Source organism: Xenopus tropicalis, chromosome 9 (assembly GCF_000004195.4).
Source record: "Xenopus tropicalis strain Nigerian chromosome 9, UCB_Xtro_10.0, whole genome shotgun sequence".
Classification (NCBI taxonomy): domain Eukaryota; kingdom Metazoa; phylum Chordata; class Amphibia; order Anura; family Pipidae; genus Xenopus; species Xenopus tropicalis.
In genome coordinates, this window is record NC_030685.2 from 26,303,557 (window position 1) to 26,591,914 (window position 288,358).

Below are 288,358 nucleotides of genomic sequence, written 5' to 3' on the forward strand. Positions count from 1 at the left end.
CTGCATATGTGTGTCATACTCTGCATGCCCTATGCTGCCTGTGTGTGCCATACTCTGCCTGCCCTACCCTGCATGTGTGGTGCCATACTCTGCCTGCCCTATGCTGCCTGTGTGTGCCATACTCTGCCTGCCCTACTCTTCCTATGTGTGCCATACTCAGCCTACCCTATGCTGCCTGTGTGTGCCATACTCTGCGTGCTCTATGCTGCCTGTGTGTGCCATACTCTGCCTGCCCTATGCTGCCTGTGTGCCATACTCTGCCTGCCCTATGCCGCCTGTGTGTGCCATACTCTGCCTGCCCTATGCTGCCTGGGTGTGCCATACTCTACCTGCCCTATGCTGCCTGTATGTGCCATACTCTGCCTGCCCTATGCCGCCTGTGTGTGCCATACTCTGCCTGCCCTATGCCGCCTGTGTGTGCCATACTCTACCTGCCCTATGCTGCCTGTGTGTGCCATACTCTACCTGCCCTATGGTGCCTGTGTGTGTCATACTCTGCCTGCCCTATGCTTCCTGTTTGTGCCATACTCTGCCTACCCTATGCTGCCTGTGCATATGGCACTCACAGGCAGCATAGGGCAGGCAGAGTATGGCACACACAGGAAGAATACAGTGACACAATGTTGGCACTGCTTCTACAGTCTGAGGTGTGAACAGGTGAACAATGTGGGGGCTTACATCTGAGCCTGAGTTGTGAACAATGCAGAGGGTGAACAATGGAGACATTAAAAGGTGTGAACAGTACAGGGGATTACATGTTTAACAATACATGGGTTTACAGCCTAAATCTGAGCTGTGAGCAATGCAGGGAGCCAGTTAATCTCAGTACTGATACCATTTAAAGTTTACACAAAGGTCACAGCAGCCAGGGGCACTGTACTATATAATAAAACCAAACTGTACTGGGACACAGGGACACCATGGTCAAAAGCAATGGAGTTGAGTTAATATAAAGTTTGATTTAAGAGTAATGACTCTTTAAGAATAACTTTTATGAAGAAATGGTTTAGGGCTCTGGCACACGGGGAGATTAGTCGCCCGTGACAAAACTCCCTGTTCGCGGGCGACTAATCTCCCTGAGTTGCCTTCCCCTGCCATCCCACCAGCGAAAATGTAAGTCGCCGGTGGGATGGCACACGCGGCAGTGCGATTTCTCGCAAATCGGCTAAGTTGCCTCGCAAGGCTTTATCGGCGATTTGCGTGAAATCGCGCCGCCGCGTGTGCCATCCCACCGGCGACTTACATTGTCGCCGGTGGGATGGCAGGGGAAGGCAACTCGGGGAGATTAGTCGCCCGCGAACAGGGAGTTTTGTCGTGGGCGACTAATCTCCCCCGTGTGCCAGAGCCCTTATGTAATCATGTACCCCCCCTCCCCTTCTCTTCTGTACCCCCTCATTTATTTTGAAAATAAAGGTTATACAAAATAAAACTTTTATATGCAGGAGGATCAATAGAATGTTGATACCTATTTTACATGCACCGATATAAAACTATGTTTTATATGATTTGCAGACCATGTGAGAGCTCTGAATTATCTTCCTGATAATTTTCGTACCATGGCGAATGGTCATTTAGCTGATAAGACAGGTTAGAAAATTTCAGTCCGGTAACAATAAAATCTGTGCATTTATTGTGTGTTGATACCCTTGGGGGACCTACAATACATTTCCAGGCAGTCACTTTCATTCAATTGGTGTCTGCCAATTATTATATGTTCGGAACATCCTCTGATTTGTTATTTTTAGGCATTGAAAGAACAAAGCCCCTTTTAAGCTGCTCCGCCTAATATCACACATTCCGCATCCATTTGAAAAGAGGACTAGACTTTTTAGTTTTTTAAGCTTTTGTGGTTAATTCTCCTTAGTGAATTTATGTTGGCAGAATCTCTGCTATTAAATATGTGTGTCCCCTTTTATACCATGAAGAGAAAGTCTTGAAATCATCAGCCCCCCCCCCCCACCCCAGTTAAATAAATATTTGGAATTCCCTTTTCCCTGCTCCCTCCCAGCCCTCTCGCTAGCTGCTTGCAGTGCCCCTCTACTTTTGGGCAAAGTTTGAGGTAGGAGAGGGGCTGGGGAGGGGGGACTACGATCTGGCCTTCCCTATTGCCCCAACCCTCACAGGTCTGCTTTGTATGTAGTTATGCCAATGCCTAGATATGATAAGGTTTGGACTGGGATTTAAAATAGACCCTGGCATCTCAATTACAGAAGCCCAAAGAGCCCTCCACCAACCCAATAAATAGATAGGGATATTCGGTAACAGCAGGCTGATATAGTCAGTAGCAATGGCAGAAACCATGTAAATAACATATTTTTTTCTTTACTTTACCACTGAATTCAGCCACACAACACAAGTCGAGTGTTGGAAACGCAGGGAGTGGCGCGTTGAGCCTTACCTGGCAGGTAGCTAGTAGGTGCCATGCTTCCCGTATCTGCGCTAGGCATGAGGCGCGCTGGGCACAGCACATAGCCGGCTGGTATTTATTGAAATGAATACACTGTAAAGATTTTAGGCAACTGTTTTTAAGCTCCTTTAATAATTCATTGGATTTCAGTGTTTTGCCTTTACTTCTTTCTTCTTTGAATCAATTCTTCCTCATATTTATGAAGCCACAAAAGTTACAGCATTAAAAATGCATGAGATGCTAGATGAATAGAAATCAAATTAAAAAGTAGAACTATTAAAAAGACAATGTTAGAATATCAATTGCTAAGCAGAGCTTTAGGGGGTACTAAATGTACGCACAAAGCAATCATTGGTGGGCAGCATTGGATCCAATACCCGACCATACATGGTGGTAATTGTAAGGGCACCAGCAATGTTCTACAAATGTGGTAAAAAGAGAGGATTCAGATGAAAGTATATAGTAGCACTGGCACATTTACAGTGCAATTCAGTAAAGTATTTATCTGGCTAGCGTTACATCTGCCTTCACCTAAATTGGAAAATGGGCTGAAGTTTTGAGCCCCTATTGACAAATATAGTACAGGCCGTGATGCAGGCAATTGGGAAAAGAAAACCAGACAAGAATGTGGTCATAGTAAGGGATGGTATTAATGAGAGGGGAAGGCAGAATAAGAAAAGGTACATGGAATGGGAAGTAAAAGAAAAAGTAGATAATAAGAAAGGGGGGGGGGAGAACAGGAGACCAAAAGAAGGAAAGACCAAAGGAAAACAGAGCTATAGGAGTGACAGAGATATAGAAGGGAGGAGGAGAAACATTCGCTCAGAGGAAGCCAGTCGGCGAAACGCGTCAGCGGTGGAGAGAGACGCCAAAGGGAGAACGCGAACGGAGAGATTTGCAAGCCAGGATCAAAGCGAGTACTGCAGATCGCATAAAGAGACTGATAAGCAAGCAAGGATCCGACGCTGTTTACAAAAGGACTCCCGATGGGCGCAATTTTTATGGCATTTGTGAGTTTAAACTTTTAATATGTTTTAGAATAAAGTTTTAGGATTTTACACATGTCCGTTGTATATTTGTCCAGCAGCAGGAGAAAGTGGAAAAAGAGAAGCTGGGAGTTATAGTTCAACCACAAGGGAATTTGTTACAAGCTCCAAGACCACAGTGTTGGTCTGTAAGTATATGCACAATTGGCTAAGGATAAAAAGAAGTCACGGAAGAGTGTGAAATACGGAAATTCACTTATTTAAATAGACACGAACTTTAAACATTTTGCGGTGGATTGTATTTATGTGTTTTCACAGAAAAGTGAAGTAAATTTAGTAGCGGTGTTCACTAGATTTGTTTTTTATATAAACACGTTTTAGAGGGGTGATTATTAATATCATATTACTGTATTACGCTATTTTTTTTTTATTTATTTTATTTTACCCCATAAGACCTCATCTGAGAAGTCTGGACAGAGGAGGGCGCTCCAGAGTTAAGTATTTTTTTTATAGTAGGGAGAGATGGTGCCTATAGTAGCAGTGGGGGGATAATAGCCTCTGTGAAGGGACTGTGGCTGTGGGATAGCAGGTATAGTAGGGAGAGATGGTGCCTATAGTAGCAGTGGGGGGATAATAGCCTTTGGGAAGGGACTGGGGCTGTGGGATAGCAGGTATAGTAGGGAGAGATGGTGCCTATAGTAGCAGTGGGGGGATAATAGCCTCTGGGAAGAGACTGTGGCTGTGGGATAGCAGGTATAGTAGGGAGAGATGGTGCCTATAGTAGCAGTGGGGGGATAATAGCCTTTGGGAAGGGACTGGGGCTGTGGGATAGCAGGTATAGTAGGGAGAGATGGTGCCTATAGTAGTAGTGGGGGGATAATAGCCTCTGGGAAGAGACTGTGGCTGTGGGATAGCAGGTATAGTAGAAAGAGACGGTGCCTATAGTAGCAGTGGGATAATAGCCCTGTGGTTGTGGGATAGCAGGTATAGTAGGGAGAGACGGTGCCTATAGTAGCAGTGGGATAATAGCCCTGTGGTTGTGGGATAGCAGGTATAGTAGGGAGAGATGGTGCCTATAGTAGCAGTGGGGGGATAATAGCCTCTGGGAAGGGACTGGGGCTGTGGGATAGCAGGTATAGTAGGGAGAGATGGTGCCTATAGTAGCAGTGGGGGGATAATAGCCTCTGGGATGGGACTGTGGCTGTGGGATAGCAGGTATAGTAGGGAGAGATTGTGCCTATAGTAGCAGTGGGGGGATAATAGCCTTTGGGAAGGGACTGTGGCTGTGGGATAGCAGGTATAGTAGGGAGAGATGGTGCCTATAGTAGCAGTGGGGATAATAGCCTCTGGGAAGGGACTGGGGCTGTGGGATAGCAGGTATAGTAGGGAGGGATGGTGCCTATAGTAACAGTGGGGGGATAATAGCCTCTGGGAAGGGACTGACTGTGTCTGTGGGATAGCAGGTATAGTAGGGAGAGGTGGTGCCTATAGTAACAGTGGGGGGATAATAGCCTCTGGGAAGGGACTGTGGCTGTGGGATATCAGGTATAGTAGGAAGAGATGGTGCTTATAGTAACAGTGGGGGGATAATAGCCTCTGGAAAGGGACTGTGGCTGTGGGATAGCAGGTATAGTAGGGAGAGATGGTGCCTATAGTAACAGTGGGGGGATAATAGCCTCTGGAAAGGGACTGTGGCTGTGGGATAGCAGGTGGATGAGTATAAGATGGTGTTTGCCGAGGGCAGAGAAGTCTCTAGCTATTATATAGTCTGACTGGCAGGGATAACTAGTAGCATCAGAGTTACATACACTTTTTTCTCTTTTCACCTGGTGCTGTTGGGCAGTTATCTGTATTGCTGCAGCTGGATGCATTTGAATGATAACATAGCTTAATGAAAGAAGTATTGCCCTAAGGTACAGTGCCATCTTCCTATATGTGTTTATTTTATTGCACTAATGTTTGAGTTTCTTGCCAGCAATGCATTCCCTCCTTTCTACATTATGTTTATTTATAATTCAGATCTGCCTTTGTTTTCTGCAAACAATACATCTTCATGAAATATATTAAAATAAGAGAAAACGATAGAGAAGCCCATGACAATATTTTGGCAGCCGCATTTAATAAAAGCCTGAGCAAGGAATCCGCAAAAGCAGCACCAGGAGAAGAGGCTTTTGAAGCTCGGCTCGATGGTTGCACTCCGATGCTCTTTGTTACTATGGCAGCTCCTGTTAAAGCACAAGAGAAGGAAAGTTTCTGTTTGCTGACTGTTTATATATCAACAAGCAACAAAAAGACTCGCGAGGCTTTTTCGGCGATTTCGGGAAATCGTGCCGCCGCGTGTGCCATCCCGCCGGCGACTTACATGTTCGCCGGTGGGATGGCAGGGGAAGGCAACTCGGGGGCGACTAATCTCCCCGTGTGCCAGAGCCCTAAAAAGGTTCTTTGGTTGAAAGGTAGATTTCAGCTATATAAAATACTGTATATGTAATAGACACAATGGTCTGCATTTGCTGTACTGTGGTGAATAATTCCTGAAATGTGATTATATAGTGCTATGGGCACTGGCAGAAATCATCTGTACTGGGATAACTGATCACTTATAATCATCCCTTTTGGCACAGTCATCTCACTGCCACATAAGATGCTGATACTACTGCATAATTGTATAATCTTTCTATAGGGCACCTCCAGGGATCCCAGCCAAGAACCCTTCTGATCCAAGTGTTTCTAGGCCAAACCTGCTCTGCTCCCAGCCATGCTGCCATTCTGCCAAGGCCTTGCCCCTGTTCTTTTTACCCAGGTCCAGTCCCCCAACATGCTCTGACTACTCCCAGGGTCAGACTGGGCCAGCTGGACACCAGAAAAAAACCTAGTGGGCCCTGGCCTTTGGGAGCCCCACCAACCCAGAAGCATTCCCTGCTAGGATGTATCGGTGCTTCACCCCGGACCTCCATACCCCAATCATGCCTATGAGGTATACATGCTCAGGGAGGTGGAGGGTCAGTTGGGGCACCAGGGGGTGTGGGGGAGCCCCTGGGGTGGCAGCCCTGGAGGGCCCCGCACACCCCTATCTGATCCTGACTGCTTCTTCTTCACATTTTATCAACACGGGTAAGTAAAGAATTGGCTACAGTTGCCACCTTCCAACTGTAAAGTGACGTCATGGGGCTGGGCAAATGATATCAGGGGATGGAGTGATGACATTTTGGGGTGAAGTGATATCAGTAGTGGGACAGTGATGTGGCAGGTGAGGGATGGGAGATTTAGAGCTACCATGCTGCTATTTTGTTTGGGTTTTGAACTGGACAGGTGGCAACCGTACCTTCAGCTGTAAGTTACTGTAAGCAGAACAGGCAGTACTTTTAGTTCCTTAGTCCTGAAAGAGTTGGAAAAAGTTTTATTTTATTTGTCCCTATGGTTGCTGAACTAGAGCTCCCACCCTGCCATATCCTTAATAATATGCTGGAAGTTGCAGTCCAACAACACTGGGGTGGAGTAATACTGCTATGAAAGGGATGTGTATTCTCTAATGTCTCATAAAGCCACAATAAAAGTGTCCTCTCCTACACCGTGGCCCCATGAACCTTTCAATCCAGCAGCTGGTGGTCCATAAATAAATTTTAAATGACCAGTCTCTTGGCCCTGTTTCTGCTTTCAGGACTAATGAGGTTGGAAGCCCATCCGATATGAAGTCATTGTCGTGAGTATAAACGCAGGCCGGGATTGGGAGAACATACAGAGTACGGAGCGTCTGTGTCAGAGCAGCCCTGGAAGCTGGTGGTGGCACATTCCCAAGGCCTAGAGAGCCATCTGCTGTAGGAAATAACTAGGGCACACAGCTGCTCCCGGCTGGCATTGCAATGCATTAGGAATAGGGGGCTTCGTGTCTGTAATGATTACGTCTTTTTCTATAAAGGAAATATGAGGATAGGTATGGCAACGCTCTAATAATAACTTCTGAGTTAATTGCTTTCCCTGCTGAATTACAGCTTTGTTAAAGGAACAGTAAGCGCTACTCTGCCTATGTCTTCAACTCTGGATAGGTGCAAGGATTTAACTCTTTTAGTGCTATCCATTGTGAAACACAGACATCTGTAAGTGATAGCTTTGTTAGCTAAGCTTAACCCCCCCCCCCCCCCACAGTACAGCTGAGTGGGAATTGGAATGGCTGGAGGGAAAACTATGAAGTTATCAGAACTACCATTATAGAGATACAGCAGCCACTTTAGCATCTCCTCATCTACATTATCATCTCCTTGCTAATATCCCCCATATACAGTGGCTTGCAAAAGTATTCGGCCCCCTTGGACTTTTCCACATTTTGTCACATTACAGCCACAAACATGAATCAATTTTATTGGAATTCCACGTGAAAGACCAATACAAAGTGGTGTACACGTGAGAAGTGGAACGAAAATCATACATGATTCCAAACATTTTTTACAAATAAATAACTGCAAAGTGGGTTGTGCGTAATTATTCAGCCCCCTGAGTCAATACTTTGTAGAACCACCTTTTGCTGCAATTCCAGCTGCCAGGCTTTTAGGGTATGTCTCTACCAGCTTTGCACATCTACAGACTGAAATCCTTGCCCATTCTTCTTTGCAAAACAGCTCCAGCTCAGTCAGATTAGATGGACAGCGTTTGTGAACAGCAGTTTTCAGATCTTGCCACAGATTCTCCATTGGATTTAGATCTGGACTTTGACTGGGCCATTCTAACACATGGATATGTTTTGTTTTAAACCATTCCATTGTTGCCCTGGCTTTATGTTTATGGTCGTTGTCCTGCTGGAAGGTGAACCTCCGCCCCAGTCTCAAGTCTTTTGCAGACTCCAAGAGGTTTTCTTCCAAGATTACCCTGTATTTGGCTCCATCCATCTTCCCATCAACTCTGAGCAGCTTCCCTGTCCCTGCTGAAGAGAAGCACCCCCAGAGCATGATGCTGCCCCCCCATATGTGACAGTGGGGATGGTGTGTTCAGAGTGATGTGCAATGTTAGTTTTCCGCCACACATAGCGTTTTGCATTTTGGCCAAAAAGTTCTATTTTGGTCTCATCTGACCAGAGCACCTTCTTCCACATGTTTGCTGTGTCCCCCACATGGCTTGTGGCAAACTGCAAACGGGACTTCTTATGGTTTTCTGTTAACAATGGCTTTCTCCTTGCCACTCTTCCATAAAGGCCAACTTTGTGTAGTGCACGACTAATAGTTGCCCTATGGACAGATTCCCCCACCTGAGCTGTAGATCTCAGCTCCCCCAGAGTCACCATGGGCCTCTTGGCTGCATTTCTGATCAGCGCTCTCCTTGTTCGGCCTGTGAGTTTAGGGGGACGGCCTTGTCTTGGTAGGTTTACAGTTGTGCCATACTCCTTCCATTTCTGAATGATCGCTTGAACAGTGCTCCGTGGGATGTTCGAGGCTTTGAAAATCTTTTTGTAGCCTAAGCCTGCTTTAAATTTCTCAATAACTTTATCCCTGACCTGTCTGATGTGTTGTTTGGGCTTCATGGTGTTGTTGCTCCCAGTATTCTCTTAGACAACCTCTGAGGCCGTCACAGAGCAGCTGTATTTGTACTGACATTAGATTACACACAGGTGCACTCTATTTAGTCATTAGCACTCATCAGGCAATGTCTATGGGCAACTGACTGCACTCAGACCAAAGGGGGCTGAATAATTACGCACACCCCACTTTGCAGTTATTTATTTGTAAAAAATGTTTGGAATCATGTATGATTTTCGTTCCACTTCTCACGTGTACACCACTTTGTATTGGTCTTTCACGTGGAATTCCAATAAAATTGATTCATGTTTGTGGCTGTAATGTGACAAAATGTGGAAAAGTTCAAGGGGGCCGAATACTTTTGCAAGCCACTGTATAATAATATGGTGAAAATATGCTGGTCTAATTACCCAAATATTTAGACCAGATACATTTTAGCCCATTAAGCTTCCAATGGCATAGTTAGGATTTTAATGTAGTATATGGCTTATGGTTATTATGAACAGAACCCAGGCAGTGTCTGAGCAGTACAATTCTATAACCGACTGTATGAGGATTAAGATTTGCAAGGATCTACAACCCCCAGTAAAACAGCACTGGTTTTGAGTGGAGCCTTATGGAATGTCATAGAAAATTGTTCCTAAATATCTGTAAATCTAACATCACAGCCTGTCCCTCTCCTACTTTGTCACAAGTAGTTGCTCTTAAACTTGTCATTCCTTTCATTCAATAAAAAAATACTTTAGAACTACTGTAAACGCAACGCATTCCACCAAATGTCTGACTTCTCTTTCTGCACTAATGGAGAATTGTCATGAACCTGAGACACGTATGCCTCCTGCTGGCTAGATATGATATTACCAATGTTTTAATACTGTCATGAAACAACAGTTACTGATTCTATCTGACCAAACTATAAGGAATGTGTAGTTCAAGACCTTTTTAGTGGAAATTACAGGACTACCCCCTGGCAATCAGACAACCCCCTCCACCCCCCCAACTAATGAGTCAGTCAGACACTCAAGCGGCCTTACATGGGCAGATGAAAGCTGCTGATTCAAGTCCTTTAGACCAATTCGGCAGCTTATCTGCCCGTGTATGGGGACCCCCATCAGGCCTCACCGATTGATATCTGCCCAAAAATCATCCAGGTGTCAATTGGGCAGAAATAATTTTTCTGTTGGATCGGGGACTGCATTGAAATATAGAAAAGGTTCCTGAAGTATGAGATATCTCTGGTGCAGTAATGTATACTAACCAACAAGCATTTACTAGGAAGATATTTGATTAAAAGGAAATATTTTATTGGTTGCTATGGGTTATTATGGGTTTAAAGCTCTGGTTTTGATTGGGGCAGGGGTGCAGGGAGTTACTACAGCTGAACCCCTATTTGCCATCATAGATATTGTTGGACATATAGCAGAATGGCTGATACAACAATGGGCACGTATGGGACCTATTATCTGAAATGCTTGGCACCTTGGCTTTCCCACATAAGGGAACTTTCCATAATCTGAATTACCATACCTTAAGGCTGCTATAAACATTGTAACTTAATCCCACATATTAAACTAGTTAGCCATAGTAAGGTTTTGCTAATACACTGGAATTCACATTCACATGCTCACAAGAAACATTTTTCTACCTTGTTGTAGCAAACACAGCTATGTACACACACAAACACATATGTGTGCATGAACACAACCCCCAACCATCACTAAAATGCACTACGGGATGGAATGTCTCATGTTAATGAGTAATATGGGGGTTAATCTTGCTTCATTTCGAGTTGGTGCAAACTTACTAAAGTGAGTTCACAAATCACGTGTGGAATCCTGCAATGGACTCACAACTCATGGAAGCCTAATGTTACATAGAGTCAGTTCTGCTATGCTCTCAGTATTAATGGATTCTCTATGGCCATTAGGTAAATATTACAATGACTTATTACTTGCACTGCCCAAGAATGAATAAGCCATCCTCTTGGTGTTGGACTACAACTCCCAGCATTTAATAAGAGGTAGTACTTGCCCTTGAAGGCAAGACGTGTTCAGCTGGTGGTCTGTAGACTGCATCTCTGTGTCCGGGTTCTTTAAACTGTCTCCTTAGCTCTTTGCTGCTCAGTTGGCATTTACAGAAGCACAGGTAACATAGTAAAGTGCTTGACTTACATAGTAACATAGTAAGTTAAGTTGAAAAAAGATGTACGTCCATCACTTTCAACTCTAATGCCTATATATAACCTGCCTAACTTCCAGAGGAAGGCAAAAAAAACCCCATCTGAAGCCTCTCTAATTTGCCGCAGAGGGGAAAAAATTCCTTCCTGACTCCAAGATGGCAATCGGACCAGTCCCTGGATCAACTTGTACTAAGAGCTATCTCCCATAACCCTGTATTCCCTCACTTGTACTGAGAGCTATCTCCCATACCCCTGTATTCCCTCACTTGTACTGAGAGCTATCTCCCATAACCCTGTATTCCCTCACTTGCTAAGAATCCATCCAGCCCCTTCTTAAAGCTATATAATGTATCAGCCAAAAAAAAAAATCGCCAAAACTCACAAAATGTTTTTATACCTTTTGTAGAAACCACTGTGTGTTTACAATGCTGTGGAAAATGGCTGTGTGCCCACTGCCCAGATATTGCATGAAACCAGAATGTAGCCCTTAAAAAATATCTAGACAAAGACAGAAAGTATTGCACATTTTGTTCATCACCTATGGATGCAGGGAAATATCAAGTGATCGTCTGCATTGTTCCCTTGTCTCTCTTCCCTTGTCCGGTGAGGGCAGCGCACAAGAGAAGGGCCACACAGGGGAGGTGCCATATGCAACAAAGGTTTATGACAAATATGAGTTATGACAAAGCTTGAAATATAACGGATGATCAGTAGAAGGGTTGGTCAATATTGTTACAGTATAAGCTCTGGTGATACCTACTGTGCCCATATGTAAGTGTTGTACACAGTATCACTGGTGTGCCAGCATACGTAATAGGTCCCCCGGTATGTACATTAAGTGCTGGTGATTGTTGCTATTGAATGAAGGAGATAAGTCGGAGCGAGTGAGGACCTCATTAATGAACCAATACGGTCCCCAATCCCATGAAAAATCAAGCCTGTCTGATCAACATCTGCCCAATTTTTGGTTGTGCCAATTTTTGGCCAGATATCAGTCAGGGGGGCCTGTCAAAGGACCCCATACATGGGCAGATAAGTTGGTCTTAAGGACCCAAATTGGGACCCGGAATCTTTTATTTTTTTTAGTGCCTTTTATTACGTATGGGGATTACTGTGTTACAGCACTGCATATTCCTAGCAATTTTGCTATTGGTCTTTATGATTTATTTTTTACAATTTTATTTTTACTGTTACTCTCTTATTCATATTCCTGTCCCTCATTTAAACCACTGCTATGGTTGCTATGCATGGTAATTAAGACCCTAGCAACCAGATCGCTGCCGAAATACTAAACTGGAGGGCTGCTGAACAAAAAGCTAAATAACTATAAAAATATAAAAAAATGAAGCCCAATTGCAAATTGTCCAGGAATATCAATGTTTATATTATACTAAACCTCAATTTTAAGATAAACTACCCCATTAAGGTATTTTCAGTAGCAGCTGCTGCATTTTCTAAATATCTAAGAAAAAAATAAATAAATAAACATTGCAGAGGACAAAATGTTGCTCATCTCCTTTGTTTGTTTCCAAAGCCAGCACATGCATGATTCCCATTATGCCCAGGCAATTTAAAGTAAAGGATCCGGGATCGTCAATATTCCCATCGTAGGATAATGAGATAATGTTCTTCTTTGGCCAAATGGAACCATGGGAAACCGAAAGATGTGACATTGTATATACATACACAAGAGGCACTTTTCATTTCATCTGACTTTCCCATTTTGTTCTAATTCAGAACAGGGCTATGTGTTTGCATAGGTGAGTCCAGAGGGTTCAATACTTTGAACATCAGACTCATTAATGAGTTAGGGAGAATCCATTGGAGCTTCACAGCATGTAATGCCTGGCTGGTGTTGCACACCCCTCTAGTAGTGGTTCTGCCTCCTTATCCCGACCCGTACAATAGGCACAGAATCCTGGGGCGGGTTCCTTGCATTCCGATAGTGGAATATGTTTGTCATCGCTTGGGGAAAAATCAAAATCTGCAACCTGAGTACAAAGGGGAAGCAAGGAGACACTGTTAAAGGAGAAAAGTGTGTAAGAAGGAGAAGAACATACACATAGAATGATACCATAGAAGAAGAAAAGAGAGGATGAGTAGGCAGATGGGTTATAAGTATGTATATAGTTTATGGGTGAGAACCTGTGCATCAGCTGGAACTGAAGAGCTAAGGAAAAAAGTTAGAAGCCTCAGATGCCCTTTCCCATCTCCTTCCTGAGCAGAGAAACATCAGAACACTTCTCTGTTTTCCTTCTGAAGGTATAGCTCTGTGATTGTACAGTTACGGGTACTGACCAGCAGGTGGCGCAGCTGTTACAAAATTCATTATATTGGCAGTTATTAAAAACTTAAATAGCTCTGAAAAAAATTATTAATGTAAATTGCAAAAATGCTTATAAAAGCATCCTGGGCAATTCCAAGCACAATTCCTCGATGGGTACGCACTATGACTACGTGTTGAAAGACACGAAACGCATCAGGATTATTGTGAATAAAGCTTTTTCTTAACCACCTTCACCTGTGTCTGGAGTGCGTTCCCATCAAAAAAATTGTGCTTGTGGCTGCTGGGTCTCCCTTTGCTACGGCTCTGGGGCGCTGCACCCGGACCACTGGATCAGGGGGGTGAGTGTCCATGAAAAACTGTGATTTATTTGATATTTTAATGAAGAAATAGTCGTGGCAACATTTTTCCCTAAGTGAAGGCTCCGGGGCACGGCACCTGGACCAACTTTCTGAAGGGGTGAGCAAATGCTAATTGAGACTGGCTGTTTTAAATTTGGTTTGATGTGCAGGGTGGCTCAGACAGGGTCGGACTGGGGGGTGCAGGGCCCACCGGGGCTGCCGCCCCAGGGGCCCCGCACTCCCCAAGTTGCCTCTTCCAGCCACGTCCCCCGCAGGGACCCCCTCTGCGCACCCCAGCTGGGGCCCCTGTCTGACGTCCTCCCCTGAATGCGTATGTGAAATGTGTCAGGGGAGGACATTGGAGGCCAGAGGAAGCAGCAATAGGGTCGAGTCTGGGCCGCTGGGGCCCACTGAGTATTTTCCCAGTGTCCCGATGGCCCTGTAAGACCCTGGACTTAGAGCAAGTTTGGAATAATTTAATCCTGGGCAATTACTTAAAAACATATCCATCCCAACATGGTAACAACCATTGATAATATGCCGGAAAATGCTATTTGTAGTCAAGCCTTCCGGTGGAGCTACGCAGCCTTAAAGAAACCCCCCCCAGAAAATGTACAGCCTGGGTGGGGGAGAGCTGACTCCCTGGCACTATTACTGATTGGGCTACAGCTAAACTTCATGCTGCCTGGGTGGAATAAAGCATTTCTGACAAGCATTTATAACCTGTTTCTGCCTTTGCAGAATGTAAGCCCTGTGCAACCCATGTGCTTTATTTAACCCGCATTTCCTATAATGGCTGCATTACCTTGCACTTGGATACCCAGCTGTGATTTTTACATTAACCTTTCAACTGGAAGCCCCTGGGCTTCCTAAACTCTGTACTCTATTCTACTCTCATAAATCTGCCCCTGGCCGAGCCCAGCAATACGTATATATTATAACTAGGTATTCTGTTGCATTGACGTCACTGGAGATTGCCTCAGCTGAGCAAAGCATTTGGCAGCTCCCACCCCAAGGTATAGATTCACATATGCAGAGAAAAGGAGATGTGCTCCAGCAATGGGCTTGATTCTAATGCTGTGATGTATACATTAACATGTTTTTTGCCATCGTATTTGTGCTGTCAGTGACACCCCCAAACAGTGACAGGTCAAGGGGGGGGTTTTCACTGTGTTTTTGATAGGCAAATGCATTGGCATCAATGGGTGTTTTGTGGTGGTTTTGTTTTTTTCGTGTGTTTTCTGTACCAGGGTTTGACAAAAAAAATAATGGATACAGAATTTTGCCTGGCGAAAAAAGAGAGAGCAGTTTGATCGTATTGTTTATTACTGTTCTTTTCTGTCAGGCCCCCCTCCTATTTATATTTCTGTCATTCTAACCACTGACTGGCAGCACCAGGCCTAACCGGCTGGCACTAAGGCCGGCCACCTTGCCCCCCCACCATGTATGAATAAGCGCCCAGGGCAGTGGGGGGATCAGTTGCATGTGTAAAAATGTGTTACCTTTTTTGCCCCGTGATTGTGTGCAATCTTAAAAAATGTATTTCTAAATGCCTTTCCCATGTACAAGGATAAAAACGGTTTAAAACAGTTGTAAATATAATTGCAGGTGAAAGCATTATCAGCTCTTTTCTGGTGCTGACTCTTGAAACAATGTATCAGAAGTCAGTATCAGCAGTGCAGAGAATATGAGCAACCGGATAATGCTTTCAATAGTAATTACAAAACGGTAAAAGGTTGTATTATGGTGAATATTGCTTTTGTAAACAATACTATATAGACATAATGATTAGATATTTTTCAGCATTGTTTTCATTTATAAATAAAGTAAAATAAATAAAAATGTATCGCTTGTAACTAAGGGAATGACAGAAAGTAAAAAGGAAGCTGCGCCACTGTGCCCTTTTCCAATGTACCACCTTTCGTCCAATTTTCCACTTCTAATTATTGTGCCAACTACTGGCATGAAGGGGAAAAAATCTCACCCACTGCCGGCCCCCCTTCCAACAAGTGCTAGACCATTTTGAAGTCAGAACAGCCCGGTGCTCATTAGAGGATTAGTGGGCCAGACTCTGTTCTTCCTTCTTGTTTATTTTCTTCCTTTCCCTTTAGAACCCTGACACGTTGCTCCTCTGTAATCCGTCACTGGTCCCATCAAGCCCACTCAGTACTGTGCCCGCACACATACCGGCTACAGATAATGACGAGCAGGTTTTGTTCTCTCTCAGGATCAGCTCTATGGCTTTGATGTGCCGCATATTACAGCGCTGTATAGGACTAGATATTGGGCTGAGTAATAACACAGGGATCAGGACAACGCCATTCCTTATTATTCTGCGCAGTACCAGTCTGTGCTACAAGCATATTAATACATGGACTTGCGTGAAATCTTTTAATCTCTGAAAGTAACCAGATGCCATCATGTACCCACAGGGGATGAATCAGACTTGTTAGTAATCAATTAATAAGCTTCCCACTCATTCTAATGGGAGCGCTGCGATGCATCTTGCTGCAATATCATGGAGACATATTAGCTCATTATTTATAAGTTTCACAAGATAAGGATTGGCCACAGGCACATATTTACATTCGTATATTTAGATGATTCCTGACTGCCTAAACCATCCACAATACTCTCCCTATCGGTTCTCCAAATTACGAGGTTCTTTAAACTTAAAAAAGGGGGATGCAAACCCTCCCTATAACGCTGCAGTAAAATCAATCGGACGCACAAATGCTGTATCCTAAACATCAAAGAAAATCAGATTAATGCAGATCAAGAACAAGGCGTCAAGAAGTCAGCAGTAATTGGCTAGTGGAAATACATGACACAAGCACTGGAATTGATTCCTGCTTCGCTGTGCCTTTAATCTCGGCAATGCTCTGCATCAGAGAGAGGGATCCTATAGATAAAGGCAAAGTAATGCAGTTAATGAGGAGCCCAAATGCTCAGGCTTTTGGTTAAATAGTGTACCCTGTGCCTGATGTTCCATAGATCCGTACCATTAGGAGGAGGCTGGGTAACAAACCATGCAATCAGCAGCGCACTACAGGCAGACAATCTGCCATTCTTCCCTAAATATAAAGCTTTTGCTGTTCCTGTTGAGTCACTATAATAGAGAAGGTTATGTTATTAGCAGTACTGGCCATGACTGTATGGGGAAATTGCACATAAATGGCTGCAGAACAAATTAATTATAGAAGGGTGTTGGATTTAGCAACACAATTATGAGCCAACACTATAACATTGCTTCGCCCCCTCCTTACTACACAAAAGTTAAGGTATTTATACATGTGGCAAAGTGAAAAAGACACAAAGCCCAGGAATCGTTATGATTTCACTGCAGCAGCATTCAGCAAGCAGATAGGATATGGCACTGGAGCAAACGTTAATCATTTGCAACATATGCCCCAAAAAGAAACATTATCGGTAATGCACCCCTGCTTTATCCACATATTGTTGCCATATTGAACCAGGCCTAAATGCTCCCCCCATTTGGCAGAAGTGACGACATGCGCACGTGACGTCAATTCCGGCTGAGCATCATGGCCACATACTCCCTCACCTCCAGCTGCATCCCTGGATTTCCTCAGGAATTCTCCATCAGCCTCTGTGGGCATTTTTTTTTTTTTTTTAAAATCTATTATATAGCCACCTGTAGGCCACCCCTGAAAAGCTGTCGCCCTAGGCACAGGACCTTGGGTGCCAATTTATAAATACGGCCCTGGCAGTTTTCCCAACCATTACCACTGAGGAGAGAAGATTGTGCTCTCTACCTTAAAGGGATGGTTCACCTTCAGGCTAACTTTTTATTTTTTATAATTTTGTTTAAAATTAACTCTTTCAACTGACCTCCGCAGCCTAAAAACTTGCTTTGTGACAATTTTATTGCTATTTAATTACTTATCTTTCCATTTAGGCCCTTCACCATTCATATTCCAGTCTCTCTTTCAAACCACTGGCTGGTCGGTAGGTTTAGTTGGAGCCTAGCAACCAGATAGCTGCTGAAATTCTATGGAGAACTGCTGCATTAAAAGCTATATAATTTAAAAACCGCATATAATAAAAAATAAAGACCAATTGCAAGTTGCCTCAGAATAGCATTCTCTATATCATACTTTTACTGTGGTTCAAGTTCCATCAGTTTGGCACAATGAAACAGAATGGTCTTTGCCATCAAATGCCAACTGCATTTCACTCCTACAGTTTGACAGATCTGATTGGCCTGCTAGAGTACTGCAAGGTATCTCCGTGGAGAGTTGCCCCTTAATGTCAGGTTCTCCAGTGGGCCCTCAGAGGCCCAGAACAACAACTCCCAATCAATAATTATCAATAGACGCCCTCTTTAACTTTCAGTTTAAAAGAGGAACCAACACCCAGCAAAAATAACAAGAACACGTGGACTTTTGCAATAATGTTCCTTTCATGTGCTTTTCCATCTAAAACAACAACCTTTGCACTGAACACTTGGTGTTGGTAGTCTTACAGCATGACATTCAATACACGGTGACACTGGAGGGTACAAATGCTAGACAGTTACATAGTGAGTTTTGGGACACACATGTCATAGGAACACAGAGAAAGACCTATGACAGGGTAGACAACATCGGGGTTTCCATGCATTACAGAAGTTTAATTACATCTAGAACATTAGGTATTAGCTTCTGAGGGCAACCTTGACCCAACCACATAATAATATCAGACTTTCCACAACAAAGTTGTCCTAGACTGCCAGGGCCAAGCAAGAAACCAAACAATGGGAAGCACAAGAATTGGATTGAAGGAGAAGAAAACAATAACTTGTAAAAGTAGAACAACAGTATTGTTAAAGGTCTTCTTCTGCTGATGATTATCCTAATCATTTGTAAACTACAGAGTGCAGTCTCAATTTCTCAAAATTCAACAAAACCTACATTTATATTGTTCCCTGCAAACACTGAAAGAATATACTCATAAAACCAGCCACTAGTTGCCACGAATGGAATCAGATGAGAAAAGCACTCAGAGGGAAATCACAAGAGAAGAAAAGGTGAGGGATCTAAATGAAGGCAGGAGAGACAATGAAAGTCTACAGAAAGCTATAGCACCTTCAAGGGAGACAGAGAAGCATAGAATGGGTGTAGGTGGTGGTTGGGCAGACTCATAGGGTGATAATGAACCCTTTAACTTACCTCTATTGGCATCTTATGGTGTGAGCTGTTGCTGCCAGATTTGAGTAGGAGGGAGAAGATGAAACCAAGCATTGTTGCGATGAGTGCACAGCAGGGCAAAACAAACCATAATGGATAAATACCTGAGAAAGGAATTGACCAACACTGAATTAGCTTGAGTAGACTTAAGGTGGCCATACACGTGGCGATCCGACGATGTTTCGTACGACCATCGGTCGCACGAAACATCGTAAGATCCGCCACACACCATTCAGGGCTGAATCGGCAGGTAAGGAGGTAGAAACAATAGGATTTCTACCTCCTTCTGCCGATTCAGCTCTGAAGGGAGAATTTTGGTCAGGCGCCTTCTATGGCGCCCGATCAAAATTTTCAAACTTGTCCGATCGGCGAGTCGTCCGATATCGGCAGCTTCCTGCGATATCGGTCGACTCGCCGACATGCCATACACGCACCGATTATCGTACGAAACGAGGTTTCGTACGATAATATCGGTGCGTGTATGGCCACCTTAAGGTAAAGAGTAAAGCAATCCTTCTTGATTTGCTGAATAACCCCCACCCCCCAGGGGGGCTATAATTTACGTTACTAGCCAATTGTTGCCCTATATGGCAATGGTTGACTGTGTGTCTGAATTCCCTGTTTGTTTATAGAGGACAGTAGCTTGTACAGGTATCAGCCTTTACATTCTGTAGGAACCTGGGTACTACTCTAGCTGCCCAAGGGTACAGAGGGGTTGCTGGAGTTGGGTTGCGGGTAATCTGTGCACATACAAAACACACTGGTAATGCTTTTGCATCTTGGGTCACTCGCAATTTGGTGTTGGTGGGGGGGGGGGAGTGGAGGTCATGGGTGACCTGCAATTTTCTACAGGGGGGTGGAGTATTTTTATTGCAGGAGGCCCAGCCCAGGGCAGGATTGGGTGGATTAAGCATGGCCACATATACAATAAACACTGTAAATAAAAATAAATAAATACTGTACCTTCCCACCACCAGCAACAAACTTTACAGCTGTGTTCTATGTTTTTCCTTTGTCACAAGCATGTATTACTATCCCTGATTTACAGAGATACCACATATTCCACAATCAGTCGCTGCCCAGTTGTCAGGCCGCAGAGTGGTAACAGGCCGAGGAGAGGAGTCAAGCCGGAGGACGAGTTGTAGCGAGCAAGCCCACAAACGTCTCACACTAACCGGAGGCTTGCCTGAGGATGTGGACAGGAAGCACGGTAGTGGAGAGAGGCCGGAGAGCCAATAGCGAGGTACCAGGGATCAAGCGAAGGAGTAGTCAGACGGGTCCGAGTCGGGGCAGGCAGAACAGGTTCAAGAGCGAGAATCCGGGCAGAAGTTCAATCGGAGAGTCAGGGTATACGGAAACGCCAGGCACCAGAATAAACTTGATAACCAAGCAAGGATGGCTTGGAAATGGCGACTATTTACAGGCCTCATTGCGTATGGCGTCAAGACGCACGCCGCAGCGTGCGTACGTGCGAGCGCGACTTTTCGCCGCGTGTGATTTTGCGTGCGCGCCCTTTTGTTGTGCGCGCGATTTTACGCGCGCACCTTTTTGACGTGCGTGCGATTTTACGCGCGCGACTTGGCGCACGCAAGCGTCTGAACGGCATTCCTTTGGGCGCATGCGCTAAAAGACGCGCATCCTTACACCAGTGGAGCTTACAGTTTAATGACCTTATCACATTCACTCACACACACACTATGCTCAGTTTTATCAGGAACCAATAAACATACATACTCCTTGCTGATAATGCAGCCTATAATATGAACAAAACCATTTTACCTCCCACCCAAATAAAGGCAAATGTATCAGTTACCTGTGGAATGTACTGTTATACTGTGATAATTCTGTAGGGTGCTGACTTGATTTTCGGCTCTGACACTCAGGCAGTAACGTCCAGCAGAGTTAAATACATGCCCGATACTGTAAGTGGTTTCATTTATGGCCACTTGGTGGCACTGATGTTCACCCAAGGATATACAATCTGATTTTACTAGCCAGCAAACCATTAGAGGGGGACTAAAAGAAAAAGGGTAAACAAAACAAAGCATTTGCATTTTTATCTTTTTCTGACTGTTTCATTTTTTACATTAATTTTTTCCAAGCTGGGGGCACCCAACTCTGATATATACCCTGCTGATGGCCTGATAGTATAGCTCTCTGGACTTCCTGTTTCTCAGCTGCCTGTGACAAATTGCACCTGACTTTTTTCAATGTTACGGTATAACTCAGCCTTGCAAATGTCAGGCGTGTAGTGTCTTGGTCATATGCCTAATGCATGACGGTCGAGAAAAAGGAAGGAAAACTTCCCTTCCATATTCTGCTTTCACTGAATGGCTGGAAAAGGAATACACTTCTGTATATTGGGTGGGCTGTAGGGCCCAGAAACTTATCGTTATGTCACTGACAACATAGCACTGTCATAGGTACTAGGGAACAAAGCCAGATATAATTATACAGTGTAAGTGCTAAAGGGGAACTATAAGGAAAATAAAAATGTAAGAAGAAACCTCCTAACTATAAACAATCAAAGATCCAGTTCTCTTTACTATCCCGACTGTCAGGTAAGTCAGATATGTTGGTGTGTGCTCCCCTTGCCTAGACAAAGCTGTCTTTCAAAATAACTAACTCCGACACAATGCTGCATATAGAGAGACAATTTGCTGGGTGGGATAGTCAGGAGTAACTTGATTGTTTCAGAAACTATACAGAAGTTTATATTGATTATAGTTTGAAAGTTTCTTGAAATGAAGCTTGAAACAAAGCTCATTTGACATATTCATTTTTGTCATATTTCAACTCATTATCTTCTTTTTAGTTTCCAGAAAATTACTCTTTTGACCTTGCGAGGACAAGAAGAACTGGAAATGACATTTTCTCTTGTCCTTCAAGCAGTACATGGGCTTAATATAATGGTCATGTGAAGGCTAGAGTCAGATATTCTGCATAGGGCTGCGGAACAAATTTCCCAACTACCAAATGCTTTAAGTGTAACAATTCTAGATAATCTTCCAGTGCTTTATGTAGAGGCAAATGGGTGCTATTCTATGTAAATAGGTACTCGTTTTTTTCAATTATCTCTACTGGAAGTTAACACCCATTTCCAATATAAATTTGAAACAAATAAACAGGGGCTCAATTGTTAACATTGGGCAAATTTACCCATGGGCAGTAAACAACAGAAACCAATCAACAATTGGACAACGAAACCAACAATTTGACTGGTTGCCATGGGTTACTGCCCATGAGCAAATTTGCCCAGTGTTGATAAATTACTCCCAGTTGCCAAGATGATGGCTGCCCAATTGATGTGGAGACCAGTTACCTCTTATCATGGTTGTAGTTAAAGGGGTGGTTAACCTTCAGAAACATTTAGAATGTTATAGAATTATCTATTAGCAACTTTTAATTGGTCTTCATTGTTTATTTTTTATTGTATTAATTACTTGCCTTCCTCTTCTGACTCTTTCCAGCTTTCAAATGGGGGTCACTGACCCCAGCAGCCAAAAACAATTGCTCTGTGAGGCTATAATTATATTGTCATTGTTACTTTTTATCTTATCCTTTTATTTTTTTATAGCTACATATCTTTCTAATTAGGCCCTCCTTTATTAATATTCCACTCTCTCTTTCAAACCACTGTCCAGTTGCTAGGTTAAAGCGGACCCTACCTAAATAATTCAAAAACTGCAAATATATACAAGAAGACCAACTGCAAATTGTCTCAGAATAGCACTCTCTACATCATACTAGGAAATCATTTCAAAGGTGAACTACCCATTGCTTGGTCTTGTGAACATGGCACGAGACGGGTCTTGGAAATTGGGGCTCCCTGTACAGATGGAGCACTGGCCAAGCTTAATCAGTGCCATGGTGCTGCTGGGGTACCAGTACCAATATGCATTAGTTTGAACACGGTCCTATTTCTGATCATACTTGGACTGTAAATGGCACAACAGGTGACCAATACTGGGGGCTCTATCTTAAATGGAAGTATTAAGTGTGGAAGCACTACCCAATGATTTGTGTTATGTAGATGTATAAATGATGTGTAACATAATCTGTAATGACCACCAGGATCTTGGTATAGGACCACCTATATGGATTTCATCACAAAGGTCCTTGCTAAGTCTCTCTGCCACAGTAATCAAGAGGAAATCCTTACTTCTAAATATTGGAGCCAAAGAAGCTGTATAATTCAGCTGAATACTAAATCAACCACCAAGGATTCACCCAAAACCAAACCCTGATGTGCAAAAATTGCAAAATAATGGCAAGTGCACAGCACCAGGGAGTTTTAAGATACTGGGAGAACAAGAAGCCTTTCGCCCCAATTAACATCAACATGAGTGGACAACTACTGAACTCAGCACTGGTGCACTGGGGCCTCTGAAGGAGCCTGTGCCATATATGCATGTACTTATGTCTACTGATGGACCAATAGTCCCAATATTTATACATATTTACTTTTTTTCTGCATTTTCCTACCTGCCAAAGAAATGAAGTGATACGTTGTACTTGAGCCTTACAGTGGCATCTGTAGAACCAACGACAGTGATATTTCTAAGGGCATCTGAAAAACATAAAACCAGCATTTAGGTCACAGCAACTCACACATTTATAAACAAATATCTATCTATCTAGTTACAGGAGGGACGCAATATGAGATTGTGAAGGGAGCCATATGGAAAGGGGCTGTATATCCTGTTTTTGTAGCAAAACTACTACAGACTAGGGCTACCTTCACAATGGGCAAATGGCCATGTAAGCCTGCCTAATAGATACCTGCCCAAGAAGATATTTCAGAGGCAGGCTTTCTATTTGGCACCTTACATGCACCAATAAGTTGCTGACTTGAGTGCTACATTGCACAATCCAGTTGCCCTTTGCACACAATCAGCAGTTTACTTCCAGTTAAATAATGAAATAATCTGATCTGATTGGATGCCATGGGCAGCTGAATAGGTGCTATTTTTAATGTGGGTAAACGTATGGCCAGCGCAAATGTATGGAGAAATATGGCAACCCCAAGTGTTTTTGTGATCTGCATGTAACTGCATTGTTAGGAGGCTACCTCAGTAAGACTAGACAGATAGCAGAGCAACAGTATTTTATCATGACCATTAAATAGAATGCCGTGTGTATCAAAGCCTTGTATTTTCAAAAAGAGATGCCAGTCTTCTGGGAACCTAATCCAGGGGATATCTGACCATGCCCACCCACACCCCAAATAAACTCACAAGGGGTATAAATAAAGGTGCGTTTACTAGATTTAAAGTGCCTTGCTTGTTCAAGGAACTGCATCACTTATCTCTAAAAAAAATCTTTAAATCTAATTTTAAGTGTACCCCCTCCTCATGGCCCTAGTCCCTCATGAGATATAAGGGAGTTCATTTGACCACTGTCGACCAATCAGGGTGCAAAGTGAGAAAAACAGCACCCCCCCATTAGCCCACACAAGCACTGGTTCTTGAGCTCCCAAATGAAGCACATGGATCTGTGCTTCCCACATGAATACACCGCTGCCAGCTTTCAGTAGCCCTGTATTCATAACAGGAGGCTAGGGCAAGACGCATATGTGTCCTCTCTTGCGCCCCCAAACGTTCATGTTATTCAGGGATTAATCTGGTGTGAGGTGCAGGCAGGTATCCCCTGAATGCAAATCCCTACTAATGAGTGCTACGAGTTGTGAATTTGTACCCCTAAGTACTCTACCGCTTGTGTTGGGGGCAGATGTAAATGAGGCCAATAGAGCCTGATCCAGCATCCAGTTTTGTGTAAATAAAAAATTTAACACGTAAGAGAGAATAATGTTGGTGACGAATAAGGGTAAAACATATCTGTACATAAAAATGACTACCTAGTAAGGTCAGTTCCACTGCAAAACTGCCAGTTTTCTTTTCTGCTTGGCCATCGCGTCTTGGGACCTGGGCAGATACATTGAGAGAAACCTTGTACTTCCCGGGGCTGGAATAGTAATGGCGAGCGTATGGAACAGCCGTCACCAATTCAGTCCTAGATAAAAGACAAAGTCAATAGTTAAAGGAAAACTATACCCCCAAACAATGTTGGTCTCAATAACAATATATTGCGTAAAACAGTGAACCCCCGCTTCATCTAAATAAACCATCTTCATACAATTATATTTTTTAAGTAGTATGTGCTACTGAGTAATTCTAAATAAAAAATTGCCATTGCCTGAGATATGATATGATTCTTGGTGCCCACAAAGAAACCAAGGGCACACATACATGTTAGGTCAAATCAGTCAATTAAATGAATGTTCTGCCTTTTACACACTACTTCCTGTTACAATTAATTAGCTGCATTATTTCCTGTCAGGTGATCTCTGAGGGAGCACTCAGTCCATCACAAAATGGCTGCTCTAAAAGTGCAATACATTTGCATTACATAACCGGTACTACCAAATTACTCCAGCCTGGGTTTTGCCCTGATCTACAATTCATCAGAAAAATATAAGGGTTATAATGACACTATTACACCCAGCTGATTAAAAAAAAAAAAAAAAAAAAAAAAAAAATATATATATATATATATATATATAAGGCTTATAGTAGAATAATTTTCATTTTTCTGACTTAGCCTGGAATTTAAATTGCCACCTGGCCAGTGAGGCGGTGGCAATTTAGGCAATTTTGTGTTTAGTGGCATGGCCCCTGGTGTTAGTAAGGTGCAAGTCAGTTGCATGTGTGTAGGCGCAACTCATTTGGTAGCCCCATGTGACTGCTAGCCTGCAGAAGGCTCTGCTTGGAGTAAAACTGTGTCTCTGGGCTTCCAAAACTTGCCTCCAAGCCAGGAATGTAAAAATGGCCGCCTACTTTAAGGCCACTGGGAGCAACATTAAAGGGGTTGGTGGGCATCATGTTGCTCCAGAGCCACTGGTTGGGGATCACTGCATTAAGGGGACCTTGATGTAACATTTCAAGGCATTATTCTGCTTAACTAATAGGTAACAGGTTTAACATATTTGATGGAGCCTTTAAAGGTTTTATATCACTTCCCTGTACATTCGGGTGAGAAACTCTTAACATACACAAACTCCACTTCTGGGGTTGACTATTATATACTAGTGAAATACAGGAGCTTGGCATCAGGGTCAGTGCTTGCCTATTGTACCAACGTCTATGGAACCTCAGACATGGATATACTAATGGGAATAGGCAAAGAAGGAAAATGTGTGTACAGTACTCTCAATGTCCTTATATTTCCCTGTCTATTTTAGGACAAAGGATGTTAAATCCTATTTAGAATTAATGCATATTCTGCCTTTAAATTGAGCCATTTGCATGGGAAGGCAAAACATCATGGTGCAGTTAGTCAGTTTAATTTCCCTGGGCCCAGTGTACAACACAATACCAGTATATAATAAATCAGTTGAACCTATTGCCATGTATTTATAGACTTACCCGTCCCCAAGTGCCCAAATGTATCTGAACTCCGCTGACTTAAAAAAGTCACTTGGGTCATGAATCTTGAAGGACAGACAGACATCACTCTCTGTTGCCTCAATAAAGCCGTCTCTGATGGAGGAATTGCCTTCTGCTTGGCTGGCGGAAAGATTCCCAACTATAGAATCTGTAGATTAATGCAACAAGGGTTATCATCTCGCCCTCGCCATCCTTATCAGCTGCCATTCCCTCCCCTGAAAATCACAGAGCAAGCCACTGTGAAGGCAGAATATTTTTGTTCCAGATACCTTTTTATATCAATTTCTTGTAAAACACATGACTAACCTAGAGAGGCCTAAACCTTAGGAAGCCTTAAGTGTGGGGCCTAAATGTCTAGTTCTCTATTGCATTTTTTAAAGTTGTTGAGACCCAGACATTGAGTATCTAGTATGGGAGGCATGTGTGATAGTAAGTCAAGAATTGCTACTCATTGGGGAAAGTATATCAGTTCTTTGCCAAAATGACCCAACAATGGCCCTCACCATCCTTATGAGCTACCATTCCCTCCCTTGAAAATCACAGAGTAAGCCACTATGAAGGCAGAATATTTTTGTTCCAGATACCTTTTCTATATCAATTTCTTGGAAAACACATGACTAACCTAGAGAGGCCTAAACCTTAAGAGTGGGGCCTATATGTTTAGTTCGCAACTGCATTTTTTAAAGTTGTTGAGACCCAGCATTGAGTATCTATTATGGGAGGCATGTGTAATAGTAAGTCAAGAAATGTCACTCATTGGGGAAAGTTTATCAGTTCTTTTCCAAAATGACCCAACACAAGTTCCCATATGACATTCAACACCAGTCCTGGCATGATAACGGACACACTTGCATCCTCTTTTAAAGAGAAGTGTAAATTTGCACCATAAGAGTAACCCTTAGTAACAGCCTTTAAATCGGCTTACTGCAGATAGAATAATGAAAGCAAATTTCTTATTGGTTGCTAGTGGTTGAATGTTACTACAGCAGATTAAACTCAGGGCATCCGGGCATGGGGCAAATCCTATGGGGAAGACAGCAGGTTTATTCACAGGGGGTATCTGTTTATACATACAGGTTACCTGTAAACTGGAGATGCGTGGTGCTCCTGGCAACTGGCTCACATGACTGGCAATGCCTCTCTGTTACCCAGACAGCTATGGAGTAGTTTCCTGGGGCATTTCCCAGCACAGTGATGGAGGAACTGGATTCATTCTCTGACTGGTGTGTGAGAAGCAGAGGGGAGTACCTCCAGTGAAAATGATAGGGTTTGGGGTCAGTGGCTACAGAAACACTTCTATTGGTTTTGAATAAGGTGCCATTCACGCAGGATTGAGCCCCAGATGTTACAGGACCATCTGTAGAAATCTTCAGGACATAAAATGTACCTGAAACAATAGGAAGCATTAGCACCATATATATCACCACTGCGTAAAACTAGGCTGCTCAGGAAAAAATATACAACATTAAAAACACATTGGTTAATGCCTTACACCTTTATAAAACTCCAACATATTACCCAGAGCCCTAGAGTGATTATAACATTATATTATTCCCATCAGCCCCTGCAGGGTCGGACTGGGGGACAGGGCCCACCGGGGCTTCTGTCTCAGGGCCCCCATCCCCCGCAGAGGCCCCCAACACCCTCCGACCCCCTCCCCTGAGCATCTCTAAAAAAATACTTACCCACGGTGTGGCGGGGGAGGGAGACGGCAGATCGTGGGAGCTCCCTGGGTGGGATCTGATCTGGGCCGCCAGGGCTCCTGCCGCAGTGGAGCTTACAATCTAAGGCCCCTATCACATGCACACACAGTAGGGTCAGAAGAAACAGGAGTACCAATAGAAACCCCACCCAAGCACAGGGGGTACATACAGACTCCTGGCAAACAGCACCCTGGCTGGAATTAAACCTAGAACCCCACTTTAAGGCAGAAATCCATCAAAGGCCATTCCCTTGGATAGGCATTAACCCCTTCTGGGCCTTATAAGCTTTATTGGGATGAACACTGTACAGTAACCAGTATGAAACAGAGTGAGAGTGAAATAAGTCCATATTTACATAAATATTGATATTGCTAGAAGTCATTGTGATGAGAGAACTCACTGTGGGCTACAATGTTCCGAGCTCTGTAGACCCAACTGATAAAACTACAGCTCCCAGCATTTTCTATCAGCATTTTCTATCAGCCTTTGGCTACTGTGGATACAAGGAGTTGTAGTTCAGAAGCAGCTGGAAGTTGAAGGTCGGACCCCCTAATTCTATAAATACTAATCTTGTTGGCCTTTTTTGAACCAAGTTTTCTCTAGCATTTGATCCCTGACCCATTTGTTAAAAGGGGTGGTTTACCTTTAGTTAACTTTTAGCATGTTATAGAATGCCCTATTCTTACCAACTTTGCAATTGGTTTTATTTATTTCATTTTTATAGTTTTTGAATTATTTGCCTTCTTCTTCTACATCTTTCCAGCTTTTAAATGGGGTTCACCTACCCCGACAGCCAAAAACTTGCTCTGTGAGGCTACAATTTTATTATTATTTATTAATTTAACTTTTTATTGCTTATCTTTCTATGTAGGCCCTCTACTATTCATATTCCAGTCTCTAATTCAAATCAATGCCTGGTTGCTAGGATAAATAAGACCATAGCAACAAGTTAGTTGCTAAAATACCAAATGGAGAGCTGCTGAACAAAAAATAATTAAATAATTAAACCATAAAAAATGAAGACCAATTGTAAATTGTCTCATAATATCAATGTCTGCATTTAATGTACATTTAACTACATTTAATTTAAAGGTTACAACTATAGGAAAATATCAGCCAAAGAATAGCAAGCACAGTATATAAGTCTTTCCCTAAAAGTCCAGATATAGGCCCCCGACTGGCAATCCGTAGATTCTGGCAAATGCCAGAGGTGCTGCTGTAAGATGCCATAGACAGTCACTATTTATTGGGCTGCTGGGGGGCTGTTTGGGCTTCTGTACTTGAGATGCCAGGGTCGGCTTTGAATCCCAGTCCAGGAATGGCCAGAAGGCACTTATATTCTCTCCCAAATGACCTTCTAGGAGTAACTGACTTCCAACTTTACATCTATGATACTCATAATTGAATGTAGTTAGTACTTAATTATATTAAATCAAATTTATTACAATATTACAATACAGTGACATCACTAAGCACAATTTATATGATTATATTTTACAGGTTGATGAATGAGTATATAACAAGTGTTACAGACACCAATTTGGCTTAGTAAACACTACACCACAACCTTATAGCCCTTTCTGAAGAGCTTAAACCCATCCCTCTCATTCATTCATACAGTTTCTGAATTCTAGCCCTAGCTAGTTACATTGCCTTTGCTTACTGTGCAGTTGATATAATACACACATATTTACCGAATAAGCAGAGCTACTGGGACCAAACCCTGGGACCAAATCTAAATGCCCTTATAAAAAAGGTACTCACTTGCAGGCGGCACCCAGACAAGTGCAGACAGAAGAAAGAAGCAGCAGAGCCGAGGGATAAAGGCCGGAGCCATCAGAGCGACAGACAAGGTGGGATGCGATGAGAGCTGAGCTGCGATTTCTACTGGCGAAGGAAAGCATCAAGTCACTGTTAGCGGAACAAGCTGGGAAGTGTTCTGCTGCCCTCTAATGGAGAATTAGCGGTAGTACAGTAGGCAATGATAGACGGCTTTTAGTAAAGTCCTTTGCGCGAAATGTAGTAAATAAGTAGTAACGTTCCTTACTAGTGAAACTATCTGACCCACTCATAAAGAATGATGACAAAGTATTCTTAAAAAAACTGTCTCTGTAACAAGAGCTTACTTACACTCTAATTACTAGGAAGTTGCAATTAATGCACAGGCAAATGCCCTTACCTGATGCACTCTTATCTTCCAATTTGTGCCCCAACCACTTAGATTGTAAGCTCTACGGGGCAGGGGCCTCCTTCCCACTGTGTCTCATACCACATGGCACTTATATATATATTTATTGTATTTATTTATGGTATCACTTGTCCTCCCTGTGTGTAATTTTGTATATTGTAAGATTGTACAGCGCTGCCTACCCTTGTGGCACTTTATAAATAAAGTTATACATACATACATACATACATACAGTAAGTTCCAGGGTGAAAATGTAGTACAAGGATTGTCTCTAAGGGAGCAGCAATTATCACCCCCATACAGGTCCTTGGATTTTTAGTATGTGTATAGCCTACCTAAACTTGTAGGCATGTTAAAGGAAGTTAAGTTTTAGTGTGTTATAGTATGTGCTATTCCTAGCAACTTTGCAATTGGCCTTTATTTTATTTATTTATTTGTTTTGTATGTTTTTGCCTTCCTCTTGTGCATCTTTCCAGCTTTCAAATGGGGGTCACTGACCCCAGCAATCAAAAAACTATTTCTCTTGAGCTTACAATTTTATCATTGTTACTTTTTATTCCTTATCTTTATATTCAATCTTGCCCTGTTCATATTCCTGTCTCTTATTGAAAACACTGCCTGGTTGCTAAGGTAAACAAGACTCTAGCAACTAGAGTTTTTTAGAAAATTATCTAGATTTCTTTAGTAAAATGTAAGGATATTAAAGTTACTGAGATGTTCCATGATGTTATAAAAGCAGCTATATTAGCAGATGGAGTGTTTTTTACTATTTTGCTAATAGTGCAAAATAGTAAAAAACGCCGCTTATTTCCGCTAGGTCTGGCAGCTGCCTTTGTGTATACATAGGAATAGGTTGCTGTGCAAATACTGGCGTATTTCAGCCAACGCTTGAAAAATCCGTGGTAAGGCGTTTTCTAGCGTATTTACACATTGTGTAGTTTGCTTCGAGTCTTTTCAAGTTATTTCTATGGATGATGATATCGTGCGTTTTTCAGCCGCCGAGAGAATTAGAAAATAAGCAGCGTAAAAACTCCACGTGTGGCATCAGCCTTAAATCAGAGGAACTGTGAGAGTCCCACCCATCTGTTCCACTCCCTGCTGTCTCCTTTCCCAGGCTGTGCACCACTCAGCACTGTAGGATAGGAACCAATCAGCAGCTAGACTGACCTGATAGGGAACTGAAGCCTGTCTGTGCTTGTGTGACTGCAGGGCTGTGATTGGCTATCTCCCTCCTACTGTGCCTCTGGCAGGGACTGATAGGACACGCCCACATCTCATTTGAAACACTGAAAGGATCTAGAGACCAAAAGGGTTCATTTTTACAGATATTAATTTTGTGAAACCAGCACCATATATTATTCATAATTGCCTACAAGATCACAAGTTCTTTAGTTTATCCTATATGTCTTCTGTAGATGTAAATGGGAGGGATGTTGATGTCACAGGGCTGAGTTGTGATGTCAAAGGGGCAGAGTCAGCAAGGCCATTTTTGTTAATAACAATTAGTATTATTAGTATATTATATATAGTATATAATTAGTATTACTTATATAGAGGACAAATTCTATATGATCACTAAGTGCTATAAGTACATATATTACATACCACTTGTGCATTACATACATAAGCATTGGTATAATAATAATATTCATGATTATTATTACTAAAAACAAGAATCTCAGTGCCATGAAAACATAACTTGCAGTTCATGGTAGATAATATTTTTTGGTACATTTTCTTTTAGATTTCTATTCACAAATTGCATCCTAATTTCATTTCCATAACATGATACAGCTCTTCTGGGACAGCGGCTCAACCACACTTGATTCTGCGGCGAATCTAACCTATTGTCTTCAGCGCTTTCACATGGAAGCGCGGACGCTTGATATTGACGTCAGAAGACCATCCAAAGCTATGGTCATAATAACAATATCACTGCGCTCTAAAAAATAGTCCACAACAATTGTCCTTATTTTCACGAATTCATCGAGCCTCTTTAATGAGATAGGACATTTAATCGTCAAAGCGGATGCAGTCTTAATTTATGGCTGGATTTTTTGTCTGTACCGATGGCGATTTTCCCAGATGCTGTAAAGCAGGCTTCTCGGCGCAAGGGCTGATGGGATTGGGAGCGGGCCCACTGCAGAGCGGGAGGTGGCGGATGCGGTGAGTTGTGGATGCTGCCGGTATAGAATGGTTTGCCGGGTACGGTGCACTTTGGGAAATAGTGTGCAATTGGGCTTCGCTGGGAGTGCAGGGCTACAGGGGATTGTTCTGCTCTCATGGGATGGCTGCATGGCTGGGAATAGAGGCAGAGAGAGGAGAGAACATCTGGCTGTATGTATAGGCTAGGGCTTTATCTAAAGGGGGATGCGCAGAGCCACAGTCTGAAGTTCCCCTGCTATAGGGAGCACTACTACTCCCAGCATCCCCGAGCAGCCGGAGTCAGCGGGGTTACTAGAAGTTACAGAATAACAGCAGCTGCAGGGTGTATACATACACATATTGTATATCCTGAGTGTATATAACCTCTGTGCTTGCACCTACTCTCCCTCCTTATGGCTTCCCAGGGATGATACCCTCTCATTCTATTAGCCCAGTAGCTACAGCTTTTATTGTATCTCAGCCATTCATGCAGAGCCCCAGTGATAAAGGGAATTCTCTGTTTATGGCCAATGGCTGCTGCTATGTGTTCTTTTCAGTCACTGTGCTGTATGGCTCCATGTTGTTAAGCTGACAGTTTGCAGTTGGTCATTACTTGATTTTACATTGTGTTCCATTTCTATACCCACATGGGTTGAGGTTGCATTTGGACTTTATTATACTGGCAAGTGCCTACAAATTCTGATTCGGGTTCATGGCAATTCAGTGTCAGATTCATTTTTTAAAGTCAGATGCTTATATTCCCCCTTACAAATGCACTTTAAATTCATTCATATGTGTAAAATGCCCTCCTTTGCTTGTGTATCCAGCAATGTATGTTCTTTCTTTTGTTCTGCACTTTTATTTCTGTTTGCCAGAACCCAATGGGAGAGTAGTACCTTTCTTATAAACATAAACAGAGCAGTTTGCCTTGAATTTGTTAGTCCATCTAATATTAATATATTTATAAAATATTTTGTACTTTCCAACTGACATCATTTAGAGCACCCATACCCTGCAGTAAACATTATTTGATTATTTATCTGGTTTCAATTCTGACATTCCTTGCTTCCAGTATTATATAAATATGTATATAATGATACTTCTGTGTCCGGTTATGCAGTGATGAGCTAGGGCTACTGGGGTTTGCATATGGTGGACTGTGATTATATAACTTTGTTTCTGTCTGTGCTGCATGACAGGCTACAGTAGAATTTTTTGCCTATTTAACTCCTTAATAGAAGGTTCTGCTATGTATACTAACTGTATATGTATAATGCCTGTATGGGATAGGAATAAAAGTACAAAATCGGATCAATGGAGCAATTACATGCATTGTTTACCCTGCATGCACTTGCTTCATTGCGCTGGGTTTGTACTTTTATTCCTATCCTGTTAGGGACTTATCATGTAACTGTTCCCACATCGTAGTGTTATAGCTTGCTGTTGGAGCCAGTGAGAAAGAGCGAGAGCGTATAACCGAAGGGGTGGTAGCGACACTGTTTTCATTAGCCAGCACATACACTTAAGATCTTACAGGAGAATAAGTGTCTGTTACTACTGTATGAGAGCGACTTCTGAAACCTTTGAAGGTGCCAAACATGTCAAATAGTACATTATTTAAAGTTGCACAGTACTTTCTCTTCCTGGTCACAAGTCTCCTGGTTGGATTGTAACCCTTTATTTTTCCAGGATTGTTAATCAAATGGATATGTAGCGTCAGATAATTATACTTGGGTTTAGCCATTGCATACTATTTTTTTTTATAGTTCAAAAGTTTTGTTTTAGTTCTTTCTAGATGCTGATGTTTGAAACAAACTTGTGGTTAGACTTTGGTCAATATGTTCAGGAACTGGGTTTCTTTGTATCTTACGGGATAATACATATAGTACATAAGCACTTGTACTATATGTAGCACTTGTAATGAGTGTGTTAAGGTATGTCATACTGCAGGAGTCCTTAAACTATGGCCCCCAATGTAATTTACCCGGCCCCCTGCTGCGTCCTCACCCCTGGCTACTACGTGTCTGTCCTTGGCCACAGCACGTCTCCGTATCCCACCGGGCGACGCTCAGCGTCATTAGTCTGGCCCCCCCAACAGTCTGAGGGACCGTGAACTGGCCCCCTGTTTACAAAGTTTGAGGATCCCTGTCATACTCTAACAGTTCTGTCGTGAATCTGAATGTAATACATTTTTAACTCAGGCCCCCAAAGCCCTGACAGTTCTCCATGCAAAGTGTGCTATCTGTTCTGTAGTGTCCTTATGGTGGGTCTTCCTCTGTTGCTCAGCCTTGGAGCTTTGAGTGATAAGAAGATACACCTGTCAGTCAAAGCTGAGCACATCTGATAGTTGCTTGATGGCAGACTGCAAAATAGCTTGGGGAGCATGCTCAGTTGTGAATAAAGAAAAATATTTTTAAAAAGGGTACCGATTGAGATAAATGTCATCAGCTGTCGCTTTTGTTTTCCCAAATGAACCAGTCCAAACTATAGACCAGTGGCTCAGTTTAAATAGACCATAATTTTGGTTCCTGTTACTTAGCAATTTTGAGAAGCTTTTATACCTGGCCACATCCATTTCAAATAGCTCCAGTGGCTTTATCGTATAGTCATCACATCTGTTTCCATGTCAACCAAATTTTCAGGTTTGAGCAATTAAAGGGCATTTTAATTGTGTGCTTTTTTGACAAAGGTGTTTGTGTGTGCTCATGTGGTAGTGTGTAAGCACAACTTATAAGATCAGATTGCTTTTAGTTCACCCCTGTTCAGCTGTTTTCAGTGTCTATGGTCAATGGCACGCAAGGTGGGATCCAGCCATTTTATTTCCCCATTGATTTCCAGCTAAGTGGGCAGTCAATAAAGACATTCAGAACATTCCCCATTAATTTATATGGCAGTCACCTTGGACCTACAGGTGCACATGTAGGGCAGGTGATAGTTACTCTGAAATGCTAAAGTTAGTATTAGAGACCGACGTTCTACTGACCCATTAAGATACCCATTAATCTAAGCACAAGCTTGGCATTGCTCAGAATCACCCCTTGAGTCGTTATCCTAATGTTACAGAATGTTGCTTTTTGTTTCCAGTGGAGGGCCCATTCGGCCTTGAGTGGAAAGAGTTCTGGTGCATTTTGATGACTTTAGGAGAAAGAGAGAGACCAATACATAATCACATACTTATCTAAACTATATATATATTATCATATAGCCACTGACCCTAAACACCTTCTAGCTTGTTTTTATGACTGAGGTAGAGTCTAGCAGCAGGTTACCCGCAAGAAAAGTGTGATTATATGATGTTTGTGGGTGTAGATTATATGATGGATGTGGCTATAGATGCGGGTTGTGGGTCTTATCCATATTTCTTTTATTATATTATCTAATTTACCCATCTAATTTTTTTTTATTTAAACATTATTTTTTCTACTTTGTTAGGAGTTTCTTGTTTATTATTGTTTCTTAAATTTTAGTTTTTTGCAACGATTTAGAGAACTACATTTATCATAGTGACATAAACTTTGGTGCATCTTTTCTCCCTTTGCAGGTGAGATGACAGCTCAGTTCTCTTAGTGACTATAACTAAAAACTTCCAAAAAAAAAATGGCCTTCGTACCTCCGGCCGGACCCACTGTGGTCGACCAGACTACACTTATGAAGAAGTACCTGCAGTTTGTGGCTGCACTCACTGATGTCAACACCCGTAAGTCTCTTTTTTTGATAGGCTCTGTCTACACCGCATGAGAAAAAGGAAATTTCCCCTGCTGTATTTTCTAAGAGGACTGTGTGCGGCATAAGGCTTAAGACTCCTAAACAGTGATACACCGTGACTATTCTCATGGTTTCATATATGCGTGCCTGTATGTGACTGTATTGCAGATCTTTGTGCGGATCTGTGGATCCATTAATTTATGATTCTGGTTGTAACCCCCTAACTCTGTCTTTTTCAGCTGATGAAACAAAGTTGAAAATGATGCAAGAGGTCAGCGAGAACTTTGAGGTAGGTATGTGGGTGAGTGAGTATTAAAGGAAATATACAGCTATAGTGCTATTAGTATTAGATGGCCTTGCATGTTCTGGAACAGTGTGCTAGTTTAACTTCACATTTATGTAATTAATATATACTGCTATGTCAAATTTTGTTAAAAGGGGCAGTTGCCGTCTTATTCCGACTTTACAGACTAACATAAAGGGCAAAATGATGAGATCATCAGACTTGACTCCCCACAGTGTGACTCGTGGCACTTGTGTGTGTTTGTGTGCATGTTTGTGCATGTGGGTGACTGGTTGAGTGTGAGTGAGCACCTTTCACATGGGTTCCTGAGAGCTAAACTGATAAGATCTGATTGCTTTCTGCAGAATGATGAGAATATCCCGCTTGATTCCCCACTTTAGTGTGAATTGTGACTCGCTTGTTTGTTTGTGTGTGTGTATCTGTATTGGATGTGGAGTTGATAGTTAGTGCATGTTTCACACGGGGAACTGAGAGTAAAACTGATAAGATCTGATTGCTTTTATTTGCACATGTATTTTATCATCTAATGTGCGCTTTTTTATATGGCACATGTAATTTCTTCACCTCATATCCATGGTATCTCATACCTACTGTTTTGGTCAGACGTACCAGACTATATTACCCCTGAATCTATGGCTAGCAGTATGTTTAATCATCATTAGTGGGTATTTCAAACTTAAAGCTAACTTACTTGTTTCTTACAAAAATTCTGTTTTGTTGGCAAAAAGTATTTCCCTGTTGTTTACACCCATATGATGGCATTACGCATAAAATACTAATACAAAAATACATTTTTCTATGGGACTGGTGGCTTTCAAGCTTTTAGAACCTGTTGTTCCTTGCAGGGAGCATTGAGACCTGGACTAAATAAATATGTATTTTGTTTTATTCCTTTTTTAGAATGTCACCACCTCGCCCCAGTATTCCACTTTCCTGGAGCACATCATTCCACGCTTCCTTACTTTTCTACAAGATGGGGAAGTTCAGTTCCTGCAGGAGAAACCCGCTCAGGTATCTTTAAAACTGAGGGGCATTATCCAACCTAAGAGCTAGGCTCCAATTCCTCTAGGGTTTAAATAGTGTTCTTTTATCATTGGGTTTCTGCATTATAGCCAGTAGATCGCTTGATGATGTTGGGAGGTGTAACCCTCCGCTATATTTAGTCATAACATTATTCTTCACAAAGTTTTGTTTTTCCTTTCTTCCCAGCAACTACGGAAACTGGTCCTAGAAATCATCCACAGAATCCCCACCAATGAACACCTTCGGCCGCACACAAAAAACGTCCTTTCTGTAATGTTCCGCTTCCTTGAGGTACGTTCTTACAAACCTGATAGAAGGAAGAATAGAGTTAGGAATGTCCATGCTGCTGGTCCCAAGCTTTTGTTGATCTATAATTCCTATGGCATGATGGGGAATTTTACCTTCTTTACAGCTTAGGGGCAGCAGTTTGGACTTTTCTTGTATATTAAACTTATAAATAAAGAAGGGGCATTTATACTCTAGAGTTCAGAGTGCATTCTGTCTTCCCATTGCTAGACCGAGAATGAAGAGAATGTACTCATCTGCCTGAGGATCATTATTGAGCTGCACAAACAATTCAGGCCGCCCATCACTCAAGAGGTAAGCCATCTGTGTACTTTGCTACACAAAATGAGGGACAAACCAGTTTTATGTGGCCTGTATGCACTAATGTGATGGATGAGCTCCATGATTATATGAAATATATGGTTCATATGTATTTGTATACTTACATGTCAATAAATATTTTCTTTTTATAGATTCATCATTTTCTGGACTTCGTCAGGCAGATTTATAAGGATCTTTCCAAAGTTGTGGTAAGGATTTACATCTGGTTTCTGGTTTTCAATTTTTATTATGGCAAGACCTATGAAATGCAGAAATACACATTTCCCAGTGTTATAACATTAAAACACACCAATCTGTAACACACACCTGTAGCGTTACTTGCCATTTTAAACACGGCTGGTTCTGGCTGTCAAAGAACCTCTGAGCTGCTATGATGCCACATTCTTTGAAGCTGTTTCATGTTGTTGCTTTCTTTAATTGAACACACAGTAAAGACCATTATATAAAAATAAGGAAACTCTTGATCAGGACTTGAACGAATCAGGTCCATGACCCTTAAGGCTAATGCCAGACGAGACGTAGGGCTGATATTTTCGACAAGCGGAAAAACGCTTGCTGAAAATACCGCCCTACGCCTCCTACTTGTGCCTGCACCCGAATGAATGAGATACGCTCGGGTGCAGGCACATGTCGCCCAAATACGCATAAAAACGCAAGACTTTGCATTCTCTCGTGTTTTTATGCGTATATCGGCTACATGTGCCTGCACCCGAGCGTATTCTATTCATTCGGGTGCAGGCACATGTAGGAGGCGTAGGGCGGAATTTTCAGCAATCGCTTTTCCGCTTGCCGAAAATATCCGCCCTACGCCTCGTCTGGCATTAGCCTAATTTCATGGCCAGCTTAGATTCACTTACCGCTGCTGGGGTCACTAGACATTAGGCTTAGGTTTAAATTATAACACTAAGCCTGAGGTATGGAGAGCATTTATGCTTAAAGGGCCACGCATATTAGGTTTTATAGTGATGTAATTATTTTTTTCCCTATATTTCTGTTAACTCCCTTTTCTTCATCCTTTCCTTAATGTTAATCTTCTTACTCCTATGTATACAAGAACCGCTACTTTGAGAATCCTCCTGTAATTGCTGATAACACAGTTCCTGCTCCGGAAATGGTTGGCATGATTTCTACCATAGTGGTGAAAGTGAATCCAGAACGGGACGACAGTGAAACCAGAACTGTAAGTCTTATGACCGGTGTCATTGGCAGGTGAAGGGATGTATACAGAATAAGGCAGATTGTTATTGGTCATTAATCAAAAATGCTAGAGTGGGTTACCGTCCCCCCCCCCCCCCCCAAATACAGTGACATTTCCTCCTACAGTCAGTAGGAAATCGTTATCACAATGAGCCAGTTCAATAAAATGAAAAACACTGTTTGAGGAGGCCCCAAATTTTAGTTTGGTGAGCTAAACTTTAAGGCAACTTAAATACAAATTTTGGCTGAATACTTGCGTGCACTTGCATGTAAATGTATGCTCTAATGTGCATTGATCGAACGCTGGATATAAAGAGTATTTCTCTTGCAGGTGTCTGTGGGACACAGGGACCATGGGTATAGTAGGTACCAGCAGGAGGCAGGACACTAGAAGAGGAAGAAGAGAACTAACCCCTCCTCCCTGCTACTATACCCCCACGTACTTCCTGCCTAAGCCAGTTTTTTTCTAGTGTCCCACAAGGAGACAGGATCATCCTACTCTTCGAGTCTGTTTTCTTCAGCCAGATTCAATCTGGCAACCGGGGTCGTCCTAGAGGCCTCCAACAGGAGCTACTCTACTTAGGCTTCCCCCTACGTGGGAAAAAGTGAGGACGCTGGGGCACGTAAGTTACAGCCCTGCAGACACCCTGCCTCTGAATACAGAGCGCAGAAGCTGCCCAGCGCCTCCCAGTACTGTGCCTACTATCTGGCATTAAAGCGTGCCTCTCATAGTAGCCCTGCTCCCGGCAGGCTATTCAGCCCAACCAACCCCCTTTCTCTACAGCTCTGCCTTCTCCGTCCTAAGCCAGCCCTCAAGTGCTATCTCTTCCCCTTGCTCCCCTTCCTAGTCTGCCCGGCTCAGCCCTGCCTGCCTGCCTGCCAGCACTGCCTCTGCCTCCAGCCTCTTACCTTCACAAGCGCCGTTCACTGTAGGCCCCATGCGGCTCTTCTGTAGCGTCTATCCTCCATGCGTTCCAGCGATGCGTTCCACTTCCTGCTCGGCGGTGACGTCAGCGATCTTTGCGCCACTTCTCCACTTGGGTGCCCTCTCCTTCTATCCTCCGGATCGCACGGCCACTTCTGCTCCTTCTGAACAACTCCAAGAACAGCAATCCCTGGGCAGAGGCACTGGCACACAGGGCTCACAGGGACCACGGTCTATTTTTTTCTACTACTACTGGCAGGGGTCAGGCGCTGGCTAGAGGGAGAAAGGCATTAAGGGGGTTGGGTCCTTATTGGGGACTGTATGTGTGTATATTTCTAATGCTTCTCTACTGCTTTTATGCATTGCTAAGCACTTAAAGCACCTCTCTCCCAGAGCACATGTAATTTTTCCATATTACCTTCTAGATAGGTGTATTAACACTACACTTTCTCTGGATATTATTTTGGCATGTACTGACCTTATGTACTAGCTCCCCAACAGGCACTGTACTAGCTTTGTACTGACACTGTGTACTAGCTCTGTACTGGCACTACCATACACGGGTCGTTATTCTGTTTACACCCCTTTTTTCTGCATTGGCACCATAACTCTTGTAGTGCTCTGCATTAATATTCGCTTGCTCCTACACTAACTCTTTCAGTCCTATGGCAGAGGGCAATTCAGGGGGCCCCTTTTCCAGGGGGGCTTCCAGCTCCTCCAAGGTCAAATTTCTCGCCTGCGCCAGGTGCTGCAAACGCCTACCTTCCGGCAGAAAGGAACCACTTTGCTCCTCCTGCTCCAAAACTACGGCTGAAACTGCTTCCCAGGCCCAGGACCCTACTCCACCGGTCCAAGCTGCCGAACCTGCGGATGATGCCACTCCTGCAGATGCACACACAGCACAGATACCGACCGCGGCTCCTAGCCAGGACCCTCCATCCTGGGCAGTCTCTCTATCCACGGGCATTCCCAAACTGGCCGCATGTCTGGACAAACTCCTGGACAAGCTAGATCGGGAAGACTCGGACACTCGTCCCAAATCCCTCAAACGTCATGTCCCCATGCATGCCGAGGACTACAGCGACTCAGAATCACCTCAACTATCAGCCGACTGGGACAGACAGTCACTAAGTGAGGGCGAGATATCGGATGATGATGACCTTGCCGACACCGAGGAACCTTCCAGACCTCCATCAGAAGCCGTAGATTCTCTCATCGCGGCAGTAATCTCCTGCCTCGATCTCAAGACCCCAGAGTCTCAGAGCTCAGCACAAACGCTTTTCAAACGCCAGAAAAAGCTACTTTCCATGTTTCCTACTCATGAACAGCTAGACAGCATCATTCAGTCAGAGTGGGATCAGCCAGAGAAGCGCTTTCAAGCCAATAGGAGGTTCCAGCGCTCCTACCCATTCCCTCAGGAAACCCTTCATAAGTGGTCTACGCCACCTTCAGTCGATGCTCCCGTCTCGCGCCTTTCCAAGAACACTGCCCTTCCGGTCCCCGACGCTTCCTCATTCAAGGATTCCATGGACAAAAAGACGGAAGGTTTCCTCAGAGCCGCATTTACAGCGGCCGGAGAAAGTCTGAGACCGGTTTTGGCATCGGCATGGGTATCTCGGGCCATACAATCCTGGTCCGACTCCCTCATGGAGGGAATCAACTCTGGCGCCGCCAGACAAGAATTAGCGACCCTGGCATCCCAGATCAAAGATGCCAATGAATACCTGTGCGAAGCATCCCTGGACGCGGCTCAAGCCATCAGCCGCACATCAGCTCTTTCGGTAGCGGCACGTCGTTCTCTATGGCTTAAACTGTGGTCAGCCGACCTCTCATCCAAAAAGTCTCTAACCTCCATCCCCTTCAAGGGCAAGCTCCTGTTCGGTCCTGAACTGGACAAAATCATCAGCCAGGCTACCGGAGGAAAGAGCACCCTACTCCCACAACCGAAGAACCGTACCTCCTTTCGACGGGGACGCTTCTTTCGTGGAAGGCCATCTAGGACATCATCATCATCATCCAGGGACTACCAATCTCAGTCCTCCAACAAGCCTAGATTTCAGGGCCGTCCAAAATTTTCCTGGCAAAATAAGAAACCCCAAGGCAAGACTTCCAACAAGGCTGCCACAGCATGACTACCTTCCACAACAAAACTTCACCCCGGTAGGAGGCAGACTCCGCCTATTCCGAGACGAGTGGCTTCGCCTCACCGCCGGACCCGTGGGTACACGAAATAATCTCCTCAGGCTATCGGCTCGAATTCGTGTCCAGACCACCAAACCATTTCTTCATGTCAAGACTCCCCCCAGATTCAAACAAACAGAAGGCATTCCTCACCATCATCCAGGACCTGCTGGACGAAAGGGTGATTGTCCCGGTCCCTTCGGGAGAAAAATATCGAGGTTTCTACTCCAACCTCTTTATCGTTCCAAAGAAGGACGGATCATTCCGACCCGTCCTAGACCGGAAGCAACTCAACGCCTTCATTCGCTTTTCCCGATTCAAGATGGAGTCTCTACATGTGCCGATTTTCCCTCCCCATTGGAAGTTTTTGCGGTTTGCTCTCAAAAACCAGCATTTCCAGTTCACCGCACTCCCCTTCGGCCTCACCTCGGCCCCCCGGATATTTACCAAAATCATGTCGGCGGCCGCAGCCTATCTGAGATCACGAGGGGTCTCCATCACACCCTACCTGGACGACCTACTCTTAAAGGCCCCCTCCCTACCAGCATCCATATCCCAACTCTCTCTGGTTATGGAATCTCTGACCGCTCTGGGGTGGAAGATCAACAAGGCAAAGTCCAAACTAACACCATCCCAACGCATGCCCTTCCTAGGCATGGTTTTCGACACGGCCGAGCAGAGGGTTTTTCTACCACCAGACAAGATCGCCAGAATCCAGAGCCTAGTCCGGCAACTTCTACACAACCCCCAGCCTCCAGTCCGCCTGGCCATGCAGGTACTGGGGTCACTCGTATCCTCCATAGAAGCAGTTCCCTTCGCCCAATTCCACCTAAGGACCCTACAGTGGAACATCCTGGATCAATGGAACCGCAGCTCTCTGTCCCAGCCACTCAAACTACTGCCCAAAACGAAAGTGGCTCTGACCTGGTGGCTCAACCCGACGCACCTGGAGAAGGGACGCCCCCTACAAGCACCCCAATGGCTCATCCTTACTACGGACGCCAGCCTCCAAGGCTGGGGCGCAGTCCTGGGCCATCTCTCAGCTCAGGGAACCTGGACGACTGCAGAAGCCCGCCTTCCGATCAATATTCTGGAAATCAGAGCGGTACGCCTAGCTCTCGGGCACTGGCAGAACCAAATCGCAGGGCGCGACATCAAAGTCCAATCGGACAACGCCACCACGGTCGCATACCTCAATCACCAAGGGGGCACAAGGAGCCGGCAAGCCCTCAACGAAGTCAGCCGCATCCTGACGTGGGCAGAAGCGAGGGAAGTCCGCCTCTCTGTCATCTACATTCCCGGCCTCGAAAACTGGCAGGCCGACTACCTCAGCAGACAACGGATCGATCCGGGGGAATGGGCCCTGAACCCCGGAATATTCCAGGACATCGTGGCCCGCTGGGGACTTCCAGAAGTGGACCTCATGGCCTCCCGTCAAAACCGCAAGGTGACACAATTCATGTCCAGATGCTGAGACCCCTTAGCGTTGGCAGCGGATGCCTTAACGACCAGGTGGGACTTCGATCTCGCATACGCTTTCCCGCCTCTTCCTCTTCTACCAAGGGTCATCAGAAAGATCAGAGCGGAACGATGCACAGTCATTCTGATAGCTCCACATTGGCCCAGAAGAGCATGGTTCACCGAACTGGTGGCTCTCAGCCGAGCAGAACCGTGGCCACTACCTCAGATCCCCGACCTTCTCGTTCAGGGACCAATCCTCCATCCCGATCCAACCTTCCTGAATACGTACCATGATGGCAGCCAGAAAACCCGTTTCCTCTAAGACCTACCACCGGGTATGGAAAACTTACAGAGATTGGTGCAACCAGGCTGGTCTTTCCTTTTAGGACCTATCGGTCCCGCGCCTCCTGTCCTTCCTACAATCAGGTCTAGACATCCATCAAATCTCAAATCTCTGCACTATCCATCCTCTTCCAACAACGGCTAGCCATTTTACCCGACGTGGTCACATTCGTTCAAGGGGTATCTCACATTTGCCCTCCCTTCCGGGAACCTCTGCCCCCGTGGGATCTCAACCTGGTACTAACGGCTCTACAAGCGCCTCCTTTTGAGCCTCTAGCCACCATTCCCCTATCCTGGCTAACCTGGAAAACGGTATTCCTTCTGGCCATCGCCTCAGCTCGAAGGGTGTCAGAAATCAATGCACTGTCCAGCCAACCTCCATACCTGATATTTCACGAGGATCGAGCAGTACTACGGACCCTACCATCCTTTGTTCCCAAGGTGGTATCGGTCTTCCACATCAATCAGGACATCACCATCCCATCATTCTGCCCTAATCCGACATCCCCCAAGGAAGTGGCGCTACACTCCCTCGACCCAGTGAGGGCCCTCAAATTCTACCTACATCGCACACGAGCCACACGAGCCACAACCTCTCTGTTTATTCTCCATTCCGGCCAACGGAAAGGACACCAGGCATCCAAGACCACCATATCTCGCTGGATCTGGGAGGCAATACGCAGAGCCTACATCGCCCGCGGAAAATCTCCCCCCATTCGCATCACAGCTCATTCTACCCTGGGCATAGGATCCTCCTGGGCCTTCAGAAACAGAGCTTCAGCTGAACAGGTCTGCAGGGCCGCTACTTGGTCCTCCATTCATTCCTTCACCAAATTCTACCAAATTCTACCTTATGGTTCTTTGTGACAAAACTGGCTTAGGCAGGAAGTACGTGGGGGTATAGTAGCAGGGAGGAGGGGTTAGTTCTCTTCTTCCTCTTCTAGTGTCCTGCCTCCTGCTGGTACCTACTATACCCATGGTCCCTGTGTCCCACAGACACCCTGAGAGAAAAGGATTTAACGGTGAGTATCACAAAATCTCCTTTTTTATGACTCAAGCCAGCGGAAAGCATCAGGTTTATATGGCCTGGGATATATAGGGATATATATATACCCAGTCTTGTGTTTGGTGTGAATGGGAAATAAATAAATACAATGATCTGAAGTGAGGTTCTGCACAGGAACATTGTCACATATCCAGAGCAGTGAAATTCCCCCCCCCCCCCTCCCAAGTAGCACCAAAATCCATTGCTAAACAACCAACTGGTGTCCCATCATGCTTATGTTTCTAGTGCTCTTGGACTTGCATAGCACAATGTTGGCTTAAGTGAAAGGTTGTATTATTTACCTGCAAAAGTGGATGTGAATAGCTGTTTGTGAGATATTAATGTAGTTCTCATTTGTGCAGCACACTATCATCCCCAAGGGTTCCCTTTCCCTGAAGGTGCTGGCTGAGCTGCCCATCATAGTTGTTCTCATGTATCAGGTAAGGAACATCATACATAATTTAGAGGTTCATTTCTGTCAGAAGTTGCATCATTTTAAAGACCAGTTTTTACACAGTTTTTTTGTTTTGCTTTTTTCATTTTTCATTTCAACAATCTGCTTTAGAGCTCTTTTAATGTGTGTAATCTGCTTAAGTAGCAGTAGGAATCATGATTTGTAGCAGTTCTATTGTAGGCCTGGGAAAAATAATAATTTGGTGCCAGAAATGGAGAAAATTCAGTATGCAACTAATATTCTTTTGGCATCCAGATATATATTTCAACTGAAATATCCCTCTTTTGCCATCAGCTTTGGTTCAAGATATTTACAAGTGTATAACATGGGGATAATACCCTTTAATTCCTTGGCAATGTGTTGTACGTTGCTGTATGATAATTTGCTGAAATGGTTCCTACCTTTTCTAAACCAATAGAATCTTTACAGCAAACTGAAACCAGGTATTGATATATACCCACAATGCATTGCAGATCACTCTCTGATTCGGATTATTTCCCTTCTCCCTGCAGCTGTACAAGTTAAATATTCATAACGTAGTTTCAGAATTTGTCCCACTGATAATGAGTACTATCGTCACCCAAGTTTCTCCCAATGCCAGGTAAGGATAGCTATTCACTTTTGCTGCATGTAACAGAGCAACTAATATTCACTGTACAATCTTTCGGCTGAAGTTTTTCTATTTGTATGATTCTTATTTGGTTCTTTTAATATTGTTAGACATCTGGATATGAAGAGATCTGTAACACTAGTGCCTGTCAGTTTGAAACCAATGTTTCAGGGTTGTTGTTTCAGTGTTAAAAGTGGAGGATCACTTAACCATTGACAGACTTCTACTCATATACCCTAATGTCTCGGTCAGGATGAGCAGGCTGTGAAACTAGTTTCCAGTAACCCATTAAGCATATTGGTTACTAGCAGATAATCTATTCTGTAAAGCGCTGCGTAAATTGATGGCGCAATAATAATAATAGAGGTTGTAGTCCCATAGCTGAATATGTATTGGGTGTATTTGTCAGTACAAGGGTGAAGCCTATAGCTATGTTGTTCCTTAAAACATTTGCAGAATAAGAAAAGTTTTAAATTAAGCTTCTGTCCATGTTCTACTATTATGCTGGAAAATGCTGGTAACAGAGCATAGATGTGACTTGGTCTCAAAGGCAAGGGCTAATTAAAGCAAAATACCTGTACAACAATATTTTACACAAGAATAGGTACCTTCCAGAGCAACAGTAGATTTAACCCTGAGTGGCAATAGTGAAAACTAACAGATTTGCTTGAAACCCTTGTAGATAATAGTAATAAAGGCACTTGAGGAACTAGTGCCCAAAAACACAGGAACAAATAGATTTGTGTGCCACTGCCCTGAGGGTGCAGGACTGCAATGCCAGAAAAGAACATTAAGGCTTAACTCATAGTGTAGGTATGCAATGTGTAAGGTGTGTTTGACCAAAGGAGCTCATGTTCACCATTGTAAATCATCACATGACTATAGTATCAGCATTTTGTGATGTAATTATCTTTGTATTCTCTTCCATTTTAGGCAGCATAAACTGTACAATAAGGAGCTCTATGCTGACTTCATTGCTGCTCAGATCAAAACATTGTCATTTTTGGCTTATATCATAAGGATTTACCAGGTAAGCTGGAAGGACAGTCATTGGAAGCCAGCTATAGGCCATTGTGATGGCGTTGGTGTTTTTTCAGCTTTGGTCCTGTATATTTTTTGCAGGACATTGTTGCTAAACATTCCCAACAAATGGTGAAGGGCATGTTACAGCTTCTGACCAACTGCCCACCGGAGACGGCCCACTTGCGCAAGGAGCTCCTGATTGCCGCTAAGCACATTCTCAGCACAGATCTAAGAAGCCGTACGTATCTTTCTCTGTAACATATATACGAGCCGTATATTGGTATGAATGTACTGTGCCTGACACTAATTGCTGTGTTCCAGATGCCGGCAACTATAGCTAATAATTGTTCATTGCTATAATTGTAGAATTCATCCCATCTATGGATAAGCTATTTGATGAGTCCATTTTGATTGGTTCTGGATATACTGCCCGGGAGACCCTAAGGTATGAATTCTGAATGTGTAACTGCTGGTTGGTGGTTATATCCGATATGATGCGTGCAGTCACCCCAGCCATTTGTTACTTTGTTGACAGGCCTCTGGCTTACAGCACGTTAGCAGACCTTGTGCATCATGTCCGCCAGCATCTTCCCTTGAATGACTTGTCCCTCGCTGTCCAGCTTTTTGCCAAAAACATTGATGACGAGTCAATACCCAGCAGCATCCAGACCATGTCCTGCAAACTCTTGCTTAACCTGGTAGACTGCATCCGCTCCAAAAGTGAACAGGAGAATGGGAATGGGCGGGATATTCTGATGAGAATGCTGGAGGTATTGATATTTTTTGTTTTAGGCTCTTTTGGTCATTATTTTTTTTTTTTATATCTCTCTATATTATATTTATATTTATGCCTTCTTCTCAGGTATTTGTACTGAAGTTTCACACCATTGCCCGGTATCAGCTGTCGGCTATTTTCAAGAAGTGCAAGCCCCAGTCTGAGCTTTGTGCCTCAGATGCGATTTTACCCACTGTACCAACTCCTGCACCCACCACCCCAGCCAATGCGGCTCCCACCACCCCAGCAACTCCGCTCACACAGGTTTCACTCATGGTGTTTGATAAACAGGGGGAGAAAGACAAAGAAGACAAGCAAACCTTTCAAGTCACAGACTGTCGCAGTTTAGTGAAGACGCTGGTGTGTGGCGTAAAGACCATCACATGGGGCATTACATCGTGTAAAGCCCCTGGAGGTAAAGGATCCTATCATCCCCTGCTTGCACTTTGCCTCAATGCCTTTTATCCTGTACTCTAACTTTGTATTCTTCTTTGTTTTTTTTGCAGAGGCTCAGTTTGTGCCCAACAAGCAACTACAACCCAAAGAGACGCAGATTTATATCAAGCTGGTGAAGTATGCAATGCAAGCTTTGGATATTTATCAGGTACCTGCTCTTTTCTTTCACATGGCCATTAGTTAAAGTTATACTTCAATAACCCTTGCAGTGCTCCCACAACCACCTTTTATTTTTGCTTACAAATCCATGGCCATCTGTGCTTGGGGAATGCAATTGAAATTGTAATTAGACGTTTTGGCTTCTAGCTGCCCTTTGCTGTCTGTTGTTAGTCTTATAAAATAAGGATTTATTCCAAACGTTAGCCATACTGGTTCAGGTTAGCCTTTTATGAACTGCTTTGGCAATAGGCATCCCCAGTGTTTAAGGACTTCTGTTTATAAAATATGCTCCACAAAAGCCAAAGGATCTCAGTTTGGGCCTCACTGATACAGAATAAATGTCTTTCAGTCATTGTTCTGTTTGTCATATGTCTCTGCGTTGGATCTTACCATCCAGAACTGTTCTTGCTTACAGAGCAGATAAAATTCCATTGTAGAGTTCTTTCTGTTTTACTTATATAATTGCAACTTGTTTTCTAAAGTGTGGGCATTTCTTTGGTAGGTTCAGATTGCTGGGAATGGGCAAACCTATATCCGAGTAGCCAACTGCCAAACTGTGCGCATGAAAGAAGAGAAGGAGGTGCTGGAACATTTTGCTGGGGTTTTTACTATGATGAATCCCTTGACTTTCAAAGAAATCTTTCAGACTACTGTCCCGTATATGGTGGAGAGAATATCCAAAAATTATGCACTACAGGTATGTCGGTTTATATGCAGTTACTCTACCCACCAGGTTCTCTACAAAAGTATTTTTGTAGGATCATCTACTCCCTGTGTAACATAGGCCCTATTACAGCAGAACTAAAATCTATTGGGTGTTTTAACCTCAGTGATGGCCATGAATCTGATCCCAGACTGAGCTGCCAGCCATATCTGTGCATGAGAAATCTGCTTGTGTAGGGCTGTAACTTGCAGACGCCAGGCACCTGTGACTTTCCCTTGATGTGACTGGAACAAATTCTCTGTTTTGTTAGATTGTCGCCAACTCATTCCTGGCGAACCCCCAGACGTCTGCTCTCTTTGCTACAATCCTGGTGGAGTATTTGCTGGAACGGCTTCCAGAGATGGGTTCCAATGTCGAGCTGTCAAACTTGTACCTCAAGCTGTTCAAGCTGGTGTTTGGCTCTGTCTCACTCTTTGCTGCCGATAATGAGCAAATGCTAAAGGTAAGAGCTGGAATGAAGTTTCACAGCCACATATTCTATTTAATTAGCAAATCAGAGTTTACTCTGCAGGAATATTCCCCACTGGCAATGCTGCTGGCGGGAAATCATGTTTGCTTTATTTTATTATCATTATTATTATTATCTCAGGTTAACATGGATTTAAAGTTCATTTTTAAATTCATTTTTAAATTTTTTTTTTTTTTTTTCCCCACTGAGATAGTTATATAGATATCAATACATAGAGAGATTTTGATGGGAATAATTTGATTGTGTGTTCTTTTTGTGACAGCCTCATTTGCACAAAATTGTGAACAGCTCCATGGAACTTGCACAGACTGCCAAAGAGCCCTACAACTATTTCCTGCTGCTGCGTGCACTCTTCAGGTCCATTGGTGGGGGCAGCCATGACCTTCTGTATCAAGAGTTCCTGCCGTTGCTCCCAAATCTTCTGCAAGGTAAGTGCCCAGGACACAATGGATTCTTGCTTTTTCAGTTGTATGTATATATATATATATATACCCCGGGCTTCATTGGGTGTTATCATTTGCAGGGTTGAACATGCTACAGAGTGGCTTGCACAAGCAGCACATGAAAGATCTCTTTGTGGAACTGTGCCTCACCGTGCCTGTACGATTAAGTTCCTTATTACCTTACCTGCCTATGCTGATGGATCCCTTAGTATCTGCTCTGAATGGCTCCCAGACGTTAGTCAGCCAGGGACTCAGGACCTTGGAGCTGTGTGTGGACAATCTGCAGCCTGACTTCCTCTACGATCATATTCAGCCTGTCCGTGCTGAACTTATGCAGGTATTGACTTGATGTAACCAAAGAGAAGGTTATGTGGGGTTATTCATTTGCCTTTCATTATCTGTGTTTGTATTTAAGGCTGCTTTCAGACTGTGCTAATTCTTGACCACAAATAAATACAGGACGAGAATCGGCCCCTACTCTGGCATCAGACTTACCCTTGGCTCCCAGAGCCATTGTCTGCATAGATGAAGGCACACTGAGCATTTCTGCACTGAAATGCATACTTACACATTTTGGTGCCAAAATCTGTGTTGTGTTCCTGCACACAGGAAACAGGCACAGGAAACGGCTGATGCCATTGTATGGGGCTGTGTTTATATGACAATCAGCCCAGTGTGGCAACAGCCCTAAAGGGGATGTATAGTCAAAATCATAATCCTCGTGTGTGTTATTTAGACCAAATTTAAATACATTTGTTATATAAACTCAAAAAAAATTCTCTACTGTTTTCTAATTAGAAGCCTTTGTGTTTGCATCTTATGCTATTCCCCTGAAATAAGCTCTGATCACAGCTCCTGGAAACCCACAGTGCCACGGGCCATTCTGATGTGAAAAAAGCAGAGGACTGCTCTGTACCAGGCTTGAAAAAAAAAAAAAAAGGCAAAAGCATGGACTGTCCTATACCAGACTTGAAAAGAAGAGCACAGGAGTTTGTTTACTGGATAGTCATTGGTCAGTCAGGATAAGGAAGTGAAACATGAGCAGAAAGTGAAACACACCCACTCCTCATTCAGCTGCAGACACTGAGGAATACAGAGCTCCACTTAGCTGTGTTTTAACTGCTTTGTCATCTGATTTATTTAGAACAGCATCTGTTATAGTGCTTTCCTATATTTAAACACTGAGTTAAGGTTTTGACTTTACATCCCCTTTAATATTTTCTGTCACATGCATATCAGATATTATCCACAAAGTAGCAGCTTTTAGCAACCAGTGCTGTCAGTGTTCAACAAAGATTTTCTTTTTGTTCTCTAAGCATGTAATTTCTATTTTATAGTTAGTTTCCTCTTTTGTATATTGATTTATTTTCTCTCTTTTAGCTTGGTTTTCCCTTTTTCCACCTTCTAAATCAGTAGACACTGTCCAACATTATAAGTAAAGACCCTGTGCGCAGCTACCAGTGGGAGGAATTGAAAGCACAACAGCTTGAATATTGGGCAAATCACTAATCTATATGTGTCCTTAATCCAAAATCAATTCATTTCTTTAGTCATCTATAAATCCCTTTAGTTCCCACAGCCCTAAAAATACAATACTTCACACAGCTTGACATTATTTCCAGCCTTTTCCTTTCAATTGCCGTAGCTCATTGAAGTAATATCTACAGAAATATTGCCAGAAAGATTCATAGCTACTTGTGCTTCCTATTGACTAGTCCAGTGCAATCATATGGTGGGGTCTCAGATATTTACATTAAAGGAAAACTATACCCCCAGAATGAATACTTAACCACCAGTTTATATTATGCTAAGTGACCTATTAAAGAATCTTGCTAAACTGCAATATATATATCCGTAAATATTGCCCTTTTACATCCTTTCTCTTGATCCACCATTTTGTAACAGTCTGTGTGCTCCCTCAGAGATCACCTGAGCTCTAACTGTAATAAGAAGAATAGTGGGAGTAAAAGACAGAACTTTGCCCATTAAGTGGCTGATGTGGCCTAGCATGTATGTGTTCTCTTGGTTTGTTTGTGTGCGCTGTGAATTGTATGATCCAAGGGGGGGTGACCTTTAATACTTTTAATGGCAATTATCTTTTACCCAATGGCACATTCTACTAGAAAAGTAGATTAAAAAATGGTTTATTTTGGTGAAGTAAGGTTTTGGGGTATAGTTTTCCTTAAAAATAATTTGAAACTTCATGACTGTTGACTTTCCTTTCTCACGTGTTGCATTGGTGCTTTGGCTATTCTTTGGAGTCAGGCTTCACTCTTAACCACTTTGCAGTTCTTTAATGATTGTGTCTTGATTACATAGGATTTATCAGCCTGAATACAGGCTTTAGGCATAAGCTGCACTGCTGTAAGGCCTCTTGACCTACAAATAAACACAGCAGTCCCTTTGCTGCGAACAGCCTTTTCATGTGCCCAGAACCACTGCGTCGTGCCAGGTGCTGCCACACATAATTGGTTTCACCACAGAAACTTGTGAATATGCATTTTGGCATTTATCCACAGGCCAAGAATCAGTCTTGTTTGGTGTAGCCTTAGCCCATTCATCGCTACTGGAGCAGGTGTGGGATTTTTGGATGGAGGTGCAGATGTGGACTTGCTCTAAATGCTTCTTTGAGGTTGCTGCATCTAATAGACTAAGGAACATCTGAACCTGTACTGATTTGGCAAAGTCATTTTGAAGTTGTATAGAAAACTAGAGGTAACTGTTTTTCATCCTTTTTCAGGCTTTGTGGCGAACGCTTCGCAATCCAGCAGACAGTATCTCCCACGTGGCCTACAGAGTCCTGGGGAAATTTGGAGGCAGTAACCGGAAGATGCTGAAAGAATCCCAAAAGCTTCAGTATATAGTTACTGAAATCCAAGGGCCCAGTATCACAGTGGAGTTTGCGGATTGCAAAGCCTCTATCCAGCTCCCAATGGAAAAGGTAAGACCTGTCTGTCTCATATATGAGAAAATAGGTAACCCTCGGCACCTCAGTTCATTGGTTGGCCAATAAGTATTGATGGACTCATTGGCACCTGAGTACAGCGTTCCCTTAATTATAATCAACATTGTCCACATTAGCTTATGCATTTGCCAATTCTTTTCATTCTAAACGCAGACGTCTTCCTACAAGATGGAAAACAAAAACAATAAAGTGCAGTAAGATTTCTTTCTGTTTCCCCTATGCAGGCTATTGAGACGGCCTTGGATTGCCTAAAAAGCGCAAACACTGAGCCCTATTACCGAAGGCAGGCCTGGGAAGTGATCAAATGTTTCCTGGTGGCAATGATGAACTTAGATGACAATAAACACGCCTTGTACCAACTGCTGGCACATCCCAAGTAAGGAAACCTTTGATAAATCTCTGTCCTGGAAGTACATTTTGTCATTTTGTGTTGATTATTGAAAGGCAGATTTAAAGGAGAAGTAAAGGTAAAAACTAAGTAAATACAGCCATAAGCACTCACAGAAACGCTGCACTGAGTCCTCTATCAAAAGAAACACAGGATTTTTTTCCTATGTTCTTCTTCTTCTGTTCATCTGAATGGGAGAAATATGGGGAGACTTAAAGCCACTATTGAGACAACTGAAGGTATGCCTGCAGCTTGAGATTAACTCTTTATTAGCCTTTCCTTATCCTTTAAAATTTCTGTTAATAAAGTGAATTCTGATATGTAGCCTTGTTGGTAAGTCTATTTGGCCAGCCATTTCTCACTGTAGGAGCGTCTGGCCTGCAGCTGTATTTCAGGCATATAATAGTTGTCTGGAAATTGTGGGACACCTTTGTTATGTTCATGCCTTTTTTTTAGTCATCACAGGTCACCTTGTAACCACTACTAGTTCTAGAATCTGTGCTGGTGAGCACTAGTAGTATGTCTAAGGTGGATTTTAGAAGCATCCCAATCATTTGAAAGACTTTCTGGCTTCTGCAAGTAGCTGTAATCGAGGGCACAGCAAAAGCCATGACTATTGACAAACATTTTTATAAATGCATAGGTTGCTATGGAAGGCTTGACATTGATTTTAATTCCTTATACTATGCAGAGTTGCTCTTTTATAATTCTTTCACAGGAAAAGGTAAATTTCAACACATTTCTGATTCCACCTGTCAGCCAAGAAAAAGAACATTATTCCTAATGGCTGGGGCTTTGCTAAGGACAGGCAGCGGTAACGGTGGAACCTGTACCCAGGGACCGTCTGAGCAAACATTGCCACCATCTGCTGCCTAAAATGAAACACTTCTTGCAGCCAGCTAAATGCGCTCATAAATCCCTTTATAATGGCCAATCTAAGGGAAAAAAAGCCGAAAAGGCATCAGTAAAATGTGTTTTTGTTTAGGAATTGATATCCCCTTGTGTATGTTCTGCTGTGGCATTAGTGGAGGTGGCTGATAAGTGACTGGCATTTTCCTATTATGTTCATCGCAGGGAATGTACTGCGGTATTTTTTTCTAAGTTATACTTCTGTTTTGTAATGGGATTTGTTTCAGGGGAGGAATTATAGAGAAAGAATGGTTTTGTTTTCTCCTGATCAAGTGGTGTGGAGATTTAATGAAGCAGTTATGTGTTTTCATTCTGAGTTAAGACTCTCTTTGGACAATGCTGTGCAGGGTGAATTTCTAGTTGCAATGCTTGTGGGTAATCGCCCATTATGTTGGCTGTTGCCCTGTTTGGAGTCAGATCTAGCACACACCCCCATGACTTATTTGCACTAAAGAATGCCAGGCATGATACACAACCACTATACTCTATACATCAAACCTACTCTCTTAGAAGGAAGGGCAAGGCTCAGTAGTGGGTACTTGGGTCCTTACATTTACACAGTCTGAAATGACTTTGTTTTTGCAAAGAATGGTGGAAAGACTTGTGTTTGAGATGGAGTTATGCGGAGCATTCTGCATGTTTTCTTGCCTACTTCCTGATTTTTTTAATCAAAATGTAGGCAAACTAGGTTTAAAGTTTTTAAACATCCTTCCTACATTAAAGGAGAAGGAAATGCAAAGTCACCTGGGGGTGCTTACCTTTTACCCCGGGCTGGTGCTCCTGTTAGGAGAAAACCGCATCAGCCCCTAGGGAACCTGGGGCCGCCACATGTGCAGTAGAGTGAAAAAGCCGACTTTTTTGTTAAAGTTCAGCTTTTCACTCTACTGTGCAGCCTCAAGCGCGCAGAGACAGAAGCAGGAAGAGGAGACGCTCGCTCACAGCTACCCTGGGCTGGTGCGGTTTTCTCCTAACAGGGGCACCAGCCCGGGGTACAAGGTAAGTGATTAAAGTCACTTGGGGGTGCCTAACATTTTGGCACCCCCAAGTGACTTAGCCTTTCCTTCTCCTTTATCAATCTTTTAACACACTTCTAACTGTTAAAGGAAACATATTGTATGAAAAACAAGGATAAGCCAGTTCATTATACTTTCTTTTAAATATAGAAGAAATGTGTTTTGGGTTGATTTATTGAGAAATTCTACAAATACCCTAATAGTCCCGCCCATCTGTTCTACTTCTGCCGCCTCCTTTTCCATGCTGTGCAAGGAAGCTGGGGGGCATTCAGCACACTGCACTGTAGGGTAGGAACCAATCAGCAGCTAGGCTGACCCGATAGGGAACTGAATCCTGTATTTGCTTGTGTAAATGCAGAGCTGTAATTGGCTATTCCCCTCTTAATGTCTGGCAGGGACCATTAGAACACGCCCACTCCACATCTTAAACATGGACAGGAACCATAGCAGATCTATAGGGAACTCCAATAAAGGGGCCATTTTTAAAGATAATGATCATTTTTAGCCCAGAGTAAAACCAACACCATGTATTATTTATTATTGCTTACAAGATTGGGGGGGGGGGGGTTGCTATGCTGTGTGTCTCACTGGGGGGTGCCTAACATTTTGCACCCTGAATTAAAATTGATTTTACATGTCCTTTAAAGAACCCTTGTTACATGGGGCAAATACTTAAATACTCCATTCAATAGAGATCCTCCCTGTTTGTCCGTACACTGCAAATACAAAATATTCTAGCATCATAAGACCTCTGACTTTAAAAGTTCCCTGTTCCATTGGGCCAGCCAGCTAATAGCTTGGGTTTCCCAGTGATAATAGTCTCCTTTTTCCCTTTGCAGTTTCACAGAGAAGTCAATCCCAAGTGTCATTATTTCACATCGATACAAAGCTCAGGATACCCCAGCTCGGAAAACTTTTGAGCAAGCGTTAACTGGAGCCTTCATGTCTGCTGTGATCAAGGACCTGCGCCCAAGTGCTCTCCCTTTTGTTGCCAGTTTGATTAGACATTACACCATGGTAGCTGTTGCGCAGCAGTGCGGTGAGCTTGTGTTCCTGGCTTTGGCTAACCATAAATTTCTTTTTAGATATTTGGCCCATAAGGCATTGCTAGGTTTTGCTACCCTTATAAATCTTATTTTTCTGTTTACTGCATTTTTTTGTGATTCATTTGTGTGATTATAATGTTTATACTATGATATAACCTTTTTGGCAGACTTATAAAATACATTATATTTATATTACCCTTTTACATTCAGGTAATAGTGTAGCACCCTCTATCATCTCCTCTCAGCAATGACTAATCTATATTATAAAAAGATTCACTATGGTTTACAACTTTCTTGGCTATTTCATGGGCATTTTCATGACTTTCAGTTCGATTTGCAGTGTTTTTGTGTACACGTGGGCTTGGGCCAATGATGATGGCTATAGCACCCAACATCCAATGTCACATGACACTTCAAAAGTTTATAGCTCTAAAATTTGTTTGTAAAACTGCTGAGAGGAACACTTTAGATATCTGAGTAATGAAAACATACAGAAATACAAGAAAACTAATTTTAATTAATGTATAGGTTTTCAGAAATTGAGTACAACAGTTAGACTAAAATCAGATTTTTTTTCCTCTTTTTGCCCCCAGGCCCTTTCCTTCTGCAGTGCTACCAGGTCGGAAACCAGCCAAGTACAGCCATGTTTCATAGTGAAGAAAATGGCTCCAAGGGAATGGACCCGCTGGTGCTCATTGACGCCATAGCAATATGCATGGCTTATGAGGAGAAGGAACTGTGCAAGATAGGAGAAGTGGCTTTGGCCGTGATATTTGATGTCGCCAGTATCATTCTAGGATCAAAGGAAAGGGTAATCCACCATTTGCATAAGATCAGTCAAAGGAACATGCCTTTAGAATTAATATCTATAGTACTTATCATTAAATGAGCCTCTTTGACAGCTAGCGTTATTATTTGGAGATCTAACCCATTAGCCATTAATGCCTGAATCAAAATGTACCATAAACTGTCTTTAATTTTATTTTTTAGGCCTGCCAGCTACCTCTGTTCTCCTACATTGTGGAACGACTTTGTGCATGCTGCTACGAGCAGGCTTGGTATGCAAAGCTAGGTGGCGTGGTTTCTATTAAGTTCCTAATGGAACGCCTTCCCCTCATTTGGGTTCTTCAGAATCAGCAAACTTTTCTCAAGGCCTTGCTTTTCGTCATGATGGACTTGACTGGTGAGGTAGGTAGTGGGCATCACATAGTGTCATTCCTGCTCAGTGAGAGCCTAGTGATCTCTGTTTATGGGTACAGCATGTCTTAAACAGCATGTTGTGATATATTACTGAATCTAACTATATTATTATAGGTTTCTAATGGAGCAGTGGCAATGGCCAAGACGACCCTGGAGCAACTTTTGATCCGCTGTGCAACCCCACTTAAGGATGAGGAGAAAACTGAGGAGATAGAGAATGCCCACAAGAAATCCTTCCACCTCGTAACGCATGATTTGGTTCGGGAAGTGACTTCTCCAAACCCCACTGTGAGAAAGCAAGCTATGCACTCACTGCAAGTCCTGGCACAGGTGACTGGAAAAGGTGTCACCATGATCATGGAGCCTCATAAAGAGGTAAGATGGTGTGTGGTTGGACTTTTGTGCCCATGTGGTTTGTTTGTTCATTGAATGAGCCTACATTCATTTCAATGACTTCTGTATCCAGGTCTTGCAGGACATGGTTCCGCCAAAGAAGCATTTGCTCCGTCATCAGCCAGCAAATGCCCAGATTGGTCTCATGGAAGGTAACACCTTCTGCACAACGCTTCAGCCCAGACTGTTCACGATGGACCTCAATGTTGTTGAACACAAAGTCTTCTATTCAGAGGTATTTCTGCCCATTTCTTATGTATGTATGTATGTAAAGCAGTTATCTCTGGGCTTGTGACCTTATGCAGCCTCAGCCTCAGTATTTCTACAACAGCAGCAGTGAGGATTACAGTGACTGAATAGATTAGAATTTGTAAGAACCAACATTTTTTTCAACAACTGTAACTTTTGTTTTGATTTATATATAACTCTGTACAGTTTTTATTTTTTGTTACCACCATTTGGGAAAAATCTGTTTTTATAATGTTTGCTCCAGCACACTTCTTGGCAGAAGTAGCTAACAGTTACTGTGGCTTGTTAAAAATACAAAATATTAATAAGCATTGGAACAGTTGTTTCCTCACCTTCCTGGGCAACGCAGAAGTCTCCCACTTCGGGGCAGAAGAGTTTAAGAAAATAGGCTCTCTATGGAGTCGAATCCCTTTGCATTTCATCCTATCTACCTATAGATACAGGAGATACTTATAGTACTTGAGAGGAAAACCAAGCAGTGACATGTCTAAACAATGCATTCATTTCATGAATCCAAGAGAGTGTTCTTCAATATTAAGTGATTTATTAGCCGTTGGAAAGACTGTTTAATTAGCCTGTCTCCATTACTATTGTAAAGCTTCCATGGCTCAAAGTAGAAATGCAACAGTAGAGAAGAATGTGCCGGAACCTTCCTCTAAAGGTGGCCTTACACCATAAGGAGTTGCCAGTAACACTGTGTGGATTGACACAACCCGCAGGTTTTCCATTAGGCAGGTTAGGGTTGAAATTTGTCTGTCTTGGAACCCATTGTGCATGCAGAAGTAGCTTATAGAGCAGAAAGACTTGGGTGTGGGTCCTAAAGTGGCAACATTTTGCCAGTTATGGTTGGGTTGTGCAGGTTGAGTTTTACCCAACTCCCACATCACTAGTTGCTGACCAGACAAACTTACTGATAAAGGTACTGGCAGGACAGAGGGCACCACTCAACCAGGTGGACTTTAAAGGAAATGTAAACTTTAAAATTATGATTTGTCCATAAATGAAAATAACCATTTGAAGCAATATCGTCTAGTTAAAGCTAGGGAAACTTCCTGCAAACCTGCCTGATTGATTTTCTGACTGATGTCGGATGAAAAATGGCTAGATGTATGATAATTTGGTGCCCACTAACCTTACGATAATTCAAACTGGGCCCCACTTACTCTAGCAGGCTGTCAAAAATTACATGATAGACAGGGAAACAAAAAGGAGAGGGTCTGAGATCATATCACTGACTCCAGCAACCAGATAAAGAGAGAAGAATAAGGAATCATTTAAATTCCAATGTTAAACACATCTGTTCTTTGGAAGTGCCTAGAAAATATTGCCTTTGGCTTCCCATTCAGTCTGCTAGCAGGGAGAATATTCATTTGTCCCTCTGTTCTTATGTCTCCCAGCTCTTAAACCTGTGCGAGGCAGAAGATGCCACACTCATGAAGCTCCCTTGTTACAAAAGCCTTTCTTCTTTGGTACCGCTGAGGATCGCAGCTCTGAGTAAGTGCCCAGCATCAATTCCCATGGAAGGATAGTATCTGAACCCTGAATTCCATGCATCACTAGTATCTATGTACTGCACTGTTTTTCTTTTTTAAATACAGATGCCCTAGCAGCTTGCAACTACTTACCGCAGTCCAGAGAGAAAATCATTGCTGCCTTATTTAAAGCGCTCAATTCAACCAACAATGAGTTGCAGGAGGCTGGAGAAGCATGTATGCGCAAGGTGAGGATATATTATCTAATTGTTCCCTAGTCTGCGGTACCTTGCAATATGCCTTATTATGAGGAATGCTTGCTAGGGATTCTGGGAACGGTAGTTAAAGGAGTTATTCACCTTCGAGTTAACTTGCAGTGATATTCTGAGACAATTTGCAATTGGGTCTTAATTTTGTTTGTTTTCTTAAATTATTTTACTTTTTATTTAGATGCTTTCCAGTTTGGCATTTCAGCAGTAATCTGTTTGCTTGGGTTCAAACTACCTTAGTAACCAAACAGTTGTTTAAATGAGCGACTGGTATATGGCTGCTGAGGTCCGTGACCCCACCCCCCATTTGAAGAGTCCGAAGAAGGGAAATAAAAAAGTAATGCAGACCCACTGAAAAGATGCTTAGAATTGGCCATTCTATAACATAATTAAGTTAACTAGGAACTACCCCTTGAGCCACATTTTTCACTCTCCTGGGCAGAGGTTTTTTATAATCTTTGATTTATTACTTAGGTAGCCAATTACCAGAATGATTGGCAACTGGATGTTCCTTGTAGCCTAGTTATGCATATTACTGATCTGTCATTGCTCGATTGAACTCTTGCAGTTTTTGGAAGGAGCTACCATAGAGGTTGACCAAATCCACACCCACATGCGGCCTCTCTTAATGATGCTGGGAGATTACCGCAGTCTGACTCTGAATGTTGTGAATAGGCTGACCTCCGTCACCCGGCTGTTCCCAAACTCCTTCAATGATAAATTCTGCGATCAGATGATGGTAAGCGATGACAGTCAACTTAATATCCTGTAAAACATCCTTATAAATGGTGCTTTGTGGTGTCATTATGTATAATTGGTGCTTAGTGATGTCATTTTTGTCACATGACTTGCAGAAACTTGTGTTTTTTGATTAATGTACCCCCATTGTAAAATATGAGGATATTTAATGTCACCTTGGAGTTTCATGACCTGTAGAAAAGCACAACTTATAATATCCTTATATTTTACAATAGGTGGTACATACATTCTTGGGAACTGAGCCATTGGCCACCAATTAACTTTTTGCTGTCATTGTTCTGCCTGTTAGTGGCTGGCCAAAAGCAAACCTCTGATTTGTGCTCAGTGTTGGGAAATGACCCTGATCCTTGCCAGTAATGCTGAATATTGTAGAGAGAGAGAGAGAGAGATGGATGTAGTTGGAGCTTGTGATTGGCAGATGGATACACAGACAGACAAGAGATGGCTGGTGTGCAGTTTGTTTGCCCTAACCTAAAGTTATGCTCTTTTTCCTTCCCAGCAACACCTGCGCAAGTGGATGGAAGTGGTGGTTATGACACACAAAGGAGGCCAGAGGAGCGAGGGAAATGTAAGTTGAAATCCTGTCACTGAACTTTGTGCTGCTTGATCCTCCCCTCCCCTTCATTATACACACTGGAGAGATTGGCCTGATTTATATTCCAATTAATAAGGGTTTATTGTTTCTACTAATAAAACACGTTCTCTTGAGAGATGCAGTTTTATTTTGCTACTAATGAAAGGAAGCGTAACAGTTGGATCATAATTTTCACAGGGAGACCACTTCATAAACATTAGTGAGCTATGGAAGCTGCATTATTAATGGAATTAACTTGCCAACATTGTGTTTTCACAGCAAAGCCTTTATACCTGATTACTCTAGGAAATAGTAGCAATTTGACTATAAAGGATAATAAGCGTATGGGGCATGTTGGGCATGTCAAAAATGGCTTCTTAGGGGAAAACTGTTCTAAGCCTCTTAAAATTAGGCTCATCCTCTGTTAAACCAATTACATGGCTTAGACCCAACAAACTTGCATTTTAAATAAATAAAGAGAGATGGTGGAAAGGCTGGTGTTTATTTAGAGAGTGATTTTACCATGACAGATATTTTGCATGCTCAGAAATCTCAGCTCCCTGTCATATAGCCCAGGAGCCACATTACTACCATACACTCCTCCTGAATAGGTTGATATTTACCCCTAAATAACGGAGAACATTTGTAATATGTCAGATAAGAGAATTGTGTACAAATTGAACCTTAACCCGCACACCCTTAGCTCTCCAAAAAAAACACTCGCCGCCCGGTGCACAATGCCCAGGGGGATCGGCACCCCCTCCACAGACTCCAAACAAATAGCAGTGGCACTCAAGAGCTTCGAGTGCCACTGCTATTTGTTTGGAGATAAGAGAATTGTAACATACAGGATGGGCAGGGGGTGAGCTTTCAGATAATGCAAGTCCCAGGTATTTATACCTGTTGAGCCTTAACCTGCAGCTAATCACCCTTGTAGCAACCCACCCACCAGTTACATAACTTGCTTTGACAATCCCATAAGGCCTATCCTTTAAATTGCTCGTCCCTTTCCATTCCTTCCTTCATTAGCCTTTACAATACTAGGTATCCTTTTAATTACTGGTTACCCTATGGCAGTAATCTGCAACCCATGACTCCCTATTTGTTGCCAAGCTTCACTTTGCTGAATCCCAACAGCAGCCGATGAGACTTAGAGCTGTGCAATACCTGGAGAGCAAGAAGGCTAAAGTCATTGCTCTAAATTTGCCCATACACTGAAAGATATGCATGCTTGGCGTGGTCACTAACACTAAATGAGTGAATCTTTCCCCAATATGCCTACTTTGAGGTGGGTGGTATTGGATTGATCGGATCATCGAATCACAGTGACAGGATGTTGGTGGTCAGGGGAGGACTATTTTAATGAGCTGATGGGCTCCTTGCACCAACAGGATTTTTAATCCTGCCTGTCTGAGGGCCCCATACGTGGGCCAATAAGCTGCTGACTTCATCCATCAGCGGCTTTTATCAGCCCCTGTATGGCCACCTTAGGGCTGTGCAACTTTATACACGCCTCTCATTCAAGGGCCAGATTATAATATCATGAAGAGGTTACACAAAAATGTCTAGAGAGACCTTAAGCCGTCTCGGGGGCCATAAATCTCTTTTGTAAGGCCACAACTCTCCCAGGGACCTCCAGCAGGACAACCGCTCTCTGTGGGATCTAGTCAGTGACTGCTGCTGTTATGACTTCTGATTTTTGCAAAAATATTTGCATCTTAAAAAACCGGTGTAGGGCTGCTGGGGCCTTAATGTTTGTGCTGCTGCGTTACATCGGGGTCTCTATAATGGGGTTCTTACCCAGCTGCCAGTGGGCACCCACTATTCCATGGGAGAAAGGCATTAGGCCTTGGTTTTACAGTGCAATGTTACAACATTTAATGCTGAATGTCAAGAGTCTGAAATCCATTTTATTTGTATATTTCCTTATTGCATTCATCAGTGGCTGTTTGTCTGTCTTTATCCCATTGCAGTTCCTTATCCGTGCTTGCAGAATATGTAACTTGTATATAAATGTTTAAGAACATGTGTCATATATGTATGTTATTTCTTTCATAAGAAATGTTTTTCTCGTTCCCTTGGGTGCTATTAGTAACTGATGGCTCTTATGTTTTTTTTTGCGTATGTGTGCGCACTGATTTTCTTTTTTAAAGGCGGAAATAATGTCCATAATTTGGCTGATGTTATTTTGCCCATTTTGGCTGAATCTAGCCCAAAGACCAAAATCTAGTTGTCATGTGACTGGTTTGGAATTCTAAAAACAGCTAAATTTACATTGCAAAAGCTGCAACTTTGTTTTAAGGTGGCCATTCATTGGCTGATAAAAGCTGCTGACGGACTAAATCAGCAGCTTATTGGTCGGTGTATGGAGCCCTCAGGTAGGCCAACCCAAACAAAATCTGGCTGATAATCAGATGTTCTATTGTGGCAAGGAGCACATCCTGTCAATGTTATTCGATTGTTTGGCCCCCTGGCCAAATGGTCATATCTATCAGATATCACCTACCTCAAGGTGGGCATTTTGATGATAGATCGACAAATCAGCAGACCTCTTAGTGTATAGCCACCTTTACTGAAATGTCCTTTTAATATTTAAAGCTCATTTCAGAAAATGCTTTCTGGAACACTAGAACATCCATATTTATATATCTGATAACTACGATTCTTTGTCCTTTTCACTGTTAAGTATCTCAGTATCATTGTTACCCATTCTTCCTGCAGGGGGAGCTCCAGCACAGCAAATACTGTTTTATGCCTCATGTGGCCCAAAATAACATATATCATGTTATCCGCCTCAGAGGCATTTGCCTTAGGCTTGCCTCAAATAATAGATGTACAGATGTTGAAATCTCATCATTATCTCTGCCCCACTGAGTTTAGATTTCTGTTGCATAGGTTTCCAAAAGGGGCTTCCAGTTGTGCCATTTTCTGTGGTTGAGCGGAAGCTCATGGCGCTGTGATTTGCTTGGGAGTTGTAGTTTAGCACTAGATAAGGAGCCCCAGGCTTAATGTCCCTGAATCCAATGATAATAACCAGTCTTGTACTCCTCAGATTTTGCATTGCCTAGGCATGGATTCACAAAATACGTCTGCCCCCCCCCCCCCCCCCCCCAAATTGGGAGAGACAATGGCAGGGTGGCTTTTAATACAAATTTTCCTATTTGAAACCTAGTATTAAATAAAAGGGGGGACCTACACAAAAGTAGAGCCATAAGACTAGAGCGTGGAAAAGGGAATGTACAATCACTGGGGGTTGCCAAAATGTCAGGCACCCCCCAGTGACTTTAATCACTTACCTGATACCCTGGGCTAGAGCTCCTGTTAGGAGAAAACTACACCAGCCCGGGGCTGGTAACACAAGATAAAAATATACTGTTGCCCTGCACTGGTAAAAATGTCCGCTTCAGAAAACCTGCTATAGTTTATATAAATAAACTTCTGTGTATCCATTGGGGCAGCACTTCAAGTTGAAATAGGACTGAATGGCACAGGTGACATAGCAAATAACAGGTCCCACCAATTATATATATATATAATGCATAAAGTATTCCCCTGGTTTTATATTTTCCTGGGTTTTACACCATTTGTTTTTCTGGTCCCCTGACTGTAATTCAAAAACCAAATAATAAAAAATGAAGACCAACTGCATATTTTCTTAGAATGCCACTCTGTGTGTCATACTAAAAGTTCATTTTAAGGCAAAAAAGCCTTGTTTTCCCCTGTTTGTATGTTCACAGGCATTGGCTCATACCCAGACACTCATATAATAAATAGCATAGAAAAAGGTCTGTCCCCTCTTGTCCCATGAATCATTTAAATTGTATGGCTAGAATTAATCTCTAAACTACCTGAAGTGTCAGAATCGCTATAAGTTTGCACTGTTTCACTAATGTATCACTAGTGCCACTATATGTTTGCATGGATGTTAGTCATGTGGTCCTCTTACCGTGGCTCTAACTGGTCGATAAAGACTAAAGGTAGGAATGTATTCACCTATACGTATCACTTTTACCCTTCCACAACCGGAATGCTGACAATTCCCTCTCTTTGGTCTAGCCTGCCGTGGAAGGGGTAGAGGTGAGATCTGGAGATGTTGAGAAGATGTTGTTCTGGTGTCTTATTTTATGTCTCTCTCTGCTCCTACTTAGAAGGTGTAATGTGTTGTGCAAAAGGTCCTCGTGCTTCAAGTGCTGTGTACAGTCATTCAGTGTTTGTTGTTTGTTAGCTGTTGTATTAACCAAGGTTGCATGGCTTATGTATACTACTGAGTCTGACTACTACGAGCAACTTCAAGTTGGATGCAGCTGGGAGTTGTAGATCCACAGCAGAGGGCGGCACACTGCTCATCAATTTGTTTTTTTCTTTTTGAGTCCTATATTAAGCTAAGCTACACACATATCTGCTATACAAATTATTTTCTTTGTAATCCCCCCAATCCAATACTACCCCGTTCCTGACATAAATGGAAACATTTTTTTGCACTACTCCAGCTTCAGAGGAAAGTTGGCCCGTGTAATTTCAGATCTGCATTTTTCAGTCTTTGGCTTTGGGAAATGTATTTCATGTATTGTAAATCCAGATAATATTCCGCTTTCTCAGTAGCAAAGCTGTTTTATAAAAAAAAAAACAATTCCAGCCTGTGTAGCAGGGAAGCAATCTGACTTACGCTATTTGCTACAGGGAAACTCAAGCACTTTCAGATGGAAATGTCTGGAACGAAAACGCATGCCACATTCTGGCTTTTTCTGTCATTTCTATTGTTTCCTTGCCTCTTTTTATACCATAGAATTTTGGGGTTTATAGTTCAACAACAACAATACACCTAGCACCAAGATATTTGTAAGAACTGTACCTTTGTATTCACAGACTGGCTACACACAATGTATCACCTCACTGCCTATAGCCTTTGTATTTTACTATAATGCTATTGAAGAAGACTGTAGGGTGTGTGACAACATTGGAGGGCATGGCTGACTAAAACAGAACAAGTTAGAGATTCCCACATTTAGTATTAGCAGGGACATACCTGTAAGTTTGTCCCTCATCTATTTAGAAAGAGGTACCTGCCTGGCTCACATTTGACCTGCATTAAAGTAAAGTCTTGTTAGGCTGCTACAGCAATATCTTCACATAACTTTTGTATATACAAGGCAAATGGAAAAAGGCAAATATTCAGCTTTCAATATTTCCATTTGGCAAATACATTTGAAGTAATACAAATATTAAGGTATTCTTTCCCTAAAAACAACATCTGAAAAAAGCAAGTTTAGCCATTAAAGGAAAAGAAGGTGTTGCAGCTATGCCCCAGTGCATTAATCTGCAGCAGCCAATGAATATTTAGCTTTGTGCATTTTAGAGTAGGTAGAAAAATGCTTGCTTAATTGCTATTAGTTACTGCAGCCAGCCACTAATGCAACTATGCCACGTTCAAGCTTAGGCTACCAATATATATTTTGTTGTTGTATATTTCGAAAGTATTCATGGTTCCCATGTTTTATAACATGAGGGTAACAACCTGGTCTCTCTCTCTGTATCCAATAGGAAATGAAAATTTGCTCTGCCATTATAAATCTGTTCCATCTGATTCCTGCGGCTCCTCAAACGCTGGTGAAGCCATTGCTGGAAGTCGTTATGAAAACAGAGCGTGCCATGTTAATTGAGGTACATAGGCTTACACTAGCAAAGATCTCATTGTGACTAAAGGTAGCCATACACCTTCAGAGCCACTTGTTTGGCGATGTCACCAAGCGAGCGGATCTTCTCCTGATATCCCCCACCCACGGGTGGGCGACATCGGGAGAATCCGGGCTAATTTGGTTGTTTGGCCCTGGGGTATGGGCCACGGGTATGGGCATAGTCGGTTCGGGGACCGCATCAAGGAGCCGATGCGATCCCCGACCCAACTAAAATTTTAAACCTGCCCGATCGAGATTTGGGCGATTTTAGGCCAGATATCGACCGGGCAGGCTTGTTGTTAATGCCCCTACACGAGCCGATTAGCTGCCGAATCGGTCTAAGGGACCGATATCGGCCCGTGTATGGCCACCTTTATTGTAAATGTACAGCTCATGTAAATACACAATCCCTTTATTTCACAGGCTGGAAGTCCATTCAGAGAGCCACTGATTAAGTTTCTAACACGCCATCCCTCTCAGACTGTGGAGCTCTTTATGATGGAAGCTACCTTGAATGACCCACAGTGGAGCCGTATGTTTATGGTAATATAGGACATGCCCATCATTGCATTGCATTATATTTGTTTGCTATACATAAACCAATACTTCCTGCTAAATCAGCCTATTTGACAGCTTTCTGGCTTCAAATGAGGCCAGAATTGTACCCTCCTTGATCAATATTTGATATCAACACTGGCTAGAAAATCTTAGATCTTGGCATGTATGGCCAGCATAAGTCTTAACTTTTCATGATTTTTTTTCCTTATCCATGCATTTTTTTTCACTCTCAGAGCTTTTTGAAACATAAGGATGCCAAACCTTTACGGGATGTGCTGGCCGCTAACCCAAACCGCTTTATCACCCTGTTACTGCCTGGTGTGACTCAAACTACTGTGAGACCAGGATCCCCTAGCACAAGTACCACCACCATGAGACTCGATCTGCAGTTCCAGGCTATCAAGGTATGGCTCGTGTTTTTGAACCCAGGTCTACTGAACATTTGCTTTTCAAAAGTTGGAGCTTGGACATTTACCATAACCCACATCCCATAACCCACAAATAATGGTGTTCAGTTGTGCAGCTACCTTTCATTTATCCTTTGCTTTGTAGATTATCAGCATTATAGTTAAGAATGATGAAAACTGGTTGGCAAACCAGCACTCACTTGTAAGCCACTTACGCCGTGTGTGGGTGAGTGAAGCGTTCCAAGAGCGCCATCGCAAGGAAAACATGGTGGCAACGAACTGGAAAGAACCTAAGCTGTTGGCTTTCTGCCTCCTAAACTACTGCAAGTAAGGAATCCATATTACCTGATGAGCTTTACATGACTGGTTGTATTGTGCTTCCTCTATAACACGCATTCTCTTATAGGCGCAATTTTGGGGACATTGAATTGCTGTTTCAGTTACTCCGTGCCTTTACTGGCCGCTTCCTCTGTAACATGACTTTCCTGAAGGAGTACATGGAGGAGGAGATCCCCAAGACTTACAGCATTGCTCAGAAAAGGGCCCTCTTTTTCCGCTTTGTCGAATTCAGCGATCCCAACTTTGGAGATGAGCTTAAAGCCAAGGTGAGTTTAAGAGCACAGAGATTGGTAGTCTGGTCTGCAGGCAAATAGCCCACAGGGACAATGGTTGGGGACAACAGTGGCTGCACCAGTGTTCAGATGTTTGTGAGGATGGTCTTTATTCACAAATCCATTCCATTCCATTTCCTGCGACAGTGGCTTGTCCTAAGTCCTTTAGAATTGAAATCTCTATACTATAGTTTGCCAGAGGCGTAACTTGTCATTCTAGTGGTAGATTTCCAGTATCAAATACCTGCTCTTTGGTAGCTGTTGCCTTTTGTATATATTGTATAATGTAGTGTACAGTAGTTTTTCTGCTTGTGTTCCAATTAAGCTGATATGATGCCTCTATGGATCCAGCACTCTGTGGCTGGTTCTGTGGTGCAGACTTGTCAGTAATGTCTCTTATTATTCTTTTTCAGGTCCTGCAGCATATTCTGAACCCAGCATTTTTGTACAGCTTTGAGAAAAATGAAGGGGAGCAGCTTTTGGGACCCCCAAACCCTGAAGGAGATAATCAGGAAAGCATCACCAGTGTTTTTATCACCAAGGTAAAAATGAGGTTTGCCTGTAATTAAGATGATGCTACTGGGCTGATTATTAAATTTGGATGCCAATTGCATTATTTTCAGAGCTGACTTTTACTAATAATCTAAATTATTTACTTATTATATTGTTACATTTATTTTCTAAACATACAGTATATTGTGAGTCAGTCCTTAAGCTCAATAACTGACAGCAGCACAGAGCATGTGCAGTGAATCAGCAGAAAAGTTGGGGAGCTACTGGGGCATCTTTCAAGGCAGTGGTTGCCTTGGGCTGGTACAGAAGCCCAAAACATAATGTACAACTTCTTTTGTGCCCTACTTCAGTAGCGTTAGTTCTCCTTTAACTCCAGTAATAGACTGGGAAAAAATAATCTACAGCCATTGCATCCTTTGTTTATGGTGCTTTGCTAGCACAAGTAGTATGACAACACTGGTGTGTAACCATAGCAGAGTCTCTTACCTTGCACCCTTCTGTCCTTTGCTAGGTGCTTGACCCAGAGAAACAGACAGACATGCTGGACTCACTTCGAATTTATCTCTTGCAATTTGCCACTCTCCTGGTGGAACACGCACCGCATCACATTCATGACAACAACAAAAACCGCAACAGCAAACTGAGGCGCCTCATGACATTTGCCTGGCCATGTCTCCTGTCCAAAGCCTGTGTAGACCCTGCTTGCAAGTACAGCGGCCACCTGCTACTGGCTCACATTATCGCCAAGTTTGCCATACACAAGAAGATTGTGTTGCAGGTAGAGTATGGCTCCTGTTGGATGGAACCTCTCCTTTCTTTACACCTAATATAATGTAATATAATATTAAATTATATTTAATATTTGCTCCTTTTTCTCTAATACAAATAGATAAAACTTGTCCGGTTTCTCTGTATTTGTCATACTAAAGCTGGATTACCACATTGAATACCTTGATGTTTATACACTAAGGTTCTGTCTCGTAGGTATTTCACAGCCTCCTGAAAGCTCACGCTATGGAAGCACGGGTTATCGTTCGCCAAGCAATGGCTATTCTGACTCCAGCCGTGCCAGCTAGAATGGAGGATGGCCACCAAATGCTGACACATTGGACCAGGAAAATAATTGTTGAGGAAGGCCACACCGTTCCTCAACTGGTGCACATTCTGCATTTAATTGTGCAGCATTTCAAGGTAGGGTCACAAGTTTCCTGTTTCACTTGTTTCCATTGTAAGGTACTTGGCATCTCTTTTTTGTAAGGGGCTGTTTACCTTTAAATTAAATTGTAGTGTGATGAATAGAGTGCTGTTTTGAGACAACTAGCAGATGGTTTTCATCCTTTTTTATTTGGAGTTTTTGATTTATTTAGCAGCTCTACAGTTTTGGAATTTTAGGTGCTATCTTGTTGCTGGGGTCCAATTTAACCTAGCAACCACACAGCGGCTTAAAAGAGATATTAGACTATGAATTGACAAAGGCCTAAATAGGATAGGTAATAAAAAGCAACAATAATAACAAGATTGTAGCCCCACAGAGCAATAGGTTTTTTTTTTTTTTTAATGCTGGGGATATCATTTGGAAGCTGGAAAAAGTCAGAAGAGAAAGACAAATAATTCAAAAACTATACCAAATAGAAATGCTGACTAATTTAAAACTTGCTAAGAATAGGCAATTCTATATCATATTTTAAGTTAACCTAAAAAAGAACCTCCTATTCAATAGAATCTCTTATGGGGGCAATAAGCATGTAATCTATACACTAGTATATTTCAGTGAGGGACTTACTACTTACACAGACACATCTTGTGAAGCGTTATATACCTTATTGACCCTTGCATGAACAGAACTGTGCTACTGTTAAAATGGGATGTTAATTCCATTCCCAGTTGTTCAGCAAGGGCAGAGGAACAGTATATATATCTTGAACAAGGTTTCCATTGTTACTCTCTCTATTCTCAAGCCACCTGAAATTGTTGTTGTGGTTGCGAGTATTTCTAATCCGATTTGGGAACACGGGAAGAACAGTGGGGGGTATAAAGAACCCTCTCTACAGAGCAGGGCACAGAAACACAGCTGGAATAGAGGCTTGGCTTGATTATTCCTCCAGCGCCAGGTAATTTGTTGTATTTTTCTGTTCTAACCTGGACTTGCGATTTTATTTCCCGTCTTAAGGTTTACTATCCAGTGCGCCACAACCTGGTTCAGCATATGGTAAGCGCCATGCAGCGGCTTGGATTTACCCCAAGCGTCACTATTGAGCAGAGGAAATTGGCAGTTGACCTTGCAGAAGTGGTTATCAAATGGGAATTGCAGCGTATTAAAGACCAGGTAAAAATACTTTATTTTTAAGATCCCTGCTGTATAGATTATGTTTTCTAATATAAACTCATAATAAAGTAACCATTGCACTTAATGGTAACAGTAAGGGTTACTCGGGTAATGGAGCCCTAAGCCTGTTTCTTGAGTTTTTTTAGAAAGATAACCCATCCGTCTACTTAATCAGTAGTTTATAACAGGTATAGGACACATTATCCAGAAACCCGTTATCCAGAAAGTTCCAAATTGCAGGAAGGCCATCTCCCGTAGACTCCATGTTAGTCAAATAATTCATATTTTTTTTTACAAATGATTTCCTTTTTCTCTGTAATAATAAAACCGTACCTTGTACTTGATCCCAACTAAGATAATTAATCCTTATTAAAGGAAAAACAATCCTATTGGGTTTATTTAATGCTGAAATTATTGGAGCTTTAAAGCCGTACTACAGTGTTAAATGAGTATTGTATCCCTTTGTTTTCTTTGGCTAACTGATGGGTCTCCTATCCTTTTGGGCTCCAGTATCAGAGCATTTATTAAGGCAGCCCTAATTTTGTGTGTATACAGCATACCTATTCACATATTTGCATTCATACATCTGATAGGGAGTCCCCCAGATGTACGCAGTTTAGCTGCAGTATACTTTGTTTAGACATGTAAAGCCCATGGGGTGACATGGATCCTTTGAAGCCAATAGAGTAAAATATACCCTGTGTAAATGCTGCCTTCTTCCTTTAGCCGGATTCTGACCTGGATCCAAACGGCAGCGGGGAAGGTGGGAGCTCTGCTACAGGTGGTGTGAAAAGGGGCCTCGCTGTGGATGCCAGCCAGGAGGTGAAGCGTTTCAGGACAGCCACTGGAGGAATAAGTACCGTAGGCATCTTTTTGTGTTTTTATTCTCTGTCTTTCATATAGGTGGTCAATATGTATATGTGTGTGTGTGTATATTTATATAACAATATTGGAGTGTTATTTGTTTCCCCTTATATCTCACATTTCAACTCCTCTAATTCCTTCTGATACAGGTTTTTGGACGCAGCCAGTCACTCCCAGGCCCAGACGCTGCTCTTTCCAAGGCCATTGAAAAGCAGCACACAGACACAGTGGTCAATTTCCTGATTAGGATAGCATGTCAGGTACTGAAATCCCTGAAGTAATCCAATGGAACACACTACTTTGCATATGCCTGAGGCAGCACGTAGGGAAAAAAGGCAGTTGTACCCTTGCATTTTCATGCTAGATTGTGCTATTCCAGGGAAGTATACTGCCATACTTCGATAATATCTCTTTATGCAGGCTATGAGAACACAATCGAGACCATGGAGTAGTTTAATTTGCAGCAATGCATGTATAAACCATATTTCATCCGTTTTCATTGGTCAGTTTCAGAGTGCCACTTTAATAGTTGGGCCACAGACCATATTAGTTTATTGGTAGTTGTTAGGGCATTATATCACAACAGGATGGCTATGGGATATAATAAGATTGTGGGCAGCCTGTGTGAGACAAAACGCCTGTGTGCCTGTGATAGACCATAACTTTATAAGGAAGGTATCACCTTGGAATAATAGATTTTAGCTTTCCCCATAAATTCATATTGTACAACATGGCAGCTTTAGTATGTGTTATAGGCAGAACAGGTCCTTGGAGGCAGGCCTAAATGGTCATATGCCATGAGCCCTAAATTCCAAGAGAAATGAGTAACGCCACCTTTATAGAAGCTAGGAGAGAAGGGCTAAAAGGAAAATATTTTCATTAGGGCTAAGATTTTCCATGCTGTGGCCCAGTTATCCTTAAACATGTTTTTAGAAGGGGTTTAGTAAAAGGCATAGATGGGCATGCTGTGGGTCATAAAACTCTCTTGGAGGACCCCATGCAGCCCGCAAGCACCCAGTTGGGATAGCACTGCATTAGATCTATCTGAAGGGAAAAAACTAAAAGTGACAGTGCTGTGGAACTTTACATAGAGAAATCATTTTCCTATCTGTCTCACTTGTGTCTCTGTGCGGAGGACTTGCACTAACCCACTGGCTGGGTGCGTAAGCATTTACACACCAACTGCTCAATGTACTTCTCTTCTTTCCATCACTGGGAATAGTGTTGGCACTGAGTGATTCCTCTTCATTTATTTCTTAAAGCAAGTGACATGTTACATATTTAATTTCTTTTACTTTATTGATGAAGTTTCAAAAGCAGAGAGTGCATCTGATTAATACATGAATACAAGTTCTGTGTAATAAAAAGGGAAAGAGAACTGGGTTTATATAGTACAATATTACAAAGTTACAAAAGTTAATTAAAGGGCATCTAAAGGCTAAGAGGGCAAGTGCTTGTTTGATACCATACCTATTATCCGGAAACCCATTATCAAGAAAGTTCCGCATAATGGAGAGGCCATTTCCCATAGACTCCATTTTAATCAATTCACATTTTTTAAAAATGATTTCCTTTTTCTCTGTAATAATAAAACAGAACCTTGCACTTGATCCCAACTAAGCTATAATTAATCCTTATTGGAGGTAAAACAATCCTATTGGGTTTAATTGATTGATGCAGCTAGCAACAAATTTGTACCCTTGGTGCCATTTGTACAGGTGAACGACAATTCAAACACTGCCGGCTCTCCGGGAGAACTGCTCTCTCGTCGCTGTGTCAACCTTCTGAAGACGGCTCTTCGTCCTGACATGTGGCCCAAATCGGAGCTGAAACTGCAATGGTTTGATAAGCTTCTCATGACTGTGGTGAGTGTACTCGCTCTGCAGAACCTGCCGGAGTGTGGGAGAACCTATTCACTGTCCTTTGATCGAGGATGTAAAAATGAATTGCTTCACTGTAACCTTGTAGCTGCCAGAGTGCTCTCCAACATAATGCCCTGCAAGGCTTTAGATCTCATTATTTTTACAAATGTTTTAGACCAGGTGTCCTCAACCTTTTTTACCCATGAGCCACATTCAAATGTAAAAAGAGTTGGGGAGCAAGAGAAGGGGGTTCTGTTTGTCAAAGGTCAGCAATACTTTTACGGACACTCTCCTGTTGATCTTAAACTGTATGCTTTCTTCAGAAGCTCTATTACAGCTCACATAAACTGGCTACAAAGTAGCCACAGGGCTGCCGTTCCAATATTCCTGTAAGACCCAAATTTGACCAGCAGGTAACAGATAAGCTGTTTGGTATGTAATGAATTTTAGCACTGCAGTGGAGATGACACATGGGCCAAATCTTTTATCATTCAAATTCTGCTAGTTTGGTCTGCAATTAGTACCTGGGGCAATTTTACCTATATTACCTATTATCACTATAACAGTGTTCCCCAACCAGTGGCTCGGGGGCAACATGTTGCTCTCCAACCACTTTGAAGGTTGCTCCCAGTGGCCCCAAAGCAGGTGCTTATTTTTTTAATTTCATCTACAAAACTGCCTACAACCAGTATTAGCCCAGTGGTAGAGAGACCTTTGTTTGACTTTAGGTCCCCTTAAAATGTACTCTAACCTTTAGTGCATGGAAATAACCTCCCCCTTTTTTAATAGTATCAATTGATGCTCACTTTTACCCCTCTCAGCAGTCTCCCCTTTCATTGTGCTTTGTGTCTCAGTCAGTTATTTTAAAAGACAGTAATCTTCAATATATTGTGTATGCAAATGGGTCATACACCAGTGTATTTAACCTAACCGAGTCTGCAATGCAGTGCAACAGCGGGGAATATATTGTTCTTCAGGAACAACTGCCCGTTATGAAGTTTCATTTGCTTTATTTTTTTATTATAATTTTGGGCAAAACTTTGCTGCACATCATAATTACAGCACTCAAGAATCCCCCAAGCAAATGCCATTCATCCATATTCCCAAATGCTGAGCTGTTATTATTCATCTGACGCTAATTAATTAAGCTCTACTGCATTAATAGCCGTCGCTCGTGTCCAAAGCCTGAAAACTGTACGTAAAACAGGCAGAGAGCTTTTATCTCGGCGTGAGATCCTGCAGCCGCAGTGCATAATGAGCAGCTTCTTATTTCAGCCTGATATCTTGACAGCAAAGGCCCGAGAAAAAGGAGGGAAGGCCTTTTCTGAAAGTGTTAAAATAGATGGCACATAGTACTACCCTGTAAGAGCCAATATCTGCCCCCGTGGTGCATTACAGAGGGGCAGGACAAACATGCAAAGTATCTTATGGAATATAGTGTATGCTATAATGTAATGTAAAAGTGAAAGTAGTGTGCTCACTATGCCTCAGAAGCTACCAAACAATGTGTGCCATTGACTATTATCTTGATTATTTGTTTGCTGGATGCACAGATCACAGAGGGAGCCCTATTTTCTTGGTTGCCCCACTGCAAGGCCACTGGGGTGTAGTTTTTACCCCCTGCTGTGGAGCACTTTTATTATGCCCCTGTGTATTTTGAGGTTTGATTATGACCTGTTTTCTTCCTGTATCTTCCAGGAGCAGCCCAACCAAGCAAACTTTGCTAACATCTGCACTGGCCTGGAGGTATTGAGCTTCCTGCTCACCGTGCTTCAGAATCCTGCCATCCTCAGCAGCTTCAAACCTCTGCAGAGGGGAATTTCTGCCTGTATGACCTGCGGAAACACTAAGGTTCTCCGTGCTGTCCATACGCTGCTCTCCCGACTCATGAGCATCTTCCCTACTGAGCCAAGTATGTACCTATGGGTTCATAGCCACTTCGACCTTTGGGAAAGTGGATTTAGTCTTGGGATATACAACAATTAGACTAAGCGATTCTAGTGCTAAAGTCTGCTTTATTAGGGAGGGAGTGATGCTGAAATCAGGCAAGCAAGTGCCCTCAGTGGTCACATCTCCTGCCCAAAATTCACTATGTATCCTAGAATGTTTGATTTATACTCTTAACTGTAGAAGAGAAAATATATGCTTGTGGCTATTAAATATACAGTGTTCCATTAGGCACAACGTATCATATGCAAATAAAATTCAATCACCTGAATTATCTTTGATTAAGATATGAGTGTGAGGTAGACAGTGAATAGCCTAAGAAAACTTGGAGTACTAGGGTCAAATTTACCCTAGCAACCAGGTAGTGGTTTGAATAAGAGACTGAAGATGATGGCAGACAGCCTGAATTGAAAGCTAAGTAGTAAAAGTAACCATTACAGTACAATTGTATCCTTGATAATTTTTAGGGTGCTGGGGTCAGTGACCCAAAACAAGCTTATAGGATTTATATTGCAACCTGGATTAAGGCTGATGTCAAATAATGCAAAAAGACAAATTGAAATAAACTAAATAAATGTAAATATGGGGAGGAGCGATGGTGTAAGCGGTGTATACGTATGCATATATAGGCTGTGCAGGAAAAAGCAACAATGCTGTGGCTGTTAAAGCTCTTATTGAATTACCTTTTTAAAGAAAAAAGTAATAATTGTTTTAATTGCTTGCAAGTGCTTCCGTTGCCCCTTAATATCACTGAGAACCAGCATGCCGATCACTATTTGTTGCCAAATTATAACTCCCATTATCGTGGCAACAGATGGAACCATTAAACCGACACTACATTTTAGTACAAGAGTTTTTTGTTTTATGATTTACCCATTTATATTGTCTCTTTTTTTAATTCTCAGCTGGACAGTAGTTTAGTTGACAGAGGAAAGCGCAAAAACCTATATGAAATGGATCGCTTTTGGTAGTTAAAATCCATTTTCTGCTGCGGGGGGAAAAAATGCATTTTTTCAGTTGTTAAAATTTCTTAACCTCCCTGTGAAAAAGCAAAAGAAATTGAGTATGAAAAAGGCAAAGTTTTCCCTGCACAGAAGTGGTATTCCCTTCAGGTTATTGCAAGGCATCTATCATAACAAATAGCCATTATCGTTAATTACCTCTCAGGATTAAGCCACCGTGTTTTTATTTTGGCTGTTGGCTCTGTACGGATTAGACATACCTTTGGGGTCAGGAAGAATTCCACTTGCTTATTATATTGAGCTGAACTCCGGTTCAGCTAACCACAGCTTTCACAGAGAATCCATGAAACATGTCAATAAGCGCACGGTCTGGGAGGACATTGTTTAGTTTCTCAAGATTCTGTGAAATGCTCTTGAAATAAGCAATATCCTGGTGTTTCCTAAATGTAGAATGATATAAAACTCCTAATCCATTTTGTATGCACTTGTCTTCATTAGCAAAACTTAAAACCTCTGCACCTCAGGCTTACACTTGGACTTCTGGTACCAGCACCAGAGTGCATTTAAGCTTTTAAAGCCTCTCCAAGACCCACACTATTAGGTCATTGGCGCCTAAAACCCATACCCCAGAAATACTAAAATAATGTCCATATTTGCAGAAAGCAAGTGGGTCTGCATGTGGAACAGACCTCTTGGGTAGTTTCCTTTTCTGAGTGGACCCAAATTAAGTTTGGTACTTAGCTTTGCAACCCAAAATAACTAGTTTGGAATTAACAATGTGCCTTATTTAATTATTATTGACAGTTGGACCTGAAGATGTCACTTTATTAAGGGGGTCATGAAGACCCATCATAAAAAGCACCATATTTTTAAGACCTAATTTTGGGTCTCAAACTACAGGTATGGGACCTGTTATCCAGAATGCTCGGGACCTGGTGTTTTCTGGATAAGGGGTCTTTCTGTAATTCGGATCTCCTACCATAAGTCTGCTAAAAAAGTTATATATTTAACTATACCCAGTAGGATTGTTTTGCCCCCAATAAGGAGTTGTTATATCTTAGTTAGGATCAAATGCAAGGTACTGTTTTATTACTACAGAGAAAAAGGGAATCATTTTTAAAAATTGGAATTATTTGCTTACAATGGAGTCTATGGGAGATGGCCTTTCCGTAATTCGGAACTTTCTGGATAATGGGTTTCCGGATAAGAGGTCCGATACCTGTATAGGTTAAGAATCATGGCTCAGTATATTTGTGTGTGAGGCCTCAAGGCAACCCTCAAGCTGGTCATACATGCATCGTTTCGTAAGTTTTTGGGCCTTGCGTGGGCTCTGAATTATCGTCTCATTAAGTTTTGTACCATTGTGATCAATCGTTTAGTCAATCGGACAGGTTAGAAAATTTTGTTTGGATAACTATAAAATCTGTGTAGTATTAAGGATCTGATGACATTTTGGCTGACCTACAATGCACTTCCGGGACATTGCTTTGCTATGATTGGTGTCTGCCAATTATTTTGTGTTCAGAACATTACATTACATTACATTACATTAACATTTATTTATAAAGCGCAGCGCTGTACAATAAGTGGGTTACATACATTGGACATACAGAGTAACATATAAAGCAATCAATAACCGATACAAGAGGTGAAGAGAGCCCTGCCCAAAAGAGCTTACAATCAACAAGGAGAAAGGGTTGAGACACAAGGTGTGGCCTCTGATTTGTTATTTTTAGGACTTTATCCTACAGTTTCAATCGTAAGTTAGTTTTACTTCATTTTAGATTGTTGCATTTAAACACTGATTGATATCCGACGATCGATATCCAAACAGTCGTCGGGAAAAAACTAAAAAATGAATGTGTATGGCCACCTTTAGTTTTACTCCTGGTGCCCAGATGAATGGGATCAGCAATTTTGCTTATCTTAAGGTGGGCACCCGGACTGAGTCAGCAGGTTATTGGCCCTTGTGTGGTACCAGCCGATGAGCTTGCCCAACCAATATCTGGCCAAACACTGGACAAGTTTGAACTTGCCATCGGATTGGCAGTCTGTGTCTCGACTGCCTACATATTGCCCATCTCAAGTTGGGCATATCAGTGAAAGATCCGCTCGGCAAACAACCAGATCCTTATAAGTATGCCCACTTTTAGTTGTTAAGATTCTCTATATTTCTCTATAGAACAGAACAATCTCTTTGGATATAGATGATTTTCTCTATATACAGGATCCACAGAGTGGTCTCAGCCAAGACAATATGGCTGCATCCACTCATATATAAAATATAATATGTTGGCTGGGCGCTTTATGGTTATTCTATGTGCTGATACCTTCCAGGCACTCGGTTTGTTAAGATATGGGTGCTTTTTTAACATGTAAACATTGCCTTTCTTAGGTACGTCAAGTGTGGCTTCCAAGTATGAAGAGCTGGAGTGTTTATATGCTGCTGTTGGGAAAGTCATATATGAAGGACTCACTAATTATGAAAAAGCCACAAATGCCAACCCGTCACAGCTATTTGGTGAGTTTACCACTCATTGGCTAAAACTGTACACCAGTCAACTGCTTGGGGTTTGCTACATTCTGATCATGAATGCTTTGCAGGTTTCTAATTGAAAAATGTTGTGGGGAGTATAATCATTTATTTCATTAACCTCTTGGATGACCAAAGGGCATAAAGATAATAAGGTGAAATGTTCTGGTCTAATTAGTAAACACATCAGTTCTTCAAGGTTTCTGCCCTGGGTTCTCATGTGCGCAAGAGGAGATCAGAGATAATGAGACGTTTGTCTTTTACATCGGAGCCTTTGATCCATTTCACTTACAAATTCCCCTGTAGGTATTACTGTAGGAGTGATTGACTTTTGTGCCAATCTCTTCCATACATGCTCCTTGGTAGAATTGGTTCTGTCAATAAAACAAGCAGAATAGTGCAACGGGACTGAGGCAGCACATGGTTTTTAATGCTAGCCGTCTCTCACTTTCTTCCCCTTCGTGATCTATACAGACAGATGTAATTTTTACTCAAGGAATTGCCTGTTTGTCAGGTGTCAGGGTGCATTGTGGAAAACACTAAGCGAGACAGTAGTTTAATCAATTTCCCGCAAAGCGGCTCAAGGTCGGGCGCTAAGGAAAGCGCTGACCTTGCACTTTAAATAATTCAGCAATGTTAACAGCATGTTGACGGAGATCTGCACATGAATTTAATATGAAAGCCTTACTTATGTACCTTGCCCCCACCCCTTGTAGCTGACAACAGTGCATAAGCTAGTGAATAGAATATACAGAATATCAGTCCTTTTTAGTTTAAAAGAAAAGGATTTGCTCTGCTTATGCACTGTTAGATTATTTGGTCTTTAATTCTGGAAAAATAACCCGCCGGTATTGGAGTATTTACCAGATAGGCCGAAGCTTAGAGCAACTTGCTTATGGCAACAGCAGGATATAACTATGGGCTCTTGTGTCATTGCAAGGGATTCTCCATGGAATTTATAGGCTCCCCTCTCCCCGCTTGTGTACTTTTATTTTTTTCTTTTTTTAGCAGTATGTGCCATTGGTTAATCCCAAATAGAAAATTGTCGCTGCCCCCTGGGAACATACGATTCACGGTGCCCACAAAAAAAACCACGGCACACATACATGTTAGGTCACATCAGCCAATTAATGGCCAAAGTTCTGTCTTTTGCTTCCACACTTTCTCTTGCAGTTAGAGCTGCATTATTATAGAGCCTCGGAGATATTCTTACTTGTGAAGCTTGCTCTGGCAAAGAAGCTGAATATATGAGCTGTATGCAAGGCAACATACCAGTCGCTGGCATGTTAACATTGGCTTAAAATATGCTTGCTCTTATAATGTCTGTATACACTGCCTGTGCCTTGCAATACAGACTGAGAATTTATGGGGTGAAGTACTCATTTAAAAAAAAAGCTAAACCTGACCCTGTGCTGATTTTGTTTTTAAGAATGTAATGCCTGCTGCCAGTTCGGTCATTATATAAATTAACTGTAATTTCCGCAAGGTAGGAAATAGCTGCTAATGCCGGATTTTGGTTTTTATAGGCACATTAATGATTCTGAAGTCCGCCTGTAGCAACAATCCCAGCTATATAGACAGGTTAATATCTGTCTTCATGCGCTCCCTTCAGAAGATGGTGAGGGAACATCTAAACCCCCAGGCTACGCCAGGAACTGCAGAAGCCAATCCAGGTAACCGTTTATGGCTACAAATCTCCAGGAAATGAAGCACAAGGTTTGCTACACATATGCTTTCCTGCTTATGGAATAGTAATCCCACATGGAAGGCTGGCCAGGAGATTTAAGGGTGGGGATGTGGAAACACTTCAGTCGTCGGACACCCACTAACTCAGTCTGTTTCTTTTCATCCTCAGCAGGCACCAGTGAGCTGGTAATGCTCAGCCTAGATCTAGTGAAGACTCGTCTGGCAGTCATGAGCATGGAAATGAGGAAGAACTTTATTCAGACCATTCTGACTTCCCTCATTGAAAAATCCCCAGATGCCAAAATTCTTAGAGCCGTCGTAAAAATAGTTGAAGAGTGGCTCAAAAACAACACTCCCATGGCAGCCAATCAGGTGAGCTTTTTATTAGGTTGGCCTTGTAGGGCGCACTCTTTGCCCTAAATTACACTGCATTATGATTAAAACTTTTTCGTAGCATTTTCTTCTTAATTACAATAAATTATTTTTTAAGTTGGTGGCGCAAGAGTGTAAAACACATTTTGTCTCCCAGACCCCCACACTTCGGGAAAAATCCATTCTGCTGGTGAAAATGATGACCTACATAGAGAAACGATTCCCAGAAGACCTTGAACTAAATGCTCAGTTTTTGGACCTTGTAAATTATGTCTACAGGTAATTAGACCTATTAATCAAATCTGTTCAGCTGAATACCTGCTTCTGATGGGAACATCTCCTGAAGAACATGGCAAAAGTATTTGCTAATACTGGGGCACTTTCAAAAATGTGAACAACTTAGTAGCTCTTCATTCTCTTCCAGGTTTTGTCTCCCTTTCTGGTGGGCCAAATGGGCAAATTACTTGATTTGCTTTATTTTGTTTCTTTGCACAAGGAGTCAATATAAATATATATATATATATATATATATATATATATATATATATATATATATATATATATATATATATATATATATATATATATATATATATATATATATATATATATATATATATATATATATATATATATATATATATATATATATATATATATATATATATTAGTAGAAAGAGTGCCGCACACACAGGGACTTGATACAAAAGAAAAAGTGGTTTTATTGAAAAAATTCCAACGTTTCGAGCACAATCTGTGCTCTTCCTCAGGGTGGTTTGTCCCTGAGGAAGAGCACAGATTGTGCTCGAAACGTTGGAATTTTTTCAATAAAACCACTTTTTCTTTTGTATCAAGTCCCTGTGTGTGCGGCACTCTTTCTACTATATTTTTGTTTTTTGACCTGCACCAGGTGTCGGCACTCACAGGGTTCTCACGATGAAGACTCATGGGCAACAAAGCATAGTAGGATGCAATAAGGTGAGATTTATTGGTCCAACGTTTCGGTTCCAGTAAGGAACCGAAACGTTGGACCAATAAATCTCACCTTATTGCATTCTACTATGCTTTGCTGCCCATGAGTCTTCATCGTGAGAACCCTGTGATTGCCGACACACCCCTCTCTCTCTATGACCAATATCTATGTACAATGAACTACTGTAACTTCATTTGATTGTTATATCTACTAATATCCCATGTCTGCCGTTGTGCTGTGCATTGGCAGATAAGGAAGAGAAAAGACTTCTCTTCATTTCCTGCTGTTCAGATTCCATACGAGTCGAACAACAGAAAGGTGCTTTTAGCCAATACCAGTGTTATAATATAAAGGCCAATATACCATAAACTAGACCTCATGGTATCCGTCTATCCTGTTAGTGGATTGATCATATATGTGTGGTTGGCCAGTGTATGTCCACCTTTAATGTGCTGGATAAGTAATTAATTACATTAGATAAGGTGGATAGCATTGTTTTCGAATATGCCTGTAACCCCAGGCCTACCTACCTAAAGGTGGCCACACACGTGGCAATATGTGATCTTTCGTGCGACCATCGGTCGCATGAAAGATCGTACAATCAGCCACAAACCATTCAGGGCTGAAACGGCAGATAAGGAAGTAGAAACAATTGGATTTCTACCTCCTTCTGCCGAATCAGCCCTGAAGGCAGATTTTGCTCAGGCGCCTTCTATGGCGCCCGATCAATATCTTTTAACTGGCCCGATCGGCGAGTCAACCGATATCAGCAGGTTCCTGCGATATCGGTCGACTTGCCATACACGCACCGAATATCGTACGAAACGAGGTTTTGTACGATATTATCGGTGTGTGTATGGCCAGCTTTAGTTTCAACAGCTGTCCCAGAACTTAAAATCTCTTTGGGGCACATAGAATCATGCAAAGGATACTGCTTTAGGCCAGAATGGCAAGCCAATAACACCAAAATTATTACTTTGTATTCCATCCATTATGGAGTGCCGTGATATCTGGGGTTAACCAGATCCTAATGTAGTTATACAGAGGCTTGTAGTTCATTACTGCACAGCAGCCACTCAGATATTTACTTAGTGAAACTGCTGATTGGATGCTGTGGCTTTAAGAACTTACTTTCCTTTTATGTTTCTGGAACTTTGCAAACTCCTTTCAGCCATTAGCGCAAGCTTACTGCCATTTGTACACTGTCACAGTTATCATCCAGAGAACTTCAGCTCCATCAGATTCCTTTGAATCCCGTCTATGGAACATTTTCATTTCTTTCTGTTCATGCTCAGAATGATTTTTCCAGGAGCTCACGTTACTTTATGCCAACACCACTCTAAAATAGAAAAGGTAAATAGCTTTGTAAAAGGAAATGTAATGAAGGTTTCCATTTTAAATCCTTGACAGAATTAAGTGCCAAATAGACTGGGAAACCTTCAGAATATATTAATGTCTCATTTGTCCAAAAGCCTGCCTTCGCTGCTTAGTAGTGCTGAGAGTGTTCAAGGCTTTGCAATATCTAACAGCATACTAAACTCCCATAAAGGGGAAATTCACCATACGACTTTTTAATTTTAATGCCTTAGTTTTCATTGTTGTATAATAGTTTTTTTTTCCATTTAAAATACTTAAACTGGTAGAGAAAGAGTAGAGTCTCAATAGAAACATAATTCAATGTAATAAAATAGCTAGCTTTTTTGGTTGCTGTTGTATGTGTCCCGACCAACTAGATTGCATTTTACCTGCCAGAGTGGAAAGAAATCAGGTTATGTGTAGCCTTGATGAAGTTTGGTTGACATTCCTCAGCAGGGGTTAGAGGTTTTATTTTATGTCTCTTCTCTATTATAGGGATGAGAACCTTTCTGGAAGTGAACTCACAGCCAAGCTGGAACCAGCCTTCCTCTCTGGCCTGCGCTGTGCCCAGCCGCTTATACGTGCCAAATTCATTGAAGTATTTGATACCTCCATGAAGCGCCGAGTATATGATCGATTGCTCTATATTACTTGCTCGCAGAACTGGGAAGCTATGGGAAACCATTTTTGGATCAAGCAATGCATTGAGGTAGGCTTGTTGTTTTGATTGATGGTCTTACACTGTTATTTAGGCATTGGTTGGTATTGTATATAAAAATTCTAAATATAAGCTTAAAAATGTTTCCTCTCTCCTTACCGGAACGTAGGATCTCCCCAGAAAATCTTACCATATATAGACAAATAAAGAACGAAAAATAGAAACGGCACATAAAATCAAATGCTATGCAATATATTCTCTTATGGCTCTATTGCAGCTTCAGAGCGCTGGGATTTTTTTTCTTTTTTTATTGGTTGCTATTGGCATGGTGGGTATTTTAGTTGTAAGTGTGTCAGGGTCATGTATTGTTGATCTACATCTATGACTGATTTAACTACAAGTGTGGGAAAGGTAAGGAAGTTTAGATGAGGTAAAGCAAATAAACCACTGAACATTTGCATCAGTATAAGGTAGAACAGGCGTGCTACTATAAAGGCAGCAGTATAAAAAAAAAAAGAGCACTTAATATTAAATCCAACGCAACAGGATTGTTTCATGGTCAGCTTGATAGCATGTTTTTATCATAGAGATTACATCACAGGAAAACATGTTTTTTTTTGTGTGTTTTTTTTTTTTTTTATAAAATGCATTACTTAATGGAGCCCTCCAGCAGAATCCTGCATTAATATCCTTTTTTAACAGATTTTGTATTATTTTATTTTAAAATGTGACGTGGGGCTAGACATATTCTTAGTTTCCCAGGTGCCTTCAGCCATGTGACATGTGCTCTGATAAACTTCAGTCTCTCTTCACTGCACTGCAAGTTAGTTATATCACCCCCCTCCATTCCCCCCCCCTGCAGCCAATCAGCTGAACAATGGGAAGGTAACAAGATAGCAGCTCCCTGCTTTGCTAAAAATGCTCCCGTGCCCCACCTAGTGGTAGATTATGTGGTGAGAATAGCACTCAATAGTAAAAATCCAAGTTCTCCAGTTGCATAGTAGTAGGAGAAACAATAGCTTGTCTGAAAGCAATTACATTGTAAAGTGCTGGCTGTTTCTGAAAGCACAGGATCAGGCACAATGCACTGAGATGGCACCTACACACCAAATATTGTTCAAGAAAAACATTTTAAATAGTAGAATGAATTATTTTTATAGTACAGAGTATAATTTAGTACTAAAAACTACACCTTAAAAATGACAGAACCCATTTAATATCTTCTCTTTGTTACACCCCTTCGGTAAAATGTCTGTTTGGTGTTTGTCTGCATGTGTAATTACCCAGTTTACAACAGTGTTGTAAGTGATCATCCGACTAACAAGCCAGTTATGTGTCCCACTTCATTCTCTTTAGCTCCTGCTGGCGGTGTGTGAGCGAAACACGACAATTGGCACAAGCTGTCAGGGAGCCATGCTTCCATCTATCACTAACGTTATCAACCTGGCTGACAGTCACGATCGGGCAGCGTTCGCCATGGTTACCCACGTCAAACAGGAGCCCAGAGAACGGGAGAACAGTGAATCCAAGGAAGAGGTAATATTTGCTTTTTTCCTCAACTAATAAAACCCATTCCCTATTAAACAGAAGTAAAGCATTAAAAACAAAAGAAAAAGTTGAGGAGTTACTTAGCCTGCAGGTTCTTTTGCTGCGTTTGCCAAGCTATTATGTAAGATTTTTCACACGCTCATGCCGAACTGCTATAACAGACTGCTCTAAAGTTCCTCTGCCAATTGTCTCTGCTGAAATTGTTGCACAGATGCTGCAGACCTCCCACTTACATAGTACCAAGCGTGAGAAGATCTCTGTAAAACCATCTTCCGCCTTGGAGACAATTTTATAGCATGAAGAATGTTTAACCCATTGCTTTTTTGCTAAGTGGCATTGTTTTGCTGTCTTTGCTGCCTTAGCAACACTCACCTGGCACATTGGGCATTTTGGGTATGGCTGCTCTACTTGCTGCTACTTAAAACAATAAGCATACCTAGGGTTGGGACTGGCCATCTGATGGCTGTGGCTTAGTAGCCTTGAAAGCTTTCAAGCCTCTGCAGAAAACGTTGATACCTCCATAAATGTAGGTATAGGATGCTTCTAAAGGCTAAAATTAGATTATGGAAGCTACAAGTAGTACGGCAACAGAGCAGTAAATACTATACCAACCAATCAGAAATGAGTTTTGACCATTCTGCTACATTGGTTGGTTGATCTTGGTGCGAGAGATTCCATGAGTGTATTATTATTCTTCTTATCTTTTATTTATGTAGTTACAACATATGCATTTTACACCTGTAGAAGGTTAGTTCCTTATGTACATTTTTTGAATGTGCAGGGTAAACATTTGGGCAGTTTCTCAGCACCCTAATTTGTACCACACAGAATGACAATTCCCATGTTTCTACACTGTGCTCAATATATTAGAAACTGTATTCATTTTGTATTTAGGATGTGGAAATCGACATTGAGCTAGCCCCTGGGGATCAGAGTACAAACCCCAAAACTAAAGAGCTTTCAGAGAAGGATATTGGGAACCAGCTGCACATGCTAACCAACAGGCATGATAAGTTCCTGGATTCCCTTCGAGAAGTCAAGGTGAGTGGGCATTAGGCCTGTTACTTTCAGGGCCATTTTCTAATGACTATGCTGGTATATCTGTGGTTGCTGCTGTATGGCAAAGTTCACATTCCTGTTTTAATCTTAAGTTTTGAGATTTTTATTTCTCACATTTTATGTTGCACAACCTTAAATACTGTTTTTAGAATCACAGTGGCAGAGATATCATATAGCTATACAGTTTGTACTAACTTGCTCATTGCGTGTTGGATATTCCTCGCAGCTAGCTCAGATATTTTCCCTGTTGTCTTTGCCGCAGACTGGAGCGTTGCTGAGTGCATTCGTTCAGCTGTGCCATATATCCACCCCACTTGCAGAGAAGGTTTGGATCCAGTTGTTCCCCAGACTGTGGAAAATCCTTTCTGACCGGCAGCAGCACGTAAGTTCTTCCTGCCTTAATATGCTCTTTTTGTTCTCCAGATAGACAAGAACAGACTGAGTTTAGGGTGAGAGCCTGAAGAGGCCTCAGCATGCATTTTTTGTAATATGTGTCAAAGATTAATTTTGCCAGATTGGCTGACTGCCCCTTTGCCATTTACTGTATATTATATTCTCTGTTCTCAGGCATTAGCTGGGGAAATCAGTCCATTTTTATGTAGCGGCAGTCACCAAGTGCAACGTGATTGCCAGCCAAGTGCTCTGAACTGCTTTGTGGAAGCCATGTCTCAGTGTGTTCCGCCCATTCCCATACGACCGTGTGTTCTCAAGTACTTGGGGAAGACCCACAACCTCTGGTTTCGCTCAACACTCATGCTTGAACATCAGGCTTTTGAGAAGGGACTGAGCCTTCAGATCAAACCAAAGCAAGCCACAGAGTTCTATGAGCAAGAGAGCATAACTCCACCGCAACAGGTAGGTCCTTCTGATTTCAACAAAAAGCGGCATTCATATACAATTGTTGACCTCTCCTTCCAACACCATTACAAATGTAAAAGAGACAGACAAAGGGTAGCTGATTTTGCCACAATACTGTCATATGAAGTGTTAATACATTTTTACTCTTAACCCAATTCAGAGAGACATTGACAAGAGAGACATTGTATGAATATACCCTAATGAAACCATTGATATTTTGTTTGTTAGAGTGAAAAATCTGCAGCCTGGCTATTTATTTAACCCTTAGTAAGTTAGAATAATGCTTTCTAGAGCTCTACCTAATCTATTTTACAAAAATAGCCAGTGCTTTTTGAACCTGACAAGTGAAACCAGTATTTGTCACCTTTGTTGTAGTCACATAGTGACTGCTTTACAGTGCAAAGCCCTTACAGAAATAAAGAGGAAAGCTCCTTTCTTCTTCTTCCAATTGCAAATAATTACGGCCTTATTCATAAGCGATGAAAAGGTAAAGGTGTATACAAGGTAATTAAATATCTATACAGAGGCCTCCATTTAGTGAAAATAAATGCAATTAGGACTTCAGGTTCTCCTGATTTAAGATTTCTAAAAGTTACTATTGATTTGGTTGCTTGCTTTCCTCACTGTATCCTGTCCCTTTTGTAAATTGATGCCCAGGCTGCCTGTACAGATAAAGGTCCGAAAAGATGCTTTCCTTACAATATTTGAATTTACATGACTGGCACGTTGCCTATTGCATTGTTCTTCTATTACTCTTTAATCCTCTTCCATCAGTGTTAAATCCGTTACAATTCAATCCAGTGTAAACACTGCATTCTTATTTGCATTTCCTACATTTATTACTTGCCATTTATTTGAATTTGTCACTTAGCTCTCTCATCCACCCAGTCTGTCCAGTTGGCTCCATGCACATCCTTATAAAATTATTAGCAAATAAAGAGGCACTGGTTTTAACCCAATCTTCTAAGGCAGTGCTGTCCAACTTCTGTTGTACTGAGGGCCGGAATTTTTCCGACCTACGTGGTGGAGGGCCGATAATGGAAGCCAGTTTTGACCACTCCCCTTTTTGAAACCGCACCCACTTGAAACCACACCCATGTTATCACATGACCATACCCATATTAATGGTTGTAGTACAGCAAAAACCTGCCATACTCTGCCTGCCCTACCCTGCCTGCGTGTGCCAGACTCTGCCTTCCCTACCCTGCCTGTGTGCCATACTTGGCTAGTTTGTGCCATACTTGGTCTGTGTGTGCCATACTCTGCCTGCCCTACCCTACCCTGCCTGTGTGTGCCATACTCTGCCTGCCCTACCCTGCCTGTGTGTGCCATACTTTCACTGTGTTTGCCATTCTTGGCTGGTTTGTGCCATACTTGGCCTGTGTGTGCCATACTCTGCCTGTGTGTGCCATACTCTGCCTGTGTGTGCCATACTCTGCCTGTGTGTGCCATACTCTGCCTGTGTGTGCCATACTCTGCCTGTGTGTGCCATACTCTGCCTGTGTGTGCCATACTCTGCCTTCTCTACCCTGCCTGTGTGTGCCATACTCTGCTTGCCCTATGATGCCTGTGTGTATGGCACACACAGGCAGCCTACAGTGACACAATGCTGGCACTGCTCCTACAGTCTGCACAATAACTATATATTAAAAAACTTTTTAATTGCAGTACCACCTCAGTATATGTTCTTTTTGTAGTGTGTAGGGATTATTTGTGGGTTTCTACTGCTCCTGAGGTGTGAACAGGGGAACAATAAGGGTGATTACAGACTGAGCCTGAAGTGTGAACACTGCGGGGGGGTGAACAATGCAGAGATTAAAAGGTGAACAACACAGGGGATTACATATTTAAACAATACAGCCTGATTACAGCCTGAATCTGAGGTGAGAACCATGCAGGGGGGGGCAGTTAATCACAGTACTGATACCATTTAAAGCTTACACAAGAGTAAGCCATCAAAGCAGCCAGACAGGAGGGGGGTCGCGGGCCGCCAGTTGGACAGCACTGTTCTAAGGCATATGTTATTTAAGCCCCCAAACCAATCACTGCTGGAAGAGGCATTTTTTTTTTAGTTGAAAATGCATTTCACACCATTGTAGACGCTATATAATGGTTTCAGTTTTCCTAGGATATTGATCCTTTTCTACTTTTACCCTGTATTTATCACAACTGATTTCCTTACAGCTCCTAGAAAGGTGTGAAATGGGTGGGGGGTAAACTGTAAGCCAAACAATAGCTCTGACATGTGGGTTTATTTGTATTCATACTGTTTTGTTCCATGTGATAGGTGTAAATGGTGTTTCCTATAAATAATAATTGCTCAACGAATGCCTTTACAGTTTGTAACATCTAAAAGAAAACAAATCTTCCAAGACAATTTGTTTATGGAGAGAAAGTCTCTCAGTTATTCTGTTCATCTACTCTCAGGGGAGGCTCTTGTGTCTTTTTGCAAGATATATCTATGAATTAGAATCCACAGAGCTTATTGTGGCAATCCCTTGTGTATTAATATAGTGAATACCCCCCTTAACACCTCTGAAACCAAACCAAAGTTGCCCTGCATTTCTTTATCTGTGATCCTTTATTCAATTTCTCTATTTTGTTCTCTCTGGGTTCTCTTTTAGTTTTATCCTATTGTGTCAAATATTGAATTATACTGTGTCAAACCATTTTTACTACTGGGCAGTATATTACTGGCTCTAGCTGCTTCAGTCTTGCTTGTTGTGATGGATTTAAAGCTTTTTGATCCTTTTCCATCAAGAATTCACATAATTTAGCCTAATTAAGGATATACATTGCATGCAGATTTTTTTTAATCCAGAATAATAACCGTTCGTTATTCTGCCTATATGTCATTAGTGGTCCATTTGGCTAACATTCCCTTGCAAAAGATGCACAAATGGCACATTCTGCATGGAATTTCTTCCTTGCCAACTGGCAAACACATTGCTTCCAGTGCCATTATTACAAAGGACTTCACACTGTTTGGGTTTAGTCTCCCCTCTGCAGTTAAAGGGAAACTCCACCCAATGTACAGCATACATCAGTTAAAAAATATGCAGCCTTACCATGATTTTAAATATAATAATATGGTTTGGAACAAGCCTAGCCTAGCCCCGTAACAGTAGTTGCCTGCCTTCAGCGTGCATCCTCCAAATCCCACAATTCTCTGCACACGTGATGCCAATAAAGAAAGGAACATCTCAGTGCAATGTATTGTGGGTTATGTAGTTGGAGAATATGTTACAATTTGAACATCATTGTTTTAGTCCCTCCTCCCCTGCCAGGATTTCAAATGAGGCAGAAGGAGAACTATTTTGCAGCTGAATTTCAGCATGTACTTTTTGAAGGAACAGATAACAGTGAACATTAAGGGGTTTTGTGTTGTGTGGGGCTCTTTAACAAATTTTGGTTCAGAAGCCGGCGTTCCCCATAAACATTAAGTTAGACCCTCCCATGATAATGGCATTAACTTTATTATGTAGTTTTAGGGATATCAAATTTAGCTTTTTTGCTCTCAGCCTGTGTCATTTAGGGTGGCTGGACAATAACTTGGGAACTACAGCCTTGCAGGGGCTTTGTATGTGCTCTCCCGCCTTTTAATTGCAAACCAAATTGTAGCCTGATTTATAGAGTTTGTTTTTGGCTTTTATAGGAAATCCTGGATTCCTTGGCTGAATTATATTCTTTGCTGCAAGAGGAGGACATGTGGGCTGGTTTATGGCAGAAGCGTTGCAAATTCCCTGAAACAGCCACAGCCATTGCTTATGAGCAGCATGGGTTCTTTGAGCAGGTACCTGACATTTATTGTCTCAGTGCATCATTAAAACCTGTGTTTGTTTTTCTTATTTTACCCTATTTTACCTTTTTAGCTGTTAGAAATGGTATCCGTTTTTGTGAACTACTTTTTTTAAAATCTGCATTGCGAGCATGGCTCTGTGCATTTGATCATTGAGCGAGAAAGAGATACCAGCAGAGCAGATCTCATGCTGGTATCATTGTGCCAATGTGATTATAGATGTATCGATCTGTTTCTTGAGGCAGAAATCTCACACACCCGTCTTCTAGTTCAAATGCTATTGATTCCTTTTGGGCTTTTAATTCTTTCAGGCTCAAGAAACGTACGAGAAAGCCATGGAGAAGGCCAAGAAAGAACATGAAAGGTGTAACGCGTCTCCCGCTGTCTTTCCAGAATATCAGTTGTGGGAAGACCACTGGATTCGGTAAGTATGTCAGTTCTGTGACTTGTTCTGTTTACTATGCCTTTTTGACTGTCGGAGTCTTTAACAATGTGTTATATGTCCATGGAGTATGGGATTTAAGCTCATCGATTTCATATAAACATTCAGAGGTTGTTGGATATATTTCATAATTTATGGATCAAAATTTGTAATAAGTGATCATAACGGGTGGTTCAGGCATGGCACATTACATCTAATAGGTCCCTATGCCCTCACACTAGCTACTGGGCATTATTATTATTAACATTTATTTATAAAGTGCCAACATATTCCGCAGCGCTGGGCATTGCCTATATTAGTTTATGGCGTCATTCTGTACAATCTATGAGAAAGATATCTTGTTAATGTAGTTATTGAGAGTGACATTTATGATACCATACCTTGCCCCTGGATTGCTAAACCATACTCCATATCGTAATGGCTTCTTATACAATTTGAGGCCTAGTGATGAGGAAGCTTGTGACCTGCCAGTGAGGCAGTATGCTTGGACTTAATAAAGCAAAAGGAAAATACATGTTCAGATATCAACATTATTCCATAGGGAAGATATAATGGCCCTTTATCAAATATTCTGTTTAGAAGCATATGCTGGGGCAAACCTCACCAAAAGTATTTTGCATCAAGAAAAGGCGGCAATACATGGGCAGATTTAATCAGCTGATACGAGTCCTTTAGACCTATTCAGCAGCTTATCTGCCCATGTATGGGGCCCCTGGCAGCCCTACCTGACTGATATCTGGGTGGTCAGGCAGGTTTGGTTTTCCCATTGGATCCAGTCTCTGTTGTTGTAATTAAATTGTTTGGCTCTAGGGCCAAACAATCGAATTTGCCCAATATTGCCCACCTTAGGTGACCATATTGAGAAAAGATCTGATCGTTTGACGAAATTTTATAATGTATGGCCGCCTTTAGATGGACGTAATGGGCATTTGTTGATGAATGTATTTTCATTTTGACCCCTGTCTCTCATATAGATGTTCAAAAGAGCTGAACCAGTGGGAGGCATTGACAGACTATGGTCAGTCAAAAGGTCACATCAATCCATACCTTGTCCTTGAGTGCTCTTGGAGAGTTTCTAATTGGACGGCTATGAAGGAAGCTCTGGTGCAGGTCAGAACCATCCTTTCTCACTCTACTGGTTTATTTAAATAATAAGTTCCCTTATTCTTCCTGACGATGTTTGTACAAAGTCAGCATTACAGCTCATTTCACAGAGGCAATAAATGGCTCTTTGGGGAATCTCTCTGATTTAGAACACAGCTGCAATTTCTGGCAACAAACACATATTCGGAATAAATGTTTTTTGTTTCATTCTGTCATGTTTTATATTTTGACTTTCCAGCAGTTTTGGTGAGCGGGGTGGGGAGCAGGAGTCCTGTAAAGGATATTTCCAATATCTTGTTTATTCTTTTCACAGATTTCTTAGTAGCAGTTAGTTGTCCATCTTTCTACTTTCTCTTTCTCTCTCTACACATACATAATTATACTTATACTAAGGGCCAGCCATGTTGGGGGTTATGAATATTCACAAGACTGTCTGTCTGTCTATTTGTCTGTCTATCTGTGCTAAACTGGTATTGTCTGGTGGTTAATACAGTGACTGAACAGGACAACAGGTCATGATGCAAGCAGATTTACCAATCGTGACATTTCGGGGACACACCCCTTCCTGTTGGAAGTTCATGTTGTCCGATGCCAGAGTATAACAGGGTCACTTGGGTGCTGGGTAATATTAAGCAGAAGGATAGCGAATATCCGTAATTATGAAACTGAAAGTAATCAAGGGGAAGTATTGGATTAAACATATGTTTTATAAAGAAGAAAAGCAATCCCTGACATTTTAGAAGGCAATAACCAGTGTCTATGAAGATTTTCATTCATCCAGGTCATGGTATATCTAGTATAAATAAATTTGAAGCAACTGGACTTGTTTAGTAATCATTGAAGACGTTTCACTACTCATCCGAGCAGCTTCTTCAGTTCAACTGACTGGTATGGGAAGTCCTCAGCATATATACTCTTCCACTAATCCAATCACAATGGCACTATGTAACTCTTCAGAAAGGTGACATCTGAAACTCACAGAGGTGTGAATGCTGTGGAGTTACTTTGAAAGTACATACAATGCTGTTCTAACATCTGTACCCCGGCAGTTTCAGAACTCTTCACACATCCATTCATGCAACTCTAACAAGTAACACCTGTTTGAAGAGTTGCATGATACTTGGGTAATCCTTTCAAAGTAACTCCACAGCATTCACACCTCTGTGAGTTTCAGATGTCACCTTTCTGAAGAGTTACATAGTGCCATTGTGATTGGATTAGTGGAAGAGTATATATGCTGAGGACTTCCCATACCAGTCAGTTGAACTGAAGAAGCTGCTCGGATGAGTAGTGAAACGTCTTCAATGATTACCAAACAAGCCCAGTTGCTTCAAATTTATTTATACTAGATATACCATGACCTGGATGAATGAAAATCTTCATAGACATATTGCCATTCATTTTGGAGAGAATACTCTAAAACTGGTTCGGGAATATGAAAGAACAGCAAGAAAACTCGCAGACTATCGGAACCATCTACGCTTCAATCTCAGATGCAGACATCAGGGACTCACTCCTTGTAGCCTACGCCTGGGTTCCACCGTAAAAGGTCACAGAGCCAACAATATCTTACAGAAGGCCCAAAAACATCTACTAAATGAACGGGTTAGACAGATCAACTTCACCATTGAGGCCCTTAAACAGAAAATTGAACAACTGAAACAGACTCTGACAAAACAGCTACCTGATGTAACTCTGGAAAGGGTGGTTCAGTTCATTGAACATGCACAGATGGCCCAACACATTAAGAGTAAGGAGAGGCAAATAAGCAAGTTCACCAGCTTACTGTCACGTAGCAGCGGTTTGAGGACAGAAGAACTAACCTGGAGGCAGAAAGATGAGACATCCAAGAACACCAAAGATACATGGGTTAAGAACCTATCAGACAGGGTACTTACTCAGCCAGAAAAGGACGTGCTAGCCAAGGGGTTAAACTATGCAGTGACACCACAACACATCCCAGTGGTTGAGCTCATCACAGCCACAGAATCTGCCATCAATAACAACCATATAAAGGTGGAGGAAGCAGAACAACTCAGACTAAAAGTGTCAGCTGCATTGTCAAGTGCCAGAGCACCCCCCTCTAACCTTACTACACAAGAGAGGAGAGCTCTCACATCTCTCAGTAAGGACCCGAACATCACCATCCTGCCAGCAGATAAAGGGCGATGCACAGTTGTGCTAAACACAACTGACTATCACTGCAAAATGACCTCGCTACTCAGTGATAGCAATACATATGAACCTTTAAGGAGAGACCCAAGCAGCAGTTACAAGAAAAAGGTGATAGATTGCCTACAACAACTTGAAAAGGAGGAAGCCATTGATCGAGCTTTATACCACCGCCTGTACCCCAGAGAAGCTACACCATGCTTATATGGACTCCCCAAGATACATAAAGATGGAGCACCACTCAGGCCTATTGTCAGCAGCATCAATTCAGTGACTTACAGCATTGCAAAATACTTGGCCAACATCTTAGCCCCATTGGTAGGTAAAACAGTGCATCATATCCAAAATGCCAAAGAGTTTGTCACCAAGATTCAAGGAGTCAAACTAGAGGCAGAAGAAACTATGGTATCATATGATGTCACTTCACTGTTCACATGTATACCTACCACAGAGGCTACTGAGACTGTAAGAAATCGACTGCAGAAAGATGACACCCTCAGCAGCAGAACGAAACTCAGTCCCAACCAAGTATGTTTATTGTTAGATTTGTGCCTGAACACCACATACTTCAAATACAAGGACCAATTTTACAGGCAAAAACATGGCTGTGCAATGGGTTCACCAGTTTCTCCCATTGTAGCAAACTTGTATATGGAAGAAGTGGAAAGGAAGGCCCTACTCACATTCAATGGAACTACACCAAGTCACTGGTTCAGGTATGTAGATGACACGTGGGTTAAAATCAGATCCAACGAAGTGGCGGCCTTTTCAGAACACATTAACTCAGTGGACAACAACATCAAGTTCACAAGGGAGGATGTCCATGAGAACAAACTTGCTTTTTTGGACTGTTTGATATCCATTCAAGAGGGGGGTATCTTGAAAACAGAAGTATACAGGAAACCCACTCACACGGATCAATATCTGTTGTTCGATTCCCACCATCCGCTGGAACACAAACTGGGTGTCATTAGAACTCTACACCACAGGGCGGAAAGTGTAACAACTGATACAGAGTCCAAGGACAAGGAATGTAAACATCTCAGAGGAGCACTGAAAGCTTGTGGCTACCCAGACTGGGCCTTTGTCAAAACAAGAGCAACTAAGCCCAACAGGAACACCAAAAGGAATAACCGTCCTGAGGCAGAGAGAAGGCGCAATATAGTCATCCCCTATGTAGCAGGAGTGTCGGAGAAACTCAGGAGAATTTTCAACAAACACCACATCCCTGTGTTTTTCAAACCTAGCAACACACTGAGACAAAAACTTGTACACCCAAAGGATCCAACACCAAAGGAAAAACAAAGCAATGTTGTATACGCAGTCCAGTGTAGCGAGGAGTGCACAGACCTTTACATTGGTGAGACAAAGCAACTGCTCTCTAAGCGAATGGCTCAGCATAGGAGGGCGAACACTACAGGCCAGGACTCTGCTGTCTTTCTACACCTAAAAGACAAGGGACACTCCTTTGAAAATAGCAATGTCCAAATTTTGGACAAAGAAGACCGCTGGTTTGAAAGAGGTGTAAAAGAGGCCATTCATGTCAAAGTGGAGAAACCATCCCTTAACAGAGGCGGGGGACTTCGACACCATCTGTCTGCTACATACAATGCTGTTCTAACATCTGTACCCCGGCAGTTTCAGAACTCTTCACACATCCATTCATGCAACTCTAACAAGTAACACCTGTTTGAAGAGTTGCATGATACTTGGGTAATCCTTTCAAAGTAACTCCACAGCATTCACACCTCTGTGAGTTTCAGATGTCACCTTTCTGAAGAGTTACATAGTGCCATTGTGATTGGATTAGTGGAAGAGTATATATGCTGAGGACTTCCCATACCAGTCAGTTGAACTGAAGAAGCTGCTCGGATGAGTAGTGAAACGTCTTCAATGATTACTAAACAAGTCCAGTTGCTTCAAATTTATTTATACTAGACAATAACCAGTGGTGTGTTTCTTAAAGGAACAGTATACCCCCTTGTTCATCACGAGTGCTGTGACTGGGGCTTATACTAAACATACTTTTTGCCTATTTATTTAATCACAACAAATCTATGGCTTTTGTTATTTATTGAGCTAAACAGGGAAATTGAAGTACTCCAGGGCTGGTCCTGGCACAATAGATTATTAGGTTAGCAATACACAAATAATTTCCTTGCATAATGGACATCTGCTAGCAAAATGGTCACAACAAAGAGTAAAGGCAAGCTTTATACTTGTAATCTAATTTTGTATCTCCCAAGGACCAAACATGGAGTAGCCTTAGTTTCCCTCTTTGCTGTGTTAGCTCAACAAATAACAGAACTATACAGTTTTAGTGAGTAAAATAGGCAAAAAAAATGTTCAGCACAAGCCCTTTTCATTGCACTTATGTTAAACAAGGGGGTATAGTGCCCTTTAAGCTGCCCCCACACAAGCCATTCCCTAAATGAACATCCAAAATGTATGTACAACTTATTTGCTGATAGGGTTTGGCTAAAATCGGTTGAATCACTCACTTTTGAGGGCAATCCTATAGCTCCATATATGTGCAAGTTCCTTTGAAATGCCTGTTTGTTTACAAGCTTCTGCCTCTATTGAATTTAGGAACGACAAGGTCTGATTCACAGCCTTATTTGTAGACTTTTCAGTTGTTAACTAGGGGATTTTATCAAGGTCAATCCAATAAAATCTCCTATAAAGGGTATCTGTCCAGCTGGGTATTGCACAGTAAAACAGACACATATACTTTTAGATAAAACTCACTAACGTTAATGGGGTCATAACTTTTTCACGAAAAGCATACGTTTAAATTTCTATGTCCAAATCAATCAATAGAAAAAAAAAACAGTATCCAAACCTGGTAAGAAAGTAGTACTATGATTTCCAGTTCTGGTAAAAAAAAAATGGGCTTTTATGATTATACAAGGTGTACTTTCATATTGTTTCCCTGTAACAACCGAAAAACATGTCCGAGGTGGCAATAAGTTAAAAGCTCTCCAGTTCATGTCATTTCCCGGTGTAATTTGTATCAGCCTTTAGAAGGCATTAAGACTAATGTTCTTGGTGGGAAGCCAAATATATTGCGCTGAATGACATATTTGAGTTGCCACTTTGCCTTGCTCTTGTCCTTTCCAAAGACCCTGGGCCCAAGGTACATAATGTATCCAATCTGTACTTGTGATAGATGATTATTCCGCAGAGAATGATGTTCAAGAGCAGCTGGTAGCAGGACATTGGAGATTATTTAGCCAAATAAAATGGGTCATGCTACTCGATATCACCCTGTAGAACTTACTCTCTGATGGCAGCTTAAGGTTAAAGGAAAAAAGAACGTCTGTTTATTCAAGAAAAGCATACTTTTATAGCTAAAGTCTGGGGAAGTAGAGATGGTTTTGGGGTCCTGACCACACATCCTTTATTTACTTTATACAGGGGAAACAAAGTGAGCCAACAAGGATCCAAGCTCTGCCACCATTTGCAGTCTCCCGATGGTAGCTGCAAATTTCACCCTAGCTATTATACCAGTATGGGTCCTGCTACCCAGAATGCTCAGGACCTGGGGTCTTTCCGTAATTTCGATCTCCATACCTTAAGTCTACTAAAAAAAAAAAAAAAAAGGTCATTTAAACGTTAAACAAACCCAATAGGATTGTTATGCCTCCAGCAAGGATTAATTATATCTTAGTTACCATCAAGTGCAAGGTTCTGTTATATTATTACAGACAACAAGGATATTTAAAAATCTGAATTATTTTATTAAAATTGAGTCTATGGGAGAATGGCCTTCCAGTAATTTGGAACTGTCTGGATAACAGGTTTCCAGATAGTGGATCCCATACCTGTACTAGTGAAGTTCTGAGTACAGTTGAGCAGGTGGCACAGTGTGGATAAATCAAAGCCATAGAGGAGAGAGGGCTGCCAAGAAATGCAATAATTATTTTTCAGATATCGAATTTATAAACGAATGCAGTTGTATTGCCCATGTAATTTAATTACCTCACTCTGCTAATTAGTGTTGCCCCCTTTAAATTAGTTCATAGTATGTATTCTCTGAATCCTGTTTGTCACTATTCTTACAGTATATCTGTGGGTTTCCAAGATAATTACCTACAGGGGGACTAATATTAGGAGTTTCTGTGTGCCGAGCATCCGCCATTTATTTATTCTGGAATATGTAAAATAGCCGAAGTTCTGGCAAAATCATTGTTGCATTCTTTCTCTCCTTTCATCTAAATCTCTAGGTAGTTGCTACATGTATATGTGATTAATACGCGCATTATCCTCTCCCCGGCTGCATTTTTTCCCATTTAGATAGAAGAGCAGATAAATGGTACAGTAGATTTTAAGCCTTGAGTTGAAACTGAGAGAATTGATCATGTCTGACAGGTTGTATTTGTGATGGCTTGCATGTTGAGCAGAAGTGACAGCCACCAGTGACTTCAGGCAAAGGCTTCTATTGAAAGATATTTTCTGTAATGAGGCGTGTACTAATGGACTACCCAACAAAATGCTAACGCCATAAATTGCGATGCTGTTTCGGCGGCCTGAGACCTTGTTGGGAAAAAATATATATGTTGGGAGACCTGTTTATTTCACCGATAATGATCAGATAAATGAGAATAAAAGTCTTTCTGTGTTATTATACCTTAATATTATATATTTCCCTGCTGCTTAGAAATCAATTTCTGTTTAGCCGGCAAGTGATTGTTTTCCAGGAATCTACATTATTTCCACACGCATTTCTGATGGCTTAAATCTTAGCCAGGTCTGGACTGGGAGACAGAATAGGCCATGGCATTTTGAGTACACAGAGGCCCAAACATACTATCACAGGCCCAATAAATAGTGACTGTCTATGGCTTCTTACAGCAGCCCCTCTTGCATTTGCCAGAACCCACAGTTTGCCAGTCTGTGTCTGGTTGTAGCCAACAGGGCAAGCAGCACTGAGCTTCAAGGAAGAGTTTATCTTGCACACATTCTCTGCCAAATAAAATTGCTTAGGACCCTATCTACTTTATAATTATTATCCGCCTTTTATAGAGCTATGGGCTACTGCACCCCCCTAACCCTTTCTCCTTCTTTTTCCTGCAAACATAACCTGAAAATACGCTATCATTTGTTAAAAGGCTCTAAACACAGAAAAATATCAAAATTAAACAATGTGCAACTGTAACATACCATATGCTTTTGTTTCCCCCATTTTCTTATTTATGTCACCCTGATATATGTGTTTATATTTGAAAAATAAAGAATATAAATTTTAGGCAGGGATAAGGCCCTGCCTAAAATTTTTGGATCCCTATGGGTGAAGACACCCAGAGCTACTAGTAGCAGCTACTAAAATAGACAATGCTGATCATTTACTGATAATTATCTCTATGAGTGTTTTAGCAGAGGAAATTCTCAGTATTGTCTATGGGAGGGTGTTTTCTGGCGTTTAGTAACTGTGAAAAAGTAGCTTCTACTAGTAGCTCAGTGTGTCTTCACCCGAAGGGCTTGGTAGGTTTCTTGGCATTTATTCATTCATCTACAGGAGTGCGGCCCTTGAATATGTGCTATATACTGTATAAGTGACCCACAATATGGCAGAAGCTGGCACTGATAGTCTATATGTAATGTCTCAGATCTTGCAAATCATATGGCTATAACATTACATTGATTGACCATAGTTTTGCCAATATAAATTAGGGATGTGTCAAATCTATGATTTAGTTTGGACTTCAGCTGAGGGAATTGACTGCGTTATATGAAATTGGACAAATCCTTAGAGACTTGTTTACTAGTTTTCGAGGTTAGAAATAAAATCCTTAAGTCTATTAAAAAATCATTTAAACATTAAATAAGCCCAGTAGAATTGTTTTGATGCGCAATAAGGATTAATTATACCTTAGGCCCACATACACTGGCCGACTATAGCTGCTGATATCAGTCACCTGGACTGATTCGGCAGCTAATCGGCCCATGTATGGGCTGAACAGAGCGGCCTGGCCGACCGATATCCAGCGCATCGGCTCGTTGATGCGGTCCCCGAACCGACTGCCCCATAACCACAAATGTAATCCCATCGTTTGGCCCCAGGGCCAAACGATGGGATAGTTGATTAAAATGGAGTCTATGGAAGATGGTCATCACGTACTTTGGAGCTTTCTGTACAACAGGTTTCCGGATAATGGATCCCATACCCGTTTATCTAGATAGCAGGTTTCCAGATCCCAATGACTGGATTGAGGAGCTGGTATGTTTCTCTATAACCTATAATAAACAGCCTGATTTTAAGTTTTTGCAGGTGAAAGGCTTTTATGCCCCCATTTGATTGTTTTCCTTACCATTCTTTATTGCTACAGACTTGACCCAGTTATATATTGTATGTAGAGGTATATTGCATTATAGGAAACGGCGTCCCTTCTATTTATTGCAACCCCCGTACCGAGTAGGCTATTGCCATTTATCATAATGTGAGCGGAAATATCCTGCACGGCTTGGGTCCTGTAATTGACATGTTGATCTGTGTCTCTGAGCTTCATTAAGAGCTGAATGTGTCTTGTTCCTGTAATCTGAGGACAGAATTATTTATAAATCTGGGGTTTTAGTTTGTTTTATATCCAGCGTGCTCAAAAGCCATTTTTGACGTTGGCATATTAGCTTAGTGGCAGCTCACTGTACTCTGCAGAGATTCCTTGCTCATAATTATGGCTGTCCTTCCTCGGATAGAATATATCCATCGCTCTGCACTGGGGATCACCTTGGCCCCTTCGGTCATTAGATGTTTAGGTGGTTTTTGTGCAGAGCATATGTATAAGCTGACAAGAGGAAGGTAGTATTCAGCACAGTCTCTCTGCCTGATTATGTAGGCCTCTGTATTTAAATACTAAAACCAAAGGCATATTTTAACATATTGCATTACATTTGTTAGCTATTAAATAGGAAATATTGTCATCTTTCTCCATCTTACTCATCAACCTTTACTGCTATACACCATAGCTTTAAGTGTCAGCCAATACACAAGGCATCATATGTCACATGACTTGTTAAAATGTATGTACAGGTATGGGACCTGTTATCCAGAATGCTTGGGATCTGGGGTTTTCCAGATAAGGGGTCTTTCCGTAATTTGGATCTCCTACCTTTAGTCTACTGAAAAAATTATTTAAACAGTAATTAACCCAATAGGATTGTTTTGGCTCCAATAAAGATTCATTATATCTTAGTTGGGATCAAGTACAAGGTACTGTTTTATTATTACAGAGAAAAAGGAAATCATTTTTAAAAATGTGAATTATTTGATTAAAATGGGAGATGACATTTCCGTAATTCAGAACTTTCTGTATAATGGGTTTCTGGATAAGGGGTCTGATACCTGTATTATAATAAATAATGTTTACCCTATTGTAAAGTATGATGAAATGAAAAGTTTCCCCGGAGCTCCACGCCCTGTATAAAAGCATAAAGGTGGCCATACACGTGGCGATCCGACGATGTTTCGTGCGACCATCAGTCGCACGAAACATCGTAAGATCCGCCACACACCATTCAGGACTGAATCGGCAGGTAAGGAGGTAGAAACAATAGGATTTCTACCTCCTTCTGCCGATTCAGCTCTGAAGTGAGAATTTTGGTCAGGCGCCTTCTATGGCGCCCGATCAAAATTTTCAAACTTGTCCGATCGGCGAGTCGTCCGATATCGGCAGCTTCCTGCGATATCGGTCGACTCGCCGACATGCCATACACGCACCGATTATCGTACGAAACGAGGTTTCGTACGATAATATTGGTGCGTGTATGGCCACCTTAAGGCCTTCAGCTTTTGTGGTCATGGGACCCCTAGGTGCCATACTATCCTTATAGTTTACAATAGGAGGTACATTATTCACTACATACACACAAACAGTTGTATATTCTGTTATTATAGGGCTGAGTAGGGAGTTTGGAAGCAGCAAGTTAACAATTACATTATTATATTATGTTTTATGAACAAAGTCAACCTTTAAAACACTGATTCCTTTCTAACAATGGCATGACACAGTGGCATAGACTCATGTTTACTCAATTCAGCTGAGGAAGTGGATGTTAGAATTTTTCTCCGTCTCTCTCCCTGTGCAAGTCTTTCTTCTGCCACAGGAGGTTAAACTTGCAGGGAACATATTATTTTCCTTGGTGTCTCATATGTTCGCTACAGCTGTTCGCTGCTCAGGGAATTGTTTCGATTGTTACCATAGCCCAAGGCCTCGTGCACATCGACATGTTTGTTATGCCTTATCTGCCTGATCCTTAGGCAAATTCGGTATCTTTTATAAAAGCAGTTATATTGTGGATCAAATTAAGCATCTCATTAGTGGAATTGCACATATAAAATCATGAGTGTGCACTAGAGGGCAGTTCTGGACAGAATATGGCTTTAGTGTAGTGGGTTCAGAAGGAAGGATTGCCCTGGAATGGTTATATTAGTAAGGGAAGGGTTAAACCAGGTGTTTTTGGCTGGTAACAGGTGTAACTAATGATGTCAAGGTCCTGAGGATATCAACCTCAGAGGACATGCTTAGGTAAGAGCCATTCAGACAATCATCTTGATTAGTTAGGTCAGTAGGCTAGTGTTAGGTAGTTCTGTGGTAAGAGATGGGAACAGGCCAACTTGCTGAGCAGCCTGGGCTTCTCTGTGAAGTGGTTAATAAGGGAATAATAAGGGGTTATATAAAAGCAGTCTTTGTTTTCTGTATGGCTAAAAGTCCTTTATGCCAGGCACAAGCAAGGACCCAAAAGCATTCTTTGTTCTAGTTGTATAATAATTGGTGGCTGTTTGCCACAGAGCAGGTTTGCTTCTTACCATGATTGCAGCAAAACAACCATGTTGGTCAGGTCGTTTACATTTGACCTGGTCACGGGCATTGTCACTGGTCAAAGTATTTTACATCCTCAAGCAACATGGGGTTCACTTTTGCTAGAGTCGTGTGTGTGTGTGTAGTCGTGTTCCATGTTCTGCTACAAAGTTTTCCTGGAGTCAGAGGGAACCTAAGGAACCATATCTAGTGAGAGATGTTATCACTGCATCTGAAGCAGATATGAGTTTTAAGAAATAGAATCTCGTTTCTGTGTGCCCTGGCTTGCATTTTGTCTCTGAACTAATGAAGGCTGACCCAATATTGACTTTTGCTAATTCTGTAATATATTGTCATGCAGGTGGAGTTGAGCTGCCCAAAGGAAATGGCCTGGAAAGTGAACATGTACCGTGGTTATCTAGCAATTTGCCATCCAGAAGAGCAACAGTTAAACTTTATTGAGCGACTGGTTGAGATGGCGAGCAGCTTGGCCATCCGTGAATGGAGAAGATTGCCTTATGTCGTGTCTCATGTTCACACGCCTTTATTACAGGTGAGTGCTTTTGCCACTAGTGCTATTGTGAATAAAGGTTTGTATTTTGATGGTTTGCTGCTTCCCTGCTTTGTTAGTGGAAGAAATGGGTCACTGTTTAGTTTATGGCAGCTGCCTTCTCAGCTGGTGAAGATAACTGTGCGAATAAATTCTACTCAAAGGGGGACTGTCACTGTTGTTAAAGCAATGTATATTTTAAAGAAAAAATATGAAGTATATGTTCATACACTATAAGATCTACTGCAACATCCGGCCACTGGTTCTGTAAAAACTGTAATAAAAGGGAAACTAAACCATTTCAAGCAAGTGGGAGTGCACAAAAGGCATACACAGATAAGAAATCCTCTGCACTCACCCATATCAGTGTGTATATATATATATATATATATATCATTAAAGGTGGCCATAAACGTTTAGATTTTAGTCTTCTTCCGATGACCGTTCGGATATCGGTCGTATGTTTAAATTCAACGATCTGAAACTAACATTTAGACTGAAATTGTAGGATAAAGCCTTTAAAATACAAATCAGAGGATATTCTGAACATGAAATGACCAAGCCCGTATTCGTGCAAAGGCCCGGGCATAGGGCGGCACAAATTTGGGGTTGGTATGCCGCCCCACCGCACCGAAGTGTTACTTTTTTTCCAGTGCGGAGCAATGGGGACCTCTCCCCCACTGCTCTGTATGCAAGTTTAAGTTTGCGCATACGGAGTGGGGGGTGATGGTGCACGCCCATCACGTGTTCCCACATTGCCAGGGGGTGGACGCTGGAAATGAATCACACCGGTCGTACAAAAGTGACTTCCATTGTAGGTCCCCTAAGGATATCATCCCATACACAATACATGACCAAATTTTATCTTTATCCGCTGCAATTTTCTAACCTGGCCAATCGACTAAACGACCAATTGCCATGGTACATGGGACGAGAATTTGGAAGCCAACAGATGGTCCGAAATTGTACAACACTAGGTTTGTACAATTTTATTGTTGCGTGTATGGCCAGCTCAAGACATTTTGTGCATAAAGCTATTAAACCCCTCCCCCCTTTAAACAAAACAGGGATTGTTTGTCCATACATTGTGATGATATCAAGCTGGTCAACTATGTCAGTCATTCCGGGTCTGGCCAGTCCTACACTCGTACTCTTGCTATTTCATTGTACATTTTTCACAGAGACTAGAGTTTACCTAAAACTTGCTTTCCACGGTTAAAACTCCTAAATGGTTACCCTTTTCATTTGATAATGTCCTAAATATGTTGATTTGGGAGAGTGCAGAGGATTTTGCCTTTATTTTTATGTCTTTTATGGTTACTCCCTCATTGCTTCCATGCTTAATGGTTTGAGATTTTTTAGTGGTAAGCATGGTTGTTTAGGGCCTATAATAAAACGTCATTGCCTTCTATGAACGGTTTGGTCCTTCGCACACACTGATGTAGTCATTTGGCAGGTGCTGTGATATTCAGGCTTTCTCATGAACTCCAACATATGTTAAGGGTCCCTTAGCTCTTACAGACATATCAAAACAATGCAGTATCAGCCATTTCCCCATAGTTCCAAGAATATCGGCAAATAAATGTTCACCCCAAATTTCACCTTTATTAACCTTCAAGCTGAGCTTGCAAGAGTATCTGGAATATCATTAAAATTACCAATCTGATACTCAAGTTGGGCACCCCCATCCACTGCTCTGGACCTCCATGGAGTGGGGGCAGCCCCACAGTTTGACAACCAGTGGGCTCTTGAGTTAAAAAGCTGGGGTCCCCCCTTTTCTTGCAAGATTAAGCTAATTCTCCTTAGCAAGTACTCTTGTGCAGGGAATGATAGACAGTGAATGACAAAAGTACAAACTGAGCTGTGATTTTGGTGCTGCAGTAATTACTTTTTTTTTTTTTTTAATATCAGATAGTGTGTGATTAAATACCTGCAAGAAAATTAAATTTACATGATGAATGGTGGAAGGAAGGAGGTTAAGGTATTGTGCTAGCTGATACCGTGATAATTGTGAAAAATATTTCTTTGCTTAATTTATTTTGTTTCTGGAGACTTGACTTTGTAAATGTGAGCGGAGTCCTGGGGCATTTATCTTATTTAGTTGATTAGCAGTTAATACAGCTTTCTTCTGGTCGCTGAGAAAGTTCTTTTTTTTTTGCTTTAATGGCACATTAATGGAGTGGCCATTGGAGAGCTCCAATAATGTTACTGCATATCTCAGAATAAGGAGCCTAAAACTTGTCTGTATTTGTTTCTATATTTATATGGTTTTCATTATTTTATATATTTAAAGTCATACTTACACTTCTATAGTGACATTAGATTTTTGACATTAAGAAATACAACCTATTGTTGTTGTTATCCTTTATTAGTATAGTGCTGACATTGTTCACAAGGTGTTATAAAGATTATACACAGATGCATCAGTCCGGGAGTTCATAATCTAAGGCCATTATCATATACATATAGATTGTAAGCTCTACGGGGCAGGGACCTCCATCCTCTTGTGTTTTTGACTCTTATTGCAACTGTATCTTTTATTTATTTGTCTTTATTGCAATACTTTGTATTTATCTATTATCTTTATAACCCCCTGTTTGTATTAATGTATTCTGCTGTACAGCGCTGCGTACATAAGTAGCACTTTATAAATAAAGATGTACGTACGTACGTACGTACGTACATACATACATACAGTACATACACACACACTCAGGCTAATGGAACAGGTAAAACATTGTTTCTCTGCTTATTTCTGTGTTGTTCAGTGACTTGCTGCATGGGCTGGCTGCAAGTCTTTTGCTCCCATGCAAAGGAAATGGCCAGTCATTTGGATCTAAAAGTGGCCAAGTTATCTCACTATATTAGGCCCAAACTGGGCCCTGGGATATCAAGAGGCCCAAACAACCTCTAACGAGACCAGTAAATGGTGACTACAGCAGGGATCCCAAACCTTTCTTAGTCGTGAGCCACAATCAGATGTCGGTGAGCCACAAGAGCATGAAAAAAAATTATTTGGGGATGATAAAAATAAATTCTGATTGGCTATTGTGCCCCATGTGGCTGTTGGCCTGCAGGAGGCTCTGCTTGGTGTAAAACTGTGTCTCTGTCCTCCAAAACTTGTCTTCAAGCCAAAAATGAAAAAATGGGCACCTACTTTGAGGCCACTAGGAGCAACATCAAAGAGGGTGATGAGCAACATGATGCTCATAAACCACTGGTTGTGGATCACTGGTCTGTACACAGCCACAGATTAACACTTTTTACAAGTAATCTTTCTGCTCTTGTGATCCCTGAATTAGTAATTGGGTTTCCGTAATGATTTAAATGCGGTGGGCTGGAGATATCTTGTATCGGTTATATATGTTTCTCTGCATTTGTGAGACCCTTGTACGTGGTAATAAAGGGTGCATATGTCACATTTGTGTTACAGGCAGCACAGCAAATCATTGAACTTCAAGAGGCAGCACAAATAAATGCTGGTTTACAGCCAACAAATTTAGGAAGAAACAACAGCCTTCATGACATGAAAACAGTGGTGAAAACATGGAGAAATCGGCTCCCAATTGTGTCTGATGACCTCTCCCATTGGAGCAGCATCTTCATGTGGAGACAACATCATTACCAAGGTATGGGGTTATCAAACTCTAAAGCTGGCCATACACGCACCGATACTATCGTACGAAACCTCGTTAGATCGCCACGTGTATGGCTACCTTAACTCTGCTTTGTACAAGCTGGTTATATGTTAAGGCTTGAAACTAATGCAGGTGCAATTTGCAAGGTGTAGCAACCAGTGCTAAAAGAGTAGTATTTAATAAGTAAGCTAGTTTCCAGTCTGTGCATGATATGAGTGTTTGCTTCTTTTTTCAGCAATAGTAAATGCCTACGACAACAGCACTCAGCACGATCCAAGTTCAAACAATGCCATGTTGGGTGTTCATGCCTCGGCCTCCGCTATTATCCAGTATGGAAAGATTGCCCGTAAACAGGGATTGGTAAATGTAGCGCTGGACATTCTGAGCCGTATCCACACCATCCCAACCGTGCCAATTGTAGACTGTTTCCAGAAGATCCGTCAGCAAGTGAAATGTTACCTTCAGCTGGCTGTTGTCATGGGGAAGAATGAGTGCATGCAGGTAATTAATTATTAAATTAATTCTTTTGGTTATGTCTTATGGCAGCTTTGGCCACTAAGCGGATAATTTTGAAAGGGACATGTTGACCCTGTTTTAAATATCTATATGAAAATATAATGTCGTTTTAAGCCAGGGCAACAAATCCCAGCTAAGGGAGGCTATATTTCTTATCCTATATTATAATATTTATTCATTTGAACATTTTCTTCTACCCCCCACTCACTGATATCCCTTTAGGTTTGCAGCAACAGCTTTTCCTGTTTAATAGTGGTCAGTGGGTTGCAGATGAGTTCAAGGCAGTTAAGGGTGGAGTAGCAGGTCCAATTGGGTAAAAATGCAAGTTGTGGGTCTGGGTCGCAAGTAACGAGCCATGGTTCTGTGCAGGGCTCTACAACAAATTCTCTCTGCTTCTAACATGCCCAGCTTGTCTAAATCCCTCTTCAAGTATTCATGCAGATGGATTTAGTTGATCCATATAGTATAGGGTCAACTACAATCGCAAATTCATTGCTTTCAGTGCCCGCTACTAATATAGTTAAATAAAACCGTAATTATATTAGACAGCAGGATGCACTCCATATGCTTCTTATTTACCCTGAAGATTATCATTTCAGTGAACAAAAGGGGTAGCCGTTTGAGAATATTTAGTTTGCAAATCCTCTAACCTGTCATTTTGTATAACCCATTTTTCCATCTTGCCCCTCCCTTCCTTTCTGAATTTTTTTTTTTTTTTTTATAATAAAACAAGTGGAAAGGGCAGGAATAACAAGTATTGTGTATAGGATCGCTATCCAGAGATGAAAGGGAACAAAACAGCAGTGTGGCTTTGAAATCCTGCCATTAGGAGATTAGTTTAAGTGGATAAACAGCTCTAGACGTTTCAGAGAGTTTATCTGTTCCAAGGCAAGACAATATAGCCTGAGTGAGGTCAGGAGATGGAGAGAGCCAAACCAGTAGGGAATGTTTCTAAAAAAACAATTACAACAGCCCGAAGTGTTAATTTGATGAGCATGGTTTAACCTTGTGCAAGGACCCATCAGAAACTGCATTTTATCTACAGGCTTTGTCCCACTTCCAGCCAAATGTTTCCCCAGAGCAGGGGAATGTGGGCTCATCCTGATTTTTTTTCCTCGACTACTGCTTTTATTAATGGCATGGTTAGAATATTGGCATTTTTTTTATTCACATCCATATGTTATATGAACATATTTGCCATCCTGGTGGCTTGGGGGGGTGGTAACTAAACTCTTCATTGCCTCGATATTGAGGAAAAATAATATTTTTTCATTACATTGCAATACAGTAATGCAATATAATGATACATTTTAGCATATACTCACATTTTATTTGGTTTATGGCACGTAGGAGGATTGTGAAATTGAAAATTAGTAGTTCAATAGGTTGGGGGTGAAATGCTTAATATTGCTTGTCTTGGAAGTGCAGGCTGCTCCCGTCCATAAGCAGTACTTATTAGGCAGGCATAATGAAAACCCCGGGCGGGGGGGAATAGGGTAACGGCCGGGTTAGAGAGTGGTGAAGTAAAGTTCAGGGAAATTTTTAATTCGCTTTCTAAGCTGAGTGGTACCTGTTCTTTTTGTGGTGCCTAGTGGTATTTACATTCAATCACAAGAACTTGCTTTCCCTCTGCCTTTGCTTTGTCTGCAAAAGGCAGACAACACAAACCAATAAGCCTTAATCATTTCAAGCCCAGGGGTAGCCCTATTTTTAACCAAGGCATAATGCCTGCCTTTTTGTTTCTTGGATAAAATCTGCTCACTCTGTTTTAGGCTACTGCCTAATCAGGCTAGAGCAGTTTCTCAGCCTCTATATAAGCACAGGCCAGGACACTGCTCCTCTGTTCCTGCCCGCACTTTGTTGTGTAAAAGAATACAAACTTATGCACTTCCGTGCTGAAATTTGCTCCATGTATTTGCACACAGGCCGGTGTAGTGAATAGGAGCGGAGGGGCAGTTTCTAAGCCTGCACTTATACACAAGCTAAGAAACTGCGTGTGGCAGTGGCCTAAGGTATAGGAAGTACATCTGGTCCCTTATAAACTTTCAACAAACTATTCCCTTGATTTATGTATTTTGCTTGCTCAGTGTAAAAAAGGGCAGTAACAAGAGGACTGAACTAGTCTGCCCCTATTTTGCACCCTCTTCCCTCTAATCTAGATAAGGCGGATGTAGTATATCTGCACACTTCCAGGGACTGAAGGAGGGATTTTGTGGGGGATCTTTTTTGCCCTTTAAGTGGTATGTTAAGTTTCTATGAAGGTTCTACGAGCATAGAGCTCAACCTTCAGTTTCAGTCTATTATTTAGAGGCTGACTTGGCAACACACCCCTTTCTGACTGTCTCCCATAGCCCTCCTGTAGTGTTATGAACTGGTAAGAAGAAGGCAGCAGTGGTGTGACATAGAGTAACATGGGGAGCTGACAGGAGGCAGTAATGGAAAACCTCATGCAATGCACATTTATATTATATTTGCTCATAAACTGAAGCAGTAGCAGCATAGTCAGTCCCAGGGGAACTTTTTCTCTTAGTTATGATCTTCACTTAGTTGTGCTTCTCACTTCTCCCAGCTCTGCTTGTATGTGAAAATAAATGTGCTCCTTGCACAAGCTACGTGCGTCACACCTTGTGTGCCTGTGCAAGAGCCGACTCTTCCAAGCGTTTTTCTCTCTCATCTCTAACCTCTCGGGAACACGATAGGATTCTTTCTAACACAGTAAGCGAATTCAGCTGGGAACACTCCGTGCGCCTATTCTATACCAACAGGACGAGGAAAATAAATGATGATGATGTAATTCCCAGCGTTTATTCCCAACAGGGTTTGGAGGTGATTGAATCAACCAATTTAAAGTATTTCACCAAGGAGATGACTGCAGAATTCTATGCTCTCAAGGGAATGTTCCTGGCTCAGATTAACAAGTAAGTACATGGGGGAGATTTCCGTAGGTACGAGTGCTCTGTAATGGAGCAGTGCTGTTACAAAGTTAAATCTCACTGCAGGGGTGTTGGAAAGAACATTCTGTTACGTTCATATGTTCTTTGTAAGATTTGCCCGATTTTAAAAACATTAATAATGAAACATAAAATCCATTTTTAATATAATGCACCCTCAGCCTACTGTCACATTGAAGGCTTTAATCATCTCTGGGGACACGAAGAACAGCCATTTGTCCCAGCAGGCGCCCGGCACTGGGAGAGTTTAGGCATCAGCATTGGCTACTCTGGTCATGTGATAGTGTCGTCGCTTGTGTAGGACTGCCGCCATATTAAAAGAGAAGCTCTATTAACTGATGCGTTGTGAAAAAAAAAACATGTTATTCCATGACAGTATTGCTTTAAGCTGTTTCTCTGAGTTTTGTCTATTGTTGCAGTACAGTGAGCAGAGAGGAAAGAAGGTTGCCCCTCGCTGGTCTTATAAAGGTCAGCCAAGGCCGTGCTTCTGGCTTTGCTTCCTGCTTGTGAACAAGGTGATAGCAACTGCATGGAGAAAGTCATGAGAGGTGTCAGTGTGATAGATCACTCAAGCAAGAAGAAAGGAAGGAAGGACTGTGACAAATCTGGGTAGAAAAGGACTCACTTTATCAACACTTTTCTCTTTCTACCCAGATTTGTCAAAGTGAGTCGTTTATCAGCCTGCTGTCACGATAATAGCACTTTTTTCCTGCCCAATCCGAGAGAGAGGTGTTTTTTTTTCCCCTTTTGCAAAAGGAACTAAATTGGTTCTGCTATATTAGGGCTAATTAGTTTTTTAATAGACTTCCTGTCACTTGAGCTTATTAGCTTATGCATCATGCTTTCTTAAGTATTAGTATGGCGGATGATGGGAAACCGAACAGACAACGCAGTTTCTATGGGACCCTCTCTTCCCTGCTCTTTTGTAAAGCTGTACTTCTACAGTCAGTAATGTGTGGGGGGGAAGATTTGTTGCTAACCTATTTAAAGATCATTGTGTTGTCTGCTTTGTCGTTACTGCATTATACAAAAAAATATACTGCAAGCCATGCTCCTGCTTAAAGGCATAGTTAAAAATTAATATTTAGTATTATACATGCAATAACTTAAAGGTTGATGGCATATGAGTATATCACTAAGATCCCCCGAGCAAGACCCACATTGATAATGTCCGCCATGGCAGATGTCACTCAGGAACTCCCATTTGTGACTTATGTACCAGCAGTAGTATATGTCATAAACACATGCCCCATCAGGTGAATAGAAAGTAGTAGTCCTTGGACTATGGTTTTTTCATTGCTGTGGGTCTCCTCATAAGGACTATACACAGGCAGATTTTAGCTGCTGATTCAGCTCCTTCAGTCCGAGTCAAGTGCCTGTGTATGGGGCACTCCAGTGGGCCTACCTGATCAATATCTGGGCCAAAATTGCTTTGAAAAACTTGTCAAAGCCAATGTGGTCCTCACCCCAGCCTATATTTCTGTTATTTAAACAAGTGTGTATGGCCAGATTGTGTTATGATCTAAAAGGATTCTCACATGCCGTCAGTCATAGGTATTTGGGGGGCTTTATTTTATTGTAATGAATATGTTTTGTTGTGCAGCTCTTACATTTAGCATTTAAATTGCTATCTAGTATCTTAATGACAGACAGAACTGTAGAGAGTGTCTGAATAATAAAATAAAAATCATTAATGCAGTGATAGGCAACCAAGAGTTCTTTAGTTGTTGCGCTGCAACTCCCAGCAGCCCACAGGTTGCCCTTTCCCAGCTTAAGTTATGAGGTGTGTATATAATTAAAGGCAAACTAACAGCAAAAACAAAACCAGAAACGCTGTTCTGCGCCCTTAAATTGTATTTACTCTAACGTAATATCTGCAACAACTGTTCTATAGCGCTGGGTTCCTGAAAATATACTGGAGCATGAAAAAATGCCCATTACAGGATGAATAATTCAGGAAACTGCCTTTATTTCTGAATTACGCCAAGGGCATTTTAGGGAAAATTTCAAGCAGTAACGGTGAAACTATTGGACTTTCTTCCTTCCCCCAGCTGGTTAATAATTTAAAAACAAGGAAAGGGACTTGGAAGACTGTACAGGGGAACAATACAGCTGACATGCTATATACAAAGTTTACAAAATGTAGAAACATTTCTATTGTTAATTTATCAATACATCTTTTTTTAGATTTTTTTTTTCCCAGTCATGTTTGAACTTCAGGTTAAAACCATTTTCTGTCTAAACCAGCAGACGTTATTTTTGAATGATTCATTCATTCTCTGATTTCTAAAGCAAAAACAGTTTCCTCCATCTGTGTTCATTTAAGGGCACTTGGGATTATGTACTTTGATTGGGCCAAAGTAGTTTATTGCGTGTCCAAGTTTCAAAAGTCATTTTCCATATTTGGGTGAATGTGGCCATACGCAGAACAACTTAAAGCTGGCCAAACATGTAAATATCTTTTACTGATGCCCACCTTAAGGTAGGTGATATTGGGCTGATCCAGTCGTTTGACCCAAGGGCCAAGCGATCAGATCACAATGCGGTACAAGCAGGCCCTTGGGCTGAAGAACATATCGGCTTGAATGATGTTGTCTTCGCCCCAACTGGATTTTTAAACCTACCTGATTAACATCTAGTCGATTTTTCTGCCAGATATTGGTCAGGAAGCCCCACGGAGGGCCCCTTGAGGTGGCCACACACACGTTGCGATTTGGGATCTTTCAGGAAAGATCGTACAATTAGCCACTAACCGTTCAGGGCTGAAACGGCAGATAAGGAGGTAGAAACAATAGGATTTCTACCTCCTTCTGCCGATTCAGCCCTGACGGCAGATTTTGCTCAGGCGCCTTCTATGGCGCCCGATCAAAATCTTTAAACCTGGCTGATCGGCGAGTCGACCGATATCAGCAGCCTCCTGCAATATCCGTCGACTCGCCGACTTGCCATACACGCACCGAATATCGTACGAAACAAGGTTTCGTACAATATTATCGGTGCGTGTATGGCCAGCTTTACACATACCAATAAGCTGTCACCATTGGCCGGTGTATGGCCACCTTAAAATGGATTGGATTATTTGGCACAGAATAAATGCCCACTTTAACATGATTTGACCATTTATATGAATTAGCCAATATATATGCAACAATTAGTGGATGTAAGCTTAGCTAGCAAGCCAGGTATGGTATGTGTTTATGGTATGCGTTCTGGTATCTATAGGGCTGTATGTACACCATGTTCCTGGGCATTTCTTTTGATGAATTAAAGATACATCACTTACAAATGAATAAAAACACAAGCACATTTGTTTGTTATAAAAGTCTTATTTTCATTTCCCAAGATGTTGGTTTCTATAACGGCACAGTCCCAGCATTCCCTTGTCCATTTCTGTTAAAAACGAAAAAAAAAAAAAAAAAAACCTCTTGGAAACTAGGATGTGGAAAGTTCCCAAAGCACTTTTTTTCTGGAACATGGCTCTTGATTAATTTTAATTTAGTGAACAAATATGACTATATATATATTTAGGGGGAATAATTTGTCAGGACTCATAAATGAGCTAGTAATAGTTCTATTAATCAGCCATAACGACATACAAACCATGGAGAACATTAAAAGATTTTAGCGTAGATCTGGCCTGGTGTTTTTTCGCCGCAAGCTAATTAGTAATGCGGCATGGTAATGAGCTTTAAATGAGCCTCTGTCTCAGTGTAGGTTTATCTTGCCTTTGTTTTTCTGTTTTAATAATGTTGCCATGTTTATCTGACTTGTGTCGTGCCTCCATTAAAAGAGTGTTTGTCATGGTTATTCTGTTAGGCTAAGAATGTCCACTATGCCGGCCCCCAGCTGTTTTTTTATACAGTAGATTGAACACATTTCAGCACTAGCATTAAAAAGGAAAAATTCAGGGTAAATTAAGACAATATGAGAATATTTACAAATATAAAGGCAAGTACATGCTTTTATAACTGCTTGTATACCCTCTTTATAAATAGGAGTTATCTTTCAATAGCAATTGGCCACCCATGCTGATCCCATAGACTGATCATTATACAAATGCAGTCCAGGTTGGATGATGCTAAACCAATGATTCCCAGCCACTGGCTCGTGAGCAACATGTTGCTCCCCAACCCCTTAAGGGCTCCCCACGAACAGGGAGTTTTGCCGCGGGCGACTAATCTCCCCGTGTGCCAGAGCCCTAAATGTTGCTCCCAATTGCCTCAAAGTAGGTGCCCATTTTTAACTTTCTAGCAGCTTTGAAGCAAGTTTTGGAAGAGCCAGCGATCAACATTGGGCTACTAAAAGCCAATCAAAGCCCTTATTTTGAATTCTCAGGGAATTGTTTTCATGCTTGTGTGGCTCACCAAGTAAAAAAGGTTTGGGATCCCTGTGTTAAACACACGCAAATGGGTTTTATGGTCCAATGTACGATTTTTCAGATGGTGTCATTTGTCACTGCTTGTTGATATGTTTTAAACATTTTTACTTTTTTTCTTTAGATCTGATGATGCAAATAAAGCTTTTTCAGCAGCCGTACAGATGCATGATGTGTTGGTCAAGGCCTGGGCAATGTGGGGCGACTATTTGGAAAACATCTTTGTTAAAGAGCGTCAGCTGCATTTGGGCGTCTCTGCCATCACCTGCTACCTTCATGCTTGCCGTCATCAGAATGAGAGCAAGTCAAGAAAATATCTGGCAAAAGTAGGTGTAAGGGAGCTGCAGCTCAAAATGTAACTGGCATAGTCTTCCTAAAAATATCTTTAAAGTATGTTAAACTGACCATATATGGGTATATATCCACTCACTAAACTTTACTTCATTAGCCACCCAAATAGGCCAAACTGAGCCAATCAAATCCTATGTAACCATGTAGATTAAACAGAAGAGAACTATCAGGGGCTTATGCACCTTTTTGAGCAGTCCCTTGTCAAACTTTTTTCCAAGATTATTATTGTCATTTACAAGAGACAGTAGGCTATCAACTAATTCCATTGTGACAACTAATATGGTCCTGCTTAGGACAACTTAATATTTATAAAAGCTGGCGACGTGCAAAAAGTAAAAACCTCAAATATTCAAAAAAGGAAATTACTAAAGCCTGGCCAAGAATCCGCCCCTACCATCCTAACAGCTTTCTTATGTACCTGTACCTGGAGCCATTGTCACCCCAGGTGAAGGCACATGGAGTGGATATCAGCACCAAAGTGCATACTCGAGCATTTCTGCACATTCTGAACATTGGCTGAATTCATGAACAAGTGCCAGAATATCCCTGTGTGTTTACAAAAAACACAGCAAGTACATGACTGCACAAATACAGTGCAAATGAGAAGTTTGTTGTTGGTTCATGTAGACAGAAGTATAGAGTAGATCATATTAGGTATGATCTGGAGTAATCAAATAGTTCCCATTTAATTGACATTTTTGTTTTGCAGAAAAAAAGATAAATATTATGAATTACATACTTATTTCCCCTTTATCTCAGTTCTTTGTTTTCCTTTGCAATCTCAGGTGCTTTGGCTGTTGAGCTTTGATGATGACAAGAACACGCTGGCAGATGCAGTCGATAAGTACTGTATTGGCGTCCCTCCTATCCAGTGGCTGGCATGGATCCCACAGCTGCTTACATGTCTCGTTGGCTCGGAGGGCAAGCTTCTCTTGAACCTAATCAGCCAGGTGAGGTTACAGGCAACTTCTTTTAACAGACCGCTGACCCAAGCAATATGGCTGCTCTTTTTTTCTTATGTAGAAAAGCTTTAAGTTAAAATATTCGGTGCATGCATTTAGTTGTACCCCTGTATTTTATATCTGTTGTAGAAAAGCCACCAGCCCAAAAATTAGTGACTGTTAATGGCATCTTACAGCTGCCCCTATGGAATTTGCCACAACCCACAGATTTACATTGTAACTTTATAGTAAACTGTGTTTCTTATCTTGGTTTGCCCTATTCTTGGAGCCTGTGGCTTTGCACATGCTCAGTGAGAAATAGATTACAGTACACACGCTCTGTGAATGCTTGAATGGTAATTGGCATGCTTAGGAGACCAGACACTAATTCTATGAGGATAAGGATGATTTGAAACACCAGTCACCAGTCTTTAAAGAATTCCTGAACGTTCAGGATGGTAAACTTAATCTACATAGCATGCATTATCCCTATCCTACGCCCCTTGTGACATTTGAGTTGCCTTTTAGACCAGATTCAAGCCTCTTTTACATATAGATATATGTGCGTCATGTAGTGAAACTGCCTGCCTGAGATGGAATGTGCAATGACTGGCGTGCCTCGTGTGACCTTCCGACTAGCTGCACAGCACCCAGACTTCTCTACCCTTTTTAGCTAATGTTATCCCTGGGCGGAAATTTCAGCTACAGAAAGAAATGAGCCTTGTTTTACTGTTTTGTTTTTTTTTATTTTTTTTATTAGTCTCTTCTAAATGAAGCTATGCCTAAAAGCTTGCTGTAACTAGATTAAGCTAAATTGTGGGTTATGCCGTATTATTGTACTTAAGTTCACGCTAATTATTTCATAAAGGCAAATGGAAATGAGCACCGATTGCTTCATGTTTCACAGTGATTGCTCTGGGTATAGTGTAGAATTCTAAAGATGTAGAAGTGATTGTTTAAATCGGCTCTTCACACACTTGCACACAAATGCCCGCACGCGTTAGCAGTGCATTAAAGGAACAGTAACACCAAAAAATGAAAGAGCTTTAAAGTAATAAAAATATAATGCACTGCACTGGTAAAACTGGTGTGTTTGCTACAGGAACTCTACTATAATTTATATAATAAGCTGCTGTGTAGCCATGGGGGCAGCCATTCAAGCTGGAAAAAAGGAGAAAAAGCACAGGTTACATCGCAGATAACAGATAAGTTCTGTAGAATACAATAGTGTTTTATCTGCTATGTGCCTGTGCCTTTTCTCCTTTGAATGGCTGCCTCCATGGCTACATAGCAGCTTATTTATATATATTATAGTAGACTTTCTGAAGCAAACACACAACTTTTACCAGTGCAGGGCAGCAGCACATTATATTTTAGTTACTTTTATACACTTTCATTTTTTTGGTGTTACTGTTCCTTTAAAATTTAAAAACTTGTGAGCTTACCTTTTATTCCTTATCTTTTTTCTCTTCATATTTCAGCCTATTAAACCCACTGCCTGGTTGCTAAGGTAAACAAGACCCTAGCAACCAAATAGCTGCTGAACAAAAAGCTAAATATCTGAAAACCATAAAAAAATGAAAATCAATTTCGAATCTCTGTTAGACATTTAGGGCGAAGACAGATGGAGCGATTAGTTGGTGCGACTTTTAAAACCGCGGGTTTGCCCTGTCTGTCTTTGCATTTACTCTTGCTGACCCATGATTGCTACCAAAGCAAAGCCCAAGGCAACCACAGCCCTTTAGCAGGAAGATCTGTGCCCCCAAAGCTGCCCCAGTAGCCCCCCATCTTTTTTCCTGCTGATTCCCTGCATATCCTCTGTGCTGCTGGCACTTACTGAGCCTTGGGACCCACTGACAATATACTGTATTTATTGAATATGAAAGTCATGATACACGGCTGATTAGTAATTAATTCAGATTCTCATTACATGGCAGCTCTGAAAGCAGGGCAGTTAGCATGAATTGAATAATCAGCCCTGTAGTTTCAGTGTATATGACAGGCCAGCTCCTCTTTTTTGCCTGATAATTTGCTACCACTCCTATTTACTATTATTAGTATACCTTTAAGGTGGTTCAATAAATTCAGTGTATAAAATATGACTGCAAATGGGTCATACCCGATTTCTTTTATAAGGGCCTTAGGTCCTAGAGGAACATTGCAAATAAAGTAACCAATTCACAAGGAATGAGTTCTGTGAAGAAAACACAAATTATACTTTCAATAAGGAGAGAAGTCATCTGTAAAGCTAAAAATTAACATTGTATTCTCCAATGAACCTCATTACAGTGGTTTCTTTTTACTCTAAGTTTAATTTGGGGCTTCTGTAGTTCAATTATGCTGGGTAAGGTTACTCTCTAATGGGCACTGCCAGCCTATAGCCTCAGGCACAGTGGGAATTGCGGCCTTGCTTATAGACTAACTGGTATCATTATTCCTGCATTTCTGTGGATGGCTGCTATCTTGCAGATCTTAATTTGCTGTCTCCTGAATTTATGCAGTAAGCGGATCGAACGGATGCTCTTTGCTTGCCCTCGGTGCAAGGAGTTAGGAATGTGTAAAGTCAGCTCTTATTCAGATTGGCTGTTGCCATTTGCTTTCCAAAGTGCAGACAAACAACAGTGACAGCGCGTCTGTGCCGCCCGACCGAAGCTGGGTGAACCGCGCGGCACGTAGCCCAGGATTAGCACAAAGCAGATCTAATGCTGATTTCCGAAAAACAAATGTCATGCTGAATTTGAGTAGTCCGGCTGCTAAGCACAGTTCACCCGTATGTTTTCTCTGCCGTGCACTGCTGTTCATTTTATGGAGTGGTTATTAGTAAAACTTGTCAGCTGTCTAACTATTGGGGAAAATTGTTTGCTATTAGTCTGTTCCTTCAGACACAGCCAGCGACTGTGATGCTGGGACAAACAAGTTTATTTCCAGTTGGAGTAGACTTATAACTCCCAGTTGACCTCCAGCTCTCAGGAAAAGTAGGCAGTTGTGGTGCAGCAGCAGATGTTGGGCCACAGGGTACAGATCTTTGTGCTCGGTTGTCTCTCTAAAACAGGTGGATAAGCAGGCGATAAAAATAATAATGGTGTGCGTGCAATTGTTTCTCTGGTGGGGGTGGATGCTTTGGTAGATATATCATTTTTTGGGTTCTCAAAACATATTCCTAAAATAAATCCTATCTCAAGACTGCATTAAACCACAGCAGGACCTTCATTCTGAGGGCATCTAATTGCCACTGTTCCAACAATGATATGTGATATCACTATACTTGCCCTAAAACCAAAGTACAGATTTCACAACATAATTCTCAGCTTAGTTTTGCTTCAAGTTATATATTTACATTATGATTTAAACTGTTCCTAAAGTGTGATGGTGGCACCAAGGTACGGGGCTCAGTCTGAAGGCCTTTTTGAGTGAGCTTTGTGAAGAAATTCTGTTTGTTCATCAAAAAAGCCCATCATGAATGGCAAATAGGATTTTTGGCAACTGCTGTCCTAAGTTTACTAAGAAATATGGACCAGTGACTGATGCATCAATATTTTTCTGTTATCTTGTAAGGGGCAAGGGAAATCTCGGACCAAACGTTGGACCTCTAAGGAGGCTTGAACCAAGAAAGTCCCAACAGCCATTGATTTAAACTATTTCTCAATTCTGTATAAGTAGGGTTCGTACATGGCTTTTATCTTCTTGGCCCAAACAGATATTAGATTGCAATATCTTTAACTGGAAAAGGGTAGCAACCCTATGTATGATATATAAACTTCTTATACCCATTGTATAGGCACTTCCGCTAGGAAACACTGAGGACAGGGAGAATTGGGGTATAAACCACAAAATCTGGGATTTTGTCTTCATTATCCTTCAAAATGTAATAACAAAAATAAATAGTTTTTTTTTAATGTTTTTATTTCCTTAGCTAGCTCTAGATTCATTGACCCTATACAGGCTGATGTGCTTATCTTTTCTTTATATTTGTTCTGTTATTACCCTACTAACACAAAGCTTCAGTTCCCAGCCAATAGGTATTTCTGCCATGGAATTAAAGATTTATCGCATTTGTTGTGCTTTCTCCTAAGGTTGGCCGAGTGTATCCACAAGCTGTGTACTTTCCCATCCGGACTCTCTATTTAACATTGAAGATAGAGCAGCGGGAGCGTTACAAAAGTGGTGAGGCTTGGATTTTTTAGTGCCAAATCTCTGTATTACGCACATTCATTCCTGGGGAAAAAATAATTTCATGGTTTCCTTCTGTTTGCTGACACAGCCCAACAAAGTGTCAGCTTAAATGAAAAGGGGAGGTTTTTAGCCAACTGTGAAAGGGTTTTCTTCTCTCCTATTCTAATAGGCATGTGAGATGGCTTTATTGCTCCTAATTCTCAACATAAATCTCATTAAATGGATATTCACCAATTAAGTATTTGGAGAACAATAATATATGTTACGCACCCTGCATTAGTGAGAAACCAAGTGTACACATATCTGAGCAGTGCTGTGTGTTCCCTAAGTAAATTGAAATGTTCTGCCATTTAGCATGCCTGTTGTCCATTGGAAGCCACTGTTTTCAAAATTAGCGTTCACTACATACCCTGATGATAAATGTCATATAAATAGGCAGAATAAAGTATATTACTGTGCATTAATAGTGAGTATAGACCCTTTGTATAAATGATGATTTAATAGATGCCCTTTATCCGTATATTTGGTTGATTTCCCCTTTTCTCACATATAGTAGCCCAGAGCATACTTCCATTTTTAGACCTCTAGTTAGCTATACACAACCAGTGGCGTAACTACAAAGGAAGCACACCCTGGGGTTGCAGGGGCCCAGGAGTGTAGGGGGCCCAGTAAGGTATGAATTAATGAGTAGTATCTTGGTAGAACCGATAAATTTACCAATGTTTTGGGCGCCCTAATTTAAATTTGCTATGGGGCCCAGTAACATCCAGTTATGCCACTGTGCACAACTTTTTTTTTTTTAATGACATAATGGCATATTTTTAGACAGATTGCAGCTAATAATCTCACTGTGTGACATAAGCCTCTGCTACATAGGGCACATAGGGAATGCTGTCTTGCTCTAGGGTAGAAATGTGGAGGTTAAAATGCCCCAAATTATCTTTGTTTTTCATAGCAGATAACGAGAGAAGCACTTTACCAGTGGTAGACACAAGTAGTGACAGGCGACACTCGCTTGGGCGCTTGTCTGTCTGCCCCTGCAGCATATGCTATAGGCTGGGCATTTCTCATCCTCTTGTAGTGGAAATTGGTGCCTTTTGCAGTTATTAATATGCAAGTTATTTGAATGTTTAGGCACAGCAGATGGAGTGTCCACTGCTCTTCCTTATGGAACACTTGGCTAAGTTATAGACTGAGCATAGTCATTTTCTTTCAGACTCTGGACAGCACCAGCCCAGTTCTGTAGGCACTCAGTCACATTCCGCCTCTGACCCAGGGCCAATAAGAGCCACGGCACCCATGTGGAGGTGCAGCCGAATCATGCACATGCAGAGAGAACTGCACCCCACCCTCTTGTCATCTTTGGAAGGCATTGTAGACCAGATGGTTTGGTTCAGAGAAAACTGGCATGAAGAGGTAAGTTTCATTTTAAGGTCCTCTCCATGCTTCAGAATATTTCTCTGTCTCTGTTTATATCTCCTGTGTTCTCTGACCCTGGTTGCTGATTTGTTTGCTTAAGAAAATCACATCATTTTGTTTTAGGTTCTTAGACAGCTCCAGCAAGGACTGGCCAAATGCTATTCTGTGGCGTTTGAGAAGAGTGGAGCAGTGTCAGATGCCAAAATAACCCCTCACACCTTGAACTTTGTAAAAAAGCTTGTTAGCACATTCGGAGTGGGTCTGGAGAACGTGTCCAATGTCTCTACGATGTTTTCAAGTGCAGCCTCAGAATCACTTGCCCGAAGGGCTCAGGCAACAGCCCAAGACCCAGTTTTCCAGAAACTGAAGAGCCAGTTTACAACAGGTAATATATATTCAATTTGTGTTTAAAGGGCTGTTTGTTCTCCCTTTTTCATATATATTTAATGGAATTATTAAGAGGTAGTGAGTATATCTCTTATATTGGTTTCCTTAGTTGCTACTTGGATGTTACTGGTTCTGCTTGTAGCTTCCGCCTTGTATTAATAGGCCAGGCTGCAGCATTTCAGACTGATCTAGATTGGTGCAATATGGAAACACACAGTATTGTTAAATTGCCTTGATCCAGTAGGTTTGTCCCCATGGCAAGAGGTCGGGATCATTCATGGAAAGTGCAGGTTGCTGGCTGTCCATGGCCCGAAACACTCACCCAACTGCCATTCACTGCCCCAGTTTTCATGGTTTAATGTTATACATATTAATCCCCCAAACAGTTCAGCAGGGGGCTCAAAATCTTGATGAAAATGACAAAGACTTTATATAAAATATAAAAAAAAAAATATATATGGCGCATGTTTGGCCAGCATTTGCCTCCTATCCCCCAACTGCCTGGCCACAGCTTTCCTTATCATGTCTCACAGTAGCCTGGTACTGTCATAATCCTCTCAACAGGAATAACCTAGTGGCTGAGTGGGGTGTGGTCTAATGACATTGGGACATTGCCAGAAATGGATTTATTTAGGCTTAGCTACACCAGGAAAAACAACTCATAGTCTGTACAGTATTATACACAATGTCTATTTTAGTCTGATTTCCTTTCCCAAGTACATTTTTGCTGAAAGAAAATAATTGCGTATTTTAGCCCTTGAGCGTTGTATCAGACATTGATGACTATGGGTGTACTGATTATTTCCTTTTATTACCCTCAAGGAGAGATTTTTGAACTGTGTCAATAGAAAAAAAAAAGAGTCTTTTTGCTTCATGTGTTAATTAGAATAGTACAAGTGGATTGTTGAAGTTACTGGGCAGTTTCTTGTAAGCATCAATATGAATTGATTCCTCTTTATCGGAAAACCAATTTGATGTAAAACATGGCAAGACTTCGCTGGCCCTCTGGCGTATCAGTTCTGGCACTATGACTCCCTATGAAGAATGAATGTTTGTATCAGAGCACCAGTAAACCCCCCCATATTGAACACAATTTTCTGCCTGTTCTGAAGCAAATTATCTCCAGCCGTCCCGGGCAAATGCGTAAGCTCTCACTTTAGCTTAGTGCGCGCTTAGCAGGATAGTAGCTTCTCGGGAATTTCACAGGCTGTGATTTGGAAATTGGCTGATGGGATTCACTTGAAAGTAGCTTCCAGCTTTAAATATGACCTACATATATTGTGCCCATTAAGTATTTCATGATGCAGTCTGTGAGGCGCAACAGTTGCATGACAGTAGATAATGGAAGTTCTGAACCATATGATTAAATTTAATGGATGAAGGCCGCCGGGCTAAAAGGTGTCTATGCAGCCTCCTCTAGTCCTTGTGATTGTTTGCACACTGCCGCAAATTCAATTGTAGTTAATGCTTGGATTTTTTTTTTTTTTTTATCTCTTCTGCTTGTCTTTAATGGATCTGTGTCCCCTGCCCAAACCCTGGTCACAAGAGGAAATCGCTCCATGAGAGCTTCGTTTTCTTAACCTTAAACATCATTTGATTTTTCACGGACTTTTGGTCTAAAAGGACTTTGCTCGTGAAGCATTGTTATTTTTATGGCAGAAGGAACACTGATTTTCTCCTGGAATATCATAGGAGATATTTTTTATGTGCCAGGGTATTATCAGGTCATTACAGGCTGTGTTTAAAAAAGAACATTTATAAAACAAACTATTGTAGAAGCCTGGGGGGCACAAAAGAAGATCAATTATATGTTCCCCTCTTACTGTTTCCATTCAAGGTAGTATATCCTGTAGGTAGAAAGTCTAATGATTACAAACTCCCCCAAATTAGAAACTGATTGCATATTGTCTTAAGTGGGTGTTCCACCTTTAGGTTAACTTTGATTATGTTAAAGAATGGCCTGTTCTTAGCAACTTGGTCTTTAGTTTTTAAATTAATTGTCTGACACTTTACAGAAAAGGGGCGGGGGGGGCGTCTTAGAACTGCTGAACAAAAAGCTAATTCAAAAACCACAAAAAAATGAAGACCAATTGCAGTCTGTCTGTATTAAACTCTCTACATCAGCGATCCCCAATCTTTTTTACTTGCGAGCTACATTCAAATGAAAAAAGTAGACTGGCAGCCAACAGGAGGCTCGGTTTGGCAGTACACTGGGTTTTTATGCAACCAAAACTTGCCTCCAAGCCAGAAATTCAAAAAATTCAAAGCTGACTGCAATGCATAGACCTTGTCTTTGCAAGACCCAATCACTGACTTAATGTCTGGATGAGCCAAATTTGTCTCACACTCACACACAAGTACTATGTTTGTGATTTGCTAACTGAATTCCCTCAATTACAACTTTTGATAATGGATTCCAACAGTGAAAACACAATAATGCAGACTTTGTTTGCTAAATATATTGCTTTTGCTGTAATTTATCAAATGCGTACTTCCCGCACAATAGATCTTTTATTCTTTGTTATTTCCTTGTTCATTTAGACTTTGATTTTAGTGTGCCGGGCTCAATGAAACTCCACAATCTCATCTCCAAGCTGAAAAAATGGATCAAAATTCTGGAAGCCAAAACAAAACAGTTGCCGAAGTTTTTTCTCATTGAAGAAAAATGTCGTTTCCTGAGCAATTTCTCAGCTCAGACAGCAGAGGTTGAAATACCAGGAGAGTTCCTCATGCCGAAGCCTACACATTATTACATCAAAATAGCCCGGTAAGTGGCGTGTTTACCATCACATACATTGTTCTTTGTTACGTGCTCTTGCCTTAAAAGCACGGTTGTTTCTCTCTGTGACCTTGTACTGTCATACTCTCATCAATTATTTATTAACATTGCCATTTTGGGCACCCTTTTATACGTACCTTCTCCTTGATTGTTCTGGCAACACTTTCTCTTTTCTCTCTGTCTGGTGACAGTTCTAGGGCATCCATTCTTGAAAAGAGCATGCTGAATCCCAAAGAATACATGACTCTACCCCCCCCCCCCCCAAATAAATAAATATATATATACTTTGTTCATAAATAGGGTTTGTATTCCCTTTATTTTATTTTAACTAGGCAGTGAAGTGAAAGCATTTGTGCATGCAAAAATATTCATAATGTCTGTTCCAGTCTGGCCCCCTGACTTTAGCATAGCGTGATGCAGAATATCAAACAGGTGGGGGTAAAGGTGGCAGTACATAGGCAGATTAAAGCTACCAATTTAGTTCCTTCAGACCAATTCAGCAGTTTATCTGTGTATGGGGCCCACTGATGGGCCTATGCGAGCCGAACAAACAGATTAGCTCAATATTGCCCACCTGGGGCTAAAGATCCACTCGTTTGGCAACTTTGCTAAACGAGGGGATCTTATTATGCATGGCCAGCTTTACTCTTCAATGAACATATTGGTCAGTTAAGCAAGTAAAGTTTGGCCATATATATAAAGATTCACTTGTTTGGCGAAGTGGCTGAATGAGCAGATCTTTTACCAATATGCCCACATACTGTATGGGTGACATCTGGCCAAGAGCCAAACGATTGTATTACAATGCAGTACAAGCAGGCCATTTCAGACTCATTCCTCGCCCTGATGGGATTTTTAAACCTGCCTGATCAACATACGGGGGGTAGCCCACACACACGGGGGGTGCATGTTTTAATGGTGCACGTTTGCATTAAAGCACAGTGGCAGCATAGACTACTATGTTATCACAAGTTTCACTCATTTAAACCCTTCAGTTGCCAGCTGTGGTACTGATATTTCTTACACTCCTTCCTATGTCTCTAGCCCCACTCCTCCCTTGTGAAAAGCTCTAAATAGACCGTGCAGTTGTTCTACCACGTGTCTACATCATTGTGGTAATTAGAAATGGCCTAAGCTGTGGCCCCAGGGGAGGAGGAGCACATGTTAGCACGTCTGTGTGTGCTGCATTCAGATTCCCACTGGAAACTGCCACTTAACCCTTTTCACACTGCAATATATTTATAAATGTCTTTGTACATTAAGCAATATAACTGTTAATGGAGGGGTGAACAAAATGAATTTCCCTCCACATTTCTTTATTCCTGTTTGGCATATATGTATGAAGCCCAGAACTCGGGCTCAATTTATTATCCATCTATTTATTATCTATGCAAAGAACAAATGTTTTTTTTTTTTCACAAGCGATAGAGATTTTTAGCATTTGCATTAAAGTGCCGAGTTCTGGGCTCAATACATATTTAAAAGATCAGAAATAGAGTTCTTTCATTAATTACTTTACAAGATAGGAATAAAATGACTATTCCTGTTCATACAGATTCTTTTATATTTAGATGATATTACAGTGAATAGAAATGTTCAAGCCTCACTTTTGCTGTGAATATGAGTGCGGTGTTATCTCACAAGGTGTTTAATAGCACTGCAAATTAAATCAGACTGCCAAAATTGCTAATATATATATATATATATATATATATATATATATATATATATATATATATATATATATATATATATATATATATATATATATATATATATATATATATATATATATATATATATATATATATATATATATATATATATATATATACATCAAAAAAGGCTGCTTGTACTCCCTAAATTTACAATCAAAAATTGAAATTCAGTTATTGCAAGACAACCTAGGGCATTGTCCTTGTTATGAAGAATGACATTTATAGTTACAGCCCCCTTGATCTTCCGGCTTCTTGTAATGGTCTTATGTATATAGGTATAGAATTTATTGCGGAATGCTTGGGACTTAGGTTTTCCAGATAAAGGATGTATCTGAATTTGTATCACTATTCCTTTGTTTTGCCCCCAATAAGGGGTAATTATATCTTAGTTGGGATCAAGTACAAGGTTCTGTTTTTTTACTACAGAGAGAAAGGTAATCATTTTTAATGATGAGAATCATTTGCTTAAGATGGACTCTATTGGAGATGGCCTTTTTCTAATTCAGAGCTTTTTGGATAAGGGGTACAATTGGAGGACTATGGGAGTTGGCACCTAAAGCAAAGCTACAACTGCTCATTATAGAAGCTAGGGAATAAACCAAAAGGGAAATGTTATTTTCGCTATTTCCATTAGATATATATCGGGCAAAAATAAAGCTTCTCAGCCATACATAAATCCCACAATAGGGGATTATGTATAGGAGGGTGCCTGCAAGTGTTGATATGGGCTTTGCAATGCTTTTTAGTTAGTGTGACGTTGCACAATGCATTTTCAATATCTTCTCAGGTTAAACAATGGGGAATAAATCACATGGAGCAACCATATACACTTACCCTACTGTATGAGTTAGGGGGGGTTGTGCTGTAGCACCTGGCAGGCAGTATTATGAGAAACCTGTATATAATATAGAGATTGGTATAGAAGAAATATTGCAATTCTCTGCCTAAATAGGTTTGGCAGAAAAACATGAAAGGGGCTTATTTCTGCTGATGCATGGATTTATTAATCAGGTTACAATTATCAACTGTGAGGTGCAGCCTCAGGATTACCCCCGCTGTGCCTGAATCACTCATACCTCATTATTAAGAAACTCTTCCTTGCATCATTTTCTTTTTATTAAGACTTGCCGGTATATTATTTTCATGTTCTCTCCGGACAGATTTATGCCTCGAGTAGAGATAGTTCAGAAGCACAACACGGCTGCACGAAGACTCTACATCCGAGGCCATAATGGGAAGATTTATCCCTACTTGGTAATGAATGATGCTTGCCTGACCGAGTCACGCAGGGAAGAGCGTGTCTTACAGCTGCTTCGCCTTCTCAATCCTTGTTTGGAGAAAAGAAAAGAGACCACAAAGAGACACCTTTTCTTCACTGGTAAATCTTTCATTACTCCTCTTTCCGTGTAAAGCTTTACAATCTGGAACATATTTATGTTGGTTAAGAAATGGTTCTATGCTTCGCTGCAGGATATGCCCTTTGGACAGGAGCTGCCACGTTGCCTAGCCACGGGCCTAGACTGGCAGTCTGTTGTTTCAGGCAAATGCCAGAGGGGCTGTGAGATTCCACAGACAGTCACTATTTATTGGACTGGTGGGGAACTTTTTGGGTTTCTGTGTACTTGAAATGCCAGGGCCTATTTTGAATGCCAATAAGGACCTGCCTATGGGTTGCTTTTTATACATTATTCTTTAATGCAAGCAGTTTACCTGCCACATGACTGATGAGATTTTCCTTATATTAAAATATGAATATTTGATGGTTATTGGAGTAACTTTTAGTTTTAGAATGGCCAATTCTAAGCAACTCTTTCCAGCTTTTAGATGGGAGTCACTGACCCCGGCAGCCAAAACACTATTTCTCTTTGAGGCTACAATTTTATTGTTATTGTTACATAGCTTGTTTGTTTTTATTCTGGTCCTCTTTTATTCATCCCTAGCAACCAAATAGCTGCTGAAACTCCACAGCTGCTGAACAAATAGTGAAATATTAAAAATACAAACTACAAATAATAAACTATTAAGACTGATGCAAATATTAATATATATATATATATATTAACTATACACTGAAAAAAGCCATAAAACACTCTCATTTCCAAACTAATGGAAAATCCAAGTTTGTGTCAGGACTTTGGGAATGAATCAGCCAGCACATTTCTGTTTACAAAGAAATTAATTAGGAAGCCTCATAACAACACAGTCTCCAAGTGGGTTATTTATACCCTCCTCTGCCAGAGCCAGCATATGTAGAAGGTTGCACTCATCTCCCCTAGAGTTAAATGGAAGCAAAGTACAAGCTCCAGCTCGCTAATGAGAAGACCGCGTGTGACGCATATTGTGTTAATTAGCTTCTAATTATCAGACAGATAGCACATCACAGACCATTTAATGAAGAATTTTATTCAGTTCCTTCTACCTCTAGCCAGCAAACCTGGGTGAGAGAGCATGCCTTAAAATGATTTTACTGTGTTAATCCTGCTAATATCAGGGGGTTTGTAGAAAAATATGCTGCTTATGCTGTGTTTAGCAGTAAATCTATATATATCTTTATTTCCATTGCTGCACTTGGCCCTGCTGAGATAGTCGGTGCAGGACCCATGGCCGTCCCACCAGTATCCAGCTACTACCTCTATCATTGGACTTGGTGGGGGATTCAAATTATATTCCTAATGGAAATAGTAGATTAATAGCTGTTTGGTCATCTGTTTTCAACTAAAAGGATTGGGTATAAATCCTTCCTGAAAAGACAAAGATTAAAAGAGCCTTTGTAAATAGAGTTGCAGACTATCCATGCCATGTAGGTCTTGTTGTTTACATTTTGGACAGGTAAATATTTTATTAAGGATTACCTTTAAAGCTGGAATGGCTGCCTAATCCTCTGACTCTCAGAATAATATCTCTTTGGTACCTTCCCTGGATCCATATGCCTTTGTAATCATATGGTTAAAGCATAAGGAGTGTAAGATTAAGATAAGGGATCCATGTTCTTTGTTATTGCAGAGGGGGGCACAGAAGCCCTTCTCAGGCGCAGGCAGGTGACTTATACCCTGCTGAGGACAGATCTAGTTTATAGTAATAAACCTCTTGTTGCATGTAGCTGGGAAGCCTTTGCTAACCTGCAAATTTTGTTGACCGGTCAGGTCGATTCATTAGTGTAATCAGGGGTTATTGGTCTGTCAACTGTTGTTGGGATCCAACTCCCACAAATCTTTGTCGGGCACAGGCTTTCGATAGTAATAAAAGCAAAGCAAGTTACTGAATGTTTTAAAACCCCTGCTTTTATTTGCTGCTTAAATGTGATTAGTGTCGATAGGCATTTTATTACAGTTGGCACCTCACTCCTCTAAACCCTGGCGCACACAATTCTCTCTGTATCTTTAATCCAAATCCATGTGGTTGCATAGAAATCTGTGCCGACTGCAGAATGAAAACAAAATGTGTATTTTCAATGATGGATGTGACTTTAATATATCTATGGGTGTGGGTTCCATACTTGTCTGGTTTAGGGCAATGGCAATGAAACAATTTTGGACACTTAAGTACCAATCATTTTTAGTAGCTCAAGATACCCAAAATTCTGCTGTGCCCCTTTGGACATTTTGTCAGTCACACAAAAGCACGTGAGGCAGTTGTCACCTGTAATAGTGATGCTCATGGTGACATGGGTCCTGCTGGTTTATCAGCAGGGTTGGGTGGATAAACTATGACTAGTAGTGGGTTGCAGGCCAAACTTCCTGCGTGCTGCTGATGTCATCACTTAGTCCCCACCCCTAAAGTGTCCCCCATTTCTCTGACTTCACCAGAAGGGTGGAGCAGATCTATGAATTAGTTACAATGTTCAGGCTGGGTTGCGAATGCCTCTGGAAACTTCTGACTGGCACACCACTAACCTGGAATCCTGGCATTCAGCACTGTTAAGCGACAAGTTGCTAGCTTAAGTACTTAGCTTATAAAAATCTCTAGTGCTGAAGCACCTAAAATCACCCCTTGTGCTATTGCCCTTAAAGGGGTAAGGTGGCGTTTTATATTCTGTAACTGTTTATATCTCGCTCTTAATTATAGACTGTATTGGCACTGTGTGTATCGACAACTACAACTGCTGAGCAATCAATGTTTGTTATTAAATGTTTAATAAAATAAAATAAATACTTTTTTTTTTTTTTTTTTTTAAAAGGGGGGTAAGGTGGAAATTCTATACTATTGAATTATATTTGAATTTTTCTATTTGAATCCTGTAAGATCTCAAGTCCTTGCTCTCTTTTACATGTTAAACACAAGGGTGAAGACACACACAGCTACTTAGTAGCAGCTACTTGTCACGGCTACTAAACACCAGAAAATACTTAGCCATAGACAGTTCTGAGGATTGCCTCTGCTAAAACACACAGACAATTATCAGTAAATGATCAGCATTGTCTATTTTTTTTGCTCTGGCACACGGGGAGATTAGGCGCCCACGACAAAACTCCCTGTTTGCGGGCGACTAATCTCCCCGAGTTGCCATCATCTACCATCCCACCGGCGAAAATGTAAGTCGCCGGTGGGATGGCACACGCGGCTGCATGATTTTGGCAAATCGCCGGTTGCCTCGCAAGGCTTTTTCGGCGACTAATCTCCCCGTGTGCCAGAGCCCTAATAAGTAGCTGCTACAAGTAGCTCTGTGTGTCTTCATCCTAAGGGCTGTGACACACGGGGAGATTAGATTTCCTCTCAAGGCAACTTACGTGACTATGGCAAATTGCAGCACCGCGTATGCCATCCCACCGGCGATTTACATTCTAGGTGGGATGGCATTTCAGGGAGATTAGTCCCCCGCAACAAAGGTGGTTTGTTGCGCGGCGACTAATCTCCCTGTGTGTCACAGCCCTAAAATGTAAACTTGCCATACATCCGATTTGGTTAGATAGTTAAACCTATTTTGACCACGCTGCCCAACTGTTTGGGTTTGTATGGAAAGCCGTTGGGCCATAAAGACCGATACTCCTGTGATCCTGCTGGATTAAGGATTATCTGTCTTTATAGAAATGTTGGCAGTCTGAAAGGAAGTGAAGAGGGGGTCGACCCAAACAGGAGTATGCAGAGGTGACCACAGTTGTATGGTATCCATCTCCAACCTGCGAGCCATGTACCCCATGGGTCGGCCCATGTTTGGCACTGGCCATAAAGTTGGTACAGAGTGGCCTTTACCTGATCAGAGTACAATAGTGAAAATGCTTACTTAGACAGATGTTTCCTTTGCATAGGCGCAACATGTACCGTTGCTTGTGTACTCCTTTACCAGGCAGATCGGCTTCCATAAGGGATGAGCGTGCAGCATGCAGGTGGCTAAATGGAGCTTATTTTAGCTGCCAGGTGTTTGCACTGCCTAAATGAGCACAGCTAATTTCTTGACTCAGCCAAAATGGTTACAGAGTAATGTTTAGGCCTCTGTGTCAGCATCACTTTCTTGTCACATTAATCAATTTTCTTCCCCTTTCTTCTGTCTTTTTCCAAACAATATTTTTCAGTCCCCCGTGTCGTGGCTGTCTCGCCGCAGATGCGACTGGTTGAAGACAATCCCTCATCCCTCTCCTTGGTAGAGATCTACAAGCAGCGCTGTGCCAAAAAAGGCATTGAGCATGACAACCCTATTTCACGTTACTATGACAGATTGGCCACAGTTCAAGCACGAGGGACCCAAGCCAGTCATCAGGTACGGAATCCTTGATTAATGAATTTGGAGAGCGCACTATTCAGCCGTTCGGCCTTCCCACTTTGACTTAATTGTTCTGCAGTATGAATTTCTCTGCTGGTTTGTCATTCACTGTATATGTTCTTGGGCATCAATAATAATAAGCTTCGGTCTTCTATATTCTGATGTTATGCACACCTGCTAGGGAAAAGACTATTAGGTTCTAAATTGCTCTGCAGTAACTAATAGAGACCAATTAGTCATTTGTTCTGAACATTTAAGAGACTGAAAGCAGATTTTTGATTGGTTGCTTTGGGTCACTGCACCTTCATGTAAACTTAAGTATATTATAGAATGGCCTATTCTTAGCAACTTTTTAACTGGTCTTCATTTTTTATTTTTTACAGTTTTTTAATTATTTGCCTTCCTTTACTGACTCTTTCCAACTTTCAAGTGGGAGTCACTGACCCCTGCAGCCAAAAAACTATTCCTCCGTGAGGCTACAATTTTATTGTTATTGTCACTTTTTATTCATTATTTTTATGTTATACCTGTCTCTTTCAAACACGGCCTGGTTGCTATGTTAAACTGCACCCTAGCAAACAGCTATGAAATTCCAAATTGGATTGCTGCTGAACAAAAAGCTAGGTACATCACTATCTGCAAATATTAAAAAATGAGGACCGGTTGAAAACAGAATATTGTTTGCATTGTACTAAACGTTAATTTAAAGGAGAACAACACCTTTTTATTATGTTCTGGAGTCTTATAAAAAAGATGATGATTACTCTTATCTAAAATGAGTTGGAGAGCAACACCAACATAAAAAAAAAAATATCCAGGGGTATGCCAAGGGTTTGGATAAGCTATTTAGTAGCCTCTATATGGACTGAAGGACAGAATGAAAGAGAGGATGGCTCCACTGAACTGAATAAGGGTTAAACGTAGACTAACGTAGTTAGCGTGATGCTTCTGCACACTTTGTTCTTTGAACATACAGTAGATGTAGAGCAGCTGGAGTACCTGAGCAGAACATTCAGAAGAACCCTTGCAGATAGTGCCCAGGGCAGAATCGAAGTGAGGAGCTCACAGCAGTTCTGTCTTCTGAGCCTCATTATGTGACATTACTGTAGTGGAATTATTTGGGAGGCATGGCTCACAAGAGAACTGAAGCTGAGAGTAGTAATAAAGTAAACAAGCATCACATTTATGGACTTTCAAACAGGTCACTTGTTGGCTTGTGGTGCTACACATAGTCCTGTCTGGCATCCCTCCACACACAACCAGTAGCACCATGCCCACACCCAGCAGCAATTAGTTGGAGCATTCCCAGTACAGATGTTTCAGGTTAATCCCTTCCCCTTTCTTGGTAGCATAACTGATCTATCCACTGGCTAGTGTAAGTGATACAATATAAGTGCTACTTATTGTCTTCAGATGCAAACTCAAATACTGTTACAGAGAGCATTAAGCAGCCATTTTGGCCATGCTGTAGGACATAAGCATCCCATTAACCCATGAGATATGAATCTGGATTAAAAAAAAGAAACTAATCAGCTGAAGAGCAGCTTCAACGGCCACCATTTTGCATTTTAGTAAATATGCCACACACATAAATGGTAACTTATGTTAAAATTCACCAAAATCGAAGCTCTAGACATTTTAATGTCAGATTCCTCCACACTTCCTGCACATTCCTTAGTTGTACCGCACATTGAGTCTTCAGCGCTTTTGACAGTGTCACTCATTTCAGTGAGAGCGACTACACAGCTGTATCCAGTAACTGTTCAGCAGTCATGTATTGATTGTACAACTACAAATCTGTCACTCGCTCAGCACATTGCCTAGATATTGAGTCGGCAGTTTGCCGACATATGCAGTGATTTTCGCCTTTAATCTGGGTTCACTCCTGCATTGAACGCTTTTGTTCAGCCACGACTAGGAATATAGAAATAGCATTAGCCCTTCTGTTTGCATCATTTCTAAGCCTTTTTAATTAATGTGATTGTATCATATTCAGAATCCCTTGTGCTATCAAAAGCAGACTGTTAGCTTTGTGTCACTATTGGGGATAAATCACCCAAATTTTCACACTAGCCCCTGATTGGGTGAGCAATATGAATGAGAGACAGGCAAGATGCCCTTGCTTCTGGTTGCCATTTCCTATTTAATAGTAGAAGTACAGGTAGTCCAGTTTGCCTTACAAGTTAAGTCCCGTAAAGTCATAGTTGGACAAGCAAGTGGTTGTTTATTATTGGCATTTTGAGCGGCCAGTCACTAACCTTACTCAGGATGTTGAAAATAAAACCCCCGGTGGCTTTATCCGCCATCTTTCTCCACACCTTACTGTATGTTTAAAGTTGCTATCACATTGTTGGAAAAGGAAGCAGACAAAATGGATATTTAAATTCTGCTCTTGATTTGGTTGTGAATCATTAGACTGTAAAGGTTGGAATGATGGCAGTGTCCTTCTGCATCACTGTCGGACTTTTTGCCTTCTGTGGCCAATCTAAACTGAGCCCTGCCCGCGTAGCCGATTAAAGCCTGAGTTATGGGACCTTGTAGCTTAATATGACAGAAGTGATAATATCCATTAAGGAAAGCAATTTGTCTAATTGAAGTAAATGACATATAATACTAAAGGAGACATGGATTTCATTGACTTACATTGTATTGCTCATCATTAACACACGCAGGGGTGTTCTGCTGCTTTTCCCCCCTATACCTCATAAAATCTAGATTTTGATCTATCAGTGCCCTAAATCAGAAGTGTCAGACTTGAAGTCCTCCTGCTTCATATTCCATCTACAACCCTGGCTGCGGGTGCTCGGTGTTACAGCTGAATTGTTACACGTTCAACATGTGCCTATTGCATTGGGTTCCAACATTCAAACACAGGAGGAGTCTGACCACATCCAGCACTCTAGTTAATGGGATTAGGAAGTGGTTCACCTTTTCGTTAACTTTTAGTATGTTATAGAATAGCCAAGCAACTTTTCAATTGGTCTTCATTATTTTTTTATAGTGTTTCAATTATTTGTTGCCTTCTTCTGACTCAAATGGGGGTCACTGATCCCAGCAGTCAAAAAACTATTGCTATGTGAAGCTACAATTTTTTTGTTACTTTCTGTTCAGTTCCTTTCCTATAAATATATTAGTCTTTCATTTAAACTTCTTTGTGGTTGCTGAGGTGATTTGAACCCTAGCAGCAAGATAGCTACTGAAATTCCAAACTGGATAGTTGGCAGTGTCTTCTACAGGGACAAGGGTATCCTACACATTAGTCCTACAGAACTTTATCCCAGCATCCCCTATGAGGCAAAAGGTGGCTGCTGGAAATGTTCCTACCAGGGCTGGACTTCAAAATAGGCCCTGGTATTTCAAGTGCAGAGACCCAAACCACCAGCCAAATAAATAGTGACTGACTATGGCATCTTACAGCAGGAGTCCCCAACCTTTTTAGCACCACAGCCCGGTAGGAGGCAAAAAAATGTTTCCACGGACCGGAGGCAGAGGGGAGGGGGGCGCGGCGCGTAATACATGCAACGGGGTGGGGGGGGGTGCGCTGCGGCCCACTACCATGCCATCCACGGCCCGGAACTGGTCCGTGGCCCAGCGGTTGGAGACCCCTGTCTTACAGCATCCCCTCTGATGCTCTAGGGGCCTGCTTCCTAGAGCATAGAAGGGAGTTCTGAAGGTTGTTCATCCAAAGCTGCATGTTGTGTAAAGATACCTGAATTTTACATTTGACCCTAAAAAAAGATTCTCTTTATTCCAGGTGCTGCGTGACATACTAAAGGAAGTCCAGAGCAACATGGTACCGCGCAGCATGCTTAAGGAATGGGCACTGCACACCTTCCCCAATGCCACCGATTACTGGACCTTCCGCAAGATGTTTACAATCCAGTTGGCTTTAATCGGCTTTGCGGAATTTGTCTTTCATTTGAACAGACTGAATCCGGAGATGCTGCAGATTGCACAGGTGCGTGCTGTATTTGAAGAAGCAGGAAAGCGTCTGCTGTTGATCAAACCACTCTAGCAGAACATCACTGTACAAATCCTTCTATAATTGCATGGCACACTTCACCCCTTCGGTGCCAAAGTGCCGCTCCAAGCCAAAGCTCACAGGATATTTGTTTTCTGGCCCAGAGAACGGTACAGCTTCGGAAAGGCCATATAACAGTGTGATTTTCAGATTAAATGTTCAATCAAATGTTATCCTGGTGCATCGAAATAACAGAGCTAGCAAAGCTCCGGTGAATTCCCAAAGAAATGACTAGTAGATGGAAACAACACTAGACATCACTAAACAGGCCTCCATACACCTGTATGTAATGCCAGTTGTTTTAACTGAAAGGGCAGCTGTAGCATTACTTTTCCAGAAGAATTTTTTAGTGCAGTGGAATTATATATATGGTTTAATAGTAGCTTTATAGTATTTCTCATTATATGAAAGGAAAAAGCTGTCTCATCTTTATGGTTCTTTCAGGTGTCCAACCCCCTAGTTGCATTATGTTATGCTATGTGAATAGCTAAGCCATGCCCCCTTCTGGCCCTTTGTAGGTGCCCTGGGTGAAGTCCCGAGGCCACCTGACCAGTTAGACCATGACTGGTTGGTGAAGCATATCCATAAGGGGGAATAAATAATTTCCCTTTTATACTACACTATCTATATTAACTATTTAGAGGGGCATATACCCCCCATATAATAATGTCTAATTGCTGAGTGCTTTTAGGGCACCTTTGCCCTAAAAGATTTCATGATATTAGCAGTTCACTGCAGGTATCATCAGTGTGTAACAGGAGCCCCCTTTGCTGTTCAGTCAAGGATCAAACAGAATGAGGAAAGCATAATTTGCTGGTGTAGGAAGCTTTTCTGACACCTCTCTGCTCAGTTCTTTTGCATCTGCAATTTCTGCATCAGTAAATGAAGCTTTTTCCATTCTGCCTGGCTCCAGCCTGGACATTACAGCAGAGGACGCTCCTGTTATACTTTTATAATGTTTGCTGTGAGCAACGGCTCATATCATAACATTTAAAAGAAATAAGTATTTATGTAATTGCAAAATTGCTCAGATGAGTTCTCAGAGCAATGTCACATTGCTGTATGGGAGGTCTAAATGTTATATTACACAGACAATATATTTTCAGCAGTAGGACCTTGAACTAAAAGCATATCTCTTAGTTAGGACCTGTACTGGGGCAGTATAACAAAATGTCAGCCATGCAACTTACAAGAAACCTTTTCCTGACTTCTAGGACACGGGCAAGTTAAATGTGGCTTACTTCCGATTTGACATCAATGATGCCACCGGAGACCTGGATGCCAATCGGCCTGTGCCGTTCAGGCTCACCCCCAACATTTCCGAGTTTCTGACAACAATCGGCGTGTCTGGGCCCCTGACTGCCTCCATGATTGCTGTAGCTCGCTGTTTCGCTCAGCCTAATTTCAAGGTACAACAAACCTGGTTTCTTTAATAATTTTGTTGGGAGGGGTTTTCTATGTTCTACTTACCCATTACCCTAGCTAATTTTTATATCGAAAGCAAATGTGGGAACTTAAGCCAACTCTCGCTTCCCCATATCAGCAATGAACACATAAGTTTAATATTGTATGTTCAGATTATCAATTCTGATATCTTCTATGCTCCTGTGGGTCCTTTGCTTCTTAAAGGAACAGTAACACCAAAAAATTTAGTGTATCTAAGTAATTAAAATAAAAGTTGGTTGTTTGCTTCAGAAATACTACTATAGTTTATATAAACAAAGCTGTCGTTTAGCTATGGGGGCAGCCATTCAAGCTGAAGTAGGGCTAAAGGACACTGGTTACTTAGCAGAAAACAAATATGCTGTGTAGAATTCAATGGTGTTTTCCAGAGCTTATCTGTTATCTGCTATGTAAACTGTGCCTTTTCTCCTTTTTCTCCAGCTTGAATTGCTGCCCCCATGCCTACACAGCAGCTTATTTATATGAATTATAGTAGTCTTTTTGAATCAAACAAACCAGATTTATTAGTGCAGGACAACCATACATTATAATTGAATTACTTTAAAGGAACAGTAACAACAAAAATTCTTTTAAAGAGTCTTCATCACTGGGTGCCTGACAGCTTCATTTGGCCATGGATGTTATGTCTCCCTTACCATGCCGATGCTTCCAGCTCTTTGGGTCCCAACATCTTTATCTTTACCTTTCCCTTAGTGCTCCGTATTTAACTGATCCCCTTCCTTCTGCGTAGGTTGATGGTATATTGAAGACAGTGTTGCGGGATGAAATAATTGCGTGGCACAAGAAGACACAAGAGGACACATCGTCCCCACTCTCTCCAGCCGGCCAGCCTGAGAACATGGACAGCCAGCAGTTAGTGTCACTGGTTCAGAAAGCTGTCACGGCCATAGTGACACGACTGCACAATCTTGCCCAGTTTGATGGAGGAGAGAGCAAAGTCAACACCCTCGTCGCTGCAGCCAACAGCCTGGATAATTTGTGTCGAATGGACCCTGCGTGGCATCCTTGGCTATAACAGAGCCTTATGTGCTCCTCACATCCCTGCCAGGGCATCAGATGACTATTAATGTAACCACTGGCACTGAAAACAATGGTGGGTTTTCAAAACTGTCATGAATTTGCTGTTACCGACGGGCTTAAGAATTTCCCATGTTTCACAGTGACCAATCACCTGTTACTGGATGAATTTAGTGCCACACTAATGGTTTAAACCATAACCTATTATGTGGGTATTTGGTTGTGGTTGGTTATCCGGTACAGTAGGGTTAACACCACGTTCTAAACTCTTACGGAGCATTTTATTATTTAAGGAGACCTTAAGATGGGGCTCAATTGTTCTTCTGGCCTCTGAAGAAGGATGTTTACAGACTATGTCTTTTCTCTTTGTCATTACGTGGAACGCTTTTTACAAAAAAAGAAGAAAATATTGATTCCCTTCAAGTTCAAACACATTTCAGAGGGTTTAAAATGGCGTATACTGTGAAAGCAGAACACAAAGGGACGTTGTACAGGCACATAATGATTTTTCCTTCCCTTTGCTATTGTGCTCTCAAATTATATAAAGTAGGAAATCGTAAACAGATGTCACATTTTTATACTTTTTAACAATGATTTGTCCAGAATCTTCTCCCCCACCCCCTTCTGTTTTATTCCACATGACTTTGATATATTCCGATACAAGAATAGACTGGTAAATGCTGCATTCAATGCTATTTTTCCTCTGAATGGTTCTTTTAAGTGAGGTTTAGCTGTACAAAATAATATAACTTGTATAGATTTTTCTGTTTGTTATATAAAATACTGGAACAAAGCTGAGCTTGCCAAACTGTGAGCCTTCTCTAAAGGGAAAAAAGGGGGCGTTTGTCTGGTTACTGTCTGTGTGCAGACTTCCCCGCATTTCCTACAGACCAGGCATACTGCAGGCACATCTGCTAAACTTGTACATTCATTTTATTTTTTTCTGCTTTATTTGTGATTTCAACTTTTTCGCATTTTCAGATTTGAACATTTTTGTCCGCATTTGTAATTAAGAGGGGAAAAAATGGCCGCGCGCAAAGCCATTTTTTTTAAAAAAAAAGAAATCTGCAGTATTAAGAGAAAAGGATATTTGTACATCTGTTTGCAAAATAAATATTTTGGAGAAATGCCTCGACACAATTGCTGTGTTTTGTTAAAGATTACTAGATATTCAAACTGAAATACAGGGACATGCTATTCTTTCTTAAGGCCTTAGGCCTTGCCTAGTTTTTGACCACAGCCACAAATAAAAGGCAACACTAAGTATGTGAACATGTCACACGGCTGTTGCTCTCAATGAAAATGTAGCTGCCAGCAGAATCACTGGGTGGGTGCAGGGTTGGAATTAGGGGCAGGCAGAAGATGTACGTGCCTAGAGCACCACAGTGGGAGTGGGTGGCACATACCCCTTTGACCGGTCTGAAACTAAAGGATGGCAGGCAACAGTGCACAAATCAATTTCACATGTGCACTCATACATGGGGGGGTTCAGCTGTTGGGATGGGTGCCTGCTTTGGGCGTCCTCAACCCAAGGCCCGGCACCAGGTGGGTGAGCCAAAAAGCCTGAAACCTAAAAACACTGTGTTAGAATGTCCAAATTCCTGGACCTAGGACAAAAGTGCAAGTCTAGGGTTGCCACTTTTCTGGGAAAGAATACCACTCTTCCAATATTTTTATCTATCTTCCCTATTAATAACATGGTATCGAGCATCATTTTTGTTAGGGAATCTCCCTTCTCTGGTCTCCTTTACTGCTGGGTGAGATCAGTTTTCTTCTTCTTCTTCTTCTTGAATCCACCCACTAGTGATGTCCCGGCCGGCCCGATACCGGTGGGTTCCAAATCATTTGCAGGTTGCAGGCGGGTTTGTGTTGAGCTCTTCCGCTCGCCCTCTCTGTCTGCAACCTAACACTGCCGGCTGCCTCTTCCAGCTCCTGTATTTATAGACGCCCGCCCCTTCTGTGGCATCATTGCGGGGCAGGCGCGGGTCTATAAATACAGGGCAGAAGCTGGGTTGGGTAGGCTTCAGCTTGGGACCAGGCACACATTTCTACTACCCACCCACCAGGCCTAGCCTGGCAATCTGTTGACTGTAGCAAATGCCAGAGGAGCTGCTGTAAGATTTGCTGGGTTTACTAGGAAGGGTTGAACTTGATGGACTCTGGTCTTTTTTCAACCCTATGTAACTTTGTAAGATGCCATCGACAGTCACTATTTATTGGGCCTATGGGGGGGGATATGTTAGGCCCTGGAATTTCAAGTACACAGAGGCCCAATTTTATCAAATCCAGACCTGCCACCCACCTGAACGTGAGAATGCACATTACAACCACGTTAAGCCTTGTGTAGACCCCATCCTTCCCTAATTTCTTGGACTTCCTTGATTATGCATGGGTCACTTGACATGCCCAATCATCTTCCAAGGCCCAGCCATTCCAATACCAACATTGCACATGTGCAGAAAACGACAGAGGGAAGTGACACTGAAGTTAGACAAGGTGGTGGCCTCAATGGAGAAAGAACAGGATGAATTTTATAGGTCGATACACCATTAATGTAATAATTTGTGGGGAATAGTGAGAGCATTTTAGAAGACCATAATCTATGATAATTAACTGTTTATATATCTTTCATTCTCCATTCATTTATATACTCTAATGACGCCCTTAAGTCGTCGAGGGTTTTCTAGCTTGCAGCTACTGCCATCTGGATGCTGAGATGATATTTCTAAGACCCTTGTAAGAACAAGGACAGGTCCGTTTCTTGCACTGACAAATAATCCATTTCAGTTTATCAGCAAGTGAAAGGGAAGGTGAGAATGGGGCGCGATCGCTGCCGCCGCCGCCGCACTGTGTAACTGGAATGTAATTTGGGAATTTTTTTATTCTGCTCCCACTGCGCTTTCCTAAAACCTTGCAGTAATTTTCTCCGACGGATTCTTTTTTAGGCTTCAGGTGCTAGAGCAGCGAGATGATTAATTCCAAATCCAGCCTTGAAGACACCTTATCATTCACAATAGAAATGTATCTCCTGGGTGCAGCTGTGGGCTTGGAAAGCTGTTTTCTTTGAAAGACGTTAAACAATTAGCACATTCCTCATACGGTTCCAGTATATTGTAATCGTTGCCTTGCATTGGTTGATAATACCTGTATTCTTATATCAATTTCATAGCATCGATTTCCTGCTAGGGGTTAAATTGATCTTTTAAACGTCATGTTTTGCCTAGGCAACATGGGCCTTTCTGACAATCACATGAAGACAGTGTTAGGATAGCGACATTAGTAAAGGATAACTAAAAATATGAGTAGAAATGGGGGATTTTATATACTGAGCATCAGAGGTTTAGTAGCCATGGGACAGTAATAATCTATGTCTTGAAAACTGTCCAAAGCAGCTCCACATCTTCAGGCCCTTGGGGGAGGGGGGGGGGGGGTCAGTGACACTGCACATGCTCAGTGTGCACTGGGTTTCTGTTAAGATGCTAAGCTACATCTCTCAGAAACTAATACTGCCTAATTGATAATTAACTGATGCAGAGCACACTGTTTTTTTTATGATGCCATGTAATGTGAATCTTAATTCATTATCAGCTCTGTGCGATTAATTTTATATTTTTTATATACAGGTGTAGGATCTTTTATCCAAAATGCCTTGGACCTGGCATTTTCTGGATAAGGGATCTTTCTGTAATTTTGACCCTAAAAAAAAACTACAGTAAAATTGCTTAGGGTGCTTTTGTAAGCTCTTTACTATTTACATTAATTACTTTTTCGATTTCTGAGCTATTTCAGTTTTTAAGAGATCAAGGAGCCTCCGATGCCCCTTTCCCAATTCCTTTCTGAGCAGAGCAACATCAGAACCCTTCTCTGTTTTCCTGCTGAAGGTATATCTCTTTGTCTGTACTGTTACAGGAACTGACCAGCGGGTGGCGCTGTTGCTACAAAATGTATTATATTGACAGTTAATTAAACCCTGAATAGCTCTGAAACTGAAAAAATACATTTGCAAAAATTGTAAATTGCAAAAGTGCTTAGAAAAGCACCCTGAACAGTTTTTTATTAAAAGAAAAGTAAACTTTAATACAATTTAAGTCATTAAGACTTTTAAAATAACCCAATTTTGCCACCAGTAAGACTTCATTATATCTTAGTTAGGATCAAGAGCATTAATTACATTATAAAAAGGCTATCATTGTTAAAAAAATTAGCTTTATTTGATTAAAACAAATTCTGTGGGAAATGACTTCCAGTTATTCAGAGCATTCTGGATTACTGGTTTCTGCATAGCTGATAGCAGTATATTTTAGACCAATTCTTTCTTGAGGTTTCGAGAGGGACATCTTAGTAGGTAATTAAATCTTTGTTTTGTCCAGTAATGGAGCAAGTAGAAGCTGAGCATCATCCACCCCTCTGTGATGAGTATAAATGCCTTAGACTTAGCCCTTGATGAGCAAGCTTCAGCTACCTTCAAAGATATTTCCAATTTAACCTTGAAAAATTTAGACTTTTCAACCCCGTCGATTCGGCGCGTTGTTTGGGGGTGATCTTTGACTCCAGTCTCTCCTTTTCTAACCACATTAACACCACTGTCAAAACCTGTCACTTTTTCTTACGCAATATTGCCAAAATTTGTCCCTTTCTTTCTACTGCAACAGCTAGGCTGCTCATGCATGCTTTCATCCTATCCCGACTGGACTACTGCAACCTGCTATTAACCGGCCTCCCTAACTCCCATCTTTCCCCCCTACAGTCTATATTAAACACTGCTGCCAGAATTCTCCTCCTCTCATCCAGGAGAGTTCAAGCCCTTCCCCTGCTAAAGGCCTTATCGTGGCTTCCTATTAAACAAAGAATATCTTACCAACTTCTTCTCCTAACCTTCAAAGCCCCCCATTCCTCTGCTCCTCACTACATCTCTTCCCTTGTGTCTCCGTATGTTCCTGGCCGGCTCCTTCGTTCCTAGCAGAGCAACCGTTTGGTTGTGCCCCCAACTACTACTGCTGTTTCCCGCCTTAAACCTTTCTGCCTGGCTGCCCCTTACATTTGGAATGCCATAGGTTCCCTACCCCTGAGATAACGCCACCCAAATATTGTTCTCCGACTGATGTTCCATGGATGGTTTACTCACTAATTGGGCACGTGTCATCTGCTAATGTACTAAGTGGACAATACATAGTGGAAGATGAGAAATTAAGAGGGGCAACAGCACTTCCTGCTTCTCTATTAGTATTTTCTATCAAATAGTCCAAATGTATGGGATTGGCAGCCTGTGCACAGCCGCCTTTATGATCAGTCTGCTAGACATAATCAATTGGTTATTGGTTTCTATTGGTAACTACACTTCTGCAGAAAAGTACCTAAGGTAGTAAATGAGCCGTGTTTATATGTAATATTGAGCCATCTGGGCATGAATGCCAGGGACTGTATTGACAAAGCATACTGCTGTTCTATTGGACTGAAGTTGATCGGACCTGTTTGTTAATCTCATTTGCCGATGCACTGCCACCGTGTGACTGCTGCACCTGCTAATGAAACAAAGGTGGCTATGCCTGTTTAAGGCCACTGGCACTGCATCTGCCCATATGGCCGAGAGCCTCATGGTTGAATACTGTGCCGGATTAGCCACCGTGTATCTGTCATGTGCAGTTTGACATCAGAGTGTAAGCTGTATTCTGATTATTCCTACATTACCAAGGGAACCTCCAAACTTTGTAGATTTATTTCAGGCTTGATTACAGTCATGTCTAATCCCTCACCGCTAAACTGCTTAATTATTTATCCAGATCATCATCAAGGACATCTTTATAGCAATATCTAAATTCTACTGGCTTCATTGTCTACCTCAATTAGCACAGTGACACTGTGAGATATTAAATAATATGAGCAAAACACCAGGGAGCAAACAGATGAAAATACTGATCAGAAGTGAACCATGACCTCAATACCCTTTGCTATACCCTTTTCAGGTATTTGGGAAGTTGGCAATACATATGGCTGAATTGCACTGGTCAGAGCATACAGGTCATGGGATACTTGAGTATAATGTTCAGCAGCCTAGAGGCACATGCAGTGTTGCTATATTGAAGTGGGAATGGGGAATATGGCTGACCATTTGGGCCCTGACTGAGACAATTTAGATCAGTGGTGCCCAGACTTTTTTGTGCGGCGGTCGACTTTGGCTCCTCCCCGCGTATGATCGGAACATGTTGTTACCATATTGGAGTGTGAATGGGAAACATGAGGTTGACCCCATACATCTCCAGTCAATGGAGCCAGAGACCAAACCCATGTCATAGGGAAGACATTGGATCCACTCCCAGCCTTTTTGAGACCTCATGTTACCATTTAGTTGAAATTAGACTTCAGGCTTAACGAAAAATCTAGTACTAAATCATTATCAAAATTAAGAGATGGGGTTGGTTGACATCTCTAAGGTTGACCACCTCCAGTCAATGGCCAGCCATATTCCCCATTCTCAATTAAATATGGTAACAACATGATCTAATCCTGTTAATTTATGTCAGCCGAAGCCCAGAACAATTTGTAACATCAGTGTTTTTGTCCCTCCTCCCGTGGAGGAAGCGAAGAACTGTTTTGCACCTGGGTTTCAGCATATAAAAATGGTATTTATTTATACTTTTGAAGGAACAGATTATGGTATTCTGTGTTCTGTGGGGCTCTATAACAGATTTTGGTTTTTAAGCCAGAGTCCCCCCCTTAAATGGGCAGTAATATGTGAGGATAGAGCTTACTGAGTTTTTTGTCATGTATATAAAATAACAGCAGGTTGACCACTAGGCAACATACATAGTTCAACAGCATCTGGAGAGCTATGGGAGCCCAAAAGAGTCATAATAAGATACAACTATTCTTATAAATAGCCGATACTTTCTTTATAATGCAGAATGAATAAAATGTAACCCTCTTGGTTATATAACAGGTTATATTTTTTTCCTTTATGTTCAGTTATGGGGCAACAGATTTTATAAACGCTTTGTGTCAATGAATACTTGTACAAAAGCAGCTTTATTCTTTTAAAAGCCCAATTCCCTCCAAAGCATAGATCTACATATAAACGGCACAAAACAGTACCTTATAAAAGAGTATAATTTCACACAAAAAAAAAGACTTGAATCTGTATTTGAATGGGTTCTGTTTGCAGGAAAGCTCTCAGCCTGATCAGCTGGGCTCTTTCTCTTCTAATGATTCATTGCCTAGGGCCCACTGAAATCCCCAATTATATAAAGTATATATCAGTGGAACGTCCCCACCATCCTCCCTGCTCATTACCACCCTCTGTTATATAGAAGCCATATATTCTGGAGACTTTTGTGAGCCTAAGCGCAGAACTTCGCCTCGGGGGCAAATTAAACATTACACAGATAGATAAAGCTATAGCTGCCAAATACCATGTTTCATAAAATGCTCATTTCTCCTTAAGCTGCGGCAAGACATGCTTTTTACAGCTGTCACACTTCTGAACAAGGATGTCCTGCTGCTTCCCGGGAAAAAGAACTCCCCGCGTCCCCTGACAGGGTAAAGTAGGTTGCTTTTAACGGAGGCGGGAAGCGGTCTGTGGCCCCACAGATGTGCCCCATTTTATATTTGTATTAGCTACATCTACTGAAGTGGAAAAATAATTGGAAAAAAATATCTATCATCTATCTATCTATCTATCTATCTATCTATCTATCTATATCATTAAATGTGAGAATGGAAGCAGTTAACATTTCCCCATTGAAATCAATGAAAGAAATGTCATTGGCTGTTGGTGACGCTGCCCACTTTTTCTGACCAGTGACTGACTGCGCAAATTTTGGGAACCCTGGCTTAGAAGAAGAAGAAGAAGCGGAAGAATAAGCTGAAGTTGAAGAACAGTATGTTTGGTTATTATGGTTACTCTGCTGGCTTGAAAACCCAAGTCATTGGCTCGTTGCCATTAGATATTTTTGCTCTTCAACTATTTTCACTTTCACATTTTTACATTCCTCTCCCTGTTCGGGGTGCTTTGCAGCTGTATTAAGAATAACATTGGGAGTAGGAAATATTGATGATGACCCTGGCCTGGAGCACGAAGGGCAGAAAAATTGTGTAGTCCAAGAACTTGGGTCTTGCTGTGCTCTGCATTAATAATATGGCAAAAGGTGCAAAGAGTAGACATGGCAGATACAAGGCACTTTGTCTTTACTGTCAGCCATAGGTCCGTCTGCCCACCAATAGTGATGAGCAAGTTTTTTTGCCAGGCACAGATTCGCAACCAAATTCCGCATTTCTTCATTGGAGAATTGTTTTGCGAAACTTCCGTGAAAATTCGCAGTGGAAAAATTAGTCGCACGGATTTTGCTTTGTCGCACGGCAAATTGGGCACGGTCGCGTAAAAAGGGTGTGGTCACATTAAAAAAGTGTGCGGTTGCATAAAAAAAAAGGCACGGTTGTGTCAAAATTGGGCTCAGTCACGTCAAAAAAAGCACGGGCAGCAAATAATAGACGGGGGCGACAAAAAAAAAAAACAGCGCAACACATGCGTTTCGCGAATTTTCCACCATTTTGCACATTTTATGCCGAACTGAAACGGGACAGATTCTCTCATCACTACCCACCAACATTCCATGAATGATGTTAGTTGTGAAGCTAGGCAATTGGGTAGGGGGCAGGAGGAGGGACACCTACACCCACTGAGTTGGCTTTATCAATCATGCAAGCCCTATGCCCTGAGAAGGGGACAGAAATATATAGGCATCATTTATTCCTGGAAGATAAGTATTACAAACTGGGGTAACACTATTTCAAACCAGTAGCGCTAGAGTTTACTTAGCAGGTACTGGGCTGTACAAATACCCCTGCAGCTGCTTCTCTGTACAGTCAAAGACACAAATGCAGGCTTTTGTGGCACATTTACAATTTTTTAGCACAAGTTAGGTGGCTGTAAATGGCAGGCATGTGGCTAGAGGAAAGATGGCTAAGTGCCCCCCCCCAATATAGTGCCAACTAATGCAGTCAGCGGTGTAGTTGTGGGGAAAGTAGCAGGTCCAGAATGAAGTACAGAGACCTGCAGCTATTTTGAAGAGCACCATGCAATGTGCAACGTGCAAAAAATTGCAGCTGTGTGTACTCACTACGTGGTGCATTGCTCCTATAGGCTTTGATGACTAAAGCAGGTTCATTATTTTAATTTTATTATAGCATTACCTGTAGGTATGGGACCTGCTACCCAGAATGCACGGGACATGGTATTCCAAATAAGAGGTTTTTTTTGTAATTTGGAACTACTAAACAATTATTTAAACATTAAATAAACCCAATAGGACTGTTCTGCCCCCAATAAGGATTAATTATATCTTAGTTGGGATCAAGTACAGGTACTGTTTTATTATTACAGAGAAAAAGGAAATCATTTTTTAAAAATTGATTTATCCCATTAAAATGGAGTCTATAGAAGATGGCCTTCCCATAAAAACTTATGCTAGCATTAGCACATTAATTGTTTTTACTATTTATATGAACTACTACTGACTAGTTATTAGGCTCCACGGCAAGATCATTGGGCCACCAAACTTGTGCAGTTCACGGAACTTATTCAAAAACGTAACTTTCATAATAAGCAATGAAAGCGCAGAGCAGGGGCAGGAAGTAGGGTAGGATTTAAAGTTAGGGCAAACTCCACTGACCCCCAATGGACTGCCTGTTAATTAGAGCATTAATGAATGGAACTCTTTATATGTTACCGTGTATGGGGACCTTTACTCTATAAGATCTACGGGTGGGCGATATCGGGGAGCTTAAGGTTAAAAAAAATAAATAATCCGATCGTTTGGCCCTGGGGCCAAACGACCGGATTATGTAGCCGGCAATGGCAACGAGCAGATGTGGTCCCCGATCCAACCGAATTTTCTAACCTGGCCGATCGATATCTACCCAATTTCAGGCCAGATATCGGTCAGCCAGCCCGCTCGTTTCTGCCCCTACACAGGCAGATAGAAGCTGCCGATATCGGTCCCTTGGACCGATATCGGCAGCTTCTATCGGCCCATGTATGGGGGCCTTAACATAAACTATTGCACACAAAAGGGGTGCGGCCACAATTTTGGTACTGTATGCGTACATGGGGGGCCCATATAAATAACCTCTATGGGGCCAAAAGGTTTCTGATGGTGGCCCTGCATGTAATTCATCACAGTAGATTAAAGGGGCACAATAATGCTTTCTACAAGTTAACAAAAAGCACATATATGGAATAACACCAACATCTGCTTAATTTTGTGTCCATTTTTTCACGTTTGCAATAAATGAGTCTTAAGTATGTATGTATGTATATCTTTATTTATAAAGCGCTACTTATGTACGCAGCACTGTACAGTAGAATACATTAATACAAACAGGGTGTTAAGATAATAGATAAATACAAAGTAGAATTAATCTGCTGCCTTTACTGTAATGCTTGATTCCTTTACTTAACAACATAGCATTCTGTTCTTCCTTACCTCATAATTGTGTTTATTCTAATCTATTTCTTTGACATGCTTGGCAACTAAATGGTTGTGGCATTTTTAAAGACAGAGCATTATGTCCTTTTTACCTTGGTCTTTTAAACACGAGAATTGACTTAACTTTTGGTTTTTAGATAAATAACTTTTGTTCTCCAGCATTACAGTACTTACTAAACATTTCATAAGGATTGGTAACTGTATGGTATAATGACTGTATGATTGCACAGCTTTCGCACAGTATTTGAATTTGTACTAAATAGGATTTGCAGTTTTCCTAGAGACACAGTAGGTTCTGGCAATTGCTGTAGTAAGGAGCCATAGACAGTCACTATTGATTGGGCCGGTGGGGGGTTGTTTGGGCCTCTGTGTACCTTCAATCTCAGGTGGGACCCTTTTTTTCAGTTCTGGACATTAGAATGAATATTAAAACCTGACTTCTACAGACAATATGGGCCAAAATAAATATCAACAAAGATAAAAGTTCTGATAATGCAACAATACATCACTTACAGTATCACAACTGGTTGAATTAGCACATGTTTGTACATGCGAGCAGTAACGCCACGTCAAGGCTTCAACCCTGTTACTGGCCATTCACTCCAGGTGTAACAAGCCTCAGGGGAGGTCCAATGTAAATAATTTGCCATTGGTTCCCCTATTAGTGAGACATTGTCTCACTTCACATACCATGCAACATAGCAGTCATATACATACACTCACAACACTGGAGGCTGAAAAGTGCCCATGTCTTTGAAGTTCAACCCTAAAGTAAACTCATATAAACAAATCCAGTAGAAGGGGGAAAAAAACCTTATCTGAAGCTGTCGCCAATCTGCCTCGATAAGGGAAAAAACCCTTCCTGGATCAATATTGTACTAAAAGCATTAGTACTAGGGTGTCGGTTCAATAGACATGTGCATGAAGGCAAAGCAGGCTGTTGGCTTAACCCCTGCTGCGTTCTTGTTACACCCTTGGCCTTTCGTATCTCACATTCACTCACACAGTCACGCACCATTCTCTCAAATGGAATAAAATACCTACCCATACTTACCCATACTTACCCCTTCATTTACAGGTATCCAGATGAGTGACTGTCCCATTCCAGAGCCTGATGTTACTAGGCAATCTCTGAATCTGGAAGGTGACAATTCCTGGTGGAGGTGGAGGTGGAGCTGATGGCACAACTGGGTGTTGGAGATGATAATGTGGCCTTTGTGCAGCAGGTGGAGTTGTAATTGATGCACATGGATATAGCCCCTCTGTGCTGATGTTATTTATGCTAGAAACAGCAGCATGTTGTTATTGCTAGCTGCCCTAAATGCTGGCACACTTACCTACTTCTGCAAGGTGGAACCTAGAAATGAAAAGCCAGCAATGATGTTCCCATCCTTTGATGTCATTTCATCCATCTGGGACTTAAGAAATGATAGTGGTTTTCCACTATAGATCTTGTACAGCTCCACCGATGGCTGCAAGAAAGGGAAAGAATCAGTTTAGGTAACATGATACAAAATACATGGTACGTGTATGTTAGAGGTTCATAGTGAATGTAAGTTTGTTTATAATATAATAAGAACAGTACTGTCTACATTCTATTTAAGGTGAACTACTCTTTCTTCTCATCACTTGCACCCCAGAGCATCCATTTGACTGTATATGATGTATGTTTCCATGGGCTTTCTTGACTGTGTAAGTATGGAGACTTGTACTTTTAAATTCTTAAACATCCATAAACAAACCCACTGCCTGTTTTACTAGTCATTATAACATCAATTAAATAGCAATCAGTTAATTTGTATTCAGAAGTAGTACTTACTTTTGCTGGCTGGAAAGGGGGTGTTGCTCCTTTCTCTTCTAGCTCCTTCCAATTTATAGATTTATAAAATCTATGGCTCCTGATGTCCCCGCGGACACCAAGACGCTGTGTAGGTTTCTTCCTAAGGAGCTAAAGGAACAAAAGACAAATATTTAAATACTACAGACCAGTGAAATAATTGAATGCATTGCAGAGATTATAGGTCTGACACTTGGCTTTTGCTTTACTGCCTGGCAGCCCTATGCTAAAAACTCTTGCAAGAATTTAGCAACAGATGTAACCAACAGTTTAACCCAGTTTAGGTTAACTATCCCTATAAATATGTTTTTACTTTTAATAGTAAAGGTGTATTTACAAAATAAAAATTCCATAACTTGCAGGAAAATGTTAACCCGTCCTTTGAGCTACATACATTTAGGGGCACATTTACTAACCCACGAACGGGGCGAATGCGTCCGATTGCGTTTTTTTCGTAATGATCGGTAATTTTGCGATTTTTTTTGTATCTTTTGCGATTTTTTCGTATCTTTTGCGATTTTTTCGGCGTCTTTACGATTTTTGCGTAAAAACTCGAGTTTTTTGTAGCCATTACGAAAGTTGCGCAAAGTCGCGATTTTTTCGTAGCATTAAAACTTGCGCCTTTTAAGTGTTAACGCTACGAAAAAATCGCGACTTTGCGCAACTTTCGTAATGGCTACAAAAAACTCGCGTTTTTACGCAAAAATCGTAAAGACGCCGAAAAAATCGCAAAAAATACGAAAAAATCTCAAAATTACCGAAAAAGTCGCAAAATGTTCGTTTCCAATCGGAATTTTTCCAATTCGGATTCGAAATCGTGTCTTAGTAAATCAGCCCCTTAGTAAATAATGGATTTTTCTCCTTTGTATTCATGTTTAGACATCGTAAATCAGTTTTAGCCAATAAAATGGAGCAGAAGTGGGATATAAATATATGCATGAATGCTACAAAACTACTTCTGAAACCCACCTTTCGCAGAAGACTTCTGAGATCTTTGTCCAGCCAGTCTGGAATGATGGGCTTATCCATGGTTATTGCCTTAATGAGCTCCTTGTCATCCATATTGTGAAATGGAGTCTCTCCGGTGGCCATTTGGCAGATGGTGATGCCAAATGACCACCAGTCTACTGCTGCATCATATTCTTCATTTTGTAGAATCTTTAATAGAATTAAAAAAAAAACATTGCCAAGCTGCAAAATAGTACCCTCTTCAAATGTCTACTTAAATAATATTAGCAACAGAGTTCAACATACATTGAGTGTATGGAGTGTAGTGAGTAATCACATGACCAATTGTTGTCTCTTGCTGAAATCAGAACGGTCACATTTACCAGAACCCAAAAAGAGCTGTGTGGGTAGAAATCCCCCACGTTAATAAACATAATTGATGCTTAATGCAACATTTATGGCACTGGAGCCCTGGGTAATGCTGTGCTAGTAATGTGTGTTTATCATATAAATAATGCAATTTGAGTTAAGATGTAGCAATATCTGTACTGACTCATTGTATTTTGATGCTATTGAGCCATATTATTTTTACAAGCTGTGTAACAGGCTATTAAAATATGTGCAAACATACAGGCATATTCACAGATACAAAATGATGTATTCACTAAAAATATACTGGTACTGTATTTCCTACCTCTGGAGCCATGTATTCCAGTGTTCCAGCCAAGCCGGTGGTGGTACTATCAGCAAACAGGTTTTGCTTGGCCAGACCAAAGTCTGATATTCTTACATGGCCCTCTTGGTCCAGCAGGATGTTGGCTGGTTTGATGTCCCTGTAATTTAGAGATAAATTAGTTACAGAAACAAATACAAAGGCTGTTGATTTGCAAAGCAACCTATGTGTGGCCTACTCAGATCTAATATAAAATGTTACCAAAAATCTATACTGACCGATGAATAATCCTTCTACTGTGTAGGAACTGCAGGCCACATATCATCTCCCCAGAGTGGAACCTTTTAAACAAGAAAGTAATGGTTAACTTCATGAAGACAATTACAGCCTATCATACTGTTCTTTTAAACAATGAGAAATAATTGACTATTATATCTGAATATGATGCTTCCAAGGGTCAAAATATACATATATAACTCCATTTTGTATAAAATGTGGGTACTGTGCAACTTTTTTAATGCGCACAACTTTTTTTGATGTGACTGCAGCTTTAAATATCACATTTGTCTCCATTTGTTACAAAGATATTAAGTAATACCATGGAGGAAAATGGACAAATACAGATGAAATTGTACTAGTAAATCACATTATACCAATTTATCATATAGCACTTACACTACTCTCTCCTTGTCCAGTTTGCCGTACCGCTTCAGCTCGTTCTCAAGGCTCCCCCCACTCAGAAACTCCATTACAAACAAGGCATGCCACTGGTTACACAAACAAATGAAAAGAGTCAAGTTGGGGAAGAAACGTTAAGACCCAAAAATGGGATAGTAGACATTTTATTAATCACAACACAATGCAAATAAAGCCAAATAGGAAAGGGGAACAAATACTCAACTTTTATTAGTAACAAATATGTGTTCCTGTACATGCGGTGCAAAAGGAATACATAAACTATATAATGTGAAAATATGCCTTCAACTCGTTAGCATTGTAGGTAATATAGAATTATCCTGTATGTTATTATAGGACAGAATGAAGTATTGGATATATAAACCCTTCATGAATATATATATATATATGAGTACAAGCCAAGCAGGCCTGATAGCATTTGTGTAATGGAACTAGGATGCGTTTTGGTATTATTTCATCTATATGTACTTTTAATTTAATATATAATATCACATTAGTATATATGATATGAATATAGCCTATATTGATATGTTTGGTTAGTGTGTCTGTAAGGTATTATCTAGTAGATGCAGATGAGCAATAATCCAAATTAAAAGGCAATACTGAGCCAACGTTATACCTGGGTTTGAAAAGCAGCATAGCCTTGGCAAAGGAACGGGCTGTCTCTGGCGACCTTCAGCACATGAGCCTCAGTGAGAATGCTGCTGTAACTGCTCTCACATGTTTTTCTCATGTATTTTATGGCCACATGTTGCTTTTGCCCAAAAGTAGCCAACATTACCTGCAAATGGCAAGAAAAAAGAGTTAATTTACATTGTTGGTCTGTTTATAACTCCAATATTTGATCTTTTGATAAATATTTGCTTTCCGGTAATTTGTAAAACATAGAGAGCTGTGACAAACAGGAAACCAATCGCTCACTTTGCCAAATGATCCCCTTCCCAGCACTGAATGGAACGTGTAACTGGTCACACTGAGTGGGTTGGGCCTTGGAGCTTCAGCTTCAGGTACTGGCAGGACACTTTCTCCTAGTGGGGAAAAGAGATATTATTATTTACTGAGCTGTAAATAAAAAGTCATATTTGAATTTTAGTGCTACTGTAATTTCATTGCATTTTATCTGGTCACCTATTTTGCTTCTGCCATGTTCTAAACATGATAAACCTTAAAACATCCAGCTGTTTGTAGAACCAAAAGAAGCCATTTCCATGGCAATACAGAATTGCCACTTGGCAAATTTAAGTTTACCTAGAAAAACTATAAATCCTTTATTATACATACAGTTTCTAAACCAGTGCGGTTACCCATAGCAACCAATCTAATCTTTGCTTTCAGGTGTAGTCTTTGGTTGTAGTACCCTTTGTAAATCTAATACAGGTATGGGATCCCTTATCCAGAAACCCGTTATCCAGAAAGCTCCGAATTACGGAAAGCCCATCTCCCATAGACTCCATTTTAATCAAATAATTCAGAATTTTGAAACTGATTTCCTTTTTCTCTGTAGTAATAAAGCAGAACTTTGTAATTGATCCCAACTAAGATATAAATAATCTTTATTGGATGCAAAACAATCCTATTGGGTTTAATTAATGTTTTATTGATTTTTTAGTAGACTTAAGGTATTGAGATCCAAATTACGGAAAGACCCCTTATCCGGAATACCTGGTCCCGAGCATTCTGGATAACGGGTCCTATACCTGTATCTGGTTGGTTGTAGTACCCTTTGTAAATCTAATATCTGGTTGGTTGTAGTACACTGTTCCAGTGCTTATAGGTGCTAAATTGCACAAGGGCAGTTGCTAATAGCAACCTGTGTTAATAATAAATTGTGTCCCTGCATTGTTGCATAGCTTGGGACATAGATGGGACACACACAGTTTTGCACCTGTTTATGGCGGCTGCAGTTATACAGAAATCCTGGGAAACACACTGGCATGTGGAAAAAACCTATTAAATAGAGCCAAAGGGGCTGCTGTAAGATGCCATAGACAATAGTTATTGGGCTTGTGAAAGAGTGTTGGACCCTGAAATGGCTTTGAAAGACAGGAAATGGCAGGGCTTATTTTGAATCTCATTCTGGACCAGTACAGAAGACGCTTGTCCAACTAAATGCTGTCTTTCCAACTGTCATTTACTTAGGGGGATATTTATTATAGTGTGTAAGCCAATGTGACCATTGATGTTGCCCATAGCAATCAATCTGATCTTTGCTTTTGTTTTCTAACTTGCAGGTGACCATTCAAAACCAATTGCTGATTGGTTGCTATAAACCATATCACCAGTAATGCTGTCTTACAAACTAAAATACATATACCAATTAATGTACAGTGAAACCTCAATTTTACATCCCGATTATAGGTTTTCCTGCATTTTACACCATTGTTTTGTGGTCCCACCAATATTTAACACATAATAAACTTCCCTGATGTTAAATTTTCCCATATTTTGCACCATTTTTTTCTGGTCCCCTGAATAACTTTAAATGGGGGTTCTACTGTCATAGCAAGGAGTGAAAACACAGAGCCTTTATGGCTTGGGGGCTTATTTATAAACATAGGAGCTAAGTGAGCCCTAAATGGCAATTGCACAAGTAAATGAGGGGCAGTTAGCATGTGGGCTGCTCCTTTCTGTACTTTAGCCATTGTTATGTGCTTTTCCTTTACCTTCATAACTGTCAAACTTGATCAGTTTTTCCCTCCTCCAGCACTCATCTGGCAGATGTTCTTCTAAACTCCTTCTTCTCTTCTTCTTGGACTTTTCTTCTTCATTTTCTTCACTTAGTTTTCTTCTTTTAATCTTCTCGGTGGGCATATAGCCAAAATCGCCAATCTCTGAAAATCTCCGCTTCATTTTCGCCTGAAATCTCTCTCTCTCCTGTCTCCTCACCAAACGCCTCGCACCAACAGACAGTTGAGAGTCACAAGATCATCACTTGGGCACAGGCTGGAACGTACCACTGCAGCGCAGCCTTGGGGTCCATCTCCCAAGAGGCAGTTACAAATAGAGTGTATATAGATATAAGCACTATACAGTACCCAAACTTTGAACTTTGCAGGGAGCTGAACTTTCTTCTCTATCTTCACTCATACATCCCACATACCTTTAGTCTAATAATGTTCTTATTACATTTATTTTCCATGTCTGTATGCTGCAATACATTTGTCTAGATGCAATACATTTGTTCTAAATGTCTTATACAAGTATCTTTATTGCTTTTGTGAACCTGGGACATCAGTTACTATAATTTGCTGGTGTGGGACCAGTCATGACCCCAACATGCAGGGTTACTGTGCCTTACACTGTAAGATTAATATAGATTATACAAGGGATACCTGCTAATTAAACTCTAGCGCTACTGGTTTGAAATAGTGTTACCCCAGTTTGTATTACTTATCTTCCAGGAATAATTGATGTCAAATATTTCTGTCCCCTTCTCAGGGCATAGGGCTTGCATGATTGATAAAGTCAACTCTAACCCTTCCCCAGTTCAGTGGGTAATGTGGTCCTAAATTCACTGTATTTCATTGCCCCTGTAAAGGGTCCTATCACTATTTGTTTTTGTGCTGTGATTATTCAAAGTCCCTTTACCCCTGCCTTCCTTTACCTCATACTCTAGTCAGTATAAGGGAGGCATATACGCTAACCCCCTATGTATGCCACCTATGAATCTGCAGTCTACTGCACTTTGTTTCTCTGCACAAAATGCAAAAAATACTCACAAGCTGTCACTTTTCCATACTTTGTACCCTGCTCCACTCTTAGCACCTGTGGCCATGGGGCAAGGGGCATTCCCCTGATGAATACAGCACTGCCTGCATTTGCCCATGTTATATTTATGATGGGTAAGTGGAGAGTAGCATGTAGGTGTCCCTCCTCCTGCCCCCTACCCATTCCCTAGCTTCACAACTAACATCATTCATGGAATGTCGGTGGGCAGACCGGCCTATGGCTGCCAGTAAAGACAAGGTGCCTTGTATCTGCCATGTCTACGCTCTGCGCCTTGTGCCAGATTTTCAATGCAGTTGCTTTTTCACTTCATTATGTCACACATAGTATTGGAAGCAGGCTTAACTCCTATTGGCTGTGTCACCTGTCAGTCTGACTTCCTGCACCTGTGGCAGACTGCCGCAAATCATAACTATATGTTAGATTTGTGATATGTGGAGTCAACCAATGAATTGGTCCAATAGGGCAAAGCCTGGATGTTCTTATGTAAGCATATAGAAAGTTCTCAGTGTGCCAAGTTCAAAATAGGCCCCCCCCATCAGAAGAAGCTGATTTAACGGGTATAAAAAGTAGATTTTACAGTGGCCTTTTTACTTTTTTATGGAAAATGGATTTTCTAACATGATAAGAGACTTGTTGGTGGGTTAATAAGATTTGGACATTGAAGAAAAGCATAATAAAGCATACTAATGCAGGTCTTGTAATCAGATGGATGCTGGTCTGTGTTAATAGAAAAGTCCCACTAAATTCAAGTGTTGACTGTATTTTAATTGAATTTCTTTTTTTAATACATGATATGCTGAGTGAGCCATGAAATACCATCTTATTTAATTCCTTCCTTTCATTTTTTTTTTTTAATTTGTCATACTTGTTTTGAGCCGGAGATGCAAAACACTCACGTAATTGGCTTCCCTATAAAAAGCCTGTGTGGGACGGCTGAGTGAGTGAGGGCGCCTGTAGGATTTGGATACAGCAATAACCTTACAGTCTCAATATTCTTATTGAGCCAGTGAATAGGAACATCACTCTGGGAACCCAGCGCACACCCAGGCAATGGCATTCAAGTCTTTCAGAATCAGGAATAAAAATGCTTTTTAAGCAAACTGCTGTATGCATGGCAGCCTAAATATCCCTTGCCTTAAATTGCTTTTCTTTTTTTTTGTAATCCATTTATCGTCTGGTGTAATGGAAAATCTTGACTGGAGTGTGCGACATACATGAATGTTGGATGTGTTACTTGCTTAATGATATCCGACTGTAGAAAGATGTGATTGTTTTTCATTAAGGGAAATTGTAGTTTTCGGAGTAGGGAAATACTTAGGCAGTCTCTTGCTTAGCATGTCCTGTGCATACTGAGCATCGGAATTTCCTTCTAACAGAGCAAAAAAGAAAAGATTTACTTGTACAGGTATCGGACCCCTTATCCAGAAACCCGTTATCCAGAAAGCTCCGAATTATGGAAAGCCCATCTCCCATAGACTCCATTTTAATCAAATAATTCAGAATTTTCAAACTGATTTCCTTTTTCTATGTAGAAATAAAACAGTTGGAATCAGTTACAAGGTTCTAAGATATAGTTAATCCTTATTGGATGCAAAACAATTGGGTTTAATTAATGTTTTATTGATTTTTTAGTAGACTTAAGGTATTGAGATCCAAATTACGGAAAGACCCCTTATCCGGAATAACCTTGGTCCCAAGCATTCTGGATAATGGGTCCTATACCTGTATTGCTCATCTTACTATTTAGTCTTTCATCTATTCATAAACAGTCTCTCATTGCAATAACTACTTGGTTGCTAAGGTATATAAGACCCTAGCAATCACAGCTGCTGAACATAAATCTCAATAACTGAAAAAACACAAAAAAATTAAGACCAATTGCAAATTATCCCAGAATATCAATGTCAACATCATAATAGTTAAAGTGAACTACCCCTTTAAACAGATTTTATCTGTATCAAAAAAGTGAAAAAAAAAACTGCAATTTTTTGCACCTGAAAATTGATTTCCCTTCTCTTTTGGGAAGATGTTTTTACTCAGGGAATCTTATTTATTAGTGATGAGTGAATCTGTCCCATTTTGCTTCACCTAAAATGTGCGAAACGACAGCAAAATTCGCAAAATAGCGGAAGATTTGCAAAACGCGTTTGTCGCGTGTTTTATTTTGTAGCCCGGGTTTTTGTGTCAACGGCGCCGTTTTTGAAGCAACTGCGACTTTTTTTGAACTCGCGCCGAAATGTGCTGCGAATCTATGCCTGGCGAAAAAAATTTGCTCTTCACTATTATTTAGCAAAATTCAAATTTTACAAAACTTGATTAAAAATGATGAGTAGAATACAAATTTTATTCAATGGGTCTACAACTTTTTCTTAAAAAAACTTGAGAAATTTAAATTAAAAAAGCCTTAAATTTTGCCTAGGACAACTCCCATTGACTTGTACGTAAACTAAGCTTTTAGATACCGAAGTTTTACATTTGAGTTTTTAATATTTTTTGTGTGCGATAAATATCGAACACTCCTGGTTTATAAAACCGTAATTCGAATTTGTGGGTTTTATTTGATGCCTCTATGGAAAATAACATTTGGAACCCTAAAAAGTTGGGGTATTGGTTTATATTTCAGATACAATTTTCAATGCTTAATAAATGACGTGAATAAAATGTACCGATTCCCTGCGCCATTGGCATGCAGAAGGTTGGAGTGGAGACTTTAGCATATAGGCCTTCATTGGGAGCCAAGAGCCAATCTTTGACCTAACGGTCAAAAGGTTCAAAGAATTTTACAAGAGTAACAGACAGATAATGTAAGCAGTTGTACTTCTTGCATTTCTTTCCGGATTTTCTCAGAAAAAAGTACCGTATATACTCGAGTATAAGCCGATCCGAATATAAGCCGAGGTACCTAATTTTACCTAAGAAAACTGGAAAAACGTATCGACTCGAGTATAAGCCTAGGGTGGGAAATGCAGCAGCTACTGCTAAGTTTCAATAATCAAAATAAATACCAATAAAATTACATTAATTGAGGCATCAGTGGGGTATATGTTTCTAAATATTTATTTCAAAGAAAAACAGTAAACTAGCTCTGTAAGTGGAGAAGAGGGTCAACAAAAACAACAGGCACTGGAGGGTCTGGTTGCAGGTGGCCTAATTTGCACACAAAGGACAGAGGGTGCTAGTCTGGAGGGACACATGGCACCCGACTCGAGTATAAGCCGAGGGTGACTTTTTCAGCACATTTTGGGTGCTGAAAAACTAGGCTTATACTCGAGTATATACAGTACATAAAACAATAAAGCAGCTAAGCCATAGACTCATCAACCATTTCTGCTCACTTTCTGCTCAGCCACTTTAATGGCTTTGGAGGCCAAGGACACTGGTGGGATGTCAGTGCAGCAGCTGGAAGCATATAGATTGCTAGCAATATGACTTGGCATTTGTGCATTGTAGGGGTAATACAGATACTCCCAGTGGAGAAAAGGTTTGATGGTACAAAGACAAGTAAAGTGTATATGCAAGTAGTCAGTTGCTAAAAGACATTCTCCCCTGCATGTTAAGGTGGCCCTACATGGGCTGATCAGCAGATTAAACGTTCAAACTTGTCCTACCTGCATCCACTATCCAAACTTGTCCTACCTACATCCACTATCCAAACTTGTCCTACCTACATCCACTATCCAAACTTGTCCTACCTACATCCACTATCCAAACTTGTCCTACCTACATCCACTATCCAAACTTGTCCTACCTACATCCACTATCCGTGTACAAAGATAACTGAAAATAGTACAAAAATTTTATTGGTACATACATGGCCAGTTTTATTCACTTTCCTCCTTCATGTCCCTCACATTTCCATCTGCACACATTATATTTATGCTTGTTAATTTCCTATACACTCATATAAGATCTTTTTGAATCCTGATATATTGTGATTGAGTAGGAGGCAGAAGGTGAGAAGAGTGGACTAGAAATTTTATGTGTCACCAAAACAATGACTAATGATCAGTGAATCTGTCCCGTATCACTTACCCGACAAACTAGTGAAACTTCTGAAAATTTACGAAACACAGCTTCCACATGACATGTTGACGCACAAGGCGTTTCTGACACAACCGTAACTTATTTGGCGTGTCCATGACTTTTTATATGTGACTGTGATTTTTTTTCTCACTGCCATTTGCCATTGCGAAATTTTACCACAAATCAATGCCTGGTGAAAAAATGTGCTCATCCCTAACAATTACATATAACAAAGGTCCTGGGATGGGTGTCCATATACTAAAGGTAATTGAAATGGTCTATAACTCAACTCCCAATATTAATTCATGATAGCATCTATATGCAGTGCTCCAAACTTGTCTTACCATAGCTAGCATTATTGACAAATATGTAAGAGTAAACATCAGTGTTAAAGGAACAGTAACACCAAAAAATGAAAGTGTATAAAAGTAACTAAAATATAATGTGCTGCTGCCCTGCACTGGTAAAAGTTGTGTGTTTACTTCATAAAGTCTACTATAATTTATATAAATAAGCTGCTATGTAGCCATGGACGCAGCCATTCAAAGGAGAAAAGGCACAGGCACATAGCAGATAACAGATAAAACACCATTGTATTCTACAGAACTTATCTGTTATCTGCTATGTAACCTGTGCCTTTTCTCCTTTTTTCCATCTTGAATGGCTGCCTCCATGGCTACACAGCAGCTTATTATATAAATTATAGTAGTGTTACTGTAGCAAACACACCAGTTTTACCAGTGCAGGGCAACAGTGCATTATATTGTTATTACTTTAAAGCTCTTTCATTTTTTGGAGTTACTGTTCCTTTAAAAATGGACCAATATGCCAAAATTGGCAAATTTGGCAACAATTTTCCTCATTGAGTTAAGCCCCCCATATGTAATAAAAGGCACTAAGTTTGCCCAGGAGCAGTAACCCATAGTAACCAATAACATGTTTGTTTTAAAAACAGATGACCAATAAATGCTATATTATGATTGGTTGCTATGGGTTACTTCTCCTGTCAAACTTAGTGCCTTTTATTACATAACCCCCTGTGACTCCTATTAACGTCTGTGTGGTCATCCCTATTGGTCTAACAATGGGCAATCGTGGCGCCACCCCAAGCATTACATCTTTCAAACACAACCTATCACCATTGGACACAGTGTTACAGCCAATGCCAGTTACCTATTTTCTTCCTGTGCCTGTGGGTTTCCTTCTACCCTACCCTGACCCTAGTGTGTGTGATTAATTTAGATTGTAAGCTCCAATGGGTCAGTGACTGATGGAATCCCGATGTAAGGTGGTGTGTATATGTGTAAACAAAGGATACTATTAAAGTATAATTAGAAGTAATACATTGTTAAATGTTGTCTTTTTAATATAGATTTTTCACATTACTCAGATAAAAGCAGAGCCGAATTCCATTCCCTGCCAATAGCAAGCCAGTTAAATTGGAATACTTTGTGTTTGATTTCCCAATCTCTTTGTTATAAATCCCATTTGTCTCTCGATGTGGAGAAATTCCTCTGGGCACCGCACGAAGCAGCTATCACATGAAAACAATGCTCTATTCTTTGGGGGGGGGGGTTAACACTTCGTCGAAAATTAAAGCGTTATCTCGGTGCCGAGAAGTAAATAGACTGCTAGTGTCTGATAAAAAAAAAAAATGGAGAAACGGCAAGTCCAGGTGTATTCCTGGTGGAGGTTTTAAATTGCTTTCACCTTTCGATGCAAATCTCCTTTGAAGGTGAAAATAGCATTGCTTGGTAATAAAAAAAGAAGTGGGGGGATTCATTCCAGCGAGTGGGTTATTTGTACTGAGAAAGCCTGAACCCCTACACTCATACACACACATATATAGGAAAAGAAATAGCAGCTCTTTATTTAAGGCTTGGGGAAAGGGACTGTTTAATAAATCCCAGGAACCTGTAACAGATATATTTAAGGAACAGCAGTTAAGCCTTTTTTTTTTTATTTCCAGGGCAAATGTTTTACAAAGAGCTGTCGAGAGATAAGGAGGAAATGTAATCTCAATCTCAATAGGTGCCACGAAAATATTGAGATTTAATCTCCAGGAGCAAAAAGCACTATAACATTCCCGTTGCTTGGCGATTATTTTATTTTCTAGCAACCGAGCCTGCATTAAGTCCGCTAGATGCGTTTGACAGGTAGCGCGGATTGAAGTTGCGAGACATGTATTGGATGGCAGGTGGTACGGCGGCTCTGCTGGGATTATCCCCCAATCATAATTAACCAATCATGGAGAAATAAGCTCTCTCTGTAGGGGTTAGGCAGTTGCTGAAGGAACCGTGTCAAGATTAGCCGTATTCCTAAGGGAAACACATTAACCTTTCAGGAAAACACTGTAAATTGTACTTAAGGTAATTTGGAGCCCACTGTAAGTCTGATTATGGACGTGAGAGCTTTTTATTAAATCCACTGGGTAAGTGGCGAGGCTTTTGTGATGATGGCATTATTGTAGATTGCTGTAGTTCCAATTGGGAAGGATTAAACACAGCTTGTTTTCATGCATCTCTGAGATGCATTTGTGTGTGATAATGTAGCAACCATTGTGCATGGATCCTACAGCAATCATGTTTAATAACGTCCCCCAGGGCAGAGACAGGACTTAATGCACAAGGATGTTCTTTGTTTATTTCATCAGCCCTGAGGCGTTAAAGCCATGTTTTTTCCTAGCGCCGTATTGCTAAATGGCACTGTATCCACCCACTGATGTTTGATGGCAGCGTGCAATGATCCTGCTGTGTCCGATAACAACTGGTGGGCTGGAGCTGGCTGGGCAGCAACATTCTCACTTGTGAATCCACTTGCATCTGTAATTGGGTTTAGGCTACCACTGGGGGCCATTAAAGGGGAACTTCACCCAAACACAGTTTAAGCTTTTTGAAAAGTAAACATTATTTCAAACAACTTTGCAATATGCATCACTGTTTGGAACAGTTACTTAAGCCTGTTCCCCTGCTGATCTGGCTGACTCAAATAAAATGTGTCCTTAGCCTGCCTCTAGACTGCATTCTCCAAATCCCACAATTCCCTGCACATGTGATGTCAATAAGGAATGGAACATCACAGTGCAAAGCATTATGGGTTATGTAGTCCTGCAAACAATGCAGGAACTACATAACCCCTCTCCACAGTTTACATCAGTAATCCCCAACCAGTGGCTCAGGGGCAACATGTTGCTCACCAACCCCTTGGATGTTGCTCTCAGTGCCCCCAAACCAGGTAGTTATTTTTGAATTCCTGACTTGGTGACAAGTTTTGGTTGAATAAAAATAAGATTTACTACCAAATAAAGCCCCTGTAAGCTGATATGTGCATAGAGGCTGCCTAATAGCCAATCTTAGCCCTTATTTGGCACCTCCATGAACTTTTATGGTGCTTGTGTTGCTCTCCAAGCCTTTTTACATTTGGCTGTGGCTCACGAGTAAGAAAGGTTGGGGACCCCTGGCTTACATGGAGGAAGTTTCTGGTTATTTTGTGTTTTAGTCCCTCCTCCCCTGCCAGGATTTCAAATGATGCAGACAGAGAAGAACTGTTTTGCAGCTGGATTTCAGCATATAAAAATGGTATTTATACTTTTTGAAGGAACAGATTACAGTGATAGATATATTAGAGGTTTCTGTGTTTTGTAACAAATTTTGATTCAGAAGCCAGAGTTCCCCTTTAAAAGAAGTTTACATTCTCTTTAGCGCCGTCCCAATACAGAGAGCTGCAGGGAAAAAAAACCTTCAAGGAGGAGAAGTCATACACCTGACAGAACTAAGCCACCATTTACAAGGGCAGAAGTGCAGAGAACAATGCATCATTTTCCCTTGAGATTATTGGTCAGTTTCTAAATTTACAAATCGGACCTTTTTTAACATTGACCCCAGTCCCATTTAGAAGAGCACGTGTGTAAATTGTAGATACCCATTATCATGTACATGGCAGGTTCTTGGCAGTCCTGTGTCACACTGAAGTAGTTTCCCCCCAAACCTCCTTTTTCTACAGGATAATTCTTTTTGTTTCAAATGATTTCAATAACCACTTGTGTTCTGTTGATTTACAAGGCGAAACGGTTGATTATTTTAATTTAGGATGAAAGTTCATATATCTATAATCAGGAATGCACAAAGTGAGTGATTGGAATACATTTTTCCAATACCAAAAACAACTTGTTAATTCTTCAAGGAAACCTAAAGCCTAAAAATGCTGTATTTTATATAATGTAATGCACCATCCCAGTCAGTTCTTCAGCCCTATAATAGTAATAAGCCATGCCTTCAAAGATGTCCACAGGATTGGTTCTTTTAAGGCCATTTTTAAGTGCCAATGGCACTGCACATGCTCAGTGTGATCTAGGCTTCTGTTGAGAAACCAAACCACGTACTGTTCCCTAGAAAAAATACCACATTTTGATATATCAGTCCCATAAGAATTTTGGATTTGATTAAGTGGGTTTTCTTACAGTCTTTACAGTAAAATGCAGGTTTATGTAGCACCAAAATATTTAATAGAATGTAAGATCAAAGCTTCATGAAACACCTACAAGTATCTACAAGCCAATGGGTGTATTTTTATTTTTTTACCTGACAGGAAAAAACTACTTTTTAAAATATGAATCTACATAAAAAGTTCCCTATAGGTCGTGTTGATCATTTTTCCCTGATAGGGCTGCATTTGTAAGTAATTGTTACTTGAAGTTCCTAAACCTGACTGTTTTGCCAACCTGACTGTCCCTTCTCAGCCTGGCAGTTACAGTTTCTAATGCTTACGTATTACTTCTGCACAAATATGGCCTCCCCCTCATAGAGGAACATGGCGGATCAGAAAGGGAACGGAAAAGCATACTTTAATGGCAAAATTATAAATAGCATGCAAACACAATGTTATGATAATGTTATGACAAATGTTTATTTCTGGTGTCAGTATCTCTTTAAAGCAAAAGGGAAAAATAAATTGATATTTGCTCCAGTAGGTTATAGTTTATTTGTCTTCAGGGTGGGACTGGGCTAACGGGACACTGGGAGAAAATGTGGTGGGTCCCAGCAACTCAGGCCAGATCCCCTGCCGGTGCCACCCCATGAAAGTTAAGGAGGACGACGGAGGCAAAAGGTTCTTAACATGCCTTAGGGGGAAGGGAGTGTGCATGATGGGAAGGGGCCCTGGAGGTTGTGAGGAGGGCCATTAAAGTAGCAGCCCTGGTGCCCCAGTCCGACACTGTTAGCCTTCATTACAATCAGTACTAATAGGATCCCTGTAAGGCTGAACTTATAGACAGTAGCTAACCACCATTTATACATTTTTATTTACAGTAGATTCAGTTTAAGACAATCATATTTAATTCTGTGGTTGATATTCCGGTAACCCTGGTACATTAAAGAATGGGATATCAGCCATTTTTGCTGTAGCCCTGATCCCATTTACACAAAGATCTGCCCAGGCCATACTTGTAATGCCACCCAATTCTCAGAAAGTCATATACTTTAATCTCAGTTCTCAATTTTCAGAAAGTCACAGTTCTGCTTTGGAACTGTAATACAGAAAATGAGAATTACAGGTTTACTCTTAGGGGAAATAGGCGTGCTTTTATTGGTTTATTAGGGTTTACCACAACCTCAAGGGGGTCATTGCAGTGGAGCTCCACCTAAATATTGCTGGACTACATTTTCTAGCATATTATCAAGGGTTAAAACACGAAGGGAGCTCTAATCCAGCAATTACAAATATTAACTCTTAAAGCAATACAATAAAGCATGTTACAAATGGATCCTCCCTGCTCTGTTTACATTTTTTGATGCGCATTGAATTATTTCCGCAGCGAACTTTTGCGCCTGTTTCACAAAAAAATCTGCCAATGGCGAAACACGGAAATTCGCCACAAATCCATGCCTGCCGGAAAATATTTGCTCATCACTATTTGGAATGCCTGCTTTGGATAGAGGGAGAGGCACAAAATAACTTGTTTTAGGGAGGTTTATGCCCCTTTAGTGATGAGCGAATCTGTCCTGTTTCATGGAAAGTCGCGAAATACATTGAAATCAAAGGGCAATTGTTTTTTACACAAACATTTTGCTCATCACTAGCCCCCTTTCAGTAGCTATATATAACTCATCACGCTTCTATAACAGACACAGATCATATACTCATTTGTTTCCTTTATTTTAAATAAATAAATAGACTGGTTAATCCGCCCATCCACGGAAAACGGAGAAGTGATTTCCAGAGCAGATTTTTATAATTAAGGATAATTACATTTCTAGTGTAAGCAAATTAACATCCCAAACAAGTCATTTTACACATTTTAATGCATGACTAAACATTAATGTATTATGAACATTGTAGCTTGGCCATACTATTATTGAGCAATTACATTGTATTAATAGCTTTTTATATTTGCATTATTTTTTTTATTTAGCAAACAGAGTAATGCCATCTATTGTGGCCTTATTTTTCTTGGGGCAGATATTTTTGGGTTCCTTGTTGCTTGCAGGAGACAAAGCGCCCCATCTGCCCATGTTCTTAATTGACATTCGAGCTGTGTAAGTAGGGACTGCCTTTGTCTTGCTACCAGACTGACTGGTCACAGTTATTTTTTTTAGAAAGCTGCTAACAGTGTGTTTCCCTTTGAGCTAATGATCAAAGGAAAGGGCTTGTGGTCCAAGAAATGTAAGAGGTCAGTTATGCAACAAATATATGGATTACATATACATTACATGACGTGGGAATCACACATTCATAAATATAATATTGGTTGTGAAGAGGTCACGCAGATTCTGTTAATGCCTATAAGAAGGGCCTGGATGAGTTCTAGAACAATCATAGTATCCAAGGCTATTGTGATACTAATATCTACAGTTAGTATTATGTATGTGAGCGTATAGATAGGTCAGTATAGGTTGTGTGTGCTGGGTTTACTTGGAAGGGTTTAACTTGATGGACTCTGGTCATTTTTCAACCCTATGTAACTATGTAACATGCTTTCTGATGATACCAAACCAGGCCATCCTCACCCAACTACTCTGAAGGAATCGTTTCTGGGGGATTAGATTATCAGACACCTCTCAAGTCTGGTATCATTCTAATTACCCACCTATGAAACTAAATGTGCCCATATCATGCTTATGATATATTCTACTGCAAAATACCAATATCATATCCCAGAAATTGGACTAGAAACCCTACTTATTTGTGAAGACATGATACTGGGCACTCCTCCCTCATGCATAGAGGGCACAACTTAGTATTAGAAAAAAGAATGTGTGTTACATAGTCACAAATTTAAGTTAAGTTGGGTTGAAAAAATGAACCCAAGTGCAGGTATATACACATACTCATACTGATCGATAGACTTACGTTTATAAATTATATAGACCGATACCTATGTTAACTAACTGTAGATTACAATAGCCTTAGATATTATGCTTCTTCAAGAAGTCATCCAAGCCGCTCTTAAAGGTATCAGTGGAATCTACAAACACAATATCACCTGACATGGCATTCTCCAACCTCACTGCCCTCATCGTGAAGAACCCCCATACACTGCCTCAACTGAAAGTTTAGTTTCTCAAGTCTAGGGGTGGCTTCTGGTGTGTTAATCTTTTCTATGGGAAAAAAAAGATTTCCCACTAATGCCCTCTAATGTATTTATAAAGAGTAATCATGTCCCCTCGCAAGTTCCTTTTCTCCAAAAACAACCCCAACCTTGACAGTCTAACCTTATAGTTTATATCCCCTTTATATCCTTCTTAAAGACTGGAGCCCAAAACCGCACTGCATACTCAAGGTGAGGCCTTACCAGGGACCTATAAAGTGGCAAAATTATGTTTTTATTCTTTGAGTTAATGCCCTTTTTCTGCAAGACAGCACTTTATTTGCTTTAGTAGCCACTGAATGACATTGCCTAGAGTTACAAAGCTTCTTATCCATAAAAATCCCCAGATACTTCTTGATTAAGGATACCAACAACACGCAACCATTTAGTGTATAATTTGTGTTTATGTTATTGCTACCAAAGTGCATAAACTTTCACTTATCCACGCTGCATTAGTCCTCTCAGATACAGGGAATCTCAGAGTTAATGTGGGTTAGTTATTCTGATGGACACATCACCTCTCCCTGATGCTCTCTTCCCCCACCCACTTTTTCAAACCTAAAAATGCAGTCCCCTAGTGAAACTGTGAAGAGTTTGGGTACCCTTGTACCCAAACTGTGAGAATCATAGCAGGTTGAATTTCCCCATTCAACTGCTCACTTTTTCTAACCTTGAACCACAGTTACATAGTGACTAACACTGCAAAGCTTGGGGACCTTATTACTTATATTTAATGAATGGTAGCAGTTTAAATTTAAACCAATGAAAGTCTATAGTTGAAATCTGATTGGCTGTTGTTGGCTCCACCCACTTTTCTAAACTTGGGACATAGTTACCCAGTGACAAACTGTGCAAAGTTTGTGAACCCTGGCATTAAACCAGTTGGTGGCTCTGCCCACTTTTTCAAACCTAAAACTGCAGTCCCCTAATGATCAACTGCGAAGATTTTGTGGATCCTGGTGTTAATACTATGAGAATGGCGTCAGGTTGAATTTCCCTATTGAAAGTCAATAAGTAAAATCTGATTGGCTGTTGGTGGCTCTGCCCAATGTTTCTAACCTTGAACTGTAGTTACCTGGTGCCAACTCTACAAGGTTTAGGGACCCTGAGGTTATTACTGTAAGAATGGCAGCAGGTTAAATTTTCTCCACTGAAAGCCAAAAGGTAAAATGTGATTGACTGTTCGTAGCTCCACTCACTTTTGGTTATTCCCAAACTATGTGAATCAAGTTTGGGGAGTGAAGCCTCAAAGCTGTAAGATTGGCAGCAGTTTCAATTTCTTCATTCAATTGGTGGAATTTGATTGGCTGTTGTTGGCTCCTCCCACTTTGGGTCATCCAACAAATGTCGCTGTTTCATTCGGGGTGACCCCATAATTATGTTATTCAAGTTTGGGGGGTGGCAGGAGTTAAAGTCAGTGGAAAAATGTGTGGGTCCACAAAAATATGGGGGGGTGTTCGGAGCTGCGCAACAAAAAGATGGGGGGGGCGCTTAGAAAAGCACAGGCAACCTGCTCTGCTATAAGGCGAAGAAGTGTGGGGAGTCTGGATGTTGGACCCCTAAAACTCTAGTAGGAGTGGCATTTAGAAAATGGGGGGCGCTAAGAAAAAGAAGAAGAAAAAGAAGAAGAAAAAGCTGAAGTGGAAGAACAGTATTTGGGTTTTTGAACCCAACATAACAAGAACATCAGAGAGACAAAATGGGAAGATTAGCAGAAGACAGCCAGACAACACAATATCAGAGCAAACACAATTAGATATTTATCAGCTCATTAGGTGAATCTGCTTTTATTGTAATTGACCTGGATTTGTTTCTTCCTGTCTCTCTCGTTAAAAATCTACAGCACCTGTGTTAATGAGTTTTGCTTCTATCAAGATATAATGAGGAATGGCATATCTGTATGGCTTCCCTGAGAATTGGGAAGGAGACAAACACCCGATTTTTATTACCGTCTGACAGAGACATAATGACTGCTGAGAAACTCATTATCGTCATATTAAACAATGATTTAACTTCAAATCCGCGCGCTGCTGAAGCACAGCAGCAGCACACACTGTAGGATTATGTGGGAACGCCGGCTAATCATGTCTTTAATTCATCAGCGTAAATTACTTTAATGTTAACTTGACCTAGCTTATCAGTCATTAGATGGAACAGATCTAGTCTGAAATAACGCAAGGGGAAGTTAGACTTTGTATTACACAATATTATTTAGTTGCAGATGTAAAAATAATCCATAAAACTTTTTAGCTGGTCTTTCCTTTTTTGTTTTTGTAAATTTTTTAATGATTTGCCATTCTGCTTATGCTTCTCTGTAAAATAAAAGCTATTAATTGATTGGATGTTAGGGTCAATGACCCTGACAACCAAAAAGCAGGTTGATTGCAGCCCTTTTGGCATTTTGTATTACTTACCTTTCTTTTCAGGGCTCAAATGCAGTCTCTAAGCTTTGGTGCTTTCTGCTCCACCTCCCCATGTTATCCTGAATCCAGTTGGAGAACACTTAGGGCTCTGGCACACGGGGAGATTAGTCGCCCGCGGCAAAACTCCCTGTTCGCGGGCGACTAATCTCCTTAGGGTGAAGACACACGGAGCTGCTAGTAGCAGCTACTTGTAAGGGCTACTTATTGCCAGAAAATCCCTTGACAATACTGAGAATTGCCTCTACTTAAACACACATAGAGACAATTATCAGTAAATGATCAGCATTGTCTATTTTAGTAGCCACAACAATTAGCTGCTACTAGTAGCTCCGTGTGTCTTCACTCTTAGTACATGGAGCGACAAGGTCAGCTTACACCCCGTTCCTCTTTCTCCAACCAATTTTTCAACCTTACATTTGAATTCTTTTCTTGGCAATGATGTGCCTGTCTTCATCTTTAATAAAAAAAAAAGGCCACATTGTTTATTAAATACATTATTAACACAATATACCCATCTAAGCAAAGAAAAAGTTATAATAACAAGTGGCTTATGGAAGTTACAATATGACAAAGTCCAGATCTCTTTACAGAGAGCGCCATTCTCTAGCTGCAACCACAACAACTTACAAATGGCAACACCAACTACTTTGTCACTCTAAGGAAAAATAAATTTCACACAACCGTGTCATAGGAGCTGTGACTGGGGCAATAAAGTACATTCACCTTTTTTGTTCTTGAGCCAACCCACTGTTACTTTGGCCTTGTGTTTGGCATAATTGGCTGAGAGATGAACTTTCTCCCAAGCTTTAGTTTTATAGCAGTTTTTAGCAGTCCAGCAACATTTGGGTGGAGCATTACCATTATGGAAGGTTTAGGTTCTATTTAATAACGACCACATCCCAACATAACAGTATGGTTTCAATATATTTACATGAGCAATTTGATTATGCCCTGTACCAGTGTGGATTACTTTATCTGTGCCATACCCATAGTGTCTCCCGCTAGGATCAACTGCTATTTTTGTCCCACTAACATTGTTCTGGAGAAGTCACAAAAATGAAACAACCAAGTGCCTTTTAATGTCTTAAAGCGGACCTGCCACTCTCACCTGAAAATTCAGCTACTGGTTCAGATCTTTTTCTCTTTTTTTTTTTTTTTTTGTTCCTTTTCTTTGTCTTTCTGCAGATATTGCCTATTATCTTTATGCCCTGTCAATCAAAAGTATTCAACTCCGCCTCATATGCCTAAGTCTCCTTATGTTCTACGTCACCACTCCTTCAGTTCTCCCCCTCCCTATACAGACTATAAGTCTTGCGTAGCTTTAATGAGAACGTGCATACGTTATTATGGTAGAGACGCGCCTAACTATTGTGAGTGAGCTCTCTACATTACATGGGCCGATTCTATCCTGCAATTCTTGGGGGCGCACAGACTCGCAAAGGAGCGTGACAGTTTCTCAATTTGGATGCGAGGAACTATACGCGTCCCTTTATTTACAGTGCATGCGCGATATTAAACAGAGCAGGACAGACGTGAAACATAAAGATGGCGGATCATTATGGCGGCTCGCACCCAGCAAAAACACAGCAGCGGGTTGGGAGACAACAGCTTTGCTTACAAAGGTAGCAGAGATCTAGAATAAGTTCTTAAACGATATAGTTTATATTTCTAATGTTTACTTTGGAATTGTGAAAGGTGACAGGTCCACTTTAAGCCTGATTCCCACATAAATCAATTGCCTGTGTATTATATACCCATGCGTAATGATGGCCAAGTGGCCAGATGATTAAATCAATGTAAGGATAAGTCACCAGTGACTAGACCCTTTCACGACAAATATATCGATTGATATACCCACTGTACTTCTGAAACTCCTCCGAAACAGAATAGACATAAATAAATGGAGGGACAAAACTCAGAAATAGAACGAAATATGACACCATCACTGTTAACTTGGTTTATATGATTTTTATTATTTCTTATTCATTCTTTATTTCAATGTTAAAAAAAAACAAAAAACTGGGCAATGCAATGTAACTACATATCATACATGTAAACAATCACCTGTAATGCTCATTAAAAAGAATTGTTAAAAAAAAAAATTTAGTGAAGAAGAACAAATAATGTAAGAACACTGAAACGGTTACAAGAGATTAGGGAAGACGTCAGAGCCCGTTTGCTTTTAATATACTATATATGTGTTACTTTGTGTATCAGTATTTCCAAAGAACAAATAAAGGCTTTTCCATAATAAAAAAAATGATATTCAATGAAAAAAAAAAAGGATAAGTCACCAGCACACCCTGGCCTCTCACAGGATAATCAACCTGGTACACAGTGTAGGGGAACGGCACCCCCAACAGGCAGAACTTGGCCCTGACTGCCCCCAAAACACCACTTTGAAATAAACACACAAGGTTAAACCTGCTTGTAAATGACCTGTTGTGCCAGTGATTTCTTGAGAAGTTCAGATGATTAAGTCACCTAGAAAGTTTGTGATGTGGCCATTTTCCACTAGAGCAAATGATTACAATGATGGTCAGGGTAGTGAGATAAGGGCCCCACACCAATTAAAGATGGAACTTTTTCAGAGGCACATGTACCACTTCTAATATTTTTTAATGGAAATGTATCTTTACAGACAGTAGCACATAACAGGATAACAGGTATGTAAGAAATACATAGATTCTGAAAATAGGAGCTGCCTTACTGCTTGCATGGGTTGAGATTTTAATCTTCTTTTTCATATGGGACTGAGATTAAGTCAGGGATCAGCCTTCCAACCATAAATATTGGTTTAGAATTAGTCACACTTTAGTTAAATAACTATTTTCTACTGTAAGAAGACATAGCATTGTATAAGATATATGGGCAGATTTTAATGAAGGAAAGGCTAAGTTTCCCCAAACCAACATTAATAAATTTCAGGATGAAAATATTACATGAAGTCGGCACTTCATTTATCCTCAGTTATTAGGGTTATGCTACAATGTGTTCTAAGGGTATTGGATATGGAATTGGCACTGTATTCATCCTGCCTTGTTTTCTGGGGTATTATATATAAAAAAAGTGCTACATTTGTTTTGGAAGTTGTTGTGGGGTATTATACAGTACATGAAACTGATCCTGGGATTGTATGAACAAATCTGTTGAATATCTAGACTCCCCCCCAAAACATCCTATCCTCCGCCTATGATTAGAGGGGATTAAGGGGACCTGCCCTAAGATGACCCATTTTTGTAGTCCAGACCCACAATTTAAGAATCACTGCCTTTGCATAAAAAATGTGTTGTGAAAACATATACTGTATATACTCGAGTATAAGCCTAGTTTTTCAGCACCCAAAATGTGCTGAAAAAGTCACCCACGGCTTATACTCGAGTCGGGTGCCATGGGTCCCTCCAGACTAGCACCCTCTGTCCTTTGTGTGCAAATTAGGCCACCCGCAACCAGACCATCCAGTGCCTGTTGTTTTTGTTGACCCTCTTCTCCACTTACAGAGCTAGTTTACTGTTTTTCTTTGAAATTAATATTTAAAAACATATACCCCACTGATGCCTCAATTAATGTAATTTTATAGGTATTTATTTTGATTATTGAAACTTAGCAGTAGCTGCTGCATTTTCCACCCTAGGCTTATACTCGAGTCGATACGTGTTTCCAGTTTTCTTAGGTAAAATTAGGTACCTCGGCTTATATTCGAATCAGCTTATACAGGTATCCGGAAACCCGTTATCCAGAAAGCTCCGAATTACGGAAAGCCCGTCTCCCATAGACTCCATTTTAACTGATTTCCTTTTTCTATGTAGAAATAAAACAGTACCTTGTAATTGATCCCAACTAAGATATAAATAACAATCCTATGGGGTTTAATTAATGTTTTATTGATTTTTTAGTAGACTTAAGGTATTGAGATCCAAATTACGATAAGGCCCCTTATCTGGAATACCCTTGGTCCCGAGCATTCTGGATAATGGGTCCTATACCTGTACTCGAGTATTTACTGTAATTTGTCTGTGCCAACCATACAAAGTGTGCACAAAGGATGATTTTTGGTGCGCATGAATAAAAAGAAACTAGATGGAACATTGGCCCTAAGACGGTAACAAGAAGTTATCTGCCAAATTCCCAGTTGCCAGTGCAGACATTCTTACTAGAACACAGTTTGTTCTTATTTAGAAACGTTCTGCTTTTCCTTGATGTTCTCAGGGCTGGTAATCATGGGCTTTGTTTTTCTTCACTACCCACTCGCAAAAACTCCAAAAAATGCTGATGTTCTTTTTCCAATCGTCGACAATTTTCTCGTTTCAGCTCCACAGACGCTAATTAGAGCTTCATCTATCAAGGCATTCTGTGCTAATTGTTTTGAGAAATGGAATTTTATAAACAACAGACTGGCAAAGTAGTACAGAGGGAGTGTCGAAAATGGTCCAACAAAAGGCAAAAACAAGAAAAGTGAGACATTAAAAAGAAGAATTCAGGTGTTAACCCTTTGCCTGCCAACAACGCATGTGCTAAACATCTCCAGGTTTAATGCTATTCTACAGGAAAAGTGCAACACCTAGCAGCACGCTCTTCCTGAAGTGTGGAAGCCATTGCTAGGAACTTAAGGGTTGGTAACCTATTTAGAACCTATGCCAAATTGGTGCTTATTTTTCAGCACTGCAGAACCAGCGGCTGCATTACAATGTAAAATAATCCTCCAATGAGAATCCCAGCTGATCTGTGTAAATCGGTTTCATGTTCTTTGTAACTGCCTTTGGAATTGGAAGCACTAAGCACAGTTTCCCCAGCACTGAACAAGCCTGTCCTTCCTTCCCGTGTCTGATTACAGTGTCAGATAATGAAGCCAAAATGACACAATAATCTCTGTATGTAAGATAACAGCAAGATACCTGATAACTGGTTAATTCTCTGCATCTGTAGTTAAGTTTTTGGTCAAGTTCTGTAGAGAATAGGGGGCACTGTGGGACAGTTTTATGGATGATTTAGATACCCTTTAGGGCCAGTGACTGCAGTGGGTGACCTTTAGCTTATAGGGACAATGAAAATGGAAATGGTAGAAGCTGTTTCCTTCCCAAGATTCCCTCTACTTTGCATACACACGAGAAAAGGGTCTAATTACTCAAAATACTTTTTATAAGGCGATGCCACACAAGGCGTTTTTACGCCGCGTATTTTCTAATTCTCTCGGTGGCTGAAAAACACACAATCCATAGAAATAACTTGAAAAGACTCGAAGGAAACCACACAATGCTTAAATACGCTAGAAAACGCCTTACCACGGATTTTTCAAGCATTTGCCGAAATACGCCAGTATTTGCACAGCAACCTATTCCTATGTATACACAAAGGTAGCTGCCAGACCTAGCGGAAATAGTGCGAAATAGTAAAAAACGCAGCGTATTAGCACCATGGAAACGGGATTTGCTATGTCACCAGTACTGGGCTGACAAACACCATAGTCAGGGGCTGTGTGGCTTGTGCGGTGTTTTTAGGCTGAGAAAATACGCAGCGTAAAAACGCCATGTCTGGCATCAGCCTAAGATGCAGAGGGAAACTCTGCAGCTGATATTTTTGATGAAAGTGGGGTAATCTTGAGTAATTTACCTGTCAAGTTCACAATCACTCAGAGTGCCAATGCCCTGAGTTTGCTGCTGCAATGGGGGTCAGTCTAATGTCCCCTGGAAAATGGGATTGTCTGAGTGATATACACCTGACCTGCAACTGGAATGAAAGTATATGGAGGAGTAATTGCAAGTAGTAGTTTTGCAAGTAGTAGTTTTTTTATGAGCTGGAAATGTAGCTGGCAGCAAAATGCCTTATTGCACTATCCTGGTGGCACTGCTGCAAATACAGCCCAACCCAGGGAAGTTACTATCACTTTAATTGGGCTGCACTTCACTCTCTTTTATTCTCTCTCATATTTTGATTTACACGCTGAAGGAAATAAGAGGTGAGATTACCTAGTGTGAATAAATGATCACAGGGAGCTGGAATTGTTAAATCAATATATGATAATTTATTTATCTTTTGCATGTAATTAGAGCAAGACTAGCAATTACGGTTCCATAAGGTGACGGAGTGGAATGGATTAATTGGGATGAGTACACCTGCAAGAGCATTAGTAATTTATTTAGTCTTTTTAACTCTTTCACTTACACAAACTCATATAGTATTTATGTTATCAACTGGACTGCATCTAAATTGTCATTTTGAGCCCTCCTTAATAATCGACTCATGGTTTTTGGATACTTAAGGGGCTCTGCTTATTATTTCTAAATTATCCTTGCTGATGGCAGCACAGGGAGTATTGATTTCAATGGGGCTATATTTTGCTTGTCAAATTCATTGGTCTTTCAGGTTGGTCCTACAGGGTGATGATCGATCTCCAAGACCACATTTGTAGAGGAAAACAATGTAACCAAAAACCCCTGTTCTTTATAATAGAAGCACTTGCAAAGGATGAAAACATGGGGCTGAGGAGGTGCACTAATTAATCCCTGATATTTGTGTGTTTCTAAACCAAGATAATCTTCTGGGACTTTGAGAAAATGAACTGCTTTGTATTGATAATTATATGGAGAGATGAGAATCGAAGTAGCAGATTGATAGATTATACATTATTGTACAGCAAGAATCTGTTCTACTGTATGAACCAGCATTTAAAATGCATAAGAGCTCATTTAAAGGAAAACTATACCCTCAGAATGAATATTTAACCAACAGATAATTTATATTATGCTAAGATACCTATGAAATAATCTTGCCAAACTGGAATATATATATATCAGTAAATATTGCCCTTTACATCCTTTCCCTTGATCCACCATTTAGTAATGGGCTGTGTGCTCCCTCAGAGATCACATGACCAGAAATAATGCAGCTTTAACTGTAACAGGAAGTAGTGTGGGAGTAAAAGGCAGAACTCAGTCCATTCATTGGCTGATGGGGCCTAGCATGTATGTGTGCCTTGGCTTGTTTGTGTGCACCGTGAATCCTATGATCCCAGGAGGCGGCCTTTAATTCTTAAAATGGCAATTTTCTATTTAGGATTACCCAATAGCACACACTACTAAAAAAGTATATTTTTATAAAAATGGTTTATTAAAATCAAGCAGGGTTTTACATATGAGCTTGATTATGCAATATATTTTTATAGAGACCTACATTGTTTGGAGGTTTAGCTTTTATTAAATATGGGTAGGAGCAAGTGCTGGAGTGCTAAGGGTAAATTCAAAATTGTACTTCTTAGATACTCAGATACTTAGTAGATCCAATGTTCAATGGTGCAAGGGAGCCTGAGAAAGCATTAAGTAGTAGGCTCTGGATTTCCCCTGAGCACATGAATGACACCGAAGCAGGGTTGTACAGTATATGGTGCTGGTGCTGTTCTAGGCAGTGGCCCTTAGCCCAGAAAAGCAGAAGAGTCAGGTACACCCTTCCCCTCAGCTCAGCTGCCAGTCTAGGGGACTTTCTTTTCTTCCAATTTTTATTTATCATATAGGTACCTGAGGGCAGCCCACCTAAAGCTACTGGCGCCCTTGGCACGGGTCGTTGGGTGCCTATTTGGTACATTAATGTGCATAGATAGGATGCATGTATTAGCAAAAGGCTGGTCACACACAGGGTCGGACTGAGGGTGCAGGGCCCACCGGGGCTCCCGCCCCAGGGGCCCTGCAGGTGCCCCAGCCAGCCGTGTCCCCTACCCCCCCCCGGGGCCCCCCTAACCCCCCCGCAGGGCCCCCACCCTACGTCCTCCCCAAGCGCGTATAAATTGAACGTGTCAGGGGAGGAACAGTCAGTTGGGGGAGCGCCGGCAAGGGTCGGACTGGGTCGCTGGGGCCCACTGGGATTTTTCCCGGTGTCCCGGCGGCCCAGTCCGACCCTGGTCACACACATGTCCCTTACATGGCAGACTGAACTTTCGTCTGCAAGTAGTCAGTTGGTTTCAGTGGCAACACTCTGTGCTCATTATCAGATTACAGATTGCTGTGGGGTGCCATATCATCAAGTCATGGTCCCTTATGAAACATAATTCTAAGTGCAGCTTTGGCTATATTCTATGCTTGGGGCCTATTTTTGTAGGTGCCCCAGTATCACCAGATGAGGACACAACAGGGGTGAAATGGGGGCAGGGCTGGAATAAGCCGGCATGACTGGGATTGGGGTACAAGGCACAGCCTGGCAAAATATTTATCTGCCAATGCTCAGAGCTAATTACCCGTTAGGGGGTAATGTAATAAAAGTTTGACTGGTTACTTGTTTAAAGCAAACATCAAAGCATACATCAACTAGATATCACTGGGGAAGATATATCTCAAGTTCAGTTTTATATCTTTTCTATTAAACAAACTCCAATTCCCATCTGTTTTGCATCAATTCTTTTAAACTCCAGGTATGAATCAGACAAAAAAGTGCTATTATTTTGGTATTTGAGTTTCATACGCTATTTCTTTTGTAATAATAGAAGAAAAATGGAATAAAAGAGTATAATATAGTGTGTGCTTTATTTATTACTTTTCTTTTAGTAGCTTTTTTATTGTGTTTAAGATAGAGAAGCAAAATAGTGTTTCGTATCAAACATTCATATACTTGTAGGAATATGTTCTTCCTCTCCTGTAAGTTCTGCTGCATTTGTTTTTATTGTGTTAAATATTGTTTTGTCTTTTAGTGTGTTCTATTGTTATGTATAGCCAAATTTAGCAACAAGGGATATGGAACATTAGAGGGCCCATTTATAAAGGCAAGTGCAGCTTCAAAGCAGTAAAACTGGCACCTGGTTTGATACTATTCATAAAAAATGTACCTGTGCCTATGTACAATCCTAGAAACGTAGCACAAGTGTCAAGTGCGGTTTAGGGATTTTGAGATGCAGTTTATGACTGATAAAACCCCATTGGCGTAAAGCTGTTCCTCCTACTAGGCCATAACCTTTACGACTGTTTGTAAGGAGATTATAGCGCAGCAAGGAGTATACAGAAAGATGAAAAGATTGAGGCCAGCTAGCCCAACACAGTGGCAACTTAGGCAAGACTGAGGGGCTCATTTATCAAAGTGCGATCGCTTCTGAATACAAAAAAATCGTATTCTTTCATACTGTGCGTATTTTTTGTCACTTTTTCACTAATTTGTGCAACTTTTGTGTACTGTGCGACAAAAAGCGACAAAATCGGATTTGTCAAGCAAAGTACGAAAGTTTTGGATTCATTAAAGCTTCAGTATCGTGACTTTCCTTGGGCCAGGTTGGAGCTGCACAGTGCCATTGAGCCCTATGGGAGGCTTTCCTTGGGCCAGGTTGGAGCTGCAGAGTGCCATTGAGCCCTATGGGAGACTTTCCTTGGGCCAGGTTGGAGCTGCCGAGTGCCATTGAGCCCTATGGGAGACTTTCCTTGGGCCGGGTTGGAGCTGCAGAGTGCCATTGAGCCCTATGGGAGACTTTCCTTGGGCCAGGTTGGAGCTGCAGAGTGCCATTGAGCCCTATGGGAGACTTTCCTTGGGCCAGGTTGGAGCTGCAGAGTGCCATTGAGCCCTATGGGAGACTTTCCTTGGGCCAGGTTGGAGCTGCAGAGTGCCATTGAGCCCTATGGGAGACTTTCCTTGGGCCGGGTTGGAGCTGCAGAGTGCCATTGAGCCCTATGGGAGACTTTCCTTGGGCCGAGTTGGAGCTGCAGAGTGCCATTGAGCCCTATGGGAGACTTTCCTTGGGCCAGGTTGGAGCTGCAGAGTGCCATTGAGCCCTATGGGAGGCTTCCAAAATCATGCACAGAAGGATCAAGGTCAGAAAGGTTTTCCCCTCTGTTTTTGATCGTTCGGATTCGAAAATGTTGTGACTTTCGAATCACCAATACGATATTATCGTGACTAAAGCTGGCCATACACGTGGCGATCTGACGATGTTTCATGCGACCATCGGTCGCACGAAACATCGTCAGATGTGCCACACACCATTCAGGGCTGAATCGGCAGGTAAGGAGGTAGAAATAATAGGATTTCTACCTCCTTCTGCCGATTCAGCTCTGAAGGGAGATTTTGATCAGGCGCCTTCTATGGCGCCCGATCAAAATTTTCCAACTGGTCCGATTGGCGAGTCGGCCGATATCAGCAGCTTCCTGCGATATCGGTCGACTCGCCGACATACCATACACGCACCGAATATCGTACGAAACGAGGTTTCGTACGATATTATCGGTGCGTGTATGGCCACCTTAAGACATTTTATTCGTAAGCATTTTCGTGATATTTGCGATCATCAGAAATTATCGTATCTAATCCGAATTTTACCCATTTTGGGATTCAAACTCGTACTTTGATGAATCAGCCCCTAAAAGTTGCCATACATGGACCAACCCATACATTACTCCTGTAAGACTACAGGCTGAACAAGTGCGAGGGGCCATACAAATGGTCACCTTGGCTGTTCCATATACTGTATTTCGAAACTATGGCTGAATGACTGATACAGGAATGTTAACCTTTATCTGTCACCTTGTTATGAGCTAAGGGATGTCTTTACTAAAGGTTCAACCTCCATGGGGGCATTGAATGAAAATGTGTGATAACCACTGCCCTAATGTGAAGTGATGACACCTCATTTTAACCACAGATAATACACTTGTCTTATATGGTGCCATCCATGCCGTCCTACCTCTTATTATCAGTATTTCTTCTGTTTATTTATTTATTGTTGCTCATTGCCACCATTGCTTTTCTCTTCAATTATCTAAAGGGGAACTCTGGCTTCTGAACCAAAATTTGTTAGAGAGCCCAATACAATACAGAAATCCCTATACCTATTACTGTAATCTGTTCCTTCAAAAAGTATGAATAAATACCATTTATATAGGCTGAGCTGCATCATCAGTTTCTCTTCTTCTCTATCTGCATCATTTGAAATCCTGGCAGGGGAGGAGGGACTAAAACATTGATGTTGCAAATTGCAACAACTTTTCCCCAGCTTACAGACAGCATGCAGGAACTACATAACCCACAATGCATGGTGCTGTGATTTCCCTTTCCTTATTGAGATCACATGTGCAGGGAATTGTGGGATTGGGAGGATGCAGGCTGGAGGCAGGCTGAGGACAGCCAACTACTGTTACTTTGTCTCAAAGTAGTCAGCCAGATCAGCAGGGGAACAGGGGGCGGGGCTTAGGGAACTGTTCCAAACCATATTATTACATTAAAAATCATGAAAAGGCTGAATATTTATTTAACTGAAGTATATTGCAAAGTTGTTTGAAATGATGTTTACTTTCAAAAAGCATATGTGGTGTTTGGGTGGCGTTCCCCTTTAAGGTCTCTTCCCCTAAATTTGGATGGATAATAAAAAATGATGAATCTGTTACTTACTGTTAAATATAAAGGCTCCCAGTATAGTCCTAGGCGTATACAAATCACTAAGTGGTTAAAATTTCACTTTGGAATTTATTTTACTTTTTTTTTTAAAATAAAATTGTGCCTGATTATCTTTACAGTAAAGATTTTTATCAGCAGAAGATGTATGTGTCTGGAAAGCAAAATAGCAATCAGTATAGAAAATGAAGCCATGGAATGCTGGCATTTCTCTTCTACAAGTAAATAAGTAAAATCTTATTCAGTGCTAATACCAACAGCCTACAGCATTCTTTCAGTAATGTTGACTCAGTAGATCATTTTCCCAGAGGAAAAAAAAGCGAGGGTTTCTTTTTATGTCTGAGCATCTTTTCCAGTAAATAGGATATGGCTGGTTTATAGAAAGGACAGCCAACCAACAGTCCAGCTGTTGCAATTCCCAGCATCATCTGCAGGCTGATCCCATTGGCCATTACTATCCTATACAGTATAACACCGCCATGTTGAAATGATATTGAGTGAAGAAAATATGTGTGCTTGATTATTTTGCTTATCTCTTGACAAATGTTATAAGAAACAATCTCTGAAATTCAATTAAATTTAGAAGTCCATTTTTGAAGAAATAATGAGCCCCTTTATGGGCAAACAATGTTTGTAGAAATGTGTGCTGTATTAATAGTGGCTTCAATAAATACCATTATTTTTTCTTCTTGGCTATATTTGCCATTACACACTTGTGAGGTTTAAGGTCAGAAAGGCATATTCGGACAGGGGGAAACACAGAAATAGTGATGTAGCGAACATCGCCGAAAATGTTCGCGAACCCGTTCGCGGACTTTCGCCAAAACTTGCGAATATTCGCGAACTTTGCGAACCCCATAGACTTCAATGGGAAGGCGAACTTTAAAATCAGTTTTCTGCCAGAAATGGCTTTTCTAGATTTTAAAGTTGTTTAAAGGGTGCCACGACCTGGACAGTGGCATGCAGGAGGGGGATCAAGGGCAAAAACTTCTCTGAAAAATACTTTGTAAAAAAAAACGCCAAAAAAAAAAAATGCCAAAAAATAACGCCCAAAAAAAAAGCAAGCTATTCCTATGTATATGCATAGGCGATAAAACGAAGCGAAAAAACGCGGCGGAAAAACCAAGGCGAAAAAACGCGGCGCCAAAAAAAAAACGCGGCGAACCCAAAGTGGCGAACATCGGCAAAAGTCCGCGAATTTGCGCGAACGCGAACACCCGGCGAACAGTTCGCTACATCTCTACACAGAAACAGTAAAGATGAGAGCAAGGAGGATAGGCAAGGAAGTGTTACTCTCTCTGCTTGATGGTATTCATCTCAATAGAATGGTGTCTGATAGCACTTGATAGGTACATAATACATATCTGTGGTGTAACTACAGAGGTAGCAGACCCAGGAGGGGCCCAGGAGTGTAGGGGGGGCAGTAAAGCCCTCATTAATGAGCAATTTTAATATATCTTGGTGGAATGGGTCAACATACCAAAATTTTAGGACCCTAAATTGAATTTACTTTGGGGCACAAGATCTAGTTACGCCACTGAATTATACAGCTGCAATTCAAACTTGTGCCAAGTTAACCCCACCCCCACACCTAATTAAAGGCTATACTACTTTAAGGTGGCCATACACGCACCGATATTATCGTACGAAACCTCGTTTCGTACGATAATCGGTGCGTGTATGGTATGTCAGCGAGTCGACCAATGTCGCAGGAAGCTGCTGAAATCGGTCGGCTCGTCGATCGGCCAGGTTAGAAAATTTTGGTCGGGCGCCATAGAAGGCGCCTGACCAAAATTCTCCCTTCAGAGCTGAATCGGCAGAAGGAGGTAGAAATCCTATTGTTTCTACCTCCTTACCTGCCGATTCAGCCCTGAATGGTGTGTGGCGGATCTGACGATGTTTCGTGCGACCGATGGTCGTACGAAACATCGTCGGATCGCCACGTGTATGGCCAGCTTTAGGCTGATGCCACACGTGGCGTTTTTCCGCTGTGTTTTTTCTCAGCCTAAAAACGCCGCACAAGCCACACAGCCCGAGACTATGACGTTTTTCAGCCTAGTACTGGTAACGTAAGCAAATCCCGTTTCCATGGTGCTAATAGTGCGAAATAGCAAAAAACGCTGCGTATTTCCGCTAGGTCTGGCAGCTGCCTTTATGTATACATAGGAATAGCTTGCTTTGCAAATACTGGCGTATTTCAGCCTACGCTTGAAAAATCCGTGCTAAGGCGTTTTCTAGCGTATTTCCACATTGTGTGGTTTGCTTCAAGTCTTTTCAAGCTATTTCTATGGATGATGATATCAGGCGTTTTTCGGCGGCCGAGAGAATTAGAAAAAACGCAGCAGAAAAACACCACGTGTGGCATCAGCCTTGGGTTTAATATCAGTCGACCATTAGCCTTAAACTCATTCCTTCATTGCAAGCATATTGTGTTATCTTGTGTTATCTTGTTGTGAGCTAAGGGGCATCCTGGCCAAAGGTTAAACCATCAAGAGATGGAATTTTGTATATTGCTTTATTGTACACCTTAATGTGCAGCATTCAAAACTATTGCTGATTTTTCTGTATCACAAAGAAGGGCAAATTGACGGCAGCATTATTTAGTGCTATGGTGCAATAGTAATAAATAGCAATACATTTGTATTGTAAACTAAACCCACACTCTATGGCGGCCATGGTTTGTCACAGGCATAGGTTCGGACATATGTTTCCTGATAGCCTTCACTAAGAGAAACTATAAAGCTATGCAAATGTTGGCATTTCCTTTTAGTAGGCACAATTCAGCTAGATCAGTTCTGTCTAACTTATTACATGTAGTGAGCCAGCAGCACCGCCTCAGGGGGCCTAGTCACCTGAGGTGGGCAAGTTCCCCCTGTGTTTAGCTTTGTAACAGAGGGCAGCGAGGGGGGGGGCTGCAACACTAGTACGGATAGCGCAGTAGCCGATTTAAGTTACCAGGAGTGGCTTTTTGGGGACTCTGATCACACTGGGGCCATAAAAATCCTTTGGAGGGCCCTGAGCCAGACAATGAAAGGCAACACAATAGTGACTCTAAAGCTGGCCATACACGTGGCGATCTAACGATGTTTCGTGCAACCGAAACATCGTCAGATCCGCCACACACAGTCAGGGCTGAAACAGCAGATAAGGAGGTAGAAACAATAGGATTTCTACCTCCTTCTGCCGATTCAGCCCTGACGGCAGATTTTGGTCAGGCGACTTCTATGGCGCCCGATCAAAATTTTCTAACCTGCCCGATCGGCGAGTCGTCCGATATCAGCAGCTTCCTGCGATATCGGTCGACTCACCGACATGCCATACACGCACCGTATATCGTACGAAACAAGGTTTCGTACGATAGTATCGGTGCGTGTATGGCCAGCTTTAAGGTGGCCATATACTATAAGATCCCCTTGTTTGGTGAGATTACACAACAAGCATATCTTTTCACCTATATGCTCACTTAAGGTGGGTGGTATCAGAGCAATCCAATTATTTTGCTTTTGAGCCAAATTGAATTACTACGATGGGAATAGGACCTGTTGGAGCAAGGATCATATGAATGAGCTAATGCAGTCCTCAATTCAATGGGAAAATCAAACCTGCCTGATCGACATCTGCCCTAATTTCGGACACATATCGGCCAGCTAGGCTTGTCAGGACTCCACACACACCACCAGATAAACTGTTGAATTGGTCTGAAGGATCTGAATCAACAGCTTAAATCTTCCAGTGTATGGCCACCTATAGGCTACCATAGGCACCTCTCTGGATTGCCAATGCTACAGGCAGAAATCAGCTTTGTCAGCTCAAACTTTGTAAATACATACAATACACAACCTTATCAATATTCAGGCCGACATTTTACATATGTTCCGCTTTCTTTTACTTTGTGTCGGGAGTATAAAAAATACAAACAGCCTAAGCTGTGTAGCGCTGCTTGTAAATTCATAATCCCCCCCCCTTTTTTTTCCACGAACTGGGATGGTTGATAACTGCAAGAAAAACAATTGAACATTTAATTATGCCTGTCTGTGTGTGAAGTGGGAGATACATTGCAGGAAATTAGCAAAACAGTACAGTGATGGCGAGCTAATGTGAATGTATTACACCGGACTGTCTTTGAAGACAACTCATTTGGAATGGAAAGTGTTTTATTTCTTGATAAGCTTAAACACCCTGCCAGGAAAAAAACGCTCCCCTCCCCATATATATAAGTCTTTGTATTTCCTTATATAAGAGGCTGTTTATCAACACCTTGGTGCCGCAGAGCTTGTGTTAACAAAAACTATTAAATAAAAAGGCTGAGAATAACTGCTGTGGGCTTGTTTGACAGTCGCTCACCAGCATTTAATCCCCAGTAGCAATGGCATCAAGTATATTTCTTTTTAACGGGTAGAACAACATTGATTAGTGATACTATTTAGAACTTGCTTAACCATAAAGTTCATCTTTATTCAAACAGTGGCACGTGCACTACAGTAATAGTGGGAATACATTGGTCAATGCAATGAAAATGGCTCCATTCCTATGGTTCCTTGATACCATGCGGAAGAATGTGTTTTATATGTATTCTATTAAATGGTAAATAAAATACAAATATGTACTATACAGTCTACAGTGGGCTCCCACCCTAAGCTGTAATTGGCGCACCCCAACGCATTTGCGATTGCAGCTCCCCATATATGTATGCATGCTCACAAGATAGGAGATAGGTTACCCTACACCAGATCCCTGTATAGTAGTTGCTCAACTGACTATCTACAATGTTTATGAGTTCTTTATTGATAAGTCTCCTTCCATAATACAGAGTACCATTCCCTAAAGTGTTGATTCACCTTTGAGTTACTTTTAGTATGTTATCGAATGTCCTATTCCTAGCAACTTTGCATTTATAGTTATTGGATTATTTCCTTCTACATCTTTCCAGCTATCAAATGGGGGTCACTGACCCCTGCAACCAAACAACTATTGCTCTGTGAGGTCATTATTACTATCATTGTATTATTTCTGTTACTTTTTATTACTTATCTTTTTATTCAGGACCTCTCCCATTCATATTCTGGTCTTTTGTTCAAACCACTGCCTGATTGCTAAGGTAAACAAGTCCCCATCAACCAAATAGCTGCTGAAATTCCAATTCCAAACTGGAGAGCTGCGGAACAAAAAGCTAAATAACTGAAAAACCCCTGAAAATGAAAACTAGTCGCACATTGTCTCAGAATATCAATGTCTATGCCATACTAAAAGTTAATTCAAAGTTGAACAACACCTTTAAGGCAACTAAAGACATGTAACCATTAAAAAAAACCCAATAGGATGCTATTATCTTCAACTTGGATTTTTGCTAACTTACATACAAGGAACTGTCCGGACCCTATGGGATAATAGAATCTGAAACTGATCCTTTGTGTTGTTGTCCCTTGAGATAGGCTGTGACAAAGGATAACTTACCGCTAAAAGAAACGTATAAATCAAAAATGAAATGGGGTGGGATGCTGCACACTACATTGGACACACATACATAGAAGACCTGACTTCCAATGGAGACCTGACTTCCGACAGACCTGACTGTTACCCTTTACATAGAAGGGGGTACAGCATCTTGCCCTATAACCTTACCTTAGCCTTCCCCTGACTGCCTTCCTAGCCTGGTCAAAGCAACCCAACCTTAATTTGGGCAGTCGGGTAGCTCCAGTCTAGTGTATGTGTGTCTTTTCTGTGTATGTGTGTTTGCAATAACTACCAGAGAAGCAAAACACAAGCACACTGCACAACAGGCAATCTATAGAGTAGAAAAAGGCATCCTGCAGCATCATTGGCAATTTCATTTATTAAAGCTATAGAGCAAATTTGCAAGATGCTCTGTCACTCCTACTATATAACATTGCTTTGCTGAGCAAAATGAACGTTACATTTTCTGTAACTTTCACAGACTAACATGGCAGCATATTGTTTGTCAAAAACACAAATTAATTTGGTTCCTAGCAGTCTGCTCCAGCTAAGTGCATTGCCATTGAAATCATACAGATCTGTCAGGCTTCCCCAATGCCCTTATTTAGCACATCTGCCTAAAAAAGAAAATTACTTCTGCAGTTTGTGCATTTTTTTGTTTTGTTTTAAAACAATGTAATGCCCTTCAGCAAGAAATGAAATATGGTTGATCAAAGTAAATGCTTTGTCTAGCAAGTCAAAACAAAACCATGTGCACTTTTCATTTTGCTTATCTTGTTGTTGCTACTCATTTCTCCAGGCTAAAGGATTCTCGGTCAACCAAAGATATATCTCTTCTGTAATTGGGGTAAATCTATTTGGTGGTAAAATAGCCATGCTGGAATTTGTACAGTTCATGCCATTACTTTGATCAAAGACAAAAAAAGTAGCCTCAGATATATTTATCTTTATGAACTTTAAAATGTTGGATTGCCTTTTGAAGTTTTAATTGTAAAATAGTCATCAACAAACATATCAGACTGTTGGCAGAGCTACAGCTCCCCATATTGCTCCTCTATCTGAGCTACCAAGCAGATACTGGATGATGGGTGCCCTTTGCAGTGACCTATAGCCACCAACAAGTTCTTCATACTGTACCCATGTTGAGCTCTTGCAGAAGAATTGGAGACTAGGGTGATATAGCTGTACTCAGGGCCGCTTTAAGGTACCAGTGGGCCCAGGGCAAAATGTCATTGATGGGCCCCCACTGCCCTAGGGAATTTGTGATAGAATAACCCTCAAGCATGTGTAGTCCAATGAAGTAAGGCAGACAGTGAGGAAATGGTCCAGGGTGGCACACATGTCTACTTCATTAAGTATAGACTAACAGCCCCGGGAGCAGATAAATGACAAATTGGTGGTGCTACAAGAAAAATGGCAAAGAAGTTGCCTATACAGGTGGGCCCTAGGCAAATGCCCCTTTTACCCATTTATTAAAATAGCCCTGGCTGTACTGTCGCTTTTTAGACTGTGCCAGAAACAACAATGGCGTAATATGGGCGCCAGTGGTTCTTGAACAGAAACAATTATTTAATGAAGAACAAACAATATTAGTAAAGTTCTTCACTGACACTACAGGGTTTCAATATATTTCACAAGAATATCATGTAAGTAGCTTATTTTCTTCTAATAAGTACACATTGGAGGTATATGACAGTTTCCTTCAGTAGGTTAGTGTCGGCTCCAAGGTCCCAGGCTCAGGGTACTGGATATTCAGTGGAGGTCTAAGGACTGTAGCCTACCTGTGCCCTACCACACTGAGGTCCCAACTTGGTGAACAAACTTACACTGTAGGGCACATTCGCAAATGCAGTGAGCGCAATCACTATCAAAATGCGTTCTTTGAACTTCTCTATAGTCACACTCGATTGTGGAGTTACCACCACCTCTGAACAGGCAGTAGCTTCAGGGTTCCCTCAGCGCCCTGTGTCAATGGCTGCAGTTTCAGGCCCAACCTGGCCTTTTATTAAACTACTTATTCTGTCTTATACTGTCTAGGCCAGTGAAATACTGGCCTAGACCCCTCCCACAAATGACAGGTTATCCCCCCTAAAGCCTTCCAGTAAAGTAGGGAAGTTAACTCTTTACATCCCCTATGCTATGCTTTATTGTTTATGCTTTATATTCATATACTATTTTATATGGTATCTCTTTCTCATGACTCGTAAAAGTAATTTATTTTTTTTTTAGTTTTTTTCAGGGGACAATCAGTATATTGGCAGATTATACACCTATTTGACCTACATCTGTATCTTCTAATTTGCTACAGAGGCACTGTCTTCTTTTTGGAAACATCTGGTCTGATGATGCTTCATAGGTCAGATGGGAGACTATGCTGAGACTCAGGGTGAAATTCAGAGGACTTATGGTCTGAAATAAAGAAGTGAATATGAGGTACTGGATGAATTGACTGTGGAACTATATGAAATGCCCAGAAAGCCACATTACCATCTGCTCCAGTACACAAAGGGCCCAGGCAGCTAAATTATAAATGAACATCCACCACTTGCAGAGCCCCAGGTCAGATGATTTAAATATAATTTGTTTTTTTAAATTGTCACTGTTGATTGGAAGCATTTGGAGTCAGAATCCTTTTTAAATTGCAAGCTCTGTGATGTACTTTCCCCCTGGATTGAAAGCTCTATTGTGCAAATCTGCCATCTGTCACTGTCTGGCATTGTGGGCATGGATTTGTATAACAAGCAGAGATATAAACATTCATGACAACCAATAGTTTGCATGTACAGCACAGGCATTGTGTAACTCCAAAGCAGATATTTAGTTAGATAGATATTTCATTTTTTGACCATAGTCAACACTTGCAACCCTTAGTGCTCCTGCACTTGTGCCACCCGGGCCTTGGTGATCCCTCCCAGTTCCTGTCATCTCTTACCCTCTCTGTCCCAATCATCCAGAATCCCATCCCACCCCTTTATGTAATTGCCGCACACCTTTACATCATCACCCCACTTCTCCTACACCATTGGTTCTCCCCCAAGGTCGGTCTGGCCAACCGGGCTGCCAGGAAAAAACCCAGTGGGCCCCGATACCTGCCCATACCCTGCTCCGCCACCAGCTGCTCCCCCTACACTGATTACTTGCTGTGAAAATATAAAGATGTCCCTGTGTTCCAAAGTGGAATGCATGGCCATCTTTATTTTTTCCCAGTAAACAAGTAGCGCAGGAGTGGGAGCCGTGGTGGCTGGGGGCAGAGCAGGGAGCATCGGTGGTCCCTTGAGTCGGGTCCTTCCCTTTTGCTTCACCAATGCCTCCCAGAAAATACTGTTCGGTATCCCTCCATTTAAAAGGCAACCCTAATGTTAACCCCCAGGCCACTGGCAATTCCAGGATCACTGCAGTGGAGGAGAGAGCATTGTATTTTCAACAATATAAACTTTCTACATATTTACATCGATTTTATTCCAGACATGGATTCCCTTTCAAGAGGAAATAAATCTTCTATAACAATATTAATAAAGGTTAAAGCATTCTGGGAACTGCAGTCCAACATCATTGTTGAATTATTAACCACTTATTCTATGGCATTGGCTGTCAAAGATTGCGAGATTTTACACTTCTGGATATCATTCAGGTTTGGGTTCCAAGGGTTAATGTAACAAACATTTCTTCAACTGTACGGGGCCTTTGGCCCACTTAATGCAAGAGGATCCTAAAATGGCAATTTTGCCTGTGTACCCTCCACTCAGCCCCCTGCTCCTCTTTCATGTCTTTGTCACTGGATGCAAGAAATCAACGGTTAAACGTTACAGGAGCCGCTGTTCAGATGATTATATTTCATTATACATTACATTGTGTGATGAGATTGTAGGCCAAGGGCCAACAGCCCAAGTGATTCAAGAATCTTCTAGTTAAGAACCTACTTGCTCTTTGAAACTATTTTCTTCATTTAAACTTTTCATGATACTAAGTTACTCAGATAACATTAGGATTATTATAACTTTGAGACCTATGAGTAGTACATGGAAATGGGAAGATGCCACCATGAGTTGCTGTTTCCAATAAGGTTCACTGTTGAGAAAGAGGGAGAGAAGGCTTGCCTCTTGCCTCTTTCTATAGCTGATCTTGTAGCTGTGGTTCTGTATTGTCTTCCACTAAATTTGGCTTAAAAGAGAAGGAAAGCTCCTGATGACGTTCCAGTAGATAGATTAAAATGCTATATTTATTCTGTAGAATGCTTTATCATACCTGAGTAAAAAGCTCTAGAAGCTCTCTGTGTTTGTTTAAGATAGCAGTTGCCATTTTAGCCTGGTCTGATTTGACTTCCTGTCTGCATTTCTGTGCTCTGGGCTCAGATTGCAGCAAGCAGGGGAGGGGGAGAAGGGAAGGGAAGAGGGAGAGAGGAGCAAGCTGAGCATGCTCAAGCCCTAGTCCTGGAGGTTTGAGCTTAGAGAAGGAAGTTCAATACCAAAGAACATGTGTACAGAATAGAAGGAAAGAAATGCTGTGTTTCTTTTAACGGAGAGACTGTGTGAGTGTTTATGGCTGTATTTACATACACCTGTCCGATAAAGCTTATTTGATTTAAACCTTTTCTTCTCCTTTAAGGTTTATTAGATGTCTAAAGATGTCTATCTTACTGTAAGCTTAACGTTTCCCTTTATGTGCCGCCTGCTTTTTTAGTATTCATCATGTCCCATGCCTGGTGTCAGACTGAGATGCCAGGGGCCTACCAGAAAACCTTGTACCATTGATCCTCTCTCTAAACCAGGAATCCCCAAACTTTTATTTTACCTGTGAGCCACATTCACATGTAAAAAAATTTGAACACCACAAGCATGAAAAATACACTTGGGGGTACCAAATAAGGGCTGTGATTGGTTATTTGGACTACATGAGATTCTGTTTGTTAGTACAACTGGTTTTTATGGAAGCCATAAAGCCAGAAATAAAAAAAAAAGAACCTGCTTTGAGGCCACTGGGAGCAATATCCAAGGGGTTGGGGATCACTGCCCTAAACTATTATTCCTCCTCTTCCTCCTCAAACTCTTTCTTATCCTAGTATATTTTCTCTACACTTTATCCTTCCATCTTTTGTTTCCATACAAAAATAGGGAATGACCATGGAACTGGCCAAATAGTCAGAAGCAACAGGGCCCTGGGCACACTGGGAGTGTTCCTGGTATCCTGCTGGGTCAGTCCAACACCTGCAGTTAGAGAAAATGGCATCATTGTGGGCATAGGTTTACTGTTTATGCTGAAGGTTCAGATGATTTTATATGAATACAAGGGCACCCGTGCTATGACTGTTCTCCAGACATATCAGTATCCCTTTAACTGGTAAAACAACACACGTATCTATTAGAAACAGCTTTTCCTTTGCAATATGGTGCTCCGTTAATTAACCCCTAGGTCCCATAGACACAGTTCATCTTTTATGCCAGCTACTGTATCTAGTAGTATGCCAGCTCTCTAGCCTCACTATATTGGAATGTGCATCTCCAACTGCCCAATTACGTGCAGGGGCACGGACCCAAGATACGAAGGCACGGCAATCGTGCCATAAACCATATGTTTGTACAGCTAAAACGAGCCCATTATATTCAGAGGTTCTCGTAGCATAACCGAAGAGAGATTATTTGTGTATTATGTAATGGTTATATACTTTGCAACTAATTACCCATTTCCTTGCCTGGTAAAAGACGTGCCGAGCTGAGGAGATTCTATGCCAACCCATTAAGCATCTGGTTAACATTTAAATGGAAGATGTTATGCTCGCAGGAGTTGTCCTTCTGGAATTGAACGGCAATAAAATTAAGTGCTGCTGTATTTTATACACTGCCACCGCCTTTCCCTTTCTCCCAGCGTTCTGGGGAATAAGTGTGCACTGGCCAAGTCCTCCAGTTACCCTGGTTTCTCACTTGTTTCCCAGCAGTCTCCAGTCTTGCAAAATGATCAACACTTTTCATGGTTCTATTAAACCTTTTACGATAAAGGGTTTTATTTACATACAACCTGGATGCCAGTGCCAGAGCACTAAGGGCTTTTTTGTGGCTAAACCCTCCCTACCATCTTTGAAGGCTTTTATTTCATTAATAAACCCATTTCCCCAACCCTGACATCATAAACCCACCTATTCCTTGCCCCATGACATTACAGGCCCACCCAGTCCCCACCGCTATGACATCATTGGGCAGCACCTTTCCCAGCAGGCCAGGAAAGGTGGTAACCTTAGTGACAAGCACAGCATCAGGGGACACAGTCAGGGCCACAATGTGGGCTTCACGTTCTGCCGCCGCTGCCGCCGCTCATACATTGTGTCTCAGAGGCCTGTAGATATTTGCAAAATGCCCATGCATTGGTCAAAGTGCAAAAAAAATGCCAGATTGTGGTTTTGCACTCTGCGTGGGGCATGGTAAATAAGCCCTATTAACTTTCACTAATGTACTGAAGTATGCTGGGAATTGTAGTCTAGTAACATCTGAGTAGAGCAACATGGGATGCAAAACCCACGTCAAAGTCCATTCTGATGGCCTGGGTGCAGTCTGAAATTGAAGCTATCCAAGGCATAGTAAAGGTCTGCACAACTCAGGACTTATGAAAAATAATATGCTTTATAATATAGCATATTATTTTTCAAAAGTCCTGAGTTGTGCGGACCTTCACTACGCTATATATATATATATATTTTTTTTTTAGATCCTTGTTGTTGTAACAATGCCCTATCATTGTACTGTTATCCAAAATTGTATTGTAGTCTAGTAACATCTGAGTAGAGCAACATGGGATGCAAAACTCATGTCAAAGTCCATTCTGATGGCCTGGGTGCAGTCCGAAATTAAAGATATCCAAGGCGTAGTGAAGGTCCGCACAACTTAGGACTCATGAAAAATAATATGCTTTATAATATAGCATATTATTTTTCAAAAGTCCTGAGTTGTGTGGACATTCACTACGCCTTATATATATATATATTTTTTTTTTAACTAAGATCCTTGTTGTTGTAACAATGCCCTATCATTGTACTGTTATCCAAAAGAAAGAGTCAGCAAGGCAGCTGGAAGGCAAGGATATTATAAGAAAAGAGCTGGCGCTGACCTTGAGCAAAAGTAGATTCACCTTCTCTTACCTGAGAGTAATGAAAGCCGTATTCCCAATTCAGCCCTGTACTTCATGTAAAAGTAAAAGAGAACAGCTTCTTTATTAGCAGAGGAGCTTGTGAAAAAAGAAGAAAAGAAGGAGCTATCTGAAACATACAGTTTTTTCTTTAAAGTGTAATTTATTCCTGACTTTTCCTTCTTACAAAGCGGCTCGGTGTAAGGATGTGCTGTTACATGGTTTGTTCTCTCTGCATACAATTATTCAGGTCTGGCATTTACTGCTTCCCGGCTATGGCATAATGGTTTGAGAAATGTAAAAATCTACAAATGATTTCTAATGATATTTATAAACCAAGTTCCATATCAGGGAGTATTTAGGCAGTTGATACAATAATGTGAATATTTGTAATGCTAAAAAAAATAGTTTGCAAAGGGCCACAAAACAAAGACCACTGTACCATCATTATTTCTAGATATCCCAGCAATCCTTCTGGATAGCACACATGTGCAGTGGAATAAAAACTGCAGTTTTAAAGTTAAAGTTCTGCACATGCGTGTAGTGTTGCCACATTTTGGCCAATACTTAACTGGCTGGGGTGGGAACGAGTCCTGTCCCTGCCTTGGCTGGTATTTTACTGGCCATTGACCAGTTGAGAACCCTACATGTGTGTTGTCCAGGGCACCACAAAGGATCACTGGGGCATCAGCATAGACAGTGGCACGATGCTCAAGAAATAGTTAGCGATGATATTCTCAGGGGGTGCCAAATAAATTAGCAAGTCTCTTGACTTAGAGATGCCTAAAGGTTCTCCAATGAATATGGCCCCTATTAGCACTGCGTCTTCTGACATACTGACATTATTGGGAAGCTTCTTGCAAATATTCCCCTATAATATAGTGTTAGACTGATTATAGTGTTCAGAAAAACAACAGTGTTAAATGTCCCTGGGGGACACAATTTCACATCATGGTCGTACGAAAATATTGTGGTACGATCCAAAAGTTTCAAAATTTTCGTATCCGAACACTCGTAAACGGCACGAAAAACTTTCTGACTTTGATCCTTCTGTGCATGTTTTTGGAAGTCTCCCATATGACTCAATGGCACTCTGCAGCTCCAACCTGGCCCAAGGAAAGTCTCCCATAGGGCTTAATGGCACTCTGCAGCTCCAACCTGGCCCAAGGAAAGTCTCCCATAGGGCTCAATGGCACTCTGCAGCTCCAACCTGGCCCAAGGAAAGTCTCCCATAGGGCTCAATGGCACTCTGCAGCTCCAACCTGGCCCAAGGAAAGTCTCCCATTGGGCTCAATGGCACTCTGCAGCTCTAACCTGGCCCAAGGAAAGTCTCCCATAGGGCTCAATGGCACTCTGCAGCTCCAACCTGGCCCAAGGAAAGTCTCCCATAGGGCTCAATGGCACTCTGCAGCTCTAACCTGGCCCAAGGAAAGTCTCCCATAGGGCTCAATGGCACTCTGTAGCTCTAACCTGGCCCAAGGAAAGTCTCCCATAGGGCTCAATGGCACTCTGCAGCTCCAACCCGGCCCAAGGAAAGTCTCCCATAGGGCTCAATGGCACTCTGCAGCTCCAACCCGGCCCAAGGAAAGTCTCCCATAGGGCTCAATGGCACTCTGCAGCTCCAACCTGGCCCAAGGAAAGCCTCCCATAGGGCTCAATGGCACTCTGCAGCTCCAACCTGGCCCAAGGAAAGTCTCCCATAGGGCTCAATGGCACTCTGCAGCTCCAACCTGGCCCAAGGAAAGTCTCCCATAGGGCTCAATGGCACTCTGCAGCTCCACCCTGGCCCAAGGAAAGTCACAATACCGAAGCTTGAATGGATTCCAAAATTTTGTACTCGTTGTGACATATACGATTTTGTTGCACAAATTGTCGCAAAGTACGAAAAAGTCGTGGAAATTAAGGAAAAAATCGCAGAAAATATGCTGCGTTCTCAAACTTAGAAAAAATATGACTTTTTAGTATTCGGACCCTATTGTACTTTGATAAATCAGCCCATTAGGGTTGCCACGTTTCTTTCTTTTCCTTTAGTGGCCAATGACACAAGGGGAGGTAGGTCAAAAGGGGTAGGGGTTATGATGAAGTGGGGGTGGAGATGTGATATTGTGTGGGTGGGCTGGAGAGTGATGCTCCAAATTGTTTCAGTAGGCTGGGTTTGGAGGAATGGGCGGGCGAGGGGGGGAATTGGGGCAGTTCAGAGGCGGGCTGGTGGTCAAATAAGTAGGGATTATAAACTTATCTCCAGCTACACTGCCGGTAAATTTGTAATACCGACTCCAACCTTGGCTGAAGGCCAATTAGCAGTCAGGTGGCAACCCCAGCAACACTGTGCAATGCGCTTCCCCAAAAGCTTTTCTTTCAATTGCTGTTTAAATGCCTAATCAGTGACTTTAACCAACAGCCCAACATATTAGCAAAGTAGTTATTGGAAATAATTAAAGTATGAGGAAAAAAAATAAATAAAATTGCTGCCTGTGTAAATTTAGTTTAATGCTTGATTCCTCCCCAAACACCAACTTAATGGCACATTTTGTCACTGTTCAGTAATTTTATTTCTAAAAAGACCAGACTGAAACGTGCGGTGAATAAATGCATTTGGGAATGAGCCTTTTGTACTTGTCAACAGCATAAGGCTGCTGTATCTGAGGGTTTATGTAGGTTTCCTTTCTGAGTTTTAGTCTGATTATGTAACTGTAGCATGAATACAGATACAGAGATGCCCCTATACGTAGCCAATTGTACCAAGGAAAGGTCACTTTAGCAGAGGTAACTTTTACTACAGTGGAATTATACAGGGCTGCCTTATCTAATCATATAACTATATGATTGGGCTGGGCCTTCTTCCATGTCCAATACCATAAAAAGGTAAGCACTAAACACCTTTCATGATGATAGTTGGGGGTCTGTGTCTCTTTGCTCAACATGATATGTGTATTCTGAAGGTTAGTTTTAGTGATACTTGAGGAAAAGACTATAACAAATAGTAGAAAATTAGTACAGGTATGGGATCCCTTATTCGGAAACCCATTATCCAGAAAGCTCCAATTTCCTTTTTCTCTGTAATAATAAAACAGTACCTTGTAATTGATCCCAGCCAAGATATAAATAATCCTTATTGGATGCAAAACAATCCTATTGGGTTTAATTAATGGTTTATTGATTTTTTAGTAGACTTAAGGTATGGAGATCTAAATTACGGAAAGACCCCTTATCCGGAATACCCTTGGTCCCAAGCATTCTGGATAACGCGTCCTATACCTGTATAGCACTGCTAATATGACAATGTATTATTAAGAAATATTTAACCATGGCATGAGGTTCTATGTCTAAAATCCCAGTAAATAATGGGCGCCTATGTTATAAACATAAAGATGAAAAAAGACAAATTAAAGTGGCCTATATAATTTCTAAAAAAAGGGCTTAAATGTTGTATTTTTCAACCAAGAAAATCCTTGAAATGCGGAACCCGCCCATGATATTGTTGAATTCACACGTCTAAAGAGCAAAGCCCTGTGGGCAAGGCTGTGTACAGAAGCCAGTAGAGGACATTTAGCCAAGGACAGTCCAGGGGGATCAGTGGCATCATTGGATCAGTGGCAGATAGAGTGATTACATGCCTTCAGCCTGTTAACTAAACCAATAACTTTGCTAGAAACATTTATTTAGCTCACAAATATTTTATAGTCAAGCTGTCTCTATTTTCTATAAAGTAGTGGGCGGAGTTTCCAGCTCCTTGTGGGCAGTGCTTAGTCCTTCTATCACCTAATTCAAGATTCTGCAGGTCCTTGCAGAGTTACAGAGATTATTGCCTGCAACATATAAACCAACCAATATAAAAACAGTCTGTTATAGAGATATGGCATTGCCACGTTCAGAATAATGACTTCATCTTCTGTTATGAATAACAGTAGGGAGATAATGGAAACCAGTGCCACAATAGCAGTTTATAATTATATTTGTTTATCATCTTGTTTTGTTTTTAAAAATCTCACAGTTCCTTCCCATGAAAGGCCAATCACACCCTGCGGTTTTAGTCATCATCGCATTTAGCCATTAAGGAAGGAAGCTTGAGAAAGCAGTAATTTGAGGTTTCCATGGTGGTTTTATTTGAGGAGTCAGAAGTCAGAAACAGATTTTCATGATGCGTTTGTGCCAATTTGTTTGTTTACCTGCATACTCAAGGCTGTCTCTGCTTTAATAAATTGTTTGTGTTTTTCACAAATTTGAATCTGATTTACTGGTCTATAGACGGTGGTCAGTGTATCTTGACTTCTGCACCTACAACCTATATATCTGATGCGCTTCTACAAAAAATGTGCTACATACAGTATGCTATATTCTTATGAAAGAACCCCCCCCCCCCCACTTGTTCTGCAAACAAGTCAATACTTAATCATATCATTTCCAAGTTTTAGTGAGGTTGTTCTTGTTTACCCTAAGCCTTTCTTAGTACTCTACTCCCTGTCTGAAGGTCTACCAGAAACTGATCCTCTGGATAATTGGTTTAATGGCTTTATTGGTTCAACATTTGGTCAAGGCCCTCCTGAGGCCATAACTAGGTTATGGATGTCAGCAAAATATTTCAGTAGCATTTATCTATAGTCACAAAAATATGTAGGGTATTAAATGGGTTGTTCACCTTTGAGTTAACTTTTAGTATTACAGTATGTAGCGATTAATATTCTAAGACATTAGAACATTGTTCAGCAGCTCTCCAGTTTGGAGTGTCAGCAGCTATTTGGTTGCTTGGATGCAAATTACCTTAGCAACGAGAGCATGGTTTGACTGAAAGACTGATATATGAATAGAAGAGGACTTGAATGGAAAAATAAGTAGTAAAAAGTAACAATAACAATTAAATGGTAGCTTCACAGAACAAACATCTTTTGGCTGCAGGGGTCAGTGCCCCTATTTGAAAGCTGCAGTCAGAAGATGAAACAAATAATGAAACAAATAATATGGCCTTTCTATAACATACTAAAATTTTATTTAAAAAGGGAACCGCCCCTTTTAATACTTTAAGGCGCCTTTAGTCGCCTGTTACAAATCCTCGCTGCCATGGGCAACTAATCTACTCGAAATGCCATCTCACCTTCAATAATGTGAATCACCTGTGGGATGGCATATGCGTTGCTTCAGGTTTCAAAGTTGCCCCAGAAGGAAACTTTGGCTGACTTCAGAAAACCAAAGCAATGCATATGCCATTAGTCCCAGTGATATGGCTATTCTATTTAAACTGCATTTATGTACCTACAACATTAGATGCTTAAATATCCTAGCACAGCTTCAGTACCGCTAGAGGAGCTAGTGATTCTGAAGCTGTGCTTAGAATAGCTTCTATGGTATAAGCAAAACGCCCATTTGGTTGCACTGACCCAGGAAGTTCAACCCAATTGGATTGATCACAATCTCCTGCAATGTTGTCTATGCAGTTAGATTGTTCACATTAGCTCAACATTGTGTGGCAAATTCTAATAAGTTATTATTGAAAGACATCAAAGCCACAATGACCTGGTGACTTGTCCTAATGTACCAGAATAAGGTCACAGATGCTCCAAACTATTGTGCCAAGACCTTACTTGCGGAGCAGCCCATATGGATAACTAGTAGGGAGCTCGATGTCTGCCAGTACCAAAAGCGAGAACCATTCTATTATCAACCGGCAATTAACAGAAACAAACATATATCAGCAGATTAATAAGAGGTGGAGGCATTTGGTGGTGGTACCCATGAATCATCTTGTATGGCTCCTATGGCACAGCTGAAGGATGAGCCACAGGGAACAGAGGATTATAGGAATGGTAACACACTTAATGCAGTGTTTTATTAATAATATGCATGTTTCCTCTTCCTTCCTTCTTCTCTTTTATATTACACTGACTGTTCCTTATTGAGGGTGTTGTCCATGGAATAGCAGCTTCTGTTGTTATTTTTATGTGCTGTTAAATACAAACCACTGAACATAAAAAAAAACTTATTGCAGTGAATGCCATTGCCCTGGAAATGTTACAAAATACTCTTTCAGAGAGGATCAATGGGCCTGATTTACCAACATGTGCAGTTACAAATAGCAACCAGTGCTTGTTAAAAATGAAAAATAAGTATGTTGAAAAATGTTGAAGAGGTTCTAAGAATTTTCAAAAATAAATGCAAAAATCGTCATCGCCTAGCAGTAAATGGCTTGCTGCATCCTTCTGACCATAACAATGTTTCCTTTCTGTGACTGTTCCTTTATAAATTGAGGCCTGCTCTGCTCCACAGCCTAGTGCAAGCAAAGGCAGCTGTTACCCTAATTCTGGACACCAGATGGCACCATGCAGTTCCCTGCTCCCGTTATCTTTGTCTCATTAATTTTTATGCTAAGTAAAGACAAGGCTTTTTATGGTGTAGAAGAAAATGGCACTTTTGTTACAAGGATATTTCTCTATTTCTTATACCCAAAGGTTATTCAAAGCTTCCATGGCATTAAAATATTTATTGATAGTAATCAAAGTCAGGACTGTGGCGAGTTGTGGTGGGTAATGCAATTAACTCTTTTCACTTGTGTTCAACAAAAGCAAGAATTTCTGTAAAAATGTGTTTACTTATTGCCTTATTTGTTGGTACATTTTATAGAACTCTTGTTCCCTGATTCAGTTTTTTTGTTTCTGTCTCAAACAGTTACATTCTGTACCTTGGCTCAGATTCTATTCAGTTTCCAGTCCTGCCTCTGTCTGGTCTCATTTGTTTCCTCTCATATAAAGTCACAGCTGGTCTGAGCTTTTGTTTTCTGACCTCTGGCAAGTGACCGCATTTCTGACTTCTCCAACTTTGGCCTCTTGCATGTTCCTGATGGTGCTAGTAGCATGCTTTCTTGGCTGACCCGTATCTCCATCTGCTTCATTATTACCTATCCATGTATTAAGACGATTAAGAGCAGGTCACCCTTTTTGCTCATGTGCAGAATTATGGATCGGAAACCTGTACATGTCACCCAGGTGGCCTGAAGCTGGCCTCGGTTGATGATTATATATATTAAGTTAGGAGAGCTGCATGTAATATATTGTCATCTTATTTCATATAAATCCAAATTAGTTTGTAATCAGTAAAGTGAGGAACTTGCATTTATAAAGCGTCCCAGGTTTTACCAAGTGCTCTGGAAACCTTAAAATAGATGCCCCTACTCTAGAGAGAAGGAAAGCAGAACATTTTCAATGGGTGGCAAGAGTGGAAGAGGTTCAGATAGCCACATTAAAGTGTTATGTCCTGTAATGGACTGCTAGTGGCATTATAGCAGAAATGATAACCCTCCCCCCCATGGGTAGGGACCGAATCTTGAGGAGCATATAGGACTAGAGATCTCCCAAGTGCAAATACAAAAGAATGGAAGTTCTGAAAGAAATATATAGGGTTAGAGTGTACAAAGGAAAAGCTTACGGGTAAGGGCAGTGGCACACAGGGAGATAAGTCGCTTCGCGTCAAATCTTCGTTGCCGCAGACGACTAATCTCCCCGCAATGTCATCCCACCGGCAAGAATGTAAAATGCTGGTGGGATGGCATTGCGGGAGATTAGTCGCCTGCGGCACCGAATATTTGTTGCGGGGTGACTAATCTGACCATCTGCCACTGCCCTAATGGCACACAGGGAGATTTGTCACCCAAGTTTAAATGTGGGCTTCTGCTGATGACAAATCTCGATTGAATGCTTTCTCTCTGCCAATAAAGTGAATCGCTGGTAGGAAAACATACGTGGTGCTTTGTTTTATGAAGTTGCCTGAAGTTTACTTGTAAGGAAAACCTATTCAAGAGACTGGAAGCCGGAGTACTTTGTTGGTCTGGATGGCATAGTCACCAAATTATGAAAAGTTGAATGTATAGAACAGTTTGAAATAAAAAGAATGTAATGATATTGTCAATTTATTGACTATAATTTCTGATTAATTTAATACTACCTTGATGAATAATATTTGTCAATATGAAAATTTCTGTGAAAATCCAAAACTTTGAAAGCTAGTGTATAGGAATCAGGGGTATCAGTATATAAGCATTGACATCATCATTGTCCCACATCAAGGCTATCTATATATTTAAGAGCTAATTGCTTCAGTTTGATACCTTGTGCCATTGCAGGGGACAGGGGAACAAACTTTCAATACTTTTGTAACATGTGAGTCAAGACAAATATAACTTGACTATAGGGGTTATGGTGGCAATACATGGGCAGGTTTAAGGAGAAGGAAAGGTAAAAAACTAAGTAAGCTTTATCAGAAAGGTATATGTAAATACAGCAATAACCACTCACAGTAATGCTGCACTGACTTCTCTGTCAAAAGAAACAGGATTTGTTACCTCTTTGTTTTCCTGTGTCAGAGACACGCAGCTCTCTCCTCTCTCCTCTTCCTCATAGTCTTACAAACTGAGCATGTACAGGGGTCTTGGTGCAGGTGTGAGGCATTATGGGAACTTTCTTTACAGAGCTCAGCATTTTTTTTCCTATGAGGCTTCTGATCATCTGAACAGGAGAAATATGGGGAGACTTAAGGGCACTATTGAGAGAACTGAAGGTATGCCTGCAGCTTGAGATTAACTCTTTATTAGAATGTGGCTACTACATGACTTTTTTGTCACACGTGGGGTTTTTGTTATGCCACTGTGACTTTTTAGACAGGGCCCTGACTTTTTTGATGCAACCGCAACTTTTTTTGATGCGACTGCGACTTTTTTCTTTTTGTGGCAGTTACACGAAAAATTTCTCAAAGGCAAAATTATGAATTGTGCAGTAAATCCATGCCTGCAGAAAAAAAATCACTCATTACTAGTTCTTAGTCATTGAAAGTCACAGTAAAATCTCCACCTTCTTGAGGACAGGAAGAATTGCAACTCTAATAAAAAACAGAGTATGAATTAGCTGGATTTCCAAAGACACCAAAAAAAAAAAACAGTTTATATAAACATTTGTACAACAGCAATGTTTATTTTGATGCTTTTGTATTGTTCCATCAATATTCTTTCTATGGTATCTATTTCTTCTTTATAGTCATCATTATACAACAAAAGAAACCCTTTCCGTGGGAGTCTAGAAATGAGTTTATGAACATTTATTTTATGCTTTGGCAAACGAGGCAGCTATCTGTTCCTGGAGTTTGAATCTTGATTTTGTCTGATGCAGACATTTGCCCGGATCTAATTAATCTTTCATCTAATATTTTCCTTGGCTGTTTTCCAGACTGAGGCTAAGTGCATTTGTTCAGATATGCAGCTGCAACATAAAGCCTCTCAACAAGTCAGAATATCCCCATTGAGTAGTTCGGCCCCTTCTGGCTTCTGTTCTCGCAGACATAATTCAGACTAAGGGCCACAATCTGAAGAGAAAGAATTATAAAAAAGATAGATGTCCCTCCAGCTAATGCTAAACTACACCTTCCAGAATCATCTGAAAACCATGTACAATGTAAATACTTTTTGAAATATTTGGTATAATCAGGGGGGTGTGCCCCTCTGGGGCTGGCGGCGTGCCAGTCGAAGAGGCAAATAATTGCCCAGTTTGGCTACACACACTGATATCATTGGGCAGTTGTAGAATGATTGGGATAAGGACCGATTTAGCCGGTACAGAGTATAAATGCAACACTAACACCACTGACCGAAAGGATTTAGCAAGATTATTTGGCATTATTCTGTGCAGATTCCAATTGGAATTCAGGTTGTTTGGGCCCTTAAGGTGGCCATACACAAGCTGATTTTTTACTTTCAAACAACCGATTCCACAACAACCGAACGACCGTCGGCCCACTAATCGGCCTGACATTATCGACCAAAAAATTAAAGATTTTGGTCATTCAGTAATAAAATCATCCAGTTGATGGCAATAATATAATATATAATATTTAATATATTTTCTTTAGTTACATGTGACTTATGTTAATGTGACGTATATCAGGGTATGTAGTTACACAGTACAAGATGTATAGCCTTGAACCTTGAAACACCCATCATGGGAGCATTATAGCAAAGTTTTGGGAAGGAAAACACTTCTAGGCCCTGGGATACTATGAAAGAATCTTTGCAGCAAATATCTTTAGCCTCTCTAAAACCAAAAATCACCTTCTGTCTACAATTCCTCAGCAGCGGGAAGCTAAATTCTCCAAATCCATTGCTGAGATAAAACAACAATTACTAAGGTAATATTTAATATCACAGGGAAGCCAGATTAGATGGGATTTGGGAAGGTACCATCAGGAACCAGGGACTGAGGCCTAAATAAATGCAGACAGGTATTTGCAAAGAACAGTACCTTATGGCAGAACAAACAAGGAGTGCTATGGTGATCTATACACAATGTGGATATTTATTAGACAAAATCAACACAAAAATATGAACATGATTTAGATGATAGTTTTGCATCAAACTTTGCATCAATTTGTCTTCATTATTAAAACATTTGTTAATATTATTTCTGTTTGTATATAGGGAGGCAGCAAAACCTTGTACAGCACCCTATTTGGTGAAAAATCATTTCAGTGGTTATAGATGTGATTTATTATTTGATTGAGCATTATCTGAGTATTTTTTAAATGCAAAGTAACTATTGTTACCTTACGTTACTTGGGAATTAGTAGCTGTTTTGCCGAACCTGCTTTCACTTAAATACTGTATCTTTTTGCTTCCAGGCTTCGGTTTTACCACAGCGTCGGCGAGGAACGTTTCTTGTCTTACACAGCTATTGAAACCATTTACACAGCTGTGTAATATAAAACATAGAAGGGAACATTCTTCTATCACTGTATGTTCTCCAATTAAAAAAGATCCTAGTGCAGAAAATGATGAATGTACTAAGCAATCAGGCTTTTTTGAAAAGTTCAATTTGGTTAAGAAATTAAACAAAAAGAACAACAAGACCAGCAAGTTGGAATAAGAAAAGCCTGAACCCTGCACAAATGAGGTCTCAATCCTTTGCAATGCAGAGTAAGAGCAAATCCATCACTCTTATGGCTGTGCAAAGGAGAATAAACCCTCCAGCATCTGCTTAGAGGAGGGGACGATTTTAAAGCTGGCACAGAAGGAGCAGGACTGCACTTCCTATAAAAAAAGAACAACACAAACCCTCCACTATGTTTGTAAAGGTCAAAAAGGTGGAAAAGAAAACGAAGAACAAGAAGAGACCAAACACAAAGGAAGAAATGCCAGCAAATGTGGATCCAGGCCAGAATGAGCAACAGGCTGCATGCACTAATTACATCAGTAATTTATTGGCCAGGGATCAATGTTCCCTTTAATTCCTTTGTGGCTATGTACAAAAAAATTATTTTGTGTGCATATTTAAACTTTTGTGTGCAATTATAAAAACAGTGTGCTCAGGTCAGAACAGATGCAAAATTTTGTGTTTTCACATGAAATTCTTTGTGCGCTGACCTTAAAATATTTGTATATGTGTAGGAGCGCACACCTTACAGGGAACATTGCTAGGGGTAGTGAGGGCTCATATCAACTTAGTTTTGTGTTTACTACGAAGGTTTAATCTGCTTCCTCCCAGGGCCGGAACTAGGGGTAGGCAGAAGAGGCAGCTGCCTAGGGCGCAATGATTGAGGGGTGCCAGGCAGGAGCCTCTCCAGCCTACCCCTAGTGCTACTTTGTCATTGCCTCCGCCGCTTGTCATTAGCGGTGGAGGCAATGACCGATCGAATGGGGAGGTGGGCGGAGTTGGCCAACCGGGTTTCCTAGGGCTTGGCCCGCCCCTGCTTCCTCCTCTCACATAGCAACAGTCCAGTCTTGTTTTATGGGTAAGATTTTAGCTGTTTTTATAACAGAGCATTCTGTGAAACATAGAAAGTGCTCTATAGAAAACTTTTTGTAAGAGCAGTTCCATCCTGCGTTGTGCCAAAGATTCTAAGCTATCTGTATAACCGTGGGTTCAGATCCTACTTGAGATCTATTTTAGACAGCAGTTTTTTTAGACAGAGTGATCCTTTTCCCCCTGTCTTCCTTCTCCTTGACCCCAGGACCCGGGCATGTGCAGTAAAGTAGATAAGCCGGCTTTTTTGTCAAATAAGCTGCATAAATCCATATTGGAGGCAAAACATATTTAAATAACATATTTAAATAAACATTAAATATTCAAAATATATTGATGAGATATATTATGAGATTAAGAAAGAGAATCTATGAGTTATATCCCACTGATATCCCAGAGGAGGTGATGAAGCACCCAATGGTGCGAAACACGTTAGGAGAGTGGGTACCATGAGACACTGGGATGCACCTATCCATTGTTTGGTATTGTATGGTTACTGCTTATTTTTGAATTGTTTGTTTAATTTTAAGCCAATAAATGTTTTGTTTATTCAACTGAAATATGGTGTTATTTGTTCATAAGTTAGGGAAAAAACCTTTATCCAGAAAACCTCCCAGCAGCGTCGGACTGGAGACCTGTGAGCCCACCAGGGCTCCAATTTCAAAGGACCCCCGAAGTACAACCCCTCCTTCCCCCGCTGTCACTGTAGCCGTCTCACTGTATATCTTTTATCCTGCTTGCAGATGTGATGTGTAGTGGAGGGGGGGCATCTGCAGTGCTGGGGGGAGTGGGCCTGGGTCAGTGGGGCCCATGGAGGCCGAGGCCCACCGGTATCCCGCCGGCCCAGTCCGACCCTGTTCCCAAGCATAGATCACAGTGAGAAAGGCTAAAATGGTGGTAAGGAAAGGCAGAAAGAATAAGATCCCATACACATATTATAATCCTGCTGTGACAGGTTGTAGGTCTGACTACCAACAATTTTATCCCAGAGGATTCAGGCACCTCATATTTATCCCATAACTGTAACTGTTCTAAAAATAATGCTGAACACTGAAAGCCTGTTTGCTATGCCTTCAGAAAAATACCTACAGACATTACTTTTAATAATTAATGTTTTTTATGGGGGCAGATATATAAGAAAAAGATAATTCCAGGAATAAAATAAATGTTATTTCTTCAACCTGATAGATCTGAATAACAAGCGAGCCAGTTTCCCAGTTCTGTGTTCTCAGCAAAGTTATGGGTTCTGGTTATTCTATGGATTAGATTTAGGAGTGTAGCAAATTGTTTTAATTATTTTATTGAGTTGGGTTGTGAATAAAGTGCTTTCAGTATGCGTTTGTTTTATGAAGGTTTAAAAATAATAAAAATCTCTTCCAAATTGTAATTTTTAGAAGCATAATGTATTTAGAAAATTGCGAACTCTAATTTTCACCCACTGATAAATATGCCTCTAATAATCCTATAGAAATGAACGGAAAATCTCTAATTTCTCACTTCGATAGATCTGTAGGAATCATAAAAAACTTTGTTTGTTACCTAGACAATATTGTTTCATTCTGGGCTAAATATCTGATATATGTAAATCATAGATTATTCTGTATAGTGGAGTTTTTGCATTATTTCTCAACCTCATAGTCATGTGACTTTTATTTGTAATAAATTAAGAACCTAATTGAGGGACCTGATGTATCATATAGTAATCTCCTTCCAAGTGATGTTTACCTACAAGGTTCTAAAGTGAGAGAGCTTTTCTTGGAGCAGAAAGTTTCTGGTCAAGGCTATTATTGGGTTAAATCAGTACTCAAGGACATCATAAATAAGCCTTATATTTATGATAAATATTATTGACATTTGTGTGTAGATGGTGCATGATGGCGTCAGGGATCCATCACAATAGTGGAGGAGGCACTAGAGCTGTAATACAAAGTAGAAATGTATACTGAAGGACATATGTAAACAGGCGCAAGTGGAGAGAATCCCTTCTGGTTGCTTGGGGATTCCTACTTATTGGTTTGTGGGGCCCAATAGAAGCAGTAAAATTTGGCCTTTATTGATATTATACACTATGCAACTGGTTGTGCTTATTGTATAGGACAAAATTTGGCCCATGTGTGGCTTGTGTTTCTTATTCTATATTACCAAAGCAATGAAGCTCTGTTTCTTTGACTACATGTCTTGTCTTGTATTCTGGAACATGTACACAGTAATCAAGCTGAATAATAATTACCAAAGCACATAGCCATCAGAGTCCTACTATTTGCTCCATAACATCCCAGGGCCAGGATGGAGATATCCCCTTCGTCAGTGTCTGATTGCTGTCAGGTACAATTTGAACATCCCGCAGATAAATCAATGGAGGATAATCCTCATATGTATTTCTCAGGAATCAAATCACGACCCTAAAGATTTAACCAAGATTTAAAACAAAAGGAAATATTTCAGATTAATATAACATTATTGGATTATTGTCATGCTCCCATTTTTTTTTGTGTAACTGTAATGAAAGATAATGAAGCTCATTTCCACAGTACCGTCAGAAACAATTATTATTACAGTTTCACAGGGAAAGAAATGTTCATTTTCTCAAAAGCATCTAAAATGCTGTAACTGACAGATTGAGTTCATACAGTCTGCTCTACCATGGGGCCTGGCAGTCTTTGATTGTGAGCCACTGGGTAACATAATGAATGGTTTTTACCTTAGGAATCATCAGTAAATCATGTTTGATCAAATTCAGTTTCACAGAAAATAAAGGAAGCAAAACCTCAATTTTTATTTTCAACAATTTAGAGAAATTACAGACAGATTAAAAGTCTTGGTGCATTTGTATCTGGCAGTATTATGTGTATCTGCACAGGCAGGTCCATTCTAAAGAACAAATAGGGATTCATCTAGGAATAGTGTAATAATGTGCAGTGTTGGGATGTGCTGGGCCCACAGGGTGCCACCATCTCAGGGCCCCACCACCCCAGTCCAGGCCCCCCACCCCACTGCAGCCACTGCAAATTAATCCCAACAAGGGCCAGGGCCCACCAGGCTTTCTCCCGGCGCCCCGCTGGCCCAGGATGATGAGACAATATCATTTAAGCAGAAAATTATTTCAGAGATCTGGACTATGATTTACACAACAGCTCTTTTTGTAACATCTAGACTTTCTTTAAGTCTATACTAGTAAGTATAGGTCTATAGTGGGTCTTTGTACTTTTATTTCAAATAGACTACCCTGCAGTGTATACATTGGAAGCTAATAGTAGGAGGCACAAAATATATGTACAGGTACGGGACCTGTTAGCCAGAATGCTTGGGACCTGGTTTTCCAGATAATTCTCTCTGTAATTTGGATCATACCTTAAGTCTACTAAAAAATGTTTCAATATTTAACCTAATTCTTTTGGCTTCATTAAAAAAAAGTAAATATGTTTTAAAATGTTGAATTATTTGATTAAATTGGAGTCTATGGGAGATGGGCATTCCGTAGTTTGGTGCTTTCTGAATAACAGGTTTCAGGATAATGGAATACCAGGTTTCTCCTGCCAGGACCAGCCTTAGGCCAATCCAACCTCTAGGGCCCCACACCTATGGGGGCCCTGCACCAGTGGGAATAAGCACATACCCAAATGATTGCTCGATAATGCTGCTACATATTCTGGGACATTAAACACAAAGTGGGCACGGTATTCATACTGCTACCCCAGGGTATGCACTGTCTGTTACTGTGTATTGTGTGCTTAAGGGGCCAATAATCACTGCCTCACACTGTATATAGTATGTTTGGTGTGCCAGTGTCTAGTGCTTGGGGGCCACATTGTGCCATGAAATGTTGGGGGCCAATGGAACAAGAGAAAGAGAGATGAAAAGGCAGGGTTACAACATCAGTCATATAAAAGTCATATAACAGTCATAATCAGTCATATAACATATAACCTGTCTGGTTTGGAACCAGGGAGCTGGTGTTTACTGACTGCTGCTCCTCTGGCTGATCCACAGGCAGGCGCCCAGTTAAGGGGCCATTAATTCCTGCCATTGCCACTACCAAATGCTGGATCATTAAGCTTTCCCTTGGTTAGCCTGCTGAATTCCGGAATCTTGAATCCTGTTATCCTGAACTCCTGAATCTTTCCATCTTGAGTCTGTTCCTTGTTTCCTAATATTTTGACTTCCCAGTTTGACCTTTTTCTTGTAAGGACTTTGCCTGCCACTCACCCAACCCATTGTCTGTCATATGAGCTTGTCTCTCCCTGTTCCTTGTACCTAATACCTGTAGTTGATATTGGGTTTTTTTCTTATTAAATCTTGCTTTAAACTCATTGTCATAACAAGGTTTTCTAGAAGTCACCTAGAATACAGGCTCCTATTAGAGTAACCTGACACCAGCTTTGCCTGACATCCAGCAAGGCACCCTGTGTACTGTATATTGGACCATAATCTAACCTATGTTAAAATATAGTGCAAGGAATGAGATACAGAGAAACAGTCATTCTCATACATCATGTATTGTTGAGTTGGAGTGGACAACCAGTTTGTGCTAGCACTGAGAATTCTCCCCTCCGTATACTTGTATTGGAATATTACAAGATATTTTTCTTCTATGATCAAGCTGTGAATATTTCTCATTAAATTAATACTTTATGACTGAGAGAGTGCATATTTTGCTTGTATATTCTCCATTTATGAATCTTATATATAATCCTAAAAGTGTTGCTGGCAGCAGAAGCGATATGCAGTTGAACTGAGCAGCAACAATGGAGTTCCTGGGTACTATAATGCTGATGAATAGCTGCCTATTATCTCTCCACAACTCTCTCCTAGCACCTGTTGGCCTATTCTTTGACGTGCTCTCCGAACAATGTCCAGACGGACATACATTACCAAAATGTTCCAAAAAAGAAAAGAAAAAAAAGGTTGTGTTCTGCCAGAAAATTCAATTCCCTTTTGAGATACGTTTGGCCCAGTTACAAAAACCAGACTGTCTATTGAAAGAAGGAGCTATTTTTTAAGTGAAAGAATTCAAGCAATGACTACAAGGCTGTGCCATAAGTGAAACACTGTCAAGGACTAAATGTTATTTTAACACAGCACATGAAAAAAGGAGGCATCCACAAAAATGTTCCTATTGTTGTTGGTCTGAATGCTCTTCTGTGCTTAATTTTTGACCTTGGCATTTTGCCTTCTCCCATTGTAGAACAGAGAGAGCAGATGTATGGCTCCGCAGCTTACTGTACTACAGTGCCAACAAACCAGTGACTGGTCAAGGAGTCTTTAATTAACAAAAGCTAAAGAATGCTTTGTCATGTAGCAACACAGCAGCTAGCTCTTTGAATAGCGCAGTGTCTGCACAGAGTTCAATATATTTTGATAAAATAAGGGCTTGCACTTAAATAATCACAGGCACAGTGGTAGTATTAAAAAGTAATTATCTTTTATATGGTATACAAACGTTAACAAAAATCAATTTTAATCAATACAATACAGTCAGTTCCACATAATTCTATAAGATAATACATACCACAAGAAGGTGCATAGTACAAGAAAAAGGACACACAGGTAAGCGGATACACTTGCCAAAGATGAGAATTACCCCAATGTTTCGGCACAGTAAAGGTGGCCATACAAGGGCCGATTGTAGCTGCCGATATCGGTCCCTTAGACCGATTTGGTCTAAGAAACAACGGCCATGCCCAAGCGATATCTGGCCTGAAATTGGGCATCGGGGACCGCATAGGCTCGTTGATGCGGTCCCCGAACCGACTGTGCTATTGCCGCCGTTAGAATTCCCCAGGGCCAAACGTTCGAATTAGCCTACATTTTCCTGATATCACCCACCCGTAGGTGGGGATATCGGGAGAAGATCCGCTCGCTTGGTGACCTCTTAACGTGTATGGGCACATTAAGCTTTAGAAGCAGAGTGCAGCATTCCCCAGGGCACAAGTAATGACCCCTATAGTGCAGTAAAGGACTTATAAGGGGTCATTTACAATGCAGGACGCAAAGTGCAAAAAAAGTCTGCAATCAGCCATTTTTTTTGCATTTTTCACACTGTATCCTGCATTGTGTAAGCAACCACAGAGACCTGTGGTATGCCTCTTGGATCAAGTGCTGCCTGCATTAGATCGCACTTGATCCAAGAGGAATGAGTGGGGGGGAGACATGTAGAAATTATGTTTTGGGAAACTTCAGCGAAAATTCGGGGCAAAAAAATTTGCCAAAAAAAGGTGTGGTCGCGTCAGAATAATTGTGGTCACAACAAAATGGGCACCGTCGCCGAAAAATTTAAAAAATTTGAGAAATTTGTGAAATTTAAATGGCTGTTCATTTCCATAAATCCTCTTTATTTGTCCCAAACAGGAATTGCTCCAGCAGCCATTTTAGAAACATTGGCACTCATTCTTGGAAAATAATAATGTGTTTAAGTTTCACTTGAAACTGGGTGAAACAGTAAACAATGATGGGATTAACTTCCCCTTGAAAGTGTGTGTACTAGAAAACAATGATGGGACTTAACGGTACTCGACAGATTGACAGAAATTTCGGAAACTCATATTTTCCGAGAAACATGTTCAACTGTGAACGTGTAATTTTTGGAAAAATAGTTTTGGCATATATTGTATTTAAAGTTTGGGGGAAAACCTGCAAATAATCTCAAAAGAGCCTGGTTGTGAAATCCCATGTTATAAGTGCACCCATAGCTTTATAACTGATATCAAGTAAGTTGGGAGATACATAATAATAAGAGATGTCAACTAACCCCATGCCATATGGGGGATAATAATCTACTTTGGGCATTTTTGACACCGGATGTCATGTTATAAGAGCAAAAGGAAATAGGTTCATTAATGACATGGGATAAGTTGACATCAGTGGATAAAATGAGGGCTACAGTAGCCAAGAAAAAGGATGATTTTGGTTGGCATAGTAGTTTAGAAAACTATTGAAAGTGGGACAACTTACTAGATGCCATGTAAATCCTACAAGGGTCATTTAAAAATACCCCAGGTACAAGCGCCAAAGCACATAAAAAAAATAATTTGTGGGGGTCATTCAGCATAAGGTGCAAAGCATAAGCATAAGTAAAATAACAACTGTAAACCCTGTTAGTTTTGAGAAATACCCATCTTTCTTACCAAATGTAACTTTGATGAGACCAGACTTTCATAGGGGATTTCTCTAGAAAGGATAACAAACTGTGATTACAAAATCTAATTTATAAATATTATTGTTGTTATGTGGAATGGAAACAACATAAAGCCAAATACTAATGTATTATACACAGTACGTTTATCAGGCAGAGAAGCTTGAGAAAATCTGCCCTGTGCTGTCCCTATGACTATACTGTTTATAACTAGGTGTTATGAGTGCAGCTGTAATAAAAATATAAAGACGTACTACTTATAATAATGCTCAGAAATTGGCAGGTATTCCTAGGTTAGTATGAGATTAAAAAAAAAACAATTTTTTTCAACAACATTGACTTTTTCTAAAACAGCTGCATGTAGAACAATGAATGAAACAATGTAATTGGCTGCCATAGGTTAGTGCCCATTTGCAAATTTGCCCATTGTTGATAAATGACCACTAGTGTGTCTGGGGATGTTATCAGAACATTAGTGAAAAAATTTGTAAATCAGCAGAAGAGAAGATGGGGAGCTACTGGGAGCATCCTTGGAGGCACAGATCTTCCCTGCTAAAGGGCTATGGGGGCCTTGAGCTGGTATTGCGTCCAATTAGATCAAACCCATAGTACCCAATAAGATGCTTGTTTTCAAACAGCAGTAAATCCTTCAGCTTGTGTCCTATATTGTACAAATACAGACACTGACAGTGGGGAAAGCAAAATATGGTTTCAAGGCTTTTAATTTCCATGACTTTTCTTGCTAATCATAAAACACCAGATATTCCTTTATCTTTCTGAAAACCAAAAACGGCCAAAAAAGCAGATGCAAAGGCACGTCTGAATACACAGAAATGCTCAGAGAGGTATATAAATCATCTTTGGTCTGCTGTTATAATTTACAATTACTTATCACATTAGTTCATAATTGTCTACTCAATGTGCACTCAATTGCAAAATTAGAATCCTTATCTTAGTGTCACAGCCACCTACTAAACATAGCCCATAAAATGTGCAAATTACACTGAGGAATATTTTCCTTATATGTTGCTTCTCATCAAAAGGCTGCCCTTAATCGGAACTGGAGTGCAGCTTTGTTGCAAGTAAAATAGCCCGGTTTGTTGGCATGGGGGATGCCTCAGAAGTATATTTGAGTGGTAATATGGCCGCAGGTTTCTTTTTTAGTACAGAAAATGAATTGTCTGACTTGAAAGCCATCACTTAATAAAAAAACAGATTGAAAATATCCATAACTGTGTATTGGATTCTCAGCAGGATTCTGCATTAAAAGGAACATGGCAATATTTATGCCAACATAAGCAAACAAAGTCATATATCTACTTGTGTTGTCTGTTGTTCTACTAGTGTCTTACCCTTTTAATACAGGTATGGGATCCCTTCTCTGGAAACTCATTATCCAGAAAGCTCCGAATTACGGAAAGTCTGTCTCCATTTTAATCAAATAATTCAGAATTTTAAAAATGATTATCTTTTTCTCTGTAGTAATAAAACAGTACTTTATAATTGATCCCAACTAAGATATAAATAATCCTTATTGGATGCAAAACAATCCTATTGGGTTTAATTAATGTTTTATTGATCTTTTAGTAGACTTAAGGTGTGGAGATCCAAATTATGGAGACCCCTCATCCAGAATACCCTTGGTACCGAGCATTCTGGATAACGGGTCCTATACCTGTATATGACTTAGACACCAAAGCAGAAAATTTTGCTCTGCCTTTAATTTTGAATTAAAGGCCGAGGATCACCCTTCTTCACCCAGTGCAAACAGAACACAAAAAATGGGTGCTCTGTGGATGTCCCTTTAAATCCCCAATCAATCAGCTAAAAGTCCTGCAAAAGCAAAGGGCTACAGACACTCCTAGGGACACATTAATTAAAGTACGACAGGTCCGAATAAAAAAAAAAAATCGTATTTTTGTTAAAGTTTACAACTTTTGCGTATTTTTTGCAATATTTTCGTTAATTTGCGCAACTTTTTTGTGCTTTGCGATAATTTGCACAACAATTTGTGCAACAACATCATTTTTGTCGCAACAAGTACGAAAGTTTCAGATTCATTCAAGCTTCGGTATTGTGACTTTCCTTGGGTCAGGTTGGAGCTGCAGAGTGCCATTGAGCCCTAAGGGAGACTTTCCTTGGGCCAGGTTGGAGCTGCAGAGTGCCATTGAGTCCTATGGGAGACTTTCCTTGGGCCAGGTTGGAGCTGCAGAGTGCCATTGAGCCCTATGGGAGACTTTCCTTGGGCCGGGTTGGAGCTGCAGAGTGCCATTGAGCCCTATGGGAGACTTTCCTTGGGCCGGGTTGGAGCTGCAGAGTGCCATTGAGCCCTATGGGAGACTTTCCTTGGGCCGGGTTGGAGCTGCAGAGTGCCATTGAGCCCTATGGGAGACTTTCCTTGGGCCGGGTTGGAGCTGCAGAGTGCCATTGAGCCCTAAGGGAGACTTTCCTTGGGCCGGGTTGGAGCTGCAGAGTGCCATTGAGCCCTAAGGGAGACTTTCCTTGGGCTGGGTTGGAGCTGCAGAGTGCCATTGAGTCCTATGGGAGGCTTTCCTTGGGCCGGGTTGGAGCTGCAGAGTGCCATTGAGCCCTATGGGAGACTTTCCTTGGGCCAGGTTGGAGCTGCAGAGTGCCATTGAGTCCTATGGGAGACTTTCCTTGGGCCGGGTTGGAGCTGCAGAGTGCCATTGAGCCCTATGGGAGACTTTCCTTGGGCCGGGTTGGAGCTGCAGAGTGCCATTGAGCCCTATGGGAGACTTTCCTTGGGCCGGGTTGGAGCTGCAGAGTGCCATTGAGCCCTATGGGAGACTTTCCTTGTGCCGGGTTGGAGCTGCAGAGTGCCATTGAGCCCTATGGGAGACTTTCCTTGGGCCAGGTTGGAGCTGCAGAGTGCCATTGAGCCCTATGGGAGACTTTCCTTGGGCCAGGTTGGAGCTGCAGAGTGCCATTGAGCCCTATGGGAGACTTTCCTTGGGCCAGGTTGGAGCTGCAGAGTGCCATTGAGCCCTATGGGAGACTTTCCTTGGGCCAGGTTGGAGCTGCAGAGTGCCATTGAGCCCTATGGGAGACTTTCCTTGGGCCAGGTTGGAGCTGCAGAGTGCCATTGAGCCCTATGGGAGACTTTCCTTGGGCCAGGTTGGAGCTGCAGAGTGCCATTGAGCCCTATGGGAGACTTTCCTTGGGCCAGGTTGTAGCTGCAGAGTGCCATTGAGCCCTATGGGAGACTTTCCTTGGGCCGGGTTGGAGCTGCAGAGTGCCATTGAGCCCTATGGGAGGCTTTCCTTGGGCCGGGTTGGAGCTGCAGAGTGCCATTGAGCCCTATGGGAGACTTTCCTTGGGCCGGGTTGGAGCTGCAGAGTGCCATTGAGCCCTATGGGAGGCTTTCCTTGGGCCAGGTTGGAGCTGCAGAGTGCCATTGAGCCCTATGGGAGACTTTCCTTGGGCCAGGTTGGAGCTGCAGAGTGCCATTGAGCCCTATGGGAGACTTTCCTTGGGCCAGGTTGTAGCTGCAGAGTGCCATTGAGCCCTATGGGAGACTTTCCTTGGGCCGGGTTGGAGCTGCAGAGTGCCATTGAGCCCTATGGGAGGCTTTCCTTGGGCCGGGTTGGAGCTGCAGAGTGCCATTGAGCCCTATGGGAGACTTTCCTTGGGCCGGGTTGGAGCTGCAGAGTGCCATTGAGCCCTATGGGAGGCTTTCCTTGGGCCAGGTTGGAGCTGCAGAGTGCCATTGAGCCCTATGGGAGACTTTCCTTGGGCCAGGTTGGAGCTGCAGAGTGCCATTGAGCCCTATGGGAGGCTTCCAAAATCATGCACTGAAGGTTCAAAGTCAGAAAGGTTTTCCCGCTGTTTCCGATCATTCGGATATGGAAATTTCGTGACTATCGGTTCGCCATTCGCAAACGATCGTTTCAATATGAAAATTTCAGATCATAAGTATGAAATCTTTGTATTCAAACAAACTGAATTTTTGTGACTTTTGCAAACATCAGAAACTATCAGATTTCGTGATTCTGATTCGTACTTTAATAAATCTGGCCTGTAGTGTCTCTGTCCCTGTACAAATGCAATCTTGGCAGAGCCGGGGGAAGGAATAAGGCTGAGGTGAAAGAAGGCAAAGTGGCTAAACGTCTAAAGTACAACGTGCTTAAGTGCTGTTTGAACACAGGTGAGTCCTAAAATAGACTAACTACAACTATTGGTCTGAACAATAGAACACTAGACATGATATGTTGACATCTGATATTCTGAAGTGCATCAAATGTAAACAGCTGTGTCTTTAGATATATGAAAGTTTGGAGGAAAGAAAATTCTAGGCAGAAGCTCAGAAGGAATGTAGCAGTGAGGAATTGGATAAGGTAATGAGAAGAGAAGCCAAGTTCAGAAGCAGGTTGTTTGCAACTTAAAGGATAATGGGCCATTCTCAGATGTAAGGAGGAAAAGCTTGAATGCCAGTGCTACAGGAGAATGTCTGTATGGGTACATTGCAATAATCTAAGTGGGAAATAATAAAAGAGAATTAGTGGTTGTTTCTAAAATAGCACAAGGGAGAATTAGCACAGATGAAATGCATAGGATTTGGTGTATAAGAAAGATCAGGCAATGATGGCACCTAAATTGGGAGCCCTTGTTGTTGAATAAAAATATAATTTTATTGTAAGGAACCTTGCCTAGCATACGTTTACAGACAACACACAGTATGGCATGGATCAAAGAGATACATGGAAACTGCCAGAGTGGACAGGATCTTCAGTGGAGAACCTTCCTGCATTAACTGGGCCACTGACCCTGACAGTATTAAGAGGGAGAAACATCATACTCATATATGAACTAGCCGAACCACAATATGGTCACATACAAAAAGCCCTCACCTCCTCTCTAATAGGAAATAGTTAACAACAAAACAACAGCTATTTGTGTGAGTTCACTCATACCTAATGGCATTGTCTGCCAAATGCGGTTGAGTAAATACCAACCTTAAGGTGGTCATACATGGTAAGATCCATGGGTGAGGTCACCAAGCGGGCGGATCTTCTCCCCACCCTACAGGTGATATTGGGCTAAAATTAGCCAAATGAGCAAATTAGAACAGTTGTCCCTAATCCGACAAAAAAATCAAATGCCGGTCGGGCAGATCTGTCGTTGCTGCCCATACACGGGCAGATAAGCTGCTGAATCCATCTAAAGGACTGATATCGGCAGATAGAATCGGCCCATGTATCTTACGTTTGTTTCTTCAACCTACATGAATGATATGCGATTTCTACAAAGAGTTTTAAACACTTTGAAAATTGTGTTTCATTAACTGCTACAATCTCAAATTTACCTTTAAAATTTTTGCAGAAAATTATGTTTTATTTTATGACTTTTTTTGTTAAATATTCAATTTGTTTTCAAAAGAATTGATGACACGTTTTAAACTCAGCATTTCTCTTATTGTAACAAGAAATAACAAATTTGCTCCTAGAAGGAAAAGTTGCAAATACATAGCACTTTCAGGGACAGAAGAAAAATAAATCACCTTTTTTTCTAAACCAAATATGATTTATACTACTTTTTACTGAATTGTTCAGCAATTATTGTACAAAAGACGACTTCATGTAGAATTCTTACTACAAATGGGGCTATCTGATTTATTGCAGGTAGGGAGCAGCCACATGCTGACTCATTCCATTGCATTTAATAGACACATTTTGAAAAATATCTGAGCGGAGTTCAGCAAAAACAAAATAAAAAGAGAAACACTTGTGCATTTAAAGTTAAAGGGAGACTATCATAACAAATAGGTGTCTATTTAGTAGTATATTTAGTTGAAACAAGACATGCTGGAAAAGGCCTGGCACAGAGTGTCTATTGTAAGTAGGGAGGAAGCAGAATAGCAGGTACAGCAAGATGGTGAAAGCAGGTCAAACTGATAATAGCAATTATTTTTATCAGTGTTGTCCAATTCGGGGCCTTAAGGGCTCTGGCACACGGGGAGATTAGTCGCCCACGACAAAACTCCCTGTTCGCGGGCGACTAATCTCCCCGAGTTGCCATCACCTGCCATCCCACCGGCGAAAATGTAAGTCGCCGGTGGGATGGCACACGCGGCGGCGCGAAAATCGAACAGGGAGTTTTGTCGCGGGCGACTAATCTCCCCGTGTGCCAGAGCTCTAAGTCATCAGATGGAGTTGTAGTGCAACAGCTGCTGAAGGGCCACACCTAGACGATCTTACTTTAAATTAATAATGAACTATACCCTGTTTTGCACCAAGATCCACCATGAGGCTCTGTACAAATGTTTTTTATGCAACCAAAACTTGCCTCCAAGCCAGAAACTCAAAAACAAGCACCAGTTTTGAGGCCACTGGGAGAAACATCCAAGGGGTTGGTGAGCAACATGTTGCCCCAGAGTCACTGGTTGGGGATCACTGTTTTAGAGGTTAGTCTATACCACGACTAAACTCACAAGCTAGAAAAAAGACACAAAAAAGTATTAAAAACCTCTCGAATACCTTGAAAACTGAACTTTGCATCACCTAAGTAGCACAAATAGCTCTCCAAAATATAAGAAATAATGGAATACCTCAAAGTAAACAGACCACAAAATGTTTACTAGGGCAGCTCCCATTGAATTCTAAATGACCTCGAGAGCGTTTAGTTGGAATTTTTTCATGTTTTTGATGCATAATATATGGTGAAAAATGTACATTCTTTAAACCGAAAAAATAGTATTTATAGTGCAAAAAAAATTAATAAATATTATTAGAGACAGATTTAGTAAAAATCAAGCAATGTTGGGCAAATCTTTTTTTTGTAACTTAAAGTTTATTTGATCTTGTATATTTTTTTAACACATTATAGCATTATACTTAGTATTCCATATAAAAATCTTGCAAGTCTTGAATGATTGGTTTTTGTTGAATCTTGTTATGAATGAAAGTTCTTGAATGGGCTTATTGTGGTGGAGTATGACCAAAGATTTTTGCACAGTTTTCATGTGAACCTTGATTGATCATTAATGCTCAAACAGTCAAGAAGGAAATAGGGACTGAAATAATAACTAAAAAAATCAAGGTTTGCCAAAAAAGAATATCTAGTTCCATTGATTTCAATAGAATCTGAGCTAGAATGATTAAACATCCTGAATTTTATCAAAACAGTAAACTATAAATCAGTTTGCTTCTTAAAAAATAGGTCTATCATGGCTATAAAGTTTGCCCCTCGAGGAAAAAAAATCAGCTGTAGGAACCTAGCCCTTAAGTTCATTTACACACCTTACATGTATTATTTTGTCAATCAGAATTGGGGGAATCTGAAGTGGTACAGGTATAGGACCTGTTATCCAGAATGCTTGGGGCCTGGGTTTTCCAGATAAGGGGGAAAAAACTTTAGTTAAGTCCACTAAAAAATAATTTAAACATTAAATAAACCCAATAGGATTGTTTTACCAATAAGGATTTATTATGTCTTAGTTGGGATTGTAAGTGCAAGGGACTGTTTTATTATTGCAGAGGTTTCCAGATGATCGATGCCATACCCATTGAATAGATACCATACTCATTGAATGGGTCCCATACCCACAGAATAGATCTAAAGCCCATTGAATGGATCTCATACCCATTGAATATTTCCCATACCCATTAAATAGACCCTATACTCATTGAATGTATCCCCTACCCATTGAATGGATCCCATACCCATTGTATAGATGCCACAGCCATTGAATAAATCCCATACCTATTGAATAGATGTCATAGCCATTGAATAGATCCCATACCCATTGAATGGATCCCATACCCATTGAATAGATGCCATAGCCATTGAATAAATGCCATAGTCATTGAATACTGTAGATCCCATGCCCATTGAATGGATCCCATACCCATTGAATAGATGCCATAGCCATTGAATAAATGCCATACCCATTGAATAGATCCCATAGCCATTGAATAGATCCCATATGCATTGAATAGATCCCATACCCATTGAATGGATCCCATACCCATTGAATAGATGCCATACCCATTGAATAGATGCCATAGCCATTGAATAGATCCATACCCATAGAATGGATCCCATACCCATTGAATAGATCCCATACCCATTGAATAGATCCCATTGAATAGATCCCATACCCATTGAATAGATCCCATACCCATTGAATAGATCCCATACCCATTGAATAGATCCCATACCCATTGAATAGATCCCATACCCATTGAACACTGAGGCACATGCTTTGTAATACTCTTTTCAAAGTAAAAGACAGCAACTCCCTGGGTAACTCCAGCAGTTATTCTGGGAGATACATACTTTCCCTCTAGGACTTTTCCTGTCTCTGTGGCACATAAGGTACTGGGAACAAAGGCATCTCTTCTCTCACAATCAGCTGTTATCAACACTGAAAATCTTCTTGTACCCTGTAGATTTCCTAGCACAGCAATGACATGTCTATAATTAAAGCACATTTTATTGTTGCCATGAAAATATCAGCTTTAGAAAAGGAAAGGTCTCTGTCTGCAAAGGTTCCATATATTGGTTCACATTTTTGTTTTAATGAATGTGAGAGTGATGGTTCAGCCACATCCTAATAAATTCAGCTTGGAAAGGAACCCTTATTTCTCACGCATTGATATGTTCTGCCGTGTCATGTTTTTACCCTGAGTTATCGTTGCTATCTCCCTAAATAAAATAGAAAAGTCGGCAGTTTGAGCTTGCTTATCAATCAAATGGCCAGATATGGTTTCATGGTATCAACGCATTTGCTGTATGTATGAAATTGCCTTTCTTTGTGCAAAAGCTGTAATAATTGTGATTAATTTTATGATCATATTTAGATATACAATTCAGCAGACATTATACTGTGTATTGTAATAGCATCCTAATCATAATCCATTTTTGTCTGCATTTGCCCACATGAATAAATAAGGCCGTTTGCATTTCAACCTTGTATCTTCAGCTTTTATGCTTATAAAGTAAATGCTGAAAAAGGTCCATCTCGCTTGAAAACAACTTTTCCTGCCATTGTTAGGTGAATGTGCTGTATTTTTCCAGCCTTAGATGAGAATCATTTTCTTCCTGATTGGAGCATCTTACATTTCTAATTAATAACTTTTGGGTGGGTGGTTTTCTACAAATAAACAGCAAGAAAAAGGTAAATCTCTCCTTGCTCTGCCTTCAGCTAGAAACCAGTAAATATGGATTTGTCACATTTGACTGACTGCTTGAATTATTGATGGAGGGATTCTCGTGAAATATTTATTATTTTAGTTCCTCTTAACATTTTAATCTTTCTTCTAACCAAATAAAAAAACACATTTACCTTCAGTGATTATGTAACATTCTCACTGATGGGTGGGGATGAAAGGGTACACCCTGAGGCTGTTACTTTCCTTAGCTATATATAATATAATAGTAGCAGTATTAGGATGTGGTGCTACTAATATATTTTAATTGTGATAGGTTCAGGCCCGGATTTGTGGAGAGGCCACAAAGGCCCGGGCCTAGGGCGGCACAAGTTTAGGGGCGGCATGCCGCCCCGCCGCAACAGAATTTTTAAATTTGTCTCCCATACGGAGCAGTCGGGACCTCTCCCCACTGCTCTGTATGGGAGTTTAAATGCGCGAATGCGCATGCGCACTCAGGGGGAGAGGGCGCCGCGCGATTGCGCATGCGCACTCGCGGGGGCGGCCTCGGGGCGCCGCCAACTGAAATCCGGCCCTGGATAGGTTTAAGGTTTTATTTTTATTCCCTTTACAAATATATGCAATTTTGGATATAAGAGCCTGTGACTGACCTACATTTCACATTTGAATCCACCTTCTCCTTTATCATTGGCTGTAGACTTGATTTAAAGGAAAACTATTCCCCCAGAATGAATACCGAACCAACAGATAGTTTAGATTATGTTGTGACCTATTAAAAAATCTCACCAAACTGGAATATATATATCAGTAAATATTGCCCTTTTACATCCTTTCTCTTGATCCACCATTTAGTGATGGGCTGTGTGCTCCCTCAGAGATCACATGACCAGAAATAATGCAGCTTTAACTGTAACAGGAAGTAGTGTGGGAGTAAAAGACAGAACTCTGTTCATTCATTGGCTGATGGGGCCTAGCATGTACTGTATGTGTGCCTTGGCTTGTTTGTGTGCACCGTGAATCCTATGATCCCAGGAGACAGCCATTAATTCTTAAAATGGCAATTTTCTATTTAGGAGTACCCAATAGCACATACGACTAAAATGTATATTTTTATGAAAATGCTTTATTTAGATGATGCGGTTTTACATATGAGCTTGTTTATGCACTGTTTATGTTTGTTTCCCTTTAAATTAAACTTCAGGTGTGATTTAAATAACTATATATAACTATTTATAAATATAAGGAACAATTGTCCTTTGAGTCCATCAAAAGCTTGTAATATAACAAGGCTAACATTTTTAGGTATTTTATCTGGATTTCTGAAATCATGAATTAGGTGAGCTGAACTTTTTTTTTTTACCTTTGAGTGCTGTTATCATACCTAACACTAGGTGGGGCATGGGAGCATTTTTAGCAATACAGGTGTCAGGGAGCTGCTATCTTGTTTCCTCCCCAGCAGCCGTTTGGCAGAACAATGGGAGGGTAAGGGAGGGGTTGATATCATTCCAACTTGCAGCTCAGCCGTAAAGTGTGACTAAAGTTTATCAGAACACAAGTCACATGGCTGGGTGCACCTGGAAAACTAATAATATGGCTAGCCTTATATCACATTTCAAAATTAAATATAAAAAAATCTCTTTGCTGTTTTGAAAAATGGATTTCAATGCAGGATTCTGATGGAGAAGCTCTATTAACTGATGTGTTTTGTAAAAAAAAACATGTTTGCTGTGACAGAGTCCATTTAAGGTACAAAACACCTGGATTTCCTGCTGACCCTGCTATAGAGAAGAGTCCCAGAGATCCCATGTGAGTCTGAGGAGCAAGAAGAGAAGATAACTGTGGGAATACTGCATTTGACTATTATACCTTAATTTCACTATAATCATCCTTGGAGCACTCCCACAAACCCTTTCTCTGTTTTAGCAGAGTTATATTGTGGAAGGAAAGGCGAAGCTTCCTTGTCATTGCAGAGTAGTGCACTGAGGTTAAAAGGCACCATCTCACACAGCAAACTGTTCTCTAAATACTAAAATGCAGACAGGAGTGTGGGCAGTGGAAGCAAGGTCTCGTTCTTAGTTTTGTTAATCTCTTACAGGAGAAAAGTTAACTGGGCAAGATGGTTCCTTTAAACTCTGCTGTGTTACTCTGCAAGGTGAAGTATTCAGTGAGCAAAATAGTGCATTTTGGGATTGGGGAAGGAAAGGCTATCCAGTTTTATCCATTTCATTTAAGCCTTTCGTTCTTCTTTAAAGTTCTGTTGAGTCTTATGAGTATTTTCTATATTGCCAGAACTTTCATGAATAGGCTGTACTGTGCTACTGTATGCAAGGTCCCTATTTCCTATTCTCTCCCTAAAGGTTTGCTTGATCACCAGCAGATAAGCACCAGCGAGGGAGGCCAGTCCAGCAAGAAAGCTACAACTATAACATTTGCTTCCAACATACGTTTTCATATTTATAAACAAAAGGGGTGTATTTTAGCAACTCTTTATATCATGATTTAGTCACATTATTTGCACGTTTTATACTTTTACACAACTTAATGATCTTGCATTCCACAAATTGAATTGTAATTAAACAGCCCGGCATATCAATTTCCAGTGTATATCTTATTATACAAAGTCCTTGCCTCGACCATGTGGAGAGGGTCACACAAATATATTTATGTATTCAGGCAAATGTGGTAATAAGCAATTTGCTTTTAGCCGTGGAAACAATTTATTTGATTTTATTTCCCTTTTCTTCTGTTTATTCATGAATTCAGAAAATTGGAGACCCCGCTAAATGAGAAGCAAGGAAGCAGCGTCGTCCAACAAGGCCTGGAATTCAGAATCATTAGCTCCTTAAAAAATGTACTTACTGTGAAATAAAACCCGAAACCTAATATCATAATTCAAATACACACTGGTATTTGTGACATTTTTTCCTCATTAAAATGAAGGATGACAGTGTCGGGGAAAGAGCAGTATTTGCCTGCTTTGTATTTGTAGTTCAAAAGATGTCTGCAGCAAATTGTCCCAGAGAGACAGAATATTAAGCAGCGCCGGTGTGGCACGGCGTGCAATTAATTTCCTGCACTTGCATGCCTGTCAAGGTCCATGGACCAAAATAAGTAAACTTTGGGATTCTGGGCCCAAAACAAATGTTTTGATAACATTTTGGTTTTCTATGAAACTTTGACAAAGTCAAATCCTTCCGACTGTCAGATTTCCAACAATATCAAACTAGCATATCAAAGAGTCTAAAAGATTCCGTATTTTATATCTGTATTCAATAAAAAATAATGATTATATAAAATACAATGCTGCACAGTGCACACTTAAATCTCCTACTCTAACTATACAATAAAACAAACTTTTGTGATGGAAAAAGAAAATGCTGATTATAAGGGAATAAAGGCCATTAAACATCAATTGTAAACAGTGTGCAGAAAGTTTTTAAGTTATCCTTAAGGGACTTGAATAGAAGATGATAAATGTAACCAGCAATCAACAGAGAATCTTTCCCATACAATGGACACAATTCAGCAAATTGTCAAAATATGTCAAATATTTTGTGTGATGTGTTTGTGAAAAATATCTATTTTTTTTTTTTTCATCCACAGAAGTGTGGAATTGACAACTGACAGCTTGGTTAGATGATAGAAGAATGGCTTCAATGTCTGAACATTCACATGATCGCTAGCTGTTTTTTGGTTTCAATAATTTTGCTTCTCAGTACACAAACCCTGGACAGGGTACAGATAACAAATATAGGTATAGGACCCATTATCCAGAATGCTCGGGACCAAGGCTATTTTGGATAAGGGGTCTTTCCTTAATTTGGATCTCCATACCTTAATTCTACAAAAAAATTCAATAAAACTTTAATTAAACTCAATAGTATGGTTTTGCATCCAAAAAGGATTAATTATATCTTAGTTGGGGTCAATTAAAAGGTACTGTTTTATTATTACAGAGAAAAAGCAAATCAGTTTGTAAAATTCTGAATTATTTGATTAAAATGGAGTCTATGGGAGACGGGCTTTCTGTAATTCGGAGCTTTCTGGATAACGGGTTTCCGGATAACGGATCCCATACCTGTACTTACATCTCATCTGCACTAGAATTTTGCCATGTGTGTTGTTTCCATAGGAAAAAAAAAAATTTTTTTTTCATGTTGGACATGGACTAAACCATGAAAAAAAACATAAGACAAAATGCCAATGCATTTGGCTCAATAAAAAAAAACCCCATGAACTCTAATGCAATTGGAACAAGAAAATAATGACCATTGACTCTAATGCATTTGGTTCAAGTTTTTTTCACAGTTTCACAAACTTTCTGGTGACGAGGTTTCACTCATCACTATTACTTATTTGGTTATTACTTATTTAGAATATGGTTTATGCACATTGACCGCCTGTACTGCTGGAGAAACCATATAGAATCCTAATAAAAAGATCACGCTGCATGTAAAATATATATATGGTTAAATATAAATATGGTTAAATATAAATATGGTTGCCATCTCTAATGGCTAATGGCCAGGATATCAGTAAGTTCAGTATTGTAATACAATAAATTAGAATTAGAATACATTAGAGAAATGAGTTTGTTTTTAGTTGTTTTTTATAAAGAGTACTGTACAAAGAACACATTCTCTTGGAGTCAGCACCTTCCATGAAAAGAGCCTACTTTTTAAACAAGTAGTTTTCAGTGGATCGTGAGGGTGGCTAATGATGGTTCTTATTTTCCACTTTAGAATCTCTATGGATATTTCACGTTTAAGGGCATCTAGAACCCTGTTCTACATGGTCTTTATTAGAGTATCCATGGCTCCAAGGTTGTTCAATGGGTCCATAGACTTTTTTTTGAACAAAGGTGTACCAATAAAGACAATAGCTGTATTAGTTGCATTAGTATTGAAAAGACATTGATTTTTTTTCCATTGGGGGTGCAGTAGCTGCTATTCATCCTACCGTGAATATCATTCTTTTCTTGTTTATGCTTATTTAATAATCAGTCCAATACAATTGGAAAGAACTGATGTAGAGCAAAAAACGATAATGGTTTCAAGAAGACAAGGGTTATAATTCTAGGCACTCACTAAGCCAATATAGAGATAAATTACAGCCCATGTTTAATGAAACACAGGTAAGTTTCAGCATACTGTCTTTGAGTTGGGGTATGCTCTAATAATAATGCCTAAAACAACAGCAGGTCAACTGTTATAACTACATCTATAATCTTCTAATCATCTCTCCAAATATAGATGATCATCACCAGTCAATCTGAAATGCCCTAAAAAACCACGAACACTCTTTTTTAGAAATGCCATACTCCTGCTAAGAATCTTTTTCCATGTTGGTTTCTCTGGAAACTCTATAAAGATGTCATTGCTGAGGGCATCTTCCCTATGCTACCTCTATAAATCAAATTGATGTAACTCACGCTCATGATTGCCGGAAAAGCCAAAATATTCTTTTATGACAAACACATTTAAACAAAGCTCATCGAGATACTCACTGTAACACAATTTAAAAAAAGTCAAATTTTTAACTATGACTTCTGGAAAGAAAAACGGTATAAAAGATACGCTTCCTACTGCTATCTTGTATCGGCTTGCTCATTGAAATTCAGGATGCAGAGTCAATTAGGAAGAAGGAGGCACATTAATAAAATAGAGCACTATTGTACACAGCACGACACAGCCTTGTAAACTGAAATTGAATGAAATGCTGCATTTGGTCTCCCACAAACTCAATAAACTAGTTTCGCTCCAATGCATGATGTTAGAGCACTACTGAGATTGATGGTTTCGTTTACAATAGCATACATTAAATTTGGAGTGTAATTTAACAAGAAATACTGCATCCCTGGCTGGCTGTATAGAAATGAGTTCAATTTGGGAAACATAACGTCCCTTTGGTTGGCTGGAAAGATTGTTCTCTTACAAACGCTTGTATTTATTTAGGGGGGAAGAGTGGATTCTCTGGAATGGAATTTTAAAAAAAATCACTTTAAAACAAGGTGCACTGAGAATTGACGGCTTGAAAACATCTTTTAGGGGTTATGCTGAAGGTATTTTCTCACATTGCACCAGGGCATTGTGGTGACCTCAAGGAGTTAAGAGCTTTACAACTTCTATTTTAACATTTGGTTGACATAAATAGGTTATTACAACCATTGGTCGATCATCAGTGTAATTATGACCGTGAGTTATCAGCTATAACACCTTGTTGTAGCACTATCTCCAATGTCCTTATTATATGAGCCCCAGAGGCAGATCCCTGTGCTCGGAGTGACAGGATTATAATATAGATTGAATTATTTCTCTGAAAGGAAGAGATTCTTCTAGGTTGACTAAGACCCTAACATCCAGTATGATATCTACAGTATTTATAAACCTCGTAACTTAGCTTTATTACATTAAGGCTGCCATGGTCTCAGATTTTGTATGTGTTACCCAGTCCCCTACATCTGTACATTGATGATAACGTGCTAATCAAAAAGCATTTCCATGGTAGCACAGTATTTCTTTAAAAGGGTATTGGCTATTATAGAAGTATATACAGTGCAGCTCTATCTGAGTTATTTGTTTCATATTTCTGTAACGTAAAATACCTGCTGAGGTTCTGTACAATACACTGGTTATCCAAAAGACAAGTTCAACATTTTTCAGCAGTCTATATTTTAAAGTTTAAATCACTGAGGGCCAAAATGTCAGGCACCCACCAGTGTCTAATATTGCTTACCTGATACCGTGGGCCGGGGGTCACGGTACCAGGGCATTTCTGCAGATGAATTTCAGCTCCATCTTCTTTGGATCCTTCTGGTTTCTGTTTGTTTCGGTCCAGGCAGAAAAATCAGGCTTTTAATTTCCTTTTCTTTTAAAACAGTTTTTATTTATCATTTTCAACAGATGTGGGGTACAAAAAAACAAGTGGGGGGGGGTTCAGACAGTCATATGTGCATCACATGTACTGTATATGTAACCCCTATATGGCTGTGAAAACAGGCAATACCAGCTAGATAGGCTTTAGAGCATGGGGTACATAGGACTCTAACATTCAAGATGGGCTTTCGCTATGTGGAAATATCCTTGGGGTATACTACAACTCACTTAGGCTGTGTGCAAAGTAACTGAAAGAATGGACGCCAGAAGGTTCTTTTTCTGTAAAACAGAACTTAAATTGTTTATTTAAACAACAATTAGTCCACAGGGTTATGCAATACTCACTCAGAGGAGTTAGGAGTTAGAGACACAAAGGATAGAGAGAGATGGTGTCCACCGGTATATCCCACCTCTACAGAGTCTGGGCATGATAAAGACAACCAAACAGCACGGCACTACTGTGGAGAGTAGTCTGGACAAGTATCTCAGGCCCTCAGGATGTATACCTTAGCTGTTAAGGATCCCAAACAGCCGTCTATGGACCAGGGATAAGAACTAACCTGATTCCTGTGTCTTAACCGTGGTCCTGTACTAAGGCAACAGTGCCTGTAAGGAAAAGTACTTCCAGCTAATCTCTCCTGGTTGGAGCCAGAAACTGCTCTTTCTATCTAATCTCACTATCTCACTTTCATAGAAAGTGCTCTTAAGGATGTTCTACTATTCTAGCTAGTCCTCGTTCATGGGGTCCCTGTTCCCCGACTTTACTAGAGTCAGATGGTTCTCTAGGGTATGATGACTTGACTGTTGATCCCAGGCTCAGTGGAACTTCCACCTGAGTAAACAGATGCAGCCAAAGAGGAAGATCCACCCCTTTGCTAAACACTATATTAGAGTGTAAAGGGAGTGGTCTACCTATGAACCAATAAGGCACAGAATGCAAATGATAATCTAGACACATGAGTCTTTAGTAACAGGATAAAGAAGGAAATGGTAGGGTTTAAAGCCACAGGGACATATTAACCCTATGGGTACCTACATATATATATTCAATATATTAGTAAGGATTCATATAATTATATTCTCAGCCTGTCGGATTTATGGCAACTCAGTATATTATAATACTCTTCTCTGGATATATTAATTTAGGCAGTTGCCTCTATCCACTCATCCCAATCATATTTATAGGGCATCCCCTAGCAAGGTAGATCAGCTGTATAAGTATGTTGTATGAGAGCGAGCCACCTCCTTTTGAAAGGTGGGTTCACTCCCATCCATGGGCTTTTCATTTCGAAGTTCGGCTTCTGCAGAAATAGTAGGAACAGTTTTCTGCTAACAGGAGCACTGACCTGGGGTATTAGGAGATTACAATCAGTGGGGGGGGGGGGGGGGGGGTAACTAACTTTTGGCATTCCCAAGTAATTGTGACTTTCCTTCTTCTTTAAGGCTCTTTACTTGCTTTCAGATTCTCGTTGGCTACAGAAACCTGATTTGTGTGAATAGTGCATTCTGTTTCATGACCCCAGCATGCATTTCATTAGACTTCAGGGATTTAAGACTTGGGCACAGAGATATATAAAGGGTCAACTGTATGCGTGAATGCGGCTTGCTCATTGGCGAGTGCTAAAAATTGCCAAATCAAACGCTTTCTGAATGCATGAAAAAGCAATTTTAGAGATAAACAATCCCGCTAAGGACACTTGCCCTGCGATATACACGCGGCGCTCGCATCTCTTGCCTTATGTGTTCAGGGAGATTACATTAAATAGCATTGAGAGTGACATGCCCAAAGTATTGCTCTGAAAAAGAAGCAGATACTTAACAGCAGCTCAGCATTGTGTCAATGCAGTCTGCTGATATTTCTCCTCGCTGGCTATGGTGAAAATTAGAAGGCAAATGTCACTATCAATTTCCTTATTCCCTGTCTTCATTTCATTACCTTTCCCCCAGATTTTTATGCATCAAAACTCTGGCTGCATCTGAGCTCATATTAACCTTGTCTACTTAAGAAAATTGAATAAAATGCATCAAACTATTTCTTCCATTTGACAGGGCAGTTCTTTATATATGTCTGAAACAAGGTGAGCTGGATATTGCAAACCTCTGAGTTATGTTGGCTAAGAGAGCGCACATATAAATTATCCCGGGCAGACGCGAGGCTGATAGCGACGGACATAATATTTTATTTCGGCTTCCCTCATTTTTGTGATCATAGCTACAAATTTTCATATGATTACAAGAAGACAAGAATAGAATTTTACTCTATAACTTATAGACTCCTACAAACAAGTGCTAATTTTTCATTTTCCAGAGCTGGAGAGAATTAGAGTTTTTGCTAAACATTAAAGGGGTCGTTCACCTTCGAGTTAACTTTTTAGTATGGTGTAGATCAGTGATCCCCAACCAGTGGCTCAGGAGCAACATGTTGCTCCCCAACCCCTTGGATGTTGCTCTCAGTGCCCCCAAACCAGGTAGTTATTTTTGAATTCCTGACTTGGGGGCAAGTTTTTCTTGAATAAAACCAAGATTTACTACCAAATAAAGCCTCCTGTAAGCTGATAGTGTGCATAGAGGCTGCCTAATAGGCAATCTTAGCCCTTATTTGGCTCCTCCATGAACTTTTATGGTACTTCTGTTGCTCTCCAAGTCTTTTTACATTTGACTGTGGCTCACGAGTAAGAAAGGTTGGGGACCCCTGGTGTAGAGAGTAATATTCTGAGACACTTTGCAGTTGGTCTTCATTTTTTATAATTTATGGTTACGGTACAGAGGACTGTGCCTCTCTGTACACTCTTCTTGAGTTCATATGATCATTACTTAAGGCATTAAACTCGTTTTTGAGCTCTCAGCATGTAAACAGCACTAGATCCACCCTTCTGAATTACAGTGTGATTACAGAGTAATATCGGCAAGTAAGCATTGCACAATAATCTCCTTATGTAGAATAACAAGATGACTGACACCACTGGAGAATACTCATGCATTTGTAATTAAGCTGGGGATGCCTACTTTGGAGAGCTAGAACGCTCCGGTTATTTTAAGGAAAGATACCTCCCCTTTTAAGAGCCAGTAACAAAAATATTTTCTTTACGGACTCACATAAGGTTCTTGCATCAAACTATGCTCTATAGTTATAGAAGCAGTGGGCAGATTTCCTTAAGCCTGTTGGCTGACCCTATGACTATATGGTAGCTTATTTAAACAACATTATAATTCAATACATACTAAAACTTTTGCTTTTTGATGTTGCTAGCCCTTTATAACCTCAGAGCAGGCCCAGCAAGTCAGCCATTGGGTACTCCTTGGGCAACTTAGTGCACTGCCCACAATCAAACCTCCTCCTTAATCTTGTGCTATATTTCCAAAGTCTTTGCCAACATAAAAAAGTCTTAGAAATGTTTGTTCAATGTGATATGGATTCTTGAATAAGGTGGTTGTGGGGTGGATATCTGTCACATCCCCCAGCACTTCTTTCAGTGCAAACCAGCTACTATTTTCAGGTTTAATGTAGATATATACTTAGTTTGGAATTATTAGTACTAAGAATGTCCTAAACATGGTGCTTCAGTATCTGGTTGATTTCCTTTCTCCTTTGGAGAAAACCATGCATTATCTACAATGTTAAATGAGAACTCCACCCAAACATCAAAGTGCAATGCATTGTGGGTTCTGTAGATCCTTCATGCTGTCTGTAAACTGTGAAAAAGTTGTTACAATTTGTAACATCAATGTTTTAGTTCCTCCTCCCCTGCCAGGATTTCAAATGATGCAGAAAGATAAGTACTGTTTCTCAACTGGATTTCAGCATATAAAAATGGTATTTGTTTATACTTTTTGCAGGAACAGGTTACGGTGATAGGTATATTAGGGGGTTCTGTGTTGTGTGGGGAGTTCCCCTTTACAAATATTCCAGGGTGCTGCACTTGGGTTTCTATTGGTTCCTCCCACTGGTACCATATTTTAGTGTAGACTGATTCCCCCTTGCATTCTTGATGCTTTTAATATATATATAACTATGACTGTGTTCCCTGGGCATATTGTAAAGCAAAAAAAGTCATTTAATATTCATTGAAAGCAAGACGGGAAGGGTCTTCATGGTTTTTTTGGTTTGTGTTTAAAGAGTTTTGCGGAAAATTATTAATTAATTATTAAAAAAACAGGTTATTTTCTGTTTTAAAATATATACAAAAATAAAATGAATACGTAGCGCAGAATTCTCCTATCCCTGTACAGGTATGGGATCCCTTATCCAGAAACCCATTATCCATAAAGTTCTGAATTACAGAAAGGCCATCTCCCATAGACTCCTTTATAAGCAAACAATTCTAATTTTTAAAAATGATTTCCTTTTTCTCTGTAATAAAACAGTACCTGTACTTGATCCCAACTAAGATATAATTACCCCTTATTGGGGGCAGAACAGCCCTATTGGGTTTATTTAATGGTTAAATGATTCCCTTTTCTCTGTAATAATAAAACAGTACCTGTACTTGATCCCAACTAAGATATAATTACCCCTTATTGGGGGCAGAACAGCCCTATTGGGTTTATTTCATGGTTAAATGATTCCCTTTTCTCTGTAATAATAAAACAGTACCTGTACTTGATCCCAACTAAGATATAATTAATCCTTATTGGAGGCAAAACAATCCTATTGGGTTTAATTAATGTTTAAATAATTTTTTAGCAAACTTAAGGTATGGAGAACCAAATTATGGAAAGATCCCTTATCCGGGATCCCTATCCCCAGGTCCCAAGCATTCTGGATAACAGGTCCCATACCTGTACAACCCAAATTCCTCTTTTCCGGGAAGCTACGCACTTTCTATTCATTTCTCTTTGCTAATTGCCATTCCGGACTTTCAAACCGCAGCACAGATTTGTATGTAATCTATCTCATCCCAAGATAATGTTATTATAAACAAACTCATTTCTAAGGATCGCTCTTGTTAATGGTCCCCTAAAGCTTAGTCGACATGAATCCATTTTGTTACTGGCTCTCAATATCTGTACCTTTGGCATTTCTTCTTTAGTTAACTGCACACTTCATGTATTTGTTTAGACAAACAGCTTAATACTCCAGTCTTAAACTGCGAATACGGACATACGTCTTCCTGTTAATGTTCTAACGGATTAGCCGGGATAGAGCTGATGTTGGGTATTAGTTAAGAGGCCTGCCCAAGATGAATTAGTGGCTAGACGGCAAGGCTGGTGATCGACATACATATATTTTTACACTGCTGAGGTTAATTAAGAAGCCAAGAGATGATCTGAAGTCGCTGAGAAAACAGTTTTTGTTGGCATGTAGAAATGTTTTCATGTTAACTGTGCTGGAAGCTGAAGGCATACACTATAAAGGTGCTTAGCCTGCCAACTGTGTTATAATTCAGTTTCTATGCTTAGCACTACAGAACCTAATTGGTACAGAGGCATACCTATCAGGGAAAGCCATGGTCCCTACCCAGTGTGAGGGAAAGGCTGTCCATAGCAGTTACTAGCGATTAGTGATTTTGGGCGTTCCGTCGTGCCAAAAAATTCACTGTGTAAAAATGTATGAAATGCAGAAATTTTTCCAAGTGCATTCAAGTTAAAAGAAAAGTTTTCTTTGATGAAGAACAAAATGCATTTTCGTTTCTGGCAAAACAAAATTCATGGTAAAATTCTAATACTGAGATGCTGTTGTTTTTCTTCCTGCATAAAAAATATATTTTCCCTGTCTAAACAAAATGCATGGTGGAATTCTAATGCAGATTTACAAAAAATGTTGCCGCTGGCAAAAAACATAATTTTGTGCCAGACTAGTATAGTTACCACAAGTGCCACAAGTATAGTTACAAAATGTAGAAGTTACCAACTAATAATACATATAAGAGCACATGCTGGTGGTGGTGCTTAACTTATTTGTTCAGCTATTACCATTTCATCATTTCAGTGCGGCAGGGGGTCTCTACATCCTTCATCAGGTAATGGCTGAATAAATGGGTTAAGCACCCACACCAGTATTAGCACGTGTATTCCTTGTATTATTCATTGACACTGACACATTGCCAGGGGTCCAGTGGTGGCACCACCTAACGCATACACACAAGATAGTGGGGGAGTGGGGGGAGTGCAGCTGGATTGGTGGAAATATCCTGACGTTACCAACTAAGATGGTACTGTCCAGCTGTGTCCATATAGTACTCCAGTTATTTACTATACTACATGTCCAGGGTCTAAATCAGTGGTTTTCAACCTTCCTAATGCTGCGACCCTTTAGTACAGTTCCTCATGTTGTGGTGACCCCCAACCATAAAATTATTCCCAAGACCATTGGAAATATGTGTTTTCCGATGGTCTTAGGCGACCCCTGTGAAAGGGTTGTTCGACTCCCAAATGGGTCCCGACCCACAGGTTGAGAACTGCTGGTCTAAATTGTAATATAATGATATTAGCCAAAGAGGTAATGTCCTCTTTTTTCTAGCAGGTTCCTTCTAGAATCAATCTTCTGCCTGCAACAAATTGGCTTTCTTCAACAGCAGAAATGTTAAGGGTGCAACTAATGGCCTTACTATTCAGTCACACTGTTTGCTGGGGAACTAATGATTGTAAATGCACTATGGCTTTAGTAGACCATTAGGCAGTGTGTATGTATGGCTTACAATGAGGGGCCTTATTGTGGCATGTGAGCTTACATTCTTTGGCCAAACTGTAGTACTAACCATTTATATTGTGTAAAAATAATTTATAAAGGCTCGTCAATTATTTTTCAGGCTAAGAGAATTTATTTTCTTTTGCTTTTGTGTGGGTAAAAAAATCTGTTGCTAATAATAATAATACTAACAATAAATTGCTGGAAACATTTTTCCTCAAGGAAAACCCTGTTAAAGATTTGAGAGTTGGAGAATGATTTTTTTTCACCCTGAAGGTAAGTAAACTGTCCCCATATGTTTATGGGAATATAATAGATGTCTTGGTATTTAACTATAGTGATTGTGATTGTATTATACAGTTATTCACAATTAGCATCTAGATCGTTTAGTCCATGATTATTGGCAAACCACTGGGAAATCAGTAATTGCCTGACATTATTAGATGGATAATAAAGGGAATAAAGGAACGATTAGTGAAAGGTATATTATTGATTTGAACATGGAAGATATATGTGTGTGTCTATATTTATATTCTTCAATAAGATATTATTATGCTCAGTGCAATTTTCAGCTATTAAAAGCCAAGGTAGGCTCTCATAAGGCTCGTTGCTCTACTCATATTTATTCCTTGCATTCCCTGATGCATGTGTAAAGTGTGGATTGTGTGCAGTTTCTAATACAATGAAGTTTGTGAAGATTTTCATTCATCCAGGTGGATGGTATACTGTATCTGTAGTAATAAGTCAAATCAACTGTACTTGCTGTGTTTTTCTTGAAGAGCCAGCTCCTCTGGTCAGGATTCAATTCTGAATTGAGAAAGCCAGTTGGATGGCTGGTGACACGTCTTCAAGAAAAACACAGCAAGTCCAATTGATTTGACTTATTACTACAGCTAATAGAATGATTAAAGCCCAGATGATAAATGATTTGATAAGCCGAACCCAAGCAGTACAAAGTGTACCCTATTGAAGGGGGGATTATATTGGGGTCCTAAGCAGAACGCCAGTCAGAGTTGGATTTGGGGTGAATGCTTATTTGGTTACTCTAAATATTCTTGGAGCCACATAAGGAAGAAGTATGCGATCTATTATTTGGAATCTGGGGTTTTTAGGATAAGGGTGTTTTCAATAACTTTATTTACCATGCCTTAGGTCTATTAAAATCATTTAAATATTAAATAAACCCAATAGCATTGTTTTGCCACCAATATGGATTCATGTAGCTTAGTTAGGATCAAGTAAAAATCAGTGGTTTAGAGATGGCCTTTGCTTGATGTGGAGCTTTCCGAATATTGGTTTCTGGATAAGAGATCCCATACCAGATGGCCAGATGTTTGACAATAAAAGGAAGCTTGAACTTTAAACGTCTAAAACCAGCTTACTAAGGTGTTTGACCTGTTTTCTGTTTGGAAGTGGGAAGAAATCCAGGTATCTCTCCACTTACAATGATACTGTCCAGCTGATAGCCATCTGGGGTTTATTTTTCCTTATATCTTATTGAGCCTTTTGTAGGTCTTTATCATTTTAATACAACTGAATCCCTCACATTTGCTATAGCACAGATATATATATATATAAAAATTGTTTCCCATGTCCAGAAATTGTTGCCCACGTCACAAGAATTGTCGACAGCGTCAAAAGAATTGTTTCTCATTAAAAGAATTGTCTTGTGCAAAAAAGAATTGTTGCGCGGCAAAAAGAATCGCCACTAGGGTCAAAAGAATCGTTTCTTGTGTCAAAAGAATTGTCGTGTGCAACTATTGTTTTTTTTTTACGCACAACATTTTAGCATTTTGCAAATCTTTTCAAAGATTGACTTGAGCAGGGGAACCTTCCGTGCAATGCATGATTTGAAACCATGACGGCGTAGTGTTCTACCGACAGTGACCTTTGAAACTGTGGTCCCAGCTCTCTTCATGTCATCGACCAGCTCCTTCCTTGTAGTTCTGGGCTGATTCCTCACCTTTCTTATCATCAGTGATACCCCACGAGGTGAGATCTTGCATAAAGCCCCAGTCCTAGGGAGACTGAAGGTCGTCTTTAGCCTCTTCCATTTTAACAATTGCTCCAACAGCTGATCTATTTTCACAAAGCTGCTTGGCAATTGCCCCGTAGCCCTTTCCAGTCTTGTGAAGGTTCACAATTTTGTCTCTGGTGTCTTTTGACAGCTTTTTGGTCTTGCCCATGGTACTAGTTGGAGTCTGACTGACTGTGGACAGGTGTATTTAAAGAGCTCAGACAGGTGCTACTAATTTAGATAAGTGAGTGGAGTAGAGGTGGATATATTTAAGGCTAATGCCAGATGAGGCGTAGGGCGGATATTTTCGGCAAGAGGAAAAACGCTTGCTGAAAATTCTGCCCTATGCCTCCTACTTGTGCCTGCGCCTGAATGAATGGAATACACTCAGGTGCAGGCACATGTAGTAGAAATACGCATAAAAATGTGAGAGTTTGAAAGTCTTGCGTTTTTATGTGTATTTCGGTGTGTATTCCAATCATTTAGTCTCTCACAGTGGGAATGCACCTACAATGTGAATTTCAGACCCATCCATGATTTCTATGTGGAAGAACTTATATATGTATATATATATATATATATATATATATAATTGCTGCCAGGGATTTGAACATGTGTTGTATTTAATTAAACTTTATTCTAGTAAAAATGATGTTATAAGTGGAGGCATTGAATCCAAAACCGGAGCTTAGGCTTGAAATGCCACAGTGGATTTGTAGTTCAAGTCTGTCACCTCTTCCCAGTTGTAACCAAATGATTTATGAGTCCCAAAACAGAGAATATGAGAGTGTGTCACTACATATATAATCCTTATAGATGTTGTGTTTTTGCTTCAAACACCTTGTAAGAAAAAAAGGCTCAGCTGTTTATGATCTCAAGTGAAGGTTTAAAAAGTTTAGCAAAAATTACAAAATATTATATGCATAGTGAATCTGTCCCTTTTTGCTTCGCTGATATATTCGGTAAAACTGCAGAAAAAATTGCAAAAAACATGGCTACTGTGCAACATTTTTTAAGTGACTTTTTTCTCACTCCAAAAACATTGAAGTCAATGGGCAGTTTTCTCAGCACTTTGGCAATGGCGAAATGCGGAATTTATCAGGGAATCCATGCCTGGCTAAAACATTTGCTTATCACTATATATGCATTCTACAAGCTCAAGGATTTTGTTTTGAGCCTTGGCTTCTGTAATCTTTCTTATCTATCCACTTTTACAACTGAAATATCCTCAGAATTCTTAATGCAGCAATGTAATAAATAAGCCTTATTAATAAAGAGTACTAGATCTTGTCATGTTTTGTAAGACACTTGCATTGATCCTTAGAGTAAGGCACACAGCTTTAGTATTTTTGGTGGATAGGACAGGTATTTGTTTGCTGTTAGGACAGGATAGGTGTTTTTTGTTTTTTTCCATTTTCCTTGGCACTCACAGTAAACTGTGAGGTCTATTTACAAGACTGCACTCAAACATCTTAAAGAGATTCTGTCATTGTTTTAATGGTGTCATTTTTTTTACACTGTTTACATAGCAAATAATTTGCTCTAATGCCACTGTCATGAGTTAATGCATTAGCAGAGTGCCGTTAGCTGTTGAGAGGACCTCCTCTATGATGTACAGCATCCAGTACAGAGCTTCTCCCCAGCTGCCCCACTACAGCCCCAGCAGGTCCTCACTGACCTACTCATAAAGACTCCAATCCCTAGCTGGCACACAACCACCCAGGGGCTCTACCCCCAAATAATCACTCCTTGTTGGAGGAACAGACTGTTCTTGCTAGCTAACCTGACTAACTCTGACTCCTAGGGGCTGATTTACTAATCCACGAATCCGAATCAGAAAAATTCGGATTGGAAACTAACATTTTGCGACTTTTTAGTATTTTTTGCGTTTTTTTCGTCGCCGTTACGACTTTTTCGTAGCCGTTACGATTAGCTCGTATATTGTCACGACTTTTTCGCATTGAGCGCTCGTAAATGGCGGGCAAAACTTTCAGACTTTGCATGATTTTGGAAGCCTCCCAGAGGACTCAATGGCTCTCTGCAGCTCCAACCTGGCCCAAGGAAAGTCTCCCATAGGACTCAATGGCACTCTGCAGCTCCAACCTGGCCCAAGGAAAGTCTCCCATAGGGCTCAATGGCACTCTGCAGCTCCAACCTGGCCCAAGGAAAGTCTCCCATAGGGCTCAATGGCATTCTGCAGCTCCAACCCGGCCCAAGGAATGTCTCCCATAGGGCTCAATGGCACTCTGCAGCTCCAACCTGGCCCAAGGAAAGTCACGATACTGAAGCTTGTATGAATCCGAAACTTTCGTACTCGGCACGACGGCTACGAAAAAGTCACGACAATTTGCGCAAGTCGTAACGCTACGAAAAAGTCGCGACGATTTACGGAAAAGTCGGAACGGCTACAAAAAAATCGCGTCAATTTACGAAAAATCGCAAAATACCGATCATTACGAAAAAAACGCATTTGGATGCTTTTCAGACGTTCGTGGATTGGTAAATGTGCCCCCTAGAGTGACCTGGTGCCAAACTCCTAATTTGCCTTACAGGCCCTAACAAAGTACAGCCTGCTACTTAGTGTGGCTCCGCAGACATCTGTGCTGCCAACTGGTGATCTTAAAGGTGGCCATACATGTTACAATTATGATCTTTCCTGTGACCATTCTCAGGAACGATCGCTCGTACCCTCCACTAACGTTCAGAGCTCAGTCGGATGTAGAAACAGTAGGAATTCCACCCCTATCTGAGGATTCAGCTCTAAATGCTTGCCTTTGCTCGGGTGCCTTCAAATTTTCTGTCCCGCCCAATTGACGAGATGACCAATATCCAAGGCTTTTGCAATACCTGTCGCTTTGTCAATCCACCATACATGCACCGAATATCGATAATATCAAAGAGAAATTGTCTGCCACTTCCTTGTATAGTGTCTGCCACTTATAGTCCTTATATAGTCCTTATAAGGCCAAGCTTAAGGGCTGAACTAAATATTGCCTTTTTACCTTTAAAATAAAAAACACATTTCACCTCATTTAATCAATAATCAAGATCTGCTTGCTGTGCATACACACACAATCATTTTTTCTTCTAACAATAATTTAATGGAAAGTGGGCTTAATTATAAATACAATGAATTTTGTCATAACTGCACTGTCACACAGTGATACTGTTGGGTAAAGAAATTCCCAAACCACCGCAGCTTTCCTTATTTACCCAACAAAGGGAACAGCAGTGAAAAATGATTAGGAGTTTCAGCCTATGACATAACCGAGTTGTATGGCTGCTTTTAAGTCTGGTTGTAGCATAAACAATGTTAAATGAATGATGATAGCACACAATGTTCTATTGCTGTGTGCCATATTTATATAACAGTAGGAGGGACAGCACAGTACTGAGAGAATAATGAATAATACATGCCTGGATACATAGTGCCTTCATTATTTTTCTCTATTAATTTGCTATAGCGTTACCCAAAGCCATTTTTCATCAAATGAGAAACATTGAACTTTGATGCTGAAGTTAAATCTCTTTGTTGATTTATTCAAAGAAAATGATGTTCCTGTTAAGGTGAAAGGACTGATGAACTCAAAGCCAACTGTAGTTCGTATGTAGAAGGGTAGGTTGAGGAAGGGATCGGACTCGTGTTTGCTCACTGCCATAATTAGTGACAGTAACATGATAATCAGTGTTATACTGTCGCTCTAGTAAGCTAAAAAAGCCAAGGAAAATGAGATTGCAAATATTGTAGCACAGTGCTTCAGGCTAATGCACTCCAATGGTATCCGCAGGGACCATATAACCAACGGCAATTCTTTTGTTGGCAACTACTGATAGGGATAGAATTCACTCATTTACATTTTTACTCGTATACTGTAAAATACTTCCACATATGCAAAGGTTTACAGCACTAACATTTTATATAAATTGTTACAACCTGAACTATATCTTATACATTGCCTGGATATTTATTTAAAGGGGAAGTAACCTTCACTAACAGTTACTCTTTTGCACTCTCCAAAGTAGTAGCAAAACACACACACATACCCAATAGCATACACAGATACAAAAGGATACTCCACCACACTGAATAAACATGTGGCTTCAACTATCTTGGGATATTGGGGGGGAATGCTGCATAATGGCTAAAAAAAACTGCGGGCAGGGTTCATCAATGATCCCTTTAGTGAGGTTTAGACCTGTTTTGTCCCTGATTTTTGGCTCCAAACCTAGGAAAACTTTCTCTCTTCCAACAGAGCGCTGGGGCATCCAGCCAATTGTGTTTTTCCCCAGTCTGTAACCGGGCGGGATGATGTCACAGAGAAACAGGGGAAAGAGTTCTCTGATCCCCTACACTTACAAACAGGTAAAATACCACCAAATGTGAATATTTTTAAACCCTATATATACTGTATACTGTACCCTTCCAATTTCCACACATATGGGGTTATGTAATAAAAGGCACTAGGTTTGTCCAGGAGCAGTAACCCATAGCAACCAATGAGCAGCTAGAATTTACAGGTCACCTGTTTTAAAGCAAACATCTTATTGGTTGCTATAGGTTACTGCTACTGAGCAAACAGGCACAATATCCTATGCAAAGTAGAAACTCCAAAATTGAACCATAAAGTATATAATCCATTAGCTACAATAATGGCATATTAGGATCAGTGCATAAGGCTTAATCCCTGCAGAGTATATACCATAATGTTATACTACTTTAATTGGGTAAAGTGTCACAATGGTGCTGCTGTAAATAGAATTTAAGTAATTTCTCATTTATTTCTTAATATCTCCATTAGATAACCAAAAAGGAAGGCATCCATGCTTAGTATAAAATAAAAAAAACCTGCATGTGTGAATAGGCCATATGTTAGGAAATATAAGTGCCCCAAACTGACACTCCCGGCCAAGAATGAACTGGCTCTAGCTCTGTATTTATATGGCTGCTTATGACAATGTATTAATATAGGTGATGGCATGGGCAAAGCATGCAGTATATCAGCTAATGGAAGCTTCTTGGATTTTATGACCGATAATAAAAGTCGCCAACTAACATGCGATCCATCTTCTACGAGCAAAATCAATCACTACATTTTATTCTTCTAGTGAACTCCTCCATTTTTATAAAGTGGAAATAACAGACAGATGCAGTCCCGGGTAATAGGCGCTAAAGAAGCACAATGTGGATTTCCTATGTGATTGAGTAGGTTATTTTTCCCGAGTACTCTCGGCAATCTATGATTATGTGACAGTAGCTAACAATAGATATGAGCAGAAAGCTGTCAGTATAAGAAAGCATTTACTGTGTTCTCACTAGCCGGCCATTTCCCTAGAGAGTAAACCCTATTTCAACGTTATATTGTTATAGATACGGAGCACTCCTGGGTTCACTTTCCTTATTGTGCCAAAACTTTCAGCCATCTTTGATCGAAATGACTGGAGCCTTTCACTGCGGCCACCTAAATCTTAAATCCTTTAATAAAGCAGGACCCAGGGAGTAAATCATAGCCAGCCTGTCACAAATCAATGAGTGAAATTGCATTAAGTGGCACCGGAGATTATTAATGTCTGTTTAAACCCTTCCCTCTGTAGATTCAGCTTCCTGGGTTCTTGGTATAAAATAATTGAAATGTTTGATATATGTGAAAGCCATTCTCACCGGTATTCTTTTCCCTTGACAGAAGAAAAAATATATGTTTGTTATATAAGCTGAATTTATGTTCCCTGCAAATGGGACAATGGGTTTAAAATGAGCAAAGGGCCGTGAGATAAATCAAGCGGATGACATGGCGCTAATTTTTTTTTTAATCATGTGACACTTGGCCTGCAAGTTAGAGATGTTATAAATACTTCTCAAGTATAAATTAGGGCAGTTCAATGCTCAAGTTTCTTTACGGATATTGCAGATCTATTTAGTGGGATTATATTACTATTCTATTCTATTCGGAACCTTGGGGTTCTGAATACAGGACAGGCATACCTTAACCTACTAAAATACTTTTAAAGTAGAACTAAAGGAAAATCACTGGAAGGGATATCTATTTGTTAGGCACCCCCCCATTCATTCTAAATGCTTACCTGCTACTCTTGGCAGCCACTTCCCTTGTTCTTTATAAAAATGGACCTGCTTGGGGTACTGTACTGGTGTGCAACTACCAGCTTCTACTCTGTTCCCTAGGGCCGGAACTAGGGGTATGCAGAAGAGACACATGCCTAGGTCGCAATGATGGTGGGGATGCTAGGCATGTACCTATTTTGCCTTCTCTATGTCTGGACCTTTGTCCCCGATTTGCACATGAATGCTCACACGCATGGAGGGAGGTTGATCTTGGAGACCCGCCAGGTTGCCTATTGTGCCCGGCCGGCTTGGCCCCACGTTGCTATTCCCAGGCATCCCCTGTTCCTATGGAAAGTGGGCGATTGTGCAGTAGAGAAACTGAAGAAGATGGTCCATGCATGCAATTGCCCAGGGAGGCATAGGAAATGCCTTAGACTGCCCCTAAAGTGATTTTACTTTTCATTTTCCTTGAAACATAAAAAGGGGCCTTTTGCCATCAGTATAGATATAAGCCAGTCTAGTTATCATTAAGTACAAGGTACTATTTAGTTATGCAGAGTAAAAGCACATCTGTAGAAAATTAGGAATCCATTTGATAGGTAGGAAAGGACTATGTTATATTTTGGAGCTTTTTGGATAATGGTTTCTGGATAATAGATTTTATACCTAGTGATCTTGGTCTACTTTCTACTTCCTGACCTCAAAGTCAAACAAACTAGCAGCCCCCTAAGAAGCCTTTGTGTTAGTAAACCCCTCCCTTATATAGAGGCTTCTCTTTGGGCTGCTGATTTGTTTGACTTTGCTCTTTGGGATTAGGAAGAAGAATTTGGCTTTAGTTCATTTTCAAATTTTACCCTGTTTAGAGCAAAAAATAATGAAAACCATAGATATTTCCTAAGTAAAAGAACAGGCAAAAAGTATGAGCACAAGCCATATTCATTGCACCAATGTTCAAAAAGGTTGCATATTGTCCCTTTAATCTACGCCTAAACCTATCCAATTTACCTGCTTTTTAAAAGACAGTGTTCATAATAAAAGTTTAAGTAGGAAAAAGTAAGTTTGGCTTCGGAAGGCTTAAAGCTAAGAATATACATTTATTATTTAAGAGTGTAGAGCATATATTATGTTCCTTAGTGATTCCTTGACCTGTTCATTGTACTGCCATGAATATTTATCTATGAAGAGAACAATCCCCAGGAGATGTTTGTCACAAAGTATCAGGCCCTGGTCCATTCAGATGATATTAATTTTTTATCTTGCACTCTAAAACGTCTCTCCAAGGGCCAAACATAAATCAAAGCCATGATAGCTAGGACTCAGTTTCACTGCTGAAGTCTTTACTTCACCCTTACTGGTCCAACATAATTCCCAGGTAATGACCCATACTGTAAATATATAATTTAAATATACACAGCAGGACAGGTATATTAAATTTTACTAGGATTTCAAGTTTTTCAAATTGTGAATTTGTGTTTCTGGAACCTTGAATATATTTAGATGGTTGAAAAAAAGGCCAAAGTCCATCAAGTTCAACCCTCCCAAATGAACCCCCAGTAGTGATGAGCGAATCTGTTTCGTTTCGCCGAAAAATTCGCGAATCTTTCAAAAGATCCGCGAAATGGCGAACAATTTGCGAAACGGTGAAAATGTTGTGCCGCCCGTGGCTATTGTTTTGTCGCCTGCGGCTATTGTTTTGTCGTGCGGCTATTATTTTGTCGCACGGCTATTGTTTCGTCGCCTGCGGCTATTGTTTTGACACCCGCGACTATTCTTTTTTGGCGCCCGCGACAATTTTTTGATGTGCGGCGAATTTTTCCGCGGCAAATTTTTTCATCCGTTTCGCGAAACAATCCGCCAATGGCGAAACGCGGAAACTCACCGCAAATCCATGCCTGGCGAAATATTTCGCCCATCACTAAACCCCAGTGCAAAATGTTTTTTCCCTTTGCACCCTGCCTTTCACTTTAGTAATGATTCAGACAACACCCAATCCAACAAAAAGTACCAGGATTGAGCTGAATTAGAATCCTGGATTTGCTACTTCTATATTATAATTATATCTACACAGGAAGGTATTTATGTTTCACTTATAATAAAGTTCAAGAAATCTGTCTGTATATCTTGCAGCACCAGTAACTGCCATTTTGGATGATGGTGACTACGCCATGAATGACCAAACTCTGCCATACAAATGATTACTAAAGGAAGTAGAGGTTCAGCAAGCACAGAGACAGAATTTCTTTTTTTTATTCTGTTCTTCAGACTGAAACATAACAATATCTGTTCTGACTCAACACTTTCAATAACCCCAGAAGTATCCTTCAGTAGTGCTGAGCCCAGAAGGTATATGTGAGTTCTGCTGCAAATCAAACAGGAAGCCTACATTCACTTCAAAGCACAAGCCATAAAGCAGGTCAGGCTGTACTGGGAGACTAAGATGCTCACTGAGATGATGAAGTACTTTTTAGCTACAGGTTTAAAAGTTGGGAAGTAACTACTTTTTCGGAACACATGCAAATATTTCATGGTAAAAAAAAAAATGAAGTATCCTAAATAGAAAACTACTGCCTACCGAGATAAATTATTGAGGCATTTCCTTCTATGCCATTGACCTACATGGACATAAAGAACATTAAAGCACCTTCTATTTATAAGCATATTTTTTTAGTTTTAAAAAAAAAAAAAGTGCTCATCCCAAAATAAAATAGCTTCCTAGAAGCTTCATAGAAAAGAAAATGCCATCGCACATGCTGTCATGCTAAATCAAGGTACTTGCATCCAAACAGGGTCCTTGCACTTCCAGTTGCATGAAGCACAATTTTCATCCATTTTGCTTTGATGAATGGTGCACAAATGTCTTATTGATGTTGGGGAACCCTGGGTTCAATGGCTAGAATTTGGTCCAGCTGGTCCACTACCTATATAGTCAATTTATTTCAGGCTCTTCCACAGTTGGTGGAGAACCTCCACAGTGATATCATGAATAGAAATAAAGAGAAATTATAAATAGAAAGTCAGTCACGGGAGAGCCTTTCAACGTAAATTCAAGTGAACTTATTCAAGTCCTATAGCATTACATGTTTCAGACCTCACTGGTTCCTTCCTCAGGAAGCATACCTGATCCAAAAAATAACAAGCCAATGTTGTTTTAATGCCATACAGCAGAAGTGACGCAACCCCGACTCGTAAAATGCTAGCCGCAACAAGCATGCACACAAAACTGCATTCATTTTGACACATTGGGGGTCATTTATCAACAGTGGGCAAATTTGCCCATGGGCAGTAACCTATGGCAACCAATCAAATTGATGCATTCATTGTTCCACCTGCAGCTGGCTGAAAAAAGCCAATATCTGACTGGTTGACATGGGTTACTGCCCATGGGCAAATTTGACCAGTGTTGATAAATAAGGCCCAATGGATGCAAGTGCTTGGCTGCAACGACCCTGGAATCCTGGAAAAAAATCAACATTGTGCATGGCCATTTGCATCCAAAACTTTGCACACTACACTGCATCCATCAGTAACCTTTTATGTCAGCTCCCTCTCATATATAAACACAAAGATGTGGGGAAGAAATACATAAAGGGTCAGATTCAATTCAGTGAGAAAAATGTTTATCATGTGAAAGCTCATGGGCAATATTCAATTTTATAATTCAAAGTTCAAACTCTATTGCATTGAAAAAACTGGAACTGAATTTGGAGAAAAGTTTTTTCTACTTCAACTGAATCTTGTCGGTGAGTTTTCTAATGATAAACCATGAGATACGGTTACATCCATACTTTTATTACAGATACTACTATGTATGGAGACATTTGCTTGTCCATTAAAAAGCAAAGACATATAAAATGTGAAAAGTCTCAGCCATGATTCTTTGTGAACCAAATAAAAAGCTACAGTGGCCCTTATCATTACCTATCATGCATTATAGTGATGGAAACCTACATGAATGGGCTAAATCTAAGCCTTTACTACACTGAATATATAGACTGCAATAACAGAAAACATTGTATAGGTAAAACTAAAGGTGGCCATACACGAGCAGATCCGCTCGCTTGGCGATGTCGCCAAGCGAGCGGATCTTCCCCCGATATCCCCACCTACGGGTGGGCGATATCGGGGACCATTTAGGTAAAAAGAATAATAATCCGATCGTTTGGCCCTGGGGCCAGACGATCGGATTATGTGGGCGGCAATGGGGCAGTCGGATCGGGGACCGCATCAACGAGCCGATGCGGTCCCCGATCCGACCAGATTTTCTAACCTGGCCGATCGAGATCTGGCCAATTTCAGGCCAGATATCGGTCGGCCAGGCCGCTCTGCTCTCCCCATACACGGGCCGATTAGCTGCCGAATCGGTCCAAGGGACCGATATCGGCAGCTATAGTCGGCCCGTGTATGGCCACCTTTAGTGATTTAGCAAAAGTGCCAATGGGTGACACATTTGTATGTCATATTGCTGAACAAACATGTAAAAGAATTAGAAATTCTCATCTGCCTTTTTACAGTATGGCTACATAATCCACTACTTTATCTGTTGCTTCCTGAACCTATAATATACAAGAGCTCATCATAGTACTCTACATTACACCAACTTTTGCTTTAAGTCACTGCTTTAAGTTCGAAATATCAAGAAACATATTTCAGTCTTCGAAAACTGCACTGCTAGTAATCCGTGAAATGCCAGAATCAGCACAAACATCAACAACACGACTCCTACAAATTGCCAATTTTGTTCCCCCTCAGCTAAGAGAGCTTGGAATGGATATATTAAAGGAGATTTGGGGCATCTAGCAAGGTCATTGTAACCAGAGAAAATTGGCTCTCCGGTCAGAGTAAAATGGATCAGAGGGAACATATTAACTCTTTTGCCCACAGCGAAGCCCGTGAGACAGATGATAGAATGAAGTTGAAGAGCTGACTTGTGTCACCGGTTTTGGATTTGAACTCTTAAGGAAGGGAATACAGTCTGAATGCACGCTGGGAATTAGAGTGTCAGAGCTGTTTGATAAGACAAAACGACCCCCATTAACCTTGCAGAATTTTAAGCATAACAAGTTTTAGATTATTTATCTCAAATTTTCTGGTCCAAAAACACTTGCCAAGCAGCCATCTGAGCAACCATGCAAGTCCACAAGTTATAATATAAATAGTCACTGGTGTAAGTAGGAGATACATGGATCCAGACTCTTTCTCAGACTCCAGAGATGATGTATGTATTTACTGAAAATGTGCATCTTTAAGAACCCTCTTGGAAGCTTTTGCTTCCCTGTAAACCGCTGTTTATTTTGCCATTCTTTTATTGCAATCACCATAATTCATACTTGATACGTAATAAATATATACCCACATTAGGAGGCTTCTTTACTATATTGTTACACAGTTGGTTTAACCCGTCCAATGGAACCCCAGTGCACATACATAAACACACTCTTATCAACCTATGTACCCACTCATATATATAAAATATACAGTGGTGTGAAAAACTATTTGCCCCCTTCCTGATTTCTTATTCTTTTGCATGTTTGTCACACAAAATGTTTCTGCTCATCAAACACATGTAACTATTAGTCAAAGATAACACAAGTAAACACAAAATGCAGTTTTTAAATGAGGGTTTTTATTATTTAGGGAGAAAAAAAATCCAAACCTACATGGCCCTGTGTGAAAAAGTAATTGCCCCCTGAACCTAATAACTGGTTGGGCCACCCTTAGCAGCAATAACTGCAATCAAGCGTTTGCGATAACTTGCAACAAGTCTTTTACAGCGCTCTGGAGGAATTTTGGCCCACTCATCCTTGCAGAATTGTTGTAATTCAGCTTTATTTGAGGGTTTTCTAGCTTGAACCGCCTTTTTAAGGTCATGCCACAACATCTCAATAGGATTCAGGTCAGGACTTTGACTAGGCCACTCCAAAGTCTTCATTTTGTTTTTCTTCAGCCATTCAGAGGTGGATTTGCTGGTGTGTTTTGGGTCATTGTCCTGCTGCAGCACCCAAGATCGCTTCAGCTTGAGTTGACGAACAGATGGCCGGACATTCTACTTCAGGATTTTTTGGTAGACAGTAGAATTCATGGTTCCATCTATCACAGCAAGCCTTCCAGGTCCTGAAGCAGCAAAACAACCCCAGACCATCACACTACCACCACCATATTTTACTGTTGGTATGATGTTCTTTTTCTGAAATGCTGTTACTTTTACGCCAGATGTAACGGGACACGCACCTTCCAAAAAGTTCAACTTTTGTCTCGTCGGTCCACAAGGTATTTTCCCAAAAGTCTTGGCAATCATTGAGATGTTTTTTAGCAAAATTGAGACGAGCCATAATGTTCTTTTTGCTTAAAAGTGGTTTGCGCCTTGGAAATCTGCCATGCAGGCCGTTTTTGCCCAGTCTCTTTCTTATGGTGGAGTCGTGAACACTGACCTTAATTGAGGCAAGTGAGGCCTGCAGTTCTTTAGATGTTGTCCTGGGGTCTTTTGTGGCCCCTCGGATGAGTTGTCTCTGCGCTCTTGGGGTAATTGTAGTCGGCCGGCCACTCCTGGGAAGGTTCACCACTGTTCCATGTTTTTGCCATTTGTGGATAATGGCTCTCACTGTGGTTCGCTGGAGTCCCAAAGCTTTAGAAATGGCTTTATAACCTTTACCAGACTGATAGATCTCAATTACTTTTGTTCTCATTTGTTCCTAATTTTCTTTGGATCTTGGCATGATGTCTAGCTTTTGAGGTGCTTTTGGTCTACTTCTCTGTGTCAGGTAGCTCCTATTTAAGTGATTTCTTGATTGAAACAGGTGTGGCAGTAATCAGGCCTGGGGGTGACTACAGAAATTGAACTCAGGTGTGATAAACCACAGTTAAGTTATTTTTTAACAAGGGGGGCAATCACTTTTTCACACAGGGCCATGTAGATTTGGAGTTTTTTTTCTCCCTTAATAACGTAAACCTTCATTTAAAAACTGCATTTTGTGTTCAATTATGTTATCTTTGACTAATAGTTAACGGTTTTTGATGAGCAGAAACATTTAAGTGTGACAAACATGCAAAAGAATAAGAAATCAGGAAGGGGGCAAATAGTTTTTCTCACCACTGTACATACCAAAACCTATGCTAATTGTAAATTTTAGTATCACAAATTGTCGCACAAAAAACGGCATAAGGAATCCGAAAACGCAAAAATTTTGGAACGAAACAATGATCTTCCAGGAAAGTGAAGGGACATATGCCACTGACTTTTACATTAACTTTTTAGCAGTTTAGATGCATAGTAAATCTTAAAAAAAGGCAACTTTTTTTCGCAGACTTAGAGCTAAAAATCCGAATCTGAATATAGAAAAAAAATCTGATGGTTAGTAAATGGATCCCTTAGTGTGATGTACACAGTGATATTCTGAAACAATTTGAAATTTGTCTTCAAGCTGCGACAATTCGCGAAAAAGTCGTGACAGCGACGAAAAAGTTGCGACAATTAGCGGCGGCGACGGAAAAATTGCAAAAATACCGATCATTGCGGAAAAAACGCATTTGGATGCTTTTGGAACGTTTGTGGATTAGTAAATGTGCCCCTATGAATTGAAGGGGGACGAATATAGTTACATATTTACATATAGTGAATATGAAGGTGAACTATCTCTTTAAAAGGAAATTGCTCTACTGCTTATGGTAGTATACCTGCCACATATTATGGAATCTCTGGGGCTGTAAATTATATTTCCAGGTTGCTCTTTGATTTATGCCATATGCTGTCTGCCACTTAAGGTGGCCATACACGGACCGATTTTTTACTTACGAACGAACAATTCCCGAACGATCCGATGCTATCGTTAAGTTATCGTATAGTTGGTGGTGTACGAACGATCGTCGGCCCACTAAACGAGCCGACATTATCGTCCCCAAAATCGATCGGCCAGGTTTAAAAATTTTGGTCGTTTAACGATAAAATCTGCCAGTTGGTGTGAGTGTCAGACATTTGTCTTTCAACGATTGTTCTCTGCGCATGTCACGATTGCCAGCAGCGGAAGTCAACGACATTCGATCGTACGTATTTTACGATAATGATGCGACGAAATCTTTCTCGAATTATCGTTGCCCGTGGATGGCATATCGTATGGGAACTCGATCGCCATACGATCGTTTGTCGATATAATTGTTCATCGCACAACGAGCGAAATCGCCTCGTGTATGGCCACCTTTAGGTGCCTTTGAACTTGTTGAGCCCCGACACTAATGAGGTTTAATACTATAAAAAGGCTCTGTAGGCAGTAAGTAAATACTTTCCCCCATATGAAATAAAAGACATATGGAGCAGTAATGCATAGCAACCAATAAGATGTTTGCTTTTAAACAGGAGACCAATAAATGCTGCCTGCTGATTGGTTCCTATGGGTAATGATAAGTGAATCTGTCCCGTTTCGGTTTGCCGAAAAATTCTCAAATCTTTTAAAAGATTTGTGAAATGGTGAAAATGTTGCGGATGAAAAAAAAATTGTTGCCAATTCTTTTGACGAGAGAGACAATTCTTTTTGCCGCACAACAATACTTTTGACAAGTGAGTCTATTCTTTTTGACGCGGGCGACAATATTTGGATGCGCTGCAAATTTTTCCATGAATTCATGCCTGGCAAATTTTTTCGCCCATCACTGTACTGCTCCTGGGCAAACTTAATGCTTTTTATTACATAAGCCCCCTTTGCCTTTTTACTCTGCTTGAGTATTGTTCTTAATTGAGGATTTAAATACACAAAGGGGCTGATTTACTTACCCACGAACGGGTCGAATGGAGTCCGATTGCGTTTTTTTCGTAATGATCGGTACTTTGCGATTTTTTCGTATGTTTTGCGATTTTTTCGGATTCTTTACGAATTTTTCGGATCCAATACGATTTTTGCGTAAAAACGCGAGTTTTCCTATCCATTACGAAAGTTGCGTAAAAAGTTGCGCATTTTGCGTAGCGTTAAAACTTACGCGAAAAGTTGCGCATTTTTCGTAGCGTTAAGTTTTAACACTACGAAAAATGCGCAACTTTTCGCGTAAGTTTTAACGCTACGCAAAATGCGCAACTTTTTACGCAACTTTCGTAATGGATACGAAAAACTCGCGTTTTTACGCAAAAATCGTATTGGTAACGAAAAATTCGTACAGAATCTGAAAAAATCGCAAAACATACGAAAAAGTTGCAAAATGTTCGTTTTCAAGTCGGAACTTTTCCAATTCGGGTCAGATTCGTGGGTTAGTAAATCAGCCCCAAAGACTGTGTTATGCAGTCAAAAATTAGCAGAACCATTTAGCTAGGACTTTATACCATATATACTGTGTAAGTAAGCTGTGCATATTTGTTGTATGTTGCTTTTTCAATAATGTAACCTTTTAAATATACATCTTAATCTCCCTTGTCCCAGGTAGGGTGATAAAGCCAGTCCGTGTAGACCTACACTTTATCCAACTTACATTCATGAATGTCTTGCACCATAGGTCTTGTGGTTGGGAAACAGAGAATAAATGGTTTTCCAGATCCTTCCGGTGATATATTTTCCATTAATATAAGATCTCACCTGATGAACAATTTAATCAGTTAGTTTACTTTTATTCTCTGTATTATTCAATTGGGTAAATAGGTCATTATGAAAGTATGAGCCCAAGAGGCCTGTCCCGTGACATGTCCCTATGAAAGTATGAGCCCAAGAGGCCTGTCCCGTGACATGTCCCTATGAAAGTATGAGCCCCAGAGGCCTTTAAATATTTTGTCTACATTGTCAAAAACAACAGTTGTATGGTAAGCAATGAACACTCAACTACAGATGATATTAGAAGGCACCTTAAAGTGCCATGATGTGTATGAAAGAAACACTGGGCACATTCAGCACCTTTTGTATTTCTAATTACTTTACATTTTTATTTTACATTCTGCGTTATCGGTATTTAATGAAACCCCGTGAACTAGCGTGCAGGATAGCTAAGCAAGCAGGGAATTAAATTTCCTCTGCAAAGAACTATTATTTGTCTTGTTATTGACTGAAATACAGGAGTCAGAATGATTCAGATTTTCAATTAAGATACATTGCTATGGCCATAGAAACCAATTTATTTAATTAAGCTAATAACTACTTTAGGTAAAAATAACTCAGATTGGATATGGATTATGTTAAAGAACAAAAAAGTATTTATTTTACAGCCATCCAGTATTTTAATCAAATTCCTCACCAAGAAATTAACTTCAAGAAAAAGTAAGGGGTTGAGATTTTTTTTTTTTGTATTTTAGAAAAAAATATGTAGGAGGGTAAAGGTTTTACAAATGGATCTTGTTAGTTTTAACATGAGCGTTCTTGGAAAGCTAGGAATGGGCCTGTATTACAGTTGAGAGGGGGAGAAAGCCCCTATTGTATAAAAAGGGAGGCACCATGTGCTCAACCTCTTTTGGTATACACATTTGAATGGAGTGATGTGGTGCTGATAGGGACTGAGGCAGAGGTAGGTTCTAGTAGATGAAGTAAGTGCCAGAAGAGATTTGCAATAGTTCATTCTAGGAGTGAGAAGTCGGATGAGTGTGGTTGGTAGAACAGTCAGAAGCTCCGACAAGGATGCCAGTAAGAGTTAGTATCCTGTGGAGTCAATGCTGTCAGCATAGGGACTCAGGTGGTCAGGTTCAGGAATTCATTGTATTGCACCTTTATTAGAACAGCTGGTAACTGCACTGCAAGCACCAGGGGCCATTGGTAATGATGAGTGAAACCTCAGAAAAATGTCACCAAATGCACTGGGCAAGTCATTGGGCATTTTTTGTCACACCAAATGCATTGAAGTCAACTGGTGTTTTTTCTTGTGCCAAATGTATTGGAGTCAGTGGGTGCTTTTTTTCTAATGCCAAATGTATTGTAGTAAATGGGCATTTTTGTTCTTGATTTTTTTTTTTTACGTTTTTTCCAGTGCCCCCCAAATTTTTTTCATGGTTTTTCAAAATTGTAGCACAGATTTGTGAAAAATTTCACCACCTGGGAAAATGTGAATTTTGCAGCAAATCTCTATCAGGCGAAAAAAAATTGCTCATCCCTAGTTATAGATAAAGAATAACTGTGGGAATGCAGCGCTTCCAAAGTCAAGTCAGTTGTTGGATGCTATCAGTGAAAGGTGGCTCGGCATGCCTCGCTTTTATGTAATAAACATATAAAAAATATGTGCAGAATATAAATAAGAATAAATCACACACAATGGGCACATAATAGAGCTCATTTATCTCCTATTCAGTTATGTACTGTAAAGGTTAGAATGTCAACCTAGGACAAAAGAAGAAACAAAGAGGAAAGAGAATAAGGAAAGTGATCTATTGTCTCTTTCTGGGAAAAAGCAAAGTGTGTTTGGCAAATAAAAATAGAAATGTAAAACACCTCAGGGAGTTAAGATAGTGACCCTGTATAGTGAGCAAGTTTGGGTGGGTTGTAGAGAGTCCTCATATGAAATTCAAGGTTACCAGATTTCTATATATATTGAATGATTTTCTCTAAGGATGTTATGTCACGTCCACCTGGCCTTGAATGGTAAATAATATCTGTAAAGCACAGTACAAAATGTGTTGTATTTATATAAATGATAAAATTGCCCAATTGAGTTACGAACTCAACCACAATTCCGACCCGCTAAAAATGCATGCTAAATTGCCAGCACATTGACGCCATATATAAAAAGACTGCAGCCATCCATATTTGTGGTACTTGTGGGGAGTGCCAATTTGCCCCCCTAGCTTCACCGGTACATAGCAAGCTGCTCTTCCACAATGAAAGGGTAATAGGCTCTATCTATTTGTAGTTAATTTGGCCAGATCAGTTGCACTTCCATTGTATTTGTATACTTTATTTAGCCTTGGAGTGCTCCCACAACCTCTTTTTGTGTATTTATGTATTTTAGCAGATTTAATTCTGCAGGAAGAATGGCCAAACTTCCATGTGGGTTCAGCACCCCCACACCCGTCCCTTTAATGGTGGTCTTATGCCTTTAAAAAGAATGGGTGTTGGTTAATTCTCCTCTACAAGCCGCAAGCGGGGGAGGATTTGGTCTGGGGAACCAGGCAATCTCTCTCTATATAAGCAAAAGGCATGGGAGTGACTAAGCCCTCTGATTCAAACCAGCCCCCAGGTCAAGAACGGCAATAGTGCACGGGAGTGCCAGCCTTTGAAAAATATGACCAGAGGTAAATAGAAAGGACCACCATACGGGGTTTACCTTGACGTGGTATGGTGGCTTACCAATCTTATGATCATAATTTTGTAACTAAAAACCCCTGTTTCTTGTCAATATACTGTATGCACTAGCATGAAACTAATAGACAATTTACTTATGAAACAGGGGACCAGGGAATGTGCATTGATCAATCCCTTTTGTCTTTCTGTATGTTTGTAGTTAATTTGGCCAGATCAGTTGCACTTCCATTGTATTTGTATACTTTATTTAGCCTTGGAGTGCTCCCACAACCTCTTTTTGTGGCTCTATCAGGAACCTGCAATAAGGAATAAATACTGTAACACTGCAGAAAGCCCACAATCATGCAGCTTCTACAAGTGAATGTAACGAAAGACCACAGACCTCCCTTGCCCATCTCTAAAAATAAAGAGGGTGTAGGGGCCACATACACCACTTCCAGTAGATGCAGGCTGGCAGGGTGCATGGGTGGGGGGACAACAAGAACTTGTCACCAAATGCTCTGACAGCAAAACAGTAAGGCAACTGAGACACAGGCAGACATGGGATACAAAAAATTGTTTACCAGTGCCCTACCTAATTCAGTAACAGCAACACAGAAAGCGCAAGTTTTGAGGTAATGTTGGGGAACAAAAAAGCCCCATGAAGTAGAAGGACCAAAAAGGTACCGGTAGGAGGGTAGAGTTGGACTTTTTAAGATTTGGGAGGGTCTCTTCTTTGGGAGTGGGGGCGAAGTGCTATCCCGGTGTGTACTGACATGGAATACGTCAAGGAAATTTTAATTAATGCTAACAAATCCTGGAATTGCTCACAACCTCATCATGACAGTAGTTCCATGCTGCATCAATAGCTGCTACAGATTTTTACTAGTGGGACCACATGGAACCAAGAGGTGAAAGAGTTTAATTCATTCTGAGAATATTTTCAAAGAGATGCAGGTCTTTATTGTTTGGGGAAAAGGTTGCCAACCTCCATTGTTTTCTGAAAATATTTACCAAGTTTCCTTATAGGACTCATTTTGTTCAATCCCAATGATTACAATAACACATAAACCATTAAAAAAAGACACATTTTCAACTGGTGTTTAAAAAAACAATATACAGTAAATGAGGTATTGTTGCAGAGATGAACAAAGGTGTTACTGCTGTGTTCAAAAGCAATGACTTAATAAATCAGAGCTGGGATTCTACTGTCTATGGATAAGCCTGTTTTGTCTGCCAAACTACAATAATGAAGCTCTTCATTCATATTGATCAACATGGAGACATGCAAGGAGCCCTGGGCAGTATAAATAATGTTCTATTGATTATTTGTAACTAACAGAAACCTTATAAATAAATTGTACATTTTTTTGGTAACAATTTTAAAATGGTACCCATTTAGTCCAGTAAAAGAAACAAAGCATGGGAACCTGATTATGGTTATAGATGCTAAATTCATGTTCTGAGCAAATGATAATGTACCGTATATACTCGAGTATAAGCCGATCCGAATATAAGCCGAGGTACCTAATTTTACCTAAGAAAACTGGAAAAACGTATTGACCCGAGTATAAGCCTAGGGTGGGAAATGTAGCCGCTACTGCTAAGTTTCAATAATCAAATTATTTAATAAAAGGACACTCACAAGTGCTTACATGACTACCATATTAATAAACACAAGGTATGGGCTGGAAAATGAGGCGCATCCAACATAAGATAACCACATGCAAGGTTGTACAGGTTAATATCTCAATTAATTTTTGTAGTGTCCTAGGTAATGATAGTCCTACACAGTTTTGCCCTGTTAACTTAGGATATGTTGCCGTAACTGTATGTTATGCCATACCCGCTGGATTAATAATGCTGCAGAATGCATAACAGCACATAATCAATGTTTTGGTCTCCACTGCAATATTTTGCAGGATAAGTCTGCACTACTTTTCTTTGTACAAAATGGGAAAGAAACATATTGAAAAAAAAACATAGGTTGTTTGCCACCCATGCAAATGATTGGCCCCTTATAATATACCATATTAAATATTACCGGGGATTTTAGTCTGCATGAATACATTTAAATAATAATATGGGATTAATATTAATGGACATCATTCTCCATTCATTTTCACATGTATTTTCTATATGAAGCCTTATGATGCTTTTTAAAATGTCTGAATGTGTTTGTTTACCCAAGGTGCCCAGTGATGTGTGTCTAAAGTTAGGCTTCTGTTGTTGCAGTTGTCCCAGCTGCATGAAACATTTGCAATCCCCAGTGCTTCCAGTCAAAATACTTTAATTAATATATTAATGCAATTCAAGGACAGAGAAAAGCCTAGAAAAAGACAGCACATAATTTCCATATGAGTCAGCCAAACTCGAGTGCAAACGAACTGCCTTACATCGCACCCCCTACCTGCACCTCCGTCGGCCTTAGGATGAACCATCCATGGTCGCGCGGTGCCCACCCCCCTTACGTGTGTGTGCAACAGTTTACTTGTCCTACCTGCACCGTATCCATACACATTCGCCTGAGCGAAGGTCACGCTGCGTGCACGGGGAGGGGCTCATGCGAATGTGTATGGATGTGCAGGTAGGACAAGTACCGCGCCCGGGCACAGCACGGGGGACGAGGATTCCTCGTATGGATCTGCAGTTTGCTAGGCGCAGCGCGACCTTAGCTCAGGCGAATGTGTATGGATACGGTGCAGGTAGGACAAGTAAACTGTTGCACACACACGGAAGGGGGGCGGGCACCACGCGACCATGGATGGTTCATCCTAGGGCCGACGGAGGTGCAGGTAGGGGGTGCGATGTAAGGCAGTTTGTTTGCTCTCGAGTATAAGCCGAGGATTCCTTTTTTAGCACATTTTGAGTGCTTATACTCGAGTATATACGGTAACAGAAACAATGTGAAACCTGTACTGCTCAATACTGTATGCAGGTGAGAGAGGCAACATTGAGAAAGAAAAGGGTATTTCATCAATTTACATTGGAAAAGACACCGGTGACATTCATAATATTGCAAGGAAGGAAATGTAACACATGGTTAGCTAAAGCAGAAAATCAAATGCCAGTTGCATCAGAAATTCCTAAATATCAAGACGAAAGAAGAGCAAATGCAGGAGTATAAAAATGATAATATAAGACTACAAATAAGTTGTGATCAGACTACTACAAGTTAGGAAAGATCTGATTGGATTGGATGCTATGGATAGCTGAACTAGTGCAATTTAGTGCTTATGATAATGAAAAAAATGGCTGCATAGTAAACCTAAAAGGAAGGGGGGGGATCAAAGTGTAGCAAATACATTACATGCATATAAAAGTGTACTTGTGCTTCTTTATCAATCAGCATACATTTCCTATTTCGAATATGGGTACTAGTTCTTTAAAAAATAGTACCTACAAAGGAGACAGGTTAAGTATAATGAATTTCAGCTAAATGTATCCGTCCTAGATTTGTTGGCACTAGAAAATAGTAATGGTGTATAAGTTCCTCTGGGCAGAGGCCTCCATTCTCCTATACTTTAAGAAGAAGGAAAGTCTTTATCACAGGGGGGTAACAAATGTTAGGCTCCCCCTTGTGATTGTAATCACTTACCTGATATCCTAGGCAAGTGCTTCTGTTAGCATGAAAACGGCACCCACTGGGGTACACCTCAGTGAGCACCACGGAGAGATCAATTTTCTGCTTCTTCTTTCTTCACATGGGTTGTGCGGCCGTGTAGGATTAAAGAAAGAAGTGAAAGAAGAGATCAATTTTATGGTGCCCGATGGGTGGTACACCAGTTTTCTGCTAACAAGGATACTGGCACCCCCAGTGAGAATTTATTCTCCTTTCATTTTGTGCATTTACTTGCATTTACTTACTACATGACTGTAGGGGTCATTCATGAATGCAGCCACGAGTGTGGCTTCTCTACGATGGATGCAAATTTTGCACTTGTTAATGGTGGCCTAGAAGGAAACAGAGAAAAAATAATGTTTAGACATATCAATGAAATGGAAGGTCTAAAGTTCCTCCCACCTACTGGGTGAGTCTGATGAGCAGCTAGTAACTAACTTAATACACAAACTTAGAATCACAAACTTAATTACAGATGAAGCATCATTGGTTATGCTACTAGAGCTAAATTAATTAGTCTGTTCTCATCTCACCTACTGAGATTATTCTGCAGTTTTTGCTTGTCAATACTACACTGTGGTCAAGCTTCAGAAGGGTGGCTATAGTATTTTTTAAGGTCCTCAAAGATAGAAAAAATGATGAGGATACAAAGCAGATCCCTGAAGGTGACACGGTGATACAGTCATTTGATGAGTTCTCCCATTGCTCAAACATTTGGAACTGACTTAAGTCAGGAGATATAAAGCAAGGTACAAGCTAGAATTAAAATACCAAAGTGATGGAGAAGCAACATGAAGAGCTAATAGAAATGCCATGCTTCCACCAAGAAACATGTAAAAACAAGTCAACAAAAAAGGTCAACATTTTTCTTTGGTGGTAATAACAAATGCTTTTCCCCATACATTTTTTGTTATCCCTGCTCACTTCATTAGTAATGCAGACATAAAAACAATTCCAGAAATAGTATTTGAATCGCTATCAGAAACAAAATCACAAGTTTGGAAGTCGCTAGAAAATAGTTATTACTGAGTTTAAAATTCACTGTTGGGTTTGAACTGCAGTACCATTCCAGATGCGCTGTTTCTTCCAGGTGGGGGGAAGTATTGCTCCAGACACCAAATGTGTTTACAAATATCACTTCTAATATCTTTTTGTTAAGTTGATCCAGCTGCTAAGCTTGTACTTCTTAATTAATAACTGCAATATGCAATTGTTAAATAAATGGAAAAGGGCTTTAGACTCATGAACTGAAGCTGAATTAATAGGTTCCATTTCAGTGATTTTAATGAATCCTGGGGAATTTTTCCATCTCATCATTTATGGATTGTCTCTACTGTATGCTATTGTAAAAACCATGGGAACCAGAATCAGTAAGCAAGACTTACTAAAGATTTGAAGAAGAACTTGATGGACAGTGAACTATCTATAAAAGTATGTGTGGATTTCTAAAATAAACAACAAAGCTAGAGATCAGTCTGTTTTATAACAAAGCTTGTGTATTATGCAGGGAAAAACATACTGTATGTAATATGGCAGTTAGTAGAAACCTAGTGGGCAGCTAGCTGTAGTCTTTCATTTCCTTGATGGAGACCTCTCCCACCACTGGTCTTTACTGATGACCTTTTGGGACCTAAGAACTATCTGCAGCAACACTAATAATGAATATCTAGTATAAATAAATTTGAAGCAACTGGACTTGTTTAGTAATCATTGAAGACGTTTCACTACTCATCCGAGCAGCTTCTTCAGTTCAACTGACTGGTATGGGAAGTCCTCAGCATATATACTCTTCCACTAATCCAATCACAATGGCACTATGTAACTAGGTGACATCTGAAACTCACAGAGGTGTGAATGCTGTGGAGTTACTTTGAAAGGATTACCCAAGTATCATGCAACTCTTCAAACAGGTGTTACTTGTTAGAGTTGCATGAATGGATGTGTGAAGAGTTCTGAAACTGCCGGGGTACAGATGTTAGAACAGCATTGTATGTAGCAGACAGATGGTGTCGAAGTCCCCCGCCTCTGTTAAGGGATGGTTTCTCCACTTTGACATGAATGGCCTCTTTTACACCTCTTTCAAACCAGCGGTCTTCTTTGTCCAAAATTTGGACATTGCTATTTTCAAAGGAGTGTCCCTTGTCTTTTAGGTGTAGAAAGACAGCAGAGTCCTGGCCTGTAGTGTTCGCCCTCCTATGCTGAGCCATTCGCTTAGAGAGCAGTTGCTTTGTCTCACCAATGTAAAGGTCTGTGCACTCCTCGCTACACTGGACTGCGTATACAACATTGCTTTGTTTTTCCTTTGGTGTTGGATCCTTTGGGTGTACAAGTTTTTGTCTCAGTGTGTTGCTAGGTTTGAAAAACACAGGGATGTGGTGTTTGTTGAAAATTCTCCTGAGTTTCTCCGACACTCCTGCTACATAGGGGATGACTATATTGCGCCTTCTCTCTGCCTCAGGACGGTTATTCCTTTTGGTGTTCCTGTTGGGCTTAGTTGCTCTTGTTTTGACAAAGGCCCAGTCTGGGTAGCCACAAGCTTTCAGTGCTCCTCTGAGATGTTTACATTCCTTGTCCTTGGACTCTGTATCAGTTGTTACACTTTCCGCCCTGTGGTGTAGAGTTCTAATGACACCCAGTTTGTGTTCCAGCGGATGGTGGGAATCGAACAACAGATATTGATCCGTGTGAGTGGGTTTCCTGTATACTTCTGTTTTCAAGATACCCCCCTCTTGAATGGATATCAAACAGTCCAAAAAAGCAAGTTTGTTCTCATGGACATCCTCCCTTGTGAACTTGATGTTGTTGTCCACTGAGTTAATGTGTTCTGAAAAGGCCGCCACTTCGTTGGATCTGATTTTAACCCACGTGTCATCTACATACCTGAACCAGTGACTTGGTGTAGTTCCATTGAATGTGAGTAGGGCCTTCCTTTCCACTTCTTCCATATACAAGTTTGCTACAATGGGAGAAACTGGTGAACCCATTGCACAGCCATGTTTTTGCCTGTAAAATTGGTCCTTGTATTTGAAGTATGTGGTGTTCAGGCACAAATCTAACAATAAACATACTTGGTTGGGACTGAGTTTCGTTCTGCTGCTGAGGGTGTCATCTTTCTGCAGTCGATTTCTTACAGTCTCAGTAGCCTCTGTGGTAGGTATACATGTGAACAGTGAAGTGACATCATATGATACCATAGTTTCTTCTGCCTCTAGTTTGACTCCTTGAATCTTGGTGACAAACTCTTTGGCATTTTGGATATGATGCACTGTTTTACCTACCAATGGGGCTAAGATGTTGGCCAAGTATTTTGCAATGCTGTAAGTCACTGAATTGATGCTGCTGACAATAGGCCTGAGTGGTGCTCCATCTTTATGTATCTTGGGGAGTCCATATAAGCATGGTGTAGCTTCTCTGGGGTACAGGCGGTGGTATAAAGCTCGATCAATGGCTTCCTCCTTTTCAAGTTGTTGTAGGCAATCTATCACCTTTTTCTTGTAACTGCTGCTTGGGTCTCTCCTTAAAGGTTCATATGTATTGCTATCACTGAGTAGCGAGGTCATTTTGCAGTGATAGTCAGTTGTGTTTAGCACAACTGTGCATCGCCCTTTATCTGCTGGCAGGATGGTGATGTTCGGGTCCTTACTGAGAGAGCTGACACTTTTAGTCTGAGTTGTTCTGCTTCCTCCACCTTTATATGGTTGTTATTGATGGCAGATTCTGTGGCTGTGATGAGCTCAACCACTGGGATGTGTTGTGGTGTCACTGCATAGTTTAACCCCTTGGCTAGCACGTCCTTTTCTGGCTGAGTAAGTACCCTGTCTGATAGGTTCTTAACCCATGTATCTTTGGTGTTCTTGGATGTCTCATCTTTCTGCCTCCAGGTTAGTTCTTCTGTCCTCAAACCGCTGCTACGTGACAGTAAGCTGGTGAACTTGCTTATTTGCCTCTCCTTACTCTTAATGTGTTGGGCCATCTGTGCATGTTCAATGAACTGAACCACCCTTTCCAGAGTTACATCAGGTAGCTGTTTTGTCAGAGTCTGTTTCAGTTGTTCAATTTTCTGTTTAAGGGCCTCAATGGTGAAGTTGATCTGTCTAACCCGTTCATTTAGTAGATGTTTTTGGGCCTTCTGTAAGATATTGCTGGCTCTGTGACCTTTTACGGTGGAACCCAGGCGTAGGCTACAAGGAGTGAGTCCCTGATGTCTGCATCTGAGATTGAAGCGTAGATGGTTCCGATAGTCTGCGAGTTTTCTTGCTGTTCTTTCATATTCCCGAACCAGTTTTAGAGTATTCTCTCCAAAATGAATGGCAATATGTCTATGAAGATTTTCATTCATCCAGGTCATGGTATATCTAGTATAAATAAATTTGAAGCAACTGGACTTGTTTAGTAATCATTGAAGACGTTTCACTACTCATCCGAGCAGCTTCTTCAGTTCAACTGACTGGTATGGGAAGTCCTCAGCATATATACTCTTCCACTAATCCAATCACAATGGCACTATGTAACTCTTCAGAAAGGTGACATCTGAAACTCACAGAGGTGTGAATGCTGTGGAGTTACTTTGAAAGGATTACCAAAGTATCATGCAACTCTTCAAACAGGTGTTACTTGTTAGAGTTGCATGAATGAGTTGCATAATGAACAAACTCCACATCAGACTTAGCAGAACCGCAAGGTGTAGAAAGGGGTAAGGTAAGGTGGTAGTCAAGAAAGGAGGCAAGAATAGTAATCATGGACAAACAGGGGTAAATAAGATGAGTAACCAAGAGAAATTGAATAGAAACCTTGAGCAGGGTCTGACAAAACAGAAGTCAGCTTGGGCAACGGTAACAAAACAGTAAACATTATTTAAAGGGGAATTGGTGCCACAAAAGGGCCCTGGGTATATTACATGTGTCTCTACCTCATTACACAGGTCCCAGAGACAGAGAGGAGGGCACTGCTGGTTGGCACGCCTGGAGATAGGAGACCATGCTGGACTGGCCTCCTTACTTCCATTGTTATTTCCTGTAGTATCAGAATATATTGATTTTCATTAATATATTATGGTGAATTTCACACATTTGGTGCTAACAGACCCTAAAACACAGAAGTGAGTTAATATTTAGACTGGATTTTCTGATGTGGTGATGCAGCAAAAAAAATAAACATTAGGCAGGGGGCCTGCGTTATATTTAGCTGTTTCTTCCTCCGACTGAAAGGTGATTTCATGCTTCAGAAAGTATAGAAAGTTTGTATACGGACAATATAAATGCAGATGGTTTTTGGATGAATGACAGCAAAGGTTGTGGGAGCCAAGATTTGCTTTCGGCTTAACAAGGGTCTGCAGTCACTTCAATTAATCTCAGAGTTTCCGACTGAAATACGTTTTACATTAGGAAATAGAATGAAAGTAAAACAAGGTGACAAAAACGCAATTCAAAGTAAAAAAATAAAAATAACAATCCATTACATCATCTTTGCTGTGTCCTTTCAGAGCCATACAATGCAATTTAGGGATTAGTTTTATGTTGGCAAAGTTCACAGATGCTAGGAGCTGTGCGCCAGCTTCAGCTTGGGTAATTGGATTCTCCACTTCAGCGGGGGCCGCTAAGCACAGAAAGTTCAATATCATCCAGGTGAAATGGGATTTGTGTAAAAAAGCAACAACAAACACAGTAATTATTATAGGTTTGTATTTACCTGCACATTTTACTTAGCTAGTTTTGAAAAACCAAAGATGATTGATAGAGATAGACCAATAGGTAGGTAGGTAGATAGATATAGTATATACAGTATATAGTATAAATTCAGGAGCCGACTGGGGTCACCAGAGCTGCCACCCCAGGGCACCCCACCAGAGGGCTCCCCACACCGCAATTCGGGGACAGAGGTTAGCAGGGGACACCAGTGCTTCCTGGCAGGGATCAGGTCTCGGTTGGTGGGGCCCACCAGGTTTTTTTTCTGATGTTCTGCCAGCCCAGTTTGACCCTATTTAAATCGCAAAATATAAGCAAAAGAGGCAAACAACTTTGAAACTGAAATTTTCTCTAGTTGTGATGAAATTTGGAAGGAAATTCTCATTTTCTTATTGAATGACAAATATGGGTTTAATTGGGAAGCAACTGAATAGGCTGGTAAGTATTTGGACAAAGACCATGAAGGCTACAATTACTACTTATAAAAATGCACAAATCAGGGTTTTATCATTTTTGTGCTATCAATATCCGCCAGTGTTTGCTTGGCTGCTTGAGAGGGAAAAGGTGAAACAACTGCTCCTCCAGCTGTAAGGCAGAAAAGCAAATGTGTTTGCTAAGAGTCTTTAGCAAAGCTGCATGGCAATCAATCTTTCCAGTAAAGGTATGGGATCTGTTATCTGGAAACCCGTTATCTAGAAAGCTCTGAATTACTGGAAGGCCATCTCCCATAGACGCAAATACTTATATTTATTATAAGCAAATAATTCACTTTATAAAAAGTATTTCCTTCCTCTTTGTAATAATAAAACAGTACCATTTTGCACACTGTCTTCTACTACTGCAAAATTGCTGCAGGTCTCTGCGGCTGCCTTGATGCATACACTGTAGCACTATAATAATTAGGGGCAGGAGGGGTAAATAAGGCTAGAGCTGGCCTGCACCCCCTGAAACTTCAGTCTGCGCCTTGCAATGATTTTTTAATCACACAGAAACCCCTAACTGTATCACATATGATTACATATCACTGAAATCTGTTCCTTCAAAAAATGAATAATGAAACACCCTTTTTATTTGGTGAAATCCAGCTGCAAAACCATTCTTCTCTTTCTGCATCAATTGAAAATCTGGCAGGGGAGGAGGGACTAAACATTGATGTTACAAATTGTAACTATTTCTCCACAGCTTACAGACAGCATGTTGGAGCTTCATAACCCACAATGCATTCCACTATGATGTCCCTTTCGTTATGGACATTATGGGGGCGATTCATTAAAGGTCGATAACTCTTATCGCATGCTTTTTTTGCGTTAAAAAGCATGTGATAATTAAGTCCCGATTCATCAAAGTCATTTCGCGTGCGTTAAGACGCATATCGTTATTAACCTTGCATTGTGTTAATTCTCGCATAGAAATAATCCTAACTCATGATTCACATACACATATGAAGCATTAAACGTGCTAAATATCGCATTAGTCTGTGCGAACACCTACTTGGAGCAGGCGGTAATTAAAGAAAAGTACAGTTAATGAGCTTTTGGCAACACAATATGGACTTTGCAGTGGGATTTATTCAAGTCTGTGTTGGCCCTAGAGTGATGCAGCCGCCAGTTTGCAGGGAAATGGTCATTTTCAGAACAGTAGTTTTCCGAAAGTAATGGTTACGTGTGTAATATCGTGCGCTAATATAGCAAGCGGCAAAATATATTTCGTGCAGCAGGAAATAATGCAAGAAAAACGCTCATCACGAATTAAATAACGCAAAGAACATCATGTCTTAATTATGACACCTGTCCTTTTAGTGAATCGAGCGCTAAGTTGCAAAAAATAAGCTCAATAAAATTTTTAATGCATTCTATAAATAGCGCTCGTTTTAGCATACTTTAGTGAATCGGCCCCTATGTGTGCAGGGAATTGTGGGATTGGGAGGATGTAGGCTGAAGGCAGGCTGAGGACAGGCGACTACTGTTACATTTTATTTAAGTCTCAAAGTAGTCAGCCAGATCAGCAGGGGGACAGGGGGCGGGGCTTAGGGAACTGTTCCAAACCATATTATTACATTACAAATCATGAAAAGGCTGCATATTTTTGAATCGATGTGTATTGCAAAGTTGCTTTGAAATTATGTTTACTTTTTAAAAATCTTAAGTTGTGTTTGGGTGGAGTTCTGCTCCTCCTCGTCTGAGCAGCACAGCCGTGGAACCTTGATGTTGCCTTTAACAAATAGTTTTTTCCCAACATTTGAAATTGTAGAGGATATTGTGCACTTTGAAAAAGTTTGGCGTATGCTAGAATTCCCAAGTTGAAAGGTCTCTACATCTTTTCATGTTTTTCCTTTGGAGATAGCTTTTCTTTATCAGAGAGCCGTTACCTTTGATTTTAACCTTCTCTTTAATTCATTTTATTTGCCGGGATGACATGCATCTGGCAAGAAACAAATGATTAATGTTTCAAAGGCACAAAACAAAATATTCTCTCAATTACCGAGGACACGAGAACGCAAATCTGACTACAATGTCTGAGAAACACAAGGTTTAAGAAAATGAAAATGATATCTCTGAAGAAAAAATGTTCAAAACAAGCACCTAGTTCTTCACTTGTTTTATATATACAAACAAAAGGAGGCAGGAATTTGTGCAAAAGATGATTAAATGGATTGTGTCCTTTTATTTGCATTGAAAGACTTCCAGAATTTTCATAACTGTCAAGGTTTCTTCTGGGATTTCCAAAGTAATTCAAAGCATTTGTTTCTTAAGTACGGCAAAAAGATAAAGCTAGAATCCCGAAGGATTTGTAACGTCAGTGTGGGGGAGCAATAAGTTCTTTTGAAGGGCAATGATTCAGGTTTGTTTTTTAAATACAAAGGAAAATAACAGTAAAACTTACACAAAGGAAGCAAAATGGAGAAAGGATTTCAGGTTAATGGATTTCGGAAGACAAGGTCAAAACGTTACCACAAACTGTATTTTGTAAGTTTTCTTTCTAAAGAAATTAGCTTGATTTGCACAATAACGTATTTGTAGATCCACTGATAATTCCAGCTATGATTTGTTTGCTTATTCATTTAAAAATACCCTTTATGTATCATAACATGGAAAATGCAAACCTTGTATCTTCCATCATAGGCCTAACATATTCTAATCTATTCTAAGGGTAATACACTGGTAACAGACTAAACGTGCCCATACACGGGGCGATTGTAACTGCTGATATCAGTCCTTTACACTAAATTGGCAGCTTATCTGCCCGTGTATGGGCACTAACGTCGGGCCTGCCCGACTAACATCTGGCCTGAAATCGGGCATATCTCAATCGGGCAGGTTTGATTTTTCGATGGATCGGGGACCGCATCGGCTTGTTGATGCGGTCCCAGGACCAAACGACCGAATTAGCCCGATATTACCCACCCCATCGCGAAAAGATGTTGCCGTGTATGGCCACCTTTAGGAGATGCCAATATGTTAGACACGACTTGTTTATTATATCACTAGCCTTTTCCCCTGGATCAGAACTCCAGAAAGTTACAGTGGTCCAGGGATCTTTTCCTAAGTTCCCCCATAATAGCTTCTTCATCGGACTTTCAGAATTTTCCAATTTTACTTAACTATTCATGTGCAAGCCTAGGAAGCCAAAAGGGTACATTGTGAAATACTGAAAAAGATAGTAGCATGGGGCTAGGGAAGTTAAAGGGGAACTTCGACTTCTAAACAAAATTTTGTTAAAGAGCCCCACACAACACAGAAACTCCTAACATACCTATCACTGTAATCTGTTCCACCAAAAAGTATGTATAAATAATATTTGTATCATTTGCATCACGTGTGCAGGGAATTGTGGGACTGGGAGGATGCAGGCTGAAGGCAGGCTGAGGACAGGCGACTACTGTTTTATTTGAGTCACAAAGTAGTCAGCCAGATCAGCAGGGGAACAGGGGGCGGGGCTTAGGGAACTGTTCCAAACCATACTATTACATTACAAATCATGAAAAGGCTGCATATTTTCAGTTCATTAGAAGGGTTTATATAGGGTGAATAGAGGGGTTTATATACTGGTGACCTAATTATCTACTTTCAAAAGAACAAAACAAGGAGTAGCTTCAATGTTACTGTTTGCCCTTTTTAGCAAAGAAATAACAATAAACATATATTTTTGTCATTTAAACAGTAGGTAAAAAGTATGTTGGGCTCAAGCTCAATTCAATCAGCTCATGTTAAACAAAGACTATACTGTCCATATAATGAAATACAATGCATCGCATCAGGAGGGGTGAAACATGAAAATACCACATGTACATTAAGGAACACAATGATAGGGGTCTCTGGGCTGCCAGAAGGGCACTTGGGTTATTGTATGTACAGTAGTTCTTGAAATTAAATTAGCAATTGTGAATGTCAATGTTGTTTTTTTAACTGTGGTGCTCTAAGAATGGGTTAATACATTTAGCCCTGTGAACGTATAGAGAGATTCCTCTCTCTCTACCTCCCCACTAACATCCCCCAAACTGACTGGTAACCAGCAGGCAGGATCCATAAAAGCACAAAATACCACCGTGTGTGTGTCTAATACATGTAACTCAGCAAAGACTTTGTTTTGCCACAATAACCGCAGCTCAGTGTCATTGCAGTTGTGTTTAATATTTGTGTCTTATAAGAACATAACATTGTCCCATTCTTTTTAACTGCTTCAAATTGGTCTTTTACCCCAGCAAAGTGTATGAATGGTACTAAGGATGGTATAGTACTTAATATCTAGCTTTTAATGTTGCTTTATACAATGATTTCCCATTTCATAATTCTTAGTCTTCATACAAGCCTGTGTTTCCCTCTTCCTTTGATTGATCTGCTTTGCTTACTATTGTTATCTCTTCCACTCCACTAAGTTGTTCAACTAAATGCCTTATCTTAGAGCTCTAATAAAATCAATAGAACGGCTGTGTCTTCCTTATAAATCGCTGGGGACCGGTCCAAGCATAAATAAAATGTTTAAGGGGAAAAACTTCAATACAACATGTTTTTAATCAGGTGCTTAAAAGGCAAGACGCTGCTCCAGCAATAGAGAAATGTTGCTATTATTTAACATTACACAGTGTGGATATTTTTTTTATATAGCCCTATTCTGCTACTGAAAGTAGCAGTCCAAAATCACTCACAGAGACAGTTGATAAGTTTATTTGGAGGACACTGTATCTTTAAATAACTGTAATATATACAGTCTGCCATCATGTAATACTTCAATTGTTTGATCTCTGTTTTGCTGGGAGAGAAATGGATCCCAACTTCAGAGCACTGAAGACTTCCTTTGGCTTTTGCCCAGAAAAGGGCACACTTTGTTCTTTAGAGCCCTGACAAGGATCCCCTTTTCTCTGGCACCATAAAAAGACTGCACTTTTATACCACTGGGGTTTCCCCCTAACTATCCCCACACAGCACCTTCACCTTACTCTCTGCTTCTCTCTCAGCACTTCCTGTGCAGGCCTTCCTTCCTTCCTTCCTTCCTGTCAGCTCACAGGGGTGGGGACTCCTTTCCCTCAAACAAAGAGGGAGTGACAGGCATTACAGCCTTCCTACATTTATAAGACTGCAAAACAGCACAGAAACTTTGAATTATCTTGGTAGTTGAATATCATAGCCATCTAGTCCCATAACAAAATGTGTCTAATAAGTGCAAAGCTGTCAACTTCCCTGATATTCCTAGGAGCTGCCAGATTTAGGTGTCCCTTCCCCAGTCTCCTGGGGACCAGGGGTCCCCAACCTTTCTTATTCGTGAGCCACAGTTAAAGGAGACATATCCTATAAAAATTATGAATGTGCCAGTGAATTATACTTCTCTAGATATAGAAGGATTGTGCTTAAAAATGTAATGTTTCGAACTGATTTTTTGAGAAATTCCACCAAAACCCCACTAGCCCCGCCCATCTGTTCCACTTCCTGCAGGAAACATCAGCAGCTAGGCTGACCTGATAGGGAACTGAAGCATGTCTTTGAGTGTCTTTGTGAGTGCAGGGCTGTGATTGGCTCACCCCCTCCTGCTGTGCTTCTGGCAGGGACCGTTAGGACACGCCCACTCTTCATTTCACACATGGACAGAGAAGTGATAGGATCTATAGAGAGCTCCAATAAAGGGGCCATTGTTACAGATAGGATTAATGTTTAGCACAAAGTGAAACCAGCACCGTATATTATTCATAATTGCCTGCAAAATTAGGGTTTCCCCATTTATCTAATATGTCTCCTTTAAATGTAAAAAGACTTGGAGAGCAACACAAGCATTATAAAAGTTCATGGGGGTGCCAACTAGGATTTAAAATAGACCCTGGCATTTCAGGTACACAGAGGCCCAAACAGCCCCCACCAGCCCAATACATAGTGACTGTCTATGGCATCTTACAGCCCCTCTGGCATTTGCCAGAATCTACTGATAACTAGAAATAAAATAATCAGTTTAAATTGCAAAAGAGCATTTTGAGCAATTTTACATCTATTTGCTTGGAGGGTTTGCATTTCCTTTATTTCGCTTTATTGTCTCTTTAATAGTCAATTCAGGTGGAAGCCACCAGTGGATGCTAAAATCTAGTATTAACCATATCCCGTAGTGCAATCCCTTCAGTACTACATTATTACCAATTGACCTTTGCCAAAATGATAAAAATAAAGTTTACATTCATGTCACAGGCCTGTATAGACCATTGAATTGGTGTGAACAAAAGACGTTTTTTTTTTCGTAATGATCGGTATTTGGCGATTTTTCGGAAAATTATCGCAACTTTTTCGTTGCCATTCCGAATGTTGCGCAAAATCTGGCGATTTTTTCGTAGCGTTAAAACTTGAGCGAAAAGTCGCGCCTTTTTCGTAGCCATTCCGAAAGTTGCGCAAAATGTTGCGATTTTTTCGTAGCGTTCGGATTCATTCAAGCTTCAGTATGGTGACTTTTCTTGGGCCGGGTTGGAGCTGCAGGGTGCCATTGAGTCCTATGGGAGACTTTCCTTGGGCCAGGTTTGAGCTGCAGAGTGCCATTGAGCCCTATGGGAGACTTTCCTTGGGCCAGGTTGGAGCTGCAGAGTGCCATTGAGCCCTATGGGAGACTTTCCTTGGGCCAGGTTGGAGCTGCAGAGTGCCATTGAGCCCTATGGGAGACTTTCCTTGGGCCAGGTTGGAGCTGCAGAGTGCCATTGAGCCCTATGGGAGACTTTCCTTGGGCCGGGTTGGAGCTGCAGAGTGCCATTGAGCCCTATGGGAGACTTTCCTTGGGCCAGGTTGGAGCTGCAGAGTGCCATTGAGCCCTATGGGAGACTTTCCTTGGGCCGGGTTGGAGCTGCAGAGTGCCATTGAGCCCTATGGGAGACTTTCCTTGGGCCGGGTTGGAGCTGCAGAGTGCCATTGAGCCCTATGGGAGACTTTCCTTGGGCCAGGTTGGAGCTGCAGAGTGCCATTGAGCCCTATGGGAGACTTTCCTTGGGCCGGGTTGGAGCTGCAGAGTGCCATTGAGCCCTATGGGAGACTTTCCTTGGGCCGGGTTGGAGCTGCAGAGTGCCATTGAGCCCTATGGGAGACTTTCCTTGGGCCGGGTTGGAGCTGCAGGGTGCCATTGAGCCCTATGGGAGACTTTCCTTGGGCCGGGTTGGAGCTGCAGAGTGCCACTGTGCCTTGGGCCTTGCGTTTTTTCGCGCAAATCGTATTGGTAACGAAAAAGTCGCGTCAATTTCCGAAAAGTCGTAAAGGCGCCGAAAAAAACGCAAAAAATACGAAAAAGTCGCACAATGTTCGTTTTCCAATCGGAATTTTTCCAATTCGGATTCGAATTCGTGTCTTAGTAAATCAGCCCCTTAGTGTTCCTTATCCATAAGCCACGATCTCTTCACCACTAGGCTAAAGTAATAAGGCACATCTCTTATAACTGCAAACCCTCCTGAACTGATTGTGACTGTAAATCAGTCTGAACTGAATTGCTTCTGAAATCTATTCACATTTTGAAAATCATTATTAATGAAATGTAAATGTATCCAGAAATACTCGCTTCCCTAGCCCCAATATACTTTAGAGAAATATCTTGTAATTTTTTTCCATTGGAATAACTAGTATTATTATAATGAACATGATTTATATTAGGTACATCATTTACATTGCTTCAGAATCATGATCAGAATGTATTTCTAAGGCTTATTGGTTGTACATTTCTGTTTTAATTTGCTGTCTTTAATAAAACTCTCTGCTTTTGTTGGCTACCTATAGAGCTCTGTACTGATTAGTATTTATATCCAAAAAAATGTTCTTAGTGTACTTTTAAAAATGTAATACAGGTATGGGATCTGTTATCCAGAATGCTCGGGAGCTGGGGGTTTCCGGATAAGGGATCTTTTCATAATTTGGATCTCCATAACTGCTTAAAATAATTTAAATACTAAATAAACCCACTAGGCTTGTTTTGCCCCCAATAAGGATTAATGATATCTTAGTTGGGATCAAGTACTGGTACTGTTTTATTATTACAGAGAAAAGGGAATCATTTAACAATTAAATAAACCCAATAGGGCTGTTCTGCCCCCAACAAGGGGTAATTATATCTTAGTTGGGATCATGTACAGGTACTGTTTTATTATTACAGAGAAAAGGGAATAATTTTAAAATATTAGAATTATTTGCTTCTAATGTAGTCTTCAGGATATGGCCTTTCCGCAATTTGGAACTTTCTGGATAACGGTTTTTCCAGATAAGGGATCCCATACCTGTACTATAACTTAAATAATATATCAAGGGGGTGATTTATCAACATTCACATTTTGTTTTGAGCTTTTTTTCACTAAAACTTGCAAAATTCAAATTATGGTTCAAAAACTGGAATGTCTGATATTTATTAAGTGCAAAAAACCTGAAAACTTGAATGTAAAACTTGGGCATCTATAAGCTTGCGAGTTTATATAGAAGTCAATGGCAGCTGTCCTAGGGAGCCAAAATTTTTCAGTTTGAAGTTTTTGAGTTTATTTGAATTTATTTGATAGGTTACTTGTCACTTATTCCATCATGGATGTCTGGGGGCCCCTGGGGCGGCAGCCCTGGTGGACCCTACACACCATAATCTGGCCCTGTGTTTACTTTTTTTACTTTTACATTGTATGTATTTATTTATTTATTTACATAACACCAGAAATGTATGTAGTAAACTACAAGGTGCACACACACTCACACAGGCATAGTTATAATAAATTGGACAGTTTAAATAAATACCTAAGCACTAGGAGTTTCAATGCACTATTGGGATGAGGTACAGCTTGCCTACAACAACCTTTCCCCAAGCAGCTTCTTCACTGGTAGGGAATTCACAGTCACAGACATTCAATAACAATGATTCCACTGAACTTATTCAGTTAAGTGTTGGCTGACACGTCTTTCTCACCATTGAGGAAGCCTTTATCCATATTAAATAGGGAATAGGCAGGGTTGGAAGGGGGGGGGGTGCCCCTGCCGTGCCCCTTGCACCCCCACAGGGGCCAACTGCTGCACCTCTGCCCGCCCTACATCCTGCCCTGAGCACAAAAGTTACTTTCAACGTGTCAGGGGTGGGACACCGGGGGCTGGGGGAGCGACAAAAGGATCGTGTCTGGACCCACCGGGTTTTTCCTGATGCCCCGGGGTCCCAGTGCGACCCTGGGAATAAGTAGATAGCAATGGGGGCAGTAAGTGTAAACGTTAAACATGTATACTGCAAACAGTTCTCTGGTTAAAAACACAATAGAAAACACAAAATAATTGAATAGGCACATTGCATCACTTCAACTTCAACTGAAAGAAAACAAAACTGGAATTAGGTAAATATTCACTTATTTAAAAAGAATTATTTTATTTCCTAGCTATTTGGCTTTAAAAGCCAATTATAAGTCAGCATGAGCAAGCTGTACTACCCCAACTTCAATTTTTTAATCAGTCCACTTCAGAACTAACAGAAATAAATATAATTGTAATACGGAACACATTTGTCGAACATACATTTAGCCCCTACGACAATGGAAGATTAGTAACCCTGAGTGCTGTTTTCTAAGAAGTTAATCTCTTAATAGTTTATTTTTTTTTACCTTGAATTTTGAAATCCTATAATGCTGTTTTTCAATTTTTCTTCTACCTTATAATTAAGCTTATTATTCTCCTTGGATCAGAGCTATTTCAGTTCAGTGGTGCTGGGGAAATGATTTATGGCATTCTTCTATTCTTAGTGAATTTAAGAACTTTTATTATGATTATTAGTTAAAGGGAAACTCATTGTTACTTTATTTCTATTCTTTAGCTGCATCGGTGAAAGGATTGCTGGGTTTTTTTCATGGTTGTCACTAAATTTCATGGTCACAATACACCTACGCTCAGCAGGAGCCAAATAAATAGGTCTTATGTTGGAATTGAGTTCTGCCCATTCAGTTAATTTGTAAAAAAATACATTTCTTTCCTTGTTGCGTTCTAACCTGATATCAATGGTTACAGCATGCTGGGACTATTTGTATACCAATAGCAAGGATGGCTTCTTTAAGCGCCCAGTAACATGTTTATGAAGATGCCAAGGCTGGTAGAACGGTTGATGCAAGAGAATCCTTCTTGAGGTCCTGCCTGACCTTGTTACATTTAGGGGCAGATTTATTAAAGTACGATCAGTCCGAATCCAACTTTTTCATACCTTGTGTATTTTTGCCCATTGTTTCCCTAATTTGTGCGACTTTTTGTATTGTGAGTCAAAAATTACGCTACAAAATCATATTGTCTCACCGAGTACGAAAGTTTTGGATTCATTCAAGCTTCGGTATCGTGACTTTCCTTGGGCCGGGTTGGAGCTGCAGAGTGCCATTGAGCCCTATGGGAGACTTTCCTTGGGCCGGGTTGGAGCTGCAGAGTGCCATTGAGCCCTATGGGAGACTTTTCTTGGGCCGGGTTGGAGCTGCAGAGTGCCATTGAGCCCTATGGGAGACTTTCCTTGGGCCAGGTTGGAGCTGCAGAGTGCCATTGAGTCCTATGGGAGACTTTCCTTGGGCCGGGTTGGAGCTGCAGAGTACCATTGAGCCCTATGGGAGACTTTCCTTGGGCCGGGTTGGAGCTGCAGAGTGCCATTGAGCCCTATGGGAGACTTTCCTTGGGCCGGTTTGGAGCTGCAGAGTGCCATTGAGTCCTATGGGAGACTTTCCTTGGGCTAGGTTGGAGCTGCAGAGTGCCATTGAGTCTTATGGGAGACTTTCCTTGGGCCAGGTTGGAGCTGCAAAGTGCCATTGAGCCCTATGGGAGACTTTCCTTGGGCCGGGTTGGAGCTGCAGAGTGCCATTGAGCCCTATGGGAGACTTTCCTTGGGCCGGGTTGGAGCTGCAGAGTGCCATTGAGCCCTATGGGAGACTTTCCTTGGGCCAGGTTGGAGCTGCAGAGTGCCATTGAGCCCTATGGGAGGCTTTCCTTGGGCCAGGTTGGAGCTGCAGAGTGCCATTGAGTCCTATGGGAGGCTTTCCTTGGGCCGGGTTGGAGCTGCAGAGTGCCATTGAGCCCTATGGGAGGCTTTCCTTGGGCCGGGTTGGAGCTGCAGAGTGCCATTGAGCCCTATGGGAGACTTTCCTTGGGCCGGGTTGGAGCTGCAGAGTGCCATTGAGCCCTATGGGAGACTTTCCTTGGGCCAGGTTGGAGCTGCAGAGTGCCATCGAGCCCTATGGGAGACTTTCCTTGGGCCGGGTTGGAGCTGCAGAGTGCCATTGAGCCCTATGGGAGACTTTCCTTGGGCCGGGTGGGAGCTGCAGAGTGCCATTGAGCCCTATGGGAGACTTTCCTTGGGCCGGGTTGGAGCTGCAGAGTGCCATTGAGCCCTATGGGAGACTTTCCTTGGGCCGGGTTGGAGCTGCAGAGTGCCATTGAGCCCTATGGGAGACTGTCCTTGGGCCAGGTTGGAGCTGCAGAGTGCCATTGAGTCCTATGGGAGACTTTCCTTGGGCCAGGTTGGAGCTGCAGAGTGCCATTGAGCCCTATGGGAGACTTCCAAAATCATGCACAGAAGGATCAAAGTCGGAAAGGTTTTCCCGCCGTTTACAATCGTTCGATACGAAAATTTTGTGACTTTCGGATCGCCAATACGATATTATCGTGACTATTCTGATTTTTTCGTAAGCATTTTCGTAATATTTGCGATCATCAGAAATTATCGTATCTAATCTGAATTTTTCCCATTTCATACTTTGATGAATCTGCCCCTTAGTTCTCTGTTATTTATTCAATAGTCAATAATGTTCAAATGAAAAAAATATATACATTGTTTTCAAAATTCTTTACAAATAGGAAACTAAAAAGGTTTGATTGCATAACCATTAACACACATTAATAAGCTCTGGTGTAACCATTGCCTTTGGAAGTAACAGAATTAGATGAATTGTGTCTTCTGAGTATGTATTAATGCATCATATGATCTCATAATAAATACTGTACAGCCATACCTGGAGGACCCAAGAGTTTGTTAAAGAATATATCTAAGCAAACAGCATCATGAAGAGCAAGGGCTATCAAACCTAGTCTAGAAGACCTGGAAAAGCACATCCCCAGGAACATCATTAAATCTATTATAAGAAAATGTAAAGGATATGGCACAACAATGACTCTGACTAGAAAAGACCATGAACCATACTCTGAAGGTCCTGTAGAGATTCACAGAGGAACCATCCATTAGTATAAGTCAGGTGTTCAACAGAAATACATGAAAATAGAACTAAAGAATTAGGATGGAAAAGATGCACATTATGTTATTGTGTGCTGTACCAGCCAAAGGTTACCCCAGCCCTTTAGCAATGAAGAACTTGAACTCTGAATGTGTCACAGTATCTTTCCATCTTCTTATCTGCTGATTTACAGCACATAATTTGTGCTGCTGTCAGTTACCTAAGCTTAGGGGCCTCATAATATATTGTGTTTGTGGTATATAAGTCACAGTACAAGGCTGAAATCTGCCCTGTAGCATCAGTACATTGAGCATGTGCAGTGTCACTGACACTCCTAACAAAACCCAAGATGGTGATGCTCTGGGCACAATTTCAAAGACCTGTAGCATAACTGTTATGGAGATGTTGAAACTTGGATGGTGCACCAATTCAGTATATAAAATATAGGGATGCACCAAACCCCGGATTTGGTTCAGGATTTGCCCGAATCCCGGTGTTTTTTTAAGGATTCGGTTTCGACAGGATCTGCGGTCCCGGCCGAACCAAATCCTAATTAGCATAAATTACCATATGCTAATTAGATTTCGGAAATGGTTAAATGGGCAGTGACATTTTTTTTAACCCCTTCCGATCCTAATCAGCATATGCTAATAAGGATTCGGATTCAGGATTCGGCCGAATCCTGCTGGGTGGGTTCGGAGGTTCGGCCGAACCCAAAAAAGTGGGTTCGGTGCATCCCTATTAAAATATGGCATTCCTACCCATATTTGTTTATAGAGGTTACTTTTTGCATTACTTAATCCAACAAATATCAAAAACATTTTTACTAAAACCAATACGCAGCTTACTTTTCCAAAACAAGTACTGCTTATTGGGCGTTTCAGCTGAATACAGGTGTGTATGTGTTCATCTAACCTTCTGTGGCCAAGGTAAAGCAGACTGTATGTTTGCCCATGACCCCCAGCATCAAACAGAGCTCTTTCACTGAAAGGGGCCACTGGCAAAACTATGGATCATTAATATGAATAATAAACCTTTCAAATGCCTCTAAGGTGAGCTGAGAGTCGTCAGTCAACCACTAAAAGGCCACAATTAATATATATATGATTAACCTCGCATAAGGTAGTTTAAAGCAAAGATCCACTATTCCTCATGTTCTTAGCTAATGTGTTCTGAAGCATAAGGCATATATTTATGATGCTATGTAAAAAGTGGAGTTAAACATCACGGGTGATGTTGCTCATAGCAGCCAATCAGATGCTTTGCTTTTCTAATTTTCATTAATTCATGTTTTTATGCTCTCCATCAAAGTTCCTGTGGATTTATGATTTTCTGTGGTCATGAAGCCCCTTGTAGACTTCTAAAACCAAAAATGAAAGAATGTATTCACATGCCTCATGCTACACACCTTAAAACCAAAAATACTTACTTTACTTATGGCATTATAGGCAGTGACATATACATAACTTAAAGGAACAGTTTAGTGTAGAAATAAAACTGGGTAAAATAAAAAATGTTTTCATTATAGTTAGAGAAAAATGTAATCCATAAAGGATAGAGTGAACGGATGTCTAACATAATAGCCAGAACACTACTTCCTGCTTTCAGCTCTCTAAGCTCTTAGCAGTCAGTAACCAATCAATGACTTGAGGGGGGGGGGGGTAGGGGGCATAAGGGACATAACTGTCAGTTAGTTTTCATTTGAATCTGACCTGCGTGCTCACAAACTAACTGAACAGTTATGTCCCATGTGGCCCCCCTAGTTGCTGACTAACTAAGAGGTTAGAGAACTGAAAGCAGGAAGCAGAGATCTGGCTATTATGTTAGACATCCACTCACTGCAGCCTTTTTAGATTACATATTTGCCTAAATTACTATATTAGAAATATTTTGCACAGTCCAATATAGTTATTTAGGCAAAAATTTATAAAGCTGAAGTGAACATGTGTCTACATAATAGCCAGAACTCTATTCCTGCTTTCAGCTCACTAACCTCAGTAAGTGACCTTAGGGGGGCCACATGGGACATAACTGTTCAGTTAGCTTGTGAGCATGCAGGTCGGATTAAAATGCAAACTGACAGTTATGTCTCTTTTGCCGTCTCCTCAAGTCACTGATTGGTTACTGACTGCTAACAACTTAAAAGAGCTGAAAGCAGGAAGTAGTGTTGTGGCTATTATCCATTCACTCCAGCCTTTATAAATTAGATACATTTTCGCTAACTATAATGAAACCATTTTTTATTTTACCCAGTTTCATTTTACACTAAACTGTTCCTTTAATATCCCTTAATGTCCCTGTGGCCTTTGATTTCAATTACAAATCACAGTTGCATGCTGGGTTGTAACATTTGAAATACAGGTAATAAGGCTGAAAGCAGATGATGAGGTTTCTACACTATGTTGACTTTTTCCTACCAAACTAGAATTGGCAGTTGATGTTTTTCAGTAGTTTAAGAAACAATTTACCTTGTATTTGTCGGTGCCTGCTGTGTGGGACCCAGCGCCGTTCGCTCTCCTGACTGTGAGATGGAAGGAAAATTCTCTCCCTACACACTCAAACAAAGTACAAACTATTGCGGCTCTCAAGCCTTTCCAGTGTGAGCCAGCATTTGCTTCTATAGAAAATCAAGTTGTAATTTAGAGTCGAATTTTTGGGTTCAGACTCCTCTGTTCACTTTTAGTAATTGTTTGCGAGTCACCTTGTCTGCCTGTGCCTCAGGCATCAAAAACAAGATTGCAACCTCTCAGCTTCAGTTTTCCACCTATTATTGTTGCCTTTTAAATATTTCTTGAGGGGAGCGATTGACTTCCCTGCATGAATAACTGGAGTCTTTACTCTTTTTTTCTCCAAAAAAGAGTGACCTTGTATTGCTCATTCAAGAACTCTGTGCCGAAATCCTTTTAGATCGGCATTTTATCATAATGAAATACTGGCAAATGCGTCGTCAACTCTCTGAGCAACCACGTTTTCACACAATACTGTTTACATTACAGCACTTTTAAAATCAAATAGGACTGTGGTAGATCTGGAAAATAGGTGGCATCAATGTAATACATGCAAAGCACGAACAGTAAATGCTACCTTGCTGACTGATTGCTATAGGTTGCTAGACTTTGCTAAATGCGTTGGGGTCAATGTGTTTTTTTCTTGCACCAAATGCAGGGCCAGATTTGTAAGAGGGGTGCCCCGATGCTGCCCCCTGTCCACCGCCCCCCCCCACGCATGCTCAAAATCGCGATGTGCGGGTCTTTACAATCACATACGGAGGAATGGGGGAGAGGTCCCCATTGCTCCGTATGCGAAAAAAACTTTAATATTTTGGTGCGGCGGGGCAGCATGCCGCCCCCCAATTTGTGCCGCCCTAGGCCGGGCCTTTGCACAAATCCGGGTCTGACCAAATGCAATCTTGAGAAGTGAACACTAGGACATATTATGGTCAGTTGGGATGAAGTCAATAGCTACTATGGTATTATACAGTGGGGTTCTTAGTCCAAGCCTTGCAAAAAAATCTTTGGAGGGACCTAGCGCGCAATGTAAGTACTGCCCGTATGCCACTCCTGTTCTACACCAGCCCAACCCTCACATCCAAACTCCCCGCCCACCCCTCACTCAAGTCTCCCCTCCCCACCCACTACCTTTCAGGTAAGAGAGTGATGGGGAGAGAGGTTTGCAAAAGCTATAGAGGAAGCAGAACCCGTCGCCTGAGTCCCTCTGTCCCCTGGGACTCCCATGACTGCAGGGTCTGCCTCCTCTATAGTTACGCCACTGGTATTATAACGGTATTATTGTTCAGAATGCATTGCTGAAAAAGGAGCAGATTGAAATGTTCTACGTGAAAACCAGAGCTTAAAAAACTGATAAAGAAATATTACATGTACAGGTCAACCTGAAGCATCTCATGAATATTACAGCATTGCTGGCACTTCATTTGTTTCACACTGAAAAGGATATAAACACCCACAGACAATCTTTTAATAGTTGCAGCAGACGCAAGATGAAATTTGTTATTTACAAATAGAGTTGTTAATCTCGCCTTTTACATGTGTAGAGAGCAAGCAAAATTCCAAGCATTCATTTCCCAAAATCCACCAAGATCTGAAACAAGATGGCACAGGAGGCCACAATGCCTTGTTTTTAAATGTTCCATATGTATTTGTCTTGTGGAAATAGCACAAAATGATGGCTAGTTTTTAGAAAGGTACGCTGATGGCATGTTTGTACTGGAAAATGGAAAATTCTGGGAAGAATAAATATATCCTGTTCTAGAAGCTCCTGACAGCCTAGCATGATGGTCATGCTGATGGAGTATTTAAATTGGAAAATTCTGGGTAGAATAATTATTTCATGTTCCAGATACTCCTGAAATCCTGGTCTGATGGTCAGTTATGGTGAATTTTACATGGGCCATTATTTTTTTACCAAGATATTCTTAAAGCTATGGCAGTATGATTATATCTTTGTTAGAAAGGGGACCTTCCTCGCACACCCTGGCACTCCAAAGATGAGAAGCTCGGTGCATGGTGCTGGAGGGATCAGCACCCTCCCAAACAACCACAGGTAATAAAAAAGCAGTGGCACTCAGAGCAATTAGAAGCTGGACAAGCCCTTGCAAATCTTATTGCAGAAATGCAACGCTTCAGGGCAGAAAAGCCCATTTGTCAAGCATTATATCTTTGTTAGCCATTACTGTGGCCAAATGCTGGGCAGAAATGATGGGGACTGAAGCCAAGATGTAAAAAAGTCCTGCTTTAGAAAGTTACCAGGGGTAAATCTAATCATTCTACCACCTGACTCGAAACTGACCCTCTGCTAATTCAACGCCTAGGCAAACACTTGAGCGCATGTCATAATCTTTCATGGCCCAACTTACGGTAAAAGGAGAACTAAAGCTCAAGAAAGAAAACTAAAAATGCTACACATTATTTTCTAAAATGCTATACCAGCCCAAGGCGACCAAACCCCTTTAGGAATAATGATCTATGAATCCAAAGATCCCAGTGGCTCCCCAACTTCTTTTCTGTTGATGACCAGCCCAGAGAATGTGCAGTTAAACTCCAGAATGTGTGTTAGACTGAGCGCTGGTGCAAGGGTTGATCTAACTGGTCACAGAGTGAGTTAGACTGAGCGCTGCCGATTTCTTTCTGTTATGTGTGTCACTTATAAAATTCAAGATGGCAACCTCTGAGCATAACTATGAAGGCCTGCTTCATTAATGTTATACAGATTGTGAAACCTTAGGCTAGTGCAGTCATATATTAGGGTTTAGTTTTAATTTTTTTTTAACCTTTAATTTTGTACAGTCACTCTGTTTTTGGCTCTTTGTCAAATGGTATGCATGTATTGTACTATTGTTTTTTTGCAATACAGAAATAAATTAAAAAATTCCGTCATTTGTATAAATATTTAATTTATATATTTAATATACAGTATAAATATTTATTTTCACAGCTTGAGATATTTTGTTCCTTTTCTTGGCCTGTGACATAAGGGCTTTCCCTTTTGAGGTTTCGGTGCAAGTTCCTCTTCTTGTACATGCACTTGCCCCATAGAGCTGTTGGTAGGACCAGGACCCATTTGGGTCCTGATAGATGGGTACTGAACACAGGCCATGTTGTATTCATTGAAAAAACACACGTCTGTGACCTGCAGAAATTATGCAATTTGAAGAAGGCAAAGGGCAAACTGCTAAAAGTACATTTTACCATTTTTTTGCATTTTGCACTTTGGCTCTGCAGTTACTGCATAAACAACCTCTTATGCTTCTACCCAATAGCCACTTGCATTAATTGGGCCACTGGCTCTTCAGGGAAATTTTTTATGAAGCAGTGTTTTCATCAAGCAATCCAGTCCTGATATTGCTGCACATCAGCTCTAAGCATATATTAACCCACATATATAACTGGGAATGTATATACAAGCCCAGCCATGGAGACTGAACAGACGAGCTATGGAAGCTTTATATTCTCTGCAAGGGTACTGTATGCTATGTAGTGTCTGCCTGTAGGCACAATACCGAACCATAATGTAATATTAGGGAGTTATACACTACAAGATAGCATTGCTAAGTATCGCAACAGCCCTCGCCATTCATGAATCCTTAAGGCCAGCGCTAGTAATAGGCACCAAGGGATTCTTTAATGACAAGCAAGTGGCAGATAGTAAGCTGTTTTTTATATAGTGTCTCAGCCAACACTCATGAGTGGGACAGCAACCATCAAGCAAAGCTCACCCTGAAAGGAAGGAATGGTTAGCTTAACATCTTCTGGCCACAAAGGCGTTCAGGTTTGAGTTAAGTTTTTGTATGATGTAGAGAGTAATATTCTGACACAATTTGCAATTGGTCTTCATTTTTTATTTGTATTTTTTTTTTTAATTATTTCAGTTTTTGTTCAGCAGCTCTCCAGTTTGAAGTTTCAACAGCTATCTGGTTGCTAGGGTCCAAAGTGCCTTAGTAACCAGGAAGTAGTTTGAATGAGAGACTGATCTATTTATAGAATAGAAAAATGTTTTATATAGAGTAACAATAACAATAAAACTGTAGCCGCAAAGAGCAATAGTTTTTGGCTGCTGGGTACAGTGACCCCCATTTGAAGGCTGCAAAAAGTTAGAAGAAGAAAGCAAATAACGATAAGAAATAAATAATAAGGACCAATTTTAAAGTTGCTTAGAACTGGCCATTCTATAACATACTAAAAGTTAACTTAAAGGAGAACCAGGTTTTGCACAAAAATACCACACAAGAGTAAAATGTCAATAGAGATGTGTAGTAAGTAATTCATATGTCACATCTTGCCTGTATCGTTGTGTTTGTCCTGTGAATTCTGTTTTTATTAACATGACATTTGCACAGTTTAGATTTTGAGAAGCATGAATATCAACAAGATGAATCACCAGCTCTCAAAATGCCAGTTTCTTAAATTTAGGAACATGAAAACTGAATTCTAGATGGCATTTCAGGTTATTTTTCCCCTTTCATTTATTTCTAAAAAAAAAATATCTTTGTGCCCCAAACAAATAACAACAAACAACACCAAACTAGGCAAACCAACGAAGTGTATAAAATGGCATTTTCCTTTCAATGACAAACTCTTTCATGACTTTCTTTGGGAGCTTTGTATTAGTTATTGTGGGTCCTTCACATTCTACAACACCAGCCTGATGACAATTAAAAGGCAAAGGACAAAATCAGACTTTAAAAACCCCTACACATTTAGTTGAGATGGCCAGTCTAACTGGTGTCTAACAGAACGTCTGCTAGATATCTATTTGCATGGTTTTAAAATCATGTTGGGTGAGGACTGCAACAGCATGTTGACACTGTCCTCATCTGATGGGCCTCCTTGGGTCCTCAACATTGTCTATTTAATGGCCTCTGTTGAGCTAACAATCAGCCTGATTTGGACTAAATCATAAAAAAATCAACTTGTTTGGCAAACAGATATTTAAGTGTGCGGATAGCTTTAAATCAAACTGAACTATGCACTAATAGTGCCATGTACATTGGTTAGCCAAATCAACAACACTTCCACTTCCAGAAAAAAGAGGAGAGGAGATGTGCTGTGTAACTAAATAAAAAAAATGGAGGCCAGAAGGTTCGTAAGCAAAACAAAAGACAACAGGCTTTATTCTCTTAAAGCAGCATAGGGTCATTATACTCACAAATGAGGTAGCTCACATACATATCAG

General features: G+C 40.9%; 2 protein-coding genes across 4 annotated transcripts; one reads left to right on the forward strand and one right to left on the reverse strand.

Moving 5' to 3' along the window:
• Positions 1 to 12,408: 12,408 nt before the first annotated feature.
• tmem130 (transmembrane protein 130) lies at positions 12,409 to 29,943 on the reverse strand. The gene is made up of 8 exons (XM_012971442.3): positions 29,803 to 29,943; positions 27,417 to 27,722; positions 26,315 to 26,483; positions 24,748 to 24,902; positions 23,376 to 23,460; positions 20,704 to 20,906; positions 18,873 to 18,994; positions 12,409 to 13,067 (listed from the first exon to the last, which is right to left on the reverse strand). The coding sequence occupies exons 1-8, from the start codon at positions 29,873 to 29,875 to the stop codon at positions 12,906 to 12,908; spliced, it is 1,275 nt and encodes a 424-aa protein (XP_012826896.2). The 5' UTR covers positions 29,876 to 29,943; the 3' UTR covers positions 12,409 to 12,905.
• Positions 29,944 to 32,163: 2,220 nt separating this feature from the next.
• On the forward strand, positions 32,164 to 141,747 carry trrap (transformation/transcription domain-associated protein). Of its 3 annotated transcripts, none has more exons than XM_012970817.3 (71): positions 32,164 to 32,431; positions 35,913 to 36,068; positions 36,316 to 36,365; positions 37,281 to 37,391; positions 37,590 to 37,694; positions 37,920 to 38,003; positions 38,162 to 38,218; positions 39,085 to 39,210; positions 45,544 to 45,621; positions 46,148 to 46,236; positions 47,179 to 47,275; positions 47,368 to 47,506; positions 47,635 to 47,713; positions 47,804 to 48,038; positions 48,131 to 48,458; positions 48,550 to 48,647; positions 49,161 to 49,355; positions 49,633 to 49,824; positions 50,114 to 50,279; positions 50,375 to 50,631; positions 53,035 to 53,235; positions 53,484 to 53,635; positions 56,409 to 56,608; positions 57,209 to 57,426; positions 57,606 to 57,803; positions 57,930 to 58,190; positions 58,282 to 58,443; positions 59,855 to 59,951; positions 60,056 to 60,177; positions 60,767 to 60,937; positions 61,457 to 61,525; positions 67,073 to 67,192; positions 67,630 to 67,749; positions 67,998 to 68,168; positions 68,317 to 68,498; positions 68,578 to 68,776; positions 69,196 to 69,324; positions 69,807 to 70,073; positions 70,280 to 70,486; positions 71,466 to 71,621; positions 72,348 to 72,482; positions 72,635 to 72,745; positions 74,204 to 74,350; positions 76,046 to 76,259; positions 79,652 to 79,777; positions 81,316 to 81,462; positions 81,645 to 81,847; positions 82,005 to 82,126; positions 84,672 to 84,885; positions 86,191 to 86,370; positions 87,277 to 87,423; positions 87,704 to 87,823; positions 88,009 to 88,296; positions 91,955 to 92,092; positions 92,410 to 92,522; positions 93,515 to 93,650; positions 104,976 to 105,167; positions 108,598 to 108,793; positions 109,038 to 109,303; positions 112,136 to 112,236; positions 116,769 to 116,970; positions 117,781 to 117,945; positions 122,010 to 122,100; positions 123,326 to 123,525; positions 123,652 to 123,913; positions 126,457 to 126,682; positions 129,573 to 129,790; positions 133,923 to 134,107; positions 137,865 to 138,068; positions 139,346 to 139,540; positions 140,326 to 141,747. In XM_012970817.3, the coding sequence occupies exons 2-71, from the start codon at positions 35,969 to 35,971 to the stop codon at positions 140,608 to 140,610; spliced, it is 11,517 nt and encodes a 3,838-aa protein (XP_012826271.1). In that variant the 5' UTR covers positions 32,164 to 32,431; positions 35,913 to 35,968; the 3' UTR covers positions 140,611 to 141,747. The 3 variants fall into 3 exon arrangements, with proteins under 3 accessions (XP_012826271.1, XP_002931993.2, XP_012826272.1); XM_002931947.5 differs by having other exon boundaries at positions 32,164 to 32,392; XM_012970818.3 differs by lacking the exon at positions 32,164 to 32,431 and adding an exon at positions 32,480 to 32,563.
• The last annotated feature ends 146,611 nt before the right edge of the window (positions 141,748 to 288,358 follow it).

What these genes read in the sequence shown, in the direction of transcription:
- trrap (XM_012970817.3), top strand. Translation starts at nt 35,969, where the DNA reads ATGGCCTTCGTACCTCCGGCCGGACCCACTGTGGTCGACCAGACTACA. An exon ending in CAACCCGTCACAGCTATTTG is followed by an intron (nt 79,778 to 81,315) that starts GTGAGTTTACCA and finishes TGGTTTTTATAG; the next exon opens with GCACATTAATGATTCTGAAG. An exon ending in TTTCTGACCGGCAGCAGCAC is followed by an intron (nt 87,824 to 88,008) that starts GTAAGTTCTTCC and finishes CTCTGTTCTCAG; the next exon opens with GCATTAGCTGGGGAAATCAG.
- tmem130 (XM_012971442.3), bottom strand. Translation starts at nt 29,875, where the DNA reads ATGGCTCCGGCCTTTATCCCTCGGCTCTGCTGCTTCTTTCTTCTGTCT. An exon ending in TGTCTGGGTGCCGCCTGCAA is followed by an intron (nt 27,723 to 29,802) that starts GTGAGTACCTTT and finishes CTATTGTTTCAG; the next exon opens with GTACATTTTATGTCCTGAAG. An exon ending in TATAACAGTACATTCCACAG is followed by an intron (nt 18,995 to 20,703) that starts GTAACTGATACA and finishes TTCCTTTCTCAG; the next exon opens with GTATTTATCCATTATGGTTT.